The sequence below is a fragment of the Haematobia irritans genome, chromosome 2 (assembly GCF_050003625.1).
Source record: "Haematobia irritans isolate KBUSLIRL chromosome 2, ASM5000362v1, whole genome shotgun sequence".
In the NCBI taxonomy this organism is placed as follows: domain Eukaryota; kingdom Metazoa; phylum Arthropoda; class Insecta; order Diptera; family Muscidae; genus Haematobia; species Haematobia irritans.
This window is the reverse complement of record NC_134398.1, coordinates 112541934-112830291: the sequence shown is the minus strand read 5'-3', so window position 1 is coordinate 112830291 and position 288358 is coordinate 112541934. Positions and strand designations below refer to the sequence as shown.

The 288358-nt window shown below is 33.9% G+C and overlaps 3 protein-coding genes and 1 long non-coding RNA gene across 5 annotated transcripts; 2 read left to right on the top strand and 2 right to left on the bottom strand.

Moving 5' to 3' along the window:
• The first annotated feature begins 37535 nt into the window (after window positions 1-37535).
• Window positions 37536-39468, top strand: LOC142223818 (uncharacterized). The gene is made up of 3 exons (XR_012718912.1): window positions 37536-37668; window positions 38782-38938; window positions 38993-39468. It is a non-coding gene; the product is annotated as an uncharacterized LOC142223818 (long non-coding RNA).
• Window positions 39469-71221: 31753 nt separating this feature from the next.
• On the top strand, window positions 71222-251380 carry al (aristaless related homeobox). Of its 2 annotated transcripts, none has more exons than XM_075295908.1 (6): window positions 71222-71783; window positions 153392-153446; window positions 210154-210516; window positions 245144-245189; window positions 249885-250147; window positions 250204-251380. In XM_075295908.1, the coding sequence occupies exons 3-6, from the start codon at window positions 210239-210241 to the stop codon at window positions 250715-250717; spliced, it is 1101 nt and encodes a 366-aa protein (XP_075152023.1). In that variant the 5' UTR covers window positions 71222-71783; window positions 153392-153446; window positions 210154-210238; the 3' UTR covers window positions 250718-251380. The 2 variants fall into 2 exon arrangements, with proteins under 2 accessions (XP_075152023.1, XP_075152022.1); XM_075295907.1 differs by having other exon boundaries at window positions 250192-251380.
• LOC142225001 (uncharacterized) lies at window positions 135145-138930 on the bottom strand. The gene is made up of 2 exons (XM_075294777.1): window positions 136987-138930; window positions 135145-135205 (listed from the first exon to the last, which is right to left on the bottom strand). Exons 1-2 carry the CDS (start codon window positions 138906-138908, stop codon window positions 135145-135147), a joined length of 1983 nt encoding a protein of 660 aa, XP_075150892.1. The 5' UTR covers window positions 138909-138930.
• On the bottom strand, window positions 138989-143759 carry LOC142226051 (uncharacterized). Its single transcript, XM_075295905.1, has 9 exons — window positions 143674-143759; window positions 142286-142536; window positions 140646-140791; window positions 140449-140585; window positions 140131-140354; window positions 139873-140069; window positions 139663-139810; window positions 139475-139605; window positions 138989-139391 (listed from the first exon to the last, which is right to left on the bottom strand). Exons 1-9 carry the CDS (start codon window positions 143751-143753, stop codon window positions 139068-139070), a joined length of 1638 nt encoding a protein of 545 aa, XP_075152020.1. The 5' UTR covers window positions 143754-143759; the 3' UTR covers window positions 138989-139067.
• Window positions 251381-288358: the final 36978 nt, after the last annotated feature.

Genomic DNA, 288358 nt, shown 5'->3' with positions numbered 1-288358 from the left:
TCTACATTGTGCAATTTTTTTTTATTCGTAACTCACGGTTACTTATTAACTTACGGCATAAGGGCTTATCAAAGGTCTCTTAGATTAAAGAAGAGTGCATGTGAGAACATGACTTGTTTTTTATACCCTTCACCACTACTTTGGTACAGGGTATAATAAGTTTGTGCATTTGTATGTAACGCCAAAAAATAATTGTCGCAGATCCATCTTTTAGTATACCGATAGGCTTAGAGTTAAATTCTGAGTCGATTTAGCGATGTCCGTCTGTCTGTCTGTCCGTCCGTCTGTATATGTAATTTTGTGTACAAAGTCCAGTTTAAGTCCGATCGTCCTTAAATTTGGGATAACGTCTTTCTTCGGGTCGAAGACAATCGCTATTGATTTTGGAAAAAATCGGTTCAGACTTAGATATAGCTGCCATATATATTTATCACCGATTTGATCATAATTCACGTATTTATAAACCGATGTTCTTCAAATTTCGTATATCTGAATGTTTTGACAGTCCCGTAAAATATGCAAAATAGCTAAATCGGTTCAGATTTAGATATAGCTCCCATATATATCTTTCGTCCGATTTGGACTTATATGGCCTCAAAAGCCAGAGTTTTGCCCTGATTTGCTTGAAATTTTGCACAAGAAATACGTTTTATAGTATCGTTCATTGTGCCAAATTTAGTTGAAAACGGTTCAGATTTAGATATAGCTCCCACATATTTCATTCGCCCGATTTGGACTAATATGACCACGGAGGTAAAAGTGTTACTCTGATTTACGTGAAATTTTGCAGAGGGAATTGAATTGAACTTCAAACTTTGCACAAGAAGTAGAATTAAGGTTCTGCATATGTGTGCTAATTTATCTTTCCATATATATCTTAGCTCCCATATATATCATTCCCATATATATCTTTCCGATTTTCCGTCATATGACCACAGAGGTCAAAGTTGTAATCTGATTTACGTGAAATTTTGCACAGGGAGTAGATTCAACATAGTAACTATGCATGTGAAATTTCATTGAAATCGGTTAAGATTTCGATATAGATTCCATATATATGTTTTTCCTATTTAGGCAAAACTGGCCGAAATATCCACATTTTCCTTATCAAATCGCCACTGCTAAGTCGAAAACTTATCAAAATTACTAAACTTTTTATATTACTCTAATACACCTCTATCGACCGATAAATCATAAATACTCTTTTACGAAGTTGCCTCAAAATTGGTTCATATTTAAATGGTTCCTATATTTTTTTACTATGGGTACATATAGCATCCACACGTATGGGTGCATATAGCATCCACAACATTGCACGGATTTGATATGATATCGAATACGTGGATTTACAAAGTGGTGAACGGTATAATATAGTCGGCCCGCCCGACTTTAGACTTTCCTTACTTGTTTTTTTTTTAGCCGTTATATTTTTTGTGACTCGTTGTCGAAAAACTTATAAACTGGCTTATGACATAGGTTAGGTTAAAGTGGCAGCCCGATTAAGATTCAGGCTCACTGAGACTATTCAGTCCATTGTGATACCACATTAACTACAAGTACCTATTACATATGGGCACTTCTAGTTTTAACCGCTGAACTTTCTCTATTATTTTTCTTTGTTGAACCAACCAGATTGTTCCAAAAACATTAGCAGACTGCTTAAGTTAACGTTTTCCAGATCCGCCAGTAATCTGAAGCTATATGCTCCTAAAAGTTGCTTGCGCTTTACAAAAAATGCATGACACTCACACAAGAGGTGTTTAATTGATTCCTTTTCCTCCGCATCATGACAGCTCATACAATAGTCATTATACTTCGCGCCTATAGTTTTTGCAAAATCGCCTATCAGGCAGCGACCCGTTATAGCAGATATAAGGAGTGATATCTGACATCTCGAGAACACTAGCATATCTAGTGTGCGGTTTAAGTTTAAATTGGACCATATTTGCTTGGTGTCGTTACAGCCCTTGCAATTCTCCCATCGAACATTTGCCATCATAACAGCCTTCTCACGCAGCATGAGCTTGCAGGTAGCCAGGGGCATACCAACCGATTCTAGTTCCCGTGGAATAAGTAAGGTAGTCCCTAGCTTTGCCAACTCATCCGCTTCGCAGTTCCCCGGTATGTTCCTATGGCCAGGCACTCATATTAGGTGAATATTGTACTGTTCAGCCATCTCATTGAGAGATTTGCGGCAGTCGATGGCCGTTTTTGAGTTGAGGAACACAGAGTCCAAGGATTTTATTGCAGATTGACTGTCTGAGTATATATTAATGCCCACATTTTTTGGAACATTACTTCTCAGCCAATTCGCCACCTCTCTTATAGCTAATATTTCAGCCTGAAAAACACTACAGTGATTAAGTAAAAAGATCGAAAAGATCGCTATTCGAAGTTACAGATCATTAGAATATACTCCGAAACCCAATTGGAGCCATCAGTGTAGTAATCTATATATTCTTTATTCCCCGGGGTCTGTGTGCGCCACGCCTCATTGTTGGGGATTAGAGTCTCAAACTTTTTGTCGAAAAGTGGACTCGCCAAAGTGTAATCCACTACGTTAGGCACATCTGGCATTATTGTGAGAACCGAACTGTGACCGTAACTTTTTTCCGACCATAGCGATAGCTCGCGCAACCGCACAGCCGTTGTTGCAGCTGACTGTTTGGCCAAAATGTCTAAAGGCAATAGATGCAGCTTGCTGAATGCGTCTGAGATACACAAACACGCCATACGCTGAACTACAACACCATATAGCATTATAGATCTAACCACTGCCTGTATAGCCAATGCACAATTTTTGGTTTTAGTCCCCACTTTTTTCCTATTGCCTTTTTGCACGAGTACAAAGCTACCGTTGCTTTTCTCGCCTTTTCTTCAATATTAAGCTTAAAGTTCAGCTTCCTGTCCAAAATAATGCCAAGGTATTTTGCACACTCACTAAAGGGAATTTCAATACCCCCTAAGTAAATGGGCCTAACCGTGGGATTTTCGCGACATTTGCAGTACATGACTAGTTATGTCTTTGCAGGATTTACCCCAAGACCATTGTCTTTCGCCCATTTCTCAGTCATTCGGAGAGCTCTCTGTATAATATCTCTGATTGTGGATGGGAATTTTCCCCTGACTGCTAGAGCCACATCATCTGCGTATGCAACCACTTTTATACTTTCTTTTTCTAGGGTAAACAGAAGGTTATATATAGCAACATTCCAAAGAAGAGGTGATAGAACTCCTCCTTGGGGAGTGCCTCTGTTCACATACCTTTGTATGTTTGCGTGTCCTAGTGTGGCTGAAATACGTCTCTTCATTAGAAGTTCGTCTAATAGCCTAAGTATACATGGATCAACATTCAGAGTTGTCAGTCAATTTAATATCGAGCTCGGATGGACATTATTGAACGCCCCTTCGATGTCTAGAAACGCCACGATTGTGTATTCTTTGACAGATAGTGAGCTCTCAATAAAGCAGAGTAGTTCATGTAATGCGGTCTCCGTAGACCTGCCCTTCGAGTATGCATGCTGTCGTTTCGAGAACAAACTTGAATTGATGCTAGTTCTAAGATAAATATCTATCATCTTCTCCAGAGTCTTAAGTAGGAATGAGGATAAGCTGATTGGTCGATGTTTTAATGAACCCTGGAGCGGAGTTGGTGGATGCGAGAACCTTCCGTAGTCTGGAAGCCTCGGACGTATTCTCAATACTGCTGCAGTAATCATTCCAAGAGTTATGCTGAGCATTTCTCAGTTCTCCCTTGTATCCTCTCAGATTCTTTTTGTAAGCGTCCCAATCCTCAGGGGCTCTAGTGGACTTTGCCTTGTTAAAGAGCTTCCTGCAGGAGTTCCTCATATTACAATTCCGTAGACCACCATGGTGGTCGATTTTTTCCCCTTGGATTCCCTCTAGGGAATGCAGCTTTCAGTGAGATGTTGAAGGCCTTAGTAATCCGCTCCACTGCGTGTTCGATATCTTGCACATTTCTCATATTTGTGTCTGTTATTTCCGGTATCATCATATTGAACGATTCCCTATACCTATTCCAGTCAGCTTTCCTAACATTTGGCGGAAATATGATCTTGGTGGTATGAACATCAAATTTTAAACTGATGTAGCAATGATCTGAGAATCTGTGTTCGCTTAAAACCTGCCACTCAGATATCATTTCATTCAGTTCTTGCGAGGCCAAGGTGATGTCCAAAACTTCTTGCCTGTTTGTAGTGACAAAGGATGGGGTATCTCCCTTGTTGCAAACTACCAGATTAGTACGCAAAATAAACTCTATTAGCGACTCTCCCCTTGTATTAGTATCACTACTTCCCCATATACTATGATGCGCATTCGCATCGCATCCCATATTGAGTTTCGTCTTTGTTTTCAGTGACTCCTCAACTAAGGTGTTAACGGCACATGGAGGCATCTCTCTGTCATGTCCCGTGTAGACCGAAGATACCAATATTTGCATTTGGCTATTTCTAAATACATGTTAAGCTCGTTTTTAGCAATTATACAGGCTCGATTTACATCATTACCAGTATACTGCAATATTTTGAACCCCGGAGTAGTTAATTCGCATATGTTGTTTCTATAAACATATGGTTCTTGAATAAGAACTATATCTATGTCCCCTTTCATCAGGAGAACTTTTAAGGCAGCACATGCAGCCTTACAATGATGAAGATTTATCAGGAGGATCCGTAGGACCATCGAGATTTTCAACAACCGTCACATCAGCCGCTTCAATCGAGTCATCAAGAATGTCCTCTTCAGAGATCTCGGTGACTCTCGCAATAACCATAGGTTCAACTTTGGTGAGTTCTGAGGCAGTGGACACCTCCTCACGCATACGGTATCTATCCATGTCTTCAACTTTGGTATCTCCCTCGACTTCGCAAGAGGATCCGCTTACTTCTGATTCAGGCAGAGGCTTGTCCATTTCTGAATCCTTTAGCTGATCGCTTTTATATACCTTCATTTGGATATAATGAAAGCCATAACATACACGGCCCTGAGACTTTGCTAGATGTGGCAAAGACTGAGTAAACACTGCTTGCCGTCTTGGTCCATCCACTTCATTCAAACGGCCAACCTTCCAATCAGCTGTTGGAAGATGTGGATTGTATCATTTCAGCCTATTTAAAATAGATTCAGGGTCAGAAGGGTTTGCAGGTATCCACGCATGTGCTCTAGGTCTAGCCGGTATGTCTTTCTTCTCGACTTACTCTAGAGCAGCTCCTTCCCAAACTTCACCAATTAGTATCAGAGCAGCTTTAAAACATTCTATAGACCTCTGGTCCTGAAATACGACTAGCTTAAATCGTCCTTGATACCAACCAGCCTCTTGTCGAGGATCTGGGCCGGGAAACTTTTCCAGCACCTGTGAGTAGACGACAGACAGAGCATTCTCAATTTCCCGTCCAATGCTCTTTTATTATTGATAGCCATCACAAGGCTGTCTTTAGCAACTGAGGCAAACGATCTTTGATCCCTTTTGGTGGATGGCAGCCCATCCGGTGATCGTTCATTTTTTCCAGTCTCAAGAATTCCTTGAGCCCATTTTAAGGTATCGCTTTGTTTAGCTGACAGCGTGCTTTGGTCGACTGATCCTAACTTCTTTAGGATAAACAAAGTATTTCTGCGTTCTTTAAATCTCTTTCGTGAGGGATTACCTCCTTTTGATGTCGTTACCTTAGAAAAAGTTCGACTTGTCAGAGTGTCGCCAGCTGTCGGGCCTAACTCTTGGTCATTGCCCAAATTTATAACTCCAGTCGATACCCATCCACTGGGCCCTGAAGTTAGCAACCCAGTGGATGACTTTGAATTTCGGTGCATGGTGGCTTAATATCCAACCACACTTGAAATACCTATTATGGCTTATGACATAAGGGCTTTTCAAAGGTCTCGTAAATTATAAGAACTTGCAGTGAGAATATGAGTTGCTTTTTAAAAATCGTTTTATTTTGCTTCGTTGCAAGAACACATTGTAATTCACAATACCAAACAAGGTCTATTAGGAGTTCTTTAAAAATGTGTCTTTAAACACATGTCCCTGATATGCCATTTCAAAAGGCCTCGAGGAGTATGTTAAGATTCAAGGCCTGGTTTGTGCAATGAATGATGAATGAGTATCAACTTTTTTTGTAAAGAAGAAAGAGGTCTTACAAAAGGGTTTATTTTATAAGACCTAATCGTATGAGTATTGCCTCTAAAATAAGGGCTTTAAATCGAAAGTGCGCTCGATTTACGCCGCTGGGATATTGTATGGACATAGGCGTATGGTAGTGCCAGTATTGAAATCGTCATGCACACCTTGCAACACTTGTTTCATGCTTCACTGCGGGAGAATGTCAATGGAAATAGTGAAGTTTTAGACCGCCGTCTATGCCCATTCACTCTGGCTGTTCTTTCGCAAGTTTTTGGCATTGGTAATTTTGTTATTGCTTTTCTCGCAAATAATTTGTATCTATTGACCTTTGCATAACCCAGGGTTATATTTCTAAGTTGTTCCAGTTCGCGCTCACCATATACCTCTGCATGAAACATCTAAATATTATCCCTTTTCAACGAGTATAAACGCCACAGTTCTCGATGAAGCATGAAATTGTCTCGTTGTGTATTGTTATTTTTTAGTTCGCTGGTTTCGGTGTTAAGTGTTATGGTTCGAAGTACAAGTAGGGTACCAACGTATATCCGTCCCAAGGAAGCAATGTCCCTTTGATAGGTGTCATTTTGTTTAAATAAGTTTAATTTCCTATTAACACTTCAGCAATTAAAGAATGTAATTACCCAGCAAAAAAAGCGTCGCCAAAAAAGTAATGAAAATGTTCTTTTCGGATCCGGAAGTGGTGCAAAATTGACGCAGAAGGGATGAATTTAACATGGGGTTGTCATAGGACGGAAGTCCTCCATTTCAACAGCCGTTGCACTGAATTTGCATCACTTTTTTAGGTGTGATCCGAATTCAATGTGTTGGATGTTAATTAAAAAATTCTGTAATATTTTATCAAATAAATAATTTTTATAATTTTTAAGGATTCTAACGCTTGTCGGAAACGTTTGACTTCAAATATTTTCATAAATTCACAATTTTTTCAGATTGGATTTAGCACTTTTTTCGACAAAATTTAAATGATTTGTACCATTTTAAGAATTCTTACTCTGTTTTTAACCTATTTGAAACAAAAAAAGTTAAAATTACCCATTAAAACTATGAAAAAACCAAGTTATAAATAATTGTAGTAAAAGAACTTCCTGGGTAGTTAAAATAAAGAACATCATTGGGAGTGCATCTCCTGGAAGTGTTTTTAAAGTTGTGCCTTTGGAAGAACTTCCAAATTTTTTTGCTGGGTACATATGTCGCATTGACGGAGATACGAACCCCGCCACACCCTTGAAATTTTCAAAATTTTCAAATGATTACATGTACCTAACCCTTAAATACACAAGATCACCAATTCCTCCGAAAAATATATAATATGCAAAATGGTAAAAAAAAATTCTGCATTTTTTAAATTTTATGTGTTTTTTTTTAATAGTGGTTGTATCTTAAAAATCCAGTGCGCATTAAACTATGTTTTTATTTACAAATAAACAATTTGATTTAAGTAGAAACATATTTTTTTAAAAATAGCGTTATGATGTTTTAAATGCAATATACTTGATTTCATAGAAATAGATCAACATTTTAAGACTTAAGATTGTTTTTTGCTTGTATGGAAATAATGTGTGAATAAATTAAGAAGAAAAAAATTGTACTTTAATGAACAAATGTTAGACCCATTTTGGAAGTTGAACACTCTGCCCTAGAACAGCGAATTGCATTAGAATAGCATTCGTTTAAAATATACATATCAATTCCGCCGATTTAAATAAGTTGTTCTTCTCTATATTTTTTATTACTGCATGCAGAAAGGGAATATGATAACTTCAACCATGTTTTAAGCAAAATGTTATTTTGGAACGGTGAACATGTAACATGTTTGTCATAATCATGTTATTTTCTCGATAATTATGTATCTGATTTCGGTAACCATGTCTATGACTGCCGAGAAAACAAAATTGCTTTATCTCCTAAAGTTAACAAAATTCTTGATATGATTCCATTTTAATCGAATTATAGATTTTCCATATATACATTCTTGATCAGAACGATGTTATAAGATGATATAGGTACGTTCGAGAAGTTAAGTCTGTAATTTGAAATATATATTTATTTAATATTTAATGTAGAGGACGTACTTACCATTGCTCCACAGTGTCCTACTAAACGTATGTTTCTGTTAAATAAAGTTTGTTTAATAGGTTCGTGGGCGCTGCAAACTAACATATGCTATATAAATGTAACATATAACCATAATTGTCTATTGATGGCAATAACAGCTACGTAGCCCAGTGGATAGTGTGTTGGCTTAAAAATTTTATGGTCCGCGGTTTGATTCTCCGTCCAGGAGAAAGGTAAAATAAAAAAATATATAAAATCGAATAATTTCTTCTACATTGTTTATATTACAGAAAAAGATGCTAAGAACTAAAAACCTCGTGGAAGTGAGAAATATTACAAAAAGTATATACATGCAAGTGAGAAACGATCTTTGTTTGACTACAATTTCATTTGGGAGGAAAGAATTATTTTTTGCGAGTAGTTAATTAATCAACGACAATCATTCACCCGAATTATTTTTAAATTTTAAACAGCAAGTTTTTCAAACCACACATAAATTTGTTGAGGAGATAAATTTTGATTGCATACAAAATTAGTCGTGTTTGGCAGCAAGAATAGATGAAACATATCTGAATTTGACAATGCCCAATTTCAAGAGCTTTGGTCATTTATTATAAAAAAAATGTTTTTGAAATGTGTATATTTCAAACATTACTATTCTTATATAAAGATATTTTTTTGTTGGAATTTCTTAGCCGAGAAAAACTTGGATGCAAAATCATTTAAATGGTCTTGAAATACGGCATGTTTTATTATTTAAATTACAACATTTGAAATTATTACATGGTCAGGAAAATCATGTAAATGTTTAATGTGACCATTAAATTTTTTGACTTTTTTTGCGGCAAAAACGGGGTAGATATGTCTAGTACCATTACAAGGTCATAAGACCATGCAATTTTTTGTGATCATTTAACTTTTCAACTTTTGTATCATTTATTTTTATTTGCAGTTACATGATGTGTGCTTTCGAGCATTTGATGAGGGCAAGCTTACTTATAGTTGAGATTGAACCAAGTGTTTGCGTTCAAAACATAATACCATAAAAACAAATAAACAAGGAATCAATTGAAAAGTAAATTACATTTGTGTTTTCTTTACTCAAATGACGTCCTTTTTCGCCGACTAGGTCATAACATTTTAGATTATGACCATCTTCTTTTAATTGAGAAAAACTATTTTCTAGCATATAATAATATTTTTTATGGTATCCATATTCTTTCAACTGGGAGAAAACATACTCCCTTCATGCTACTAAATCTTCTTAGAAAGTGGTGTCGAGATTCACTCGTTTTGTTAACAAATAATGAAAGCCTTCCCGGGAACGGAAAAATTCAGAGAAAAAAATTTGGTTGTGTTCCTTAACTTAACTATTGGTAAAAGTAGTAAATAAGAGAAATTTAAAGAATCCGCTCAAAGTACAAAAATTGGCTAAAAGTATGGTAAAAATAGTAGATGCTAAATAATATAATGTATAATGGAAAATGTAAATAAAACTTTAAATTTAATTTATCTGTAAATATTAAATATTGTCATTTGAATATTTATTTTTTAATGAACGCACATTGTTTTGGTTTTATTTTCAATTATTTTAGTGAATATCAAACATAAACAAAACATCTACAACTTGTGCTACGACAAATTTGTAAGTAAAACCTAGGAAAAGATAGTTCCATTTCGACAATGCTCTCTTAAATACGCAAAACTATTTTCCTTTGGATAGAAATTTTTGGGGAAAATTTCTATAATAAACCCAGCCAACTGCACTCAAATCGCTGATTTGAAATTGGCAAAGGAAAAGAGAGATGTTTGTAGAAAGATTTATTTCGGCAAAAGCCGACTATCATAAACCTTTTTTCGGAAGGTTCAAGTGTGGTTCACTTTAGTGAACTACACCAATTTATTCTGATAATTGGTTGATAGTTTTGCTGCAAGTATAGGATGCTGATGAGGAATGTGGTAATTCCGAAACGTGCGTCCATCCAACAATCTTGCAGTCTATAGGGCTTTGCCCAAATAAATTTGACAAATATTCTTTTCCTCTGTTGGTTAAGCTATGGTTTACAGCTGAGATCAAAATATCAAATATTTTGGATCAAATTTAAAATTCTTCCTTCAGTGTAGGAAGTAGTACAGAAACACAACTATTGTTTAAAAATAGTTAAATTATACACAGAAAAAAGTGTTTTGTAAATTTAAGGACCATTTTAACTTCACCCAGAGAAATGGTTGGTTGTAATTCGATAATTACAATGAGGAAATTATGTCAGTAACTTATTTTTTTTTACAAGAACAATGTTTTGATTATTTTCCCCATTATACATCCAACACGACCATAAAAAAAGTTCACAGGATCAAAACGAAATTCCCATAACCATTCAATTGATTACAATAACCAATGCCGATAAATTTGGTTTTATACTGCATGAAATTGAGAGACCTACATCATGGGAATCAACAAATGGCTGGTACAACCAAAAGTTGAGTATACTAATAGAATCTTAGTTCAATTATAGGACGGGCGTAAGGTAGTTGTTGCAACAAATAAATATTTATATCAACATCGACATGGTAAATGGTATGACGCTACAAAATTTGCAAAAAGGGGAACAGCATTTACTTGATAATAGTACGCAATACATTGAATAAAGTTTATCCCATAGAAAAGAAGTTGCCTTCAGGTAAGTATCGCACCGATTTATAAAAAAGGAATATTACAAAAGTTTCCACAAAAATTGCAGGCTTCATACACCAACAAACACAAATACTTTTTACGGCAAGCTAGCTTTTTTATTGCATTAAGAATACAGGACGAGTCTAAGTCGATTTGTATTTATATCTAGAGGCTTAAGGAAGAAATTTCTGGCAAGTATATATTGAATTAGGTTCTGTAGTTCGACCACATAATTGGAACCTAATAACCATCTGTCATTGGTATACAAACATTAAAGGGTGATACGGTCAAAATTTGGTCAAGGGAAAACGCGTGTAAATCGGTGAAATCGTTTATTTTAAAAATCAAATTAAATTTCTTTTTCAAGTTCAATTAGTATAAAATTCAGGAAAAATATTCAGTTAGGCTTTCGCTTTTCCAAATCCGAATTGCCGGGCCTCCCACCTTGTCCACCTTCTTCGCCGCAGAAAGCCAGTTTGCCTTGAACTGCTGCTCGTTCTTAGCAGTTTTTTGGTCTTCTTTAGGTTCCGCTTGACAATAGCCCAGTATTTCTCAATTGGGCGGAGCTCTGGCGTGTTGGGAGGGTTCTTGTCCTTGGGAACCACCTGCACGTTGCTGGCGGCATACCACTCCATGGCCTTTTTACCGTAATGGCAAGATGCCAAATCCGGCCAAAACAGTACGAAACAACCGTGTTTCTTCAGGAAAGGCAGCAAACGTTTATTCAAACACTCTTTCACGTAAATTTCTTGGCAGACAGTCCCGGAAGATATGAAAATGCTGCTTTTCCAGCCACAGGTACAGGTGGGCTTGCCAAACCAGATATTTCTTTGCGAACTTTGACAGTTTTATGTGCTTGAAAATATCTGCTACCTTTCCCCTTCCTTTTGCCGTATAAAACTCCTGTCCCGGGAGCTGCTTGTAGTCGGCTTTGACGTAGGTTTCGTCGTCCATTACCACGCAGTCAAACTTCGTCAGCATCGTCGTGTACAGCCTCTGGGATCGCGCTTTGGCCGTCGTATTTTGTTTATCATTGCGATTTGGAGTCACTACCTTCTTGTAAGTCGATAGTCCGGCTCGTTTTTTTGGCTCGATGCACGGTTGTAGACGATACACCCAGCTTATTTGCGGCATCTCGGAGAGAGAGGTTAGGGGTTCGCTTGAAACTACCGGCAACTCTCTTTGTCGTCTCAGCGGCTTCCGGTTTTCGATTTCCCCCCGATCCAGACTTCCTGGCTGTCGACAAACGTTCCCCATACACTTTAATTACATTTATAACGGTTGATTTGGCAACCAGGGACCCGGAGCGGAGCGGAGCAAGCCCTTTTTTTGCCGGAGCGGGAGCGGCATTTCTAAAATCCGGAGCGGAGCGGTTTCCAAATGAAAAACCGCTCCGCTCCGAATAAAATATTACTTGAATGAAATGTGTAAATTTGAAATTACTTAGTACTTATCGTAGAGTGAGTAAACGTTTAAAATGTACGATATGTATTTTTGTACGTACGTACATTGGGGAAAACACAAAGTGTTTTTTTAGTAATTGTTTTCAAAAACGGCAAATGTCAAAACATATCTCTAGTATGTGTTGTAAAAGTAACAACAGTACTTTCGATCAATTTCATCCCGTATTACTACAAAGATGTTTGTAATGAACGCCAAATAAATGCAATTAAACGATCTTATTTATATTTAATTTTTTAGTTTTCTACACTGAAAAAAATATTGTCGTGAAGTCAAAGATTTCATGTCCTTAGAATAAGAATACAAATTTTGCTTAACATGGAAGACGCATTTCTCTAAAATAAAGTTTTTTTCCTTGTCCAAAAGTCAATAAACTTTTGAATGAAGTTGTAATGTTCTTATAATAAAGTGATTTTACTTAAAAATGTGTATCATAACATGAAAGATAAAATTTTTGAGGTAAGGTCAACGTGACTTTAATAATTAAGAAAAATTCTTTAATATTAATAAAATTGTATTTAAATTTGTTTCCTTTTTGCATCTTGCCTACAAAGCAAAAAATCGTTAAAAAATAAGACAAGTTTTTCAACACTTTATATTAAAGACGCTTGTTACTTGAAACATAGCATAATTTCTACTGGAAGTCGAGTCTTAATATGGAAAATAAAATTGTCGTTAACTCGTTTTTAAAGAATTTTGATAACAACTGACGAAAAAAATCTAAAAAAAAATAAAAATTAGCATTTGCTTCCTAGCTGTTCGAAAATGTATTTTTACAATAAAGAGGAAAAAAGCGAAATTAGGTAACACTAGATCTGAGTAAGAATATTCGTAGGTATACAAACATACACTGAAAAAAAGCATACTCGGTTCCAAAGATTTTGTCTTTACTTTAAAAAATTTGGTATTGATTCCGAGCCAAAGAAGCGGAGAATACAAGCAAGGACACTTTTAAAACACAATTCTCTTTTAAATTTAGGTTTTGTGTACTTGCTTCTAGGAAGCAAATTTTAATTTTTCGCTTTCTCAGCTTTTTTTCTTCATATGCTATCAAAGTCCTTTAAAAACGAGTTAACGGCAACTTTATTTTCCAAATTAGGACTCGACTTCCAGTAGAAATTGTGCTATGTTTCAAGTAAAAAACTTCTTTAAAATAAAGTTTTGAAAAACATGTCCTATATTTGAACGATTTTTTGCTTTGTAGTCAATATGCAAAAAGACAACAAATTTAAAGACAATTTCATTAAATTTAAAGAATTTTTCTGAATTATTAAAGTCAAATTGACCTTAGCCTATAAATTTTTTGTTTCATGGTAAGATACCCATTTTTAAGTCAAATCATCAAATATTACAAAACCTTTTCTCTACGTCTGTTGCAAAACAAAAAAAAAAAACTTTCGGAGAGTAGTTACTTCTACTCTGTGTATAGACTTTCAATTCCAATCAGCGTTGCCGTTTTGTTCCGATCGGACCAAAATTGGTCCAAAAGATTTCTAATTTTTAAATTTGGTCCATTTTGGTCCATTTTCATAAATTTGGTTTCTATCACATATTAAATAGTAGATGGTGCACCGCAAAGAATATTGTCGGGAGGACAAATATTTCACATGCTTAAAATACGAATACGAATTTTGCTTAGAATAGAAGACGTATTTCTCTGATATAAAGTTGTTTCCTTGTCTAAAAGTCTCTAAACTTTTCAATGAAGTCAGTTTGTCCTTATAGCTAAGTGATTCGACATAAAAATGTGTATCCTAACATGAATGAAAATGTCGTTTTAATGAAGTCAAAATGGATTTAATATTTCTGAAAAAAATCTTCAAAATTAATAAAATGTTTCAACACATTGTTTTAAAGTCATTATACCCTAAACCACATAGTGGTTAGGGTATAATAAATTTGATCTGCCAAAAAATGTGCCTACCAGAAATATTGATTTTAGACCCCATAAAATATATACCGATCGACTCAGAATCACCTCCTGAGTCGATCTAGCGCTTGGTGTCCGTCCGTCCGTCCGTCTGTCCATGTATTTTGTTGTTCACAGGATTCCGGTGGCAATTATTAACCGATTTTGATGAAATTTGGTACAGGGAGTTTTTGGGCACAACGACGAACGCTACTGAATTTGGAAGAAATCGGATCAAATTTAGATATAGCTCCCATATATATGTATCGCCCGATTTCGACAAATGGGGTCACGCTGTGTTTTTTTTCAAACGGATCGTCGCCAAATTTGGCAAAAGGTAATCTTTTTCATCGCCCTTCAAGTCTGCAAAATTTCATCTAAATCGGTTCAGATTTAGATATAGCTCTCATATATATGTATCGCCCGATTTTCCCAGATTTAGCTATAGCTCCCATATATATGTACCGCCCGATTTTTCTCGAAGAGGAGCGGAGCGATTTTTTTTTCTCGGAGCGGAGCGGTTTTTTTTCTTCTCCGGAGCGGGAGCGGAGCGGAGCGAAAAAAATGGACCGCTCCGGATCCCTGTTGGCAACTTTTAGCGATTTTGCCAGCTTTGCGTGCGAGTTGCTCGGATTTTCGCGATACGCGAGCATAATTTTGATACGCTGCTCTTCTTGCTTGGACGGCATTTTGATAACTGAAGAGTGAATTCCAAAATCAAAATAGGAGCAACATTCTACACATACACACCTTTAAAATGAGGGGTTCAGTTTTTTTAAATGCAAAATTGAAAGAAATACTTCAAGTTTATATTGACCAAATCTTGACCGTATCACCCTTTACCTATAAAAAATTGTAAATTGTAATGTAAATTGATCTCACATATATGTAGACCAAAAGCCTTTGTTGTTAGCACCTTTTGTATTTATTTTCGTAGTTTATTATGGTTTTAAATCTTGTGATAAATTAATAAAATCTCAATATAATCTGCCCTTTCATTTGATATTGGAATTTGTTTACTACAATAGTAAAGAAAATCGAGGGCGGTTGCACCAACAAACAAAACAATTAATATGAAATTGCGACAACCAATGCAAAGTTGATCCAACATACTACCATGTAGTTACAATTGCCAAATGTTAGTTGTGCTGACAGATATCATTGATAGTTGATGTAACCACCTGCTTTCGGTTGGCAAATAATTCGGTTGAGGCAACGAATTTGTTTTCTGGGTGTTCCATATAGTTCAAAAAATTTACTGTTATATGGTTCATTTTTCGTAACCACAACGAAAACTTATAAAATTTCAGTACTCGTAATGTTTTTTAGTTCACTAACATTTCGTAGTTAGTGTTAGGGAAGTATTTTTCCTTAAATAAATTTCCAACATAGTAGTTAATGCATCATTGATTGTATGATAAAAATACATAGGCAATATAAAAATTTGCTACGAAATGTGGACAATTTACTAAGAGAAATTTTTGTATGGAAAAAAACGTTTGTAGTAAAATTTAACTTAACAATACTACCGATTCGTATGATGACTTCCTACAGCTTATTCCCCTTTTTTATATATTTTACCTTACACTGTAGATAGAATTCCAACTAAAGGTGACTATTAAGTTCGAGTTTAGCCGCTAAAATCGTCATTTTTCACTAAAGTGAAAACTAAATCAGTAAAAAAGGCATACAATTATACATATAACTTGATGGGGAATGGCCCAAAGAACATTTTCACAAAATTTGTATTCCTTAAAATGGATTATAAAAGAAAAGTAATCGTTAAAAAATGACGATTTTAGCGGCTAAACTCAAACTTAATACCCACCTTAATCAATAAATGTGCTACTAGAAAATTATTGCATCATGTGAGGGGGTGTGTAGAGACATTTTGTGTCTATCTTGTTTGCGTTAGTTAATGCGTGTTTTATGCTGTTGTTGGTTGTTTTGAACCTAGAGATGTGCGGATGAATTTCTGGAATGTTCCTTGTGTTTTTTTGGTATCTTTTGTGGTGATAGTTGTTTTGCTGCAAAACGAGATCAAAAAGGGATCGTGTATGTGGAGTTGTTATATTTCTTGCTGCTTCTGTTTTTCTATACGTCCTTTTATGACTATTTGTGTCTTCGAGTTTTATTGCTGCAGTCAGTACTGTTGATGGAGTGCACACGTGGTTCTTATTGAAAACAAAAAATTTTATTGGTGTTCGTTAATGAAATACATTTATTTCGAAAAGTTTTAGAAACTGAGCATGAGCGTGAAAAATTGAGACTTTAGCGGCTAAAATCGAACTTAATACCTTACACCCAGAAAAAAGTGCCTTCGAAACTAAAGGAAAAAATTTTCATCAATATAGTTTATCCATTTTATTTCCATTAAGGTAAATTTTTGTGAAAAATAATAAAATTTACTCATTTCAGTAAAAAAATCCTAAACTGTAAGCAGTTAGGAATAGTTCATTAACTAGAATAAGGCATGGAATTTTACTCATACTATTTTCTTCGCTGGGTATAAGAATTTACTAATGAAAAAGAAAATTTTATTCACCGATAACAAAGCATTCGTAAAAATAAACAAAAACCGAACTAAAACCAAGTTTCCTCAAAATTAGTAAAATTTCTTATAAAATGATAATTGCGACTTCCTTTATAATAGAAAGTTTTTCATACATACGAACAACATACATACATACGAAAAATATTTTAGTTCATTCGTACTAAGAAGTATGCAATCCTTTCAAAACTTAAGGAAACACACTTGTTAGAATATAGGAAATTTTCCTAAATTTCTATTGTCTACCTGTAATCGATACCTGTCATCGTAATCGATGTGTTTGCGCGTGGGTGTAATCGATATGTTTGCGCGTCGGTTGTTTTTTTAGTCGGAATCGCGTTGTTTTGGTATACGGAGAGATTGTTAAAAAATAATATGGTAAAATAATATAATAAATAACAAATAAAATATATAAAATATTTGTTATTTATAAAGAAAGAAAACACCAGCAGAATAACAACCCTTTCATTTGTCTTCATTTTGGTATCTTCAATTATCAGGTAATATTCAGTGACGCTAACCTTTTGCAACAAAAATGTTTTATGATTTTTTATATTTGTAGGTATTGAAATTGTAAAAGGAGTACAAAATCGTTAGGCAGCAACTTATTAAAAGTGAAAAGTACAAGAAGAAGAAAAAGTGCGTTTTACAGTTGATAATATCACACGGAAATTGGAAATAGTGGAATAATAAACTAATATTTCAAAGAGATTCGATGCTGTTGATTCTTAATAAATATATTCAATATATTAATAAAACATGTCTTTTATTGAAGATAAAATTGCTTATAGAAATAAATAAAATTGTATTTAAAAACGAAGGTAAGCAGTTCTAATTATGAAGTAAAAGTTTTACCACAAATGTGTAAGATTTGTCGAAATGAATGAAAAAATTTCAATAAAATCATTCCATATATGAATTCAAATTAGTTAAATTTTTTCATTCTGTAGTATAGTGGTATATAAATATAGGAAAATGTTAACTAATATATGGAATGCATTATTCCTAATTTCTACGAAAATCACATCGTTCAAACAAATAAAAATGTCTTTGGCGCTATACGAAGTTCAACTTTCTTCACAATGAGTTCATTTTAACTTAAAGAAGGGGTCACTTTTTTCTGGGTGTACCTTACATACAAAATGATACACTGGCAAGTGTAAATTATGTCTAATTTTGCAATATGCTTAATTTCAAATATATTGAGAATAATTCCAAAAATGTCCCATTAGTCCATGGATACGATTCCAAAAATGTACATACTAGACTGATTTTTCAATGTGGTAAGTTTTTCAATTTACTAAAACTAATTATTTTCGCTTGCAGGTAGACAGGCCTTCTAATGGTAGTTTTTGGAATATTCTTACTATTTAATACTAACTAAGCTGATATCTTTATTGGCTCTAGGAAATACTCTTGAAAAGTAAAAATCAATATGTACGATAGAATTTGATAATATATTTTTTTTACATTTTGTTAACTTTGCAATTTCAGATGCTTATAAGGCAAATCCTCACAACAAAATTTAGCGAAATCGATGAAATTGGACAACAATTCAATGAATATAGCAACTTATGCCACATATATATCTCTCATATGGATAGAAAACATGGAAATTTAAATTAATTAGTTTAGTCCTACTAACATAGAATATTACTCTCTTGAAGAAGCAATTACTAACTACCGACAAGTAACTACATCCAAAATAAAGTTATAGAAATTTACTTGTTTCGTACGAAAAATTTCTTAGTTGTATACAGGTTTGTTGTACCTTTGATTCCTCAATTTCTCTATTTTTTTGAAAACTATACTAACAAACAGTTTATTTAAAACCAATTTCTTAATATAGGTTTCCCAAAAGATTGTTCATTTTTCCGGATTGCAAGAATATTTTGAATGAGTGTAAGTACATTCTTCCCGCAGCGTAGTAATAATAAACTAAAATACGATGCAATACATGAACTAATTTATAAGAAAATCATGAACTTATCTAGATGAAAAAAATCTTTGGCGCCAAATCATGGTCATTCTTACTATGGGATAGTTCATTTTTCGTAAACAATAGTAATCTTTTTTTCGGTGTACATAAATCTGTTCCGTCCTGTTATGAATTCTAAAACTGTTAATACAAATTATTTTACCAAATATTTTATATAGCACAAGAAATAACAAAGTTATTCAGAGGTGTTGGAACTTTACCGCAGTCTAATGGTCATATCCACTAAAAATATAGTCCACTTGAACCAAGTCTGTCAATTTGATTAGAAACAGATTATCCATTTCTGTGCCATAGCTTCATGGATTGTTCTTAAATCAAACTCGATTGATTTTCATTAAATATTTAATTGAAATGGGCTTATCTCTTTCCATTGATAGGCGAATGTTTTTGGAAATGTAGTACATAAGCTTGCACTGGAAGAAATGTACCTAAAATTTAGGTATAGATAGAAAGGTATTTTTTCATATGTTTCGGTGTTAACAAAATGTGTTACGGGCTGAATTTTTTTTTTTTTCAAATATATAATGTTCGTAAATTAGCATAAAATGTTTGGGATACATATGTTAATATGTTACAATATATTATGTTTGGGACATCAATTTTTCATAACAATAATATATGTGGATGTAATTTAGAAATCTAGAGAAACATATAAGTATCAATAGTTTGTTAAGCATAAGATCTTAAGCTTAACAAACTATTGATATTTATTTGAAAGAGAAAAGATCTAGTAAAAAACCAAACAAAAAACACATGTAAACATATTATTATTCAAAGTACAAGAAAGCGAGAGGGTGTAACAAGAAAGAAGCATAGATAATAGACTCATATATATGATTCGTCCCTACCAAACGCTGGTTACCAGTTCCTAATATTAAGAAGTTTTCCAATTTTACACAAAATTTTAACATTTATGATGCAGCAAACGATTTACAGTGCACACGCAGAGAAGGAATATGATCACCTCAAACATGTTTCAAGAGCAAAATGTTATTTTTGTATGGTGACCATGTAATATGTTTGTCACTAAAATGTTATTTTCTCGTCAAATATAACCTACTTGCCGAAATCAGATACATGATTTCCGAGAAAATAACAAGGTTGCGAAAACCATGTTACATGGTCACCACCCAAAAATAACATTTTGCTCTTAAAACATGTTTGAGGTGATCATATTCCTTCTCTGGGTGCACTCGCGGTAACTTGAACAAATTAAAACCAAGAGAGTTCAAGTTAGCGAAATTTAGCGAACAAAACATAACCATATTTGGGAGTTTTACACGTTCTAGCGTGATAGTCGTTTATTTTTATTACTAGTAATATTAAAAACTTAATTTAATTTCATGAACAAATTAAAAAAAGAGAACGGAAAAATATCAGTGGGTATGTAGTTACTTTATATTAATAGTTAATATTCACGTAAAAAGCCAAACTAGATCATTAAAAAATTTCGTTGTTGTATTTGAAATTGTATTTGGCATTGTGAATATGCCTTTAACGTCAAATTTCATGTTTTTCAGCGTTACGGAGTAGTCAGTGTAAGAAACACCGTGTTCACGTTATGCGGTGTTCACGTTACCGCTAGTGCACTGTATAAATAAATTAAAAACTTCAAAGTCCAGATGTGCACAAAAAATTGTGATATGCAGCCAGCAACCTTTTATTTATTCTAAATAAACTTACATATATAAAAACATGTATTTCGAAGTTTTTAAAAATTACCAGAAATAATATCCAAATGAAATTTATTTAATCATCGAATTAAATTTGATTAAAATTTAATATTATGGTACAACTTGTTCAAGTAGTACCTAATTCAAGAAAGTGTAGTATGGGTGTTGCTATAAGCATTCGTTTTGTTTCACTATTTTGAAGGTAAGTTTTGTGTACAGTGTAGTTATACAAAAGTCGAAAATCGACTTTTCGGCCGTTGAACTTTTTACGATAAAAGTCGAATTCAACATTTGTAAAATTTCAAATTCAACCTTTCAGTTTTTGAAAATCGAATCAAATCGATTGATATACTTTTGATGTTGGTCACAGTTGACAGTTGGCCACAATGGGAAACTCTACATTTTCAAATTTTGAAGAAGTTGAATGGTCGAAAAATCAACCTTTACAAAACTCGGATACTTTTACTCGATCGACTTCAAAGCAAAGAAAAAGGCGCTAGTTAATACAGCTAATAAAATGAGAGGATTAATACCAGAGGAAACTTTGTATATTAACACTTCTGACAACAACGCTCTAGTATCATCCATGTTAACAGACTTATAATCAATTTATAATGGCCAGTAATCGATATTTTAAATATTGCAATAACAACAGAATTGAATTTGAAAATGGCTAGACTTCCAGTTAATCGCAATTTTACAAATTTTCTAGCAAACCAATATCAAAAATAGCTATATCTAGCTAAAAATAGCTAAATTGGTGCTTGCTGTAGCGACAAAGACATTTGGAAAGAAATGAGAGGAGCAAGTCCAAATGTTGCATAAAGGGAAGTAAATAAATTGGAATTGATAAATGCAACAAATGTCCAAAGGGATCTTCATAAAAAATATCGAAAGGGCATTCTACTCTTTTTAGAAGTTAAAGCAATAGTGAATACACCCTCCTCGTTTAAGTGCCAGTCATTTGAATTTCATACTGTGTGTGTGTTGTTTTTTTTCATTTAATTAATTTATTTATTTAGTAAATCTTCCTAGTACATCAATACATACATATGTTTTATAACTTTGCACTAAAATCAATTTTGTTACATATTGTATATTAAAACAAGTATAATAAAAATAGAAAAATTTAATTATTACAATTACAATATCAAACATTTCTAAAACATAAAATTTATAAAATTTAAGCTTTTAAATATGAATAAATATAAAATATTAATGCAGGAAGTGCAGGAAAATTAATTAAATGACATTTACATTTTCCAGTGTTGTGGATGGTTTGGATACCATTAGGTATTTGGATCCAGAGATGAATTGCACGTATTATAAATTGTCTTTCTGCTATCAGTTATCTGTGGGAAATCTGTCATATATTTCTGCCTCTGTTAGATTTGCAAAATGTATGTTAAAACGCTTATAGATATGGGTAGGTTCATTGTTATCAAATATTTGCCAAATGACATTGTGTATATGTTGAACCAAACCGTTTCAGGCCAAAAACATAACGAGTTATAATATTAAATGTCGTTTTCAATTTCCTAAAATCCTGATCATCACACCCAGAAAAAAGTGACCCCTTCTTTAAGTTAAAATGAACTCATTGTGAAGAAAGTTGAACTTCGTATAGCGCCAAAGACATTTTTATTTGTTTGAACGATGTGATTTTCGTAGAAATTAGGAATAATGCATTCCATATATTAGTTAACATTTTCCTATATTTATATACCACTATACTACAGAATGAAAAAATTTAACTAATTTGAATTCATATATGGAATGATTTTATTGAAATTTTTTCATTCATTTCGACAAATCTTACACATTTGTGGTAAAACTTTTACTTCATAATTAGAACTGCTTACCTTCGTTTTTAAATACAATTTTATTTATTTCTATAAGCAATTTTATCTTCAATAAAATACATGTTTTATTAATATATTGAATATATTTATTAAGAATCAACAGCATCGAATCTCTTTGAAATATTAGTTTATTATTCCACTATTTCCAATTTCCGTGTGATATTATCAACTGTAAAACGCACTTTTTCTTCTTCTTGTACTTTTCACTTTTAATAAGTTGCTGCCTAACGATTTTGTCCTCCTTTTACAATTTCAATACCTACAAATATAAAAAATCATAAAACATTTTTGTTGCAAAAGGTTAGCGTCACTGAATATTACCTGATAATTGAAGATTCCAAAATGAAGACAAATGAAAGGGTTGTTATTCTGCTGGTGTTTTCTTTCTTTATACACTATCACGAACATTGATAGATTTATTTAAAAAAACGAAATTTTTCTCACTAATTTAAAATAACAAATATTTTATATATTTTATTTGTTATTTATTATATTATTTTACCATATTATTTTTTAACAATCTTTCCGTATACCAAAACAACGCGATTCCAACTAAAAAAACAACCGACGCGCAAATATATCGATTACACCCACGCGCAAACACATCGATTACGATGACAGGTATCGATTACAGGTAGACAATAGCAATTTAGGAAAATTTCCTATATTCTAACAAGTGTGTTTCCTTAAGTTTTGAAAGGATTGCATACTTCTTAGTACGAATGAACTAAAATATTTTTCTATGCCAAGTGTTGTTCGTATGTATGAAAAACTTTCTATTATAAAGGAAGTCGCAATTATCATTTTATAAGAAATTTTACTAATTTTGAGGAAACTTGGTTTTAGTTCGGTTTTTGTTTATTTTTACGAATGCTTTGTTATCGGTGAATAAAATTTTCTTTTTCAGTAGTAAATTCTTATACCCAGCGAAGAAAATAGTATGAGTAAAATTCCATGCCTTATTCTAGTTAATGAACTATTCCTAACTGCTTACAGTTTAGGATTTTTTTTTACTGAAATGAGTAAATTTTATTATTTTTCACAAAAATTTACCTTAATGGAAATAAAATGGATAAACTATATTGATGAAAATTTTTTCCTTTAGTTTCGAAGGCACTTTTTTCTGGGTGAACCAGCAAAAACTTAACAGCCATATAATAGGATTGGTATTAGGTATGATTTGGCCAAAAGTATTGTAATAATAATAAATGGGTAAGCCAGAGAATACGAAGGATTCCATATATTTAACAATCCAAAAAATCATTAAATATTATTCCAAGATTTGCATTATTGACTAATTCAATCCTTTCCCCTGCCAAGGGAAGATTAAACTCCCGAAACTGCTATGTTGATGTCTTTCGTTATCTATCTCCGTCACCATCTTCTTCTTTTTCCTCTATTATCTCTCACTCTATCTGAAGTTTCTAAACATATATGTATATGTTTATACGAAATTTCTAAATTATATATTTGCATAATAATTGGTAAGCAATTTATATGTTGTTAATGAATTATCAATAAAATCTTTTCTAATATAATCTATTTGCATACAAAGACATTATATTTAAGAAAAAGATGTCCCAAACATAATATGTTCTAACATATATGTCAAAAACATGTTATACTACTTTATGAATATTATATTCATAGTGAAAGTTCACCACAACCATGTTTCCTTTATGACTATTGCGGGTATTTCAAAAAAATTAAGAAGCCCTGCAAAACAGATTTCAGAATTTTAGAAATTGTCCAAACTTAGCTTGGATGTATTTTCTCTATGTACAGATATTGTTGGTGTGTGTACAAATCTATATTGATTTTTGACTGTGTTCAAATGGTTTTCGTTGTTCGTAAATTGTATGTATGTACAAATGACCATAATTGTTGTTTGATGATGATTATGACAGTGCAATCATTTTGACGGACACATGTTCATACATGCCTCTAATAGTGTTAGGGCCCGTGATATGTTCTACGGGAGCTATCAAACAAATCGATCTATTCAAAGCCAAAATTGTTTTGATTTTAAAATTAATTTTCTTCATTTGTGTCCTCATTTTTATGTGATTCTGCCTAGCGATAACCATATTTTTAATGAGAAATTACAGTATCGGTTCAAACAACAAACACAAAAATGTCGAATGTCCAAATTCTGAAACCAAATGATATCAATACCACATAAACGAACATTTTTAATTGCGGGCACGTGGCCATATTTTCACATTCAATTTAAGTTGGTGAAACCAAGTCCAAACTATAAGTACATATTTAATATCAAGCTGCTAAGATTTTCCGATATTGATTTGATTTATGCTTACAAAAGAGTAAAATAGTACAATAAATAAATAAAAAATAATAAAATAAATAAAAAAGAAATGTTGCAAAAATCAATTTATTTTGCTAACCAAAAGGTTTTTTTTTAAATAAAATGTTTTGCTCATTCTAGACGTTTGGAACAATCAAAAATAGATGGTATCAGCATACTAAACTATTCTCTTATAATCGAGCAATGGTGAGCATGTCGCTTTGCATACAAACGACCTGGACTCAATCCCAAACAAAGAATACAAATCGGTAGAAACGACCGACGTATTTACCGACCTAGATTTACCACTTGTGGCAACCATCTGTTGAAAATAGGTCTGTTCGTGTACTTCTCCAGTAAAAACTAGAAAGAGGGTACGAGTGCTGATTGTTTGTTACCAACAACCAGTTGACAACGTATGCTATGGTTTGCTAGAATTTACTGGGGAAAAAATCTCTAGCAAAAACTTGCACTTTCTCTATCTGATAACTCGCGACCTTAGAATGACAAGGTTCTAAGTGAATAGAGTATAGTTCTTGGCAAATTGATGTGAAATTTTATACAGACCATTACATTTTCATTATTTATATGAAGCTTGATTAACAGCCTATTTCTGATATCCGAACGAAAGCAATTGCGAACGAACGCAGTCACTCACTTTCGTCTAGATTTGGGTTTCTCTTACTTCCTTTCGTTCGTTCGCATGGATTCCGTTACTGTCATATGCTAATATTACCACATCTCAATTATTTCAATTACTTGAAAGAGGCCCATACATTTTAAAAATTATTTTCCATAAAATTCAATTTGGCATCGCCGTTTATTTTGCAAATTTTTCTCATTGTTCATATTTGGTTTAGCTCAATATTTTTTTAAAAAAATTAGCCCTCGTAGAGAGATATGTATTTGTATTTCTATATATCTGCAATAATTAGGTTTTGGTTTTTCTTTTAATGAGTGTTTCATTCCAAATGTATGCGTTTGTTCGTTTTAAAATTTCCTTTAAACGGTTTATATGGCGGTTATAAAGAGAAATTGATCGATATAAACCACTTTTATCATATATTTGCGCCAAAAAGCGTTAATCACTTTATCAATTATTAAGTTTTTCTCTATTTATGAATGCCATTTTCCACAAAACGAAAGGTTTTGCAAAGTGGGTGGATTTGACATTTCTGTTCTACAAAATGCTAACGAATGGAGTTAGAGAACCCCTATTTTAGTGGTAACGTTACGTTTTCGTTCGCATTGATTTTCGTCTCACTTTTCGTTTAGATAGAGCTTAGAGAGACCGAAATCAGCTGATTTTCGTTTTGTATGCGAACGAAGAGCAGAATTCGGATGTCAGAAATAGGCTGTAAAAAATTAGATTTTGATTAGGCACTCCGAGTTACAGCAGTTAACAATATTCAACAAATATTCAATTATCTGGTTCTAAGGTATGTTAGAACCATTTCATTCCGAATAAAAACATTTTCTTAATGGAAAATTTATTTAGAAACAAATAAAACTGACTCACGAAGTAAAATCTGGGGATCACATGGTTGCTAGATACCATATACTAATGTACAAAATTTCAACCGAATCGGATGAAATTTGCTCCTCCAAGAGGCTCCGGAGGTCAAGTCTGAGGATCGATTTATATGGGGGCCATATATATTTGTGGATCATTGCATGGGTATTGGAGGCCATATACTACCACCACGTTCCAAATTTCAAAGGGATTGACTCCACAAGCCAAATCTGGGGGTCGGTTTATATGGGGGCTATATGTAAACGTGGTCTGATTTGTCCCATTTGCAATACCATCCGACCTACATCAATATCAACTGCCTGTGCAAAGTTCAAGAAAAAAAAATCAGTTTGGCCCTTGGTGTCCATCCGCATGACCATGTATTTGTTGTTCGCAGTATTCAGGTCACTATTATTAACCGATTTTGATGTAATTTGGTACAGTGTTAATGGAAGAATGGGGAAGAATGGAACAAAAAAATAGTCCATTCATTGTCTAGACTGCTTGATGCTGTTATCAAACCAAAAATAATGCCCAAAAAGTATGAAATGTTCCAAAACACTAATTTATACCTGAATTAAAAAATAATCGAGATTTGCCAATGAAATCAATTAATTTTTTATGCCCAATTTCAATTAAAAAATTAATTGGATCAATTAATTTCGTGACTAAACCAGAAAAAATGTGTGTGTAGTCATGATGTGGTTACAATTTTTATAAAACAAAGTAATTGTACATGGTTGTTGTTATAAAAACATGCTGTCGTGCAAGGGGAGAGCTGAACAAATTGCATTATTTGTTATTGACAAGGTTCTATAAAACAAATTTGTGTTATTTTGATGTAACAAGGTTCCAAATATAAAACATAGAACCTTGTTTGGTCAATGATAACAGAAATTTGGTACGACAGAACTTTGCTATTAAAAAAACTGCCTAAAATACACTTAAACAGCTCATATTGAGTTTTATTCGATACTACTTTCCTAGCACAGTTTCTAGAGTAGTTTCAGCATTCGGTTGTTTAACCTAAAATTAAATTCTGTTGCTGCAAAATAAGTGTTTTTATTTAAAAGCCTCAGTCGTTTTATTCTTATTGTAATTCTATTGAACTTTAAATAAAATTTTTGGATACGATTTGGTAGGAGATAAATTTGTCAACTCGAATTTATGACAAAAGTCTCTATATTGCACCAGACCCCCATAGTTTCTCAAAAACTCGCCGTAATGGCTTACTTGAAAATTTGATGGCTACCTCAAAATCTGTTCAAATGGTACGCTTCTCGAAGTTAAAGTTAAATTTACATACATCAGATTCTGCATTTATAAGAACCATTTTAGTTTTATTTGCCTCTGGACCCAAATAATCCACAAATAGGAGAACATAAAATGTGGTACCATAATGGGATAGCATATGGTTGTAGAAAAATTATCTAACTCCAAAATTAAGTTTTTTAAAGCTATTGACTTAATAGTTCTATAGTTCCCAAGATTGCCGTAGTAGCCCCAACAAAGTTGAACTTAGTTATTATTTCATAAGCATATTTGTAAAATATATACAAATTGAAGAATCTATATCACATTGATTTCTCTGTATATGAAATTATTCAAAAATAGATAGAACACACACCCTCAAAAAAATCGCTTCTGTAACATATACTCCCAAACACATTTTGCTTCAAGCACATAAATTTTTGGGTATTTCCCAAACATTTATATATTTAATTTCTTCCAATATATAATATGTTTGAAAGCATATTGGCCTAAACAATATAATATGTTCGGGTAGTCTAAGTTCAAAACATTATGTATTTTTCCATCCAAATTCAATAATGTTGTCTTCCAAAAAACTATATGCTATTATGTGAACATATAATATGTTTGGAAACATTTTGAACCCACAAATATTATATGCTTAGAAGAATTTTCTCCCAAAGAAGATTGTGCTCAAATTTTTTTTCTGCCTAATTGTATATTCCCTCACATTTTTCTCACTTCCATGAGTTTTTTAGTTCTTAGCACCTTTTTCTGTAATACAATTGTAGAAGAAATTATTAAATTTTATAATATTTTTAAATTTTACCTTTTGCCGGACGGGGATTCGAACAGCGGACCACACAGTTTGTAAGCCAGCACACTAACCACTGGGCTACGTAGCTGTTATGGTCATCAAGAGATAATTATCGTTATAAGTCATATTTATATAGCATAGCTTGCGGCGCCCACGAGCCGATGCAAACATAACATTGTTTAACAACATAACATTGTTAAACATACATTTGTTGGCGACGTGGAGTAGTGGTTGGTACGTCCGCCTTGCATGCCAAGGATCCTGGTTTCGATATTGAAATGGACTGATTTCAAATCATATATTATTTTTTATTGCAAAAATAAAAAATTTGTAACAAAAAAGGGTTTTGTACACAAGTTTGAAGTTTTCGAAGAAATTCAAAAAACGAGTAATATATAAATATTTTTCCATCGAATACTAAAGTTAAGGATAACCATTCAAAAGCACATTATATTTAAATTCGAAACAATAATTTTACAACCAACACATAAATTTATTTAGGTGTGAACAATTGTTTGCTTTCTTTAATAATTTATTCTAAAGAAAATAAACTTATTCAATTGTTACTTTGGATCATTCCCCACCAAGTTATAATACAATTTGCCTAAAAGAGTTATAATGTTATTCTGGTTTTACCGATGCGAGTTTTGCCGTTAAAATGAGAAATAATTTTAGTGGCAAAACTCAAACTCAATGTCCGCTTTTATTTTCGAAAGTATCTGTCAACACCTCTTGGACTACTTATTAATAAAGAGGAACTAAATTTTTTTTATAGATCTTACTGTTTAATTTTTCACTGTTTCCCAATGTTTTCATTTTACTGTAACAACTGTAAAAAGAGTACACTGAAAAAAATATTGTCGTGTGGCCAAAGATTTCATGTCCTTAAAATAAGGATACAAATTTTGCTTAGCTTACACGACACATTTCTCTAATATAAAGTTTTTTCCATGTTCAAAAGTCGATAAACTTTTCAATGAAGTCGTGTTGTCCTTATAATTAAGTGATTTGACTTGAAAATGGGTACCATAACATGAAAGAAAAAATTTTGAACTAAGGTCAACTTGACTTTAATAATTCAGAAAAAAATCTTTAAAACTAATGAAATTGTCTTTAAATTTGTTGCATTTTTGTATCTTGACTACAAAGCAAAAATCGTTAAAAAATAGGACAGGTTTTTCAAACACTTTATTTTAAAGACGTTTTTGCTTGAAACATAGTACAATTTCTACTGTCTTGTTTTTAACGGACTTTTGATAGCATATGAAAAAAGTTGAAAAAGCGAAAAAATAAAATTTGCTTCATAGAGTCAAATACACAAAACCCACATTTAAAAGAGAATTCTGTCTTAAAAGTATGCCTTCTTGAATTCTCGGCTTCATTGGCTCGGAATCTATACCAAAATTTTTAAAATAGAGACACAATCTTTAGGCGTGAACAGTTTTTTTTACTAGCATTTAACACCATCGCTCTAAAATGTCTTTTATTTTGCTTTAATAATTAATTTTAAAGAAAATAAACTTTTTAAGTTGTTTTAGCTGCAAAACTCGAACTTAATGCCCGCTTTTATATTTCCGTCCGTCAACTCCTCGTGGACTACTTATTAATAAAGTGGAACTAAACTTTGTTTTTATACATTTTACTGTGTAATTTTTCACTATTTCCTCCTTATTTTATTTTACTGTCCCAACTCTAAAAGGAGTATAGTGCCCTTTCGTTATTTTTATGAATACCCTTGATTCCTTTTAACGAACGAAGAAACAATTGTGCCCATAATGCCAAAATGATAAACAAAACACGTGTCCACACATACATAAAATGCTGCTCTCAAGGCGAAAACATATGCTGTTTGTTTTTCAAATGTCTATTCTCTTGGTTCCGAATGTCTATTCTCTTTATTCAAATTAAATAATATTTAGACTTAAGCATATCAAATTTTTGGCCTTATCATAAAACAGTTTTCCGAATCAAAATACAAGCGGTTTCACAGAAATTGTTCTCTTTTGATTCTGTCGCTGTGTTATGTTGATATCTTTTGTCAACTCCCCCGGTTTCCATCTCTATTTCTTTCTCTATACTCTCACTGTCGCTTTGATTCAAATATCACAACATATGTATGTTTAGTCGAAATTTGTAAATTTATATATGTTTGCATTCACACATGATTTTTATGAAACATTCATGCCCCAAACATAATATATTCTAACATATTAACATAGATGTCCCAAACATTTAGTGTTAGTTTAGGAACATTACATGTTTGCACTTAAATATATTGTTTGTTAAAATTGTGCCCGAAGCACATTTTGTTTATATCGGAACATATGAAAAACATATTTTTCTAACAGTGCAACTGGTTTTCAGATTCATTAATATATACGGTGACGATGTCCATTCTCCCGCTTTTATTTCTTGAGCATGTAAAACCGCAATTATACCTAATTTACCGGGAATTAAAATCTTATATTATTTCAATTCTAATATCGAGTCCATCTTTTTTTAGCCATATACAGGCAAAAACTAATTCTTTCCTACTTAATTTTAGATAAACGAACATTGGTTGTCATTTTCATTTCGTTGAAAAAGGTTTGATTGGAAGTTAAGTATGTTATGTTGAATAATAAAAACGAATTTTGACAAAACAAATAAGTAAAGTCTAAAGTCGGGCGGGGCCGACTATATTATACGCTTCACCATTATGTAGACCAAAATTTGTGTTACCATATCAACTTCTTCAAATTTGTTGGGAGTTATTATCAAAATTTATATTCCTATATACAAATATTTATATCTGAAACTATTTGGAGACAATTTTTTGTACTTCTACAAAATCGCTAGAATTAAAAATTAAATCGGCTAACACCCTGGGATGAAACATATACATATGTATTCGAGATATAGGACAATATGTAAAATTTTTGCTACTCAGCAGTGGCGATTTTACAATGATATTGGTCAAATCACGCCAAGATAACAGGTTGGCTGGTACGTCCCCGGTCTAACAAAGAAAAACACATTTTTTTGTCAAAATTCGTTTTTATTATTCAACATAGTTCCCTTCAAGAGCGATACAACGATTATAACGACCTTCCAATTTTTTGATACAATTTTGGTGGTACTCCTTCGGTTCAAAATAGGCCTCAGTTTCGGCGATCACCTCTTCATTGCAGCCAAATTTTTTCCCTGCGAGCATCCTTTTGAGGTCTGAGAACAAGAAAAAGTCGCTGGGGGCCAGATCTGGAGAATACGGTGGGTGGGGAAGCAATTCGAAGCCCAAATCATGAATTTTTGCAATCGTTCTCAATGACTTGTGGCACGATGCGTTGTCTTGGTGGAACAACACTTTTTTCTTCTTCATACGGGGCCGTTTTGCCGCGATTTCGACCTTCAAACGCTCCAATAACGCCATATAATAGTCACTGTTGATGGTTTTTCCGTTCTCAAGATAATCGATTAAAATTATTCAATGCGCATCCCAAAAAACAGAGGCCATTACTTTGCTAGCGGACTTTTGAGTCTTTCCACGCTTCGCAGACGGTTCACCGGTCGCTGTCCACTCAGCCGACTGTCGATTGGGCTCAGGAGTGTAGTGATGGAGCCATGTTTCATCCATTGTCACATATCGACGGATAAACTCGGGTGTATTACGAGTTAACAGCTGCAAATACAGATCAGAATCATCAGCACGTTGTTGTTTTTGGTCAAATGTGAGCTCGCGTGGCACCCATTTTGCACAGAGCTTCCGCATATCCAAATATTGATGAATGATATGACCAACACGTTCCTTTGATATCTTTAAGGCCTCTGCGATCTCGATCAACTTCATTTTACGGTCATTCAAAATCATTTTGTGGATTTTTTTGATGTTTTCGTCGGTAACCACCTCTTTCGGGCGTCCACTGCGTTCGCCGTCCTCCGTGCTCATTTCATCACACTTGAATTTTGCATACAATCAATTATTGTAGATTTTCCTGGGGCAGAGTCCGGAAACTCATTATCAAGCCAAGTTTCCATTTTTTCCCTTCAGAAAACAGTATTTTATCAAAATACGAAATTCCTTTTTTCCATTTTTTTCACAATAACAAAAGTTGCTTCACAAAAGACGCTCTATATCACAAACTAATTGACTTACAGACGTCAAATTTTGACACGAATTATTTGAAGGTTGGTACTATATAAAAATAATATGCATTTAATATTAGCGACGCCATCTATGCGTCAGACCGGGGACTTGTCAGGCAACCTGTTAAGTTGTAAATTGTGGGTTGTGTTATATTATTTGGCCAATTCGGGTGATATTTCCACAAGTCGGAGCTTTATTTAAAATTCGACCATTCTGTGAAAAGTTTGGCATTGCAGTGTGTAGAATATGACTACGATATGGGAAAATCGTCACAGATGTGGGTATTTTGCCCATATTAGATTAAGATGACACATTTAAATAGCATATTAAATGTATTCTCTGTGCAAACTATCGAGTCAGTTGGAGGAAACTCCCATTGAAAATGGGTCTAAAATATGAAACATTCTACCATATTTCCCCTACCAAATTTGACATGCATAGTTAGAATAATAATCCTGCTATCTCAGCAAAAAACGTAAATGGGAGAATAATTTTGGCCTACGTGATCATATGGGTGTAAATCGGGCGAAAGATATATATGGGAGCTATATCTAAATCTGAACCGATTGCAACCAAATTTGGCACACTTATCGATACTATTAAACGTACTCCTTATGCAAAATTTGAAGCAAATCAGAATAAAACTCTGGCTTTTTGCCGTATAGGTAAAAATCAAACAAAAAATATATATGGGAGCTATATCTAAATCTGAACTGATTTCAACGAAATTTGGTATACCTAATGATGCTACTAAACGTACTCCTTGTGCAAAATTTGAAGCAAATCAGAATAAAACTCTGGCTTTTGAAGCCATATAAGTTCAAATCGGACGAAAGATATATATGGGAGCTATATCTAAATCTGAACCGATTTGGCTGATATTTTGCACATCTTACGAAAGCCCCAAAATATTTGGCTGGCCGAAATATTGAGAAAATGCGTTGATAAATACGTCAATTATGAGCAGATCGGTGATAAATATATATGGCAGCTATATCTAAATCTGAACCGATTTTTTCCAAAATCAATAGCGATTGTCTTTGAGCCAACGTAAAACTCAGTGCCAAATTTGAGGACGATCGGACTTAAACTGCGAGCTGTTCTTTGCACACAAAATTACATATACAGACAGACGGACGGACAGACAGACAGACGGACATCGCTAAATCGACTCAGAATTTAAATCTAAGACGATCGGTATACTAAACGATGGGTCCCAGACTTTTCCTTCTTGGCGTTACATACAAATGCACAAACTTATTATACCCTGTACCACAGTAGTGGTGAAGGGTATAAAAATGTGTTTTTCTTTGTTAGACCGGGGACTTATCAGCCAACCTGTTATGTTGTTGTAACAGTTTATTGTAATTTCATCAATTTTGATGTTATGCGCTTTGGTACTTCAGTTTGTATCAAGGAACTCTGCGACTAAGGTGGGATGTGTCCAGAGTGATCTGGACACATCAATCTCTGATAAATACACTGAAAAAACAGTGAACCCTTTTCCATTGAAAAATTAACTAAACTGTAGTAAAATTGACCATGATTTAGCCCTTAAAATTTTTTACTGCTTGTCTAGTTTATAATTCTCTTAAATTTTAGTTCATCTAGCATTGTATTTTAGTTCAATTTTACCACATCATAAGATGTATATACCCCTACCAAGTTAAAAAGTCAGTACTATTTTGCTTAAATTGATTATTTTTTAGGAGCCCCAATAATAAAATTTGGTTAACAGTCTCTTTAAAATGTCGAAGACTGAACTATTTTTAAATCAATCATTCCACAGTACAGAGAAATTAAATTTTACAACATCATAAGATGTATATACCCCTACCAAGTTAAAAAGTCAGTACTATTTTGCTTAAATTGATTATTTTTTAGGAGCCCCAATAATAAAATTTGGTTAACAGTCTCTTTAAAATGTCGAAGACTGAACTATTTTTAAATCAATCATCCCACAGTACAGAGAAATTAAATATTTAAAGGAACAACAAACCGTTGTTCCATTATTAAAATGATCATTCATTAAAAGTAAACTTTCTTTAAACAAAACTATTATAAAAACTTATGATGAAAGTTCTTAATACAATGTTTTTTTTTTTTGTGAATAAAAAGTAGAAAGTAGTTCATTTAAACTCGCTGTTTGGACATTTTAAGAATATGTTAATGTTGTTTATTCATCGTAAGTATATTTCTCACATATCTTGCTGAAGAAATTGAAGTAATAATGAAAATTGTTAAAAATTAACACCATGTAATAAAATATAAGTTTTTAATTCTTTATATTATCTTGTAACTTACCATATTTGGGGACATTTTATAAAATGGTGTAAGGAATTCAACTTAAACGTATCTCATAAAATTTGTACCTGAAACATTTAGAGGAATAATGAAGAAAGTTATTTTGACTCATAAATCTGTGTTGTTATCGATGTGAAGGACATAATGAAATAAATATTCTAGTTAAAAAGCCAAAGTTTTAATATAAAACTTACCATTTCTCTATTAAATTGTACAGGTCTGCGCAAATCTGACAAACTCCTACGGTTCACCTTTGCTTAATTTCGATGCTGTCGAAATCTCAACCAATCACACAATCGTTATATACATCAAACTCTATTTTTTTGCTGCCAGATAGAGTTCCATACTTGAGTCTTTGGTATCTTTCTCCCTTCCTTTCTATCTCAAATGGAGCATATATAAAAAAGTGTTAAATAAATCTGATTAGGGGAATTCCAGATTAGCATTTAATCACTGTGAGATTTGTTGGTATTGTGCGATTGTGGTATTTTTTCAAATTTATTAATTTTATTTATATTTACATATTTATATGTGTACAATCTGATATATACATTTATGCTAATCATTTAATGTCTTTAGTACTTCATCCGCCCCTCCATCCTGATGTTATTTCAATTTTTAATTTAGTATTCATACAGGGTGTATAAAATTATCATTTATTTAAATTAAATTTGGCCACACCTACCAATTCATTTTGGACGACTAAGTCTTATTGTGATAACAGCAGTCGTTCTTTCATACCACACATAACCGAAGAATACTACGAGTATTTCCCCTGCAGATTGAGCAGTTCTTCAGCATAATTTTTTATCACATTCTAAAGTAAAATTGTGCATTCAGCAAGAAATCATAATTGACTGTCGAAGTTGATATTGCCTATTTCCAATTCCACAATGCACAATATTTTTAACATTTTTCCGGTATTTATTTGCAAAGCATATCATATCTCTTTAATAGTGGAGGTAAGAGCTATGTATTTCAATATTTACAAAGACTAATAAGTTTTGGAGTTGGTATAATTATAGCATTAGTAAAATCTTGGCGTTATTGTAAAATTTGCAAATTATTCTCGTCAATCACTCTTCTGTTACATTTCGAATAATAGATACTGTTCCATTTGTATTTATACTGCAATATTCAATAGAACATACTCTAAGTTTAATTATTTTGTGGCTACAAAGGAAGCCCTGCTTTCTTCAAAGATCTTAATTTTCGTGTTAGGTCAACTTTATTGTCCTTTGATACATCACTCATAAAGCGCTGGGAAGTTTATAGAGCGCTGCACAAACCAAATTGCATAGGGTGAATTTGAACAACCCAAATGGCGTGGTGATGTTGTTTTCGGAATATCTTTCTCGTCGACTGGAACTTTAAAATATCATTTAACCAAATCAACATTTGAAAGTAATTTTTTCCATGTAAATTTCCTACAAAATGATGGATAAAGGGCACGGATATCGGTCACTTTGTTCACTTCCCTATAGTCTCCATAAGGATCCATTCGTTGTTCGCCTTCCAAGCTTAAGCATATACACGATCTCCTTTTTTGAAAGTTTTAACTTTGACAATCTTCTAGCCTTGTTATAAACGGGCGGAATTTTATTATATGTGTTAATGAATGGTTAATATGAGGCATTTGATTCGACAGTCTTGCTACATCTCTGAATTGCGGTATGAAGCGGATAATTGTGCGGAAGTATTTATATTGCAAGTGACTGCAGATATATGATTTGTGTTTTTATTAATGGGGCAAGGTCTGTTTGCGTTAGCAAGAAAATCGAAATTCTCTAAAAGATCAGAACCAATGATAGGCTGGATTATATCGGCTATAACAAACGGCCTTGCCACTATGAATAAATAGTCAGTGTCAATTGTAAAAGAGAAGTTAAGATCAAAATTCATTAGTTTGGAAAATATATAAGAATAATTCATTTGATTAATTCATGAATTAGATAAAAAAGACAATTGTAAACCTGGATTGTAGTTCGAATGCTTCTACTTCTTTTCCTTCATTTCGATATAAAGAAGTTGGATTAACTGATCAGCCCCAGAGTCCATTAAAAACTGTTACTTGGAAGACTGATCCACTAACATGAGGCGACATATCATCTGTTCTCCTTCATCCACCACGAAAGGCGAAAGAGATTTTAGTTTTCTGGTCTATTATTTTAGCGAGACAGACACTTCTTTGGCTTTATCACCAAATTTAAAATGATGTCAACACTTCCATCAATCATTTGTTTCACATTGGGACCGAGTCTTACTTGCTCTACGTTTGTTGTTAGCAGCTCGTCTACTTTCTGTACATGCAGAGAATATTCGAAGAACAAAATTATAGGATCTAGTTTTTCGGCGACGATGTAACATTTTTACCTGCAACCATGTTGGCTCAGTGAATATTGTACTAAGAAAAATGTAATTGTCCTCATCTACAACCACGTGCCACTTATGAATAAATAAATTAACACAAAACACAGTAATTCCGTATTCTCCGTCCATTCCAAGCAATCAACACTCAACTGACGCGCAAAATGAAAATCGTCTGTACATGCTCAAAGTTTTTTTATGGGGCCCTAAGCCCGCACAGAAAAAAAACTGAAGCAAAATAATAATCAATTATTGGCATAATTTACTGAAAAAAATTATATCAAATACGATTTTTATTAAGTCAAATATGAAAATAATTGGTTGAATGAAAAACTGGCAAAAATATCAAAATTCCCTGGTAATTGAATTCACAATACATCAATTACTATGTTCAATTGGACCAAGTGTAAATGTTATTGATTTAAGTATAATGTGTAATTGCCTTATAAAACTGTTTATGACGTTGCTACGTAACGAAAAATAAATAAATAGAAACAATAAAATGTCATTTATTTTTATTATTAAGAAATTCGTAAGTACATGGTCGAATTTACCCGCAAATAAACCGTGGTATCGGTACCGCGAATCGAAATGATTACATTAACAAAATTTTTGGCGCATCATATTTTATTTTCTCACAGGTAAGTACCTTTATCTAAATACTAGTGTTCTTGGTCAAACGGATTTTTTTTTTGTGGAAAGTACACCCAAAGAATTATCTTAGTAAAAATGAACATTTTCATTGTGGGTCTAACGTGTGACGTGTTGGAGGAACTCTTTCTCTCTCTCAAGCATATTTACGAAATACTGATGTACGTTCACGCAAACAGAACTTTTAAAGACGGTTAACGATTCACAGAAATTTTTAGACTCACGAGAGTTCTCGTGACTTCGATTATTAGTCGAAATCACGACGAATCACGAATGTTTCACAGCACTAACTTTTTACGATGGAAAGTTAATATAATATGTTTAGAATATATTTCGTATATTCGTAAAAAGTCGCAAAATTCGCAGAAAACTTTAATAAAATATCTAATTATATTTATATCTGTCCATAAAGCTCGAAAAATAATTGTATAATTAGATATAATGCATTTGGACGTCAATTGCCTGTTTCGGTATCAGGCTAACATGAAATATAACTTTAGTAAAATATGTAAATAAATTCTTTCGTTGTATAAACTTACATACATCCTGAGTTGGACCATTCTAAAACTTGGGAAAAAGCTTTGGAATATACATATAATTACTTTCATTCTATTTATACCCTTCACCACTACTGTGGTACAGGGTATAATAAGTTTGTGCATTTGTATGTAACGCCAAGAAGGAAAAGTCTGAGACCTATCGTTTAGTTGAATTAAATTCTGAGTCGATTTATCGATGTCCCTCTGTCTGTCTGTATATGTAATTTTGTGTGCGAAGTACAGCTCGTAGTTTAAGTTCGATCATCCTAAAATTTGGCACAGAGTTGTACTTTGGCTCAAAGACAATCGCTATTAATTTTAGAAAAAATCGGTTCAGATTTAGATATAGCTGCCATATATATTTATCACCGATGTGGTCATAATTGACGTATTTATCAACTTATTTTCTTAAAACTTCGGACAGCCACGTGTTTTGGAACTCTCATAAAATATGCAAAATATTAGCCAAATCGGTTCAGATTTAGATATAGCTCCCATATATATCTTTCGTCCGATTTGCACTTATATGATTATTAATAAATTTATATTTATTTTTATCTTCAGATTGATATTGATTTTGCTTTAAAATTTCCTTTGGCAAAAGATATTAAAATTTCGTGGACATCTTTGGAAAATAAATTGTTCACATTTTTAAAAACCAAATTGCCGAACTCTACTTTACTTAAGAAATTCGATGACGGGGATACATCTTCAAATCAAGGTTTGTATTTTTTATAGTCGATACTTAAGTAAATAAGCAATCTTATGATTTCAGAATCGGAACAATTTACAATATTCTTGACTTTGCATCAAGTGTTCCCTACCCCACAAAGGGTAAACTCTGATGAAAATGGGTCCAAAATAAGAAAGACATTTAGTATTTTAGACTCGCAAGAATCTTTTGCATTTACAAGAAGTACGAAGGAAGAAATAGCAGCAAAATTAAACTTAGCAAAGCTCCAAAATCGGTGTATACAACCAAAGTTACTAGTTGTCGGCGAACTAATATCAAGTCCATTGTTCTATATTTCGATGGTATTGAAGATCCGTTTTTAACAATTCTTGATGCTGTAGATATTTTATTTAAACTATTTTATGTGTTTAATTTACAATATCCCGAAGAATTAGATATTTTTTATAACTTCATCCAAGACTTTTTTATGACATGCCTAAAAAGAAAAAATACGAAAAAGTTTCCGTTATAAAAAATGAAATTTTAACATTTGACTTATAATTGTTTAACTTAAATTGTTTCATTTACCAACACATTATCTGAAACCATTTCAATCTTTAACTGCTATATGAAATATACGTATTTCATATCTATACAAAAATTTTTTACAAAAAACTATGTTTTATTCTGAATTATCATTTATAAGTTTATTTTTTTTTTATTTTTAGTGTTATAGATTTAACACAATTATTTATATTGCTTTTTTCTCCAACTCGTCCATATTTTATATAAATTTGTATTATTTTATATTATCCATTTCACTTATATATGTTTGTTAAATAAAACTTAATCTTAATAAAAACCAACAAAAAAACATTTTTCAGTGTATTTATTCATATACTTAAAAATCATAGTAATTGAATGAAATGGGAACACCAATTACTTTGTCATTTGAACTCAATACAGAAGTAATTGGCTTACAGTACTAAATTGATTATCATCGTATTAAACATAATTACGATATTAATTGATTACGGCACAACATTTAATAAACATTTAACTCGGTTCAATTACGACCGTAATTGAAAAGCAGCATATGATTCAAGTACAAATGTATTTAGATTGATAACTATCTCCTTTGAATGGCATGCCAAATTCCAATTACGTTTCTACTCAATACAATGAAAATAGTTTTACAACGAAATTACAATTTGGGTAATTGGATTTACAATTTTCCTCATAAGCTGAAAATCAAATACAAAAATAATTGAATTCACAATTTTTGTATTTGTATCAGATATTCACTTTTTTCGGTGCGAATGCTGAATACCTCTGAAAAAATCATACCAACTAAATAACAAAAAGAAGTATATATGGGCGTAAGTTCGACCAGGCCGAATCTTATGTACCCTACTCCGTAGATTGCGTAGAAATTTCTACTACAAACACAGAAAAAAGTGAATATTTGAATCAAATAAAAAAATTGTGAATTCAATTATTTTTGTATTTGATTTTCAGCTTATGACGAAAATTGTAAATCCAATTACCCAAATTGTAATTTCGTTGTAAAATTATTTTATTTTGTATAGATATGAAATACGTATAATTCATATAGCAGTTAAACATTGAAATGGTTTCAGATAATGTGTTGATAAATGAAACAATTTAAGTTAAACAATTATAAGTCAAATGTTAAAATTTCATTTTTTATAACGGAAACTTTTTCGTATTTTTTTTTTCTTTTTAGGCATGTTCTTTTTAGGGAGCCACCGTGGTGCAATGGTTAGCATGCCCGCCTTGCACACACAAGGTCGTGGGTTCAATTCCTGCTTCGACCGAACACCAAAAAGTTTTTCAGCGGTGGATTATCCCACCTCAGTAATGCTGGTGACATTTCTGAGGGTTTCAAAGCTTCTCTAAGTGGTTTCACTGCAATGTGGTCCCTTGTCATTGAGCTTAACATGGAATCGGGCAGCACTCAGTGATAAGAGAGAAGTTCACCAATGTGGTATCACAATGGACTGAATAGTCTAAGTGAGCCTGATACATCGGGCTGCCACCTAACCTAACCTAACCTAGGCATGTCATAAAAAAGTCTTGGATGAAGTTATAAAAAATATCTAATTCTTCGGGATATTGTAAATGAAAGACATAAAATATTTTAAATAAAATATCAACAGCAACAAGAATTGTTAAAAACGGATATTTAATACCATCGAAATATAGAACAATGGACTTGATATTAGTTGTATACACCGATTTTGGAGCTGTGCTAAGTTTAATTTTGCTGCCATTTCTTCCTTCGTACATCCTATAAATGCAAAAGATTCTTGCGAGTCTAAAATACTAAATGTGGGGGAGGGAACACTTGATGCAATGTCCAGAATCTTGAAAATTGTTTCGATTCTGAAATCATAAGAGTGCTTATTTACATAAGTATCGACTATAAAAAATACAAACCCTGATTTGAAGATGTATCCCCGTCATCGAATTTCTTAAGTAAAGTAGAGTTCGGCAATTTGGTTTTTAAAAATGTGAACAATTTATTTTCCAAAGATGTCCATGCAATTTTAATATCTTTTGCCAAATGAAATTTTAAAGCAAAATCAATACCAATCTGAAGATAAAAATAAATATAAATTGCTTAATAATCATATAAGTAAAAATCGGACGAAAGATATATATGGGAGCTATATCTAAATCTGAACCGATTTGGCTAATAATTTGTATATTTTACGAGAGTCCCAAAACACGTGGCTGTCCCATGAAATAGCTAAGGTGGAGATTTGCAAAATCTTCAAAAGCACAATCATATATTTCCAGTTGTTGTTGTAGTACCATATTATCATCATTGGAAGCGTCCCATAGCAAATGAATAACATAGATTTTCCCAACTTCCGCCAATACTCACGCCCATACATTAACTTTGTTAGTTCGACCACTCACAATCACGTGATCAATTTTCAGTGTGACTTGGGATTCAATCAGGCTCATGAAATTTTTCTTATATATCGGCAGCAGGGGAATGTTGAGATTTTGAGACCGATGATGAGGCAGACAAACCAAATATTTACCTTTCCCAACCTCGGTAATGGTCACATTTGCTAAGATATCTCTACATATTTTATGGAAATTAAGAGAAATGGTGAAGAGTGAGTTGCAATTTGATGTTTATCTTACTTACTTGCGAACGAAAATCTTTGGCTTTTCATCATTACCCATGACACAAACACCTCCTCAATGAAAAATTTGATGAACAGTTCAACCTCCTCAATGAAAAATTTGATGAACAGCCTTTAAAACGCCTTCAAAATCCGAATCAAGTTAGCGCCCATAACCCACCGTAGTATGCTTTACGGTCCAAAAACTAAACTTGATTTCCTCAGGCCGCATTTGATGATTTCATTGATCCCTGAAATTCGAAATTTTATTTTGTGTCCTTAAGCATAAACAGTTCAGCTACAAACCATTGTTTGTTATTCGGTTTCAGTCCATTGCGAGCTTTTGAAGATAATACCTTGTATGCGGCCCATGGAGGTTTTACATCTTGGCAGTATTTTCCACCATATGTACTGGTTTTGAATTGAAATCCATGTTCACATGTTATGGATTTAATAAAACAAAATATAATGAATTTAACAATGATGACATTGACATTTGAAAAATTATTCAAATCGAATTCGGCTGTGGTTACCAAATGTGAGTGATGATTACTAAATAACAGTTGAGAAATTTCTTTACGGTAGGTCGAATGTACCGATGTCAGGAAATATTTTTCATAGAAGAGACATTTGGTTGCCACAACTATTTATCTTGCAACACACAAGAAAACTTATTGGAATTTTCACCAAATGGTTGTAGGGGACAAAAAATATTCTACAATACTGGGAAACTCTTGAGACAACTTATATTATGTTCTGAGTGTCGAATATTAATTACTGCAAACGTTTTCCAACCAATCTGTTTTCTGTGTGTACTTAATATATTATATTAACTTTCCATCGTAAAAAGTTAGTGCTGTGAAACAATCGTGATTGGTCGTGATCTCGACTAATAATCAAAGTCACGAGAGCTCTCGTGAGTCTAAAAATTGTTGTGAATCGTTAACCGCCTTTAAAAGTTCTGTTTGCGTGAACGTACATCAGTATTTCGTAAATATGCTTGAGAGAGAGGAAGAGTTCCTAACACGTCACACGTCAGACTCACAATGAAAATGTTCATTTATACTAAGAGAAATCTTTGAGTGTACTTTCCAAAAAAAAATGCGTTTGACCAAAAACATTAGTATTTAGATAAAAAATGTTGCTAATGTAATCATTCCGACTCGCGGTACCGATACCAGGATTTATTTACGGGTAAATTCGACCATGTACTTACGAAGTTTCTTAATAATAAAAATAAATGACATTTTATTGTTTCTATTTATTTATTTTTCGTTACGTAGCAACGTCATAAACAGTTTTATCTGTCAATTACAAATTATACTTAAATCAATAACATTTACACTTGGTCCACTTGAACATAGTAATTGGTGTGTTGTGAATTCAATTACCAGGGAATTTTGATATTTTTGCCAGTTTTTCATTCAACCAATTATTTTCATATTTGACTTAATAAAAATCGTATTTGATATAATTTTTTCAGTCAATTATGCCAATAATTGATTTTTATTTTGCTTCAGTTTTTTCTGCGAACTGGGTGGTTGTAACACTTGTCTTAGTCCATATGGAGGCATATTAAATGCCCATATAAGCAGCGTTGCCAGAATTGTTTCACCAAAAACCACTAGATTTGTCCAAAAAACTAGCCAAAAAAAGCTAAAAAATGTTAAAAAAAATAGCTAGAAAAAAACGCTAATTTTTTTTTGTATCAAAAGTCACATTTTTGATTGAAATTTAACAAACTTAAATGCTTTATTTCACTTAAATGCATATTATTTTAATTGTATTCATTTTATTTCCATTTCTGTGAGACTGTAAGAAAATCTATGTCATATTAGCTCTGTTTGCGTACTCGATACATTTTGATTACTATCACAAATTTTTACTGGAAGTCCTTCATTTATATTTCCTAGTAAAAACTTTTTTCCCGGTAAACTTGCAATTATCAGCTGGTTAATCATCAACAAGTCCAATGTCACATAGAACTGCATTAGAAAATATCAATATATTTCGTTTTAACTGAATTAATGATAAATTCGTGAACGTGTACACTTCTCCTAATATTACCCAAGAGAATAAAACCCATTCTAACTGTCTTGCAAGTTTATACTGAATAACTTTTATTCGAAAATTTCCCATACAAACCTATTGTTGTCCAATTTTCGTAAATGTAAATCCATTCCATCAATAAATAGCAGATTTGTTTTGATCCTATCACTACGAATTTTTTATGGCATTTTTTTGATGTTAAAAAAATAATACCTTATTCCTTAATTATTTCCTTAATTTCCTTAATTACTTCTATGTTCGGTTCCACAGATTTTGTACACTAATGATTTTGGTATTGATTCAGATTAAAATTTGAATTTATTCGTTTTTTCAGCTTTTTCTTCATGAGCTATCACAGTGCTTTAAAAACGTGCTAACGACAACTTAAATTTCCTAATTCAGACTCGACTTTAAGTAGAAATTATTCTGTGAATACGTTTAAAATAAAATGTTGAAAAACCTCTTCTATTTTTGAACGCTATTTTGGTTTGTGGTCAAGATACAAAAACTCCACAAATTTAAAGACTATTTAATTAATTTTAAGAATTTTTTAGAATTGACCCTAGCCTTCTTTCATGAAAAGATAGCCATTTTTAAGTTGAATCACTTAACTATAAGGACAAAACGATTTTATCGGCTTCTGGTCAAGGAAAACAGTTTATAACATATAAGAGAAATTCACAAATGCTATTATAACCAAAATTCGCGTTCGTATTTTAAAGACATGAAATCTTTGGCCTCATGACAATATTTTTTCAGTGTACAAAGCAATTCACATCTACTATTTTAATTTAGTAATATCATAATAACTTTAGAATACGTATTATAATAAAATAAAAAGGATAAACGAGTCAAATGCTATTATTCCTAATAATTTACTGACAGTTTGTATAAGGAATTTGTATGGTAATAGTAGATTTAAAGTTTACGATAACTTTTATGAATACGAGGAAAAAACTTTACAACAAGGTGTATTTGCTGCAAAAATGCCCGCATAATGGAATAATTAAGGCTTCAATTGAGCTTTGAAATGTGCGGAAAACCTTATTCTGGCAGCAAGACTTAGATAAAAACTAAGTTTTATCCAGATTTCAATAGGAACATGTCGAAAATAAAAAAAGCCAAAAATAGCTAAAAGGGTAATGAAAAAAGGCCAGAAAAAAAGCTAAATGCATATTTTTCCCGCTAAACGTCTTCAAAAAAAGCCAAATCTAGCGGGAAAAAAGCTAAATTGGCAACGCTGCATATAAGCCATTCATCATTCTGCAGTTCTTTATCAGTTTATATACACACAAAAGGAAATATATTTATTTTATGAATAGTGTTAACAAAAATTTTCCAAACACGGGATTCATAAATTATATAAAAATAATTCATAAAATAAAACAAGTAAGGAACGTCTAAAGTCGGGCTGGGCCGACTATATTATAGCCTTCACTACTTTGTAAGTCCACATTTTCGATACCATATCAAATCCGTCCAATGTGTTGTATGCTATATGAATCCATCCATACATATATTCTGTATATCTGAGCAAATCTGTACAGAGTTCTCCAATACTTATAGATTTTACATTTAAGTCGGCTAATGCGCTGAGGTGGAACACAATGTTAGTAAAAAAATAGGGGAAACATTTAAATATGAACCAATTTTGAGGCAACTGCACGGATGAAAAAGGCTGTTTTTCATATGTTTGGCTATAAACATTATATGTTTGGAACACAAATTTTTAAACACAATATTTTTGAGTGCAAGCATATAATGTTCATAAACTAGCATAACATGTTTGGGACATATATGTTAATATGTTAGAACATATTATGTTTGGGACATAAAATGTTTGTAAATATAATATACTTGGATGCAAACATATATTAATTTAGAAATAGCTTATAAACATATATGTGTTTAGTAGCTTGGAGCGCTATTTAATAGGGAGCGATATTGAATTAAGTTGGTGGTTGTTGCTTGTTATTACAAAATTAACATTTTATTTTTCCTTGGGCAATTGATCAGCTACTTCTTTGATCCTTACAAACTGTGTGGTCCGCTGTTCGAATACCCGTCCGGCAAAAGGTAAAATTAAAATAAAAAAAATCATACAATTGAATAATTTCTTCTACAATGTTTGTATTACAGAAAAAAGTGCTAAGAACTAAAAAATCTCGTGGAAGTGAGAAAGATGTGGGGGAATATACAATTGGGCAGAAAAAAAATTTTGAGCATTCAGGTCGAAAACCTATGTTGTTAGCACCTATATTACCTGTTTATTTTCATAATTCATTATGATTGTAAATATATAAATAAATAAATAAAATTTTGAGCACAATATTGTTTGGGAGAATTTTTTTTAAGCATATAATATTTTTGGGTGCAAAATGCTTCCAAACATATTATATGTTCACATAATAACATATTGTTTTTTGGAAGACAACATTATTGAATTTGGATGCAAAAATACAAAATGTTTGGAACTTAGACTACCCAAACATATATTGTTTAGACTAATATGCTTTCAAACATATTATATATTGGAAGAGATCAAACATATAAATGTTTGGGCAATACCCAAAAATGTATATGCTTGAAGCAAAATATGTTTGGGAGTATATGTTACAGAAACGATTTTTTGTGAGCGTGTAGTTACTATGTTGAATCTACTCCCTGTGCAAAATTTCACGTAAATCAGATTACAGTTTTGACCTCTGTGGTCATATGACGGAAAAACGGGCGAAAGATATATATGGGAGCTATATCAAAATCTGAACCGATTTCAACCAAAATAAACACGCATATGCAGAACCTTAATTCTACTGCCTGTGCAAAGATTCAAGTTCAATTCTACTTCCTCTGCAAAATTTCACGTAAATCAGAGTATCACTTTTGCCTCTGTGGGCATATTAGACCAAATCGGGCGAATGATATATATGGGAGCTATATCTAAATCTGAACCGACTTCAACTAAATTTTGCACAATTAACGATACTATAAAACGTACTCCTTGTGCAAAATTTCAAGCAACTCAGGGCAAAACTCTGGCTTTTGAGGCCATATAAATCCAAATCAGACGAAAGATATATATGGGAGCTATATCTAAATCGGAACCGATTTTAACCAAATTAAGCACACTTAATGATACTATTAAAGGTACTTGTTGTGCAAAATTTGAAGCAAATCAGGGCAAAACTCTGGCTTTTGGGGCCATATAAGTCCAAATCGGTCGAAAGATATATATGGGAGCTATATCTAAATCTGAACCGATTCAGCTGATATTTGGCAGTTTTTACGGGACTGACAAAACATTCAGATATACAATATTTGAAGAACGTCGGTTCATAAATACGTGAATTATGATCAAATCGGTGATAACTATATATGGCAGCTATATCTAAATCTGAACCGATTTTCTCCAAAATCAATAGCGATTGTCTTCTACCCGAAGAAAGACGTTATGTCAAATTTGAGGACGATCGGACTTAAACTGCGACCTGTATTTTGTGCACAAAATTACATATACAGACAGACGACGGACAGACAGACAGACGGACATCGCTAAATCGACTCAGGATTTAATTCTAAGCCGATCGGTATACTAAAAGATGGGTCTATGACAATTATTTCTTGGCGTTACATACAAATGCACAAACTTATTATACCCTGTACCACAGTAGGGGTGAAGGGTATAAATACAGGTTCTCATTGTTTACGAATGTATACATAATATGAATGCAGTTTTTAATATTATAAATGAAGTATACATATTTTTCGTCATTGAAAAATGTCTACTTTCCCATAATATCCCAGCAAAAAAAGCGTCGCTAAAAAAGTAATGAAAATGTTCTTTTTGGATCCGGAAGTGGTACAAAATTGACGCAGAAGCGATGAATTTAACATGGGCTTGTCATAGGACGGAAGTCCTCCATTTTAAAAGCCGTTGCACTGAATTTGCATCATTTCTTTAGGTGTGATCCGAATTCAATGTTTTGGATGTAAATTAAAAAATTCTGTGATATTTTGTCAACTAAATAATATTTATAATTTTTTATAATTTTTAATGGATTCTTGTCGAAAAAGTTTGACCTCAAATATTTTAAAAAATTTACAATTTTTTCAGATTGGATTTAGCACTTTTTTCGACGAAATTTAATTGATTTGTACCATTTTATGAATTCTTACTCTTTTTTATCCTATTTGAAACAAAAAAAGTTAAAATTAACCATTAAGGGTATGAAAAACCAAGTTAAAAAATTTGACTTAAAAGAACTTCCTGGGTAGTTAAAATAAAGAACATCATTGGGAGTGCATCTTCTGGAAGTGCTTTTAAAGTTGTGCCTTTGGAAGAACATCCAAATTTTGTTGCTGGGATATATTAAAAACGTCATGCAATACATGTAACTTTTCCTTTAGACTTTTCCCCTGATTATTAATGTCTGCATAATTGGTCAAAATGTATGAACCGATTTACTAAAAACCGCAATATAGTCAAACCAGTAAAGAACATAATTTTATCATATTTTATATTACTTATGAGCTCCAACGCTTCCATTTAATATTGTTTTTTGTAAATTTTTTAAAGCAATAAAAATTCTTCGAATCGCGACGGCGACTCAAATTGTACTGAAGAACTCAAACACACGTGTTGCCTTCAAAACGTTATGTTTCGTTTTTGGTCTCATATTACATGCTTGTATTATTACATATGAGAGTAACTCTATGTTGTGGTTCTCTCAGGCTAAGAGAAAACTAGTACTTTTTGATATATTAAGTAAAGTTTCATTGATTTTATGATACCATCCATATATATTACAATATTTCTGGGAATAGATGGCAAACAAACAAAATGAAGTTTAGGTAAGTATATCATTTATTATTATTTTTATTAATGTTTACTAATTTGGTATCCTTCTTTCATTAGATGTGTAAGAGACAAAAGTTTTCCAAATTTCACAACGGACAACTTGAGGCACGCAGTGCCTCCGATGGGACATAGAATTTTGAGAATAACTTTACACTAACATAACATGAAAAAATGATTAGTTGTATGCATGTATTGTATATATTAAATGCATTAAAGAAAAAAGACTTTATTACGTGTGGTTTATTAAACTAAATATATATTACCACAATAAATGCCGGGTTGAAAAGCTTTATTTCATCGGGTTTTCTACCATTCATAGAGGAGATGTTTAAGACCAAAATAGTTCCTATAAATCCAAAATGTGATGTAGTTGTGGTGGACGATATATTGTCTTACCATAGAGACATTACATTTTATTAACAATCCCCTAAGCCCTTATATGGTAGCAATTTTTATAGTTTGTTGTGACGAAAGTTTGCACTCTTTAAAATTGGTCTCAGACCCCATATCTGTCCGTCCGTGCATTCGTATGTATTATGCTTGCTCAATAGCCTATATTGTTTGGTATTGATTCAATTTGTCTGATATTGGCATAAAATTTGTTTTTGGTGAGCAGGAAAGTGTAAAGTGTCTTGTAGTCGACCATGACCGAATTTGGATTTATCTTTTATTTATTTCTGGTCATATAGCTTTGGCAGCTTTAATGTTTTTATCAGTGGTATCGACGATATGATGCTGATGAAAGTTTTGCTGCACAGGAGAATTCCTACACATCTCTCTAAAACACATTTGAAAAAACATTCTTTTTCTTTCTTTTTCGTTTCTTTACTTTTTCGAAAAAAAGAATCCAACAACAAAACTCTCCATTTATTCCTCCTCAAAAATAAGTTTAGCTTGAGATTGCTTAATCGTGGGAACAGCTGATTATTTCATTCATATTTTGTTTTGTCATACGCCGCAAAGCTCAGATGTGAGGCGTACTCACAAAGGTGTTTGTCATGGATAATATCATTGATAACATAACCGGTTCGTAAGACATTTAATATTTTCTTAGAATTTTGCGTAATTTCATTCATGAAATTTCTTGGGAATAATGCAAATTTTATAGCAAATTTGCCATTCATAAAAATTTGCCACATACTAGATACTTTTGTTGGCCAGGAATATTTGAGCCCGATTTGACTAAATTGGCAAGGCGGAAAAGCTCTCGCAAATATTCTGCTTTTGTTAGATTTGACATTTTGCTTTGCTCTGGTTGAGAAAACTCAGGCTTGTCACCAAACTGCAGCCAAATTCAGGTTCTATTTCCTGAAAAACGTCGAAGAGAACAAGATCGTCTACTGTAAGAAAAAGACAAGAGAATTATATCCAAGTGGATATCTGAAATCCATAAAACAAAATATAGTCTGACAACATATTTATAAATTTTCAATACCATCCTGAGCCTCAATATAAGAATTTCAAAGGTAAAAAAACATTTTAATAGAATTTTTGGTGGACAAATATTTGATTGGCTGAAAATAATTTCCAGATTATACACCAAGGGAACACGTTTTCTACCCGTCCCTACTTTTGTTCCTGGATGACAGTCATCAAACATTTTTCAAGTTTTCCGAACTGCAACATACGAATTTGCGATCACTCTACCCACAGGGTAGTAGTGGATCGAAACGTTTTTTTGAGACATCTCCCAGCCTTGGAGTAACCGTTCATCCCGAAATACCAGAAGATTTAGTGCCTTCAACCATAAACTTTGATTTGAATTGACGCCTTGCGATTATACACTCAATTAGAAAATAATTACCTTTATTTGGACCAATTCCAGTACACCAGTGTGAACCAATTTTGTCCCATAGAGTCGGGGAAACATTTTCCCACAACAACAGAATGGACCCATCGTCTTAAAATTTTTCCAACATTACACATTTTTTTCCAATCATAATTTTTCAAGCCACGTTACTGGACACAGCATGCAAACAATCTTGATTTCAGCATGCATTGCAAACATTTTCCATAAAAGGAACTAACAGAACATAAATCTAAACCCTAAAAATTATTAGAATTTAGAATGGGAAGAAGTTCATTTAAAGTTACGATCAAAATTAACTTTTTCCAATACGTCCAATTAACTATTTAAAATTTTATAATTGATACACAAAAAGAAAAATCAATCGCCTTGAAATAATATTATAAATTTAAAATGATTTTGAAAATCCAAATGATAATTGAGAATTACATCAATTTCGCTCAATTCTATTGCTTCAATTATCAAAGTTAAAAAATATATTTTTTAAGGAGAAAAAAAAATGGAAATTCAGTTTATTTTGTTCTTGCAAACAAATCCGACATTAGACTACAATTTTTTTAAGTAACACCTCATTACATAGAATTGGTTGATACACTGTGTATCTATTGTTAAAATGTTAAAATGTTAAAATGCTAAAATGCTAAATATTTATAATCTGTAGTTTCGTGGCGAGAAAAATTCTCAAAATTCGTAAATTTCGTCAAGAGTAATAATTCAAAACATACCAATTTAATTTGCATCAAGAAAAAATAATATTTGTCGCATGCTACAAAACAAAGGTATCAATGAATGCAGAACATAATTTTATATCATTTTATTTACGCTACGTTTGTAAACAAATGTGGTTCATAACAAATCAACAATAATATCAACCAGCATCCAGATCAGAATGAAGGCCTTCAACGGATCGAGGAGTGGTGGTAAGTTTTTACAACTTTCATTCATTATTGTTTTCTTGCATTCTTTATATCGTACTCACATGCTTTGGAGAGCCAGAGAGAAGAGCACAAGAAAATATCACAATGCTGTTTTGTTGCTATGATTTACTATAATTGTTAAATTTCATATTTTTTGTTATTCTTATTATTTATATGTGATCTCTCGCTCTCTCTGTATCTCTCAAGTATCTGAATTGATATTATTGACTATTTGTTTTGGTTTTTTTTTCTTTCCTCATGATTATTTCGTATAAAATTAAAATTGATTAACCTTTTGAGGTTCGCAAAAAAACGCATACGTATGTTTTTGAATTATCCTTTTTTCCTGTTTTGTTTAGTATACAAAAAATATATATTTTTTTTCATAAATCTACTAAGGATGTTAAGAAATTATATTTATATTAATGAATTATTAATAAACTTTTTGAATGCATATATATATTGAAAATAATTTGAGTTCTATTCAATTATGAATTGGTAAAAGGTTAAGGGACGTTTTCCTATTAAAAGGGATGGTTATATAAATTGGAGTAATTTAGATTTTGTTTTGGGGTCTTAATAAAATAGCCAAATTAAGACGAAGGCTGGCGTGGGTTTTGAGGCACTTTCTCAGAACATCCGAGAAAGATTTTTACCGCGGCATTTTAATAGCACATACATAATCATTATCCATTCCAGTGGGGTTTCTCTTCTGGAGTTTTTGTTGTATTTCATTTGTAGTTTCTGGTTCAATTTTTATTAAACTGATTGGGGTTAAATAAATAGGGAGTCTATAATAATAACTGTGATGGTAACATGCCTTGGCTTGAGAAGGACCGAACTCTCCCCAACGATTGAAGCTAGCGGAATCAAAGGCTCCCGCAGTCCTACCTCACACCAAGATTCAGGATGCTTCCTAAGTATTAAAAAATGTGCATCAACAGCGAATATCATTCGTGTACATTACAGTATTTGGCGCCCAACGTGGGGCCGTTCGATATAGTCCATGTCCTTCGGCTCCTTCCGGTATCTTATTAGTAGATTTCTATATTTGGAAAAGGATTAAATTTTCTTCAGTTTGAAAACTTTGTGTCTTGGATTTCGTGTAAGAATCCTTCTGGACTTTTCGGTTATTTGGAGTTAACTTCAAGTAAACTGACCGTTGGAATATTCTGCAGGTTTTTCACTACCAGCTTTTTTATATTGGGGAAATTTTATTTTCTTTTAGGTTTGGTCAATCTTTAATTTTAATTAGATAGACTGAGTTATCAGCACCTTTTTGTCATACAGGATTTTGTTAATTTTGCCGCAGCATTTTGATAACCGTTGACTAAAGATGAGATATATGAAGGATGCGATTTTTCTAGGCTGGTTTGTCTATCGAAGTTTTAGTTAAAGAGGAGGCAAATCTCCATAGCCAGGATTTTTGTTTTTTTTGTGTTGTTTTAGAATGCAGCTTCTTTACTCCATTTATATTAACGTCACCTTGTAGGAAACGTCCATTTGCATATGATAAAAGTTTTTTTTTTCAAAGTTTATTTTTTTTCTTGTTCTGTAAAAATTTGATTCTCAAATACCATTTACAAAACACGAAATATACTTTAAAAATTATAACAGTAAAGTTAATAAACTAATAAATATAAAAATTTGTATAAAAATATATCAGGAATAGAAATTAAATCACTTTAATAAATAAAAATAAATTATTTAAATAAATAAATACATAAAATAAAAGTAATTACAAACGAAGGAATAAATAAAACAATTATCTATTAATAAATTTGTCCATAAAAAGTTATTAAATAAATAACGAGCTTTTGGTGAAAAATAATTAAAAACACATAAATACATTAATAAAAAACATACAAGATAATTACAAACAAAAAAATAATAATCTTTAATTAATTTGTGAATAAAAAGTTATTGATTAAATAACGAATTTTAAATAAAAACTTATTAGTAATAAAAATTTTAAAAATTTTTTAACAAGCAGTTTAAAAATAAATAATAAATAATTGTATTCTATATCATATTTTTACGCATTTGAGAATTTGAGATTGAAAAATGGCTACTTCTTTGCCAATAGATCCAGCTCCAGAAGAACTGGCTGTTCAGACGGAAGCTCAAGAAAATTATTCTTCTTGTTCGATTTGTAACCAATCTATTAACGATAATCAAGACTGTTTAATAATTACTGGCTGTTCACATATTTTTCATAGAGCTTGTCTCGAATCATTTTTATCGTCATCCTCGGAATGTCCTGTTTGTAAACAGGCTTGTCAATTAAGTGACCTTAGACCATATCTCATTTCTACTAGGCAGCCCGTATTAGGAAAAACATCTAATAAACGAGGTAAAGGTAGAGGTGCTATGGCTAAGCACTACAATACTCGTAGTACTATCAGAAATTTATTTAATGATGTTCAAAATGCTCCACTTGATACCAATGCAGTTCATAGCGATCATCTTGAAACCCCTAATCGTAATACCGAAAGTAGAAATAATAATTTTCTTATTTCTCCAATTCAAATCCCAATCGCTGACACATCGAATCGGTCTAATATTGATTATAATGAAATCCATCGTATGATTGAGAGTAGTATAACAAAAATACTCCAGGGTATGCAAATTTCACAACCTACAAATAGACAGGTATTAAATTCACCTATTAATCCCCCGAATGTCACATCGGAGGGTTACAATAATAGAAATGTCGGGAACAATATTCCCAGAGAAAAGGGTAGGAATGTGGGAGATGGCAATCCCAATTTTGGTAATAAGTTACGCAACCCCGGAAATACTCAACCAAATTCGAATGGCAATGGCCATCCTCCATTGGCTTTTCCTTCAAATAATCAAGCTTCTCATTTGTCTTCTAATTCGTATTCGTCTTTTAATGGTACTGCATACGCAGACAAAGTAACTTCCATAATTCATAATTGGAACTTGAAATTTGATGGTTCGTCTAATGGCCTCAACATAGATGAATTTCTCTACAGAGTTGCTACTCTTACGAAAGAGACATTTGATGATGACTTTACTGTCATTTGTAAAAATTTAAATACGCTCTTAACAGGAAAAGCGCGAGAGTGGTACTGGCGCTACCACAAACAAGTGTCTATAATTGAATGGGATAGTTTTTGTACGGCGATACGAGACCAGTATCGGGATATGAAATCCTCTTTTGATATCCTTGAAGAAATTAGAAATAGGAAACAGAAACCGGGGGAAACATTTGACAACTTCTTCGATGCTGTTTCTATGATAGCAGATAGACTGCCCAGGCAAATGTCTGACGAAGAGCTTATAGAGATTATTACTAGGAATCTCAGACCTGAAATTCGTCAGGACCTTCTTTATGTTCCGATTAGATCCCTTCCACATCTGCGCAAGCTCGTACAGATGCGCGAAAATCTCTTGAACGACGATTATGTTAGAAAAACATTAGCGCAACGAAATCAAATTCCTAATTTTGGACAACGTCGTCATGTGGCTGAGGTGGATCAGGGATCTTTAGAAGATTTGGATGCCCGGAATTTTGTAGAGGTTGTTTCTAAAACGGATACGACATTCAAATGTTGGAATTGTGACAATCCTGGCCATCATTGGCAAGATTGTCTACAAGACCGTACTATTTTTTGCTATGGTTGCGGTATAAAAAATATTTATAAGCCACAGTGCATTAAATGTAATTCTCGCAATCAGAATCCAAAAAACTTGAAACAGATGGGTCCGTCGAAAGACGACCTATGAACTTGGCTAATGGAAATTCGAATATAACCGAATTTGACACTAACCCTGACGTGACAACCCAAAACGAAAATGTAACTATTTTGAAAAGACCAGACATTTCAAAAGGACTTTCCAATATTGATAATTCTCACATTATATACCCTCGATTACCCCTTCACAAGCGGTGGGAATTATATCTTCGCAGAAGAGATGAGATTTTTAATATTTCGGCTTTGACGCAAAATAGGAAACCGAAGAGGTCTACGATCCGTCTACGTAATTATTTTAAATTAAGGAAAATTTGTCGTAAGATTCAGGTTTCCACTGTAGTTGCAAATCCCCATGACAAACGTTATTATGCTAAGGTGTCTTTTTTGGATTTCCAAGAATATGGCCTCCTAGATACTGGAGCAAACGTGAGTTGCATTGGTGGTCAATTAGCTTTAAGGGATTTTTCTGAATACCCGAATTTTTTCTATTTAAAGTCGTTTGTAAACACGGCTGATGGAAAAGGACAAAAGGTCCTTGGATGGCTTAATGTGCATATTACTTTCAAGGGCACAAAAAGAGACATTAGGTTATATATTGTTCCATCAATTTCCCAGAGATTGATTTTAGGTACGGATTTTTGTAAGTCTTTTGGTCTTATCCAAAATCTTTTGGGATCTGTTGATATTGTGGCACTTGATAGTAATGGCATTTGTTCACCTGATACTTCAATTACTTTGACCATGAATGAAGTTTCAAATGAAACGGATCACACACTTTTTAATTTGACTCCAGAGGAGCGTAAGCAACTGGATGCTGTTGTGGCACTATTCCCAAACTTTGAGACCCAAGGTTTAGGAAGAACTGGGATTATTAAGCACCATATCGATGTCGGTGACGCAGCCCCAGTGAAACAACGATTCTACCCCGTTTCACCGGCGGTGGAAAAGTTGATGTTCACCGAAATCGATAGGATGCTTAAGTTAGGTGTAATTGAGCCATCTACATCAGATTGGAGCTCCCCAATGAGATTAGTTGTTAAGCCCAATAAAGTTAGGCTATGTTTAGATGCTCGAAAGCTAAATTTAGTTACCAGGAAAGATGCATATCCTCTTCCCAATATAGAGGGCATTTTTTCTAGGTTACCGAAGGCGAATATTATTTCTAAATTAGACCTGAAAGACGCCTTCTGGCAAATTGGGTTGGATGAGACATCAAAACATTTGACGGCATTTACAGTCCCGGGCCGGCCTCTATACCAATTTGTGGTAATGCCGTTCGGGCTGTGCAATGCCCCACAGACCATGTGCCGCCTCATGGATGCTCTCATACCACCTGACCTTCGCCACTCAGTTTTCGGTTACTTAGATGATTTAGTGATAGTATCTGAGAATTTCAAAGACCATCTTGACGTTTTAATGAGGATATCTGCACAGTTCAGAAAAGCAAACCTTACACTGAATGTGTCAAAAAGCAGATTTTGTGTTACCAAAGTTTCATATCTTGGATATGTTATCGGTAACGGAGGTATCACGACAGATCCCGAAAAAATAACCGCGATTACCAACTGGCCAGTACCAAAGAACTTAAAGCAAGTTCGAGGTTTTCTTGGACTGGCTGGATGGTATCGCCGGTTCCTCCAAAATTTCTCGACCGAGACATTCCATATCACTGAAGTCTTATCTTCAAAGAAAAAGTTTAAATGGACAGACGAGGCCCAAAAAGCCTTCGAGAGGGTTAAGAGCTTGTTAACGTCTGCTCCCGTATTGAGTAACCCCGATTTTTCTCGCAAATTTTACCTTCATTGCGACGCGAGCGATTTTGGAATCGGGGCGGTCCTCGTTCAATTAGATGATGACGGGAATGAGCGTCCGATAGCCTTTATGAGTAAAAAGTTGAACACCGCGCAACGTAACTACAGTGTTACGGAGCGTGAGTGTTTGGCTGCTCTAGAGGCTATCAAAAAGTTCAGGTGCTACCTTGAACTCCATGATTTCGAGGTCGTTACGGATCATTCCAGCCTCCTGTGGCTGATGCGTCAACCTGACCTTAGCGGACGGTTGGCTAGATGGGTATTTAAATTACAACCCTATAGGTTCACGATCAGTCATAGGAAGGGCAAGGACCATATTGTTCCCGACGCACTGTCGAGAATTCCAGCGGAAGAAATTTCGGCGTTGGAAATTGTTGATCCTGCAATAGACTTTGATTCAGCTTCTTTTGAAGATGTAGATTACAAGGATTTGAGAGACATGGTTATGAAAAACGAAAATAAATACCCCGATGTTAAAGTAGTAGATAAGTTCGTTTACTTCCGAACAGAACACTACTCGGGCGACGAATCTCAAGAACAACAATGTTGGAAGCTTTGGATTCCGCTGAGACTTCGTAGGGAGACCATATCAAAGGCTCATGATGTCCCTGAATGTTCTCATGGAGGCATGGCCAAAACAATAGAGCTTCTAAGACGTACATTCTATTGGCCTGGCATGGTGAAAGATGTGCGGGACTACATCCGTAATTGCGAGACATGCAAGGTTACGAAAGCTCCAAACGCAGTATTGAAGCCTCCAATGGGTAGATTACCCGAAACTGTCCGTCCGTTCCAGCGATTATACGTGGATCTCTTAGGTCCATATCCTAGAACTAAATCCGGATACATCGGTATTCTGATAGTTCTAGATCACCTGTCAAAGTTCCACTGGCTATGTCCACTTAAAAAATTCACCGCTTCTCCTATCCAAGAATTCTTACAAAAGCATATATTTCATATTTATGGAATTCCGGAATGCATAGTTAGCGATAACGGCAGCCAGTTTCGATCCAATGAGCTAAATGCATTTTTGACCTCCTATGGTATTAGACATATTTACACAGCCCTTTACTCTCCGCAATCTAACGCTTCGGAGCGGGTTAATCGCTCATTGATTGCTGGGATAAGATCTTATTTGAAGGGTGACCATAGACAATGGGACGAAAAGCTCAGCCATATTAGCTGCGCTCTTCGTAACTCCTTCCATCAGGCTATCAAATGTTCCCCATATCATGCCATTTTTGGCTTCGATATGGTCACTCATGCCTCACAATATGAAATTCTTAAAAATTTGAATCAATTGAATGAGCCCAGTGTTTCGTTAGCTAGAGATGACCATCTTCAACTCATACGCCAAGATCTTCGGAAGCACATAAAGGAAGCCTATGAAAGAAATCAAAATACATATAATTTGCGGACCAGACTACAGACTTTCGATATAGGACAGATTGTATATCGGAGGAACTTCGCTCAGAGCAGCGCCGAGAAACATTTCAATGCTAAGTTTGCCCCGGTTTTTATAAAGGCAAGAGTGAAGGAAAAACTAGGCAAACATTATTACATCTTAGAGGATGTGGATGGCAAAATAATGGGAACGTACCATGGGAAGGATATCCGTACCTGATCGTCCTTTTTCCATTTAATTAAGTTTCGTATAACTCACTTAATTATCCGGTTTTGTGGTGGACGATATATTGTCTTACCATAGAGACATTACATTTTATTAACAATCCCCTAAGCCCTTATATGGTAGCAATTTTTATAGTTTGTTGTGACGAAAGTTTGCACTCTTTAAAATTGGTCTCAGACCCCATATCTGTCCGTCCGTGCATTCGTATGTATTATGCTTGCTCAATAGCCTATATTGTTTGGTATTGATTCAATTTGTCTGATATTGGCATAAAATTTGTTTTTGGTGAGCAGGAAAGTGTAAAGTGTCTTGTAGTCGACCATGACCGAATTTGGATTTATCTTTTATTTATTTCTGGTCATATAGCTTTGGCAGCTTTAATGTTTTTATCAGTGGTATCGACGATATGATGCTGATGAAAGTTTTGCTGCACAGGAGAATTCCTACACATCTCTCTAAAACACATTTGAAAAAACATTCTTTTTCTTTCTTTTTCGTTTCTTTACTTTTTCGAAAAAAAGAATCCAACAACAAAACTCTCCATTTATTCCTCCTCAAAAATAAGTTTAGCTTGAGATTGCTTAATCGTGGGAACAGCTGATTATTTCATTCATATTTTGTTTTGTCATACGCCGCAAAGCTCAGATGTGAGGCGTACTCACAAAGGTGTTTGTCATGGATAATATCATTGATAACATAACCGGTTCGTAAGACATTTAATATTTTCTTAGAATTTTGCGTAATTTCATTCATGAAATTTCTTGGGAATAATGCAAATTTTATAGCAAATTTGCCATTCATAAAAATTTGCCACATACTAGATACTTTTGTTGGCCAGGAATATTTGAGCCCGATTTGACTAAATTGGCAAGGCGGAAAAGCTCTCGCAAATATTCTGCTTTTGTTAGATTTGACATTTTGCTTTGCTCTGGTTGAGAAAACTCAGGCTTGTCACCAAACTGCAGCCAAATTCAGGTTCTATTTCCTGAAAAACGTCGAAGAGAACAAGATCGTCTACTGTAAGAAAAAGACAAGAGAATTATATCCAAGTGGATATCTGAAATCCATAAAACAAAATATAGTCTGACAACATATTTATAAATTTTCAATACCATCCTGAGCCTCAATATAAGAATTTCAAAGGTAAAAAAACATTTTAATAGAATTTTTGGTGGACAAATATTTGATTGGCTGAAAATAATTTCCAGATTATACACCAAGGGAACACGTTTTCTACCCGTCCCTACTTTTGTTCCTGGATGACAGTCATCAAACATTTTTCAAGTTTTCCGAACTGCAACATACGAATTTGCGATCACTCTACCCACAGGGTAGTAGTGGATCGAAACGTTTTTTTGAGACATCTCCCAGCCTTGGAGTAACCGTTCATCCCGAAATACCAGAAGATTTAGTGCCTTCAACCATAAACTTTGATTTGAATTGACGCCTTGCGATTATACACTCAATTAGAAAATAATTACCTTTATTTGGACCAATTCCAGTACACCAGTGTGAACCAATTTTGTCCCATAGAGTCGGGGAAACATTTTCCCACAACAACAGAATGGACCCATCGTCTTAAAATTTTTCCAACATTACACATTTTTTTCCAATCATAATTTTTCAAGCCACGTTACTGGACACAGCATGCAAACAATCTTGATTTCAGCATGCATTGCAAACATTTTCCATAAAAGGAACTAACAGAACATAAATCTAAACCCTAAAAATTATTAGAATTTAGAATGGGAAGAAGTTCATTTAAAGTTACGATCAAAATTAACTTTTTCCAATACGTCCAATTAACTATTTAAAATTTTATAATTGATACACAAAAAGAAAAATCAATCGCCTTGAAATAATATTATAAATTTAAAATGATTTTGAAAATCCAAATGATAATTGAGAATTACATCAATTTCGCTCAATTCTATTGCTTCAATTATCAAAGTTAAAAAATATATTTTTTAAGGAGAAAAAAAAATGGAAATTCAGTTTATTTTGTTCTTGCAAACAAATCCGACATTAGACTACAATTTTTTTAAGTAACACCTCATTACATAGAATTGGTTGATACACTGTGTATCTATTGTTAAAATGTTAAAATGTTAAAATGCTAAAATGCTAAATATTTATAATCTGTAGTTTCGTGGCGAGAAAAATTCTCAAAATTCGTAAATTTCGTCAAGAGTAATAATTCAAAACATACCAATTTAATTTGCATCAAGAAAAAATAATATTTGTCGCATGCTACAAAACAAAGGTATCAATGAATGCAGAACATAATTTTATATCATTTTATTTACGCTACGTTTGTAAACAAATGTGGTTCATAACAAATCAACAATAATATCAACCAGCATCCAGATCAGAATGAAGGCCTTCAACGGATCGAGGAGTGGTGGTAAGTTTTTACAACTTTCATTCATTATTGTTTTCTTGCATTCTTTATATCGTACTCACATGCTTTGGAGAGCCAGAGAGAAGAGCACAAGAAAATATCACAATGCTGTTTTGTTGCTATGATTTACTATAATTGTTAAATTTCATATTTTTTGTTATTCTTATTATTTATATGTGATCTCTCGCTCTCTCTGTATCTCTCAAGTATCTGAATTGATATTATTGACTATTTGTTTTGGTTTTTTTTTCTTTCCTCATGATTATTTCGTATAAAATTAAAATTGATTAACCTTTTGAGGTTCGCAAAAAAACGCATACGTATGTTTTTGAATTATCCTTTTTTCCTGTTTTGTTTAGTATACAAAAAATATATATTTTTTTTCATAAATCTACTAAGGATGTTAAGAAATTATATTTATATTAATGAATTATTAATAAACTTTTTGAATGCATATATATATTGAAAATAATTTGAGTTCTATTCAATTATGAATTGGTAAAAGGTTAAGGGACGTTTTCCTATTAAAAGGGATGGTTATATAAATTGGAGTAATTTAGATTTTGTTTTGGGGTCTTAATAAAATAGCCAAATTAAGACGAAGGCTGGCGTGGGTTTTGAGGCACTTTCTCAGAACATCCGAGAAAGATTTTTACCGCGGCATTTTAATAGCACATACATAATCATTATCCATTCCAGTGGGGTTTCTCTTCTGGAGTTTTTGTTGTATTTCATTTGTAGTTTCTGGTTCAATTTTTATTAAACTGATTGGGGTTAAATAAATAGGGAGTCTATAATAATAACTGTGATGGTAACATGCCTTGGCTTGAGAAGGACCGAACTCTCCCCAACGATTGAAGCTAGCGGAATCAAAGGCTCCCGCAGTCCTACCTCACACCAAGATTCAGGATGCTTCCTAAGTATTAAAAAATGTGCATCAACAGCGAATATCATTCGTGTACATTACATAGTCACAAAATAAAGGAACATTTTGAGGCCAGCAGCTCTGTTTACCCTTTACGTTATTTTATATTATTTTTTGAAACAGGTAAAGTGATATATGAATAAAAGACTTAGGCTTTAACTGTCAGTTACGAGAAAGTAAATTGTAAATATCTTTTCTCCGGTTAAATTTAACTGAAAAATATTCAGTAGTTAAGTTCCTAACTGGTATGTGGGACATATAGGCAAGATTACAGATATGTCTATAGAACGGTTTCAAAGTTCATTAGCAAACGTTGCACTAACGGAGCTTCATAAAAATGGGGGTAAATCGAAAGGAGTTTTTTCTTTTAGTACTGGATACCCTAAGCCGTGACGAACTGAATGAAAACGGAGAACTCGTTTAACCAGGATATCTTTAAAAACATACAACACTTCCAAAAATGTCCTCCCAAAGATGTTCTTTTTTAACTACAGAAGAAGTTATTTTAATTTATTTTTTATAACTCGCTGTTTTAATATTTTAATGAGTAATTTTAACTTTTTTTGTACCAAATGAGTTAAACACAGATTAAAAATTAAAATATAGTTACAAATTTTTAAAATTTTGTCGAAAACAATGCAAAATCCAATCTAGTAAAATTACGAATTTTTAAAAATATTTGAGGTCAAACGTGTCAGACAAGCGTTAGAATGCATTAAAATAAAAATTTTTAAAAATTAGTTGTTTGGCAAAATCTTAAAATTTTTTTATTTCACATCCAAAACACTGAATTCGAATCACACTTTAAGAAGTGATGCAAATTCAGTGCAACTGCTATTGAAATGATGAACATCCGTCCTATAATAAGTGTCTGCGCCACTTCCGGATCCAAAAAGAACATTTTCACTATTTTTGGCAACGCTTGTTTTTGCTGCGATATTAACCCTTCTGTGCGTGATGAGGTCCCGCTGGATCTTTTTGATTTTTATTCATACATAACTTTATCTTTTATATGAATTTCAGCTTGATGGTTTATGACTTCTTGTACTGAAGTGTTTTAAGTTGAAAACTTAAAATTTTTATGTGATTGAATCATTAAATCGGTTTTTATAGGTATTTGAAAAAGTTTAGTGCGATTCTGCGTGATGAGGTCCAATGGGACCTATTACTAATTACATTAGTGGTTTTTAAAAAGCTGTGTAAAGATATTGCGATTTTCGTATTTGGAACAATTAATAACACTAACATCCTTTCAGAAAATACCGTTATTTGGAAGAATTTGTCATTTTTGAAGTTTCCATTGGTTTCGTTGCTTGGTAGTACATAATTTTATGTCTTCCGTTGATATATCCAATATAGTGAGAGTAAAAGTGCAAAAAAGTTATTTGAACTTCATGAAAATCGTGGTCGAAATAAGTTTTTATATTTCTATACATTTTCCAGACCTATCGGCTCCTGGAATTTGGCAAGATGTGCCTCAATTTGGACCAAGTTTGAAACAACCACTGTGCACATAATACTGCGAGCAAAACGAACGCCACTAAAAAAAATCGTATTGTTTTTCCTTCAAAAATCCAATTTGTTAAGAACATTCAACTACAAAAACAATATATTGTTGCTTGGTACGTATAAGGATACTTATAGGTACCACGCCTGCGTCAAACATCAGGGCCACTAGTATACTAATCAAAAATTTTAACATTATCTGTATCCTATTAAAAATTAAATAAAACTCTATATTTACAACCAAATGTTTATATATGCAATTTGTGCATTATAGAAGAGTCCACCTACAGTAAATGATCGAAAAATATCGTAGGGATAACCTCTCTACCATCCTTTTTTTATTGTAGGTCCCACGGGACCTCATCACGCTGGTATCGCTTCCAGTGTTATCACATACACAAGGGTTAAAAATAGTTTTTGAAATCAAATTTAAGTATCATGTAGGTGTGTTTGGCATTTACTACGTTTTTAAGTTTTATACAGGTATATGACGTTTTCGACGTTTACAACTTTTTGACAGTAGAAACCCAAAAAAATTGCTACTCGGAGCATGTCTGGTATGAATATAAGAACGAGGAAATGGAATAGAAATTTAACCCTTTCACTACCGATGTCCACTTAGAAGGACATTCGGACAAGCCACCAAATTCTATTTTCCCACTTAGTTTCGATTTATTTCTCGGTGTTGTTTTAAAGTATAGGCTTTAATCTAAATAAGCTATAAATATTTTCTATATTGGTGAGCACTAAAATACATTTTTATAAACTTCTTTAACAATAAACGAAAAATATGAAAATTTGAGACAATTTTTCTACTGTATGTCTCTAGTAAATGGACGTTTATATCAAAACTATAGCTGATACTTTTTCGGGATCTTTTTTGTATTTTTTTCTCACACTTTGAAAGATATTATAGGCCAAATAGCGCTTCTTTTCGTAAGGCCACTTGGTTACAATTCAAGAATCAAGTTTTCAGAACAAGCTCATATAGCTCTTGAAGTAACTGAGGTAGGATCTCAAAATGACAATTTTTGTTTTACATGCTGTTAGTACTAGTAAAAACAGAAGAAAAATTAAAGTTTTTAACTTTAGGCTTATTTCGGTAGTGAAAGGGTTAGGTTAGGTAGGTTAGGTTAAAGTGGCAGCCCGATTAAGATTCAGGCTCACTTAGACTATTCAGTCCATTGTGATACCACATTAACTAAAAGTACCTATTACATATGGGTACTTCTAGTTTTAACCGCTGAACCTTCTTGATTATTTTTCTTTGTTGAACCAACCAGATTGTTCCAAAAACATTAGCAGACTGCTTAAGTTAACGTTTTCCAGATCCGCCAGTAATCTGAAGCTATATGCTCCTAAAAGTTGCTTGCGCTTTACACAAAATTCAGGACACTCACACAAGAGGTGTTTAATTGATTCTTTTTCCTCCGCATCATGACAGCTCATACAATAGTCATTATACTTCGCGCCAATAGTTTTTGCAAAATCGCCTATCAGGCAGCGACCCGTTATAGCAGATATCAGGAGTGATATCTGACGTCTCGAGAACATTAGCATATCTAGTGTGCGGTTTAAGTTGAAATGGGGCCATATTTGCTTGGTGTCGTTACAACCCTTGCAATTCTCCCATCGAACATTTGCCATCCTAACAGCCTTCTCACGCAGCATGAGCTTGCAGGTAGCTAGGGGCATACCAACAAATTCCAGTTCCCCTGGAATATGTAAGGTAGTCCCTAGCCTTGCCAACTCATCCGCTTCGCAGTTCCCCGGTATGTTCCTATGGCCAGGCACCCATATTAGGTGAATATTGTACTGCTCAGCCATCTCATTGAGAGATTTGAAAGGGTTAATATACCCATAAATTTTAACAAATATTTTATTGAAGCCAATTATTAAAAACTTTTAGAATGGATTAATTAACGAACCAAATGCTAATTATAAATTGTAGTTCGAAACAACAAAAAATCAATACAGTGACTAATTGAAAGAGGTGTTTTTTCATGTTTTGCCACATCACCAATCGATTTAGTCATATTCATGGAAATATTTATATCCGTAACGCTGAAAAACATGATATTTGACGTTAAAGGCAGATTCCAAATGCCAAATACAATTTCAAATACACCTAAGGAATTGTTTAGTGATCTAGTCTGACTTTTTTGCGAATTTTAAATATTAATTTAAATTGCTTTATATTTCCATACCCACTGATATTTGTCCGATTTCTTTTTTTTTAATTTTTTCATGAAATTAAGTTAATTTTTTAATATTTCTAATAACAAAAATAAAGGACTATTACGCTAGAAAGTGTAAAACTCCCGAATATGGCTATGTTTTGTTCTGAAATTCGCTGAAGTTCACTAACGTGAACATTTTCGCTTACGTTAACTCTTTTGGTTTTAGTTCACGTTACCGCGAGTGAACTGTATATATCAACGGAAATGAAAATCAAATTGCGTAAAACGCCGTAGCTCTTCCAGAAACCTCTTCGTCCATCGTCGTACGGATTTTTCACAAAATCATAGGAAACATCTTATACTGCAGTAGGTTCCTTCCAATTAAGAAAACAATCTGCCATCAATGACAATAATTATAACATACATGTACGTTTGCGAATTATTGACGTTTGATAATTTCTTGTCTTATCCTTATCCACTCCTTTGGTATCGATAACGAATCAACAAGGTATGGTTTAGTACGATATCATATGATATTGGATTTAATTATTCATTGGCATTTCTGAGTGAGTTGATAGATTGCAAAAGAAATTCATCAAATTTACATTAATTAGTTTTCGGTTTAATGAACCTCTTCCCGCCTATAAAGCTAGATGTAGGCTCATACATATGGACACTTTGGCCAATAGGAGAAAGAAGAATTAATTATTATTTTTGTATAAGCTAATTAATGGTTATATCAATCGATTGCCCGCTTTTGCTTATTGAAATTGGCTTCAATGTTCTTGCTAGGAGTTTCAATACTTTCATGTACCTACACGGACGAAAAAGACTGTTTCTCATATGTTTGGGTGTAAAAATTACATGTTTGGAACTTAAATTTTTTAACACAATATTTTTAACCCTAATTATACAATTATTTTTCGAGCTTCATGGACAGATATAGATATATAGATATAGCCCGTCGTAAAACTAGGAAAAACACGACTAATGTACGCGTTAGAATTGTTGTTGTATCCTGGAAACCAGTTTCTGTAAATTGTCACATGTTATAGTTGACTGTAGAAACAATAAGCATTGTTCGACTGTTCACCACTTAAGGTTGAGTTACATAGCATGCGTTAATCCGTGCGTTGATGGAAGGGTTGATATTTTTCAGTTTGAAGCACTCTAACAAAACTGTTGCTTTCAAAGTGAAAATTCAACTCTTCAATCAACGGACGCATTAACGCAAGGTATGTAACTCAACCTTTAGGTGAATTCTAACAAATTAGCTTTCTAAAAATAAATTTCGTGTTGTTGCATTACTATGTAACAAAACGAAATAAAAATAAGATTAAGGGACTTGTAAGTTATATGAAAAGATGATGTACAGTGGGAGAAAAGATGATTCAATTTGTAAGAGGAAATTTCCCAAATGTTTTCTCCATAAGGAGTTAGCATAAAGGGCCCAAAATTGAGTTATCTCTCCCAGCCAGATCTATACTAAAGGCTGTGGAAAGGTTCATTCGCCCGAACCGAAACATGTACAGTCCAGGCGTGTATAGATTTGTATCTGGCGTTTTCTTTTCAATGGCTCTATTAACCATGTTCCTTAATCTATATCTGTCCATAAAGCTCGAAAAATAATTGTATAATTAGATATAATGCATTTGGACGTCAATTGCCTGTTTCGGTATCAGGCTAACATGAAATATAACAATATTTTTAAGTGCAAGCATATAATGTTCATAAACTAGCATAGCATAACATATATGTAAATACGTTAGAACATATTATGTTTGGGACATAAAATGTTTGTAAATATAATATGCTTAGATGCAAACATATATTAATTTGGAAATAGTCTATAAACATATATGTGTTTAGAAAGAGAGACCTAGAGAATATGCTGCAAGTAAAATAATGGAAGTAACCAATTGGCGCCTTAAAAATATATCCACACAAAGAAAATTTCATTAAAATTTTTTACTACCAATGTATGCCCTAAGGTGAAACATAATATGTTTGAACAATACAAACAATATTTTGTTTGGACCAATTCTGAAAATATATATGCAGGAAACAAAATGTGTTTGGGGTATATGTTACAGAAGCGTTTTTTTTTTTCATAGGAATAATTATGCTTGCAATGAGCCTATTGCAAGAGCAAGAGAAGCCTATTGCAAGAGAATTTAATTCAATAAACTTAAACTCTAATCTTGATTTATCTATGTTATGCCTTTGAACATTCTCGATCAAATTTTGGATGTATTTTATTTTAGCAATTAGTGAATCTTTTAGAAATAATTATTGGATGTATACTAGCAAGTCTGTAAAATTTCCGACGTTGAAGACTTTCAATGAATACATTAAAATTAAAAATGCCAACCTCAAGCACCAATGGTTAGCATGCCCGCCTTGCATACACAAGGTCGTGAGTTCGATTCCTGCTTCGACCGACCACCAAAAAGTTTTTCAGCGATGGATTATCCCACCTCAGTTATGCTGGTGACATTTCTGAGTGTTTCAAAGCTTCTCTAAGCGGTTTCACTGCAATGTGGAACGCCGTTCGGACTCGGCTATAAAAAGGAGTCCTTTGTCATTGAATTTAACATGGAATCGGGCAGCACTCAGTGATAAGAGAGAAGTTCACCACTGTGGTATCACAATGGACTGAATAGTTTAAGTAAGCCTGATACATCGGGCTGCCTAATAACCTAACCTAAGCACGAGTTGGACACGGTCCGCGTGACTGGATCGGCAATAACTTTTTTTTAATTTTCTAGCAGTTGGGTTTAACATTCTCAATTACAAAAATTATATGAGCGATGTGTTTCAATTGATTGATCATTTCTTCGATGTAAAAATATATCTCTTGGCTCCAACTGATCAGCCTTTATACAATTTCACCAATTTGTTATGCTCATGAAACTCCAATGACTTAGTTCTGCCAGCTTACTTAGCCTTGTGTGCAACCTAAGCCTAGTACTTCCTTTTTATATATAAATATCGGATCGTAATTAAATGTAAGACGATTAAAAGATATTCGATTGGTATTATGTATTGCCGGTCTGAAGGCTCTTCAGAGCAATCCGTATTACGGATTTTTTTAAAATAAAGTTGGTGTCAAAGTTACATTATAATTTCTGGCTTATTCCTTGTCCTCTGTGCGCTCCTTTTGTGTCTGTGGTGAGCGCAGTACACTCACATGATTCGTGTGTTGTGCATGGAGATCAATATTGGACGTGGCATCTTGTGCTGCAATATACGTTTTTGTTGTGATTCCGAGCTAAAGAAGCGTAGAATTGAAGTAAGAAAAAAATTAGGAAACAATTCTCTTTTAAATTTAAGTTTGGCGTACTTGATTTTAGGACACAAGGTTTAATTGATTCGTTTTTTAGCCTTTTTCTTCAAACGCTATGAAAGTCCTTTAAGTTAATGGTAATTAAAATATCTCAACAAAGTCAACAAATTTAAGACATTTTCATTAATTTTGAGAATTTTTAAAAATTATAATGGCAAGTTGTCCACAGTCATTTAATGATACCATTTTTAAGTCGAATCACCAAACTATAAGGACAAGCCAACTTTATTGAAACGTTTATCGACTTTTAGATAAGGAAAATTCAGATTCGTATTTTAAGGAAATCTTTGCTTTATTGCAATATTTTTTCAGTGTATGAGTCGGTGTCAGGATCATGCATATACAATTTGGCCAAAATCGGTTCAGTAGTGTTTGAGCTTATCGCTCACGAACATACACGTCCTTTTTATTTATATAGATATTTTATGTGGTAAAACAAAGAATATTTAAATTGTTAGTAGAATAACGAAAACAAATCCATCAGTATAATAGCGACTTGCTTGTATAAATCTACCTTGAATATCTATCTATACATACCTACATTGAAGTCTGTGTATTGCACGCAGCTTGTCAATTTGAAAATTTAATTAGTTTTGAAAACGAACAAACAAACTTAATTCAATTTAGCTAAACTTCAAAGTTTGCAATAACAACAAACACCTGTGACACTCATAAACGAAAGTGCAAAAAGTTGTTGATTGCATGTTAGAAACCATCATCGGTGGGAGGCTGTCTGGGTGATGGAAGAGTACAAAGAGTAAACCATTTTTCGAATGCTCGCGAAAGCCGTTAATTACCTCGTATTTATAATTTGTAAAAATAAACCTGATTATTGTATGTACTTGGGGACAGATTTTGTTTCTTAAAATGACGTTAGATTAATAAACCAATAATAATATTGGACATAGTGTGACTGACAGACGTTACTGGTATTAGTACTATTGCATACTGCTCTCTCTATGTATGGATTAATTGAAATATAGAACATTAACTGCGAACTCAAATAACGAAATAAACGAATAACATATGAAACAAAACCGCAAAACAATACAAAAACACATGGCAATATTAAAAAAAGCAACTGTCAGAGCGTAGTCATTCTTCGGCTAAAAACATGCGCACACATACATCTTCCTATTTCACTTTGCAGTCCCACAGCTTTATAGCCAAAAACAAAGCAAAAAAAAATATATATATACGCTCATCCGTCCCTATTCTCCTCATGGGTACTGTTCATTTTAGTTTATTAAACAAGCAGCAAATTTACGTGCGAACTTCCACTAATGAAATTTATTGTCCCCCACTCAAAACATTATTCAATTACCCACTTGTAACATAAATCAACGTTAACAGACCTCATTTGCTACGCTTCCCGAAGACGCTATGCTAATCGAAAATAACGAGTCTAGTAAACAACCGTCGACTCGAAATGTGATTATGATGGCAGCTCGCCCCCATTGGGTGTGAGTTCGTTGTGGACGCCATACTTATTCGGCATACAGTTAGTGTGAGAGCGAGAGCCAATGAAAACATTTGAGCTACCACTTCGATTGGTGGTGGTGGTGCTACATCTGCCATATTGCAATAAAGCAACCACTCGGTCAACCTCCTTCTTACACATGTAATTGATTCAAATAGGCGGAGCTTCTATTATAACGTAGTAAACCGAACCTGTTTCTGCCGGCAGCATAACGATAGGCGAGTGAGTACTCGTTTCGGTACTCACCTGTTGGTTGATCGTGAATTTCACCCATACAACCAAGTGTAACATGTTGTGACTGATCTTTGAGTGGAGAGTGAGAAAGAATTACTACTCTATCATATTTAATTTTCTCTCTTTCTCCCACCTAAGACAGTATGGGAAAGTTCTTATTGGAGTGTGTAGCACAATACCGTCATCGTGGTTACAACCACTAACCGGTATCTGAGTCCACCTGATTGTATAGGTGTTTGCCGGTAACCCACGCCGTTGACTACCTCACATAACTTTACGGTGACTAGTTTGCTGTTGACTTTTATTCAGCGCGGTTGTGTAGAACGGTTTCGTTCCGTTGTAATAAATTTTACGCGACTCCTATTGAATTTCCGTCGTCTTTATTTAACACCCTCATATTGAATGTGTCGTGCATTGACGCTAATCACAGCTGAGTAGATATTACCAATACTAAATCATCGTCAGCGAACGAAACGAAAAAAATTGTGTGTGGGTTGAAATTTTCATGGCAATGATGTTATTGTGATTTTGTGGCAAACAATTGGGTGTTAATGAAACTCAAGAAAAATGCTCATCAATTTATGAAGTGCGAAAAGAAATTACATAAAAATGTGAATATAGAAGTGTGAAAGAACGAAAAATATCAAGTAAAACATGTACTGAAATTAATTGGATTTAAAAGCAAGTGAAACTCATAAAACAAAAACAAAGCAAATATTCAACGTGTTAGTCAAAGTTTGTGTAAGCCCGTCGGGAGATTTGAATTTAAGCAACAAATAAAACAAACAAAAAGACGGATATTCTTTTTACCCAGTAACAGTCAAAAAACACTGCATATTTAATTGGATTTCCCTTTGAATGAAGTGGTGAGTAGATGTGGAGTTGAGCGTGCTTCCATTTTCGAAATTAAAAATAAATAAAGCAAATCTTCTATATATGGAAGAACGAAAATAGCCCATATTACGAATACATTAACATTTTTATTTATATACATATTAAATTTGTTTTTCTATAAAATAAATAATAGTGGAATTATTCATCATCGCACAGTGGATCTAAGCTCGCAGAAATTAGGTCTAAATATTTAATATATAAAGCCTTGTATATTATTTGTTTGTTTATTCCGACAATTATATAGAAATAAAATTAAACAATTCGATCATTTAATTTGGGCATCTCTATTAATTTATTCAGCTTCACTATTAATATTTTGAGCTGAGTCCATAAAGCGTAATGCACTTTACACTGATAGAAAAAGTTTCGTTATATTAACGAAATATGTCATTAAAAGTGAGCCAATGAAACAAATTCGTTAATACATCGTTTCGTACTATTAACGAAAACTTTTTGTTGGCTCTATTTTAATGACATTTTCTTTGCGTGTATTGGATATTACTTACAAGGAAGCTTTGCGAAAAAATTGTTGAATTTAACAATTTTTCTTTATAAGCACAAAACAAAAAAATAAATTTTTGGTTTTAGGTTAGGTGTTATGCTAACCATTGAACCGCGGTATCTCCCAAATTCGGGTTTATTTGTCCGAATCCGAAGAAAATTATTTTTCTTTTCTTTTTCATTTCTCTAGCATAGCACACTCAGAAAAAAGTGAACTCTCTATTTCACTAAAGCCAATTTAACTTTATTTTAGTTCATGGAATTATTATATTTGGAGAATGTTTCCTTTACTCTAATAATTTTTTGTGTACGTTAGGTTAGGTTAGGTTAGGTGGCAGCCCGATGTATCAGGCTCACTTAGACTATTGTGATACCACATTGGTGAACTTCTCTCTTATCACTGAGTGCTGCGCGATTCCATGTTAAGCTCAATGGCAAGGGAACTCCTTTTTATAGCCGAGTCCGAACGGCGTTCCACATTACAGTGAAACCACTTAGAGAAGTTTTGAAACCCTCAGAAATGTCACCAGCATTATTGAGGTGGGATAATCCACCGCTGAAAAACTTTTTGGTGTTCGGTCGAAGCAGGAATCGAACCCACGACCTTGTGTATGCAAGGCGGGCATGCTAACCATTGCACCACGGTGTACGTTAGTTAAATTAACTAAAACCGAGGAAAAAATATACTCAAATGAAGCATAAAGATTAACTAACTTCGTGTCTTCCACAAAATAGTTCAGAATTTCTTTAAATTTGTACATTTTACCAAAAATGCATCCATCATGAACTTCGTATGTCACTAAAGACATTCTTGCAATTTTGAACTCCAAGTTTTTCCTTCAAACTACAAAATTTTCTTTAACAAGTGAAAAAACTTAGTTATGTCTAACAAATTTTCTTGAATTTGTCGAAAAATATTTACTTATTTTTATGACCTCGGCGTGATGCCAACGTTTGTAATACTGTTTAGTTAACATTTTCTACAAATATTCAAAACTTTCTAAGATTAACCGAAAGTTTTCTTCCTGGTGGGTTCACTGTTTTTTCATTGCAGAGTTTGTGAAATTTGCACAAGATAATACCTGACACAAGTAACAAACATGTCGGTTCTAATTGAGATAAATCTCACATACATAAGTTAGGCTGAATTTACTTTAATACGGACATAGAATAGAAGGGCGAATTAGCAACCACATCGTATGAAATTTAGGTTTATCTCCCAAACTTATCGTAGTAATACCCTTCAAATGCTTAGGTTTACACTGATAGGAAAGGTTTCGTTTTATTAACGAAATGTATAATTAAAAGTCAGCCATTGAAACAAATTCGTTAATATGAAGGAATATTTCTTTAGTATAACGAATTTTCTGTTAATCAACGTTAATCGTTAATCATACTATTAGCGAATATTTTCATTGTATTAATGAAAATGTTTCGTTATATGAATGAAAAATTTTCATTGGCCCAATTTTAATGAAATTTTCTTTATGTGTAGGAGTGCTTTAGGGTATGATATAGTCGACCCCGGACTTTTTACTTTTCTCACTTTTTTTAACTACCAAAAGCTATTGCGGAACATGTTTATTGTACTAGAATCTTGTTTGTTATCTGCAGGTAACATATCCTAACCTATCACAAATATTAATATATCATATATTTTTCCTTATTTCGAAATATTCAAGCTGGTTTTCAAATTTTTCTAAAGACGTTTATGCCGAATCGGGGGATCTACTATGGGAATTACTATTCAACATTTAGATATTCAACCATCTTAATTAAATTCTCATGTCATTTTCAGTCGTAAGCGCCGAAAGTAATTTCAAGCGCCGAAATGACCAGCTGACATGGGGCGATAAGCCGCTGTCTTAGTAATTTTGTTAGTGACTGAAAGAATAGCTATTCTCTTGCTACTGTTATTTAATACCTTTGTTGGCGCTGCTTGTGTTGTGGACAACATGATTTATGAGAAATGACCGCTTGATTTGTTGTTCGGCAATATTCATTTAGGTTCTATTAGCGTCCAATTAAAGAATGAACCCCTAGACGTCGTTATTACTGTAAGACTTTAAGGCGTAATATCAACATAAAGAGTCAACAGATGGTGTAATGCTCCAATCGAAAACCTTACTGTTGACAGGCATACACAAGGCCCCGTTTTTGGTTGAAGAAAAATAATTTAAGTTCTATTTTGAAATAGCCCACAAACATGGCAACTCTCGTACTAATACACACACACAACACGGGTCTTATTGACACAACAAAATTGATTTATGACACCAGTTCTAATTCATAATAATTTTTTATTATTTAATTATACTTGTTCGTCAAATGTTAAGTGCAATTATCTATGAGCCATTCCCTATCAAACTGAACTTAACAACCATTACATCTCAATCGATTTATCAATTAGGGGGGTATCCAACTTCCTTTTTTAAGATACGATTGTATATTTGTGGTAGAGGTGTGCACGTGACACGAAACTGTCGTGACTCACGAAAATTTTCGTGATTCGTGCGTGAGTCGTGAGTCACGCTCATGACAACAGCGTGAGTGTGCGTGAGCGTGATTAACAAACCAAAATATCGTGCGTGAGCGTGATTCACGAAAATAATATCTTCGTGAGTGTGCGTGAGTAACGAATTACACTCACGAAAATATTCATGCTCACCAACATAAAATGCTTAAGAGTTAAATTCAATTACAATTCTAGTGACACCTGGGATGTTAAGAGTTTAATAACAGTCTCGATTTTAATAATGCTCATGTTTTCAGACACTTCGGTAAGGTAAATTAATCATAAAATTATTCGTGAGTCACGATATTTTTCGTGAGTCACGGTATTTTTCGTGCGTGAGTACAAATTTTCTTTTCGTGAGTGTGCGTGAGCGTGAGTCCTACCAAAAAATATCGTGCGTGAGTGTGCGTGAGTATGATTTTTCAGTCGTGAGTGTGCGTGAGTGTGAGTAAACTATTACTCACGTGCACACCTCTAATTTGTGGTAAAAGTCTTTGTACACACATAGAAAAAATATTTACGTGCTATTAAATATTAAGCAACCTAAATTTTAAGATCCGAAATTTACAAAATATTAAGGAAAATTTCTTTAAAATAATGAAATTTTAATTACAATAAAGTTTATAATCCTTGCTTCAAAATTTTTTTCATTAAATTTAGGACACAAATTTTGTAAATTTGCGTCCCTCCGCTAAAGTAGCATGTCTTTGAACTAAGGCTAATTTTCCTTAAAGTAAAGAAACACATTTTGGATTTAAAGAAATTGTCCTTAAATTAACTGAAGTATTGAAACTTTAGATTAAATATAAAAACGCTTCAAAAATAGGCTAAGACTAATTTTGAGGATTTAGCGTCTTTAATTTAAAGTTTTTTTTTGGAATTAAGAAAACATTTTTTAATTTGAAGCATCTGATATAACTTGGATTTTTATTATGGCAATTGTGGCGCCATGAATATGGGCACCAAGAGCCAAAGTGGGGCTCATGTGAAAATGAACCCCAATAATTATATGTCATACAATAACACGAAATTTTGTTCAATTTTGTTTGTTAGGGGTCGTGTTTCATTTATTTTTTGGGGTTCTGCTGGATAATGAAAATGAACCCTAAAATTTCGTTGGGGCCTGTTTTCATTTGATATGGGGCCCATTTTCAAACCTTCAGCTTAACAAATGCATATCGCATAGTTATTTTACTTTAAAACTTGTTTGTTCGGGTTTTATCATTTTATTATGATAAGTGCAAATAGCAATCAATAATAAACAATTTTGTAAATTCATTAATGGAAAAATCGCTTTCAGCGAAACTTGCATTACATCCTGGAATACATAACGACAACATGGACATTTATACACACTTTGATGCCTTTCTATTACATCCGCCTGTTACATTCATAGCTTACTATTAAGTGTTTTCAAGGTAAAAAATCTATATTGGGACTATTGACTATATTGGGACTATAGCGCGATTTTTTGAAAAATATCTTTTGTTTTCATTTCTTCCCACTAACATAAGAAAATATCTATTCAACCGTCGAACGGAACGGACGTGTTTTTTAATAGCGGATAAACTCATCGTAATACGTACCTACTAAGAATTTCAAGTGTGGTGGGATATTAAGCCACCATGCAGCGAAATTCTAAGTCATCCACTGGGTTGCTAACTTCAGGGCCCAGTGGACGGGTATCGACTGGAGTTATAAATCTGGGCAATGACCAAGAGTTAGGCCCTATTAGTCGACCTGTAGACGGGTCGACAGGTGGCGACACTCTGACAAGTCGAACTTTTTCTAAGGTAACGACATCAAAAGGAGGTAATCCCTCACGAAAGAGATTCAAGGAACGCGGAATTGCTTTGTTTATCCTAAAGAAGTTAGGATCAGTCGACCCAAGCACGCTGTCGGCTAAACAAAGCGATTCCTTAAAATGGACTCAAGGAATTCTTGAGACTGGAAAAAGGGAACAATCGCCGGATGAGCTGCCATCCTCCAAAAGGGATCAAAGATCGTTTGCCTCAGTTGCTAAAGACAGCCTTGTGATGGCTATCATTAACAAAGGAGCATTGGACGGTATGGTTCCAAAGCAAAATGGGGGGAAATTGAGAATGCTTTGTCTGTCGTCTACTCACAGGTGCTGGAAAAGTTTCCCGGTCCAGATCCTCGACACCAAGAGGCTGGTTGGTATCAAGGACGATTTAAGCTAGTCGCATTTGAGGACCAGAGGTCTATAAAATGTTTTAAAGCTGCTCTGATACTAATTGGTGAAGTTTGGGAAGGAGCTGCTCTAGAGTTAGTCGAGAAGAAAGACATACCGGCTAGACCTAGAGCCCACGCATGTACCTGTAAACCCTCCTGACCCTGAATCTATTTTAAATAGACTGAAACAATGCAATCCAGATCTTCCAACAGCTGATTGGAAGGTTGGCCGTTTGGATCAAAGACAATAAACTTGAGGAAGATAGGAAATTGGCTTGCGTCATACCAAATGTTGTATTTACCATGTTAGTTCCATACATGTTCGTAATTTTTTTATTTGTTTTTCGTTTTTATTTTTTAAATGAAAAACTTAATTTTCCTAATGAAATAATGTTAAATTTTAGGCAACAACAAAAAAACTATATTTTCCCGTTTAAGGAAATTTATTTCGTGCACTTAATTTCTTTTTATTTGCATTTTAATGCTATGACAATACTTGTCGTATACGCGTTTGGTTCGAGTATGAAACTAACACGGTAAATGGTTTGATCTCCTCAGTAGCCAATTTCCTATCTTCCTCAAGTTTATTGTTTTTGGTTTGGATGAAGTGGATGGGTCAAGACGGCATGCAGTGTTTATATTGAACACTCAGTCTTTGCCACATCTAGCAAAGTCTCAGGGCCGTGTATGTTATGGCTTTCATTATATCCATCTTGGACTACTTATTAATAAGAAGATCCCTTTGTAATTTTTATATATTTTCCACTGTTTTTTTTTTAATTTCCTTTCTTGCTAAATATTTTGACTTACTCGTCGTATATTCCTATTTCTTTTGACGAACCAACAAAAAAATTTGTGTCCATAATGCCAAAATGCCCATAAAAAAGCACATGTCCTCACATACTTAAATTGCTGCTCTCAAGGCAAAATCACATGGTGTTTTTTTTTTTTGTATATCTACTCTAAATGCGCAATTTAATGTTCAAATTAAATCCATATCCATATCCATTTTTTGGCGAAGCCTTATTAACATGCCAAGCGCATAGCCAAAACAAATGAACATGTAAACCGTTTTCCGAAACAACATACAAGCAGTTTCAAAAAATTGCTCTCTTTTGATTCTCTCGCTGTGTTATGTTGATATCTTTCGTCAACCCTCCCGGGTTCTTTCTCTACACTCTCTCTGTGTCTGTCGCTCCCTGAATAAAATATCACAACATATATATGTATGTTTAGTCGAAATTTGTAAATTTATATATGTTTACATTCACACATATTATTTATATGAAACATTCTTGTCCTAAACATAATATATTCTAACATATTAATATATGGAACATTACATTTTTGCACTTAAATATATTGTGTTTAAAAATTGTGCCTGAAACACATTTTGTTTATATCGGAACATATGAAAAACATATTTTTCTAACAGTGTAGTTACGAAAATATCCGATTCCATTTCTTATTTTATTCTTCTTTTTTCATCGGGGTAAAAGAGACTGATAACGTATTTAAATGTTATGAGCATTTTTTATTAATTTTTTGATCATTCACATACAAACTTTATTATTAATTGTTCGCCCAGTAAAAAATCTGCTTTTTTGTTTTTCTTTGACACTCATATTAATACTAATCACGTGACAGTATCAAAGCCAGTCAACAAGTAGCTATGATCAAAAAATTGTTTGTACGAGAGTACTTTTATTAATAAATAGCGAAAAGAGAATGAAAACTTGGTAAATGAGATCTGTATCCCAGTTTTGATTTTATTGGTCCTAGATTTAAAGCCAGATAGGTCGCTAAAAGATTTCTTTATTTTAAAGAAGCCGCATCTTTGGCACGGAATCAATACCAAAATCATTTTGACCTTCCCAAAATCATTGAATCCAAGTAAACTTTTTTCTGAGTGCACTGAAAACAATATTCACTTAATATGATTTTTTTAAATTAATTCTAGAATGTACTGAATGTACACTAAATTAAGAGCAAATTTCCTTGATATAAAAATTATTAAGAAGAATTTGTTGATCCTTTAAATTAAAGATTACGAAACTTCATTAATAACCTAAGACTGATTTTCAGAAAATTACATCATTGGCAGACATTGTAAAGTATCGATTATAATATGGGGTTTTATGTTGTCTTTGGCTCAGAATTAAACACGGACTCTTTAAAGGAAATTGAAATTAATAGGATTAAAATATTTACCTAATATGAAGAATTAGGCAACCTAACTTTTAGGACACAATGTTAGAGACTAATGTCTTTAAAGTAAATAAATTTTCTTCAAAGGAAAGTTTTATTCAACTTTTTTCATTAAATTTAGTCCAACGTCTTTAAAGTAATATAAAGCTAATTTTCTTCGACAGCGTAATTGTAGTAATAATATTTCAAGGCCAGTCGATGCACGGACGAAAAATACTGTTTTTCATATGTTTGAGTGTAAAAATTATATGTTTGGGACTTAATTTTTTTAACACAATATTTTTAAGTGCAAGCATTAAACTAGCATAACATATTTAGGACATATATGTTAATATGTTAGAACATATTATGTTTGGGACATAAACTGTTTGTAAATATAATATGCTTAGATGCAAACATATATTAATTTAGAAATAGCCTATAAACATATATGTGTTTAGAAAGAGAGACCTTTAGGTTATGCTGCAAGTAAAACAATGGAAGTAACCAATTGGCGCCTTAAAAATATATCCACACAAAGAAAATTTCATTAAATTTTTTTTCTACCAGTGTATGCCCTAAGGTGAAACATAATATGTTTGAACAATACAAACAATATTTTTTTGTTGGACCAATCCTGAAAATATATACACCCATAGGAAAAATCATGAATGACACCATACGTTGTCAAAACAACTACCGGCGTTCATGATCTGAAAACGTAATGGTTACGAATTTATAAGCAAAATTAAAACAAGATTTCCTCTACCGTGACTCGAACCTGTGTTGCCTGCACGATACGCATTAACAGTCGCCTTAGCACATTGCACCAACGGCGGAGTTGCCATAACAACGTCTAACGATTATTTTAAGACTTTTCATGGCCAAAGAAAAACGAATGCCGTTCATGAAATCGTGAACGCCCGTGGACGAAATCGTGAACATTCCGTTTTGATTTTTTGTGAACGTTTCTGTTTCATTTTGACAACGTCCGTTCACGATTGTGAAACGCAATTTTTTTATTAGTCTATGCTTGAAGCAAAATGTGTTTGGGGTATATGTTACAGAAACGATTTTTTTTGAGGATGTGCTGGCTTTGAAATATTATTCATAATTTCATGTAATGTTTGCGTTTCTCAATTGTAAAAGGTAATTTGCAACTTTTTAATAAGTGGCTGCCCTCCTTTTACAGTTTCAAACCCTACAAATATAAGAAAATCATAAACCATTTTTTCACAAAGGATTAATGTCACTGAATGTTACATGATAATTGAAGATTACAAAATGAAGACGAATGAAGAGGGTGTTATTCTGCTGGTGTTTTCTTTCCATAAGGTTTCTTTATACACCATCACGCATAGTGGTAGACTTATACTGTTTGTCAATCATTTTCAAAAACAAAATACTCACTAATTTAATATATTTTATTTGCATTTTCCAAACAGTGCCCATAACAATACAATTTCAACTGAAAAAACAACCCACGCGCAAACATATCGATGACAGGTAGATAAAATATACATAGGAAAATTTCCTATATTGTAACAAGTGCGTTTCCTTATGTTTTGAAAGAATTGGATACTTCTTAGTACGAGTGAACTAAACTAAATTGATTAACATTTTTGCCCTCGAAGGCACTTTTTGTGTGTATGGACTAAGATAGTTTTTGTTTATAATTTTTTTTTTTTGAATTATTTCATATGAAAATAATACCAATAAACGAAGAGTAAAGAATTCTATTTAAATCCGCCTTTGCCAGACAAAAATTGCTACCAGACGCCACCACTTCGGATAGGTCATCTTCGTTTTATTCATTCTCTTCCCCCAATTCATTCTCATTATCAGTATCGCATGCATTCTCCAACTCTACTGAGTACGACACACCTTCCATATAAGAACTATCACTACCAAGGCAATCCATCGCCTCAGGTCACTACTTTCATCAACCAGAGTTCTTTCTCTTACATCGGAAAACATTTCCCCCTCATCATAATCAAAATATATATTCCGAAGTTATGCCCGATTTAGAGGTGCGCGAAGAAATATTTTTAATCACGCACATTCAAGCACGACAAGCATCACTTTCGTGAATGACGAAAACTGTTGTGACACGTAAAGTCTCGTGACTCACGTGACACGAAAATTCTCGTGATTCACGACTAACCTCGCTGCAATTAGTCATGACTAAGGAACATTTTCATAACTCACGTCGGATCCAAAAATAGAAGAATTAAAATATGGTCCACCAAGGTACCATCAAACAAACAAACGTGAACGTAAATTTTATCGTGAGCGTGAATTGGTTCCTGAATGTGATTTTTTCCTGAACGTGAATGTTATAGTAAGTGTGAATTTAATCATGAACGTGATTTTTTTCGTGAGGGTGATTTCGAAGATATATTATTGACGCACATTAACGAAGAGAATGTGATTTCCCATTCACGATATATAGTTTAAATTCAATTCACGACTCACGTGATTCACGCTTAGTCCGATTCCTACCGAAGCAAAAAACAAAGAACAAAATAAGCTAAAAGTAACAAAGGGAACAAAATATTTACCTATGTAGAAAAAATTTGGTGCCGCGATTTCCCAGAAAATTATAAAATATGGGGTTTTAATTTAATCTGTTCTAATTTTTTTACTTCGTTTAAAAGTTTATTCCACACAAAAATCAAAAATAGTAATTGTAATGAAGACATTTTTTCTGTGTGTATATTTGATTGCTTACATTCTGAGTATAAACAATCGTTGGTTTCCAAACATTTTATGATCACAGTGCCCTACTTATCATAGTGCAAATTTTGCGTCATAAAAATAAGGCTAATCTTAATCATCATATGATATATAACATATTTCCTGGGTGTTAGGGAATTAACCTAAATTAATATTTAAATTATGATAAATATATCTACCGATTAAATTGTATGAAAACAATATTTAGCGCTTACTATTTCTATTTATGGGAAAACTTTAAGACTTCTTGGGAGACCAATACCACTATGGTAGAAATCGAGTGCACTACAATGATGGATGATGCTTTTATTTTATCATGAACACTATCTCCAAGTGACACCTTCACGATACACTATATCATATCTAACAGAAAATGCTATTTATCTAAGCATTCTGTACCAAAGCACAGTACAAATTAAGAATAATAGTATGTTTACAGCAACAAAAACAATTATCAAAAACATTCAATTATTTATTGTTACATTTTACTGGCGCAGATATCTAAAGTTTGTCATCAAATGTGGAGATCTAAGAACGTACAAGAGTCACTTTGTTGTCGGCCGCAGTAAACTGTAAATCACTGTGCTTGAGAGGTACACAGCGTTTCTTCTTCCAGTAGTGGCTGAATGTTCGCATCAGGGGGGCTCTATCAGTGGTACATATACACAATATACTATGTCGTTGTCATCATCATTACAAATCGAATCTATGATTTCTTTTCCAAAAATTTGGTTGATGTGACATTTCTTAATTAATAATTTCATGTTTTCGCTACCTTTTGATGATTGGAAACATCTTTGGATTCGTGTTTCTGTATTTATGAGGGTTGGAGTATGTGTGCTTTGGTTCGATCGTCGTCGATGGCGACGACAAACGTGTCGAAACGAAAACTAATTAAGAATGTATTTAATTAAAAAATAGTTTCGATCGAGAGTTTACTCACGATATCAAAGAATCTAAATTTATTGCTTGGTTCAGTAATTTTGGCAATTTGGGCACTGCCGTACCAATTAACATATACGGATGGGGCAAGAATCTAACGATTTGTAAAAATAAATTTTTTAATTAAATTATTATTGGAACAAGTAATTGTTTTATAAAAACCGCGAAAATGTTCACTCATTTTAAATGTGTGTTCTTAGTTTGATTAAAAAATAATTGTATCAATTAATTTTTGTTATTTAAAGATGTAACAATTTTGAATCACTTTCTTAATTGGCATTGTGTTTTTATTTTGATTAAAAAATTGATTGTATCAATTAATATTTTTATTACAAATTTAAAAAATCAATCATATCTTTAACTGACTAAGTCTTCCGAGTTTGAATAACAAGTTAATTGTATAATTTTTTAATTACAAAATAAAATTTCGAAATCAATGTATCTAGTTTGATTAAAAAGTTAATTGCATCAATTAATTATACCCTTCACCACTGCTGTGATACAGGGTATAATAAGTTTGTGTATTTGTATGTAACGCTAAGAAGGAGTAATCATAAACCAACCTTTTAGTATACGGATCGGCTTAGAATTAAATTCTGAGTCGATTAAGCGATGTCCGTCTGTCTGTCAGTTGATGTATTTTTGTGTGCAAAGTACAGCTCGCAGTTTTAGTCCGATTGTCCTAAAATTTGGTATAGGGTCCTGTTTCGGCTCAAAGACGATCCCTATTGATTTTGGAAAAAATCGGTTCAGATTTAGATATAGCTGCCATATATATTTTTCACCGATCTGGTCACATTTGGTGTGTATATCAACCGATCTTCCTCAAATTCCGTACATCCAAATATTTTATGAGTCTCGAAAAACTTGCAAAATATCAGCCAAATCGGTTCAGATTTAGATATAGCTCCCATATATAGCTTTCGCCCGATTTACACTCATTTGCCCACAGAGGCCAATTTTTTGCTCCGATTTAGTTGAAATTTTGCATAGGGAGTAGAATTGGCATTGTAACTATGCGTGCCAAATTTGGTAGACATCGGTTCAGATTTAGATATAGCTCCCATATATATGTTTTTCTGATTTCGACAAAAATGGTCAAAATACCAACATTTTTCTTGTTAAATCGCCACTGTTTAGTCGAAAAGTTGTAAAAATGACGCTAATTTTCCTAAACTTCTAATACATATATATCGAGCGATAAATCATAAATAAACTTTTTCGAAGTTTCCTTAAAATTGCTTCAGATTTAAATGTTTCCCATATTTATACCCTGCGCCACACTGTGGAACAGGGTATTATAAGTTAGTGCATATGTTTGTAACACCCAGAAGGAGACGAGGTAGACATATGGTGTCTTTGGCAATAATGCTCAGGGTGGTCCCTGAGTCGATATAACCATGTCCGTCTGTCTGTCTGTTGTAATCACGCTACAGTCTTCAGTAATGAAGCAATATGGCTGAAATTTTGCACAAACTTTTGTCTGCAGGCAGGTCAAGTTCGAAGATGGGCTATATCGGTCCAGGTTTTGATATAGTCCCCATATAAACCGACCTCCCGATTTGGGGTCTTGGGCTTATAGAAATCGTAGTTTTTATCCAATTAGCCTGAAATTTGAAATCTAGAGGTATTTTATGACCATAAAGAGGTGTGCCAAAAATGGCGAGTATCGGTCCATGTTTTGGTATAGCCCCCATATAGACCGATCTCCCGATTTTACTTCTTGGGCTTATAGAAACCGAAGTTTTTATCCTATTTGCCTGAAATTGGAAATCTAGAGGTATATTCGGGTCATAAAGAGGTGTGCCGAAAACGGTGAGTATCGGTCCATATTTTAGTATAGCCCCCATAAGAACGATCTCCCGATTTAACTCCTTGGGTTTCTAGAAACCGTAGTTTTTATCTGATTTGCCTGAAATTGTAAATATGCTGGTATTTTAGGCTCACAAAAACATGTATCGGATTAAGTTTTTATCGGTCCATTTGGTAATGCCTCCATATAGACCGACTTCACTTCTTGAGGGTGTAGAAGGCGCACTGATCATGAAAATTGCTTGAAACTCAATGTAAAATTTCCAGATTTTACTTCTACAGATTTAAGATTTCAAATCAAGACGTTATTTTATAATTTTCTTGCACACTTACAAGAGATGTTAATGATTCCTCTAAAACTCAAACAAAAATTGTTCTTATAAATCCAGAATCTGATATAGTCCTCATAGGTGAAATCTTTAAATTTATCTTCGGGAAGTGTTCTCAAGTCCTCAAACCCTCCTGAAATTTCAAAGGAAACCCTACACGCAAAGAAAAAAAAACGTTTGGAAAACGTGTACCGAAAACGTTTTTCTTTTGTTAGAGTATTTTGAATTGCTTCGAAAATTTTAAACTTTTATCACCAAAAAAATTCGTTTGTTACAAAATTTTTATTTTTTCAATAAAAAAAGTTATTTTTGAAACAACAACACAGTCCATTTCGTTTATATCAAACGCTGTTCGTTTCTGACTTTAGGTCTTTAATAAGACACATTTTACAGTTCAAAATTTAATATACTACAATGTAATGTTGAACATTTTTTCGGAATCTTCCGAACATATCTGGAATATATGTAAAAAAAACTTTGGCCGAAGCAGGGATCGAACCCACGACCCTTGGCATGCAAGTCGGACGTAGCAACCACTTCTCTACGGTGCCAAACTAAATGTTTGTTTCTGTTAACTAAACTTTATTTATTCGGTTCGTGGGCGCCGCAAGCTATGCTATATAAATATAACTTATATGGGTATTTATCTATTGATGACCATAACAGGTACATAGCTCAGTGGTTAGTGTGTTGGCTTACAAAGTGCATGGTCCGCGGTTCGATTCTCCGTCCAGGCAAAAGGTAAAAAAATTTTAAAAATTTATAAAATCGTATAATTTCTTCTACATTGTTGGTATTACAAGAAAAAGGTGTTAAGAATTAAAAAACCTCGTGGATGTGAGAAAGATGTGAGGGAAAATGCAATTAGCAAGAAAACAATGTTTTTTTTTTTTTTGAGTTTGTCTTTATGAAATTGTTTTTACATCCTGGAAAAGAATAAACGTTTATCACAAAAAGTATATACTTTTCTTCCAAATACACTTCCTTACAGCGAAAAGCAAATGAGAAACGAACTTTGCTTGTCTAAAATTTCGTTTGGGAGGAAAGAATTAGATTTTTGCGTGTAATATTTGGTTCATGGTGGTGGGTATTTAAGATTCGGTCCGGCCGAACTTAGTGCTGTATATACTTGTTATACCCTCCACCATAGGATGGGGGTATATTAACTTTGTCATTCCGTTTGTAACACATCGAAATATTGCTCTAAGACCCCATAAAGTATATATATTCTGGGTCGTGGTGAAATTCTGAGTCGATCTAAGCATGTCCGTCCGTCCGTCCGTCTGTCCGTCCGTCCGTCTGTCCGTCTGTCCGGCTGTCCGTCCGTCTGTGGAAATCACGCTAACTTCCGAACGAAACAAGCTATCGACTTGAAACTTGGCACAAGTAGTTGTTATTGATGTAGGTCGGATGGTATTGAAAATGGTCCATATCGGACCACGTTTACGTATAGCCCCCATATAAACCGATCCCCAAATTTGGCTTGGGGAGCCTCCCGGAGCAGCAAAATTCATCTGATCCGGTTGAAATTTGGTACGTGGTCTTAGTATACGGTCTCTAACAACCATGCAAAAATTGGTCCATATCGGTCCATAATTATATATAGCCCCCATATAAACCGATCCCCAGATTTGACCTCCGGAGCCTCTTGGAGGGGCAAAATTCATCCGAACCGATTGAAATTTGGTACCTGATGTTAGCATATGGTCTCTAACAACCATGCAAAAATTGGTCCATATCAGTCCATAATTATATATAGCCCCCATATAAACCGATCCCCAGATTTGACCTCCGGAGACTTTTGGAGGGGCAAAATTCATCCGATCCGGTTGAAATTTGGTACCTGATGTTAGTATACGGCCTCTAATAACCATGCAAAAATTGGTCCATATCGGTCCATAATTATATATAGCCCCCATATAAACCGATCCCCAGATTTGACCTCCGGAGCCTCTTGGAGGGGCAAAATTCATCCGATCCAGTTGAAATTTGGTACATGGTGTTAGTATATGGTCTCTAACAACCATGCAAAAATTGGTCCATATCGGTCCATAATTATATATAGCCCCCATATAAACCGATCCCCAGATTTGACCTCCGGAGTCTCTTGGAGGGGCAAAATTCATCCGAACCGATTGAAATTTGGTACCTGATGTTAGTTTACGGCCTCTAATAACCATGCAAAAATTGGTCCATATAGGTCCATAATTATATATAGCCCCCATATAAACCGATCCCCAGATTTGACCTCCGGAGCCTCTTGGAAGAGCAAAATTCATCCGATCCAGTTGAAATTTGGTACATGGTGTTAGTATATGGTCTCTAACAACCATGCAAAAATTGGTCCATATCGGTCCATAATTATATATAGTTCCCATATAAACCGTCCCCAGATTTGACGTCCGGAACCTCTTGGAGGAGCAAAAGTCATCCGATACGGTTGAAATTTGGTACATTTTGTCAATATATGGCCTCTAGCAGCCATGTAAAAATTGGTCCATATCGGTCTTTAGTTATATATAGCCGATGACTTATTACACAAAATTGGTCCATATCGCCAAAAATAATCTACCAAAACTTTATTTCCATAGAAAATTTTGTCAAATTTTATTACTATAGAAAGTTTTGTCAAAATTTCATTTCTATAGAAAGTTTTGTCAAAAGTTTATTTCTATACAAATGTTTGTCAAAATTTTATTTCTATAGAAAATTGTGTAATCTACCAAAACTTTATTTCCATAGAAAATTTTGTCAAATTTTATTACTATAGAAAGTTTTGTTAAAATTTCATTTCTATAGAAAGTTTTGTCAAAAGTTTATTTCTATAGAAATGTTTGTCAAAATTTTATTTCTATAGAAAATTTTATAAAAAATTTATTTCTGTAGAAAATTTTGTCAACATTTTATTTCTATACAAAATTTTGTCAAAATTTTATTTCTATACAAAATTTTGTCAACATTTTATTTCTATAGAAATTTTTGTCAAAATTGTATTGCTATAGAAAATTTTTTCAACATTTTACTTCCATAGAAAATTTTGTCAACATTTTATTTCTATAGAAAATTTTGTCAAGTTTTTATTTCTATAGAAAATTTTGTCAAATTTTTATTTCTATAGAAAATTTTGTCAAAATTTTATTTTTATAGAAAATTTTGTCAAGGTTTCATTTCTATAGAAAATTTTGTCAAAATTTTATTTCTATATAAAATTTTGTCAAACTAGATTATATACGTATTTAATCGGCCTTTTTTTGTTTAATATATACCCCGTATGGGCTAACTTACAATTTAGAAGACAGTGTTAAAAAGTTTTACGATACCTTGCCATCGGCAAGTGTTATCGCAACCCAAGTAATTCGATTGTGGATGACAGCCTTTAGTAGAAGTTCCTACGCAATCCATGGTGGAGGGTACATAAGATTCGGCCTGGCCGAACTTACGGCCGTATATACTTGTTTTTTACTAACATTGCGTTTCACCCTAGTGCCTTAGCCGACTTAAATTTTGAGTCTATATAATTTGTAGAAGTCTATCAAATTCTGTCCAGATCGAGAGATATTAAAATGTATGTATTTGGGACAAACCTTTTATATATAACACCCAACACAATCGACGGATGTGGTATGGTATCGAAAATTTAGATCTACAAAGTGGTGCAGGGTATAATATAGTCGGCCCCGCCCGACTTTAGACTTTCCTTACATGTTTTTTACTAAAATTGTGTTCTACCCTAGTGCATTCGGCAACAGTGCTGCCGCTAGTGAAAAATTGAGTGAAGTAGATTTTGGAAAAAAGTGGAGTAGATTGAATAAAATTGAAGTAGCATACATTTTTGAAAACAAAACAATAGGATTCATTTTATTATACCCTCCACCATAGGATGGGGGTATATTAACTTTGTCATTCCGTTTGTAACACATCTAAATATTGCTCTAAGACCCCATAAAGTATATACATTATGGGTCGTGGTGAAATTCTGAGTCGATCTGAGCATGTCGGTCCGTCTGTCGAAATCACGCTAACTTCCGATCGAAAGAAGCTATCGACTTGAAACTTGGCACAAGTAGTTGTTATTGATGTAGGTCGGGTGGTATTGCAAATGGGCCATATCGGTCCACTTTTACTTATAGCCCCCATATAAACGGACCCCCAAATTTGGCTTGCGGGGACTCTAAGAGAAGCAAATTTCATCCGATCCAGCTGAAATTTGGTACATGGTTTCAGCATGTGATCTCTAACAACCATGCAAAAATTGGTCCACATCGGTCCATAATTATGTATAGCCCCATATAAACTGATCCCCCGATTTGGCTTGCGGAGCCTCAATTAGGTAATATTAGGAAAATTTAGGTAATATGGGGAAAATTTAAAAATTTGCAGCAGAACAAAAAGTGAAGCAGATTTTTGGAAGAAGGAGTGACGAAGTAAATTTTGTGAAAATGAAGCAAAATACTTCGATTGAAGAAGTAGCGGCAGCACTGTTAGCCAACTTAAATTTTGAGTCTATAGATTTTGTAAAAGTCTATCAAATTCTGTCCAAATCGAGTGATACCTTTATATATAGCACGCAAGACATTTGACGAATGTGATATGGTATCGAAAATTTAGATCTACAAAGTGGTGCAGGGTATAACATAGTCGGCCCGCCCGACTTTAGACTTTCCTTACTTGTTTTTTATTTGAAATAGTTTTCAGCTTCAATTCACTTTTTAATTGGAAATAGTTTGGTAATATTTTTTTCTGTGAAAGGTTGCTGAGTAAACGATCAGGATTACACGCAAAAAAATAATTCTTTTTTCCCAAACGAAATTTTAGACAAACAAAGTTCGTTTCTCATTTGCTTTTCGCTGTAAGGAAGTGTATTTGGGAGAAAAGTATATACTTCTTGTGATAAACGTTTATTCTTTTCCAGGATGTAAAAACAATTTCATAAGGACAAACTCAAAAAAAAAAAACATTATTTTCTTGCTAATTGCATTTTCCCTCACATCTTTCTCACATCCACGATGTTTTTTAGTTCTTAACAACTTTTCCTGTAATACCAACAATGTAGAAGAAATTATACGATTTTATAAATTTTTAAATTTTTTTTACCTTTCGCCTGGACGGAGAATCGAACCGCGGACCATGCACTTTGTAAGCCAACACACTAACCACTGAGCTATGTACCTGTTATGGTCATCAATAAATAAATATCCATATACGTTATATTTATATAGCATAGCTTGCGGCGCCCACGAACCGAATAAACAAAGTTTATTTAACAGAAACAAACATTTAGTTTGGCACCGTGGTGCAGTGGTTGCTACGTCCGACTTGCATGCCAAGGGTCGTGGGTTCGATCCCTGCTTCGACCAAAGTTTTTTTTTTAACATATATTCCAGATATGTTCGGAAGATTCCGAAAAAATGTTCAACATTACATTGTAGTATATTAAATTTTGAACTGTAAAATGTGTCTTATTAAAGACCTAAAGTCAGAAAAGAACAGTGTTTGATATAAACGAAATTGACTGTGTTGTTGTTTCAAAAATAACTTTTTTTTTATTGAAAAAATAAAAATTTTGTAGCAAACGAATTTTTTTGGTGATAAAAGTTTTAAATTTTCGAAGCAATTCAAAAAACTCTAACAAAAGAAAAACGTTTTCGGTACACGTTTTCCAAACTTTTTTTTTCTTTGCGTGTACTTGTCGAGTTACATATTTGTTATATAAATAAATATTTGGATGTAAATTCAAACGAAAATAATCCCTCCCACGGACATAAAAGGCGAGTTAAATTCATTTACATTTTTAATGTTAAGAGTTTAATAACGCTCTCGATTTTAATCATGCGCATGTTTTCAGATACGTCCCTAAGGTAAATTACTAATAAAAGTATTCGTGAGTCACGACATTTTCTTGCGTGAATACAAATTTTCTTTTCGTGAGTGTGCGTAAGCGTGAGTTATGTTAAAATTAAATTTAAATTTTAAAATTAAAATTACTTATAAAAAAGAGCGAGTTCTAAAAAATGTAATTAAAAGAACTTCCTGCGCAGTTAAAATAAAGAACATCTTTGGTAGGACATGTTTGGAAGTGCTTTTAAAGTTGTGCCTATAGAAGTACTTCCAATTTTTTGCTGGGTTATTATAGCCACATACATTTTCGAAAGAGTACAATTTTGGATAAACAAAGGTTCCGTTTGTCCTCAAAAACTATTCTTTAAAAGCAAATAAAACAGATTAGAGACAATGGTTAAATCACATAAAGTCTATTAAATTTGCTAAAAAGGATATAATTTGAAAGAAAGAGGAATTTCTTTTATCTAAAATTTCGTTCCGGAAGAAAGTAGTTTTTGTACCTATTTTTCATTTAAAATCTCTAGGTCGAAAATCTCAATGATGTCATTATATCATCTAATCTAACCTACACTTGTTTCTTGACATGATAGAGCCACCGCATAGTGTTGCTCATGTGCAATAGCGTGCAAAACCGGCACATTCCCTCGACTTAAATCCCATCGAGAATTCGTGATCGATTCTGAAATGACGGCTAATAATATTTCTAAAAGATCCGGCAAAAATGGACGAAATGGCAACAACATGAATGGTTCCGCATTATTAACAAAATGTAATTTTATATTAAATCTTGTTAAAAGTATTCAGAAACGCATTAAAATTATCATCAGAAACAAATCCCACACAACTTTTCAATCGCTCAAAAAACAAAAAAAAACCTCGTGTCGATTGTTCGATGAAAATGTACCAAAGCTACACGCTGAGAAGAAACATGATTGTCACAATCACATTCGAAGAGCAAAATAATATGATAGGAGCTATTTTTGTAGTAGCTATGAAACATTTTAAACTGCAACCATGTTTGGCCAGTGAAGATAGTGCTAAGTATCATAGTCCTCATCTCAAATGTTATGACATTGATAAAATGTTATGGTATTGGCCAAAAATGTTTATCTCCCAGTTAAAAGAACGTGGTCACCTCCTAAAATGTTATGATCTTCATGAAACAACTTTTTTCATTTGAGAACAGAAAACATTTATATTTTAACTAATTCCTTGCTTATTTAAATTCATTGTGCCGTGCACACATAATATACTCTATTTTGGTTCAATTTATACAATATGCAATCTCTCCATATTTACGTCGTGTCCTTATAAAATTTACAAACGCACACATCATGTAACTGCAAATAAAAATAAGTGAAACAATATAGAAAAAATGTTGGAAAATAGTTGTTTCGCTACAAAAAAGTGAAAAAAACTGATTGGTCAGGAAAAATAGTTACATGACTTTCCCGACGACACGAACGAAAAAACACTGTTTTTCATATGTTTCAGTGTAAACTCAAATTTTAAGCAGATTATTTTTGAGTGCAAACATAAGATGTTTGCAACATATCTGTTAATATGTTAGAACATATTGTGTGGGACATAATATTATTTTAAATATAATTCGTGTGGATGCAAACAAATATTAATTTAGAAATCTCCTATAAACATATATGTGTTTAGAAAGAGAGACCTAGAGAGTATAAAGAAAAACCAAAGATGGCGAATGAGAGAGATAACGAAAAACATCAACATAATACAGTGAGACTAAAAGTCCAACATGAAGGAATACGTAAAACCTTAATATCGTGATTGCTTGTTGACTTGTATATTTTTTTATAAATAAATATTCGCAGTATAACATTCGAATAAATTACAAACCAATGTTTTTTAGTTGTAATCCAACACAAGTATTTTTTATGGCATATATGCCTAAGGTGAAACATAATATATTTGAACAATACAAACAATTTAAATATATATAATTGAAGCAGTATGTTATTATTTAAATGTTATTATTTAAATATTAGAACATGTTTGTGGCGTTTGATAACCATTTACATGCTGATTGTCAGCATACATTCTCTAGGCTCTCACAAAGACAGACTACATGGTTTTCGCCACAATTACATGCTCTACATGCAAAAAAATAATTCTTTCCTTCCAAATGAAACTTTGGACAAACAAATATAGTTTCCCATTTGCTGTAAAGAAGCTTGTTTGGAATAAAAGTATATAATTTTTGTTATAAACATTGATTTTTTTTACAGGATGTAAAAACAATTTCAAAAAGATTGACTAAAAAATATTTTTTTTGGCTAATACAAACAATTAGAAGAAATTATTCGATTTTATAAATTTCACCTTTCGTCTAGACCGAGAATCGTACCCCAGCCCCTACAGTTTGTAAGCCAACACACTATTTACTGTTATTGTCATCAACAGATAATTATTGCTATAGCCATCAACGCACAAGCAACGTATACAGTCAAACAGTTTTATTTATGGATCATAGTTTTGGGCGCTCACGAACTGATGTAAAGAAACTTTATTTAACAAAAACATACCTTTAGTTGGCCACTTTCTTATATATACAACAATATTTCAATATATTATTTCAATAGTTCAAAAATATGTTCGGCTTACATACTACTATATTAGATTTTTCTGTGAAACTTCAAAATGTGTCTTATTAAAGACGTAAAGGCAGATTTATAGGCAATGCTTGATATAACCAAAATGGACTGTGATTTTTGAACAAAACCTATTTTTTTATTGCAAAAATTTTGTAACAAATTTTTTTTGGTTATAAAAGTTTTGCACACAGAAAAAAAATCCGTAGTTAAACTAACGCTAAATTTAACTTATCTTTATTGGAAAAAAAATTATTTGCTTGTCGTTAAATTTTATAATTTTTATCAAAATTTTCCACAGCTTAAAGAAATCTTACTTTTTTTAAGTATGTCTCAAAAATTTTATGAACTACACGTTTATAAAGTATAAAGTTCAATGGCCGTATACATAAATTCAATATGAACTAAAACAAATGAAAATTTTCGTACGATTCCCAAAAACAGTAAGAATGAACTACTGTATGGTCAAAATGGTCATGATTTGGTACCAATGATTTTCTTCTTTACTTTTAGTTAATTTTTTCTTCTATGAGATGATGTAATTTCGTGACCTGCAGTTAAAAAGTACAACAGGGCATTAAAATTTCCTGGTTTTAAAAACGCTTTGTGGAAATCTCAAAATGTGGAGTAAAATTTAGTTCAATTTTCGTTCGTGGTTGTCCATTCTTCCTATAAAACAGTTCACCTTTTTTCGGTGCATTTTCGATACACGTTTTCCAAGCGTTTTTTTTCTTTGCGTGTATATAAGCGTAAAATGAATGGGGTAAACATGTCTAAACATGTTTTTGTAGAATGCAAGTTTTGGAGATACCTTAATTAGAGTGGCAAAAATGTTGCATGTTCCCCGTCCAGAGATAACATTTTCCTCTTGAAACATGTTTAAGGTGATGATATTCCTTCAGTGCGTTAACACAAATCAAATTCTCTTTCTTAACAAAATTTGGCATAACGTTTTCCTTTTGATAAAATTATACTGCCTGTGCGTAGAATTGTCATCCCACAATATTTGTGTCAAGAATTATGTTGGCTAGATTAATGAATGAATAATGGTGGAAGTATTATATGCTAGTCATGAACATGTCACAAAACATTTTTCATTAAGTCTTTAGCCTAAATCTTCCATAAAATTGATAAGCCAACCCACATTCATTTCATTTCCATATATTTTGTTGTAATAACAACGTGGCTCTCTATTTTGCTATCGAAATTAACAATGTTGGGAATATTATAACCCAATCTTCTCTATTCACCTGATATACATCATCCAGCTTCAGTCTTCATCGTTACTGATTACTAATCAAACAATTAAAACTTAGTAAGAGCACACGTTACCCCATTAAATCTGCCCATGGGCAAAGCAATCGAGATATGTTGTCTGTTCAGAGTTTTAAGCACTAACAAATAAATAAACAAATTAAACTTTAAGTATAAACAAAGTTGTCCATAGTGTTGTTGTTTTTATACCCTAAGATAGTGGTGGCATCTTCGACGAATTGAAGCAAAGCCAACAAAAGGGACAGAGATATCCCATGATTGATAGTCGGAGCAAAATACATAGAGCGATTGATCACAAGAAGCTCATTGCCAGACGACATCTCTTGTGTCCACACAAGGAATTGATTTCTAACAGAACCGACGAAGGCAATAAATGTCAAACATAAAACTGGATATAACAGGCGCCTGAGGGTACCAATTATACGGCAATACCGGTCAATTAGCATTCGAGTGGCCATTGCCCATTGTGTGGGGTTTAGTGTGTCCAAATTCCGTGAACGGAAGATCAAAAACGAAGTGCCAATGATACCAGCCAGCCATTGGAGAAAATTTAGTGATTAAGAGTACCCAAATAAGAATGGAAGTTACAGCCCCATGTGTGCCCCAATACAATTCATGGCATCATTTTCCGGAGTCTTGCTTATGAGGGTTCTTTTTCAAATTTTCCAAAATATTTGAATACCGAATACAAAGTACAAGATGAATCACAATAATAAAAAATATATGAACTGATGGGCGGCCTTCTTTTGGAATGACTAGAAGCTGCAATTTTTATTTAGTGTTTACTGAACAAAATATTTTTTTTTGTCTACAAACACAAAAATAATTGATCCATTAACTAATGAAAACAAAGCATACCCGCTTCTAAAGATTTTGTCCTTACAGTAATGATTGATTCCAAGCCAAAGAAGCGGAGAATTTAACAAAGGAATTATTTAACCCACTACACTGAAAAAACAGTGAACCCACTAGGAAGAAAACTTTCGGTTAATTTTAGAAAATGTTGAATATTTGTAGAAAATTTTAACTAAACAGTATTACAAACGTTGGCATCACGCCGATGTCATAAAAATAAGTAAATACTTTTCGACAAATTCAAGAAAATTTATTAGACATAAATAAGTTTTTTCACTTGTTAAAGAAAATTTTGTAGTTTGAAGAAAAAAACTTGGAGTTCAAAATTGCAAGAATGTCTTTAGTGACATACGAAGTTCATGTTGGACGCATTTTTGGTAAAATTTACAAATTTAAAGAAATTCTGAACTATTTTGTGGAAGACACGAATTTAGTTAATCTTTATGCTTCATTTGAGTATATTTTTTTCCTCGGTTTTAGTTGATTTAACTAACGTACACAAAAAATTATTAGAGTAAAGGAAACTTTCTCCAAACATAATAATTCCATGAACTAAAATAAAGTTAAATTGGCTTTAGTGAAATAGAGAGTTCACTTTTTTTGAGTGTATTCTTTTTTAAATTAAAGTCTTGGGTATGTCATTCTATGAAACAAATCTTAATTTATTAGTTTTTTCGCTTTTTTCTTCATGTGCATATCAAAATGCTTTAACATAACCCTAGCTTTGGCACTATATACAAATGTAAATATTTCCTTTATGAAACTTGCCATTTCAACAATATTTATGAGATTTTTATGCGATTTGGAGTCTAAATTTTGAACTCAGTGGCTAATTGTTCGTGCTCTTTCATAATATGTACATATTAAATAATGTTTTTTAGAATATAGCAGTTTTCCAATACATTTTTGTATTTTTCTTCAAAATCTGCCAATATTTACAAATGTAAATATATATGGTTTACATACTTTTAATTAATTTTTTTGGAATTATTTCATATGAAAATAATACAAATTAAAGAAGAGAAAATAAAAACTCAAAATACATATATTTTAGGCAACTGTAGCATTTGGTTTGCACCCAGCTTTGCTCCACACAGACTGGGTTTTACATTGCCCGCATATTTTCCTTCGCTTCCTTTTTTTCTAACACATAGCAAGCGGTGTGTGCTCAATTTGATTTTTGTAATTGGTTTAGGGCCGTTAAAACAAGATTCTCGAAAAATTTCATGTTTTCGCATCCATTGAGGATTTTCATCCAATTTAAATCCGTCTTTACCAACCAAAAATTGCTACCTGACTAATTCAGTTACTTCACCGTCGTTTTCCATATGATCTTCCCCCAATTAATTCTCAACTAAATCGGAGTAAAGGTTAGGTTAGGTTAAAGTGGCAGCCCGATTAAATTTCAGGCTCACTTAGACTATTCAGTCCATTGTGATACCACATTTAACTAAAAGTACCTATTACATATGGGCACTTCTAGTCTTATATGGGCACTTCTAGTCTTATATGGGCACTTCTTAGTCTGTTGAACCAACCAGATTGCTCCAAAAACATTAACAAATTGTTTAAGTTAATGTTTTCCAGGTCCGCCAGTAATCTAAAGCTATATGCCCCTAAAATTTGCTTACGCCTTACACAAAATGCATGACACTCACACAAGAGGTGTTTAATTGATTCCTTTTCCTCCGCATAATGACAGCTCATACAATAGTCATTATACTTCGCACCAATAGTTTCTGCAAATTCGCCTATCAGGCAGAGACCCGTTATAGCAGAAGTGATATCTGACGTCTTGAGAACACTAGCATATCTAGTGTGCGGTCCAAGTTTAAATGGGGCCATAATTGCTTGGTGTCGTTACAACCCTTCTCCAATCGAACATTTGCCACCATGACGGCCTTATCACGCAGTAAGAGCTTGCATGTTGCCAGAGACATACCAACAGATTCTAGTTCCCCTGGAATATGTAAGGTAGTTCCTAGCCTTGCTAACTCATTTGCTTCGGGGTATGTTCCTGTGGCCAGGCACCCATATTAGGTGAATATTGTACTGCTCATCCATCTCGTTGAGAGATTTGCGGCAGTCGATGGCCGTTTTCGAGTAAAGGAACACAGAATCCAAGGATTTTATTGCAGGTTGACTGTCTGAGTATATATTAATGCCAACAATTTTTGGAACATTACTTCTCAGCCAATTCGCCACCTCTTTAATTGCAAATATTTCAGCCTGAAAAACACAACAGTGATTAGGTAATCTTTTCGCTATTCGAAGCTCCAGATCTTTAGAATATACACCGAAACCCACTTGTCCATCCAATTTGGAGCCATCAGTGTGGAAATGTATATATCTTTCATTCCCCGGGGACTGTGTACACCACGCCTCACTGTTGGGAATTAGAGTTTCAAACTTTTTGTCGAAAAGTGGTTTCGCCAGAGAGTAATCCAATTCGTTAGGCACATCTGGCATTATTTTGAGGACCGAACTGTGCCCGTACATGACCTTAGTCAAACCAAATTTGCTTTCATGTAAAAGAAAGTTCAAGAATAATAAGAATGAATTACGTCGAGATTAATATGGTCATAATATTTTTTTTTCTACTTTTAGTTATTTTCGCCTTTTATGAGAAAGTGTAGTTAAGTTCGTGGTAGTTAAAAAAATACATGTTATAAATAACTCACTAACCACTTCGTTCTAATTTAATTAGGGGTTAGTTTCACAAAACTGAAAAAAACATTAAAATAACTACAATTAAGCGTCAATAATAACATAAGATAGACTTATAAACGTAAATTTTGGAATAACACAAAATTGTGTAAAACGGCTTCATACTTCCATTATATTGACTTACATATATTAAATCAAAATTTAATGGTACAAATTACCAATAAATTTCGTTTTTTCAATTTTATCATTTGGTAATTTCTATACATTTTTGACTGGATTTCGGTCCCGAGGTTGTACTAGCCATGTCATAATATCAACGATGTTATCCTCCAAAATTTGTTTTCTTCCGTGATATCTATTGTAGATACTTGGGATGTCTCTACCCTTATTTAACTGGCATTTCCCATACGGCGTAAGATAGTATTGGGGGAATATTCTCCCTAAATCATTATATTGTTTCAGGGTCTTCAACAGTAAATAAAGATAGCAATGATAATTCAGAATAGTTCAGTTTTTTTCTATAAAAATCTGGTAGTAGTAATCAAGAAAAAATCTTTAAATTCAGACAAGCGGGGAATGTTTTGTTATATATACTTTTTTGCACAGTTTATTATTACAATGAAAATTTTCAAAAGTTGTAATAAGAACGAAAAATTTCGTTACATTAACAGAGTTGTTTCGTTGGCACAATTTTAATTCCACATTTCGTTAATATAACGAAATATTTTTCTATCCAAAGATTTCATACTACAATACAATAAATTTCCATTTGAAAATTGTTACCTTCAAACAAGATGCCCATAACTACTGACTTATCTACCATATAACTATTATTATAGAATTTCTACTCAATTATTTGGAGGTTTCTGTTTATTTCTGAACGACTGTAATGATGATTAACCAAACTCTATTTAAAATTATGTTATGAATTACTAGTCACATTTTTGTCTGTGTAGAATTAAATACATGAAATAAAAAAAAATATTTGGAATGTAATAGTCGAATAAACTGAACTGATTCATGCGAAAATTGAACTGCATTGCATTGTTAAAATAACAAAGAGTTTCTTACATTTGTGGAATTTTAACTATCATTTACGAAATTCGTCCGTCTCATAAAAATTAATAAAAACTTAAGAAAAAAATATTGGAACAAATTCAATAGCACAACACCGTAGAGTATTTTTACTACTGTTGAGAATTGTACGCAAATTATTTTTGTGTGTTTAAAGGGTGATACGGTCAAAATTTGGTCAAGGGAAAACGCGTGTAAATCGGTGAAATCGTTTATTTAAAAAATCAAATTAAATTTCTTTTTCAAGTTCAATTAGTATAAAATTCAGGAAAAATATTCAGTTAGGCTTTCGCTTTTCCAAATCCGAATTGCCGGGGCTCACGCTTGACACCTGCCATCAGATTTTGTACAGCCACCTTGTCCACCTTCTTCGCCGTAGAAAGCCAGTTTGCCTTGAACTGCTGCTCGTCCTTAGCAGTTTTTTGGTCTTCTTTAGGTTCCGCTTGACAATAGCCCAGTATTTCTCAATTGGGCGGAGCTCTGGCGTGTTGGGAGGGTTCTTGTCCTTGGAACCACCTGCACGTTGTTGGCGGCGTACCACTCCATGGCCTTTTTACCGTAATGGCAAGATGCCCAATCCGGCCAAAACAGTACGGAACAACCGTGTTTCTTCAGGAAAGGCAGCAGACGTTTATTCAAACACTCTTTCACGTAAATTTCTTGGTTGACAGTCCCGGAAGCTATGAAAATGCTGCTTTTCAAGCCACAGGTACAGATGGCCATTACCACGCAATCATACTTCGTCAGCATCGTCGTGTACAGCCTCCGGGATCGCGATTTGGCCGTCGTATTTTGATTATCATCGCGATTTGGAGTCACTACCTTCTTGTAAGTCGATAGTCCGGCTCGTTTTTTAGACGATATTTGCGGCATCTCGGAGAGAGAGGTTAGGGTTTCGATTGAAACTACCAGCAACTCTCTTTGTCGTCTCAGCGGCTTCCGGTTTTCGATTTCCCCCCGATCCAGACTTCCTGGCTGTCGACAAACGTTCCCCAAACACTTTAATTACATTTGTAATGGTTGATTTGGCAACTTTTAGCGATTTTGCCAGCTTTGCGTGCGAGTAGCTCGGATTTTCGCGATGCGCGAGCAAAATTTTGATACGCTGCTCTTCTTGCTTGGACGGCATTTTGACAACTGAAGAGCGAATTCCAAAATCAAAATAGGAGCACCATTCTACACACACGCACCTTCAAAATGAGGGGTATTCAGGTGTTTTAAATGCAAAATTGAAAGAAATACGTCAAGTTTATATTGACCAAATGTTGACCCTTTACACGGACGAAAAAGACTGTTTTTCATATGTTTTTTAACACAATATTTTTAAGTCCAATCATATAATGTTCATAAACTAGAAGAACATGTTTGGGACATATATGTTAATATATTAGAACATATTATATTTGGGACATAAAATTGTTGTAAATATAATATGATTGAATGCAAACATATTTTAATTTACAAATAGCCTATAAACATATATGCGTTTAGAAACAGAGACCTAGAGAGTATGCTGCAAGTAAAAGAATGGTTACTTCCATTGGCGCCTTAAAAATATATACGAGGGCAGTTCGGAGACTGCGTTTGGGAAACTTCCATCTCTGTTATGAACACATGTTAAATTTTGTTTCGATCTGGCAACTCCTTCATATAGAAACAGGTGTTCAAAAAAGACGCATCCGCACTTTTTTTACAATGGCAAAATTAGAAATGCGTGCTGTCCTTAAATATTTTCATAAAAAAAGGTTTATCGGGACAAGAAATTCATAATGATATGGTGAATGTGTTAGGTGAAAGTACTCCTTGTTGTTGTTGTAACAGTTTTTATGCTTGTGTAGTTCAGCTCGTAGCCAGATCAAGGAACTCTGCGACAAGGATGGGGTGTGTCCAGAGTGATCTGGTAGTGAGACGGGTAGGCTTAGCTGGACAAGCAAAAAGGTGACGAGTGTCATGTGGCCCTTGATTACATATGGGACACACGTCAGCTGCTATCAATCACTGATAAGTATGAATTGAGGCGGCTGCACTTCCCTGATTTTAGTTGGGCCAAAACTACGCTTGTCTGCCGTGGGAGGTCTCTCTCCTCCGGTGCATTGGGCGGCGGTCGGACTGCGCAGACATCCTGTTGCGATTCTAAGGGCAGCGTTCTGACAGGTCTGTATGTTATTCCACTGCGTATCGCTCGTTTGAGGTGTCCACGCTGGCGCTGCATAGTTTACCACTGACCGGCCAATTGCCTTATATGTAGTTAACAAGGTTTCTTTGTCCGCACCCCAAGTGCTGCCGGCAAGCGACTTGAGGACCTTGTTTCTACCGCGGAGCTTATCACAAATTGCAGTGGCATGGGCGGACGACTTATAAAGGCTGTCGAATGTGACCCCGAGAATCTTGGGGTAATTTGTTGTCGGAATTTTTTCGCCATCGACTCCGACATTCAACTGCCTGCGTACTTCCGCCGTCCATTTAGTGAATAGTGTGGCTGAGGATTTGGTGGGAGATATCCTCAAATTTCTTGCAGTGAAATAACTGGTAAGATCAGCGAGGTAGACATTTAATCGATCGCAAATGTCATCAACAATGGGCCCGGATGCCATGATTGTGCAATCGTCCGCATAAGACACAATCTCGACGCCGTCAGGAAGGGGTGGAATCGAGGACAGGTAGAGGTTAAACAGTGCCGGAGATATCACCCCGCCCTGGGGAACTCCGTGTTTAACTCTACGGGGTAGGGACGGTAGGGACGTGTTCTCGATGTCCTCGAATAATGTGGCATGGTTGACCGTATCGAACGCTTTCGATAGGTCAAGCGCCACGAGGACCGTCCTATGCCACGGCTTGGGCTGATTAAGTCCCCTATTGATATGTGTCGAAATGGCATGTAAGGCTGTCGTCGTACTGTGTACCTTACGGAATCCATGTTGATGGTGGGCAGCTGGAAAATTCTGCACAAGGCTGGGGAGGAGTAGTGCCTCAAGTGTCTTGGCTACTGGCGAGAGAAGGGATATCGGTCTGTACGATTCACCTTTACTCAAATCTTTGCCTGGCTTCAGTAGTGGAATCACTCTTCCCATCTTCAAGACATCGGGTATAATGAGTGTTTCCAAGGACAAATTGAGGAGTCTGGTCAGGTACTCCCAGTATTCCCAGATGCTTCAGAATTAGCATTGAAATTCCGTCGGGGCCCAGCGCCTTAGATGGTTTCGCGCTGTTGATGACATTGGTAACTTCGGCTGCGGTAAATTGTGGTGTGTAGTCGGCTCGGAGACCACGTATGCGACGAGGGGCTCTCCTTTTCGCTTTATCACTCTCGGGATGCTCGACAAACTGTCGGTTGAAGTATTTGGCGCATCTCTTCGGATCAGTCACAGTCACGTCGCCAAAGGTGACTGAAATCCCATCATCCCTTGTTTACCAGTTCCTGTGCCTAAGTTACATTGCTTCAGGTGCTCTAACCAAGTGTTCCGCTTGTGCTCGTCGACTATCTTACTAATCTCTAGATTTAGTTCTCTGATTCTTGGATCAGCAGGGTTAGCACGACGGCGTTCATCACGCTCATCTGCGAGTCCCGCCGCTCCGGCTGGGAAGTTGAGCCTCACTTGGGCAATTCGACCAGCGGGTATGAAGCGAGCAGATGCTGCGTTGATGATGTCCCGGAACGCCCTCTGGGCACCATGAACATGAGAAGGGGATAGAAGCTCACTGAAGCGGCGATCGGTGTAATATCTGAAGCCTTCCCAGTTGCCTTTTTATACCCTGCGCCACTCTGTGGAACAGGGTATTATAAGTTAGTGCATATGTTTGTAACACCCAGAAGGAGACGAGATAGACACATGGTGTCTTTAGCAATAATGCTCAGGGTGGGTCCCTGAGTCGATATAACCATGTCCGTCCGTCCGTCCGTCTGTCTGTTAACACATTTTTGTGATCAAAGTCTAGGTCGCAATTTAAGTCCAATCGCCTTCAAATTTGGCACATATTCCTAATTTGGGTCAGAATAGAACCCTATTGATTTTGGAAGAAATCGGTTCAGATTTAGTTATAGCACCCATATATATCTTTCGCCCGATATGCACTAATATGGACGCAGCAGCCAGAGTTTTATACCGATTTGCTTGAATTTTTGTACAAACATAACACTTAGTCGTATAGTCAAGTGTGCAAAATTTTATTGAAATCGGTTCAGATTTAGATATAGCTCCCATATATATCTTTCGCTCGATATGGACTTATATGGCCCCAGAAGCCAGAGTTTTATCCCGATTAACTTGAAATTTTGCACAAGGAGTACAATTAGTAATATAGTCATGTGTGCCCAATTTGATTGAACTCGGTTCAGATTTAGATATAGCTCCCATATATATGTTTTTCTGATTTCGACAAAAATGGTCAAAATACCAACATTTTCCTTGTTAAATCGCCACTGCTTGTAAAAATTACTCTAATTTTCCTAAACTTCTAATACATATATGTCGAGCGATAAATCATAAATAAACTTTTGTGAAGTTTCCTTAAAATTACTTCAGATTTAAATGTTTCCCATATTTTTTTTTACTAAAATTGTGTTCCACCCTATTTGAGTCTATAGATTTTGTAAAAGCCTATCAAATTCTGTCCAAATCGAGTGATATTTAAATGTATGTATTTGGGACAAACCTTTATATATATCACTCAACACATTTGACGGATGTGATATGGTATCGAAAATTTAGATCTACAAAGTGGTGCAGGGTATAATATAGTCGGCCCCGCCCGACTTTAGACTTTCCTTACTTGTATTTGATTGATAAACGTCCGGCGTTCAGAGGTTATGAAATCGGAGGGTCGGTTAATGGTGAGAATTATGGGGAGGTGGTCCGATCCCAATGAAATGACTGGTTGCCAGGAAACGTCATTTATCAGACCACGCTAAAGATAAATCTGGCGAACTGCTGCAGTCACCTATAATTTTCGTTCACCGTGCAAAATGTGGAGTCATCTATCTGCTCTGCCAAAGCTATGCCTCTCTGGTCCAGCGTTGCCAGAATTGTTTCACCAAAAACCGCTAGATTTGTCCAAAAAACTAGCCAAAAAAAGCTAAAAATTTAAAAAAAATAGCTAGAAAAAAAGCTAAATTTTTTTGTATCAAAAGTCACATTTTTGATTGAAATTTAACAAACTTAAAGGCTTTATTTCACTTAAAATGCATATTATTTTAATTGTATTCATTTTATTTCCATTTCTGTGAGACTGTAAGAAAATCTATGTCATATTAGCTCTGTTTGCATACACGCAAAAAAATAATTCTTTCCTGCCAAACGAAATTTTAGACAAAGTTCGTTTCTCATTTGCTTTTCGTTAAAAGAAAGTGTATTTGGAAGAAAAGTATATACTTTTTGTGATAAACGTTTATTCTTTTCCAGGATGTAAAAACAATTTCATAAAGACTAACTCAAAAAAAAATTTTTCTGGCTAATTGCATTTTCCCTCACATCTTTCCCACTTCCACGAAGTTTTTTAGTTCTTGGCACCTTTTTACAAACAATGTAGAAGAAATTATACAATTTTATAAATTTTAAATTTTTTTTTTACCTTTCGCCTGGACGGAGAATCGAACCGCGGACCATGCAATTTGTAAGCCAACACACTATCCACTGAGCCATGTAGCCGTTATTGTCATCAATAGACAATTACCCATATAACTAAGTTATATTTATATAGCATAGCTTGTGGCGCCCACGAGCCGATTAAACAAAGTTTATTTAACAGAAAAATACATTAAGTTGGGCACCGTGGAGCAGTGGTTGCTACGTCTGACTTGCATGGCAAGGGTCGTGGGTTCGATCCCTGTTCCGACCAAAGTTTTTTTTTTTTTTTTTACATATATTCCAGATATGATCGGAAGATTCCGAAAAAAAATTCAACATTACATTCTACTATATTAAATTTTTACTATGAACTGTAAAATGTGTCTTATTAAAGACCTAAATTTAGAAAAGAACAGTGTTTGATATAAACGAAATGGACTGTGTTGTTGGTTCAAAAATAACTTTTTTTACTGAAAAAATAAAAATTTTGTAACAAACCAATTTTTTTGGTGATAAAAGTGTATACTTTTCGAAGTAATTCAAAAAACTCTAACAAAAGAAAAACGTTTTCGGTACACGTTTTCCAAACGTTTTTTTTTCTTTGCGTGTACTCGATACATTTTGATTACTATTACAAGTCCTTCGTTTATATTTCCTAGTAAAAAACTTTTTTCCCGGTAAACTTGCAATTATCAGCTGGTTAATCGTCAACAAGTCCAATGTCGCATAGAACTGCATTAGAAAATATCAATATATTTCGTTTTAACTGAATTAATGATAAATTCGTGATCGTGTACACTTCACCTAATATTACCCAAGAGAATAAAACCCATTCTAACTGTCTTGCAAGTTTATACTGAATAACTTTTATTCGAAAATTTCCCATACAAACCTATTGTCCAATTTTCGTAAATGTAAATCCATTCCATTAATAAATAGCAGATTTGTTTTGATCCTATCACTACGAATTTTTTATTGCATTTTTTTGATGTTAAAAAAAAAATAATACCACATTCAAAACTTTATTTCCTTAATTATTTCTATGTTCTGTTCCAAAGATTTTGTACACTAATGATTTTGGTATTGATTCAGAGTCAAATTTGAATTTATTCGTTTTTTCAGCTTTTTCTTCATGAGCTATCACAGTGCTTTAAAAATGTGCTAACGACAACTTAAATTTCCAAATTCAGACTCGACTTTTAAGTAGAAATTATTCTGTGTATACGTTTTTAAAATAAAATGTTGAAAAACCTCTTCTATTTTTGAACGCTATTTTGGTTTGTGGTCAAGATACAAAAACTCCACAAATTTAAAGACTATTTAATTAATTTTAAGAATTTTTTAGAATTGACCCTAGCCTTCTTTCATGAAAAGATACCCATTTTTAAGTTGAATCACTTAACTATAAGGACAAAACGATTTTATCGGCTTCTGGACAAGGAAAACAGTTTATAACATATAAGAGAAATTCACAAATGCTATTATAACCAAAATTCGCGTTCGTATTTTAAAGACATGAAATCTTTGTCTTTGGCCTCATGACAATATTTTTTCAGTGTACAAAGCAATTCACATCCACTATTTTAATTTAGTAATATCATAATAACTTTAGAATACGTATTAAAATAACATAAAAAGGATAAACGAGTCAAATGCTATTATTCCTAATAATTTACTGACAGTTTATATAAGGAATTTGTATGGTAATAGTAGATTTAAAGTTTACGATAAGTTTTATGAATACGAGGAAAAAAACTTTACATCAAGGTGTATTTGCTGCAAAAATGCCCGCATAATGGCTGGAATAATTATTAAGGCCTTATTCTGGCAGCAAGACTTAGATAAAAACGAAGTTTTATCCATATTTCAATAGGAACATGTCGAAAATAAAAAAAGCCAAAAATAGGTGAAAGGGTCATGAAAAAAGCCAGAAAAAAAAGCTAAAAGCTAAATGCATTTTTTTCCCGCTAAACGTCTTAAAAAAAGCCAAATCTAGCGGGAAAAAAGCTAAATTGGCAACGCTGCTCTGGTCATTACCTAGGAGAGAATGCCAAAGTTCATGGTGGGCATTAAAGTCTCCTAGAACCAATCGGTTATGACCGCACAATAGCCACTCAATGTTTGGGCAATAACCTGGAGCACAGCTACCAACCGGCGGTATATACACATTGTATAGCTCTATCTCGGCAGCCCCAGACTTGACTGCTACCCCCATACATTCCATATACGGGTCACTAGTGTCTGGCAGAAGCGGGATAGGTCTATACTGCACGGAACGGCGTATTATGAAAGCCAGGCCACCACCACCACTTCTTGTGCGATCCTTTCAAAGGACATTGTATCCATCACAATGGCGTAGGCTGCAGGTGGAATTCGGCTTAGTCTCCTGGATCGCTGCGACCCTTATCCTTTTCCGATTCATAAAGTCCACGATTTCGCTAATCTTACCTCGGAGCCCGTTGCAATTAAATTGCAAAAACGATGCACTATGCGGAACTGGAACAACAATATTAGGTGTAAGATGCTGCGGTGGAGAATATTGTTGTACGGGAGATGTCGGGGGTCGCATAGTCACAGCATCCTGCCACGTAGTCAGTATGTCTATACTCCCGCAGCGATGTTAAGCCGGAGCAGTTCCGGTAATGCACCCACTCCAAGCACCGGTTACACCTGACCGAAACCGAACGGTGGTGGATCAGGTTACGGCAGACTGAACAATACCATGGTCCGGGGTTCTCCTCTATCCCGGCTCGGACCAACAGCAAACGGAGAAGGCTTCCCGGGATGCACCTTCTCCAACACAAAAAGACGGACGAAACAACACGTACACTGATGTGGCAGCCGCTGGCCAATGGATGGGGTCCATCGGGTCAATCCGGTACACAGAACCCGCCGCCGTGGGATTCATATGCAACAGTAAGAAATCGGGTTGCTGAATTTAAACGTGGTCGTACAAGCATTGAAGATGAACCACGTAGTGGACGTCCAAAAACAGCAACAACAACTGAAATTGTAGCCAAAGTGCATGATATGGTATTAAATGAACGACGAATAAAAGTGCGTGAAATTGCTAATATCATGGGCATCTCAAATGATCGAGTCCATTTAATTTTGCATGAAGAACTACAGATGAAAAAGCTTTCTGCAAGATGGATGCCGCATTTGTTAACAGTCGATCAAAAACACATAAGAATGATCATTTCTCAAGCTTGTTTGGATCGTTTTAAGCGAAATAAAATGGATTTTAAGCGTCGTTTCATAACTGTTCCCAGCAAAAAAATTTGGAAGTTCTTCCAAAGGCACAACTTTAAAAGCACTTCCAGAAGATGCACTCCCATTGATGTTCTTTATTTTAACTACCCAGGAAGTTCTTTTAATTCAATTCTTTATAACTTGATTTGTTCATACTTTTAATGGGTATTTTTAACTTTTTTTGTTTCATATAGGTTAAAAACAGAGTAAGAATTCATAAAATGGTACAAATCATTTAAATTTTGTCGAAAAAAATGCTAAATTCAATCTGAAAAATTGTGAATTTTTGAAAATATTTGAGGTCAAACGTTTCCAACAAGCGTTAGAATCCATTAAAAATTATAAAAAAATTATAAAAATTATTTATTTGACAAAATATAACAGAATTTTTTAATTTACATCCAAAACACTGAATTCGGATTACACCTAAAGAAGTGATGCAAATTCAGTGCAACGGCTGTTGAAATGGAGGACCTCCGTCCTATGACAAGCCCATGTTAAATTCATCGTTTCTGCGTCAATTATGCACCACTTCCGGATCCAAAAAGAACATTTTCATTACTTTTTTGGCGACGCTTTTTTTGCTGGGTTGATGAGACATGGATCCACCAATATACTCCAGAGACAAAAGAACAATCCAAACAAATGACTGAAGCTGGAGGAAGTGCCCCAAAGAAGGCAAAAACAATTCAATTGGCTGGTAAGGTTATGGCAACGGTTTTTTGAGACTTCAAAGGTATTTTATTAATTGATTATCTGCAAAAGGGTAAAACAATAAATTCAGAGTACACCCTCACAAAAAATCGCTTCTGTAACATATACTCCCAAACATATTTTGCTTCAAGCATATACATTTTTGGGTATTGCCCAAACATTTATATGTTTGATCTCTTCCAATATATAATATGTTTGAAAGCATATTGGTCTAAACAATATATGTTTGGGTAGTCTAAGTTCCAAACATTTTGTATTTTTGCATCCAAATTCAATAATGTTGTCTTCCAAAAAACAATATGTTATTATGTGAACATATAATATGTTTGGAAGCATTTTGCACCCAAAAATATTATATGCTTAAAAAAAATTCTCCCAAACAATATTGCGCTCAAAATTTTATTTATTTATTTATTTATTTACAATCATTATGAATTATGAAAATAAACAGGTAATATAGGTGCTAACAACATAGGTTTTCGACCTGAATGCTCAAAATTTTGTTTCTGCCTAATTGTATATTCCCTCACATCTTTCTCACTTCCACGAGATTTTTTAGTTCTTAGCACCTTTATCTGTAATACAAACATTGTAGAAGAAATTATTAAATTTTATGATTTTTTTTTATTTTAATTTTACCTTTTGCCGGACGGGGATTCGAACAGCGGACTACACAGTTTGTAAGGATCAAAGAAGTAGCTGATCAATTGCCCAAGGGAAAATAAAATGTTAATTTTGTAATAACAAGCAACAACCACCAACTTAATTCAATATCGCTCCCTGTTAAATAGCGCTCCAAGCTACTAAACACATATATGTTTATAGGCTATTTCTAAATTAATATATGTTTGCATCCAAGCATATTATATTTACAAACATTTTATGTCCCAAACATAATATGTTCTAACATATTAACATATATGTCCCAAACATGTTATGCTAGTTTATGAACATTATATGCTTGCACTCAAAAATATTGTATTTAAAAATTTGTGTTCCAAACATATAATGTTTATAGCCAAACATATGAAAAACAGTCTTTTTCATCCGTGTACTATTGCAACGTTTTGGATCAATTAAATGTACAAATTCTATAAAAAAGTCATGGCTTACGACATAAAAAAATATATTTTCATCAAGACAACGCACCAGCGCCCAAGAGTGTTTTAATAATGGCTAAAATCAACGAATTAAAGTACGAGTTGCTTGACCACCCACCTTATTCTCCTGATGTAGCTCCCAGTGATTTTTACTTGTTCCCAAATCTAAAAAATATTCTTGCTGGCAAGCGTTTTATCTCAAATGAAGATGCAATTACAGTTGTAAACCACTATTTTGAAGACCTTGAGGAAAACTATTTTAATGAAGGGATAGAATTGCTAGAAAAGCGTTGGACTAAGTGTATTGAAGTTTCAGAAGATTATATTGAAAAATAAAAATATTTTTGAAAAACTAACTATTCTCTTTCATTGATAGCCTAAGAAGTTTCCGAACCGCCCTCGTGTACGCAAAGAAGATTTCATTAAATTTTTTTCTACCAGTGTATGCCTAAGGTGAAACGTAATATGTTTGAACAATACAATATTGTTTGGACCAATACTGAAAATATATATGCTTGAAGCAGAATGGTTTGGGGTATATGTTACAGAAGCGATTTTTTGAGTAGTTTACATTGAATTTTTTTTTTAGTTTTAAACACATGTATTGTTAATCAAATGTATACACTTGTAGTTAAGAAAATTTCATTGGACTAATTTCCTGATACGAGTTTATTGTAAAAACGGGAAAATTAACTACACCAAAAAACAATCGCCTCTGCAACATATACTCCCAAACATATTCTGCTTCAAGTATATTGTTTTGTACTGTACAAGCATGCTATGTTTCGTCCTAAGCATATCTGTCTTATACGGAGTTCTCACCAAGCATGTTTTGTGGTTTGAAATGATTTCCTCACGCACAGAAAAAACATGTTTGGAGTGGTTGTAGCATCCATCTAATGCTTATGTAGTACTTGTAATTGTCGCGAAACCGATGAATATTGACTTTGTGAATAGAACTTTCTAGCCGAGAAAAATTTATGCTGGCAATAAACATTTAAATAGTTCTCAAATGCCGCAAATATGTTTTTTATTTAAATTATAGAATTTGAGAACAGTACATGGTCATGTCCCTGACCATTAAATTTATTACACTTTTTTGTAGGGAAAAAAATTGTCTATATATTTTTATTTGCAGTACAAACGCAGTAAGTACATTTGGTGGGCAAAATAGAGTGTATAAAATATGTGATGTTTGCTTGCACGAAATTATAAATACAAATAAACAAGGAATTAGTCAATAGTGAAACCTCTGAAAGGTGGATATCCACGGTCGCCTAAATTGTGTCCACCTTTGAAAGGTGTCCAGGTATGAGAGGTTAACTTTAATGTGTTAATATAGCAAACGTCCTCAGACAACTGTCCATGTTTGGAAGGTTTCCGGTTTTCAGAGTGTCCAAGTTTGAGAGGTTTCACTGTAAATAAAAAAGTTAATTTTGCGTTTTCTTTCCTCAAGTTTTTAGTTTGTGACCATGTTCCTTTAACTGCCCCCAGAAAAAAGTGAGCCCTTCTTTAAGTTAAAATGAACTCATTGTGAAGAAAGTTGAACTTCGTATAGTTCCAAAGACATTTTTATTTGTTTGAAGGATGTGATTTTCGTAGAAATTAGGTAGAATGCATTCCATATATTAGTTAACATTTTCCTATATTTATGTACCACTATACTACAGAATGAAAAAATTTAACTGAATTGAATTCATATATGGATTGATTTTATTGAACTTTTTTCATTCATTTGGACAAATCTTACATAAATATTTGTGGTAAACCTTTCAAATTATTTTTTAACTATCTCTCCGTATATCATAACAACACGATTCCAGCTAAAAAAAAAACAACCCACGCGCAAACATATCGATTACAGGCGTATAAAAGAAATATAGGAAAATTTCCTATATTCTAACAAGTGTGTTTCCTTAAGTTTTGAAAGGATTGAATACTTTTTAGTACGAATGAACTAAAATATTTTTCTATGCCAAGTGTTATTTGTATGTATGATAAGCTTTCTATAATAAAGGAAGTCAGAATTATCATTTTATAGGAAATTTTACTAAATTTGAGGAAAGTTGGGTTTAGCTCGGTTTTTGTTTATTTTTACGAATGCTTTGTTATCAGTGAATAAAATTTTCTTTTTCAGTAGTAATTATAATTGTAATATTATCGTGGCAATCATGTTTCTTCTCTGCGTGCTTTATGAGCATTTCAAAACGAGTCGTTTTCCCCATACAACAAATCAAAACACAAGTGGGGACTAAAACCGAAAATTGTGCATTGAATATACACGGCAGTGGTTAGACATATAATGTTATATGGTGTTGTAATCTGGTGGCCGGCACTATAGCAGCCGACGAGTTAAAACAAAGTTCAGCGCGGATTACACTCTTGCGAAACCACTTTTCGCCAAAAAGTTTGAAACTATTTCCCAACAGTGAGGCGTGGTGCACACAGACCCCGGGGAATAAATGATATACATATAGATTTTTACACTGATGGCTCCAAATGGGATGGACAAGTGGGTTTCGGAGTATGGTCTAAGGACCTAGAACTTCCAATAGCAAAAAAAAAATATCAAATCACTGTAGTGTTTTCACTGAGAAGTAATGTTCCAACAAATGTTGCACCCTCAAAAAAAATCGCCTCTCTAACATATGTTCCAAACATATTTTGCAGGAAGCACATATATTATTGGATACTGCCGAAACATTAATATGTTTGTTTTATGTGAACATATTCTATTTTTGGAAGCATTTTGAGCCAAAAATATTATATGCTTGGAAGAATTTTCCCCAAAGAAGATTGTGCTCATTCCCTAACATAATTTTCACTTCCACGAAATTTTTTAGTTCTTGGCACCTTTTTCTGTAATACAAATAATGTTGAAGAAATTATTCAATTTTATAATTTTTTTAAATTTTACCTTTCGCCTGGACGGAGAATCGAACCGAGGACCATACAGTTTGTAAGCCAACACACTACCACTGAGCTACGTAGCTGTTATAGTCACCAGAAGACAATTATCGTTATAAGTTACATTTATATAGCATAGTTTGCAGCGCCCACGAGCCCATGCAAACATAACATTATTTAACAGAAACATACATGTGTTGGCAACGTGGAGCAGTGGTTAGCGTGTCTGCCGTACATGCAAAGGGTCGTGGGTTCAATCCCTGCTCCGACCAAACACCAATTGTTTTTTTTTAATTTACACATTTATATATATATTTATACTATATTAAATGTTTATAATGAAACTTCGAAATGTGGGTTATTAAAGATTTACAGTCAGAAACAGTACTTGATATAAACGAAATGGACTGAGCTTTTGGATAAAATATTATTTTTTTATTGCAAAAATAACAATTTTGTAATAAAAAACTGGTTTTGGTATAAAAGTTTGATATTTTGGAAGGAATTCAAAAACTCTAACAAAGGAAGAACGTGGGGTCGAGTATAAACATACACAAATAATTTTATAATATACACAAATTAAATAATATTTAGACTTAAATTAAATAATATTTAGACTTAAGCGTATAAAATTTTTGGCCTTATCATAAAGCAGCTTCCGAAACAACATATAAGCGGTTTCACAGAAATTGCTCTCTTTCGATTCTCTCGCTGTGTTAATTTGATATCTTTCGTCAACCCTCCCGGTTTTTATCTCTATTTCTTTCTCTATACCCTCTCTCTCTCTCTCTCTGTCACTCTCTGAATAAAATATCACAACATATATATGTTTACTCGAAATTTGTAAATTTTTATATGTTTACATTCACACATATAATTTTTGTGAAACATGCATGCCCCAAACATAATATATTCTAACATATTAACATATGTGTTCCAAACATTTAGTGTTAGTTTGAGAACATTACATGTTTGCACTTAAATATATTGTGTTTAAAAATTGTGCCCGAAACACATTTTGTTTATATCGAAACATATGAAAAACATATTTTTCTAACAGTGTGGCATTAATATATACTCAGGCAGTCAACCTTCAATAAAATCCTTGGACTCGGTGTTCCTTTACTCGAAGGCGGCCATCGACTGCCGCAAGTCTCTCAACGAGATGGCTGAGCAGTACAATATTCACCTAATATGGATGCCTGGCCACAGGAACATACCGGGGAACTGCGAAGTGTTTTGGATGTGAATTAAGAACTTTCGTGATATTTTGACAAATAAATAATTTTTAAATTTTTTTACGATTTTTAATGCATTCTAACGCTTGTCTGGAACGTTTAACATCAAATATTATCAAAAACTCGCAAGTTTTCTAGAACGGATTTATTTCGGCAGAAATTAAATAATTTGTACCATTTTATTAATTCTTAATCTGTTTTCAACGTATTTGAAACAAAAATAATTAAATTTCCCAGAAAAAAGCGAGTTATAAAAAATTGACTCAAATGAACTTCCTGTGCAGTTAAAATCTTTGGGAGAACATTTTTGGAAGTGCTTCCAAAGTTGTGCCTTTAAAATAACTTCCAAATTTTTTTGCTGTGAGGAATCGATTAAACACATTGTGTGAATGTCCTGCATTTGTGTAAGGCTTAAGCGAATATTAGGAGCATCAGATTTAGATTACTTGCGGACCTGGAAATTTTAACTTAAGCAGTCTGCTAATGTTTTTGGAACAAACTGGTTGGTTCAACAAAATAAATTAATCGAGTAGGTTAATCGTTTTGAAGTGTCCATAGGTACTTTTAGTTAATGTGGTATCACAATGGACTGCGTAGTCTAAATTAGCCTGACAATAAATAGGGCTGCCTCTTTAACCTAACCTAATCTAACCTAACCCCCCTAGTTTGGAAATATACTCTTTCCAAAAATATTTGAATTTAGAGTAAATGGGAAAGTCCATGGCAACTACACTATTAGAAAAATATGTTTTTCATATGTACCCATATAAACAAAATGTTTCGGGCAGAAATTTTAAACACAATATATTTAAGATCAAACATGTAATGCTCCTAAACTAGCACTAAATGTTTGGGACACATATGTTAATATGTGAGAATATATTATATTTGGGGCAAGAATGTTTCATAAAAATAATATGTGTGAATGTTAACATATATAAATGTACAAAGTTCCAGTAAACATATATATGTTGAGATATTTTATTCAGAGAGCGACAGAGAGAGAGTATAGAGAAAGATACCGAGATGGAAACCGGGAGGGTTGACGAAAGATATCAACATAATACAGCGAGAGAATGAAAAGAGAGCAATTTCTGTGAAACCGCTTGTATGTTGTTTCGGAAAACTGTTTTATGATAAGGCAAAAAATTTGATATGCTTAAGTCTAAATATTATTTAATTTGAATATTAGCATGAGTATTCGGAGTAAAGAGAATAGACATTCAGAACCAAGAGAATAGACATTTGAAAAAAAAAAACGTGTTTTCGCCTTGAGAGCAGCATTTTATGTATGTGTGGACATGTGTTTTGTTTATCATTTTGGCATTATGGGCACAATTTTTTTTCTTGGTTCGTTAAAAGAAATCGGAACGTACGAGGAGTAAGTCCAAATATTCAGGCAAAGGAAATTAACATTAAGAAAAACGATGGAAAATATACAAAAATTACAAAGGGATCTTCATAAAAATAACGAAATGACACTATACTCTTTTTAGAGTTGGGACAGTAAAATGAAAAAAGGAGGAAACAGTTAAAAATTAAACAGGAAAATGTATAAAAACAAAGTTTAGTTCCTCTTTATTAATAAGTTGTCCAAGAGTAGTTGACGGACACCTTCAAATATAAAAGCGAGCATTAAGTTCGAGTTTTGCAGCTAAAACAATTAAAAGAGTTTATTTTCTTTAAAACAAGTTACAGGAAACTGTTAGAAACATAAATTTGGATTTGCAAAGAGTCCATCAATGGGCATGCGCAAATGGCTTAAGCTTAAATCCATCGAAGTCAAAGTGCATTTTAATAAAGAAAAAATCACTGAAAATCAGTTTGAATGTTGACATAATTCTAAACAACGAAAGAATCGAAATTGTTGAAAATGCCAAAAACCTCGGTATATGTTTCAATTCGTCACTTACATGGTCCACTCATATTGGAAATATAATTGGATCAGCTTACAACAAACTGCGCGCTCTTTGGAATACACAATATTCTACACCACAAAAAACTCGAACCTTGATTGTGAAGTCTTATACAATGCCTACCATACTGTATGGATGCGAGCTTTTTTCAAACACTGACGCAAACAGCAAGCAAAAACTCAATCTTCTATTTAATAACATAACAAGGTATGTCTATGGCTTGAGGAAATATGATCACATATCTACTTTCAAAACTAAAATATATGGTGTATCCTTTGAAACTCTTTTAAAAAGTAAAGCCTTGTGTTGCTTGCACAAGATTATACATCACAATGATCCAGATTACCTATACGAAAGATTGATTTTCTGTAGGTCAAACAGAGGGAAGAAGCTGGTACCTTTACGACACCAAAGTTTATATATAACTACTTTTTAAATGCTTAGGATTTTACTGTTACGTTTAATTTATTTGTGATTATATAAATTGTATTAGTTTTACATATTATATACCTAATTTTGCTGAACCATATAACTTAATCAATATATATTCCTATGCTAAAGGGTGATTTGTTAAGAGCTTGATAACTTTTTTTAAAAAAAAAACGCATAAAATTTGCAAAATCTCATCGGTTCTTTATTTGAAACGTTAGATTGGTCCATGACATTTACTTTTTGAAGATAATTTCATTTAAATGTTGACCGCGGCTGCGTCTTAGGTGGTCCATTCGGAAAGTCCAATTTTGGGCAACTTTTTCGAGCATTTCGGCCGGAATAGCCCGAATTTCTTCGGAAATGTTGTCTTCCAAAGCTGGAATAGTTGCTGGCTTATTTCTGTAGACTTTAGACTTGACGTAGCCCCACAAAAAATAGTCTAAAGGCGTCAAATCGCATGATCTTGGTGGCCAACTTACCGGTCCATTTCTTGAGATGAATTGTTCTCCGAAGTTTTCCCTCAAAATGGCCATAGAATCGCGAGCTGTGTGGCATGTAGTGCCATCTTGTTGAAACCACATGTCAACCAAGTTCAGTTCTTCCATTTTTGGCAACAAAAAGTTTGTTAGCATCGAACGATAGCGATCGCCATTCACCGTAACGTTGCGTCCAACAGCATCTTTGAAAAAATACGGTCCAATGATTCCACCAGCGTACAAACCACACCAAACAGTGCATTTTTCGGGATGCATGGGCAGTTCTTGAACGGCTTCTGGTTGCTCTTCACTCCAAATGCGGCAATTTTGCTTATTTACGTAGCCATTCAACCAGAAATGAGCCTCATCGCTGAACAACATTTGTCGATAAAAAAGCGGATTTTCTGCCAACTTTTCTAGGGCCCATTCACTGAAAATTCGACGTTGTGGCTCGTTAGTAAGTCTATTCATGATGAAATGTCAAAGCATACTGAGCATCTTTCTCTTTGACACCATGTCTGAAATCCCACGTGATCTGTCAAATACTAATGCATGAAAATCCTAACCTCAAAAGAATCACCCTTTATAATTATAAGATTTATATCTTGTTGTATAGGAAATTCGCATAAATAAAATAAAATAAAATAAAATAAATAAAATGAATTTTAAAGAAATTTAAAAGGCAAACCAGGGTCATTTTATATGCCAACTTAATACCGGCCTTAAAGGTAAAAATAAAATTAAGTGCAAAACACAATAAGTTTTAAGTGCATTTAAACTAAATTTATGTGTATATTATAAAATTATTTATGTATGTTTATACTCGACTCCACGTTCTTCTTTTGTTAGAGTTTTTGAATTCTTTCCAAAATTTCAAACTTTTATACCAAAAACAGTTTTTTGTTACAAAATTGTTATTTTTGCAATAAAAATAATATTTTACCCAAAAGCTCAGTCCATTTCGTTAATATCAATAACTTTTTCTGACTGCAAATCTTTAATAACCCACATATCGAAGTTTCATTACAAAAATTTAATTTAGTATAAATATAAATGTGTAAATTAAAAAAAAATTGTGTTCGGTCGGAGCAGGGATTGAACCCACGACCCTTTGAATGCAAGGCAGACATGCTAACCACTGCTCCACGTTGCCAACAAATGTATGTTTTTGTTAAATAATGTTATGTTTGCATGGGCTCGTGGGCGCTACAAACTATGCTATATAAATGTAACTTATAACGATAATTGTCTACTGGTGACTATAACAGCTGCGTAGCTCAGTGAATAGTGTGTTGGCTTACAAACTGTATGGTCCTCGGTTCGATTCTCCGTCCAGGCGAAAGGTAAAATTTATAAAATTGAATAATTTCTTCAATATTATTTGTATTACAGCAAAAGATGCAAAGAACTAAAAATTTCGTGGAAGTGAAAATTATGTGAGGGAATGAGCACAATCTTCTTTGGGGAAAATTCTTCCAAGCATATAATATTTTTAGGCACAAAATGCTTCCAAACATATAATATGTTCACATAAAACAAACATATTAATGTTTCGGCAGTATCCAATAATATATGTGCTTCCTGCAAAATATGTTTGGAATATATGTTAGAGAAGCGATTTTTTTTGAGGGTGTATAAACTAAAACATCTCAACTTGGTGTGAACGTTTTAGAAAAACGAATGGAAAACCAGTGAGTGGGAACATAGCATTAAGGCCCCAAACAGTTAATTTCAGTTTCTAAATTTTTCAGCATCCTACCCATTTATTTTTTACTTTCATCTTGAACTTGGAGTTTATAGTTTTTGAATAGCGACTTCATAGTTATTGTGGACTAATGTAATCACCTTTACGTTTTTTTCCCGATTTCTTTGTATATTCCCTCTGGCGCGGTCTTTTTCGTCCGTGTACCTCGTATGACAATTGAACTAATTTCTATTCCATTTTTGAGATTTCTATAGTGTGTTCTTAAAGTAATCAAAATTTACTGACATGTTTGGATTTTTGATTACCATTTGCGTAATTCGTCCTTTTAATAAAAGCAAAAATTAATTAAGAGTTAAGAAACAATCATTGGCGCCAAATTATATTAATCGCGCTGTTGAGAAGTGAAAACAATGTTCATCTGCTTTGCCGTGTATTTAGCCAGTCTTATTGAGGGTACTTCTGAATTATAATAATATTTAGTCATTATCTTAAAAAAATCCTTGCAATTTTTAGCTCTCATTTAATACAATATATACATTAATACAAGAGAAGAGTCACTCCTAGAGTTTATTTTGCGTACTAATTTGGTAGTCTGTAATAAAGGGAGATGCTCCAACCTTCGTCACAAAAACAGCAAGAGGTTTTGGACGTCACTTTGGTCTCGCAGGAACTGAATTAAAAGATATTTGAGTGGCAGGTTTTAAGTGAACATAGCTTCTCAGATCATCGCTACATCAGTTTCTAATTTGATGTTCGTACCACCTGGACCATATTTCCGCCAAATGTTAGGAAAACTGGGGGGGTTGCTATGTAATTCGTTTCGATAACTAATTTTATTCGATAATTGTTTTCGATTCGAATTTTCTTTCGTACTATGTAATACTATCGAATTCACTAAAAAGTGTAGCCAGCTTATAACGTAAAATGGCACCACTTACGAATAATAAACAAGGTGTAATTTGGCAGCATTGTCAGTGATTGTCAAAAATTGATAAACAAAAAATAAAAAATAATAGTAAATTCAATAAAATGGATAGTGTTGCTTTGTGGTTTGAAAGAAACAATGAACTTGCCGAAGGAGAATATTGAGAGATGGCATAAATATATCATCGCTTTCGGATACAAGTTAATAAATATGTTTATTTATTTAACTGCCTAAATGAGTGTGTTGTTAGTTTCATTAAACATTTTAGATTGTCGAAGTAAGCATTCAATTATGTAATTGACAAAATAAAGGATGTGCTTGCCCCGACAATGCGTTCTACAGCGGTAAGTCCCGAAATAAAGTTAGCTGCCACATTAAAATTCCTTGACCAAGGATTGGATATCAACACCAAATTGGCCAAGATCGTTTTGCTGGATTGGCGCACACGACAAGTGGGTGTTAGAGGGTAAGGAGTAAACGGACGAGAAGTTGTTGAGCTCTGTGGTTGTTCAGCTCCTTGTTCATCGTCAACCGTACACACAAAGGTAGCTCGTTCTCCAATAATTCTCCCATCGAACATTTGCCATCATGACAGCCTTCTCACGCAGTAAGAGCTTGCAGGTAGCCAGAGGCATACTAACAGATTCTAGTTCCCCTGAAAATGTAAGGTAGTTCCTAGCCTTGCTAGCTCATCTGCTTCGCAGTTCACCGGTATGTTCCTATGGCCAGGCACCCATATTAGGTGAATATTGCTGCTCAGCCATCTCATTGAGAGATTTGCGGCAGTCGATGGCCGTTTTCGAGTTGAGGAACACAGAGTCCAAGGATTTTATTGCTGGTTGACTGAGTATATATTAATGCCAATATTGCTTGGAGCATTACTTCTCAGCCAATTCACCACTTCTCTTATTGCTAATATTTCAGCCTGAAAAACACTACAGTGATCAGGTAATCTTTTCGCTATTCGAATTTCCAGATCTTTAGAACATACTCCGAAACCCACTTGGCCATCCAATTTGGAGCCATCAGTGTAGAAATCTATATATTCTTTATTCCCCGTGGTCTGTGTGCGCCACGCCTCACTGTTGGGGATTAGAGTCTCAAACTTTTTGTCGAAAAGTGGACTCGCCCAAGTGTAATCCACTACGTTAGGCACATCTGGCATTATTTTGAGGACCGAACTGTGACCGTAACCTTTTTCCGACCACAGCGATAGCTCGCGCAACCGCACAGCCGTTGTTGCACCTGACTGTTTGGCCAAAATGTCTAAAGGCAATAGATGCAGTATGACATTAAGGGAGTTTGTTCCTGTCTTGCTGAATGCACCTGAGATACACAAGCACGCCATACGATGAACTTTGTCTAAACTTGTCGGCTGGTGAAGTGCCGGCCACCAGACTACAACACCATATAGCATTATAGGTCTAACCACTGCCGTGTATAGCCAATGTACAATTTTTGGTTTTAGTCCCCACTTTTTCCCTATTGCCTGTTTGCACGAGTATAAAGCTACCGTTGCTTTCCTCGCCCTTTCTTCAATATTAAGCTTAAAGTTCAGTTAAAGTTCAATATCTCTAACTGTTGATGGGAATTTTCCCCTGACTGCTAGTGCCACATCATCTGCGTATGTCACCACTTGTATACTTTCTTTTTCTAGGAAAACCAGAAGGTCGTTTATAGCAACATTCCAAAGAAGAGGTGATAGAACTCCTTCTTGAGGAGTGCCTCTGTTCACATACCTTTGTATGTTTGCTTGTCCTAGTGTGGATGAAATGCGTCTCTTCCTTAGAAGTTCGTCTAACAGCCTAAGTATACCTGGATCAACATTCAGAGTTGTCAGTCCATTTAATATCGAGCTCGGATGGACGTTATTGAACGCCCCTTCGATGTCTAGAAACGCCACGATTGTGTATTCTTTGACAGATAGTGAGCTTTCAATAAAGCTGACTAGTTCATGTAATGCGGTCTCAGTAGACCTGCCCTTCGAGTATGCATGTTGTCGTTTCGAGAGCAAACTTGAATCGACGCTAGTTCTAAGATAAATATCCATCATCCTCTCCAGAGTCTTAAGTAGGAATGATGATAAGTTGATTGGTCGGAAATCTTTCGCATTCGAGTGAGAGGCTTTTCCCGCTTTAGGTATGAAAACGACTTTGGATTCCCTCCACTTTCGTGGAATATATGCTAAGTTGATACATCCTATATACATCGCCGACAACCAGGGGATAATTGTCCACCAGGGGATGTCAGCCACCGCTTGTAACTCCGCCGGAGTAATTCCATCAGGTCCGGGGGATTTGAATGATCCAAAGCTATTTAACACCTATTTTATTCTAGATTCTGATACAATTTCCTCGATAGGAAACGACCGCTGAGCCACTGTGGCACCGCCAGTGCATGGTTCAACCGTCTTATTTCCGGGAAAATGTGTGTCCAATAGTACCTCCAGCGTCTCCTCACTGGACGTTGTCCAAAAGCCCTCCGATGTTTTAATGAAACCTGGAGCGGAGCTCGTGGATTCTAGAACCTTCCGTAGTCTGGAAGCCTCGGACGTATTCTCAATGCTGCTGCAGTAATCATTCCAAGAGTTATGCTGAGCCTTTCTCAGTTCTCGCTTGTATCCTCTCAGATTCTTATTGTAAGCGTCCCAATCCACAGGAGCTCTGGTGGACTTTGCTTTGTTAAAGAGCTTGCTGCACGATTTCCTCATATTACCTAACTCCGTAGACCACCATGGTGGTCGATTTTTCCCCCATGGCTTCCCTTTAGGGCATGCAGCTTTCAGTGAAATGTTGAAGGCCTTAGTAATCCTCTCCACTGCGTGTTGGATAACTTGCACAGTGCTCATGTTTGTCTCTGGTATTTCCGGTATCATCATATTGAACGATTCCCTATACCTATTCCAGTCAGCTTTCCTAACATTTGGCGGAAATATGGTCTTGGTGGTATGAACATCAAATTTGAAACTGATGTAGCGATGATCTGAGAAGCTGTGTTCGCTTAAAACCTGCCACTCAGATATCATTTCATTCAGTTCTTGCGAGGCCAAGGTGATGTCCAAAACTTCTTGCCTGTTTGTAGTGACAAAGGATGGGGTATCTCCCTTGTTGCAAACTACCAGATTAGTACGCAAAATAAACTCTATTAGCGACTCTCCCCTTGCATTAGTATCACTACTTCCCCATATACTATGATGCGCATTCGCATCGCATCCCATAATGAGTTTCGTCTTTGTTTTCAGTGACTCCTCAACTAAGGTGTTAACGGCACATGGAGGCATCTCTCTGTCATGTCCCGTGTAGACCGAAGATACCAATATTTGCATTTGGATATTTCTAAATACATGTTAAGCTCGTTTTTAGCAATTATACAGGCTCGGTTTACATCATTACCAGTATACTGCAATATTTTGAACCCCGGAGTAGTTAATTCACATATGTTGTTTCTATAAACATATGGTTCTCGAATAAGAACTATGTCTATGTCCCCTTTCATCAGGAGAACTTTTAAGGCAGCACATACAGCCTTACAATGATGAAGATTTATCTGGAGGATCCGTAGGACCATCTAGATTTTCAACAACCGTCACATCAGCCGCTTCAATCGAGTCATCAAGAATGTCCTCTTCAGAGATCTCGGTGACTCTCGCAATAACCATAGGTTCAACTTTGGTGAGCTCTGAGGCAGTAGAAGCCTCCTCACGCATACGGTATCTATCCATGTCTTCAACTTTGGTATCTCCCTCGACTTCGCAAGAGGATTCGCTTACTTCTGATTCAGACAGAGGCTTGACCATTTCTGAATCCTTTAGCTGATCGTTTTTATACACCTTCATTTGGATATAATGAAAGCCATAACATACACGGCCCTGATACTTTGCTAGATGTGGCAAAGACTGAGTGTTCAATATAAACACTGCATGCCGTCTTGGTCCATCCACTTCATCCAAACGGCCAACCTTCCAATCAGCTGTTGGAAGATCTGGATTGCATTGTTTCAGTCTATTTAAAATAGATTCAGGGTCAGGTGGGTTTGCAGGTATCCACGCATGTGCTCTTGGTCTAGCCGGTATGTCTTTCTTCTCGACTAACTCTAGAGCAGCTCCTTCCCAAACTTCACCAATTAGTATCAGAGCAGCTTTAAAACATTCTATAGACCTCTGGTCCTCAAATGCGACTAGCTTAAATCGTCCTTGATACCAACCAGCCTCTTGGTGTCGAGGATCTGGACCGGGAAACTTTTCCAGCACCTGTGAGTATACACCAGATAAAGCATTCTCAATTTCCCCCATTTTTGCTTTGGAACCATACCGTCCAATGCTCCTTTATTTATGATAGCCATCACAAGGCTGTCTTTAGCAACTGAGGCAAACGATCGTTGATCCCTTTTCTAGGATGGCAGCTCATCCAGTGATCGTTCCCTTTTTCCAGCCTCAAGAATTCCTTGAGCCCATTTTAAGGAATCGCTTTGTTTAGCCGACAACGTGTTCGGGTCGACTGATCCTAATTTCTTTAGGATAAACAAAGCATTTCTGCGTTCCTTGAATCTCTTTCGAGAGGGCTTACCTCCTTGTGATGCCGTTACCTTGGAAAAGGTTCGACTTGTCAAATTGTCGCCACCTGTTGACCCGTCCACTGGGCCCTGAAGTTAGCAACCCAGTGGATGTCTTTGAATTTCTTTGCATGGTGGCCTAATATCCCACCACGCTTGAAATTCGTAGTTGGTACTTATTACGATGATTTTATCCGCTATTGAAAAACACGTCCGTTCCGTTCGACGGTTGAATAGTGAATAGTGTACACGTACAGGTAGACGCATCATGTTAAAATTGCCTTCCAATCTTTCCCACAGATTATGGGATTTGATCGGGTGACTTCAAAAAACCTTTTTCCAAATCAGGATGCTTCGTCATAAAATCCACCATTACCTCAAACTGCTTTATGTTAGTGTGTGGGTTTTTCTAGTTGGTGACCTTCAAAAATTACATTTTACACAATTTTGGATGAAAAATAAAAAAACAACTGACATTTTTCGCCTTTTCGCTAACTCAAATGGAATCGAATATTTTTTACAACCGTGATACATAGCTGCTACATTTTCGAAAATTCGATTGTAGAAAATGTACACCTCCAATTCGTTTTCGATTGATGTTGTTATCGAAAGGAATTACAAGTAACCCCCTGATTGGAATAGGTATAGGGAATCGTTCAATATGACCATACCGGAAGTACCATGAGCACTGTGCAAGATATCGAACAAGCAGTTTAGCGGATTACTAAGGCCTTAAACATATCACTGAAACTGCATGTCCTAGAGAAAAGCCAAGGTGGAAAAATAGACCGACATGGTGGTCTACGGAGTTAAGTATGTTCATATGACGCAAAACTGCAGGAAGCTCTTTATTCCAGGGAAGTGGAGGGAAACAAAAGTCGTTATCATACACACAAAAAAATAAAATATGAATTTGTACACAAATTTGTACATTTTTATAAATGTATGGACTTTTTCATAATATATATGTACACTTACATAATATATTGTTTTCGTAAATACTTGTTGTGAAATTATGAATTTTTTAATAATATGTATGGACGGTTTCATAAAATTAATGAAACTTTACTTATATATCAAAAAATATTGGTTTTCTCTTAGCGTGAGAGAGCCACAAAATAGAGTTACTCTCATATGTAACAATACAAGCATATAATATGAGACAAAAAAAGGAAACATAACGTTTTGAAGGCAATACGTGTGTTTGAATTTGTCAGTACAGTTCGAGTCGCCGTCGCGATTCGAAGATTATTTATTGCTGTAAAACAGAAACAATATTAAATGGACATAAAATATGATAAAATTATGTTCTTTACTGGCTGGACTTGCGATTTTTCGTAAATGGGTTGATACATTTTGACCAATTATGCAGGCATTAAGAATCAGGGGGAAAATCTAAAAGAAAAGTTACATGTAATGCATGACGTTTTTAGTATATATTATGTAAAAGTACATATTTTACAATGACGAAACATATGTATACTTCATTTATAATATTAAAAACTCCATTCATATTATGTATACATTCTTGGTAAATGAAAACCTGTATTTTTTATTTTATGAATTGTTTTCATATAATTTATGATTCCCGTGTTCGTGCAAATTTTTTTTAACACTATTCATAAAATAAATGTATTATTTTTTTGTGTGTACCTAAAGCGGGAAAAGCCTCTCACTCGAGTGCGAAGGATTTCCGACCAATCAGCTTATCCTCATTCCTACTTAAGACTCTGGAGAGGATGATAGATATTTTTCTTAGAACTAGCATCGATTCAAGTTTGCTCTCGAAACGACAGCATGCATACTCGAAGGGCAGGTCTACTGAGACTGCATTGCATGAACTAGTCAGCTTTATTGAAAGCTCACTATCTATCAATGAATACACAATCGTGGCGTTTCTAGACATCGAAGGGTCATTCAATAACGTCCATCCTAGCTCGAACTCTGAATGTTGCTTCAGGTATACTTAGGCTGTTAAATAAACTTCTAATGACACTAGGACAAGCAAACATACAAATGTATGTGAACAGAGGCACTCCCCAAGGAGGAGTTCTATCACCTATAAACAACCGTCTGGTTTCCCTAAAAAAGAAAGGATACGAAGAAATGTGGATCTAGCAGTCAGGGGAAAATTCCCATCCACAAACAGAGATATTACTCAGAGAGCTCTCCGGATGACTGAGAAATAGCTGTACTGCAAAGATCGCAAAACTCCCACGGTTAATCCCATATCCTTAGGGTGTGTTGAAATCCCCTTTGGTGAGTGTGCAAAATACCTTGGCGTTATTTTGGACAGGAAGCTGAATATTGAAATAAGCCAGACAGTCAGCTGCAACAACGGCTGTGCGGTTGCGCGAGCTATCTCTGTTGTCGGAAAAACTGTACGGTCACAGTTCGTTCCTAAAAATAATGCCAGATGTGCCTAACGTAGTGGATTACACTCTGGCGAAACCACTTTTCGACAAAAAGTTTGAAACTCTAATTCCCAACCGTGAGGCGTGGTGCACACAGACCCCTGGTAATAAACGATATATAGATTTCTACACTGATGGCTCCAAATTGGATGGACTTCGAATGGCGAAAAGATTACCTAATCTCCTCGAGATGGCTGAGCAGCACGATATTCACCTAATATGGATGCTACCGGAACATACCGAGGAACTGCGAAGCGGATGAGTTGGCAAGGATAGGAACTATCTTACATATTCCAGGGGAACTAGAATCTGTTGGTATGTCTCTGGCTATATGCCAGCTTATACTGCATGAAAAGACTGTTATGCCGGCGAATGTCCGATGGGAGAATTGCAAGAGTTGCAACGATACTAAGCAAATATGGCAACATCTAAACTTAAACGGCACACTAGATATGTTAGCGATCCATTGTAGCAGATATAACTCCTGATATCTGCTACAATGGATCGCTGCCTGATAGGCGAATTTGAAAAACACTATTGGCGCGAAGTATAATGACTACTGCATGAGTTGTCATGATGCGGGAGAAAATGAATCGATTAAACACCTCTTGTGTGAATGTCCTGCATTTGTGTAAGGCGTAAGCGAATATTAGGAGCATCAGCTTTAGATTACTTGCGGACCTGGAAATCTTAACTTAGCTTCAACAAAAGAAAATAATGCAGAAGGTTCAGCGGTTAAAACTAGAAGTGTCCAACTATAATAGGTACTTTGTGGTATCACAATGGACTGAATATTGCAAATTAAAGGATAATTATAAAAAAAAATTGTCGCAAAAAAAAAATATTTCTTTAAAAGAAAAACATTTTTCCATCCTCCACAAATTTTAAAAATCATTTTTTAAAATTGGTTGAATTTATTAAAAATTGTGGTACATTATTTTTAACTCATGTGGCAAACGAGATGCCAACACGTTCTTTCGTTACACTTCAGAAGAATGATGATTCCATCAATTGCAAAACCCATGATGCTGTTGTTTGTTTTGATTTCAAAGTGACTTGACAAGAGCGTTTAAGTAAGAATCGAGTGATAAACCCATTAATAATTTATTAACCTTAGACTTGGATATGTTGGACGACCACAATGATGACGATGGCGACATTGGACCCACAAAAGAAAGGAGTTGCACAGATATATGGATAGGAAATCCAATGTGGGTTATAATCCAGTCGATTGGCCATTGGATGTATGCATGAGTCACATATTCGGCGACGTCTCCAAGTAATTCAACCATGCTACTCGCTGTTCGTTTTTAAATTTAGTCAAATGTGGTCAACAATGGCTGGACGGTGATGGGGATATGATGACGACAGACAATGGTCGAATGCAGCGATATTGGTGTCTGTTGTTTTACTCACCTGTTTCGTGCGATTATAGTGTCTTTCTTTGTTTCTGTTGTTGTTGTTTTATTGTTAGTGTAGATTGAATCTTGTTATTGTTGTTTTCGGTGGCGGCAGCGCTATCAGCAACATTTTAGTGGCCGTCTGACCGAGAAACCAGGCGACCGTCTTTCTTGCATTCGCATGGTGCTGAAGCAGTAGTCAAACGCGTCAGTCCATCGGTTTTGATTGTAATTAAGAATGTCTTGATGAAATTGCTTACAAATTAGGGGGTCATGTTGTCATTGTCAAACATCCATCTATCACGTCCAGGATTTCAGTGGATTGATGGGAATGCCCTTAAAATGTTTCTGTTTTAATTTCACTTCACTTAGCCTATCTAATTCTTTTTACGAAATCTAAAAATATCAATGGCTTGGTTTAATTTAAATGTATTTAGTTTAGTATAAAATAATTTTCTTTTGAATTTAGTTTTATTATTATGTTAGTTTTATATAAGTTTTAATAAAATGTTTAATTTGATTTAACTTCTGGCCAGTAGAGTATAAAATTAAGATGATATGAAGAACATTTCCTTTAAAATTTTCAGAGAGAGTCGAAATGAAGTAACTTACGTACACCCGCTGTAACTCATGTACTCACAAAACCTTACAGTTGTTTGGCAGCCCCTTTTTGCAAACCAAATAACATATAACAAAAGAATTAAAATATTAGATTAAAGTGGCAGCCCGATTAAGATTCAGGCTCACTTAGACTATTCAGTCCATTGTGATAAAATGTTACAATGCACGAATATAACAAAAGAATTAATATGTTACAATGCACGAATGTATTCAATATAACTTCAACTTATAAAAGAGGAAAGTAGATCACTGATATGGTTCATCTTTAAACTTGCTGCAAATATGAAAATATTACCTAATTTGAAAACGAAGAGTCTCTTCTATATATATATATATATATATATATATATATATATATATATATATATATATATATATATATATATATATATATATATATATATATATATATATATATATATATATATTTATAATTTCAGTACAAATACAATGAAAATGCTTCCACACATATTACATTTTCACATAAAACAAACATCATAATGTTTCGGCGATATCCAAAAATATATATGCTTCCTGCAAAATATGTTTGAGAAGCGATTTTTTGAGGGTGTAAACACAGAATCGTTCCGCGATTGCACACAACAGTGATTAGAATGTTAATGGCTGATCAGTTCAAAAATTCGGGATCTCTTTCCCAGCGGTTTTTAAACAACAGACAATTTTAACCATCCACACAGACGAAAAAGACTGTTTTTCATATGTTTGGGTGTAAAAATTATATGTTTGGAACTCAAATTTGTAAACACAATATTTTTAAGTGCAAGCATATAATGTTCATAAACTAGCATAACATATTTGGGACATATATGTTAATATGTTAGAACATATTATGTTTGGGACATAAAATGTTTGTAAATATAATATGCTTGGATGCAAACATATATTAATTTAGAAATAGACTATAAGCATATATGTGTTTAGAAAGAGAGACATAAAATGTGTGCTGGAAGTAAAATCATGAAAGTAACAAATTGGCGCCTTAAAAATATATATACACAAAGAAAATTCAATTAAAGATTGGAAAAATACTGTGTGTGAATATAAACAAGTATAAATTTCCAAATTTGGAGTAAGCATATATATGTTGTGATATAAGACCGCCAAAAATTGTATATGCTTAAGTAAAAAGATTAAAATGAGTATTCGGAGAGAAAATTCATTCGGAACCAAGAGGAAAGACATTTGAAAAAAAGAGCATGAGTTTTGCTTATCATTTTCGCATTACGGGCACTTCTTTTGTTTCGTCAAAACAAATCGGAACGTAGGACGAGTAAGTCAAAATATTCAAACAAAGGTAATTAAAGGGATCTTCATAAAAACTAACGAAAGGGCACTATACACTGAAAAATAGCATGCCCAGTTCCAAAGATTGTGTCTCTATTTTAACAATTTTGGTATTGATTCCAAGCCAATGAAGCCGAGAATTCATGTAAGGATACTTTTAAGACACAATTCTCTTTTAAATGTGGGTTTTGTGTATTTGACTCTATGAAGCAAATTTTATTTTTTCGCTTTTTCAGCTTTTTTCATATGCTATAAAAAGTCCGTTGCAAACAAGACTTTATGCTATGTTTCAAGTAAAAAACGTCTTTAAAATAACGTTTTGAAAAACATGTCCACATGTAAAAATGCAACAAATTTGAAGACAATTTCATTAGTTTTAAAGAATTGTTGTTGTTTTTTTATTTCAGCTTAAAACCATACATTGACTAAACTACAAGAGTAGCTTAACCAACAGAGGAAAAGAATGTTTGTCAAATTTATTTGGGCAAAGCCCTATAGACTGCAAGATGGTTGGATGGACGCACGTTTCGGAATTACCACATTCCTCATCAGCATCCTCTACTTGCAGCAAAACTATCAATTTTCTGAATTATTAAAGTCAAGTTGACCTTAGTTCAATTTTTTTTTTCTTTCATGTTATGATACCCATTTTCAAGTCACTTAATTATAAGGACAACACGACTTCATTAAAAAGTGTATCGACTTTTGAATGGAAAAAACTTTATTTTAGAGAAATGCGTCGTCTAAGCTAAGCAAAATTTGTATTCTTATTTTAAGGACATCAAATCTTTGGCCTCACGACAATATTTTTTCAGTGTACTCTTTTTAGAGTTGTGACAGTAAAACGAAAACATTGGGAAACAGTGAAAAATTAAACAGTAAGATCTATAAAAACAAAGATTAGTTCCTCTTTATTAATGAGTAATCCAAGAGGAGTTGACGGATTCTTCGAAAATAGTTCGAGTTTTGCCGCTAAAATTATTTCTCATTTTAACGGCAAAACTCGAATCGGTAAACCCAGAATAACATTATAGCTTTTTTAGGCAAATTGTATTATAACTTGGTGGGGCATGATCCCAAGCAACAATTGAATAAGTTTATTTTCTTCAGAAAAAATTATTAAAGAAAGCAAATAATTGTTCACACCTAAATAAATTAATGTCTGTTTAGAATTTAAATATAATATGCTTTTGAATGGTTATCGTTAACTTTAGGATTCGATGGAAAAATATATACTCGACTTCACATTCTTCCTTTGTAAGAGTTTTTGAATTTCTTCGAAAATTTCAAACTTGTATACAAACCCTTTTTTGTTACAAAATTTTTATTTTTGCAAGAAAAAATAATATATGATTTGAACTCAGTCCATTTCGTTTATATCAAGCACTGTTGTTTTCTGACTTTAAGTCTTTTATAAGAGACACTTTACAGTTTCGCAGAAAACATTTAATATAGTAGTATGTAATGTTGAACACCTTTTCGAGATATTCCGAACGTATCTGGAATATACGTAAAAAATATATGTAAAAAAAAATGTAAAAAAAATGGCGTCGGTCGAAGCTGGGATCGAACCCAGGACGCTTGGCATGCAAGGCGGACGTACCAACCACTGATCGCCGCCAACAAATGTACGTTTAACAATGTTATGTTGTTAAACAATGTTATGTTTGCATCGGCTCGTGGGCGCCGCAAGCTATGCTATATATATATATATATATATGACTTATAGCGATAATTATCTCTTGATGACCATAACAGCTACGTAGCCCAGTGGTTAGTGTGCTGGCTTACAAACTGTGTGGTCCGCTGTTCGAATCTCCGTCCGGCAAATGGTAAAATTTAAAAAAAAATTATAAAATTTAATAATTTCTTCTACAATGTTTGTATTACAGAAAAAGGTGCTATGAACTAAAAAACTCGTGGAAGTGAGAAAAATGTGAGGGAATATATAATTAGGCAGAAAAAAAATTTGAGCACAATCTTCTATGGGAGAAAATTCTTCTAAGCATTTAATATTTTTGGGTTCAAAATGTTTCCAAACATATTATATGTTCAAATAATAATATATAGTTTTTTGGAAGACAACATTATTGAATTTGGATGGAAAAATACATAATGTTTGGAACTTAGACTACCCAAACATATTATATTGTTTAGACCAATATGCTTTCAAACATATTATATATTGGAAGAAATCAAATATATAAATGTTTGGGAAATACCCAAAATGTATATGCTTGAAGCAAAATGTGTTTGGGAGTATATGTTACAGAAGCGATTTTTTTTGAGGGTGCACAAGCTTCGAAGTCAAAGCAAACATTTTTATGCAAAGATTTTGAGAATTGTCACATACTAACATACAAATCAATGTGTTTTCTATACTCGCACCCTCAAAAAAAAAAATCGCTTCTCTAAAATATGTTCCAAACATATTTTGCAGGAAGCACATATATTATTGGATACTGCCGAAACATTAATATGTTTATTTTATGTGAACATATTATATGTTTGGAAGCATTCTGAGCCCAAAAATATTATATGCTTCGAAGATTTTTCCCCAAAGAAAATTGTGCTCATTCCCTCACATAATTTTCACTTCCAAGAATTTTTTTAGTTCTTTGCACCTTTTTCTGTAATACAAATAATGTTGAAGAAATTATTCAATTTTATAAATTTTTTAAATTTTACCTTTCGTCTGGACGGAGAATCGAACCGAGGACCATACAGTTTGTAAGCCAAGACACTGGGCTACGTAGCTGTTATAGTCACTAGTAGACAATTATCGTTATAAGTTACAATTATATAGCAAAGTTTGCAGCGCCTACGAGCCCATGCAAACATAACATTATTTAACTGAAACATACATTTGTTGGCCACGTGGAGCAGTTGTAAGCATGTCTGCCTTGCATGCAAAGGGCCGTGGGTTCAACTCCTGCTCCGACCGAACACCATTTTTTTTTTTTAATTTACACATTTATATTTATACTATATTAAATTTTTATAATGAAACTTCGAAATGTGGGTTATTAAAGATTTACAGTCAGAAACAGTGCTTGATATAAACGAAATGGACCGAGCTTTTGGAAAAAATAACATATTATTTTTTTATTGCAAAAATAACAATTGTGTAACAAAAAACTGTTTTTGGTATAAAAGTTTGGAATTTTGGAAGGAATTCAAAAACTAACAAAAGAAGAACGTGGAGTCGAGTATAAACATACATAAATAATTTTATAATATACACATACATTTAATTAGGAGTGAACAGTTTACTAGCATTTATCACCATTTTAAATGCATTTAAAACTTATCGTGTTTTGTACTTTACTTCATTCTTACCTTTTAAGACCGGTATTAAATTGGCATTGTCGCTCTAAAATGAATAGTTTGACTTACTCCTCGTACGTTCCGATTTCTTTTAATGAACCAAGAAAAAAACCGTGCACATAATGGCAAAATGATAAATAAAACACATGTCCATACATACATAAAATTCTGCTCTCAAGACGGAAACACATGCTGTTTTTTTTTCAAATGTCTATTCTCTTGGTTCCGAATGTCTATTCTCTTTACTCCGAATACTCATTCTAATATTCAAATTAAATAATATTTAGACTTAAGCATATAAAATTTTTGGCCTTATCTTAAAACAGCTTTTTTCGGTTTCACAGAAATTGCTCTCTTTTGATTCTCTCGCTGTGTTATATTTATATCTTTCGTCAACCCTCCCGGTTTCCTTCTCTATTTCTTTCTCTATACTCTCTCCCTCTCTGTCGCTCTCTGAATAAAATATCACAACATATATATCTTTACTCGAAATTTGTATATGTTTACATTCACACATATTATTTTTATGAAACATTCATGCCCCAAACATAATATATTCTAACATATTAATATATGTGTTCCAAACAGTTAGGAACATTACATGTTTGCTCTTAAATATATTGTGTTTAAAAATTGTGCCCGAAACACATTTTGTTTATATCGGAACATATGCAAAATTTCAAATTAAACTCGATTACACATACTTGAGTCCTCAGAAAGCTTGATATAAGTACTCTTAAAATGTAAAGTACAGTGAAACCTCTCAGAAGTGAAGACTTCCTCATTTGGGAGGTGTCCACTTATTAAATAGAGGTTACGTCTCACGGAAATTGTCCACATTTGAGAGCTGTCCAGGTTTGGGAGGTTTCCCTGTATACTAGTTTTAGTCTCAAATAATTATTATTATATAGCTACGTACTTTAAATATATTTTCAGTTAAAATTTTCAATTTAAATCCATGTAATTTTTTCTACACATTATGTTTTTTTTATCAATTTGTGGTAAGCCATTGTTGCATGTTCTTTATTAAGACAACAGAAATAACTAAGGCTGGGGCAACAACAGGCGCAGCTTTGCCAGTCCCATCCACATATAGCCAAGTAAGAGAATTCCATTATGCCATCATCATGATGGTAAATATCGTTGTTGTTGTTGTCGAACATCATCGCCATCAGTAAGTAATTAATGTGATGTTACGACACCACTAGACGCCACTTTACCCATTACGATTATCTCTCATTTCGACCCATACATAAGTGGCACTACCACTCCTCATACTTTCGCTCCGCTATATGGTCATAGGCAGTGCAAGTAAAGTATCTAGAGAGACGGGATTAGTTGGTCACTTGTGTTCATGTATTACTGGTCCTTTTCGAAGTTCGAAAGGGAGAACAAAACAAGAGATGGAGTGTCCCTGATCATACAAACAAACTCAACAAAATTGATAGAATCATGTTAACAACATCGACATTAACTATTATGAATCATGCAACATTGGGTAGGACAATGGATCAACATCGATGCTCAATCCTATATCTTATATCATAAACATGGCGATGTGGTGAGTGTGATTAAATTATCAGATTTCAAATAAACCAAATGCAAATATGGCAAGATCTTGTGCTATTCTCTCTCTCTTTAACTGATTCCTTGGACGAATTGTCCGAATAACGTATTGCGCACTTTCTTCACTTTAGTTGTATAGGCGGCTTGAGCAACCTGTTCATCTCAGAAGCTGTCTTGTTAATTTGCGCTTAAATATCAACTACTTAGGTTGGATGATGCCTGTCGGGAAAACTGTTAGCGAAATAGCCAGTAGCTTACAATGAAATCGGGTGCATGAATCGTCACTGGGGCTATGCTTCGGGGAATATGAGTTTACCTGGTTACTGTTTAATGGTAATGGCAAACACATCCAATGCCACATGTTGAGGTCACCCCTCAACATTTGTAGTTGCTGTTGACCACAGTCTCCAGTTTGTCGAACATTACCACATCGTCCCTAAGATAAAACTGTTTAGTGTAGAATAGTGGGCATGGAAGTAACCGCAATGCAGACTCTCCCCAAATGCAACAGACACATTCTTCTGATAAAAATGTAAACAGAAGCACTTTAGGTTAGGACGACGAATGGATGTAGGCTTCATGATGCTGCTGTGTGCGTGTGCGTATGAGCATTTGAAAGTGTCTTAAGGTTGATTTGGCGTTAATGCATATTTATACGACCATCATGCCCTTTTATTTATGGCTTTACATTAGGCTTAACCACATCAGTCACACTTTATTGATCTGTCTGGAATGCAGAGATAGAGTGAAACCTCTCTTATGGTCTATTCATTAATGTTCATGCTAATATGATCTATGTCATTCATGGCCAATCATATGTCGAACATATAAATGAACAAATATATATGTTTTTTTGATTGCAGCTTAAAAACTGCATTGACTAAACTACAAGTGTTCTTAACCAACAGAGGAAAATAATGTTTGTCAAATTTATTTGGGCTAAGCCCTATAGACAGCAAGATGGTTGAATGGACGCACGTTTCGGAATTACCACATTCCTCATCAGCATCCTCTACTTGCAGCAAAACTATGTCAAATCATCAATTTGAGGCATAGGAAAAGAGATATGTTTGTATGAATTTATTTATGCATAAGCCGGCTATCATGCAAAACCTTTTTTCGGAAGGTTCAAGTGTGGTTCATTGTTGGGTTTAATGAACTGTCTGAATTTATTCTGATAATTGGTTGATAGTTTTGCTGGACGGATAAGTTTTGTTGTAAATATTGCAAGGTATCAACCAATTTCATGTACACGCAAAAAAAAAATTCTTTCCTCCCAAACGAAATTTTAGACAACCAAAGTTCTTTTGAGATTTTTTTTTCGAGGAAAAGAAATTTGCTTGTACAAGAAACGACGAAACATTTACCATCAAAAGTTTAAATACTGTATTGGAATCAAAGAACTTTTACGACAAATGGCATTGTTATTTTATTTCAAAAGTTTTGGTATTGGGGGAAACCCAGCGTATGTTTGAAGCAAAAGCGCAATATTACCCTGAAACTGACAACAAATTTTGAAGAAACAGAAATTCGGCAACGCGAAAAGTTTAAAGTAATTTATAACAAAAAAATACACTTTTCAGTTTAACATTAGATGTTTATTATTAAAGAATTAACTTTTACATGAAATATTTGGGAGAAGTATAAAAATACTTCAGGCAGTATTGTATACCTATATACCATACATTTGTTAAAAATACATTGCATATTTGTATAAAGCTAATTTTTGTTTTCTACAAATTACATTTTACTTATAGCTGGTTTTTAGCGTCATGAGTCAGAGAATCAAAATGTATTTTGTTTATACTAATGCATTTTATGTTGTCTCTTACAATGTGTTCTTTACAAACAAAATGAAAATTTACTGATTCTAAAGGTAAGGTAATGTTTTGATTGTCATTTTCTATTATATAGGTATAAAAATGACTGTCGAAACAAATTATTCTATACGTTGAAACAAGAAAGTAAAAGTTGTTATTATATTTAATAATATAATCTATACGCGCAACTTTTTCTTTTGAATGCCACACAAAACACCCTGGTTTCAAAAGAATTTCAAAATAGTTGAGATAACTCACACATACTACTTCATTTGTTGCTTTCACGTTATACAAGTTTAAAACTGCTTCATCAATTCTGAGAGCTTTCCCGAATTTAAGTTTTTTTTCTAAACAATCATCAAAATTTAAAAGAAAATGGGACATTTGAATGGAATACTTAGAAGTCAATGATTCAATGATGTTAATTTTGCAGTTAGTTGAATAAGCTATTTTTTTGAAATTTTGATGAAATGTTTCAAATCGTAAGGAAGAAATAGTTTTTAAAGGTCCGATTTTAGACATAATATAAGGATAATGCAAAAGAAAATGGAATTTTGGTGTCAATTTATTATTTGAAATATGAGCGTAAAGAAAATTATGCCTTTCTATAACATATTTCAAATATTTGTACAGTTCAACGTGAACACTTTCGGAAAAACAACAGTCAATTATTTCCCTAAGATATAAATATAATTTCCACTCCTTAGAATTCTCCGGAACTTTGTCGCCGACTAACAAAGAAAAATTTCGAATGAAAGTTAACATTTCACTGGCACTCATTTTTATTTTACTCTTTTTAAGTTGATCAGAATTAAAAAGTGGTGGTTTATTTTTTACCGACAAATCAAAACTAAATGCCAGAATTCGAAAATTTAGCTCTTCCAATGAAAAATATTTATATTTGTTAATGAAAAGGCCGAGCAATAATAGCATATCATAATGGCAAACTCCTTCTAATAAATCATGCATGATGTCGACTGCATAATTGGAAGACACATGAAAATTATTTAGATTATTCCATATGGAATTTTCTTTAATGCTTGAAGGTGATGAATGATTTGGATCACGAATAAAATTAGAATAAAACTCAAAATCTAAGAATTCTAAGTTTTCAGGAAGTTTGTACATTTTTTCAGTGTCATGTCTATGTGCAGTACAAAACCGACAATAGTAGTTGGCACTAAAAGATTCAGAGAATCCAAGAGCAGAATTAACTCCTAAATTATCACCCACAAACAATGATGGTACTAGAAAGACTTTATTATATTTAAAGTTTTCAATTCGAAATGCATGGTTAGACAATGAATTCAATTCATTGATTAATGGCGAAAATATTCGTTCATTTCCAAGAAGTTTTCTGTCTTCTGTGTAAAACAGCATGCACAAAAATATAAACGACATTTTAGATTGAACCCGTGGTGGTAAACAAGGTATTTTGGCATACACTCCTCCTATTTTTTGTATACCTGCCCTTGATCCAAGAGGATTATTTACTTCAAAATCGTCAAAAAATATAATGAGTGGAAGATGTAATGATTTATCATCATTTCTAATTTTTTGCAATTTTTCTTTAAAGAAAGGGGATTGTGAAAATTGGCGTATGTACTCGGAATTGACTGCAATATCGATGTTTTGTGTCATCTCTTTAAGAAACGATGTTGAAGTAAATAATTTTGAAAAAAAGTCTTTCAAAGGGAATATTTGAAGTGAATGAACAACTTCTTTAGAATGAGGAATGTTTATAATATTTAATGAAGATTCCACGCCTCGATTAACTGCAACTTGTCTACATTTGAAAAAACATTTCAATTGCTTTAAATATTTTATAAACTTATATTCGGTCGTGGGAATGTCAACTTTGAGGAACTTTTGAATTGGCCCGCTATTATGAAAACTATCATTGCTCATGTTATCGGTAATAAATTTTTTAATAAACAACGAAAAACTTTGTATGCATTGCATCGAGTATTTGCGCGGTATTGTTGCTTTGCAATAATAATTTAACATGTGTTTAGTTAGTTCGCTGACATAAGAATCTGTATTATGGGTTTCATTTTGACTTATTATCACTTCATAACTATTTTCTTCCAAACTATTTTCAAAAAATTCGGAAAAGCATTCATTATTGTTTAAAGAAGAATTTACAGTTACTTTTTTTGAAGACTCATGGCGCTTAACATGTTTTAAAAAATTGTGAATATAATCAAATGAACTATTACAAATTGTACAGGCATATCTTGATGTCTTAAGTGTTTTTAAATGAAAAATAAATTGTTTCAATTCAAAATTGAATCCGCAGTGAAAGCAATTAACATTCATTTTGAAATAGTAAAATAATTGTAAACTAAGTTTAAATTCGAATAACTTAAAATTAGTTACTTAAATGAATCGAAAATTATTCGATATAATAATAAAGATAAATGAATGGAACCAGTATCGAACTGTCCTTTGACCAAACTTATGATTATTACGATAAAATCAGTTTTTTAGCAAATCTAAATCGTTAACTACTGTACTAACACTTTTTTCCAAGTAGTTGTCAAATGATGTTGATATATCAAAAAAATATTTTTGTAAAACAAACCAGGCTTTTTCCGATCTAGAAGGATATTTAACGTTCAACGCCATGTAAGCCGCTATTGCACATTTCAAACAGGAAGACAAGTCGGTAAATGTATACTTAACGTGAGCAACAAGTACCCATCCGAGGTTTACCGGTGATCCAACAAACACAATAAAAGGCTGCAGTTGAGAAAGCTCGCTAATGAGTTTCCTTACTCCACTATCCGCTGATTGCAGATCCTATCAAATAAAATAATTTGGAATAGTAAATGTTAAGGAATTTTTCATTAAATTGTTATTTTTGTTTCAAAAGTTATACATACGGGAAAGTGGCAAATAAACGAATCGGCACACTCTGCTTTGGTATGTTTAAGAACACCTCTCTTCGTCCTTTTCATAGGAGATGGAAACAAAAATGGGAGAAGCATTAATGCTAATATTGATTTATTATGTTCTGAAAATATAAAAGCCAATAAGCAGAAATTTAAGATATAGTTGAAAACAATTTTACCATTTCCTTCCAAATTAATAAGATTTACCACTCTCTCGATAGATTCAGATTTTGTTTTTTTTACGCCCTCAAGTATTTTAGGTACAAAATTTTCCCGTGTACGCAAAATAACATCATTGCCGCTTATTAGCTTAGTATCTACAAGAAACTGGAAACAAAATTTCAAAAAATTCCCATTGAAAAATGACAATTCAAATTTTTAAATATTACCAATTTATGACCGTCCGGTTGCTCTAATACTGGGTACAATTTTATGTAATCCGATGTCGATATATTTGTACGTAATGTATTTTGCCTAAGTGAGAAAGTTTTTTTCCATGCATCTACACAACATTCCACCAAAATTTCTGTTCGCAGTAAGTTTATTGCTTCTTGAACAATATTTTTTTCTTCAGACGTTTTGTTAGCTGATGAGATATCAAAATATATACGTACATATAGTCTGAAAACCTGATCAATTATGTATACCTTCATCAAGATCCAATTTTTCTACGGTTACCGACTTTGCTTTTTTTCGCCTTACAATCAGGCCGGACGCTGCAAGAGAGGTCCTGTAATTATTGTAAGCGTCATGAAGTTTTCCACTTGCATGTCGCCCCTCGCAATATTTTCGATAGAAAGTTGCTGGTAGTTCTCGATCAAATATTTCTGATATTTTTTCGCTAATATCTTCCAACTCGACTGTAGATAAGCTATAAAACAAAACGTACAATTTCATATAGAACATTTCAAAAACAATTATACATCAAGTTATTGAATTTGAATAATATTAATGGGACAACTTACATTCTTGTAGGATTTTGAAGTAAATGTTGTATAATCGTTTTGCTGACTTTAACCCTTTCTATATTGGACAGCTTTCGGTTAATTCGAAAATTTTCAAAGATTATTTTATGATTTTCTCTTAATATTGTTTCCAATTCCTGCAAAATAGGTAAGAGCGTTTTAGCTTTGATTTTTTGTAAAATCTAACTCTCAAATACCTCCTTTGATATATTGTTCCTTGGGGTAACTGGTTCGATATCCAAAGAATTATCGGACAAAAACTCAGAATCGGCTGAAAAATTATTGTGTTTCTTGATAACCAGTTCAGAATCGTCTATTTCGATTATATCCGATGAGCTATGTGCTAAAATGCCACAAATATGAATACGATTTTAAAATTATAACTATAAGTTTCCCATATCAGAAATTTTACATTAATAAGGAAACCCATTTACGTACGGTAATATCTGAGTAAGAGTACCAATTATAATGAGTATCCAAAAAACCACATCGAAAAGTAACAATTTCGACATTTCGATTTCTTCAAAATTACAAAAAAATCGTTTAGCTGATTGTTGATAGAGATCAATGGATTTTTCTCAATATTCAATAAATGCAAAAGAATATTAGTCAATTTTGAAGATTAAAAAGCGTAAACTTCGACGTTTTTTTCAGCAAAATATATTGACAAAACATCGAAGGGTCGATTTTCACAATAACTCAATATGGACATGTATATCTAAAAATTGTTGCTAAATTTGAATACAACTAAGTCCTCCTTTCTTATATTTTTTTATCAATTAGTGATTTTTGAAAATTTGTTTGTTTTAAAGATTCTGTTTCAAGATTACTCACAATATATATACAGTAAGAGATGGTGACCCGCGTTTCATCCAATGATATTCAAACATTGATGATATGCAATTATAAGGAAACATACAAACAAATCTATGATTGTTACACTTCAATGTATTATCAACATTTCTGAGAACATAGGATAAAATTTGGACTGTTACACAGTCGTTAGAAAAGATTCCGAGAAAACCAAATAAGAGCCTGTTCGAAACTGAAACTTTTTACTAGCTTTGGTAAAAATTTGACGTAAATCGAGGTGCTATAATATCACCAAGAAATTTGACATTTGTTAAAATTCTTGACATTTACGCCATCACATGCTTGCATATTTCGAATATCTCAAAACTAATAAAGAATAGTTTTACTTGTTAAAGAAATTAGTACAACAAACTAGTAATTTTTCTCACCACAGCAAATTGATGTCTCACCATTGCATAGTTTCAATTTCGAACAGGTTTCTCGTTATTTATGAATAAATTTCTTTCTTAACGTGGGTATTAATTTTAAGTTTGGCACTAAAATCAAAAATAAATCGTAAAAGCAGAATAATTTCTTGATGGGAAATGATCCAAATCAACAATTGAAAAAGTTTATATAAATTTATTATAAAATAAAAAAAAAGATAAATTAACCAAAATAAAATTTAACAAAGGTTTAATTTGATTCTGCTTTTACAGATTTATTTTCGATTTTAAGTTCAATACTATGTTCGCTTTTCGAGTCACTTAATTTTCGTGACTACTTTTGTTGAAATAATCAAAACTGCGCGCCAATTGAGTTAATTTCTGCTTTATATTTGACTATTTCAATAAAGAAACCGCGAAAATTCCAACGCAAAAATCGAACATGATACGGTGCTTTAGAGGCTCAACTCGAACTTAATACCCACCTTTAATTTAAAACAAGCGATTTTGTTTTTTGTATGGTCCCAATACCCTTGTATAAATATATTATCGTTTAAGAGGCGCAGAATCAAAATAATAGAAACTTTAGTTACACTTACCTTTGATATATAAAACAAAATCGGAATCTGTGGAATATTGGGACACATACTGAATCACATCTTCTTTTTCTATTTCTATGTCGTTATTCGTAAAATATTTGTATTCACTGGCATAAAACATACTTCTAAGCGTTTCATTAAGGCTTGATAGTGACAGCTCTTTAAATTTCACTAGGTAGTTTTTTTCTTCAAATCGGACCGCCAAAAATTTAGCCATTTTTAACCTCAGTGTGATGAGCTTGAACTGAAAACTTTCACAGAAAACAATATCACCAAAAATGTTCCAATTAATATGTATAAAAATATTCAATTAAGAATTTAATTAATTGTTTTTAATTAAACAAAAATCTATCACAAAAACTAATTGTATTAATTCATTGTTTATTTGAACCAATCATTTTCTTATTTGACGTTGGTGATTGGTACTATAATTTTTATGATCAAAGAAATTTCAATCAAAAATGAAGTAGACCAATTAGTTTTGTGCGTGAACACAAAAATATTTTATTCTATGTAAATAGAACATAACATGCAATGACTGGAATAGTATAGAGCATACCCGAAATCAATGCACTCATTGAAGGAGTATGTAGCACCTTGAAGGGACATACCGATTATTTAAAAACTACTTTTTATGCAATTTCGCATAAGTGAATTTATGATTTATTGATCGATAGATAACTCTGCAAAATTTCAAAATTTTCGGAGAGAAATTTGGCCTCCGTAGTCATACGATTCTAAGTCGGGTGAAAGATATACATGTGGGCTATATCTAAATCTGAACCGATTTCTCCCAATATCAATAGGGTTCTATTCTGACCCAAAGCACATACTTGTGCCAAATTTGAAGTCGATTGGACTGAAACTGGGACCTAGACTTTGATCACAAAAATGTGTTCACAGACAGACGGACATAGCTAAATCGATCTTATTGCCAAACACATGTGTATCAAGTCTCCTTCTGGGTGTTACAAAAATATGTACTGCCTTATAATACACTGTGCACATTTTTAAAGGAATACAAAAAAAAACATATACAAAGCCAATTTTTCAATTAAAATTTCTTATCTTAAATGCCGGTACTATCTTCGGTTTTCGCGGTTATTTAACTGAACAATTAATTTTGAACAAGATGGTATTACTCATTTTTCAGTTGACGGTCTTATTCATATAATTTTAAGAATGAATTTAAATAAGTTCGTGTTTGTCAACAGTTTTAATAATTAAAGAAACAACCCCGAAAATAAATTGATTTTCAACTCGAAACCTGAGTTGAAAGTCAAAAGCCGGCGTTCGAAATTACGTTTGCAGAAGAAATCTGGAAACGAACACTATGAATGTTAATCTCTATTACTGGAGCGGTGAAGATAATTTTCATTGTTACTTACCTTGATTGGTTCTTTTCGATATGACCCGGTAGCTTTAATAATTGCACACTTGTGGAGGTATGTAAATTTGCAAAGTTCATACAAATCAAAACAACTTGGGTGCACTGATGTCTACTATTGTAAAGAAAAAACGCTAATATTTTAAATAGCAACTTTATGAAAAAGCGCTCCTGTATAACTAATGTAATGTTCACATCCCACGATCTGTATTACTTACCCGTACTTTACAGTTCGTGATGTAAAACTTTCGTAAGAAATTTGATTACATTTTGCTCCCATGAGTAAAAATATTATTAAAAACAAATAGGAGAATAGAGAAATAGTAAAAATGGTAGATGAAATAACAATTATAACATTTACCACATACGGATGCAAGTAATTTAAACATTTTTCCAAACCGTATTCAATGATAAAACCCCTGCACATATAATCGTTTTACGAACGGTCTTACAGTTTCGTTTCGCTTTGAAAATCTGTTTAGTTTCGTGGTTGCTCATTATAAATAATTAAGAATGCACTTTAATACACGTACATTCTTGTTAAATCTTGACACAAAATGTAAGAATCAAAATTATCTGCTATGAAATGTATTATATACGGAAAGTAACCGTAAAACAAAGTGACTTGCAATGCGAAAAATAGTAAAAGGCCCATTTTGTTTTTGTTCTCTTAAGATGTTGTAATAATTGTACTTGTTTTCTATGTTCATGCCATTACTAAGTACGTATTTAACGTCTTGACTCTTTTCTCATGTCTCTGTACAGTATTGATCGGATCTCGGTTATGAGACAGTGTACAGAGAAAATGCCGAAAAAATATATTTCACTCTCTTTTTAAGGGAATGTTGTAAACTTCATAGTGAACGGTATAAAATATTTTCGGTAGCCAAGAGAAACAGAAGATTTAACAGTGTTTGTAAATGTTTCCAATAAACATAATAATGAGCATTTTTCATACGCATCACTTACAAGAAAAGATCCGCCCACAATTAAAATGATATGTTTGAAACATAGAAATTCATTTCAATTTGATAACCTTATAAGTTGTTCTACATTGCAGAAAATATTTTACTCGACAATTTCTCAAAGTTAATTCTAAGCTATTTTTTTTTCATTGAAAACGTTATTCAATACAAGGACTTTTTACAACGCCTTTTATTTTTTTTATTCGTTTGACTTTAGAAATCTTAAAAAAAAAAACAAATAAAAATGTCTTTTTTACTCGTTTATTTGTATCTCAAATATTGGTTGTCTAAAAACTTCCACATTTGTATTCTGTACGCCCCATACAATTCATCAAACCGGAACGTTTTTCGATAAGGTTTATTTACAGCGGACAGATTATTAGTGTGTTAGCAACATTGTTAAGTGGTCAATAAAAGAATGTAGAAGAAGTAGAAGAAGAATAATGGAAGGAGGAACGATAATCACTCGTTACAAAAGTTTGAACAACGTTCATATATCCATCTCTTTCTTGCAAACGAGTATGTATATAAAACGTTTGACATATATTGCAGTTTAATGTTTACATTTACATTTACCCCGATCATTTTTGCTAAACAATTATTAGAAAAGTTAGCGCTTGGTGAGTAGTCTGAATAAAATTTATTTTTATAGGCATGTATGGCCTTAATCATATGTATGCCTTATTTTTTTAGGAAAAGAATGTCGATTGCTGTAAATGAAACAGTTTGGTGTTTAATAACAAAAGCAAGTTTATTTATCGCTGACAAAGAGCCGTTTGTCCCAAAATTAATCTTTAGAGGAAAACGTTTCTTATGTTACCACGAATTCAAAAACAAGCGAGAAAAGAACTATGTTTACGGTACACGTTTTCCAAACGTTTTTTTTTCTTTGCGTGTACTGAGTTCCAAGTGATTTACTTTAAGTTAGGGATAAACAAGTATTGAACCTATGACCATTTGTATTCAAGTAAAACATGAGAACCATTGCAGCACAACCCAGCAAAAACTAGGTAACCACATCTCATTACAATTGACATTACCAGGAGTAAAGCTGTCATTACACGTTGCATTACATTGCGGCGAGTTATAATGACTAACTTGTAATGACAAAAATAAATACTTCTCGGTAATTTTCGAATTGTTATTCTCAAATTTTTAGGCAGTTGTAGTTAACGAATTAATAAAATAGAATAAATGATGGTACCATTAGGTATAATTATTCACATAATCGAGCACTTACATAAAAATCAAAAAGAATATGTAATGTAACGGTAATTCTGAAAATGTTTCCCTTAAGAAATTTTTGTCACAAATATTTCATAATAATTGTGTTTAATGACATTATCATATTATGTTTTAAATAAATGCTTTTTTATACCTCATTCACATTACACTTCAAAAATGCGCTTAAACTAAATTTCAAATGAAAAAGAGACTTAAAATCCACTTTTAGTTGATTTCGAACCTTATGTGAATTGGCTATTGCATATATTATAACGTAATTCACGAATCCAACTCCCTTAAACAACCTACATTTATTTCTATTTTAAGTGTGAAATTAATTTGCATCTTATTTAGATTATTTATTAGATTTTTTGTGTATACAATATTCGTTTCTAGTCAAGTAGTTCTTCTATTACAGCATCGCTCGCCATATTTTGATCCATTGTAATCGGCGATAGAAATCAATATTTTCGAGATTTGGTTGCCTGAGACAATAAGTGGCTATTTTGCTAGCTTTGGTGTATCTACGAATAAGTCATTACATATTAGGTGATTATATGCTTTAAATGCACTACTTATTTTATGGCCTAAAGTATGCCTGGGGAGAAGTACTTTCCTTCTAGGACATGCGTATGTAAATGTAATCTGAAGCGATGCCAATTAATAAGTGGTTATTAATTTTTAAATAGGCTTACCTACAAGATTACCAGGTAATGAGAGTTTTTGCTGGGAATGTACACTAATAGGAAAAATACGTTCCAAAATCGTGGACGGGCGGAAAGGATCGTTTTGAAACCTGCCAACCGTTAATGACTTTTTCTATGGATGTACTGAATTTCAAACGGATTGTATGTTTATGGGTTCGGTTTATATGGACCAATATAGAATAATTTATTCGAATAAGACAAGTAAACAATCGCTGTTCTTGATAGTTGCGGTGCACCGCGCATTATTGTTTTCTGGATGTATTTCCTCAAAAATTTAGACTGCATTAAAATTCAAGTAGATTATACAATTATCAATACAACGAATTTAATCGTTAATATTAACCTATGTACAAATTCATTATTACTACGATGGGTTTCATTGACGAATGAATATTGTATGCTACGATTGTTGTTTTAGTATAGAATTATTAATATGTTACAATAAAATATTAAATACGGTTATTTTCCGTTAAGTAAATATCTTCTTTCCAGTTAACCTAAACTAAAATTTTTTAGCAGTTAAGTTCCTAACTGGCGTATGGAATAGGCAAGATGACACATATGTTTTTTTTTTTAATATGTTTATTTATAATTTAATACAACTGAGTGCTACTCATCTAGTATTTTTTGATAACATAATGTTGTAATCTTAAACTAGAAATTGTAATCTAGTAGATATATTTGTTAAGTACAGTACCATTACTAAGCTCAAGTTATGGATTTGATGTTATATTTGAAAAAAAATAAAACCATGGGAAATGACCTTTGCAGACTTCTGTTTGATTGATAAACCCTGACAATATTATTTAAGACAAAATGTTCATGCCATACCAGTGTTACTGCATGTTTTAGACATAGGCGTAGGAAGGACTCTGGGGAGGGGGCTTAAACCCCCAGAAAAATTTTAGCCCACCCCCCAGATTTAAAAACCTATTTACGATTTTCCATTGTTTACGATTTTTCATTGTTTATTTAATGGTTTAAATACAACCGCACAAAGTTCCGCCAAAGACTTTCATGCATGAATTTGCATCACTTCTTGAGGTTTGATCCGAATTCAGGGTTTTGGATGTGAATTAAAAATTTTTGTAATACTTTGCCAAATAACTAATTTTTATGATTTTTAATGCATTCTAACTCTTGAAACGTTTGACCTCGAATATTTTCAAAAATTATCGATTTTTCCAGAACGGATTTAGCATTTTTGCGACAAAATTTGAATAATTTGTACCATTGTACTAATTTATACTCTTTTTTAGCCTATTTGAAAAACAAAACAACAAAATACTCATTACAAATATGAAAAAGCGAGTTATAAAAATTGTCTAGTTATGTTGAAGTCTAATTTTTTATTCATCTTTATAAAATGACACATTAATTGAACCTATAAACTATAGTCTATTAATTTTTAGCTAGTGGGGCTATAGCCAAACTAAGATAGCAAGGTAGACATTGGAATGATTCCATATAAAATTTCCTGATTCGGAATATATTTATGGAGATCACAAAAAATGGAAAGAACTTTGCTAATGTATACAGAATCACGTGCTTGCCATTTCCTTGTTCATAGCATGTCCTCAATTATGATAATTTTTGCCATACTTGATTTGGTTTGGGCAACCGTATGTAGACTTATACGGAATAATATAATTTTATTGAATTTTCAAATATTTTCGAATACTTGGCCAAGGACAAGGGGAAAAAATTGTAAGTTCTTCTTCTTGTTATGGACCAGAAACGAAATATGGCAACAAGAAATTAATTTTCAAAACGTCTCCTCATCCGGTCGCTGAATGAGTGATGATGGCTCTGAAGCTGATGATGACGATGAGGAGGAAAAATGAATCATGAATTGCTGTTTGCGTTACGTCAGGGAAGTCTCCTCACTTGGGCCTGACCGACGGAGATGTCCGACAACGTCCGAACATGACATCAAATCTAATTATATAATTAATGCCACATACTGTTTGTATTTGACTTAATTTCTTTTTGGTCCCTTGTCATTCCAAAAAATTTTAACACACCATCAGTGTCCAGTATCCAAGAGTTGTTTGATTAATTCGTATGTCTAGATGGCCAAACAAAAAATAATCTTGAACTCCTATAAATTTTATTACTCGTATTTGGCTCTTGCGGGGAATAGGGACTGTCATCAGATGTGGCAGTGGAAGAAAAAGAAACTCCAAAGGGACATAACTTGAAAACAAGTGAAAATTGCCACAAAATCAAATCAAGTCGGGAAGCTATCAATTATGGTAGCTCTTTCAAGAGCAGCAGCAACAGCCGCATTGGCAGTTAGACACCGAGTCTGACATTTAGAGGGAGAGACAAAAACTCTATCTTCCAGTCAAAGGAAAATAAGATGCCCAGAAGACACATTGATGTGTCGTCTTTGTCGTTGGCATCGACATCCTCACCAGTGGACACTTGCAATGATACCCGCTGCTGTCTGTCTTGGGATGTGATGACTAGTTTTTGTCATGCGTGTGACATTATGTTGGAACGCAAAATATGCCAGAATTGTCCAAATGCCATTTGTATAATGTTTTAAATGGCAAATTTGTGTTCATAATTGATTTTTGTGTGTGCGTGTTGCTCCATTGTGCCTTCCTTTTTTAATGCGAAATGTAGCAGTGCTACACTCCGTTGACGGACGGATAATATTTAGCCTCTAAGGTGCTGAGCCATGAACGAAGTTATGTTTCCGAGTCGCTCCTGTCGATTCAATTAAAGATGTAGTAACAATTTTAGCGGCACGTAAAAATAATCGCAATCTCAATCGGCATCTTAGGCTGGATGCTGTGCAAACTTGGATTGTTTTAACGTCAACACAAGCAACATTATTATCAACAGTGTCAGCGTCTTCATTTGAGTCGATTGGGCTGGGGCCATACGAAGAAACACAGCAAATATGTCTGGAACAATTTGGTAGGACTACTGTGGGACCATGGAAATGTTGCAAAGAATTCGAAAGACCATATTTATTGGGCTACACTTCCGAATTAAATTTTATGTACGCTATGTTCGAGGTTAATCAGTAATGTGTAATCTAAGAAGATGATGGCAAAATAACATCTTTTCTCCAAAACGAACTTTTAGACCAATGAAGTTAATGTACGTATCAACAGTTACCTATCAACAAGGATTTATTTGCCTTTAAAGAGACAACCTCAGACAAGGAACAAATATGATAACTCCAAATATGTTTCATAAGCATAATGCTTATGAAACGCAATATTTTAAATGTACTATAATTATTAAGTATTTATAAAATTCGTGTTGTAATGTTGAGTTATTTTTTTTTTTTATATATATATTTTATTTACTTTTATTGATACACCTCTTCTGTAAGTTAAAATGAACTAATTTTGAAGAAAGTTGAACTTCGTATAGCGCCAAAGACATTTTTATTTGTTTGAACGATGTGGTTTTCGTAGAAATTAGGAAGAATGCATTCTATATTTTAGTTAATATTTTCCTATATTTATGTAACACTATACTACAGAATAAAAAACTTAAGTGAATTGAATTCACATGAATGATTTTATTGAACTTTTTCCATTCATTTGGACAAATATTACATATTTGTAGTAAAACTTTTACTTCAAAATTAGAACTGCTTATTTACGTTTTTAAATACAATTTTACTTATTTATATAGGTGCTTTGTTCTACAATAAAAAACATGTTTTTTTAATATATTAAATATATTTATTAAAATCAACAGCATCGTCTGGCCTTGAAATATAAGTTTATTATTCCACTATTTCCAATTTCCATGTATTGATATCAAGTGGAAAACCTAATTTTTGCAACTTCTACCTCTCAGTTTTAATAAGTTGCTTCCTAACGATTTTCAATACCTACAAATGTAAAAAATCATAAACCAATTTGCGTTTCCTTAAGTTTTGAAAGAATTGAACACTTTTAGTACGAGTGAACTAAAATATTTTTCTAAGCTAAGTCTTATTCGTATGTATGATAAGCTTCCTATAATAAACGAAGTCAGATTTATCATTTTATAAGAAAGTTTACTAAATTTATGGAAACTCGGTTTTAAAGGGTGGTTAAAATTTCAAGGGCCGATGTTGATTTTGAATAAAACACAAACTATTTAGGAAATTATTGTAATTTTATTTTATTATGATATATTGGTATTACTCAATTATGTATGGAACAAAATAACGGGCAAATGGACGCCGCGACCTCGGTGGCACACCTTCATCCGATGGTCCAAATTTTCGATGACGCTGAGGCATAATGGAGGTTCTATGCCGTTAATGTGCCGAATTATCTCATCCTTTAGCTCTTGAATTGTTGCTGGCTTATCGACGTACACCTTTTCTTTCAAATAACCCCAACGAAAAAAGTCCAACGGTGTCAAATCACATGATCTTGGCGGCCAATTGACATCGCCATTACGTGAGATAACACGGCCATTGAATTTGTTGCGAAAAAGAGCCATTGTTTCGTTAGCTGTGTGGCAAGTGGCACCGTCCTGCTGAAACCACATGTAGTCCACATCCATTCGGGCCATAAAAAGTTCGTTATCATCTCACGATAGCGAACACCATTCACAGTAACTGCCTGACCGGCCTCATTTTGGAAAAAATACGGCCCGATGATGCCGCCAGCCCATAAACCGCACCAAACAGTCACTCTTTGTGGGTGCATTGGTTTTTCGACAATCACTCTTTGATTCTCATTCGCCCAAATGCGGCAATTCTGTTTATTGACGAATCCACTGAGGTGAAAATGTGCCTCATCACTGAAGATGATTGTCTTCGAAAATTGATCATCCACTGTTGCCATTTCTTGGAACCATTCTGCGCATTCACGACGTCCATGGTTCAAATTGAGTAAGTCTGAAATAGAGAAATGTCAAGTAAAATTCGGAAAAAACTTGGCGTTTAGGTGTGGTTCACATTCAACATCGGCCCTTACAATTTAACCGCCCTTTAGTTCGGTTTTTGTTCATTTTTATGAATGCATGGTTATCAGTGAATAAAATTTTCTTGTTCAGTTCTTATACCCCGCGAAGAAATCAGTATTAGTAAAATTCCATGTCTTATTCTACACCCTCAAAAAAAATCGCCTCTCTAACATATGTTCCAAACATATTTTGCAGGAAGCACATATATTATTGGATACTGCTAAAACATTAATATGTTTGTTTTATGTGAACATATTCTATTTTTGGAAGCATTTTGAGCCAAAAATATTATATGCTTGGAAGAATTTTCCCCAAAGAAGATTGTGCTCATTCCCTAACATAATTTTCACTTCCACGAAATTTTTTAGTTCTTGGCACCTTTTTCTGTAATACAAATAATGTTGAAGAAATTATTCAATTTTATAATTTTTTTAAATTTTGTCTTTCGCCTGGGCGGAGAATCGAACCGAGGACCATACAGTTTGTAAGCCAACACACTACCACTGAGCTACGTAGCTGTTATAGTCACCAGAAGACAATTATCGTTATAAGTTACATTTATATAGCATAGTTTGCAGCGCCCACGAGCCCATGCAAACATAACATTATTTAACAGAAACATACATGTGTTGGCAACGTGGAGCAGTGGTTAGCATGTCTGCCGTACATGCAAAGGGTCGTGGGTTCAATCCCTGCTCCGACCAAACACCAATTGTTTTTTTTTTAATTTACACATTTATATTTATACTATATTAAATTTTTATAATGAAACTTCGAAATGTGGGTTATTAAAGATTTATAGTCAGAAACAGTGCTTGATATAAACGAAATGGACTGAGCTTTTGGATAAAATATTATTTTTTTATTGCAAAAATAACAATTTTGTAATAAAAAACTGGTTTTGGTATAAAAGTTTGATATTTTGGAAGGAATTCAAAAACTCTAACAAAGGAAGAACGTGGGGTCGAGTATAAACATACATAAATAATTTTATAATATACACAAATTAAATAATATTTAGACTTAAATTAAATAATATTTAGACTTAAGCGTATAAAATTTTTGGCCTTATCATAAAGCAGTTTCCGAAACAACATATAAACGGTTTCACAGAAATTGCTCTCTTTCGATTCTCTCGCTGTGTTAATTTGATATCTTTCGTCAACCCTCCCGGTTTTTATCTCTATTTCTTTCTCTATACTCTCTCTCTCTCTCTGTCGCTCTCTGAATAAAATATCACAACATATATATGTTTACCCGAAATTTGTAAATTTATATATGTTTACATTCACACATATAATTTTTATGAAACATGCATGCCCCAAGCATAATATATTCTAACATATTAACATATGTGTTCGAAACATTTAGTGTTAGTTTGAGAACATTACATGTTTGCACTTAAATATATTGTGTTTAAAAATTGTGCCCGAAACACATTTTGTTTATATCGAAACATATGAAAAACATATTTTTCTAACAGTGTAGGTAATGAACTATTCCTAACTGCTTTCCGTTTAGGATTTTTATTATTTCACACAAAAAATCAACTTAATGGAAATAAAATGGCTAAATTAGATTTTTGAAAATTTTTTCCTTTAGTTTCGAATGCCCTTTTTCTGAGTGTAAGAGTAATATATAAAACTAATTGTATGTATAGCTTAGTGTTTTTATCAGTAAAACACCTGCTGAAGTTGGAAAGCATAAACATGCGAAAAATACCCATCTGTATTAAGTGATATTATTTATATTTCCACGGTCTTCATTTGTAAGCTGATTGTATAATATTCTATTATTTGTTTATTTATTCATCGACTTATCTAAGTGTGAACTGCTATCAATTAATTTCAAAATTTTAAAAATAATTAAATTACACAATTTATATTTTCAGGATTACTACACATCCGTAGTGTGAACTTACAAGGAAAATTATTCGAAATATTCATGTAAGCAACAATGAGATATATTAGAAAATTATATTTAAATGTAATAACAAATTGAAAGCGAATAAGTATATACGACCGTAAGTTTGGCCAGGCTGAATCTTATGCACCCTCCACCATGCACTCAAAAAAAGTGAACTCTCCATTTCACTAAAGCCAATTTAACTTTATTTTAGTTCATAGAATTATTTGTTTGGAGAAAGTTTCCTTTACTCTAATAATTTTTTGCGTAAGTTAGTTAAATTAACTAAAAATGGGAAAAAGTTACACATAAATTAAGCTAAAGATTTATTAAATTCATATTTCTCAAAAATAGTTAATTATTTCTTTAAATATGTAAATTTCACTACCATTGTTTTCCTTCAAACTACAAAATTTTCTTTAACAAGTGACAAAAATTATTTATGTCTAATAAATTTTCTTGAATTTGTCGAAAAATAAAAAGTTCGTTTGTAATAGGTTAGGTTAGGTAGGTTGTAGAGGATGACATAAATTTTTGTGTTGAAATAGATGTCCACTTAGACCAGTATAGGTCCATTGTGATTCCTCGATGTGATCTTTCCATCTTCTTCCTTCCGATGCGGTCCGCTTTGTCCCAGAGCCCGTTCTCTTTGAAAGAAATCTCAGAACAACCAACCAGAGGCCCTGATGAATGCAAGTATGTTCCTTAAGCTGCACTCCCGCAGATCAGTGAGAGCCTGAAAGAAAAAGGAGCCCAGTATCTTATTTCTTCTAAAGGATAAAGCTGGACACTGGCACAGGATGTGGTACGAGTCCACTGTAACTTCCGGGTCCAGGCACCATCTACAGATATCATCAAGTGTGTTATGTCCTGTTATGATACCAATCAGTGGCCGCAATTCTTCTCTGTTCATCGACATCAAAATTTCGCAGTTCCTACGTTTCTTTTCGTCCCATATCAACTTGGTTTGCTCGCAACCATCCGAAGAAACCCAGTGTCTTCGCCATAGTTCGTCATATTTGACCTATACCCTGTAATGATAAGAAAATAGTGGAAGAAAAACGTCCGCTAGGACATTATTCGTTCCACGAGCGCCCTCCTTAGCCAGCACATCCGCTTCCTCATTTCCTATTATCCCATAGTGCCAGGTACCCAGCACAGAGTTATATTATGCTGTTCAATGAGAACAATGAGTTCTCTACGACTGCGGCTGACTACCTAGGACCTTATGTCAGCACTGCACAATGCCTTTATAGCTGCCTTATAGTCGATGAAGAAGCTGATATCGCTTTTGAATAACGGCTTTATCAACAGCGACTTAGCAGCCTTTGTGATCGCAGAAATCTCAGCCTGAAAAATACTGCAATCACTATCCAGCGTGTAAGACTCCCTTATTTCTAGTTCACTACAATATATTCCGCTGCCCGTTCCTTCCTCCATCTTTGACCCGTCCGTATACATGTTCAGGGTTTCGAAGGGTATCCTCCGTTTGTAATACTATTAAGTTAAAATTTTTTAAAAATGTTCAAAATTTTCTAAACATAACCAAAAGTTTTCTTCCTGGTGGGTTCACTGTTTTTCAGTGTGGATTGCGTATTTTCAGAAGAAGAAGAAGACTGTCATCCACAATTGAATTGCTGGGGTTGTGGCAATGCTAAGATATTTTATAACTCCTTATTTGTCTTCTAAATTGTAGGTTAGTCCATGGGGGTTTATGTTAAATACCTATATACGCCAATTCAGTTCTTGATCGGTTTATATAGAGGAGTCTATAAATAATTATGAACTGATATGAACCTATTTTCGCACGGTAATTAGAAAGCCTAATTTGGTCATGGGATCGAAGACCAATATTTTGATGTGTTACCAACGGAATGACAAAGTTAATCCTATGGTGGTGGGATGATGAAGAATGGTTCAATTTGAAATGAATAATTCAAGTATTTGCTCAATTTAACTCAATTTTAATTAACCCAGTAACGCCCAAAATGAAATTGCCGGACAAAAATTTACTTTATCTAGACTAAATAAAAAGATATAAATAAAAAGCGGAAAATTTATTATTCACTTTTTAGCAAAAGGGGCGTCCTCATGTGCGGACATTGGAGAGATTAAGTATGCAATTCTCCAAAGTAGCTTCCTTTAACACAAAGTGTTTTAGTGCATAACTGACATCTTTAGCAACACTTTGCGTGGCATACAACATATCTTAATTGATTTGATTTGTGTTATGACCGTTATTTCTTCAATCTTCACCAACTAATTCTGACGACGGATTTCGATGTCAAATACGACCTAGCGATATAACTCCTGAAAGATAATTGGTCCCTCGGATTGTTATTTTCAGCTTTGCACAGTAAAAATGCAAACGCCACGCATTACTTACTCCTAAATTTATAATATATGTAAAAAATACGCCACCACCACCTCCTCTTATGGACACCATAAAGGCTAATGGACTGATCCATTCGATATACACCTCCCATGTCATGGTTGTAATTAACAAAGAGTGTAGTAATTTGGAGGTCCATCTTCTCCCAAAAAATTTGGTTCCTGATATATGATAAAATTTATTACTGATTTCCCATTGTGCCCAAATGTGGACGGTCCGATACATTACCTTGAATGAAAATTTGAAATGAAATTTTAAACTTTTATATTACAATAAACTTACCAGTTTTATCTACACACAATCGAGATATTATATGCGAAGAATTATAGATTTTAGATCACTTGGTAATACAATTTAAAGTATTTTACGAAAGTTATCTGAATAAATAACAAGAATAGAACGCACTGAATATGGCACTTGTTTATCAAATGCGACCACGTGTCTTTATTTATAGATCAGATGCAGTATAAAGCAGTCATAAGTGTATTTACAATTACAAAATAACGGGTAGCTCATAGTTGTATGACTTTAAACAGATGGGTTAATGCTATTGATAAAGTTTACATGACTGTTTGCTTACATTGGTTAAATTAACTGAATAAGGGCAATAGTTATACACAAATTAAGCATAAAGATTTACTAAATTCTTGTCTCCCACAAAATTGATCAGAATTTCTTAAATTTTACCAATAATGCGCCCATATTGAACTTCGTATAACACTGAATACATTTTTGCAATTTGCAAATCCATTTTGTGCGGTCTAATAAAATTCGTATACTATTGATTACCGTGAAATAGTATATGAAATATGAAATCACGAAATTTTTTTTCTGAATATACTGATCACTTTCGAAAGTAGATTATTTCAACATTTGACAAATATGATTTGGTACTTATATGAATCTCTTCCAGTGTAGAAAAATGCATCTTTCCATCCATCCATCCATTTACCTGTGATTGTATCTGACATTGTTTTCTGCTGCAAGTTAATCGAATCGAATGGGATATCAACTGAACTACTATAACTCGCACAATTTTGTTGGTCGTTCGCATCTGAAAAGCAACTCAATGATCTCTATAGCAAATAGTCACTGAAAAAAGCCTTGAACAAATAAGAATCAGTTAATAACTCAACTCATTTCATATTTCATGATGTTATGATGTTTATGACAGATATATTATGTTAGCAAATTCTTCGCATGTCCAAGTGACAATTTCAATTTGAGAAACATTAAATACGACTGACTCATTTATCTGAAGAAGACTAATTATCTTCATACATAGTTATGAAAGGCGAACTCTCAGCAATAGTCATCAAAGCATATCATATACACATTTAGAAAAGTATGATTTGTTTCGAAAATGAAAGTTGAAAGAGTTGAATAGATAAAGATTTCGGTAGGGTATTTACAAAAAAGAGTTAAATAAAATGTATTCCGTCTATATTCCGTTTATTTGTTACAAATAGGATTTGGCCACAAATAGAGCTCTTATGTCCATTATTATTTAAACATGCCTCTACTACTTCTACTTCTTTACTCCCAAACGATAACTACATGCTTTTGGCTGTAAACAATTGTTTCGAAGAAAACTATAGTATTTGTTTAATAATAATTGACGTCTATTATAAGCAAATATTCTAAAATTTTTCCTTTTGTCTGGCGGACCATAAGATTTGCAAGCAAACACACTATTCATTATACAATGTAACTCTTAAAGTGACCCATTCTTTAAGTTAAAGTGAACTAATTTTGAAGAAAGTTGAACTTCGTATAGTGCCAAAGACATTTTTATTTGTTTAAACGATGTGGTTTTCGTAGAAATTAGGAAAAATGCATTCTATATTTTAGTTAATATTTTACTATATGTACCACTATAATACAGAATAAAAAATTAACTGAATTAAATTCATATATGAAATGATTTTATTAAACTTTTTTCATTCATTTGGACAAATCTTTCATATTTGTGGTAAACATTTTCTTCAAAATTAGAACTGCTTACTTACGTTTTTAAATACAATTCTATTTATTTATATATGTGCACTTTTTCGTCAATAAAAGACATGTTTTATTAATATATTAAATATATTTATTAGGAATCAACAGCATCGACTGGCCTTGAAATTAGTTTATTACTACTTCAAATTTCCATGTAATGTTATCAACTGTAAAACGTAATTATTTGCAACTGGTACCTTCCAGTTTTAACAATTTGCTGTCTAACGATTTTGTCCTCCTTTTACAATTTCAATACCTACAAATAAAAGAAAATCATAAACCAATTTTTACACAAAAGGTTAGCGTTACTGACTATTACTTGATAATTGATGATTCACTAATTTAAAACAACAAATATTTTTTATTTTTTAACTAGTATTTATTATATTATTTTTGTTTTCTAACAATTTCTCCGTATATCATAACAACATGATTCCAACTGAAAAAACAACCCACGCGCAAACATATCGGACATACCGATTACATCGATGACAGGTATCGATTACAGGTAGATAAAAGAAATATAGGAAAATTTCCTATACTGTAACAAGTGTGTTTCCTTAAGTTGTGTAAAAATTTGCAACTGAACAAGGAATTTTTATTCACTGATAACAAAGCATTCATAAAAATGAACAAAAACCGAACTAAACCCGAGTTTCCTCAAGTTTAGTAAAATTTATTATAAAATGATAAATCTGACTTCTTTTATTAAAGAAAGTTTATCATACATACGAATAAAGCTTAGTGCAGAAAAATATTTTAGTTCACTCGTACTATGAAGTATTCAATCCTTTCAAAACTTAAGGAAACACACTTGTTACAATATTGGAAATTTTCCTATATTTCTGTTATCTACCTGTAATCGATATGTCCGATATGTTTGCGAGTGGATTGTTTTTTCAGTTGGAATCGTGTTGTTATGATATACGCAGAAATTGTTAAACAAATAATATAATAAATACCAAATAAAATATATAAAATATTTGTTGTTTTAAATTAGTGGGTAATTGTTCGTTCTTTTAATTGTTGCGCATATATAACAAACAATAAGTCTATCAATGTGCGTGATGTGCGTGTATAAACAAAGAAAACACCAACAGAATAACAACCCCTTTATTCGTCTTCATTTTGTAATTTTCAATTATCTGGTAACATTCAGTGACGCTAACCTTTTGTGAAAAAAAAATTGGTTTATTATTTGTTTTTATATTTGGAGGTATTGAAATTGTAAGAGGACAAATTCGATAGGCAGCAACTTTTTAAAACTGAATGGTAGAATTTGCAAAAAATTAAGTTTTACAGTTTATTCTTGATAAATATATTTAATATATTAATAAAACATGTATTTGATTGAAGAAAAAATGCACCTGTATAAATAAATAAAATTGTAGTTAAAAACGTAAGAAAGCAGTTCTAATTTTGAGGTAAAAGGTTTACCACAAATATGTAAGATTTGTCCAAATGAATGAAAAACTTTAATAAAACCACATATGAATTCAATTCAGTTAAATTATTTTATTCTGGAGTATAGTTGTACCTAAATATAGTAAAATATTAACTATAACATGGAATGCATTCTTCCTAATTTCTACGAAAATCACATCGTTCAAACAAATAAAAATGGTTTTGCAGCTATACGAAGTTCAACTTTGTTCAAAATCAGTTCATTTTAACTTAAAGAAGGGGTAACTTTTTCTGGGTGGAGTTTCACAAAACTGTTGCTGATAAAAGTTTGAAAATTTTTAAGATTAAAAAATACTATAACAACGAATATGACATACATATCATTTGTTTCAGTTTTTTAAACAGTTTTTTACGTATTTACATTTTTAATATATAAAAACGCACAACAATTTTTGTGTTTGCAAAGTGGCGTCTATTCAAAACAGTTTTGTTTGTGTACACTCATTGATTTTTCTACCTGCGTTCAGTTCATAAAATTTTTAAGACGTACATGGGATAAGCAAATTTTCGAAATATATTATCAAATTCAACTAAAACCAAATTGGTTCTTGTTTTATGAAAAATGAGTAAAATGTAGCATTAGTTTGACGATTAACTTTTTTCTGTGTACTTACTTCAAGTTTAAATTTCAAAAATGGGTTTAAATTGTTTTTTTTTTTTGTATAGAAAATTAATTTACTGGCTGAGTAAACACAGTGGACTGTGTAGCAGCCAGAGAGTAGAAACGTGTTGTTTTACAGGTCATTGAACATCCGCAAGCTTACCAAGCTCAAGAGTGTATGATCAAAGGAAGTAAACAAGTTATTACTTTATACCGGGGCATAATTACACTAATTAAGTAATAATCTTTCGTTATGGCTAAATGAAAAACATTCGCAATGACATATTCCAGCGGTTGGTGGCCACAAAGACCTAAAGAAGTAATGTCTACTTTATATGTTGTTCTTTTTTATTACAGATGGAATTGGAATTTTTTACTCGAGAGGAAAATTAAAAAAAAAATAAAATGCTCAGCAAATATGCAACAATTCCACTACAATTTAGTGAAATTCTATGAGCGAAATTCCTATAAACGTACATTCACCCAAATATTCAATCGCACAGTGGTTTTAATATTTTAGATAAATTACTGTTAAATGCTCTAAATTAATATTAATATTCGATTGCTTTGAATGATTTAAGCGGAAAACGTAGAAAGGAAAATTTATTCCATTATTATGTTTTAGTAAATGATATTCATGCCACGATGCAAAGTGTTTGTTTAAAGACTCTTTTAAGTGTTTCAAATTTTTGACTACTTTGTGAGAAACACCAGTATCATTTTACTTAATTTTTCACTGAAATACCTTCTTCCAATGATATTTCCGAATAAAAGTAGTATTACATGTATAACAACGATTACTAAGGTATTCAGGGTAATAGCAGGTTTTGTTGGATACATAAAATTGTATAGCTGGGCCGTTGTCGCCTACAAGGTGGCGTGAAGGTTTATTTTAGAAAATGTTCACTAAAATATCTTCTAATTGCATCATGTTACAAATAAGTTTATACTTTTGTCAAATTGAATATAGGTCAATATTTAACTATAATCAACAAATTTTCATGAACTAAAATGAAGTTAAGTTGACATTAGCGCCCCATTTTTTAAGTGTATGTCCGTTCGTCTGTTGAAATCACGCTAACTTCCGAACGAAATCGACTATCGACTTAGAACTTGGCAAAAGTAGTTGTTATTAATGTAGGTCGGATGGTATTGCAAATAGGCCATATCGGACTACTTTTACGTACACTAATAGAAAAATTTGCGTTCTAAAGGGTGATTTGTTAAGAGCTTGATAACTTTTTTTTAAAAAAAAACGCATAAAATTTGCAAAATCTCATCGGTTCTTTATTTGAAACGTTAGATTGGTCCATGACATTTACTTTTTGAAGATAATTTCATTTAAATGTTGACCGCGGCTGCGTCTTAGGTGGTCCATTCGGAAAGTCCAATTTTGGGCAACTTTTTCGAGCATTTCGGCCGGAATAGCTCGAATTTCTTCGGAAATGTTGTCTTCCAAAGCTGGAATAGTTGCTGGCTTATTTCTGTAGACTTTAGACTTGACGTAGCCCCACAAAAAATAGTCTAAAGGCGTCAAATCGCATGATCTTGGTGGCCAACTTACCGGTCCATTTCTTGAGATGAATTGTTCTCCGAAGTTTTCCCTCAAAATGGCCATAGAATCGCGAGCTGTGTGGCATGTAGCGCCATCTTGTTGAAACCACATGTCAACCAAGTTCAGTTCTTCCATTTTTGGCAACAAAAAGTTTGTTAGCATCGAACGATAGCGATCGCCATTCACCGTAACGTTGCGTCCAACAGCATCTTTGAAAAAATACGGTCCAATGATTCCACCAGCGTACAAACCACACCAAACAGTGCATTTTTCGGGATGCATGGGCAGTTCTTGAACGGCTTCTGGTTGCTCTTCACTCCAAATGCGGCAATTTTGCTTATTTACGTAGCCATTCAACCAGAAATGAGCCTCATCGCTGAACAAAATTTGTCGATAAAAAAGCGGATTTTCTGCCAACTTTTCTAGGGCCCATTCACTGAAAATTCGACGTTGTGGCAGATCGTTCGGCTTCAGTTCTTGCACGAGCTGTATTTTATACGGTTTTACACCAAGCTCTTTGCGTAAAATCTTCCATGTGGTCGAATAACACAAACCCAATTGCTGCGAACGGCGACGAATCGACATTTCACGGTCTTCAGCAACACTCTCAGAAACAGACGCAATATTCTCTTCTGTACGCACTGTACGCATTCGTGTGGTTGGTTTAATGTCCAATAAAGTAAACTGAGTGCGAAACTTGGTCACAATCGCATTAATTGTTTGCTCACTTGGTCGATTATGTAGACCATAAATCGGACGTAAAGCGCGAAACACATTTCGAACCGAACACTGATTTTGGTAATAAAATTCAATGATTTGCAAGCGTTGCTCGTTAGTAAGTCTATTCATGATGAAATGTCAAAGCATACTGAGCATCTTTCTCTTTGACACCATGTCTGAAATCCCACGTGATCTGTCAAATACTAATGCATGAAAATCCTAGCCTCAAAAGAATCACCCTTTACAATCGTGAACGGACGGTGTCAAAATGTATCGGAAAAGTTCACAAAAAATTAAAACGGACTTTTGACGATTTCGTTCACGATTTCATGGACGATATACGTTTTTCTTTGGCCATGAAAATTCTTAAAATAATCGACCACAGGTATGACTTGCGGAGCCTCTTAGAGGAGCAAATCAGGGGGATCGTGGTGTTAGAATATGGCCTCTAACCACGCAAAAATTGGTTCATAATTATATATAGCACCCATATAAACCGTTCCCCCATTTGGCTTGCGGTGCCTCTGGAAAAAACAAAATTCATCCGATCCGGTTGAAACTTGGTACGTGGTGTTAGTATATGACCTCTAACAACCACGCAAACATTGGTTCATATTGACCCATAATTATATACAGTGCACTCGCGGTAACATGAACACCGCCTAACGTGAACACGCTTTTACTTACACTAACTACTCCGTAACGGTGAAAAACATGAAATTTGATGTTAAAGGCAGATTCACAATGCCAAATACAATTTCAAATACACTTACGGAATTTTTTAGTGATCTAGTTTGGCTTTTTTCGTGAATTTTAATTATTAATTTAAATTGCTGATATTTTTCCGATCTCTTTTTTCAATTTGTTCATGAAATTAAATTAAGTTTTTAATATTACTAATAACAGAAATAAAAGACCATCACTCTAGACTAGAGGTGTGCACGTGACACGAAATTGTCGTGACTCACGAAAATTTTCGTGATTCGTGCGTGAGTCGTGATTAACAAACCAAAATGTCGTGCGTGAGCGTGAGTCACGAAAATAATGTCTTCGTGAGTGTGCGTGAGCAACGAATTACACTCACGAAAATATTCCTGCTCACCAACATAAAACTCTTAAGAGTTAAATTCAATTACAATTTTAGTGACACCTGGGATGTTAAGAGTTTATTAAAACACTCTCGATTTTAATAATGCTCATGTTTTCAGACACTTCGGTAAGGTAAATTAATCATAAAATTATTCGTGAGTCACGGTATTTTTCGTAAGTCACCGTGGTGCAATGGTTAGCATGCCCGCCTTGCATACACAAGGTCGCGGGTTCGATTCCTGCTTCGACACAACAACAAAAAGTTTTTCAGCGGTGGATTATCCCACCTCAGTAATGCTGGTGACATTTCTGAGGGTTTCAAAGCTCCTCTAAGTGGTTTCATTCCAATGTGGAACGCCGTTCGGACTCGGCTATAAAAAGGAGGTCCCTTGTCATTGAGCTTAACATGGAATCGGGCAGCACTCAGTGATAAAAGAGAAGTTCACCAATGTGGTATCACAATGGACTGAATAGTCTAAGTGAGCCTGATACATCGGGTTGCCACCTAACCTTCGTAAGTCACGACGTTTTGGTGCGTGAGTGCGCGTGAGTACAAATTTTCTTTTCGTGAGTGTGCGTGAGTCCTACCAAAAAATATCGTGCATGAGTGTGCGTGAGTATGATTTTTCAGTCGTGAGTGTGCGTGAGCGTGAGTAAACTATTACTCACGTGCACACCTCTACTCTACAACGTGTAAAACTCCCGAATATGGCTATGTTTTGTTCTGAAATTCGATTTATTAAAAAAAATACGTATAAATTGGATGGATGGTTTTAATTATATGGCTTCTAACAACCATGCAAAAATGAGTCGCAATCGATACATAATTATATATAGGCGCCCATATAAAACGATCCCCAGATTTGATTTCCTGCACTCCCCGCAGATGCAAATTTCATCCGGTTGATATTTAGACCTCTAATAACCGTGCGAAATGTGGTTCACATAGGTTCATAATTATTTATAGTCTCCTCTATATAAAGCGATCAAGAACTTAATTATTTTATGTAGGTAATTATTCTGCCAACTCAAGTTATTCGATTATAGATGACAGTCTTTAGTAGAGCTATCTACGCAATCCATGGTGGAGGGTCCATAAGATTCGGCCTGGCCGAACTTTTGGCTGTATATACTTGTTTATTTATTTCGTTTTTTATAAATTAAGTATCCATTACAGACCATGAACACTGGTTGTTGTTTTGACAACATATGGTGTCATTTTATTGTTGCCAGAGTGACTGTTTGACACCACATGTTTGTTGATTCCTTTTCATGAACGGATCGTTTTTAAACGTGCCCGCCGTTCATGATTTTTTCTATGCGTGTATGGGACCGGCACGCTAATCCTCCATTCACGTGACTCACAACAAATTCACGAATGTCACATTTCCAAACCAGGATTGAGCAAAAGTAACAACCCAGCGAAAAAATTTGGAAGTTCTTCCAAAGGCACAACTTTAAAAGCACTTCCAGAAGATGCACTTCCATTGATGTTCTTTATTTTAAATACCCAGGAAGTTCTTTTAATTCAATTCGTTATATCTTGACTTGTTCATACTTTTAATGGGTAATTTTAACTTTTTTTGTTTCAAATAGGTTAAAAACAGAGTAAAAATTCATAAAATGGTACAAATTTTGTCGAAAAAAATGCTAAATTCAATCTGAAAAATTGTGAATTTTTGAAAATATTTGAGGTCAAATGTTTCCAACAAGCGTTAGAATCCATTAAAAATTATCGAAAATTATAAAAATTATTTATTTGACAAAATATAACAGAATTTTTTACTTTACATCCAAAACACTGAATTCGGATTACACCTAAAGAAGTGACGCAAATTCGGTGCAACGGCTGTTGAAATGGAGGACTTCCGTCCTATGACAAGCCCATGTTAAATTCATCGCATCTGCGTCAATTATGCACCACTTCCGGATCCAAAAAGAACATTTTCATTACTTTTTTGGCGACGCTTTTTTTGCTGGGAAATTAATTACAACTATTCTAATAATAGTCTTGATTAGCATATAAACCAGAATTGCAACTTGAGCATGATTTTTCGTGAGTGTAATTTTGTAGGAATTTTAGGTTAGGTTAGGTTATGTAGCAGCCCGATGTATCAAGCTCACTTAGACTATTCAGTCCATTGTGGTACCACAGTGGTGAACTTCTCTCTTATCACTGAGTGCTGCCCGATTCCATGTTAAGCTCAATGACAAGGGACCTCCTTTTTATAGCCGAGTCCGAACGGCGTTTACGTGCCGATGTTTACACCCACCTCACTAAATAAATTTAATACTAAGATATTTTCTCAGAAAAATGCCACGCAGTTAAACTGCTACGTCATATGTAGAACAACATAAGTTTTAGTGCAATATGTTGATTTTGGGTACGTTTTTTTTTGCATTCCAAATATGATTATTTTATTTATATGGCGTAAGAAGAACGGTAGGCTTTGATGACATTATATTTTGGTACACAGAAAAAAATTTCCGTAGTAAAACTAACGCTAAATTTAACTTATTTTTATTGGGGAAAAATTATTTGCTTGTAGTTAAATTTTATTATTTTTTATCGAAATTTTCCACAGCTTAATGAAATCTTACTTTTTTTAAGTATGTCTCAAAAATTTTATGAACTAAACGTGAGTATAAAGTTCAATGACCGTACACATAAGTTCAATATGAACTAATACAAATGAACATTTTCGTACGATTCCCAAAAATAGTAAAAATGAACTACTGTATGGTTAAAATGGTCATGATTTGGAGCCAATGATTTTCTTCTTTATTTTTAGTTATTTTTTTTCTTGTATGAGATGCTGTAATTTCGTGAACTGCAGTTAAAAAGTACAACAGGGCATTAAAATTTCCTGGTTTTAATAAAGCTTTGTGGAAATCTCAAAATGTGGAGTGAAATTTCGTTCAATTTTCGTGCGTGGTAGTTCATTCTTCATATGAAACAGTTCACTTTTTTTTCGGTGTACTCAAATACTCTTAATTCTGGACATTCCCTACTATTATGCTCATTTTATCTTGTGAGATGATGAAGATCAGTTTCGATTCAAAATTTTTTGAAAATCTTTTGTAACCTATGTAATCTCTCTAAATTAGATGTCATAGAAATGATTATTTTAAGTTGAATTTGCAACCCATAGTGCCAACTAAATAGCAGGATAAATATAGAACCCAATTGTATTTATTTAAAACAACCCCTTCCTCTTTTATCATGTGCAAACTTATAGTAATTAATTGGCGAAAATGAAAGATATTAACTTTGTGACATACATGATGAATATATTTGTTACTTGGTTTATAATATGATAAAAGGAGAAAATATCAAGCAGCAGCATCCAGCACTTAAGTAGTTGATTTTCTATCATGGACCTGATCATCAATGAGATAGCCCACTGTAAGCTGTCAGTTACTCGATTTAACGAACTGCAACAACTTGATTTCATATTTTGGCGCCAATTACGAAGGCAATTTATAATTATGGTCAACATGCCGACTGTGGCATTTGTTCACCTCTATTGTTTGCTTGACGTTATATGCACTTTTTGGGTTCTGTTTTTCCTCAAAGATATACGGTAGTCAGTCCATCAGTCATACAACCAGGCAATGAATACAAGTGACTGGCATTCCTTTGCGTTTGACATTATTGTGTTAATTTGCTGCTTAATGCACGCAACAATTATAAAATAATGCGGCGGCAAGGTTTTGAAGTAAGGCACTCAAATGTCAACAACGAAATCGACAAGCAGATCAGTAATACATCTGTCCGTCCACCCATCCATCCATTGTCGTCGTGAATGTTATGGTGGGTTTGTGTCTTAAGTCTTTCTCTTGTCCTGTTTAAATTGTGTTTCAGAGTTACCATTAATGGAAATTTTCACAGATGAATATTTTTTGTAAATAGGACTGGAAAACCCCACAATTAAATTAAGTTTAAAATTAAATTATCATATTACTAAGATTTTATTCTACTTATGGTTAATTTATCTCATTTCTTAATAAATGATATAATAAATATGAAGTAATGTTCAAATTGATCTTAACATATAAATGATTTAATTCTATTGTCCGGCTGTGACTCGTATTATGAAACTTTTAATGGGATTTGAAAGCCGATAGCCTTTATATTACAATATATATTTTTTGTTGTTTTTTTTACAACTTTAAGCAAACAGCATTATGGAATTTTTATATTTACATGTTTCCAATTTCTGAGAGTAGCAACATAAACCTATTTCGATTACAAAATTTTGTGCAAATCAGAAGTGATTTCAAATTTCAATTCCACTAGATTCTAATTAGTAATGTGTGTTTTAATCATACATTCTGAAGAGCACAAAATATTCATTTTTCCATGGCTCTACTTCGTTTTTCCAACGAAATAGTTTACTTTTCTCATGGATTCAATAACCTCGACAAATGCATTCATGACATTAACCGAAGAAATAATAATTAATAATGTGAAAAACTTACAACAATCTCTATGGCAACACTATCCTTCTCTGCCTCTTTTATTGTGAGACGTATTCTCAATTACTCTCTGATACATTTGTATTCATTCCTTTAATATACTGCAATTTTAATCGATGTTTTTGTTTTTAGCTAAAAGAAAACTAAATGAAAATTATTACAATCTTATGTATTAGTGCATATGCATGTTTGATTGTAGTTTTTGTTATTGTATGCAATTTAATAAACGCTACATGGGAGAATTTGATCAATTAAACTGCGTAAACGTGAATCCTGTCATGAAAAAATAATCGCCAGGTTTAAAAGCCATACAAAGTAGAAGTCTGGAAACTTAGTCCGCGGTTAGGAAACAAGCATCAGACAGCATTGTAAATATGCACTTATTAATAAGATTATTTCTTTATTTAGTTACTTAGTGCATTTTTTCATTCCTCGGAATGATGATCGGTAATTAAATGTTTATGAATTTTCTTTGATGGCCGCGGATCAGTAAGATAGCAAACAATTGCTCAACAGAGCATAATCAATCTGGGAAAAATTATTGGTCTTACCTGATTGTTTTCGATTGCAAGTGTAAATGCGTGAGCACCACTGAATTTAAGGGAGTTTTTATACCCACCACCATAGGATGGGGGGTATATTAACTTTGTCATTCCGTTTGTAACACATCGAAATATTGCTCTAAGACCCCATAAAGTATATATATTCTGGGTCGTGGTGAAATTCTGAGTCGATCTGAGCATGTCCGTCCGTCCGTCCGTCCGTCCGTCCGTCCGTCCGTCCGTCTGTTGAAATCACGCTAACTTCCGAACGAAACAAGCTATCGACTTGAAACTTGGCACAAGTAATTGTTATTGATGTAGGTCGGATGGTATTGCAAATGGGCCATATCGGTCCACTTTTACGTATAGCCCCCATATAAACGGACCCCAAAATTTGGCTTGCGAGGCCTCTAAGAGAAGCAAATTTCATCCGATCCGGCTGAAATTTGGTACATGGTGTTAGTATATGGTCTCTAACAACCATACAAAAACTGGTCCACATCGGCTCATAATTATATATAGCCCCCATATAAACCGATCCCCCGATTTGGCTTGCGAGGCCTCTAAGAGAAGTAAATTTCATCCGATCCGGCTGAAATTTGGTACATGGTGTTAGTATATGGTCTCTAACAACCATGCAAAAATTGGTCGACATCGGTCCATAATTATATATAGCCCCCATATAAAACGATCCCCCGATTTGGTTTGCGAGGCCTCTAAGAGAAGCAAATTTCATTCGATCCGGCTGAAATTTGGTACATGGTGTTAGTATATGGTCTCTAACAACCATACAAAAACTGGTCCGCATCGGCTCATAATTATATATAGCCCCCATATAAACCGATCCCCCGATTTGGCTTGCGAAGCCTCTAAGAGAAGTAAATTTCATCCGATCCGGCTGAAATTTGGTACATGGTGTTAGTATATGGTCTCTAACAACCATGCAAAAATTGGTCGACATCGGTCCATAATTATATATAGCCCCCATATAAAACGATCCCCCGATTTGGTTTGCGAGGCCTCTAAGAGAAGCAAATTTCATCCGATCCGGCTGAAATTTGGTACATGGTGTTAGTATATGGTCTCTACCAACCATGCAAAAATTGGTCCACATCGGTCCATAATTATATATAGCCCCCATATAAACCGATCCCCCGACTTGGCTTGCGAGGCCTCTAAGAGGAGCAAATTTCATCCGATCCGGCTGAAATTTGGTACGTGATGTTAGTATATGGTCTCTAACAACCATGAAAAAATTGGTCCACATCGGTTCATAATTATATATAGCCCCCATATAAACCGATCACCAGATTTGACCTCCGGATCCTCTTGGAAGACCAAAATTCATCTGATTCAGTTGAAATTTGGTACGTGGTGTTAATATATGGCCTCAAACTCCCATGCAAAAATTGGTCGATATCGGTCCATAATTATATATAGGCCCCATATAAACCGATCCCCAGATTTGACCTCCAGAGAAGAGCAAAATTCTTCCCATTCGGTTGGAATTTGGTACGTGATGTTAGTATATGGTATCCAACAACCATGCAGGAATTGGTTCCTATCAGTCCATAATTATATATAGCTCCCATATAAACCGATCCCCAGATTTGACCTCCGGTGCCTTTTGGAGAAGCAAAATTCATCCGATCTGCTTGAAATTTGGTACGTGGTATATGATATTTAACAACCATGCCAAAAGTGGTCCATATCAGTCCATAATCGTACATAGCCCCATATAAACCGATCCCGAGATTTGGTTTTGGAACCTCTTGGAGGAGCAAATTTCATCCGAGTGAGTTGAAATTTGGTACATTGTGCTAGTATATGGTCGTTAACAACCATGCCTAACTAGGTCCATATCGGTCTATAGTTATATATGGCCCTCAGATAAATCGATCCCCAATCACACAAAAATTGGTCAATATCAAGTTCATAATTGTATATAGCCCCCATATAAGCGATCCCCATATTTCAATTCTGGCTCTCTACGTACAAAAATACCGTATCGATTCGTAATTATTTGTAGACTTAACTATACATAACTTTTTTTTGTCTAATATATACCATGTATGGACTAAATCACAATTTATAAAACGATGTTAAGAAGTTTTAAGATACCACAACCCAAGTAATTCGATTGTCGATGATAGTCTTTCGTAGAAGTTTCTACGCAATCCATGGTGGTGGGTACATAAGATTCGGCCTGGCCGAACTTGCGGCCGTATATACTTGTTTTATTTTATTTTGCAAGTTCCCAAATAGGAGTATAATATACGAAAGTTGGTATGCTTCAAATAAATTTTGTCTAATTGCACGAGAAGTTTAACTGCTGCTGACGTGAAGGTTTATAAATTTGTTTTATTGACTATATAGTTCTTCCATTAGATGTTAAACACGAATATTCCTCGAAGCGACTTCGTTATGAATATTTTTAAAAATCTTTCTTCACTAATTCAATTTTATTCCAAAGAATGTCGGTTGGAATTTTCTTTTCATGGTAAAGTGTTGTTTGAGTATACAGTGAAACCTCTGAAAAGTGGACACCCACGGTCGCCTAAATTTTGTCCATATTTGGGAGGTGTCAAGTTATGAGAGATTTATTTTAATGTGTTAATATAGCAAACGTCCCCACATTTGGGAGGTGTTCGGTTTTCAGAGTGTCCAAGTTTGAGAGGTTTCACTGTATTTGTTTTTGTAATAAACGTTGTCGTCTTTTACAGGATGTAAGAACAATTTAACCTGGAACTATATACAAATGTAAATATTTATTTTTATCCGATTTTCATGCGGTTTGGACTCAGTGGCCAATATTTCGGATCATTCATAAAATGTACATATCTAGAAATATTTTTAATAATAGAGCGGTTTCTCGATAAATTTTTTAATCTTTCTTTTAAATCTGTCACTATTTACAAATATAAATATTTGTGGTATAAGATACTTTTAGTTGAATGTTTTGAATTATTTCATATGAAAATAATACAAATGAGAGAAGAGTAAATTAAAATAAAATATATTTATCTTTAAGGCAACTGTAGCATTTGGGTTGGACCCACACAGATTGGTTTTTAACATTGCACACATATTTTTATTGTAGAACGGCGGCTTTTACTTTTGAATGTCTTCTGTCATCTTCATCAGGCATAAAAGAAGTACCCAATGATGTTATGGGTTCACCGATAATGTTTTATAATTGGTATAGGGAGGAGATTCACGAAAAATTTCATGTTTTCGCATCCATTGATCCTTCTTTACCAACCAAAAATATCTACCTGACTAATTCAGATAGTTTATCGTCGTTTTTCTTATTATTGGGGGAAGACCCCAATTCATTCTCATGTAAATCGGTGTACAACTTTGGCCTCTGTGGTCATATGTGTATAAACCGGGCTAAAGGTATGTATATGTATATGAGAGCTGTATCTAACTCTGAACCGATTTCAATAATGTCGAACATATAATTTAAAAAACAGCAATATATTCTCTGTGGCGAATATCAGAATGCAAAAGAAACATGAAACAGCGGTTACGAAGCTACAAATGAAAAAAAAAATTTTTTTGTAGAAAAAATTGTTGCCAGAGCTAGGGTTGTTAATAAAGTCAGCTCAAAAATAATTTAATTCCTAGCTAGTTGAACCTTTTTTAAATATTTCTCAATTTCGCAAACACAAAATATTAGACATAATCGTTGAATCCCTTATCATAAATTCGGGTTTATTTGCTCCTAATGAAAATACTTTATAAGAAAGTGGAAAGTTGTTTATTTACAATTTCCTTCCGGAGGAAAGTATTTGGTCTTTGGGTGTAGCTATGCTAAATTTGGTTTATGTCGGTCCATTTTTCCGCAATTAAAAGAACATCAATAAAAATGTTAGTATCTAACAGAAAAGATTTTTGCACTAAATATTATCAACTCGCTAAAAATTTATCATTCGATTAGACTTCCTTCCCTTTCTACGAATATGTATAAATCATTTTTAATGGAGAAAATTTTGCATATTTATGTTTGAGTTTACATAATGACAATCATACTTTAATATCTAACCCAGCAAAAACTCCTATTACCAGGTATAAGTACAAGTATGCCTGCCCCAGCAAAAACTCCTATTACCAGGTATGAGTACAAGTATGCCTGCGTCAAATTGGTAACATCTTCCTCGTACATATATCAGCAGTAATACTTTTACACGGGCATGACATTGGAGGAAAGTACTTCCGTGCAAGCATACCAGAAGTCGAAAAATAAGTACTTCTTCGCAAGCATACCAGCTCTCCAAAAATAATATCTTTACCATAAATATACCCAAAAAGTGCGAACTCACCCCTGTTGTTTTGTAATCCAACAAACTATACCACGCTCCAGGACATGGATATATTCAATGGTGTTATTTTGTAATATAACTTATGTACTATACAACTTTATAAAACAAAGGTATATTTTATTGGCAATTTTTTCTGAAATGTAATTTGCATTACTTATCGCTACTATTAACGGTGCCCACTGTAGAGCCGAACCCGGACCTCAAGATATGATTTTGATTACCGTTATTAATAGAAAGAATCACCTTTTGCCTACCCAGGTAAGTTATTATATTTAAATCCCAGGTAATACTGCAAGTAGTAACTTTTTGATTACCGGTATTACTGAAAGAATCACTAGTGCTTACCCAGTTTTCGCTGGGAATTCTTGTAGTAGGCATTGTTATCAACTTTTAACACTTTTCCACTATGAAGTAATCGATGCATGAGTATTTGCCTGTTTACATAAAAGAGAACTCAATGGGAATAATAAACCAACTTTGAACTTTGCCTTGCACAGACGAGTGGACCAAAACGAGCAATTGCTAATAAATGTGTTTGTACGTGTTGATCGATATTTGTACAAGAATAAAATTTAAAAACTACACCGGAAAACACCCAACCTAGAAATCTACAAGACTGACGGCTTTATTTGTTCTTAAAGAAAATATTCTATACGAAGGGGGAATTTTGTTTGTTTAAAATTTTGTTCCTCTAGAAAGTATTTTTGTTTTCTTTGGGTGTATACTTGTCGTAACACCGCTTGTTATGATTCATTCAACTTTTTGCTTGAAAGTGATCATAATTGAATACAATCAGTCTTATTAGCAGCTGTTAATGAGAAATGTGGAAGGAAATTAAAGGTTGCAGCGTCCACATAATCAATATTTACCTTTTTGCACTTGCTCTGGTATATGCACCTAACCTAACCATGCGTCCATTGACTGAATATGGGAAATTTTTGTTAACAGATATTTTATATCTAAATTTGTGGTGGCATTAATGAAATTCGCATAAATGCCAAAGTCGAATAATACCATGGTTGACGTCGTGGTAATCGAACTAAATTTCCATATTAAATTAACCTGAACAGCACTAGCATTGGCCACAATTCATAGTTGCACGTCGACCCGATGACGTTGTTTCGAGTTGCTCTGGCTGTCAGTGTTGAACATTCACACTTGGCGTAAATTAAATTCTTGATAGTTCATGAACTTATTAGCAGTTTCCTGTTAATATTGCCACCGTACTACCCGCAATGTTCATGGGAAGTAATATAGGTACATATTTGTCGGAAAGGGAGAGAGAATTCTCTGCTACCGAATGTACAATGTCTTGTCGATTGAAAAACATTGATTTCCTCTTAAGGAGGTCATCACATCTTGTTTCCAGATACTCGCGATCTCCATCCAATCTTCGATGTACTGTAACATGCCTTAACCATGTTGGCAGATTTGCATTTTGGCGTTGTAATCTTAATAGAAATGTTAAATCTCCTTGCGTATCAATGAATTTGATCGTACAGCAATCATGTTTCTCTTTCACTCTCTCTTATGCTGTTTTGTTTGCTGGGGCGATTATTGATTCGCTATTAAGAGATGGAGCTGTAGTTAAATAAATTATATAAACTCATGTATGTAAATCCCCCTTTTGCTTAGTGATCCGCGCATCTTCATCAAGCATCGAGCATCGTTGTGGTGTGGCATTAATGAAGATACCAGGTCTCTATGATGTAGCGCAAGAATCTTGATTTGATACACTTTGTTCATTTGTAGGTCTCTGCAGTAGGGACAACCTGATTCAAAATTTGCAGCAACGGAATTATGCAGCACATGGGCTGGATGAAGGTTGCAAAAAACAACCATGCTAACTACCATGGACAGTTTTTTATCCATATCTTAAAGATTGCTGTTGTTTTCGATGCGGATTTGTTTTTGTTTTCTATGTGGAAATGTGTGGCTATGAGTTTTGGAGTTTTGTGTCTCTTGTCTGTCCGTCTTTTTGATATCTTCCAGTGATTAATGAATGTTTTACCGCAATATCGAGTAAAAGCGTTGTCAAGTGAGCAAACATGCAGTCAGCCAACAGACACAAACAAAGCCTGGTGTTACAGTCGCACTGGACAGTTATCCGGTTGTTCCCATTGACAGACATATTACCATACAATAGTGTTGCAATTCAGGGATTGCATTAGCATAAACAATTAAAATAGCCCGAGTAAGAGCTACTATCCGTCGTATAGTACTCACCCCACAGTGAGTTTAATACGGGTGTATTATAGAAAGTATTATACATTGACTATGTGATGAATATAAATGATTAATAATCTAATCTATATCATTAGATTTGTATGTTTTGGTTTAATTGCGAAACACCGTATCAAGTATCAAATTTATGGGGGCTAGCCACCATTACAAAAATGCTCGGTATATCTAAAACCGATGCCGAAAATGCCAATATATATATATAGATTACCAAGGTTGAAACCCATGGCAGAAAACCTAAAATTACACTATAACCATAAAGAGAAGTATCAATTTATACGTAAAAAACATCCATTTATCGCATATAACTAACTAAGAAATTATTGGAATATTGACGTTGATGCATGAACTGTTCGAAAAACACACATTGGAAATGGATTTATAGTCCCACAAAAAAAAAAAAAAAAACATCGCCAAAAAGTAATGAAAATGTTCTTTTTGGATCCGGAAGTGGTGCAAAATTGACGCAGAACCGATGAATTTAACATGGGCTTGTCATAGGACGGAAGTCCTCTATTTCAACAGCCATTGCACCTAATTTGCATCACTTCTTTAGGTGTAATCCGAATTCAATGCTTTATATGTAAATTAAAAAATTCTGTGATATTTTGTCAAATAAATAATTTTTATAATTTTTTAAATTTTTTTGATGGATTCTAATGCTTGTCTGAAACGTTTGACCTCAAATATTTTCAAAAATTCACAAGTTTTTCAGATTGGATGTAGCATTTTTTTCGACAAAATTTTAATAATTTGTACCATTTTATGAATTCTTACTCGGTTTTTAACCTATTTGAAACACAAAAAAGTAAAATTACCCATTAAAAATATGAAAAAACGTATTATTGAATAAAAAGAACTTCCTGTGTAGTTAAAATAAAGAACATCAATGGGAGTACATCTTCTGGAAGTGCTTTTAAAGTTGTGCCTTTGGAAGAACTTCCAAATTTTTTTACTGGGGTCCTTTGTAGTTAAAATAAAAAACATCATTAGGAGTACATCGTCTGGAAGTGCTTTTAAAGTTGTGCCTTTGGAAGAACTTCCAAATTTTTTTGCTGGGGTCCTTAGTGCATGAAAAGTGTAATTGTTATCCAAAAAGAATATTAAACAAGGATTAAAGTTTGCTAAAAATCAAGTCGATTGCGCTAAGCAAAAAATGGCGTAATATTTTGTGGCCCGATGAAACAAAATTAAACTTGTTTTCTTGTGATAGGGTTGTCCACCATGTAACAAAACCTATCCATCAAGAATTCAATCCCAAATATACTTTGAAGATGGTCCAAAAAGGGCGGTGGCAGTATCATGGTATAGGAGTCATTCTCGTATTATGGTGTGAGTCCTTTATATCGTATACAGAATATAATGAAATCAGCTGATTACACAGATATTTTGCAAAATACAATGCTGCCGTATGCCGGAGAAAATATGCCACAAAAATGCATCTTCCAAGAGGATAATAACCCTAAACATACAACAAGCTATACAAAGAAGGGTTCCAAGACAATAAAATCAATGTGCTAGAATGAGCGGTACAGTCCCCAGAATTGAACCCAATAGAATATTTGTGCAACGAAGTTAAACGGCAAACCAGGGGGAAGTGTACATCAATTTGCGATGAGCTGTGGAATCTAATACAGGATGCATAGAATGAAATACCGCTACAGTTTTGCTAAAATTTGGGCGATTCAATGACTAGAAGATGTTCTACTGGTATGGATAACAAAGGATCCCAAATAAGTACTAATGTAACACTACTCGTACGGCTTTATGGAACAATATTCAGTATAAATATCTTATAGTTTTATTTAATTTGGTAAAAGGTTTAAACTTTCATAAAGTGTCCTTGTTTTTTTTTTCACACGTAAATCATGACAATTATAACAAATCACAAAAATATCGAATTACTGGTACAATAGTGACAAAAATATTGTTTCTAATTTTGTCTCTACCTTTTAAAAAAATATATCGTTTAAACAAAAAATAATTTTTCAATTTTTGTTCGGGTTTTAATGTTATCTAAATATGGGTACACACAAAAAATTATCACCGAAATTTTTTCAATTAATCACTTAATTGAATTTGGAAACGGCTTCAATTAATATGTTAATTGATTCAATTAATTATATAATCAAATCCGAATAAAACCCAATTAAAAAAATTATTGGTATTTGTTATGTTTCCAATTAAAATATTAATTGATTCAATCAATTTGTTAATCAATTCGGAAATAATTTTCAATTACAAACGTGATTTTTCGCGTAAATTGAAAAACATGATTGGCGACATTCTGTCTGCTGCATTCAAAATGTGTGCATAAATATTTTGAACGCAACAACAAATCATATCAAAGGGTTGAAATAAAGTGTACAACAACAAATCGCCACGTGGTAAAGTTTTGAAAAAAACATATGACAGAACGCATTTGAAATTACCTGTGTTTGTGTTTTGTGGTATTGCAAACATGGAAAACAATCTACGTTTATTAAAGGTAAGAATTTATTAAATGTATATTAAACGGACTAAAATAATATATTTTTTAATCATTTCTTTTAGTGACCAATTTTATTTCGTGAAATTGACCAATCAATCCCATCAACTTCATCATTTTTATCAAATATATAAGAATATAAGTATATGTTTGCAATCAAAAGGTGGGTACCGTATTGACCTTTTAAAATTATAAATTTTTCACGCCTAGTTTTCTTAAAACCAAGATCGGTATGCATTTGTTGGAAGATTCACCTTGAAGTTGCGAAGTAGCGTTGGCATTAAATTGTATTTTTGTTGTTCCTGCCTTTTTCAGTTTTGAACCCAAGTAGAGAGCAGTATATCTTATATATAAACTAATGAGCTGAATTATGAAAGTGTAAAAAAGTTCTTTCCTTTGGAATTAAAAATATGAAAAATATCAGAAAATTATAAAAATATGTATTTGACATTTATATTTTTATCTATTTTCAGAATTTCCAAAGTATCATCAATATAATACCAAATATTACATTGTCTTGCCATTCTTTTTGTCTTTGATTGGTTCAAATTTTAATAGACGATTTCAATGTGTGGAAATTTTGGAAAGGAATTGTTACTAAAATTAAATTACCGAGCTCCTTAATGCACCCTTTTATGCTAAACGACTACAACTGCAAAAGAAGATTATAAATATGCAACCTGGAACTTGATATTCTATGTAGGTAATGTTTAACAAAATTAAGTTTTAATTGAACAAAATTAAATTCGAATTATTCTGTTTACTTTCAGAAAAACTAATTTAGCTTACAGGCTGCTGATTTATTGGAAATCTAGGCGCATCTAAATATTAAAGGGAACATGCTGACATCGTTAATATGATAAGGAAGATAATGATTTATATAGTTTAGTTTTTAACCCTTTAGTTGTTATTGATCATAATTGTAGACATTGTGATGTTAGAAAAAAAAAAACACACAAATAACAAAAACCAAATTCTTTAGTCTATGGCATAATTCAGAAAAATAAAATATTGAAGATTTTTTATAAGAAACGCATAATTTCGTTTATTACAAATAAAACTAAATAAGATAAGATTGAAATTTATTGCCCATGTCAATTAATAATTTAATTGAATCAATCAAATCAAAGATTGATTTTTGTCGCGAAATTAATTAAAATTTTAATTGATTCAATTAAAACTGTGATTGAATTCTATGTCAAAAATCAATCACATTTTTAATTGATTCAATCACACAGTTAATTGATTCCGTGACAAAATTCAAATAAATTTTTAATTGAAAATCGTGTTGGTTTTCAATCAAAATGGGTGATTGATACTATCATTTTCGTGATCGAAGACATTTCAATTAAAAAATGATTGAATCCGCGATTTTCGTGATTGAAATAAATTTTTTTTGTATGTAGATTTTTCACATAACTGTATGTGAAATCCTTTATTTATATTACACAGCACAAAAATTCCAAACAAAAAGTGACTTATCCCAGCCGAAAGTAATCGATGAGAGGAGAAAAGTAATTTATTGATTGTGATAGAATGGGTGCCGTTCGTTTTTTTATGAGCGTCTATAGTTTTTTTGCCAGATTCGATTGGGATCACTTTTCTTTTCTTATATTTGTTTTTTGAAGTATGAAGTTGTTATGTACTAGAAAGTTGTTCATAATTCTATAGGCTACATTTATTCCCTTGACTGTTTTGTACAATTGTCAATAGTTCAAGAGCTGTAGTCGAAAAACTGAAAAAATCGGTGATAAAAGTAAAGGTAAAAAGTAAAGGTAAAAAGTAAAACTAATTTTTACCACATTTTTGGGGTTTTGAACATGAATATTAAATTTTTCTAACTTAATATATTGCGCATTTTTTCGACCAAGTTAAGAGCTACAATTTTTCTGAAGACTAAAAATAACCTTTGGCTTCGAAATGTCGCAAATTAGAAAACAATTGGCAAAAGAGTGTTCAAAATCGAATTTGGCGAAAAATTTATAGAGGCTCATAAAAAACGAATGGCAACCAATCTAGCAAACAACAAATCCAATCAAGTCGAGAACTTACATTTCTCCTCCCATCGATTACATTCCGCTGGGATTTGGAGTCAAAAAGCGTCGCTGTGTTATTTATACAGTACAAAATCTAAAATTTTTATAGAATGGAAGAAAAAGTTTAAAATCTAATATACATTTGTTTGTAAGTCGAAATAAGATTCAGATATGTAAATGCATTAAATGTTATATGGCGAAATCAGTCAAAATTTCTTATGATGATGTCTTCATTTGAACCATACAAAAATGTACTGAAATATACTATCGAAACATGTATCTTTCAGACTCAAAAAATACTACACAAAGAAAAAGTTTCGTTATATTAACGAAATGTGTTGTTAAAAGTCATCCATTGAAACAAATTCGTTAATACAACGAATTTTTCGTTAATATAACGAATTTTCTGTCAATTAACGACCAAATGAAGTTTGGCATAAGACAATTTTTCAGTTGAACTTTTTATGTTACCATTTCAAGATGCACACGGAAACATGTGCTTATTGTCATGTATACATGTGTATGTACACATTACAAAGACACCACAGACGTATTAGAGAGAGTATAGAGAGACAGAAATACTCAAAGTCCCATTCGTAATATTAACGAACATATTTCATTAATATGACGAAAGATACAAATTTTAAATGTATTTTTTAACGATCCATATCGTTATATTAACGATCACATTCGTTTTATAAATGAAATTTTCAATTCCAGTTTGGGATTATATAAAAGGACTGTGTTTTAAGGGCTAAAACTTTCGAAAAGTTTCTCTCTATGTGCAAATGATTATAATAATTCCATCTTTGCAAAAATGTTTATTCTAATTCTCGAAAAAAATACAAAGTTTATATTCGTAATATTAGCGAAACGAATATCATTAATATAACGAAAAAGGAAACAAAAAATTGTCTTTACGATTGATTTCATTGTATTAACGATCACTTTCGTTCTTATAACGAAAAATTTCGTTATATTAACGAAAAATAATCAACGTTCGTTAATAGTACGAAGCATTTTTCGACCAGTGTAAAGCCAATTTAACTTTATTTTAGTTTACGGAATTATTATGTTTGGAGAAAGTTTCCTTTACTCTAATATTTTTTTGCGTATGTTAGTTAAATGAACTAAAAAATTGGGAAAAATTATACACATATGAAGTACAAAGATTTACTAAATTCGTACTTGTCACTAAATAGAAAATAGTTAATTTTTTTGTAAATTTTACAACAAATGCACCCATCGTGAACTTCGTATGGCACTAAAGACATTCTTGCAATTTTGAACCCCAATTTTTTTCCTTCAAACTACAAAATTTTCTTTAACAGGTGAAAAACAATTAATTAACTCTAATAAATTTTCTTGAATCTGTCGAAAAATATTTACTTATTTTTGTGATATCGGCTTCATGTCATCGCTTGTAATATGGTTTAGTTGAAATTTTCTAAAAATAATCCAAATTTTCTAAAATTAACCAAAATTTTTCTTCCTGGCGGGTTCACTGTTTTTTCAGTGCATGTTTTAGCCTTAAGGCCGGTATGAGTTAGCTGTATCGGGCGAAAATAAGACTGAGGAAAAAATCAATAAAAAACAGCGAAAATCGCACACAAGCACTCGTTTTATTTCGAATAGATAACCCAGCGGGAAAATTGCGAAGTACCGCAAAAATCATGCCTTCTTAACCCTTCATGCCTTCTCCTATCATGCATGTTAAAATGCCTTGCACTTCCTTTCTAAAAAATGCCCGCAAACATTATTCTGTGCCTTCTTTTTGAATTGGAAAAAGAATGACCTACATTGTTGTTATAAGAACGAAAATTCAGTTTTTTATATAATCATCAAACAAACATTTGTACACTGTTAGAAAAATATGTTTTTCATATGTTTCGATATAAACAAAATGTGTTTCGGGCACAATTTTTAAACACAATATATTTAAGTGCAAACATGTAATGTTCTCAAACTAACACTAAATGTTTGGAACACATATGTTAATATGTTAGAATATATTATGTTTGGGGCATGCATGTTTCATAAAAATTATATGTGTGAATGTAAACATATATAAATTTACAAATTTCGATTAAACATATATATGTTGTGATATTTTATTCAGAGAGCGAAAGAAAGAGAGAGAGAGAGAGTATAGAGAAAGAAATAGAGATAAAAACCGGGAGGGTTGACGAAAGATATCAAATTAACACAGCGAGAGAATCGAAAGAGAGCAATTTCTGTGAAACCGCTTATATGTTGTTTCGGAAACTGCTTTATGATAAGGCCAAAAATTTTATACGCTTAAGTCTAAATATTATTTAATTTAAGTCTAAATATTATTTAATTTGTGTATATTATAAAATTATTTATGTATGTTTATACTCGACCCCACGTTCTTCCTTTGTTAGAGTTTTTGAATTCCTTCCAAAATATCAAACTTTTATACCAAAACCAGTTTTTTATTACAAAATTGTTATTTTGCAATAAAAAAATAATATTTTATCCAAAAGCTCAGTCCATTTCGTTTATATCAAGCACTGTTTCTGACTGTAAATCTTTAATAACCCACATTTCGAAGTTTCATTATAAAAATTTAATATAGTATAAATATAAATGCGTAAATTAAAAAAAAAAAAAAACAATTGGTGTTTGGTCGGAGCAGGGATTGAACCCACGACCCTTTGCATGTACGGCAGACATGCTAACCACTGCTCCACGTTGCCAACACATGTATGTTTCTGTTAAATAATGTTATGTTTGCATGGGCTCGTGGGCGCTGCAAACTATGCTATATAAATGTAACTTATAACGATAATTGTCTTCTGGTGACTATAACAGCTACGTAGCTCAGTGGTAGTGTGTTGGCTTACAAACTGTATGGTCCTCGGTTCGATTCTCCGTCCAGGCGAAAGGTAAAATATAAAAAAATTATAAAATTGAATAATTTCTTCAACATTATTTGTATTACAGAAAAAGGTGCCAAGAACTAAAAAATTTCGTGGAAGTGAAAATTATGTTAGGGAATGAGCACAATCTTCTTTGGGGAAAATTCTTCCAAGCATATAATATTTTTGGGCTCAAAATGCTTCCAAACATATTATATGTTCACATAAAACAAACATATTAATGTTTCGGCAGTATCCAATAATATATGTGCTTCCTGCAAAATATGTTTGGAACATATGTTAGAGAGGCGATTTTTTTTGAGGGTGTATCAATATTTTTAACAGGACACGGTTTTCACCCGATTTGCCTCAAAACTAGAATTTGCTGTTATTTCGCAAGATGATTTATATTTAGATATAGTTGTTGATTTTAGTTCTAGAACATGTAATGCGCTATTCTCATCCATTTGCCAGAAATTTGGAAATTAGTATTCCTCCCCGCCTTCCAGTGTATTTAAAATATATTTTTATACCCTCCACCATAGGAACAAAAAAAAAAATCAGAAGAAAAGTGAAGTTTTGTATTCGAAACAGCGTTTCTGGCGATGTCTTAAAATTTACGTATTTTTGGGATTAAGTTGGACATATAGTTAGTTGTAGATCAATTTACCCACATATTTTCCATTGGTTTTACTTTATACGTTTGTTTTGATCGTGATACCAGTTGAAATGTGGTACGTGGTGTTAGTAACTGGCCTCTAACAACGATGCAAAAGTGGCCCATATCGGTCCAAAAATATATGTAGCCTCCATAAAAAGCAACTTCCATTATTTATTTATTATTCAATTTATTATAATTACAAATTACAATAAACTTATTTATACGGGCACTAGCAACTAGAGGCTATCGGCCTAAGCAATTTCCATATTTGGTTACCTGCGCTTCTGCAGGGGGATATTTCATACGATCCAATCGAAATTGGAAATTTTATGTTAACCGATCAAGAACTGATTTAGCTTATATAGGTATTTAATCTACCTCCATGTACATTAAGGCAATGTTAAGAGGTTTTAAGATACCTTGTCTTTAGTATAACTTACTGTATTACGAAACATGGTGGATGGTCCATAAGACTCGCCCTGCCTGACATTACGGTCGTATTTACTTATTTTTACAGTGCGGTTAAATAAATAAACACAAATCTTTCTAAATAATTAATAATTAAATTAATAATAACAAAAATCTATAACTTTGCCTATGGTAGAATCTGTTCGAACCCACCAATGATCCCATACTCATTCTTTGTTGGCTGCCAAGATATTAATTTGCTTATGTCTAGTTACTCCTAACTTTGGCCTTCTAGAAGACATTCTCTGTAACATATAAAAGATCCGATACCCATTATACGTTCACTTCCAACAGAAGGGAACGCGGAATGACCTCACGTGTAGCTTAAGTTTACCTTTTGGCGCCCACATCCCATAAATGTGTCGTAGGCCAGTGGATGAGTGTAGGACTACCAATAACGAGGACCCCGGTTCAAATCTCGATAGAGCAGAAAAATAAAAATACACTTGAGGTAAATATTAAAATCACAAAAATAAGATAAACTGTATAGGAAAAGTAAGTCAAATTAAATTCTAACGTAAAAGGTATGAGGGCAAATGTTCAGTTCATAGACAACCTTGCCTTCAAAATATTTATTTTTACACGCTTTCTTTTATGCCTTCCTGTCCAGGCCTTTTTGAGGGCCTTCTTTGGAAGGCATGATTTTTGTACTTAGTATGAAGGCCTGATAACATGGCATCGACGACACCACCTCTAGAAGGCATACGAATAGAAGCGAGAGGCAAGGCCTTGGTCTCCAATCCAATCCAATGTTATTTTGAAATGAACACGTAATGCAGCGCCCAGGCCTTATAGCTACCCGGACAGCACTTCCATCATCGATTCCACGTCGCTTCCATTTCCCGCTGGGAATGATTCACACTATTGAAATGCACAAATATAAATGCGTATCACTCAACCAATCACAAGATAAAATATATATTTCTTAGAATATTTACGAGCGCGCAAAATAAAAAAAAAAAAAACTTTCAATGCTGAACCAGGGAAAAATACAAAACACAAAATACAACACTTAGACAAAACTACAACTAAAGCCAATTTAACTCTATTTTAAGTCATGGCAATTATTATGCTTTATTATGTCTCCAATATGGAAAAGTTCCCCTGACATTAATAATTTTTTGTGCACGTTAGCAATATTAAGGACATTCGAAAAAGACACCAAATTCTATTTTCCCACTTAGTTTCGATTTATTTCGCGATGTTATTTTAAAGTAGAGGCTTTACTCTAAATAAACTATAAATATTTTCCATATTGGTGAGCACTAAACAACATTTTTATATACTTCTTTAACAATAAACGAATAATACGAAAATTTGAGACAATTTTTCTACTATATGTTTCTAGTATGTGGACATTAATACAAAAACTATAGCTGATACTACTTCGGGTTCTTTTTTTGTATTTTTTCTCGCACTTTGAAAGATATTATAGGCCAAATAGCGCTTATTTTCGTAAGGCCATTTGGTAACAATTCAAGAATCAAGTTTTCAAGCAAGCGCATATAGCTCTTGAAGTAATTGAGGTAGGTTCTCAAAATGACAATTTCTGTACTACGTGCTGTTAGTACAAGTAGAAACAGAAGAAAAGTTGGTTTATTTCGGTAGTGAAAGGGTTAAAAAGGTGGTCTAGTTAAATATTATAAAGATTTACTAAATTCGTATTTCCCACACCCTCAAAAAATCGCTTCTTTAACATATGTTCCAAACATATTTTGCAGGAAGCACATATATTATTGGATACTGCCGAAAAATTAATATATTTGTTTTGTGTGAACATATTATATGTTTGGAAGCATTTTGAGCCCAAAAATAGTATATGCTTGGAAGAATTTTTCCCAAAGACGATTGTGCTCATTGCCTAACATACTCGTAATTTTCTCTTCCACGAAATATTTTAGTTCTTGGCACCTTTTTCTGTAATACAAATAATGTTGAAGAAATTATTCACTTTGATATATCCACACTATCCACTGGACTACGTAGCTGTTACTCACCAGTAGATAATTATCGTTATAAGTTACATTTACATAGCATAGTTTGCAGCGCCCACGAGCCCATGCAAACATAACATTATTTAACAGAAACATACATTTGTTTACCACGTGGACCAGTGGTTAGCATGTCTGCCTTGCATGCAAAGGATCGTGGGTTCAAACCCTGCTCCGACCGAACACTTTTTTTTTTTTTTTTTTTTTAATTTACACATTTATATTTATACTATATTAAATCTTTATTATGAAACTTCGAAATGTGGGTTTTTAAAGATTTATAGTCAGTAACAGTGCTTGATATAAACGAAATTGACGGATTTTTTGGATAAAATATTTTTTTTTTTGCAAAAATAACAATTTTGTAACAAAAAACTGTTTTTGGTACAAAACTTTAAAATTTGGAAGGAATTCAAAAACTCTAACAAAAGAAGAACGTGGAGTCGAGTATAAACATACAGAAGTAATTTTATGATATAAACATAAATTTAGTTAGGCGTGAACAGTTTTTTATTTGCATTTAACACCATCGCTGTAAAATGCCTTTTATTTTTCATTAATAATTCATTTTAAAGAAAAAAACTTTTTAAATTGTTTTAGCTGCAAAACTCGAACTAAATGCCCGCTTTATATTTGAAGGTGTCCGTCAACTCCTCGTGGACTACTTATTAATAAAGAGGAACTAAACTTTGTTTTTATATATTTTACTGTATAATTTTTCACTATTTCCTCCTTATTTCATTTTACTGTCCCAACTCTAAAAAGAGTACAGTGCCCTTTCGTTATTTTTATGAAGACCCCTGATTTCTTTCAACGAACCAAGAAAAAATTGTGCCCATAATGCCAAAATGATAAACAAAACACATGTCCACACATACATAAAATGCTGCTCTCAAGGCGAAAACATATGCTGTTTGTTTTTCAAATGTCTATTCTCTTGGTTCCGATTGTTCTCTTTTGATTCTTTCGCTGTGTTATGTTGATATCTTTCGTCAACTCTCCCGGTTTCCATCTCTATTTCCTTCTCTATACTCTCTGTGTCGCTTTGAATAAAATATCACAACATATGTATGTTTAGTCGAAATTTGTAAATTTATATATGTTTGCATTCACACATATGATTTTTATGAAACATTCCTGCCCCAAACATAATATATTCTAACATATTAACATAGATGTCCCAAACATTTTGTGTTAGTTTAGGAACATTACATGTTTGCACTTAAATATATTGTGCTTTAAAATTGTGCCCGAAACACATTTTGTTTATATCGGAACATATGAAAAACATATTTTTCTAAGAGTGCACAACATAGTTCCGAATTTCTATTGTGAACTCCAAGATTTTTCCTTCAAACTACGAAATTTTTATTAACAAGTAAAAATGAAAATAATTATATCTAATACAATTTTTTGAATTTGTCGAAAACTGTTTATTTATTTTGTCATATCGGCGTGATAGCGGGATTTTTAATAAAGTTTATTTAAAATTGTCCACATTTTCCTTCTAGTGGGTTCACATTTCATTCATTGTATAAATGACAATGCCTTTGCTCTTCGTACAATTTTTGGAAATTTTCTCCTTAAATTATTCACACATTATGTAACATACATATAATTTTACTTATCACGATTCCTGGGGGCGATAAGCCTCCCCTAGCTCCGCCAACGTTTATACCCTGGCGGAGAACACCAATTTCTTAAATTTTATTAATATGGATAAACATTTTTGAGTACTCTATGAAAAATTATTTGATTTGAGTAGATTATATTCTATCTTCCGAATTAAATTTATATTATTTTGTTTATTTATTTATTTCACTTGTAAAACTATCACTAACAGAACTAAATCTGATCAGATATGTGCTAGGGTAATTTGTAGATTTAAACAAGATCAAACGGTGGATTTTATAAACGTAATATTACATTATAACTATTTACCTATACATTCCTTTTTAAATGTTGAAAGTTCTCATTTATATAATCCTAAGTCCTCATTTATAGGATCAACAATAATTGAAAATTTTTCAACAGTATTATTATTTCTCGACAACTATAACGTAACCACAAAGAAGATAATGACTACAAGTAAAAAAAAACTTTCCTCCCAAACGAAATTTTAGAAAAACAAATTGCTTTTCGATGTAAGGAAGATTGTTTGGAAGAAAAGTTATACATTTGGTGATAAACGTTGATTATTTTACAGGATGTGAAAACAATTTCATAAAGACTAAATCAATAATACTTTTTTATTGTTCTGGCTAATTGCATCTTCTCTCGTATCTTTCTCAACTCCACGAGGACGGGCCAAACAGTTTGTAAGCCAACACACTGCAACGCATACAGTCAAGCAGTAATATTTTTATAGAGCATAGTTTTGGGCGCCTACGAGCCGATGTAAAGAAACTTTATTTAAGTAAAACATACCTTTAGTTGTCCACTTTCTTAGAAATACAACTTGTGGAAACTAAAGCAATTTAATTTTACAAATATTCCAAAAACTTTCGCAAGATTTCGAAAATATGTACGACATTACTTACTAATTTTACCATGAAACTTCAAAATGTGTCTTATTAAAGATTTAAAAATGTTTTGTTTTATCGTAAATGTAAAAGATTTAAAAGAAATGTTTTGTTTTATCACAAATATAAAAATTTTGTAACAAACAAAATTTTTTGGCCTCCTTGGAACCAGTTTCAGAAAGTTATCACAGTAATTGTTGTTGGCTAGAGAAACAAGGCGTAGTTCGATTGTTCACCAATCAGCAATATCCTCTGAAAATAGATTTCGTGTTATTGCATTACAAAAAAAAAAAATAAAATATGAATTTGTACATAAATTTGTACGTTTTGAAAAATTTATGAACTCTTCCATAATAGATGTACGTTTACGAAATATATTTCTTCGTAAATAGTTGTTATTATTTTTAATAAAGTTTATGGACTCTTTCATAAAATTAATGGAACTTTACATAATATATCCACAAATACTGGTTTTCTCTTAGATTGAGAGAGCCACAACATAGAGTTACTCTCATATGTATGCAATACAAGCATATAATACGAGACAAAAACAAGTATATACGGCCGTAAGTTCGGCCAGGCCGAATCTTATGTACCCTCCACCATGGATTGCGTAGGAACTTCTACTAAAGGCTGTCATCCACAATGGAATTACTTGGGTTGCGATAACACTTGCCGATGGCAAGGTATCGTAAAACTTTTTAACACTGTCTTCTAAATTGTAAGTTAGCCCATACGGGGTATATATTAAACAAAAAAAGGCCGATTAAATACGTATATAATCTAGTTTGACAAAATTTTCTATAGAAATAAAATTTTGACAAAATTTTCTATAGAAATGAAACCTTGACAAAATTTTCTATAGAAATAAAATTTTGACAAAATTTTCTATAGAAATAAAAATTTGACAAAATTTTCTATAGAAATAAAAATTTGACAAAATTTTCTATAGAAATAAAAACTTGACAAAATTTTCTATAGAAATAAAATGTTGACAAAATTTTCTATGGAAGTAAAATGTTGACAAAATTTTCTATAGCAATACAATTTTGACAAAAATTTCTATAGAAATAAAATGTTGACAAAATATTGTATAGAAATAAAATTTTGACAAAATTTTGTATAGAAATAAAATGTTGACAAAATTTTCTACAGAAATAAATTTTTTACAAAATTTTCTATAGAAATAAAATTTTGACAAACATTTCTATAGAAATAAACTTTTGACAAAACTTTCTATAGAAATGAAATTTTAACAAAACTTTCTATAGTAATAAAATTTGACAAAATTTTCTATGGAAATAAAGTTTAGGTAGATTACAAAATTTTCTATAGAAATAAAATTTTGACAAAATTTTCTATGGAAATAAAATTTTGACAAACATTTGTATAGAAATAAACTTTTGACAAAACTTTCTATAGAAATGAAATTTTGACAAAACTTTCTATAGTAATAAAATTTGACAAAATTTTCTATGGAAATAAAGTTTTGGTAGATTATTTTTGGCGATATGGACCAATTTTTGTGTAATAAGTCATCAGCTATATATAACTAAAGACCGGTATGGACCAATTTTTACATGGCTGTTAGAGGCCATATATTGACAAAATGTACCAAATTTCAACCGTATCGGATGACTTTTGCTCCTCCAAGAGGTTCCGGACGTCAAATCTGGGGACGGGTTATATGGGAACTATATATAATTATGGACCGCTATGGACCAATTTTTGCATGGTTGTTAGAGACCATATACTAACACCACGTACCAAATTTCAACTGGATCGGATGAATTTTGCTCTTCCAAGAGGCTCCGGAGTTCAAATCTGGGGATCGGTTTATATGGGGGCTATATATAATTATGGACCGATATGGACCAATTTTTGCATGGTTGTTAAAAACCGTATACTAAGACCACGTACTAAATTTCAACCGAATCGGATGAATTTTGCTCCTCCAAGAGGCTCCGGTGGTCAAATCTGGGGATCGGTTTATATGGGAGCTATATATAATTATGGACCGATATGGACCAATTTTTGCATGGTTGTTAGAGGCCGTATACTTACATCAGGTACCAAATTTCAACCGGATTGGATGAATTTTGCCCCTCCAAGAGGCTCCGGAGGTCAAATCTGGGGATCGGTTTATATGGGGGCTATACGTAAACGTGGTCCGATATGGCCCATTTTCAATACCATCCGACCTACATCAATAGCAACTACTTGTGCCAAGTTTCAAGTCGATAGCTTGTTTCGTTCGGAAGTTAGCGTGATTTCCACAGACGGACGGACAGCCGGACAGACGGACGGACGGACGGACATGCTTAGATCGACTCAGAATTTCACCACGACCCAGAATATATATACTTTATGGGGTCTTAGAGCAATATTTCGATGTGTTACAAACGGAATGACAAAGTTAATATACCCCCATCCTATGGTGGAGGGTATAAAAAAACAAACATAACGCTTTTGAAGGCAACACTTGCGTCTGCTGGTTTCATGTTTTCAGTTCGGTTTAAGTCGCCATTGTAATTCGAAGATTATTATATTTTATTATTTTTTTATATTATATATTTTTTATATTATATATATTTTTTATTATATTGAAAAAATTCTGAAAAAATATATATTTGAAGCAGAATGTGCTTGGTAATATATTAAAAAAGCGATATTTTATGGTGTACCAATGCTCCAGTTTATATCGATTTTTAATTCTCATATAATTTATGAATTTCTTGTAATGATATTTATTTATGCATTTCTATACTCTCTTGATATTCAAATTTTATTTGATCGTCACATTTACTGCACAGAAAAAAACAGTGAACCCTTTTCCATTACAAAATAAACTAAACTGTAGTAATATTGACCATGATTTAGCCCTTAAGATTTTTTTCTGTTTGTCTAGTTTATAATTCTCTTCAATTTTAGTTCATCTATGGTATTGTACTTTAGTTCAATTTTACAACACCGTAATATTCATATAACCCTACCAAGTTAAAAAGTCAGTATTATTTTCGTTAACTTGATTATTTTTAGGAAACCCGATAATAAAATTTGGTTAACAGTCTCTTTAAAATGTCGACGACTAAACTATTTTTAAATCAATCATTCCACAGTACAGAGAAATTAAATAATTAAATGAACAACAAAACCGTTATACACACAAAAAAGTAATTCATTTATTGTATGAATAGTGTTCCCAAAAATTTTCCAAACACGGAATTCATAAATTATATGAAAAAAGTTCATAAATTAAAAAATACAGGTTTTCATTGACTACGAATGTATACATAATATTAATGAAATTTGTAATTTTATAAATGTAGTATACATAATTTTCGACATTGAGAAATATGTATTTTTACATAATATATATTAAAAATATCATGCATTAAATATATCTCTTCTTTTTTCTTTTCGATTTTCCCCTAATTCTTAATTGGTCAAAATGTATGAACACATTTATTAAAAACCGCATTAAAGTCCTGCGAGTAAAACACATTTTATAACATTTTTTATTAGTTATAAATATGAGCACCAATGATTCCAGTTAATTAATAAAATTGTTTTATTTCGTCAACCTTTTTCAGCAATAAATAATCTTTGAATCGCGACGGCGACTCAAACTGAACTGAAAAAACCAAACACAGCAAAGCCACGTGTTGCCTTCAAAAACGTTATGTTTGGTTTTTGTCTTGTTTTGTATGCTTGTATTGTATACATATGAGAGTAACTCTATGTTGTGGCTCTCTCATGCTAAGAGAAAACCGGTATTTTTGGATATATTATGTAAAGTTTCATTAATTTTATGGAAGAATCCATGCACATTATTAAAAATTGCTTAATTTAATAACAAGTATTTACGAATAAAAAAAATACATCTATTTCATGAAAGAGTCCATAAATTTTCAAAAATGTACACATTTATGTACAAATTCATATTTTATTTTTTTGTGTGTACTAATTTGAACATTTTCATACATTAAAAGTAAACTTTCTTTAATCAAAACTACTTTATTATACAAAATCATGATGCTTGTTCCTAACACAATGGCTTTTGTGAATAAAAATTACGGCCACGTGGAACAAGAAAGTAGTTTATTTTAATTCGCTGTTTGGACTTATCCTTAGTTTTTTATTCATCGTAGGTATATTTTTCACATATCTTGCTAAAAGAAATGGAAGGACTAATGAAAATTGTTAAAAATTAACACCATGTAATAAAATATAAGTTTTTAATTCTTTGTATTTTGGGGCATTTTATAAAGTGGTGTAACGAATTCAACTTTTCTTATCTCATACACTGAAAGAACAGTGAACCCACCAGGAAGAAAACTTTCGGTTAATTTTAGAAAATTTTTAATATTTGTAGAAAATTTTAACTAAACAGTATTACAAACGTTGGCATCACACCGATGTCATAAAAATAAGTAAATATTTTTCGACAAATACAAGAAAATTTATTAGACATAACTAAGTTTTTTCACTTGTTAAAGAAAATTTTGTAGTTTGAAGAAAAAACTTGGAGTTCAAAAATGCAAGAATGTCTTTAGTGACATACGAAGTTCACGATGGACGAATTTTTGGTAAAATTTACAAATTTAAAAAAATTCTGAACTATTTTGTGAAAGACACGAATTTAGTTAATCTTTATGTTTCATTTGAGTATATTTTTTCCTCGGGCTTAGTTAATTTAACTAACGTACACAAAAAAATATTAGAGTAAAGAAAACTTTCTCCAAACATAATATTTCTATGAACTAAAGTAAAGTTAAATTGGCTTTAGTGAAATAGAAAGTTCACTTTTTTTTTAGTGTAAAATTTGTACCTGAAACAATTAGAGAAATAATGAAGTATACCATATTAACTCATAACACTGTGTTGTTATCGATGTGTTGTTATCTAGTTAAATTGTCCAGATTCATTTGGGGTTACTCTGCAATAAATATTTATTTTTTACATTAAATAAAAACATTAAATTGGATTCCAAAAAAAACTAATTGCAGAAATAATAATATGCATAAAAAACTAAATATTCTGGTTAAAAGAAAGTAAAAGAAACCTTACCAATTCACTATTAAATTATAAGCAGAGGAGTAATAATTTTTTTCCAAATTGTTAAGGGGTTATTCTGAAATTAAATATTTCTTTCTTTTACATTAAAAATATTAAATTGGTTTCCAAAAATTTGATTAACGAAATACTAAAATAAAGCATTAATTTTGTATGATAAAATGGTCATAAAATGGTAAACATTCTAGTTAAAGGTAATTCAATTTTTAAAAGAAAATTTACCAATTTTCCATTAAATCTGAAATTAAATATTTGCTTTTTTACAACAAAAAACCATTAAACTGGTTTCCAAAAAATTAATTAACAAATAATAATATACATAAAAAATACTCTTTTTATAAAGAATACTTGCCAATTTATGATTAAACTATACGCTGAGGTGTAACAAAAAAATTTCCAACTTCATCCGGGGTTACTATGAAATTGAATTTTATTTTTTACATTGAATAATAAAAATTAGATTTCTATAAAACAATTTCAATATACTTTCCATTTCAGCATTTTTTCTTAAATATTGAACATTCTTAATGACTTTTTTCTACGCTTCCGATCACCATCGTATATCTCATCACTAATATATTACTAACTCAACGCTTAATAAGCAAACGTTAATATATTTCAAAAAATATCTGCATATCTGCTGAAAAGATGCAGCAGCCCACGCCAACGCCAACTAAAGCATGCCAAACAAAACCAAAAAACATGCAAACCCCAAACATTCCTACACTGAAAAAACAGTGAACCCTTTTCCATTGCAAAATGAACTAAACTGTAGTAATATTGACCATGATTTAGCCCTTAAGATTTTTTTCAACTTGTCTAGTTTATAATTCTCTTAAATTTTAGTTAATCCATAACATTGTATTTTAGTTCATTTTTACAACACCATAAGATTTATATACCCCTACCAAGTTAAAAAGTCAGTATTATTTTAGTTTACTTGCTTATTTTTTGGCAAACCCGATAATAAAAATTGGTTAACAGTCCCTTTAAAATGTCGACGACTAAACTATTTTTAAATCAATCGTTCCACAGTACAGAGAAATTAAATAATTAAAGGAACAACAAACCGTTTTACTATTATGAAAATTTCCATACATTAAAATTAAACTTTCTTTAAGCAAAAGTACTTTATTATAAAAACTTATGATGAAAGTTCTTAATACAATGTTTATGTGAATAAAAATTATGACCACGTGAAACAAGAAAGTAGTTTATTTTAACTCGCTTTTTGGACATTTTGACTTTTCCTTAGTTTTTTATTCATCGTAAGTATATTTTTCACATATCTTGCTGGAAAAAATGGAAGGAATAATGAAAATTGTTAAAAATTAACATGTAATAAAATATAATTTTTTAGCTCTTTAAATTAGCTTGTAACTTACCATATTTGGGGGCATTTTATTAAATGGTGTAAGGAATTCAACTTTTCTAAGATAAACGTACCTCATACAGTTTGTACCTGAAACAATCAGAGAAATAATGAATAAAGTAATATATTAACTCATAAAATTGTATTGTTATCCATGTGAAGGACATAATACAATAAATATTCTTGTTAAAAGAAAGCCAAAGTTTTAGTATAAAACTTACCAATTCTCTATTAAATTGTACGCTGAGGTTAAAAAGTTATCGAAATTCATTTGGAGTTACTCTGAAATTAAATATTTATTTTTAACATTAAATAAAAAACATTAAATTGGTTTCCAAAAGATCTAATTAAAGAAATAATATGCATAAAAAAGTAAATATTCTGGTTAAAAGAATGTTAAAGAAAGCTTACCAATTCTTAAAAATGTTTCCAAATTGTTATTCTGAAATTAAATATTTGTTTTTATACCCTCCATCATAGGATGGGGGTATATTAACTTTGTCATTCCGTTTGTAACACATCGAAATATTGCTCTAAGACCCCATAAAGTATATATATTCTGGGTCGTGGTGAAATTCTCAGTCGATCTGAGCATGTCCGTCCGTCCGTCCGTCTGTTGAAATCACGCTAACTTTCGAACGAAACAAGCTATCGACTTGAAACTTGGCACAAGTAGTTGTTATCGATGTAGGTCGGATGGTATTGAAAATGGGCCATATCGGTCCACTTTTACGTATAGCCCCATATAAAGGGACCCTCAGATTTGGCTTGTGGAGCTTCTAACAGAAGCATATTTCATCCGATCCGGCTGAAATTTGGTATATGGTGTTGGTATATGGTCTCTAACAACCATGCAAAAATTGGTCCACATCGGTCCATAATTATATATAGCCCCCATATAAACCGATCCCCAGATTTGACTTGTGGAGCTTCTAACAGAAGCATATTTCATCCGATCCGGCTGAAATTTGGTATATGGTGTTGGTATATGGTCTCTAACAACCATGCAAAAATTGGTCCATATCGGTCCATAATTATATATAGCCCCCATATAAACCGATCTCCAGATTTGGTTTGCGAAGCCTCAAAGAGAAGCAAATTGCATCCAATCCGGTTGTAATTTGGAACATGGTGTTAGTATATGATCTTTAACAACCGTGCCAGAATTGGTCCATATCGGTCCATAATTATATATAGCCCCCATATAAAACGTTCTCCAGATTTGACCTCCGGAGCCTCTTGGAGGAGCAAAATTCATCCGATCCGGTTCAAATTAGGAACGTGGTGTTAGTATATGGTCTCTAACAACCATACCAAGATTGGTCCAATCACACAAAAATTGGTCCATATCGGTTCATAATCATGTTTGCCACTAGAGCCAAAAATAATCTACCAAAATTTTATTTCTATAGAAAATTTTGTCAAAATTTTATTTCTAGATAAAAATTTGTTAAATTTTTATTAAAATTTTCATCATTGTCAAAATTTTATTTCTATAGAAAATTTTGTCAAAATTTTATTTCTATAGAAAATTTTGTTCAAATTTTATTCGGTTCATAATCATGGTTGCCACTCGAGCCAAACATAATCTACCAAGATTTTATTTCTATAGAAAATTTTGTCAAAAGTTTATTTCTATAGAAGATTTTGTTAAACTTTTATTTCCGTAGAAATTTTTGTCAAAATTTTCTTTCTATAGCAAATTTTGTCAAAATTTTTATTTCTATAGAAAATTTTGTGAAAATGTTATTTCTATAGAAAATTTTGTTAAAATTTTATTTCTGTAGAAAATTTTGTCAAAATTTTATGTCTACTTTGTCAAACTGAATTATAACGTATTGGATCGATCTTTTTTGATTTAATATATACCACGTATGGACTTACATACAATTTAGAAGATGGTGTTAGGAGGTTTTAAGATACCTTGCCATCGGCAAGCGTTACCGCAACTTAAGTAATTCGATTCTGGATGGCAGTGTTTAGAAGAAGTTTCTACGCAATGCATGATGGAGGGTACATAAGCTTCGGCCTGGCCGAACTTACGGCCGTATATACTTGTTTTAACATTAAAAATATTAAATTGGTTTCCAAAAATATTTGATTAAAGTAATACTAAAATAAGGTATTAAAAACCTGTAATCTTGATAATAAAAAGGTCATAAAAACGTAAATATTCTAGTGAAAAGAAAGCCAATTTTTAAAAGAAAACTTACCACTTCTCTATTAAACTTTACGCTGAGGAGAAATATAAAAATTTGCCCGAATCCATCTGGGGTTGCTCTTGAATTAAATATTTTTTACAACAAAGAAAAAAAATGAAACTGGTAAAAAAAATAATAATAATAATAATTAGCAAATAATAATATACATAAAGAATATTATTTTTTAAAAGAAAACCACATTGAAAAAAGAACACTTACCTATTTATGATTAAACTATACGCTGAGGTGTAACAAACAATTTTCCAAATTCATCTGGAGTTACTCTGAAATTGAATATTTATTTTTTACATTGAATAATAAAAATTAAATTAGATAAAACAATTTCAATATACTTTCCATTTCAGCATTTTTTCCTAAATATTGAACATTCTTAATAACTTTTTTCTAAGCTACCGATCATCACTTCGCCATTGTACACATCATCGCTAAAATATTAATAACTTTCATTTAAAAGTTTTAATAAACAAACACCAATATATGTCTCAAAAAACCAAAATATTCCATACCTTTATATTCCCTTGTTACATACTTGCTAAAAAGGTGCAACAGCCCACGCCAACGCCAACTATACAACTGAAACATGCCAAACAAAACCAAGCAAAACCAAAACATTTCTACAACAACAAAAACACATGTGCCTTCATTGAAAATAACACCTCATCCATCCAAATAAACCATTCGCGAATAATAAACACACACACAAACCCCTGAAACAACAAAAATAAAAACAACCCCACGCTCAGATATACACAACATCCCCATCACTCGCTACCATTTCTCATTATTGCATTGCATGCTCTCACTCTCAAAAAAATTTTCAAGTAACATCATCTTTACATTAAACATATTCCACTTTGTGGAGAAACATCTCTGTACTATGCATTAGTTAATCGCATCTGTCCACAATTTACTCTAAAAACAATACTCTTAAATGCATATCAGTATAAGAACGATGAAACGTTTAACTTAAAATTAGCAAAAACTTCATGAAATGATATCTACCCATTTTTGACGAAAATGTCAATAAATTTAATTACATGTGAACTACAAATATTTCATTGAGAAATGTTTTACCAACTATTATTAACTATAGGAATTGCCAGTAAGAAATTGCTATCCGCTTTCAAGTTCAATTTTCGTAAAAAAATATTTTCTCATACAAAAACTCTTTATAGTAAATTATACTTATTACTTAGAAAGTATTTTACATTTCATAAGTAGTTTTATAGTATGACGAAAGAATTATTAACTACCAGTTAAGAAAATTTTTAAGGAAATTTCCATCGTATTTTGTAGGCTATGAACTAAACGATTGCTACTTAAAATTTGTAAAATTTCCTTTCGAGTAGTTAATTTTCGTTAAAGATACGAAAAATGAACTAAAATTCTGGAAAATTCTTGTAATAAATTATTGTAAAAATTTTCTTAAATTTACGAGACACTTTTTTTCTGTGTACAACAACAAAAACACATGTGCCTTTATTGAAAACAATACCACAACCAGAAAAATAAACCATCCGCGAATAACAAACACACACACAAACCACTGAAAGAACAAAAATAAAAACATCCCCACGCTCAGATATACACAACATACCCATTGCATTGCTCTCAATACATGCTCTCACTCTCAAACAAAATTCAAGTAACATTATATTTACATTAATCCAAGGTTGATAAAGTTGACACTTTTGTGCTTTTTATACCCTCCATCATAGGATGGGGGTATATTAACTTTGTCATTCCGTTTGTAACACATCGAAATATTGCTCTAAGACCCCATAAAGTATATATATTCTGGGTCGTGGTGAAATTCTGAGTCGATCTAAGCATGTCCGTCCGTCCGTCCGTCCGTCTGTTGAAATCACGCTAACTTCCGAACGGAACAAGCTATCGACTTGAAACTTGGCACAAGTAGTTGTTATCGATGTAGGTCGGATGGTATTGAAAATGGGCCATATCGGTCCACTTTTACGTATAGCCCCCGTATAAAGGGACCCTCAGATTTGGCTTGTGAAGCCTCTAACAGAAGCATATTTCATCCGATCCGGCTGAAATTTGGTACATGGTGTTGGTGTATGGTCTCTAATAACCATGCAAAAATTGGTCCACATCGGTCCATAATTATATATAGCCCCCATATAAACCGATCCCCAGATTTGGCTTGCGGAGCCTAAAAGAGAAGCTAATTTCATCCGATCCGGCTAAAATTTGGTGCATGGTGTTAGTATATGGTCTCTAACAACCATGCAAAAATTGGTCCACATCGATCTATAATTATATATAGCCCCCATATAAACCGATCCCCAGATTTGGCTTGCGGAGCCTCAAAGAGAAGCATATTTCATCCGATCCGGCTGAAATTTGGTACATGGTATTGGTATATGGTCTCTAACAATCATACACAAATTGGTCCACATCGGTCCATAATTATATATAGCCCCCATATAAACCGATCCCCAGATTTGGCTTGCGGAGCCTCAAAGAGAAGCAAATTTCATCCGATCCGGCTGAAATTTGGTACATGTATGGTCTCTAACAACTATGCAAAAATTCATCCACATCGGTCCATAATTATATATAGACCCCATATAAACCGATCTCCAGATTTGGCGTGCGAAGCCTCCAAGAGAAGCAAATTTCATCCAATCCGGTTGTAATTTGGAACATGGTGTTAGTATATGATCTTTAACAAGCGTGCCAGAATTGGTCTACATCGGTCCATAATTATATATAGCGCCCATATAAACCGATCCCCCAGATTTGGGTTGCGGAGCCTCAAAGAGAAGCAAATTTCATCCGATCCGCCTGAAATTTGGTACATGATATTGGTATATGGTCTCTAACAACCATGCAAAAATTGGTCCACATCGGTTCATAATTATATATAGCCCCCATATAAACCGATCCCCAGATTTGGCTTGCGAAGTCTCCAAGAGAAGCAAATTTCATCCAATCCGGTTGTAATTTGGAACATGGTGTTAGTATATGATCTTTAACAAGCGTGCCAGAATTGGTCCATATCGGTCCATAATTATATATAGCCCCCATAGAAAACGTTCTCCAGATTTGACCTCCGGAGCCTCTTGGAGGAGCAAAATTCATCCGATCCGGTTCAAATTAGAAACGTGGTGTTAGTATATGGTCGCTAACAATCATACCAAAATTGGTCCAATCACACAAAAATTGGTCCATATCGGTTCATAATCATGGTTGCCACTAGAGCCAAAAATAGTCTACCAAAATTTTATTTCTATAGAAAATTTTGTCAAAATTTTATTTCTATAGAAAATTTTGTCAAAATTTTATTTCTAGAGAAAATTTTGTTAAAATTATATTCGGTTCATAATCATGGTTGCCACTCGAGCCAAAAATAATCTACCAAGATTTTATTTCTATAGAAAATTTTGTCAAAAGTTTATTTCTATAGAAAATTTTGTTAAAATTTTATTTCTGTAGAAATTTTTGTCAAAATTTGCTTTCTATAGAAAGTTTTGTTAACATTTTTATTTCTATAGAAAATTTTGTGAAAATCTTATTTCTATAGAAAATTTTGTTAAAATTTTATTGCTGTAGAAAATTTTGTCAAAATTTTATGTCTACTTTGTCAAACTGAATTATATACGTATTGGATGATTTAATATATACCACGTATGGAATTACATACAATTTAGAAGTTGGTGCTAGGAGGTTTTAAGATACCTTGCCATCGGCAAGCGTTACCGCAACTTAAGTAATTCGATTGTGGATGGCAGTGTTTAGAAGAAGTTTCTACGCAATCCATGTTGGAGGGTACATAAGCTTCGGCCTGGCCGATCTTACGGCCGTATATACTTGTTTCGATACATTTCGACTGCCAAAAGCACCGTGGCACGAACGCGAGCCATTTGGTACTTTTTCATATCAATAACTCTATATAGAGTAATTCTGCCCTAAATGTGAACGTTTTTCAGATATCAACTCAACTCTAAAAAATGTTAAATAGCGGACATTGAAGAAATAAATATATTTCAAAATGAGGATTTCGACAGGGTCTCAACATTTTTGAGAGGAATATTTTCTATATCACATTTGTCCGCAAATGTGAAACGTGAAATGCGATTTTTCCGCCACTCTGAGGAACAGAGTATTATAAGATAGTGTGTATATTTGAAACGCCCAAAAGGAGACGAGCTGGTCCCTGAGCGATTTTTTCGCCATTCTGAGGAACAGAGTATTATAAGATAGTGTGTATATTTGAAACGCCCAAAAGGAGACGAGCTGGTCCCTGTGCCGATGACCACAGTTGGTAGAATTCTTGATTTTGGTAGGTTTTGCAAAGAGTTACTTCTTCATAAGTTTTCTATTGAAATAAACTTTTGACAAAATTTTCTATAGAAATAAAATTTTGACAAAATTTTCTATAGAAATAAAGTTTTGACAAAATTTTGTATAGAAACAAAATTTTTTATTAGAATAAAATTTTTCCTATATAAATAAAATTTTGACAAAATTTTCTATAGAAATAAATTGTTGCTTCAAAAAGTACACTTTTAACACATTTTTAATACTTTTTCGTCAACATCCTTTATCATCCCTGCATTAATCACATTCCACTTTGCCGAGAAAGATCTCTGTATTACTCTGACAAAAATGTCCATAAATTATTATTATTAGTTTATTTAAGATCATAATAAATTATGAAAATAAATACAAAAAAATGAAGGTACTAACAACTAAGGTTTTCGACCTAAAAAATGTCCATAAATTTAATTACATGTGAACTAAAAATATTGCATTGAGAAATATTCTACCAACTATAATTAATTATAGGAATTGCCATTTGAATATGCTATCCGCTTTCAATCTTATATAGAATTTGCTATCCACTTTTAATCTTATAGTAAATTGCACTTATTATTTATAAAGTACTGCACATTTCACAAGTAGTTTTATAGTACGTCAAACGAATTTTTAACTACCAGTTAAGAAAATTTCCAAATTTTTGTACACTGAACGGAATAACTTCATCAATATGATGATTTTCAGCATTAATTTGATATTCAAATTGCTGTCCGATAGTCTCTATATAATGAATATTCTGCATCATTCCAATGAAAAGTATTCATCAAAATTACGTAATTTATTCATTAAAATTACATTACTACAATGACTACATTTCATCAAACTAATGTATTTTACATTTAACCAATGAAATACTGACATCGAACTGAACTTTGGTTTCCGCTTTAGAAACTAGTTCTAAATTTTACAATATCCAATATAATTACAAATATTTTAAGTCAATTAGGAAATATTATTTTTATCAAAAAATCTTAAAAATATTATTCTCTATACTTTCGATTATTAATGGATTATAAATTTCAATATTAACTTAGAATTGTGAATGGAAAAAGTATACATATGATATTAATCAAAAATTTACATAAATATAAGACGTTTTCAGCGTTTCAATATAATATTAACATAAATATACTTTTAGATGAGAAATCTTTTTATTGGCCCTTATTACCCAGCCATTATTACCCAGCAAAAAAAAGGTTCTTCCAAAGGCACAACTTTAAAAGCATTTCCAGAAGATATACTCTCAATGATGTTCTTTATTTTAACTACACGGGAAGTTCTTTCCATTAAATTTTTTTTAACATACTTTTTTCATATTTTTAATAAGCAATTTTAATTTTAATTTAATTTTAATTTTTAATTAATTTTAATTTTAACTTTTTTTGTTTCAAATTGGTTAAAAACTGTTTAAGAATTCATAAAATGGCACAAATATTTAAATTTTGTCTACAAAAATGCTAAATATAATCTGAAAAAATTGTGAACTTTTTAAAATAAAGGGTGATTCTTTTGAAGTTAGGATTTTCATGCATTAGTATTTGACAGATCACGTGGGATTTCAGACATGGTGTCAAAGAGAAAGATGCTCAGTATGCTTTGACATTTCATCATGAATAGACTTACTAACGAGCCACAACGTCGAATTTTCAGTGAATGGGCCCTAGAAAAGTTGGCAGAAAATCCGCTTTTTTATCGACAAATTTTGTTCAGCGATGAGGCTCATTTCTGGTTGAATGGCTACGTAAATAAGCAAAATTGCCGCATTTGGAGTGAAGAGCAACCAGAAGGCGATCGCTATCGTTCGATGCTAACAAACTTTTTGTTGCCAAAAATGGAAGAACTGAACTTGGTTGACATGTGGTTTCAACAAGATGGCGCTACATGCCACACAGCTCGCGATTCTATGGCCATTTTGAGGGAAAACTTCGGAGAACAATTCATCTCAAGAAATGGACCGGTAAGTTGGCCACCAAGATCATGCGATTTGACGCCTTTAGACTATTTTTTGTGGGGCTACGTCAAGTCTAAAGTCTACAGAAATAAGCCAGCAACTATTCCAGCTTTGGAAGACAACATTTCCGAAGAAATTCGGGCTATTCCGGCCGAAATGCTCGAAAAAGTTGCCCAAAATTGGACTTTCCGAATGGACCACCTAAGACGCAGCCGCGGTCAACATTTAAATGAAATTATCTTCAAAAAGTAAATGTCATGGACCAATCTAACGTTTCAAATAAAGAACCGATGAGATTTTGCAAATTTTATGCGTTTTTTTTTTTTTTAAAGTTATCAAGCTCTTAACAAATCACCCTTTATTTGAGTTCAAACGTTTCAGACAAGCGTTAAAATCCATTACAAATTTTAAAAATTATTTATTTGACAAAATGACATTTTTAATTTATATCCAAAGCATTGAATTGGGATCACTCCTAAAGAAGTGATGCAAATTCAGCTGTTCGGCTGTTTAAATGGAGGACTTACGTCCTATGACAAGCCCATGTTAAATTCATCGCTTCTGTGTCAATTTTGCACCACTTCCGGATCCAAAAAGAAAATTTTCATTACTTTTTTAGCGACGCTTTTTTTGCTGGGTATTCGCTTAAAATGATTAGTATTTTCGAAAAGGGGTTTGTGTTAGCTGATTTAATATTATAAAAGTACTCTTGGTCTAGATAAACATAATAATTGTAGTCACTATTTTCTAAATTGATATCTCCAATAACAACAATAAAATGTTTAATATTCTAATTTGTCTTTTTAAAAAAATGTAAGTGGTTGTCTATTTCTTGGATACTTTCTGCTAGAAATATTGACGATTCTTGGGAGTATTCTCCATACGTATTTCCCATTTTTATCATTTCGGACGTACTTTGATGTTTGAAATAAGTAGCCATATACACACAAAGTCAAACGCATCATAAATGATGAGGCTATAAAGGCAGATTTAAATATTAGTTATTTAATGATATCCATAATTGTACTAACTATTTTTGTTTTTATAACAAACCTGCGTTTGGCACATCAATTTTATCAAAAACCTATTTAATGCCAGCATTTTTAATATAGTTCTCAATTAAATTGTAACAATATATTATATCAGTTTGGTTACCCAGTCTAATATTGGCGTGCAGTATTTATGCAGTACTCCGAAGTCCATATTAATCTAAACGAAATAACAACATATACATGTAGTAAGAATATTAAATTAAGGTGAACGTTTAAATTTAGTTACATACCAACTGTGCTCCTCGAAATTCTTTATACTGTGACCAGCCCCTAAATACACCGAAAAAAAAGTGAACTGTTTTATAGGAAGAATGAACTACCTCGCGCGAAAATTGAACTAAATTTTACTCCACATTTTGAGATTTCCACAAAGCGTTGTTAAAACTAGGAAAATTTAATACCCTGTTGTACTTGTTGTACGAAATTACATCATCTCATAGAAGAAAAATTAACTAAAAGTAAAGAAGAAAATCATTGGCACCAAATCACCATTTTGACCATACAGTAGTTCATTCTTACTATTTTTAGCAATCATACGAAAATCTTCGTTTGCTTTAGTTCATATTGAACTTATGTGTACGGTCATTGAACTTTATACTCGCGTTTAGTTCATAAAAATTTTGAGACATACTTAAAAAAAAGTAAGATTTCATTAAGCTGTAGAAAATTTCGAAAAAATAATAAAATTTAACTACTTGCAAATAATTTTTTTTTCAACAAAAATAAGTTAAATTTGTCGTTAGTTTAACTACGGAAATTTTTTTTCTGTGTATATCACTATGGTTATCGTGTTCGTCAAATATTTGACGTATTCAGTACGTCAATATCCCATCGTCAGATCTGTCGATGCGGTAGGAATTCAGTTTCTCATTCAGAAAAGGTTTTCTATGACGGATACATCATCTAGTTTTCCAGGATGAGAAGTCTCTTCACAGTGCCTCTCGATGCTTACTTCTTGCGGTATATACTTCTCGTTTACTAAATTTTTTTCCAAATCGCTAAACTCGCAGGTCGTTGGAGTTTCTCTTGGAACCGCAATGTATTTCCATAAATATATGAACATTTGCAAGATGCCTTTTACAGGAAATTTTTGTGTGAATGCGCTGTTACGTACACCTGAATGTATAAAATGGTTGTAAACGCCACAAATATTTTTATATATTACTAAAATTTCTCGAACTATATAGCACTCCGTTTTAACTTACAATACTTCAAATATCTTCAATTCGCAAAAGTATTAAAAGCTATTTTATCAACGTGCGATCACAATAAATGTCACTTCACAAATGAATTTATTTATTCTTCAACAAATTTCACACGCAGCAGACATAACGGATTTTCTCAAAGGCATTGCTTTTGTGTGTGTGTTTTCTATTTTCCCAAATTTTAATTAAATCTTCACTTAAAAAAGTTTATAATAATTAAAATATGTGGAAATAATATAAGTGTTACAGTTTGTCATATATGAATAACATGTGATGAAAATTGCCTTCAATTTGATTACTGATTTCATTAAATGAATGAAAGATTTTCATTAAAATGATGACCAAAAATTGATGTAAGTTTCTTCATTGAGTTGATGACGGTGTTTTTCAACTGAAAATAGAAAACATCAAATTGAATACCGATTTCATAAAAACAATGTAATTTCTACATCAATTTGATGAACTTTTCTTTCAGTGTAGGACATGAACTAAACGATTGCTACTTAAAATTTGAAAAATTTCCTTTTGAGTACTTAATTTTCGTTGAAGATACAAAAAATGAACTAAAATTCTGGAAAATTCTTGTAATAAATTATTGTAAAAATCTTCTTAAATTTACGAGACACTTTTTTGTGTGTGAAATTCAACTATTAGTATACTCTATTATTCAACCAATTTCAAAAACTTTCAAATGCTCAAAATGAAACAGGTTCTTAGAAGGTCTTACTAAATTATACCAGAATATGTCAATGACAAGCCCATTTTAATGTCCTTTTTTAAACGTGTACCGATAAGTTTTATTTTTGATTCTTAACACACACACACATAAACATATTAACATATATGTCCCAAAATTATATGCATAGGAATATTCTTTACTGCACTTAAAAATGTTGTGTTAAAAAAGCCACATTGAAGCACATATTTTTACATCGGAACATATGAAAACATACTTTTTAAATCTTTTGTAAACTGTCTATGCAATATTAGTATTCCAATCAGTTATTGGCAAGAGTGTTTCACAAATATGTCCTTACAAGTGGAACTTGTGCTTACCTATTAAGGCCGTCTCGAAAAGGATGAAAAATTTGTCTGACTTAATGCATTTCATTTTAGCATTTTATAAATGGCTGAATTTATCATTAAATATTCCTATAATAACTGATAAAGCGTTCGAAAAACAAAACTCGAATAATTATCAGGACCCCAATTGAAAGAGGCGGTCTTATTGTTTTTGCATTTACACACCATACTGGCACTTGGAGAATGGCCATTATTTATGCAAAAATTCATTTGTTGCCGTTGTACCGATTTAGTTGGTTGCTCGTTGACAGTTGAAATTGGTCGTGTGCCTTTTGGATAGTTTTCATTGGAAGAATTCGTTTAAGCGACTCTTTTGGTATGCTGCATCTTCACGCATTCCGTACGGCATGGAATAGCAAATGGATTGCATGTTTATTGCTCCTGCCGGTTTCGAACTGCTGATGATTCGGTGTATTCCAAGCTGATTGATACAACAACAGCAACAACGAACATGGCATTAAATGGTCAAGCATCACCGGCAAATGGACAAAAAAGGATTCTTTTGGCATTTTAGGAGAATAATGTATGCGAAAATGGCTGGGGATGTGAGCAGAGAATAACGCGTGACTCAAAGTTGTGAAATGATATTGTTAGTTGTACACCTTAAAACAAATTGTTTGATACCTCCTCAACCGGACAGTCCTCCAATCGTCCAAACATTCGATGATCCAAGCCAATGGCATCATGGTCATCGACAGAAACCGAGGGGGGCGACGGTCATTCGAAAGATGGGTGCTATGGTCATTTTTGCACCTTCACTGATATTTACCATGGTCATTCCAAGCTTGAATTCGAATTCTATGCTTAATTGCTATCTGATGATTAAGTTGTAAGTCACAGCTTCACAGTGACCATATTTGTAATTCGTTCTACGGTCGCTCAATTAAATTTTCTAAAATAATCATTCCATCTAGCTTGCCGAGACGACGAGGGGCTTACAATTCACATTGCAAAAAATCGATCCAAACCATAAATATACATAAATTCTTGGGAATCATAATCATCGAAGTCGTCAATGTCTGTCACCATCATTCTCATCGTTGTCTAGTTTATCGTGCCAAAGCGAGAGTTGACGATTGGCTTGTGATGGCTAATATTGCTCAAAGGCTATTAATGTTGGAAATTTTTCGATTACTTAGTATGCAAGAGTGTCAATTGATATTAAAGATACAAATAATTAAATATAATAATGTGATATTTATGCAATGTCAAGGCTTTAGTTTTCTTTGAGACAACGGTCTTGTTTACATTATAATTGGTGTATTTTTATTTCATTTCTTAAGAATGCTATTAGAGGTGTGCGCGTGACACGCGTAAATCACGTGAGTCGTGAACAAAATCAGAAGCAACTCTCGTAGATGTGCCTGAATGGGACTGAAACAAATATGTCGTGAGTGAGCGTGAGTGAGAAATAAAATCGGTTCGTGAATGTGCGTGAATAAAAGTCACGCTCACGAACAAAAATCAATATTTAATTCTTACTCGTATGTTAACTAAAATTAATTTAGGTTTCGAACTATATTTTATTCATTTTGTGTTTTGTTACCTTTGTTCATTCCCGGTTGGAAAGTGTCGTGAGACACGTGAATCGTGTGTGTGTCTTTAAAAGTAGTTCGTGCGTGTGTACTGGTTTTCATTTCGTCAATGTGCGTGAGTGTGAGTGAAATTTCACTCATGCGCACACCTCTAATTGCTGTGTACTACATATATGTTGTCAGTGGAGAAAATGCCTTTTGTGTGGGTTCAAAAATGCTTTTACACAATGTCATATATAACTTGTTATTTATATCGACAAGTAGAATGTAATGCACGTATATGAATTCTATAGAAAATATTCTTCATTCTCATACAAACGATATCTATGTTCAATGCAAAGATATAAAATATCGATGAATTCTATAAAACTTGATCGATGTTTTTTATACTATCGCTGAGCAATTTTTGATGTTCGGTCAAAACTGGGATTGAACCTATTGCATGCAAGGCAGACACATGAACTAACATATTACAAAATGTTGGTTCTCACAAGTATCTTAACATAATTCGAATGAAAACATGTTAAGAAAAAACGAATAAAAATTATTTTTGTTGTTGTCTTTGATTTCAGCTTAAAACCATGCATTGATTAAACTACAAGTGTAGCTTAACCAACAGAGGAAAAGAATGTTTGCCAAATTTATTTGGGCAAAGCCCTATAGACTGCAAGATGGTTGGATGGGCGCACGTTTCGGAATTACCACATTCCTCATCAGCATCCTCTACTTGCAGCAAAACTATCAACCAATTATCAGAATAAATTCAGGCAGTTCACTAAACCCAAAAGTGAACCACACTTGAACCTTCCGAAAAAAGGGTTTACACGATAGCCGGCTTATGCCGAAATAAATTCGTACAAACATATCTCTTTTCCTTTGTTTATTTTGAGCGTGCTTCCTCTTTTTTTCCAATCGTTCTGTTTTGTTATTGTTGGTTTCTTTCGCTCAAAATAAACCCAGCCAACTGCACTCAAATCGATGATTTGACGATGGCAAAGGAAAAGAGATGGTTAGCTTACACTGAAAAAAAAGCATACTCGGTTCCAAAGATTTTGTCTTTACTTTAAAAAATTTGGTATTGATTCCGAGCCAAAGAAGCGGAGAATACAAGTTAGGATACTTGTAAGACACAATTCTACTTTAAATTTAGGTTTTGTGTACTTGCTTCTAGGAAGCAAATTTTAATTTTTCGCTTTCTCAGCTTTTTTTCTTCATATGCTATCAAAGTCCTTTAAAAACGAGTTAACGGCAACTTTATTTTCCAAATTATGACTCGACTTCCAGTAGAAATTATGCTATGTTTGAAGTAAATAATAAAGTTTTGAAAAACATGTCCTATATTTGAACGATTTTTTGCTTTGTAGTCAAGATCCAAAAAGACAACAAATTTAAAGACAATTTCATTAAATTTAAAGAATTTTTCTGAATTATTAAACTCAGGTTGACCTTAGCCTATAAATTTTTTCTTTCATGTTAAGATACCCATTTTCAAGTCAAAACACTTAATTATAAGGACAATACGACTTCATTGAAAAGTTTATCGACTTTTGGACAAGGAAAATAACTTTATTTTAGAGAAATGCGTCTTCTATGCTAAGCAAAATTTGTATTCGTATTTTAAAGACATGAAATCTTTGACCTCACGACAATATTTTTTTCAGTGTAGGTTATGTGGCAGCCCGATGTATCAGGCTCACTTAGACTATTCAGTCCATTGTGATACCACAGTGGTGAACTTCTCTCTTATCACTGAGTGCTGCCCGATTCCATGTTAAGTTTAATGACAGGGGACCTCCCTTTTATAGCCGAGTCCGAACGGCGTTCCACATTGCAGTGAAACCACTTAGAGAAGTTTTGAAATGTCACCAGCATTACTGAGGTGAGATAATCCACCACTGAAAAACTTTTTGGTGTTCGGTCGTAGCAGGAATCGAAACCACGACCTTGTGTATGCAAGGCGGGCATGTTAACCATTGCACCACGGTGGCTCCCAAGAAAAAGAGATATGTTTGTACGAATTTATTTCGGCATAAGCCAGCTATCGTGTAAACCCTTTTTCGGAAGGTTCAAGTGTGGTTCACTTTCGGGTTTAGTGAACTGTCTGAATCTGACAATTGGTTGATAGTTTTGCTGCAAGTAGAGGATGCTGATGAGAAATGTGGTAATTCCGGAACGTGCGTCCATCCAACCATCTTGCATTCTATAGGGCTTTGCCCAAATAAATTTGACAAACATTATTTTCCTCTGTTGGTTAAGCTACACTTGCAGTTTAGTCAATGCATGGTTTTAAGCTGAAATCAAAGACAACAACAATGATTAAAGAAAGAAACCAACAATAACAAAACAAAACGATTGGAAAAATTATTTTCACAAAAAACGGTTATTTTATAATTCATATCAATGTATACATTGAGTTCTCTTCTCATCAATAACATTTTGTTTTTATTGCAGATTTATAACTAGCTTAAGGAGTATCTCTTCACCGTAGATTCATCCTTCAGTTGATATTGGGAAACATTTTGTGCCCATATAGATTATGGGCATATCAGAAGAAGTCAAACTGGAGGAATTACCGCACGAAGCCAAACTAGCTCATCAGGATGCTGTTCCTGACCGTTCGGTCTCCTGCATTGTAACCACTGGTGTTAGTGGTGGCACCAATAGCCCTATATCGGATGCAAACAGTGATGGTGAATTAGACGATTATGCGCCGAAAAGGAAACAACGTCGTTATCGCACCACGTTTACCAGCTTTCAGTTGGAAGAACTGGAAAAAGCTTTTTCGCGTACTCATTATCCCGATGTATTCACAAGGTAAGTAAAGAACATTCTCATAAAAACAATATAAATTCCCATTTCCTTCGTATTGAAATAGTTTATTTCTTTAAAGTGAATTAGTTATTAAAGAAAATATAAAAATTTCAGAGCCATAATACGATAAACTTGCTTAATGATATTATTCGTTAATATTAAGAAGCTTTTTCTATCTCTGTGCCAACCACATGGGAGGACGGACGAACACCTAGGGCTAGATCGGGATGTGATTCTGAGTCGATTACGAACAGCTCGGGTACACATTAGAAGTATGCATGTGACACGAAATTGTCGTGACTCACGAAAATTTTCGTAACTCACGCGTGAGTCACGATGATGACATCGGCGTGATTAACAAATCAAATGTCGTGAAAATAATTTATTCGTGAGTGGGCGTGAGTAACGAATTTCGGACAAATACGCTCACGAAAATAATCTCACCAAAGGACATAAAACGCTTACGAGTTGAACTCATTTGCAATTTTAGTGACACCTGACACGACCCTAAGGTAAATTACTCACAATATTTTTTCGTGAGTCACGGTATTTTTCGTGAATCACGACATTTCCGTGCGTGAGTACAAATTTTGTTTTCGTGAGTGTACGTGAGCGAGAGTCCTACCAAACAATATCGTGCGTGAGTGTGCGCGAGTAAGATTTTTCCATCGTGAGTGTGCGTGAGTGTAAGTAAAATATTACTCACGAGCACACCTCTAGTATACATATACGAAAAGTATTGTAAGGTGTTCTAGATATCTGTAAAAGACATATTGTGTGAAAGACGTCTAGATATTTCTTCCAAACTAAATATTTTAACTAAACCAAAACCTATGTTTGATTATAGACAAAAAAATTTCATCCAACAAATTAAAATATTCGCATAAGTTAAAATGGATGTAATTGTTGTCATTGCCATTGTTCATAAATTATGTTTCTATAAAAAATATCGCCAATTTAATTTTAAATATTTAATTTTTCCCCAAACCAATTTAAAAAACATTAGCATATGACATCCGTTTTGTTAAAAATTTTGTTTGGAAAGACATAATTATTTTCTTGGTTGCATGATAAGTATTCCACTCAAATGTTAGAATAGACACTTCGGCTTACCTGAAGTCCTAAATTGAAGGACTGATTTTGAAACCATTGTTAAAAACTCTTTTTTTTTAAGAGCATTTCTTCAAATGTAAAATTTAATTAATGCATTATTAACTATATATCAATATTAGAAAATTTTGCAATAGAAAAATTATTGTTCTAAAAAATAATCAACAGAATCAATTATATAAAAAATTATATATAAAATTGTATGTATTGACCGATTTTCTTGAAATTTTCATTGAAGGTTGGGGTTGGCATCTAGACAAAGATCCGCTACTTTATATTTCGATATTTGGTGGCGGAGGGGGACCTCCCTTTTGTTCGACTTTTTTTAAGTCCAGTAAAAAAACTAAAGTTCTCCAAATTATCTGAGAATTACAGAGAACATGCGGTGAGGTTATGAAATTAATATGGGGTACCTGATGGGTTCATATGTGGACGGGAAGGGGGACCTCCTCCTTGCCCTACTTTTTGAAACTTGGAACAAAATTATGCGATTTGCTTGAAATGTTCATTGAAGGTTCGGGTTGGCATCTAGAACAAGGATCCGCTACATTATTTTTCGACATTTGGTCGCGGAGGGGGACCTCCCTTTAGCACGACTTTTTTTAAAGTACAGTGAAAAGAAAACTAAACTCCTCCGACTGAAATTTTACGGAAAAACTGGGTGAGGTTATAAATTTTATATCAGGTTCCTGATTTTTTAATATTTGGTCGGGGAAAACTACACGGGCATACACCCAGAAAAAAGTGACCCCTTCTTTAAGTTAAACTGAACTCATTGTGAAGAAAGTTGAACTTCGTATAGCGCCAAAGACATTTTCATTTGTTTGAACGATGTGATTTTCATAGAAATTAGGTAGAATGCATTCCATATATTAGTTAATATTTTCCTATATTTATGTACCACTATACTACAGAATAAAAAAAATTTAACCGAATTGAATTCATATATGGAATGATTTTATTGAACTTTTTTCATTCATTTGGACAAATCTTACATATTTGTTGTAAACCTTTTACTTTAAAAGTAGAACTGCATATCTTCGTTTTTAAATGCAATTTTATTTATTCATATAGGCAATTTTTTCTTCAATAAAAGACATATTTTATTAATACATTAAATATATTTATTAAGAATCAACAGCATCGAAATATTAGTTTATTATTCCACTATTTCCAATTTCCATGTAATGTCATCAACTGTAAAACGCATTTTTCCTTCTTCTTGTACCTTTCATTTTATCCTCCTTTTACAATTTCAATGCCTACAAATATAAAAAAATAAACCAATTTTTCACAAAAGGTTATCGTCCTGAATGTTACCTGATGAATGAAGGGGTTGTTATTCTGTTGGTGTTTTCTTTCTTTGTACACCATCACTAATATTGATCAACTTATTGTTTGTTATTTATTTTTAATAATTTTCAAAAAAAAAAAAACGAAAATTTTTCTCAATAATTTAAAATAACAAATATTTTATATATTTTATTTGTTATTTATTATATTATTTTACTATATTATTATTTTTTTTTTAACAATCTCTCCGCATACCATAACAACGCGATTCCAACTAAAAAAAAAAACACGCACAAACATATCGATTATATCGATGACAGGAATCGATTACAGGTAAAAAAAAGATATATAGGAAAATTTCCTATATTCTAACAAGTTTTTCCTTAAGTTTTGAAAGGATTGAATACTTCTTAGTACGAATGAATTAAAATATTTTTCTATGCCAAGTGTTATTTTGTCGCTTTCTATAATAAAGGAAGTCAGAATTATCATTTTATAAGAAATTTTACTAAATTTGAGGAAACTTGGTTTTAGTTCGGTTTTTGTTTATTTCTACGAATGCTTTGTTATCAGTGAATAAAATTTTCTTGTTCTGTAGTAAATTCTTATACCCAGCGAAGAAAACAGTAGTAGTAAAATTCCATGCCTTATTCTAGTTTATGAACTATTCCTAACTGCTTTCAGTTTAGGATTTTTTTACTATTTCACACAAAAATTTAACTTAATGGAAATAAAATGGCTAAACTAAATTGATGAACATTTTTTCCTTTAGTTTCGAAGACACTTTTTTCTGGGTGTAGGGAGACATCCGCTTCTCTTAAGTACATACAGAGAAACAATAAAACTTTACCAAGTTACTTGAAATTTACAGAGGACTGGGAAGAGGTTACGATATTAAGATTTCATACCTGATTTTTTGATATTTGTACGGATGTGGGGCCGCCTCTTGCCCTGCTTTTTGAAATTTGGGCTTATAATTGCTTGACATTTTCTGGGACGTTTACAAAAGACTTCACACTACATCACTTTTCGATATTTGGTCGGGGAGGAGGACCTCCTCTAAAACTGAAAAAAAAAAATTCTTAAGTTTTCTTGAAAATTACAGAGACAGTGGGGGAAGGTTATTAAAGGGGAGGCGACCTTCCTTGCCCCACACTTGAAGGAAAGTTTCAAGAATTTTCAGGGAAGATTAAGGGTGATATTCAATTCGGTGTTTGTCGATATTGTATCGGGGAAAGTGACGTCCGTTTAAAACAATAGAGCAAAATTTAACCTTCTCCGATCTACTTGAATTTACAGGGAACGTGGGAGGTTATTAAATTAATACATGATTTTTTAATTATTATACACGCAAAAAAAACGTTTGGAAAACGTGTACCGAAAACGTTTTTCTTTTGTTAGAGTTTTAGTTATTTTTGAAACAACAACGCAGTCCATTTCGTTTATATCAAACACTGTTCTTTTCTGACTTTAGGTCTTTAATAAGACACATTTTACAGTTCAAAATTTAATATACTACAATGTAATGTTGAACATTTTTTCGGAATCTTCCGAACATATCTGGAACATATTAAAAAAAAAAAACAAAACAAAACTTTGGTCGAAGCAGGGATCGAACCCACGACCCTTGGCATGCAAGTCGGACGTAGCAACCACTGCTCCACGGTGCCAAACTAAATGTTTGTTTCTGTTAAATAAACATTGTTTATTCGGTTCGTGGGCGCCGCAAGCTATGCTATATAAATATATCTTATATGGATATTTATCTATTGATGACCATAACAGGTACATAGCTCAGTGGTTAGAGTGTTGGCTTACAAAGTGCATGGTCCGTGGCAGCGTTGCCAGAATTGTTTCACCAAAAACCGCTAGATTTGTCAAAAAAACTAGCCAAAAAAGCTAAAAAATTTTAAAAAATAGCTAGAAAAAAAGCTAAATTTTTTTGTATCAAAAGTCACAAACTTTATTTCCTTAATTATTTCTATGTTCGGTTCCAAAGATTTTGGTATTGATTCAGAGTCAAATTTGAATTTATTCGTTTTTTCAGCTTTTTCTTCATGAGCTATCACACGCAAAGAAAAAAAACGTTTGGAAAACGTGTAACGAAAACGTTTTTCTTTTGTTAGATTTTTTTGAATTGCTTCGAAAATTTTAAACTTTTATCACCAAAAAAATTCGTTTGTTACAAAGTTATTATTTTTCCAATAAACAAAGTTATTTTTGAAACAACAACAGAGTCCATTTCGTTTATATCAAACACTGTTCTTTTCTGACTTTTGGTCTTTAATAAAACACATTTTACAGTTCAAAATTTAATATAGTACAATGTAATGTTGAACATTTTTTTCGGAATCTTCCGAACATATGTAGAATGTATGTAAAAAAAAAAAAAAAAAAAAAACAAAACAAAACTTTGGTCGAAGCAGGGATCGAACCCACGACCCTTGCCATGCAAGTCGGACGTAGCAACCACTGCTCCACGGTGCCAAACTAAATGTTTGTTTCTGTTAAATAAACATTGTTTATTCGGTTCGTGGGCGCCGCAAGCTATGCTATATAAATATATCTTATATGGATATTTATCTATTGATGACCATAACAGGTACATAGCTCAGTGGTTAGTGTGTTGGCTTACAAAGTGCATGGTCCGCGGTTCGATTCTCCGTCCAGGCGAAAGGTAAAAAAATTTTAAAAATTTATAAAATCGTATAATTTCTTCTACATTGTTTGTATTACAGAAAAAGGTGCTAAGAACTAAAAATCTTCGTGGAAGTGAGAAAGATGTGAGGGAAAATGCAATTAGCCAGAAAAAAAAAAAAATTTTGAGTTAGTCTTTATGAAATTGTTTTTACATCCTGGAAAAGAATAAACGTTTATCACAAAAATTATATACTTTTCTTCCAAATACACTTCCTTACAGCGAAAAGCAAATGAGAAACGAACTTTGTTTGTCTAAAATTTCGTTTGGGAGGAAAGAATTATTTTTTTGCGTGCACAGTGCTTTAAAAACGTGCTAACGACAACTTAAATTTCCAAATTCAGACTCGACTTTAAGTAGAAATTTTCTGTGTATACGTTTTTAAAATAAAATGTTGAAAAACCTCTTCTATTTTTGAACGCTATTTTGGTTTGTGGTCAATATACAAAAACTCCATAAATTTAAAGACTATTTAATTAATTTTAAGAATTTTTTAGAATTGACCCTAGCCTTCTTTCATGAAAAGATACGCATTTTTAAGTTGAATCACTTAACTATAAGGACAAAACGATTTTATCGGCTTTTGGACAAGGAAAACAGTTTATAACATATAAGAGAAATTCACAAATGGTATTATAACCAAAATTCGCGTTCGTATTTTAAAGACATGAAATCTTTGGCCTCATGACAATATTTTTTCAGTGTACAAAGCAATTCACATCTACTATTTTAATTTAGTAAGATCATAATAACTTTAGAATACGTATTATGATAACATAAAAAGGATAAACGAGTCAAATGCTATTATTCCTAATAATTTACTAACAGTTTATATAAGGGATTTGTATGGTAATAGTAGATTTAAAGTATACGATAACTTTTATGAATACGAGGAAAAAACTTTACAACAAGGTGTATTTGCTGCAAAAATGTCCGCATAATGTCTGGAATCATTATTAAGGCTTCAATTGAGCTTTGAAATATGCGGAACACCTTATTCTGGCAGCAAGACTTAGATAAAAACGAAGTTTTATCCATATTTCAATAGATACATGTCGAAAATAAAAAAAAGCTAAAAGGGCCATGAAAAAAAGCCAGAAAAAAAGCTAAAAGCTAAATGCATTTTTTTCCCGCTAAACGTCTTCAAAAAAAGCCAAATCTAGCGGGAAAAAAGCTAAATTGGCAACGCTGGTCCGTGGTTCGATTCTCCGTCCAGGCGAAAGGTAAAAAAATTTTAAAAAATTTATAATATCGTATAATTTCTTCTACATTGTTGGTATTACAGGAAAAGGTGTTAAGAACTAAAAACCCTTGTGGATGTGAGAAAGATATGAGGGAGTTAGTTAGTCCTTATGAAATTGTTTTTACATCCTGGAAAAGAATAAAAGTTTATCACAAAAGGTATATACATTTCTTCCAAACACACTTCCTTACAGCGAAAAGCAAATGAGAAACGAACTTTGTTTGTCTAAAATTTCGTTTGGAAGGAAGGAATTATTTTTTTTGCGTGTATGATTTTTCGATATCTGGTTGGGGAAGGGGAAAAGTGAAATAAACATTGTCGGTTTACTTCGATAGAATTTATAGGGACCATTGAGTAGTTTGTGAAATTAATATAGGGTACGTGATAGTCCGATATCAGGTCGGAGTGGAGCGAAGGTGGGGAGAGGGTTCCCTTTTTCCGTTTTTTTTTCTTAAATTGAAAGTAGAGGGTTGTCCGTAAATGGGAACTCGGTACATAATTTTATGATGTTTGCCCGGAATTCTTTTTAGTAAAGAACTTAAATTTACATGGAATTGGCAGCCAACGTAGGGGGTGCATCATTTTCCGGTATATGTTCGGGAAAGGGATGTTCTCCATGTCCAACATTTTAACAAATGTTAATGTGGTATTTTTTTTTACTACTTTTGCTTTGTCCGATTTATTGGATGGGAAACAGTAATTCTTTGTATCCCAGCAAAAAAAATTGGAAGTTGTTCCACAAATATTTCTTTTAAAGCCCATCCCAGAATCCCCCATCGACTTTTTCCAACTTCCGATGCAGTCCTTTTGGACAAGTCCACAAACATTTCTTCTAAAGAGCATCGTGGGATCCTGTGCCGTTTGACTTTTTCGCTTCCATGGAAGTTCTTTTGAGAAGGTTTTTTTGATTTTTAATGGAAAAAATATATTTATACGAAAATATATGCCGAAAATAAAAAATAAAAACGATTTTAGAAAAATATTTGATAAAAAAATTGCCGCTGGTGAGATTTGAACCTGCGTTTCTTATTTTTTGTCGTTAATACTAATAAAGAACATCTCGAGAAGCAATTAGAATGTTATTCCTTGGTGTCGTATTACGATCATATCACAAACATTTGAATTGACCTTTCGACGCTTTATGTTCAATGGCGTTTGTGGCTGAGTGTGCTAAGGCGTTCTGTTATGCTGCTAGCAAACCCAGGTTCAATCCCTGGTCGGAGCGAAAAAGTTTTTCAAATTGTAAAAATTAGATAATAGGAAAATAATTGTGTAATAAAACAACATATGGATGAAAAAAAGTGAAATTGGTTGAAAAAAATTGTTTTTTTTTTCGCTATTTAAATTTCTTCATTCAAATTAACTTCCAGGGCACAACTTCTAAAGCAATGCAAAGGATCCAAAAAGGGAGTACTTCCGTCCTATGACAAGCCCATGTAAAATTCATTGGAGATGATCCAAGTTTGCACTACTTCCGGATCACAGATTGGGGATCCAAACTACTTTTTTGGCAGCTCTGTTTTTGCTGGGATGTTATTATAATATAGTGCTTAATTTTCAGGTATGTTGAGGAGAAGGATACCTTTCCTTGACAAACCACACTTAAAATTCACAAGAAATATAGAAGATTGTCAAATTACTTGAATACAGAACATTATTAAAAAAATTTGTGGAAAGGGTACACCCTCTCCCCGACATTTTTTAATGCGAACCGTTGTACATATGCATATCCGCCGTATTTGTACCTATAAACGAAAAAGCAAGTAGTCAGATTTGTTTGAAAGAATTTTCGAATTAGTTTTCAGCACGAAGGATATGGTGGACTAACGCAAAATGTTCCTACAAATACGCTTCGGAAGCCGCAGCGAAGCGGGCCGGGTTACGCTAGTATTATATATATAGTAAGATATTCTCAATTCTTATGCAAACGTACACTCTCATCCCACAGACCATTTAATATAGTGTATTCAAAACCCTTTATGAGCTTTCGCTTACAAAATTATTAACTTTTATTTTTTGCAAAACTTCAATTATTTGCAAATGAATGAAAATAGTCACATTATTATGATTACAAAATAAAATTAAATTAAAAAATCTTCGAAAGCATAGGGAGCGCTACAAACAACAATCAAAACCTGTGCAAATAACTCTGATGCTTGTCTGACTCTGACCGGGTTGACTCAGTGATGGACAGCCAAGACAACAAGTGTTTCGAATGCAATATGCTTCGTTTCATTATTTTCCAATTTATGTACGTATGTAATCGTTTCGACATAATTACTATAATTTTCATAATGAAATTTCATGTTTTCTGTAATTGAATTTATTTTAAATAAGCACCATCCCCTTTCCCAAACCAGCTTCCTCGCAGAGCAGCCCTCTACAGACCACCTTCATTGTGGCTGTAGAAACTGCTGCTGTATTCAATGTAAGATTGAGTCAAACGTCTTTGTCGTCATCTCGGCCACTATCAACCATACCCAACTGATTAAGCTCGCCATGGCTAATAGAGATTGCCCACTCGGTTACTGAACCAAAAGTGTTTTTGATTGCTTCGCCAATAACCAAAGGGGTTGGATGATGTTGTTTTCCAACTTTATTGAAGGCGTTGTGTGGTGTGGTATATTTGTGGTGATAATAACGACAATTACAAAGTCCAATATGCCTGAGAGTATGCTGATGATGGCAGCGGTATACACTAGAGGTGTGCGCGTGACACGAAATTTTCGTGACACGCGTGATTCACGCGTGAGTCACGTGATTCGTGAATGAAATTTTGACCAAATCACGTGAATGTGCGTGAATGGGACTGAACAAAAATGTGTCGTGCGTGATCGTGCGTGAACATCAAATTCTGTTCGTGAATGTGCGTGAGTAAATTTTTTTCAAAATCACGCTCACGACAAAATTCACGTTCACGAAAAAATTCACATTCACGAAAAATTCACGCTCACGACAAAATTCACGCTCACGAAGAAATTCACGTTCACGAAGAAATTCACATTCACGAAAACTTCACACTCACGATGACATTCACGTTCACGAAAAAAAATTACGTTCACGAAAAATTCACGCTCACGAGAAAATTCACGCACACGAAGAAACTCACATTCACGAAAAATTCACGCTCACGATGAAATTCACGTTCACGAAAAAATTCACATTCACGAAATAATTCACCCTCACGAGAAATGGCACGTGCACGAGCCTATTTACGCTCACGACAAATATTATATTTACAAAAACGTCTTGCTCACGATAAAAATTATGTATGAACAAGTAAGTAAAGTCTAAAGTCGGGCGGAGCCGACTATATTATACCCTTCACCACTATGTAGACTCTCAACCACTTCAAATTTGCTGGGAGCTATATAAAGGTTTGCATTTCCAGATACAAATACTTTTAATGGAGACAATTTTTTGTACTTTTACAAAAACTCTAGAATTACAATTTAAATCGGCTAACGCCCTGGGATGAAACACAATGTTAACATAGTAAAAAAATATGAGAAATATGAAGCGAGAGAAATTTTAATGCAATTATACAAAAGAGCATTTATGATTGATCAGGTGATACATATGTATTCGAGATATAGGGCAATTTTAGTAATATTTACAATTTTTGATACTTAGCAGTGGCGACTTTACAGGGATATTGGTTAGATCCCGCCAAGATATATAGTCAAGTATGGGCTATGATATATTATTTGGTCAAGTCGGGCGACTTGGAGCCTTATTTAAAACTCAACCGTTCTGTGGAAATTCTGGCATTACAGTGTTTAGGATATGACTAAGATATGGGGAAATCATCACAGAATTTTGTGTCAAGTGTGGGAATTTTTGCCATATTTGTATAAACCGGAAAAACGAATATATGGAGGCTTTATCTAAATCTGAACCAAATTAGATCAAACTTGACACACTTAAATATCATATTAAATATATTCTCTGAGGAAACTATCCAGTCAATTAGAGGAAAATCTCATTGAAAATAGGTCTAAAATATGAAACAGTCTACCATATTTCCCCAACTCTGGTGTACATATAATGGGAGCTATATATAATCTGAACCGATTTCGACTAAATTTGACATGCATAGTTAGAATAATAATTTCACGTAAATGGGTGTTTAACTTTGGCCCCCGTAGTCATTTGAGTATAAATCGGGCGAAAGATATATATGGGAGCTATATCTAAATTTGAACCGATTTCAACCAAATTTGGTACACTTATCGATACTATTAAACGTACTCCCTGTGCAAAATTTGAACTAAATCACGGCAAAACTCTGGCTTTTGAGGGCATATAAGTGCAAATCGGACGAAAGATATATATGGGAGCTATATCAAAATCTGAACCGATTTCAATCAAATTTACCAAGCATTGGTAGAATGTCAATTCTACTCTTTATGCAAAATTTCACGAAAATCGGTAGTAACCTTTGGCCTCTTTGTTCATATGAGTCTAAATCGGACGAAAGATATATATGGGAGCTATATCTAAATCTGAACCGATTTAGCTGATATTTTGCAAGTGTTTCGAGACTCATAAAATATTCGGATGTACTGAATTTGAAGAACATCGGTTGATAAATACGCCAATTATGACCAGATCGGGGATAAATATATATGGCAGCTATATCTAAATCTGAACCGATTTCAATAGCGATTGCCTTTGTCCAAAAAACGACCCTATGCCAAATATGAGGACGATCGGACTTAAACTGCGACCTGTACTTTGCGCACAAAAATACATGAACAGACAGACAGACAGACGGACAGACAGACAGACAGCCAGACAGACAGACGGACATCGGACATCAGAATTTAATTCTAAGACGATCGGTATACTAAACGATGGGTCTCCGACTTTTCCTTCTTGGCGTTACATACAAATGCACAAACTTATTATACCCTGTACCACAGTAGTGGTGAAGGGTATAATAATGATTGAACATTTTTACATTTTTAAATTGAAAACATACTTCCAAATAAAAAATTAATAATTTTCGGAAATAATTGGTTTCATTGGTTCATTAAATTTTGGCTTAGATTTAAAAAAATAATTCTACATAGTATAATTATAATATATGTAATTATAATATAATAAAAAATAAAATAAGTAAACAATAACACTATAAATCATTGATTGCCTCAATTAAAAATTAATTAAGTTTTTCGGCCAAAATCAATCCAAATTTTAATTGAATTTATATTTTGATTTGATTAAAATGTTAATTGTATCTGTTAACTTTTTAATTGAGTACGTTTTCAATTTCAGATTTTTAATTAGAAATATTTTGGCGAATTTGTTTGGGTAGCTCATTTGTATCACGAGCGAGAGTGAGTAAGTTTTTAAGTTCGCACTCATTCGTGAATTACATTTTTTCGTTTGTTTTGTAAGTATAATAGTCGTGAACCTTCGTGAGTTGCATTTTACATCGTGAGCGTGCGTGAATAGTTTTTTTATGAATCGTGAGTGTGTGGATGTACGTTTCATTGTTCGTAAACGTGCGTGAGTAGTTTTTTTTTTCGAATCGTGAGTGTGCGTGAATAAGTTTGTTGTTCGTGAACGTGCGTGAGTTGATATATCCCGTCGTGAGCGTGCGGTAGTCACTATTCTGCAATCGTGAGTGTTTATCTTTGCAGGATTTTGGTTCGTGAACGTGAGTGAGCGTGAATCAATAAAAACCTTCGTGCGTGAATGTTACGAATTCATTCGTGAGCGTGCGTGAGTGTGAGCAATCCAAAAACGGGCGTGCGTGATCGTGCGTGAATGTTACGAATTCATTCGTGAGCGTTCGTGAGTGTGAGCAATTCAAAAACGGGCGTGCGTGATCGTGCGTGAATATTACGAATTCATTCGTGAGCGTGCGTGAGTGTGAGCAATTCTAAAACAGGCGTGCGTGATCGTGCGTGAATGTTACGAATTCATTCGTGAGCGTGCGTGAGTGTGAGCAATTCTAAAACAGGCGTGCGTGATCGTGCGTGAATGACATTTTGAATTTGTGAGCGTGCGTGAGTGTGCGTGAAAAATCCCTCACGCGCACACCTCTAGTATACACTGGATTAGTTAAGCTGTTTTGGGCCCTTGAATATACGATGGATGGAAAATGTTCATTAGATTTATGAAGTTATTTGTTAATTAAATATTTTTTTTGTTTAATTAATTGAAAACGGATCGGAAAAATCAACGTTAAAACTTAAAAAATGTATATTTAATAGGCATGTTTAGTTCAGGTAGTAGCACTCAAGAAAGTGAGAAACTTTTTCAAATTTCTGGTATACCGCTCCTTTTATATGGTAAATATTTTATTAATATTTATGATATTTAAAATCTTTTCAAACTAATTTATGGCTTTTCGGTTATGAGTTTGTAAAACGGAATGAAACCTAAAAATCTACTGAATAAACAAAACTTATGATTAATATATAAAGGTCGCGACTATCTTATTTAATATAAAAATAATTTAATGCAATCTTTGTTCAAATATTTGGAAGTTATTCAATCGCAAATTTAGGTTATGTAAGGTCCCAGCAAAAACAGAGCTTCAAAAAAGTAGTTCGGATCCCCAAAGTAGTGAAAACTAGGTGCATCTCCAATGATTGTCATAGGATGGAAGTACTCCGTTTTCGGATCCTTTGTATTGCTTTAGAACTTGTGCGTTGGAAGTTCAATTGAATGAAGAAATTAAAAAAAAACTAAATAACAAAAATTTTTCAATAATTTTCTTTTTTTATTAAATTTTTTCCTGGGTTGGCACCATAACACAACGCATTAGTACACTCAGCCACAAAGGTTTGTGATATGATTGTAATATGACTCCAAGACATAATATTCTAACTACTTCTCGAGATGTTCTTTATTTGTGTGAATGAAAAAATAAAGAAAGCACATCTCATCATCATTGAATTTGTATCACATATTTTTCTAAAAACATATTTTTTTATGTTGTATATCGCTTTTATTTGGTTATTTTCGGCATATATTTTTCCATTTAAACTTAATAAAAATGGAAACTTATCGTAATTTGCAAAACCTTCTCAAAATAACTTCCGTGGAGAAAAAGTCAATAGGCACTGGTTCAAATCCCCGTGGGGAGGGATTTGTTTTTTTTTCATTAATTTTCTTTTCTATTTTGTGGCATCGTATTCCCCAAAATTAAAATTTTCACTCTTAACGTCCAAATAGCATGTGTTTTAAGACTTATCCAAAGGAACTCCATCAGATGTAAAAAATTGTTGTAGAATACCTGGATGCACTTAAAAAGAAATGTTTGTGGAACAACTTCCATTTTTTTGCAGGGATAATGTGAAAGAAGATATTTCTTTTCCGTGCAAAAAAAAAATTAGTTAAACAAAGTTTTCATTTGACTAACAAAAGTTTTAAAAGGAAATAAAAAAGTGGTTTTGTTGCTCCTAAAGTGCATTGAAATGTGATCATAACCGAACCAACACCGAAAAACAGAAAAACATTGAAATAAGAGTTCACTGTTACCATGAATGAAATTTCATACACTCAGAGATTTCTTTTGGCAAAACAATCGTTAAATTTACCCCACGAGTTTGGCTCTTAAAGCAAATATTTTGTAAAAATGCAAATTTCATTTTTTATTTATTTGTGTGTAAGCAGAGATCCGTGGTCCGAGTAGCAATATTTTTGGTTTTCTACCGTCAAAAAGTTATAAACGTCGAAAACGTCATATACCGGTATAAAACATAAAAAACGTAGTAAATGTCAAAAATACTTACAGGGTCCTTAAACTATTTTTAAAATCCTAAGGCCTGAATGTCTTATTGAAGTATTTTAAATTTTTTTTATAATAATAATATTTTAAAATTTTTACTCAAAAACAACTTGCATAATTTACAGGCATTTGACGTATAGTAAAATACGTCGTAAATGTATGTCAAATGCCTTACAGTTTACGACAGACCATCGCTGTGTGCAGAGAAAAAAATATCACCAAAATATGTCCATTTAAAAAGTTGAAAGTTTTTTTTTAAATTAATTGATACAATTAACTTTTTAATCAAGATAGAAACATTAAGTTAAATAAGTCAATGATTGAAATATGATTAAAATAGTAATTGATACAATAACTTTTTAATCAAACTCGGAAGACTAAGTCACTTAAAAAGAGTGATGGATTTTTTTTTTATTTTTAGCTAAAAATTTATTTCAAACAATCAATGTTTTAATCAAACTAAAAATATTAAGTCAATTAAGAAAGTAAGTGAAAATAATTAGTTTTTGAGTGTGTAAGAGCCCATTTGAATTCTGGCAATAACGCACGACTATGTAAATCGGACAAGGTATCAATCAGGGATCCGGAGCGGAGCGTGGAGCGGAGCGGAGCAAGCCCTTTTTGTGCCGGAGCGGGAGCGGCATTTCTAAAATCCGGAGCGGAGCGGGAGCGGAGCGGTTTCCAAATGAAAAACCGCTCCGCTCCGAATAAAATATTACTTGAATGAAATGTGTAACTTTGAAATTACACTGTGTAGGTAATTTCAAATTTAGCTAGTACTTAGCGTAGTGTGAGTAAACGTTTAAAATGTACGATATGTATTTTTGTACGTACGTACATTGGGGAAAACACAACGTGTTTTTTAGTAATTGTTTTCAAAAACGGCAAATGTCAAAATATATATCTAGTACGTGTTGTAAAAGTAACAACAGTACTTTCGATCAATTTCATCCCGTATTACTACAAAGATGTTTGTAATGAACGTCAAATAAATGCAATTAAACGATCTTATTTATATTTAATTTTTTAGTTTTTTACACTGAAAAAAATATTGTCGTGAAGTCAAAGATTCCATGTCCTTAGAATAAGAATGCAAATTTTGCTTAACATGGAAGACGCATTTCTCTAAAATAAAGTTTTTTATACCCATCACCATAGAATGGTGACGGGGGTATAATAAGTTTGTCATTCCGTTTGTAACACATCGAAATATCGATTTCCGACTATATAAAGTATATATATTCTTGATCAGGGAGAAATTCTAAGACGATATAACGATGTCCCTCTGTCCGTCTGTCTGTCTGTCTGTTGTAATCACGCTGCAGTCTTCAATAATGAAGCAATCGTGCTGAAATTTTGCACAACCTCGTCTTTTGTCTGCAGGCGGGTCAAGTTCGAAGATGGGTTATATTGGTCCAGGTTTTGATATAGTCCCCATATAAACCGACCTCCCGATTTGGGGTCTTGGGCTTATATAAATCGTATTTTTTATCCCATTTGCCTGAAATTTGAAATCTGGAGGTATTTTATGACCGTAAAGAGGTGTGCCAAAAATGGTGAGTATCGGTCCATGTTTTGGTATAGCCCCCATATAGACCGATCTCCCGATTTTACTTCTTGGGCTTATAGAAACCGCAGTTTTTATTCAATTTACCTGAAATTGGAAATCTAGAGGTATTGTCGGACCACAAATACGTGTGCCAAAAATTTTAAGTATCGGTCCATATTTTGGTATAGCCCCCATATAGACCGATCTCCCGATTTTACTTCTTGGGCTTATAGAAACCGCAGTTTTTATTCAATTTACCTGAAATTGGAAATCTAGAGGTATTGTAGGACCACAAATACGTGTGCCAAAAATTGTGAGTATCGGTCCATGTTTTGGTATGGTCCCCATATAAAACGACTCCCGATTTGGGGTCTTGGGCTTATAGAAAGCGTATTTTTTATCCAATTTGTCTGAAATTGGAAATCTAGGGGTATTTTCGGACCATAAAGAGGTGTGCTGAAAATGGTGAGTATCGGTCCATATTTTGGTATAGCCCCCATATAGACCGATCTCCCGATTTTACTTCTTGGGCTTCTAGAATCCGAAGTTTTTATCCTATTTGACTGAAATTGGAAATCTAGAGGTATTTTCAGGTCATAAAGAGGTGTGCCGAAAACGGTGAGTATCGGTCCATATTTTAGTATAGCCCCCATAAGAACGATCTCCCGATTTAACTCCTTGGGTTTCTAGAAACCGTAATTTTTATCTGATTTGCCGGAAATTGTAAATATTCTGGTACTTTAGGCTCGGTCCATTTGGTAATGCCTCCATATAGACCGACTTCACTTGAATTGCTTGAAACTCAATGTAAAATTTCCGGATTTTACTTCTACATATTTAAGATTTCAAATCAAGACGCTATTTTATAATTTTCTTGCACACTTACAAGAGATGTTAATGATTCCTCTAAAACTCAAACAAAAATGGTTCTTATAAATCCAGAATCTGATATAGTCCTCATAGGTGAAATCTTTAAATTTATCTTCGGGAAGTGTCCTCAAGTCCTCAAGCCCTCCTAAAATTTCAAAGGAAACCCTAATATTTGGTTCATGGTGGTGGGTATTTAAGGTTCGGCCCGGCCGAACTTAGTGCTGTATATACTTGTTTTCTTGTCCAAAAGGCAATAAACTTTTGAATGAAGTTGTAATGTCCTTATAATTAAGTGATTTTACTTAAAAATAAAATTTTTTTAAAAAGATAAAATTTTTGAGGTAAGGTCAACGTGACTTTAATAATAAGAAAAATTCTTTAAAATTAATAAAATTGTCTTTAAATTTGTTTCCTTTTTGCATCTTGCCTACAAAGCAAAAAATCGTTAAAAAATAAGACATGTTTTTCAACACTTTATTTTAAAGACGCTTTTTACTTGAAACATAGCATAATTTCTGCTGGAAGTCGAGTCTTAATATGGAAAAAGTAACTCGTTAACTCGTTTTTAAAGGATTTTGATAACAACTGACGAAAAAAATCTACAAAAATGAAAAATTAACATATGCTTCCTAGAATACTTCCTTTAATGAAGTCAAAATGGATTTAATATTTCTGAAAAAATCTTCAAAATTAATAAAATATTTCAACACATTGTTTTAAAGTCATTATACCCTAAACCACATAGTGGTTAGGGTATAACAAGTTTGATCTGCCAAAAAATGTGCCTACAAGAAATATTGATTTTAGACCCCATAAAATATATACCGACTCAGGATCACCTCCTGAGTCGATCTAGCGCTTGGCGTCCGTCCGTCTGTCCATGTATTTGTTGTTCACAGGATTTCGGTCGCAATTATTAACCGATTTTGATGAAATTTGGTACAGGGAGTTTTTTTGGGCACAAGGACGAACGTTATTGAATTTGGAAGAAATCGGATCAAATTTAGATATAGCTCCCATATATATGTATTGCCCGATTTCGACAAATGGGGTCACGTTGCACTTTTTTTACTAACCGATCGTCGTCAAATTTAGCACAAAATAATCTTCTGTATCACCCTTTATGCCTGAAAATTTCATCGAAATCGGTTCAGATTTAGATATAGGTCCCATATATATGTATCGCCCGATTTTGTCAAATTAGGTCATAAAACCCTTATTTATCAACCGATCTTACTCAAAGTTGGCGAAATGTAATCTTCTATAGCACTAACTATATGTGCAAAAAATCATCGAAATCGGTTCAGATTTAGCTATAGCTCCCATATATGTACCGCCCGATTTTTCTAAATAAAATAAAACTCAATTGAACAAATAATACAATGTTTGTACTATAATTTTCTCGAAGAGGAGCGGAGCGGAGCGTGGAGCGGAGCGGAGCGATTTTTTTTTCTCGGAGCGGAGCGGTTTTTTTTTCTCCGGAGCGGGAGCGGAGCGGAGCGAAAAAATGGACCGCTCCGGATCCCTGGTATCAATTACTACAGGCCAAGAAATTATTCTTTCCTCCCAAATGGAATTTTAAGATAACGAAAATCGCCAGCTCAACATTTTATTGCCTTTTTGGTAATTACAAAGATAAATGGGGGCAATCATTCTAACAACATCATGAATTATTTCCTTCCCGATTTATTTATTTAATGCCACCACACACATACGTTAATAAAACTTCGTTCAAAGAAAACAAGCATACTTTAATTGCAAACGTTTGATCCTCTCTGCCTTTCCATATATACATCAAGACATTTTGCTGAATTTGGAAAGCCTCATTAGTATGCGGGGCATTGCACTATGAAACTTCAAACTGTGTCACATTGGGGCATTAAGCTATTCGTTTTTCTGAAAAGTACGAACATCAGAAAATTCAAAAAAAAAAAAATGTTAGACATTACATACTAGTATATTAAAGTTTTATTATGGAACCTCAAAATATGTCTTATTAAAGACTTAAAGTCGGAAAAGGACAGCTCTTGATATAAACGAAATGGACTGTATTTTCGATCACAAATTATTTGTTTTATTGCAGAAATTTTGTAACAAAAAAATTTTTGGCGATAAAAGTTTGAAATTTTAGAAGTAATTCAAAAAACTCTAACAAAAGAAAAACGTTCCGTGTTCGTAGAAACAATAATTTTTGCATGCTTATTTCCACTGTGCAAAGGCAGCAATGACCATCGCAGCTTCAAGTGATCCAAAGTACTTGGATCTGGCATATTAGCGGTTAGCTAAGCTAGCTGCTGTAAACTATTAAAGTGTTGATGGACGTTGGTGGTGGTGTTTTTGAAGGTATTAAAAGGTTGAAATTTATTCTTCATAGTTTTCGATTCAATTGATTGTAATTCTTTTCGACATATGCCATGTAAGTAGTGTGGTTAGTCCAAACTATGTTAATGTTGCGGTTCGTGTGATTATACGAATTTAATTTAATAAATAACATATTACAAAAAATAATTTTCCACAAGCCTTGCCGTAGCCGATGGAGTGCTGGTGGCTGTGGAGACTAGGGAACAGGCGAGCATTCGAAGACAAGTCACGGTTTTAATTTAATTAAACTAAATAAAACTCTGGCATTAACGCACACATGCAACTTCACTAGAAGGGAGTTAAAAGATCGGAAGACACAGCATGAAGCCAAGATCCAATTAAAAATTCCCATAAAAAATGCTTTGAAATACAAACAACACTCCATTTTGTGATTGAAATGAAATTTATGCAAATAACTGGATGTGCAAATTTTTAGTGAAGGTAGTATTATCATAACCAAATGGTATTGCGGTGTCTGTTTTTCAAAGACTTCCGATTTAGATAGACACATACATTTATATACTATGTGATGTATTACTTAAAATTATAAAACGAGAAAATTCGTTAGTTCTTATTCGCGGCGGCAGCTTAGGGTTCGCGATTAAACGATGCCTTTTTGAAAATTATAGAAATTTTAATGAAAAAATGCCAAAAGATGGATTGTGCTCAGTAGGGCACAAAACAAACGCTGACACCACTCCAATATCACAAAAATAAGTAAATAATTTTCGACAAATTCAAGAAAATTTATTTGACATAATTAATTTTTTTCACTTCTTAAAGAAAAATTTGTAGTTTGAAGGAAAAAATTAGTGCTCAAACTTGCAAGAATGTCTTTAGTGCCATACGAAGTTCATGATGGGCGGGCGCATTATTGGTAAAATTTACAAATTTTAAGAAATTCTGATCTATTTTGTGGGATACACGAATTTAGTTAACCTTTGTGCATAATTGTTTCCTCTGCTTTAGTTAATTTAACTAAAGTAAGCAAACAATTATTAAAGTCATGGAAACTTTCTTAAAACGTAATAATTTCGTGAACTAAAATAGAATTAAATCAGTGAAATGTAGGGTTCACTTTTTTTGAGTGTACTGACAAAAAAATTGTTTTTTTTTTTATCGGGAATTGGATTTCTGTGCATGTCTACAATAAAAACGATGCGTAAGTATATACCGCTGCTGTCATAAGAGAACTCTTTCACAGGAAGCTGAACATTTTAGTTGCAAACTTTGTGGAAGATTTCGAAAGGCTTTATTCAGTACGTTTGGAATAGCATAGCACAGTATTAAGTGTTGACCACACTACCTCAAAATGTTTCACATTTCTGGCAAATTGAAAATTTATCACAACACAAAAAAATGTTGTTGCAACAATAAAATTTTGTTTACGAGCTAAAAAATCGAGTTTTTCAGGAACGAAATCTTAGACAGAGAAGTTTTTTTGTTGTCCTTAAACAAATCTTTAATAACATACAAATACTATCTAATAATAAAGGTGATTTTTGTTCATTTAAAATTTCGTGTGAACTGGAGAATACGTAACCTTAGACCTGGCTGAACTCAATACTCTTTGATTATTTTATTTTAAATTGTGATTGATTTTTTCTTTACTTTTAGATAATTTTTTCTATGGGAATTGAATTGCAGTTAAAAAGTACGCCAGCTCATAAAATTCCTGGTTTTAAAAACGCTTTGTGTAAATCTGAGTATAATTTGCCTTTAAAGGAGACAAACAAAAAGAAAAGAAAACTTCGTTGGTCCAACATTTCGTTTCGTGTGTAGACAGTTTGGAAATTGGCTTGGAAATTAGCTCGCTAAAAGTAAGAATGGACCTGTCTCTTTTAGAGAAATCTTTATTGAATTCCCTTACATCCTAGTTGATCAATAATGAACTTAAAATTACAGTTATATTACTCGCTATAAATTAATCTTAACGATATTTTATACCAACAAAGTTTTCTTTTATTCATAAAGTTTTCTCTTTAAAGGCAAATAAATATATATAAATATTTTTGGTACATGTTACCACGTTTGCCCCCAACGAACATTGTTTAGTATGAAAGAAAAATGAAAACATTGTTGGTATACAATTTCTTTTCCCAGAAAAGAAATAAAATCGCTTCTGTAACATATACTCCCAAACAAATTCTGCTTCGAGCATATATATTTTCAAGATTTCTCCAAACAAACTATTGTTTGTATTGTTCAAACATATTATGTTTGGCCAATTGGTTACTTCCATTTTTTTTACTGCCGCAAACTATCCTAAACATACTTGTATTCGATAAAAAAAAAGCATATGTTTATAATTTCTTTGAATGTTATACTCCAAATATTTATTTATAACCAAAATATAAAAGTCATATTCCTTCTTCATTACATGTTCCTTCATGCCGGACTTTTAGCCTCACCGTGTTGTGTTGATGTGATTTCGATATCTTTCATTCGCCACCTATAGTTTTTCTTTATACTCTCTCGGTATCTCTTTCTAAACACATATATGTTTATAGGCAATTTCTAAATTAATATACGTTTGCATCCACGCATATTGTATTTATAAAAATGTTATGTTCCAAACATAATATGTTCTAACATATTAACATATATGTCCTATGTTACGCTAGTTTATGCACATTTTATGCTTGTACTTAAAAATAATGTGCTAAAAATTTGAGTTCCAAACATATAATTTTTACACCGGCACATATGAAAAACAGTCTTTTTCGTCCGTATATATAGTATAGAGTACGTGTCTTAAGTCTTTCGTTTTTGTAAAGCACATCTCCCCAGTATAACACTCAGCAGTGTCTCCCGATGATAAGCTATTACCAGAATAAAACTATTGCCTTAAGTATTTTGTTTTATGGTGAATCGGTAGCAGTTTATGTACCCCTAAAATAGCAATATTCTTTGCAAAACTAATTACATGTTATAATACGATTACGTAGCACTTCACTAACAGGTTGGGTGATAAGTCAGCGGTCTAACAAAGAAAACACATTTTTTTGTCAAAATTCGTTTTTATTGTTCACCATAGTTCCCTTCAAGAGCGATACAACGATTATAACGACCTTCCAATTTTTTGATACCATTTTCGTAGTACTCCTTCGGTTTTGCCTCAAAATAGGCCTCAGTTTCGGCGATCACCTCTTCATTGCAGCCAAATTTTTTCCCTGCGAGCAACCTTTTGAGGTCTGAGAACAAGAAAAAGTCGCTGGGGGCCAGATCTGTAGAATACGGTGGGTGGGGAAGCAATTCGAAGCCCAATTCATGAATTTTTGCCATCGTTCTGGAACAACACTTTTTTCTTCTTCATATGGGGCCGTTTTGCCGCGATTTCGATCTTCAAACGTTCCAATAACGCCATAGAATAGTCACTGTTGATGGTTCTTCCCTTCTCAAGATAATCGATAAAAATTATTCCATGCGCATCCCAAAAAACAGAGGCCATTACTTTGCCAGCGGACTTTTGAGTCTTTCCACGCTTCGGAGACGGTTCACCGGTCGCTGTCCACTCAGCCGACTGTCGATTGGACTCAGGAGTGTAGTGATGGAGCCATGTTTCATCCATTGTCACATATCGACGGAAAAACTCGGGTGTATTACGAGTTAACAGCTGCAAACACCGCTCAGAATCATCAACACGTTGTTGTTTTTGGTCAAATGTGAGCTCGCGCGGCACCCATTTTGTACAGAGCTTCCGCATATCCAAATATTGATGAATGATATGACCAACACGTTCCTTTGATATCTTTAAGGCCTCTGCTATCTCGATCAACTTCATTTTACGGTCATTCAAAATCATTTTGTGGATTTTTTTTTTGATGTTTTCGTCTGTAACCACCTCTTTCGGGCGTCCGCTGGGTTCACCGTCCTCCGTGCTCATTTCACCACGCTTGAATTTTGCATACCAATCAATTATTGTTGATTTTTCTGGGGCAGAGTCCGGAAACTCATTATCAAGCCAAGTTTTTGCTTCCACCGTATTTTTATCAAAACACGAAATTCCTTTTTTCCATTTTTCTCACAACAACAAAAGTTGCTTCACAAAAGATGCTCTATCTAACAAACTAATTGACTTACAAACGACAAATTTTGACACGAATCATATGAAGGTTGGTACTATATAAAAATAATATGCATTTAATACTAGCGACGCCATCTATGTGTCAGACCAGGGACTTATCAGCCAACCTGTTAGCTTTGGATAACGAAAGCACTACTGCATTTCCAACCCAAAGGGCTTTATTTCACTGTATGCTAAACACTTACAAAAACAAAAATGCTACACTGGGGTGTTACATATATGATGGTGTTTATTATTCCGTATTTTACACACAAACATGTGAAATTGTAATTATTAAGTTTTCACTTAGCAAATGCCTTCAAGAGGCAAGTTAATGTAAATACGAATATTAAACTAATTATTGTGTATCGCGTTCATAGACAACTAGGGAAAGAACTCTCCCGACGTTAGTGAATAGATCAAGCTGAGGTGTTCCACAGACAGTTAAAATTATGTATCATTTGGTTAAATCATTAATGCATTTAATATGCATTTTGATTATCAACATAATGATCATTATGATTATCAAGAAGTTGTTGTTATTCCTGTCTTTCGGTGGCCACTAAGCTGCTGCCAGTGATAATGATGGTGATTTTTTATACACCCAAGCGGAATGTTATCTTATCTGGTGTTGTTATCTGCTCTTGATATGCATTTTTAATTTATCATCAAAATGGGCTGTTTTAAGTTGAAAATTTCACTCCTCCCAAAAGTTGTTCACATGATTCAGAATCTCTCTCAACCCCCACCCCATTCTATAGACCGCATTTGCTGTCCTAGGGACCCAGACAACTACTGACAGGCTTTCGGGTCGTTCGATACACCGGGATAGCTGGGCAACTATAGATAGGTTTATCTCTTTGTTTTTGGTTTGGTTGTTGTTACTGGCCGATACAAACGATAATTGTGTTAATTTACATAAAAGCACATAAATTGGCTTCCTGCTGTTGAGATGCGTTGAATTTGTTTAATTAATTAAAAAAATAATGCCAAGCTATGTTTACGATTTTGTAGTGACTACTCTTTTACGGTCTGGCAACTTGTCCGTCGGTCTGTCTGTCTAGCCTTCATTATGATGTGATCTGTACTCTGGGTGACGAGGACAGACAAAAAGTGAAAGAGGGGGTCAGTTTCTGTGTGGGTTTGAATGGCATAAAATTGAAATATTTCTTTGGGTTAATATGTTTTTAAATAGCCAATGTTGGATCGTGTTTAATGTGGTGTTGATACGATTCGATTTTAAATTGATTTTTATGCTAATCAATGAAGACAAAAACGATGCGTCGACAACATCGGCGTCATTTAATGTGATTTTGATGATTTTTATAAGGGAGCACATAACTCGCTGGTGTCCCATTACCTAAAGGCCAAACAAGTTCTTGAACTTTCCTTTTTGTCGAAGAATGAATTAATTGAGTTTAAAGAAATATTTTTTTAATATATTCTTAGGCAACTAGGAATTCTGCGGACACACTTATGGCTTCTTAGTTGTAAGTCAAATTTAGCACATTGGCTGTAATTACCAAAGGTTTCCTTCGCTTTTGCTTCCGCTTGGCATTCAATGTAAAGAGAAACTATTAAAACCACCACATATTTTTTGTTATTCTTCACCTCACTGACTTGGCCGGTTCCTAATTGTATTTGTTGTATGTTACAATTCAATTATTTGAGATGCAATTCCTCAGCACCATAGTCAGTTTATTGGCAACGACAAAAATTCCATTAGTCATGAAAAAAATACAGAGATTTATTGATTTAATTAATGCACAATTAATAAAACATTCAATTGTAGTGTAACAGAAGTCATACAAAAAAGTTGGGACTGTGATACAAAAACGATTGAATAAACAAGCAGTAATGCATGCACTTTTTTCTTCGAAAAATAATCAACAAAAACGACATTAGAAGGTTATATACAATAGGAATAGTGTACTTGCGTCAAGATGTTTGGGCTTTCGTATAAAGGTAATGTATTTATTCTGAGAAACGACGAGTTCCATTAATCCACGGAGATCTAAATAAACTGGATCGAACATATGCCGAATATATGTTGAAGATGCCGAATCGGAACATGATTTTTCTTTTTGAGAATAGAGCCACCAACGTGCACTGAAAACTAATACAAAAGATAGGCTCTACAAATTCGTTCTCTTTTGATTATGTACCAACAATGGTATTCATGTTCAAATAAAAGTCTGTTTAAAAATCCTAACTTCCTTACTTCAAAGATTCGTATCCTAGGTTAGGTTAGGTTAGGTGGCAGCCCTATGTATCAGGCTCACTTAGACTATTCAGTCCATTGTGATACCACAGTGGTGAACTTCTCTCTTATCACTGAGTGCTGCCCGATTCCATGTTAAGCTCAATGACAAGGGACCTCCTTTTTATAGCCGAGTCCGAACGGCGTTCCACATTCCAGTGAAACCACTTAGAGAAGCTTTGAAACCCTCAGAAATGTCACCAGCATTACTGAGGTGGGATAATCCACCGCTGAAAAACTTTTTGGTGTTCGGTCGTAGCAGGAATCGAACCCACAACCTTGTGTATGCAAGGCGGGCATGCTAACCATTGCACCACGGTGGCTCCAAACATGGTGTTGGTATATGGTCTCTAACAACCATGCAAAAATTGGTCCACACCGATCCATAATTATATATAGCCCCCATATAAACCGATCCCCAGATTTGGCTTGCGGAGCCTCAAAGAGAAGCAAATTTCATCCGATCTTGCTGAAATTTGGTACATGGTGTTGGTATATTGTCTCTAACAACCATGCAAAAATTGGTCCACATTGGTCCATAATTATATATAGCCCCCATATAAACCGATTCCCCGATTTGGCTTGCGGAGCCTCAAAGAGAAGCAAATTTCATCCGATCCGTCAGAAATTTGGTACATGGTTTTGGTAACAACAATACAAAAATTGGTCCATATCGGTCTATAATTATATATGGTCAGGTTAGGTTAGACAGCCCAATGTGAACTTTGTGGTGAACTTTATATATAGCCCCCATATAAACCGATCCCCAGGTTTGGCTTGCGGACCCTCAAAGAGGAGCACATTTCATCCGATCTGGCTGAAATTTGGTACATGGTGTTAGTATATGGTATCTAACAACCATGCTGAAATTGGTCCACATCGGTCCATAATTATATATAGCCCCCATATAAACAGATCCCCAGATTTGGCTTGCGGAGCCTCAAAGAGAAACAAATTTCATCCGATCCGGCTGAAATTTGGCACATGATGTTAGTATATGGTCTAACAACCATGCAAACATTGGTCCACATCGGTTCATAATTATATATAGCCCCCATAAAAACCGATCCCCAGATTTGACCTCCGGAGCCTCTTGGAGGGGCAAAATTCATCCGATCCGGTTGAAATGTGGAACGTGGTGTTAGTATATGGTTGCAAACAAACATACCAAAATTTGTTCTCATCGGTCTATAGTTATACATAGCCGATCCCCAATCACACAAAAATTGGTCCATATCGGTTCATAATCATGGTTGCTACTCGAGCCAAAAATAATCTACCAAAATTTTATTTCTATAGAAAATTTTGTCAAAATTTTACTTCTATAGAAAAATTTTGTCAAAATTTTACTTCTATAGAAAAATTTTGTTAAAATTTTATTTCTATAGAAAATTTTGTCAAACTGAATTATATACGTATTTAATCGGCCTTTTTTAATTTTATATATACCACGTATGGACTTACTTACAGTTTAGAAGACGGTGTTAGGAGGTTTTAAGATACCTTGCCATCGGCAAACGTTACCGCAACCCAAGTAATTCGATTGTGGATGGCAGTGTTTAGAAGAAGTTTCTACGCAATCCATGGTGGAGGGTACATAAGCTTCGGCCTGGCCGAAATTACGGCCATATATACTTGTTTCTTATTCAATTTCGAAATTGGTTGATATAATTATATTCTAATTGATATTGCTTCAATTAAGAAAATGATAAAATCAGTCATAGAATGAATTAGAAGAAAACATATAATTGGTTAAAACAACAATTGATTTATTCTTCGCTTTCAATTAATTTTTTTTAAATAAATTCAATTAATAATTTATTTATTGATTGAGTAAAAAAGAAATAAATACTAATTTGGATGGGATGACTGTTTTGTGATTTTTTAAGAGTTCATATGATTGAGCACTTCGTTATATGTGTTCCGCTTATGACCCATAGAAAACATCATGAACGGCGTGCACATTTCAAAAAGATCCGTTCATGAAAGCGAATCAACACACATGCGGTGCCAAATGGAAAACAGACGGTATCAATCTGACAACGATAAAATTACACCATGCGTTGTCAAAATAACAACGAGCGATTATGATCTGAAATCTTAATGGTTACGAATTTATAAAAAAATACGCTACCGTGACTCGAAACGAAAGATAAAAGCAAAGCCAAAGAAAAATGAAGGCCGTTCATGAAATCCTGAATAATTTTTCTAGAACGTTTCCGTTTCATTTTGTTACGAACGTTCTAGATTTTGCAATGTAATTTTTTCTACAAATGTGATAATAGTTGGATTATTCTTTTTTTTTATTATTCAACCGTCGAACGGAACGGACGTGTTGTTTAATAGCGGATAAACTCATCGTAATAGGTACCTACTAAGAATTTCAAGTGTGGTGGGATATTAAGCCACCATGCAGCGAAATTTAAAGTTGCTAACTTCAGGGCCCATTGGACGGGTATCGACTGGAGTTATAAATTTGGGCAATGACCAAGAGTTAGGCCCAATTAGTCGACCTGTAGACGGGTCGACAGGTGGTGACCCTTTGACAAGTCGTACTTTTTCTAAGGTAACGACATCAAAAGGAGGTAATCCCTAACGAAAGAGATTCAAGGAACGCAGAAATGCATTGTTTATCCTAAAGAAGTTAGGATCAGTCGACCCAAGCACGCTGTCGGCTAAACAAAACGATTCCTTAAAATGGGCTCAAGGAATTCTCGAGGCTGGAAAAAGGGAAAGATCACCGGATGAGCTGCCATCCTCCAAAAGGGATCAAAGATCGTTTGCCTCAGTTGCTAAAGACAGCCTTGTAATAAAGGAGCATTGGACGGTGTGGTTCCAAAGCAAAAATGGGGGGAAATTGAGAATATTCTGTCTGTCGTCTACTCACAGGTGCTGGAAAAGTTTCCCGGTCCAGATCCTCGACACCAAGAGGCTCGTTGGTATCAAGGACGATTTAAGCTAGTCGCATTTGAGGACCAGAGGTCTATAGAATGTTTTAAAGCTGCTCTGATACTAATTGGTGAAGTTTGGGAAGGAGCTGCTCTAGAGTTAGTCGAGAAGAAAGACATAACGGCTAGACCTAGAGCACATGCGTGGGTACCTGCAAACCCTTCTGACCCTGAATCTATTTTAAATAGGCTGAAACGATGAAATCCAGATCTTCCAACAGCTGATTGGAAGGTTGGCCGTTTGGATGAAGTGGATGGACCAAGACGGCATGCAGTGTTTATATTGAACACTCAGTATTTGCCACATCTAGCAAAGTCCCAGGGCCGTATATGTTATGGCTTTCATTATATCCAAATGAAGGTATATAAAAACGATCAGCTAAAGGATTCAGAAATGGACAAGCCTCTGTCTGAATCAGAAGTAAGCGGATCCTCTTGCGTAGTCGAGGGAGATACCAAAGTTGAAGACATGGATAGACAACGTATGCGAGAGGAGGTTTATATTGCCTCAGAACTCACCAAAGTTGAACCTATGGTTATTGCGAGAGTCACCGAGATGTCTGAAGAGGACATTCTTGATGAGTCGATTGAAGCGGCTGATGTGACGGTTGTCGAAAATCTCGATGGTCCTACGGATCCTCCAGATAAATCTTCATCATTGTAAGGCTGCATGTGCTGCCTTAAAACTTCTCCTGATGAAAGGGGACATATATATAGTTCTTATTCAAGAACCATATGTTTATAGAAACAAAATATGTGAATTAAGTACTCCGGGGTTCAAACTATTGCAGTATACTGGTAATGATGTAACAGACACTGTCGTTGCCAGTTTAGAAATAGCCAAATGCAAATATTGGGTATCTTCGGTCTACATGGGACATGACAGGGAGGTGCCGTTAAGACCTTAGTGGAGGAGTCACTGAAAACAAAGACGAAACTCATTATGGGATGCGATGCGAATGCACATCATAGTATATGGGGAAGTAGTGATACTAATGCAAGGGGAGAGTCGCTAATAGAGTTTATTTTGCGTACTCATCTGGTAGTTTGCAACAAGGGAGGTGCCCCAACCTTTGTCACTAAAAACAGGCAAGAGGTTTTGGACATCACCTTGGCCTCGCAAGAACTGAATGAAATGATATCTGAGTGGCAGGTTTTATGTGAACACAGCTTCTCAGATCATCGCTACATCAGTTTCAAATTTGATGTTCATATCACCAAGACCATATTTTCGCCAAATGTTAGGAAAGCTGACTGGAATAGGTATAGGGAATCGTTCAATATGATGATACCGGAAATAACAGAGACAAATATGAGAAATGTGAAAGATATCGAACACGCAGTGGAGCGGATTACTAAGGCCTTCAACATCTCACTGAAAGCTGCATGCCCTAGAGGAAAGCCAAGGGGGAAACATCGACCACCATGGTGGTCTACGGAATTAAGTAATATGAGGAAATCCTGCAGGAAGCTCTTTAACAAGGCAAAGTCCACCAGAGCCCCTGAGGACTGGGACGCTTACAAGAAGAATCTGAGAGGATACAAGCGAGAACTGAGAAAGGCTCAGCATAACTCTTGGAATGCTTACTGCAGCAGTATTGAGAATACGTCCGAGGCTTCCAGACTACGGAAGGTTCTAGCATCCACCAACTCCGCTCCAGGTTTCATTAAAACATCGGAGGGCAATTGGACAACGTCCAGTGAGGAGACGCTGGAGGTACTATTGGACACACATTTTCCTGGAAATCAGACGGTTGAACCATGTTCTGGCGGTGCCACGGTTGCTGAGCGGTCGTTTCCTGTCGAGGAAATTGTATCGGAAACTAGAATAAGATGGGTGCTAAATAGCTTTGGACCATTAAAATCCCCCGGACCTGATGGAATTTCTCCGGCGGAGTTACAAGCAGTAACTGACAAAATTATCCCCTGGTTGTCGGCGATAGTGGAGGGAAACAAAAGTCGTTTTCATACCTAAAGCGGGAAAAGCCTCACTCGAAGGCGAAGGATTTCCGACCAATAAGCTTATCCTCATTCCTACTTAAGACTCTGGAGAGGATGAGAGATATTTATCTTAGAACTAGCATCGATTCAAGTTTGTTCTCGAAACGACAGCATGCATACTCGAAGGACAGGTCTACTGAGACCGCACTACATGAACTAGTCAGCTTTGTTGAAAGCTCACTATCTGTCGAAGAATACACAATCGTGGCGTTTCTACACATCGAAGGGGCGTTCAATAATGTCCATCCGAGCTCGATATTAAATGGACTGACAACTCTAAATGTTGATCCATGTATACTCAGGCTGTTAGACGAACTGCTAATGAAGAGACGTATTTCAGCCACACTAGGACAAGCAAACATACAAAGGTATGTGAACATAGGCACTCCCCAAGGAGGAGTTCTATCACCTCTTCTTTGGAATGTTGCTATAAATAACCTTCTGGTTACTCTAGAAAAAGAAAGGATAAAAGTGGTGGCATACGCAGATGATGTGGCTCTGGCAGTCGGGGGAAATTCCCATCCACAATCAGAGATATTATTCAGACGGCCCTCCGGATGACTGAGAAATGGGCGAAAGACAATGGTCTTGGGGTAAATTCTGCAAAGACAGAATTAGTCATGTACTGCAAAGATCGCAAAACTCCCACGGTTAGGCCTATTTCCTTAGGGGGTATTGAAATTCCCTTTGGTGAGTGTGCAAAATACCTTGGCGTTATTTTGGACAGGAAGCTGAACTTTAAGCTTAATATTGAAGAAAGGGCGAGAAAAGCAACTGTAGCTTTGTACTCGTGCAAAAAGGCAATAGGAAAAAAGTGGGGACTAAAACCAAAAATTGTGCATTGGCTATACACGGCAGTGGTTAGACCTATAATGCCATATGTTGTAGTCTGGTGGCCGGCACTTCAGAAACCGACTTGTTTAGATAAAGTTCAGCGTATGGCGAGCTTATGTATCTCAGGCGCATTTAGTAAGACAGGAACAGACTCCCTTAATGTCATGCTACATCTATTGCCTTTAGACATTTTGGCCAAACAGTCAGGTGCAACAACGGCTGTGCGGTTGCGCGAGCTATCGCTGTGGTCGGAAAAAATATAAGGTCATAGTTCTCAAAATAATGCCAGATGTGCCTGACGTAGTGGATTACACTTTGGCGAGTCCACTTTTCGACAAAAAGTTTGAGACTCTAATCCTCAAGAGTGAGGCGTGGTGCACACAGACCACGGGGAATAAAGAATATATAGATTTCTACACTGGGCTCCAAATTGGATGGACAAGTGGGGTTCGGAGTATATTCTAATGATCTGGAACTTCGAATAGCGAAAAGATTACCTAGGTTAGGTTAGGTTAAAGTGGCAGCCCGATTAAGATTCAGGGTCACTTAGACTATTCAGTCCATTGTGATACCACATTAACTAAAAGTACCTATTACATATGGGCACTTCTAGTTTTAACCGCTGAACCTTCTTGATTATTTTTCTTTGTTGAACCAACCAGATTGTTCCAAAAACATTAGCAGACTGCTTAAGTTAACGTTTTCCAGATCCGCCAGTAATCTGAAGCTATATGCTCCTAAAAGTTACTTGCGCTTTACACAAAATGCAGGACACTCACACAAGAGGTGTTTAATTGATTCCTTTTCCTCCGCATCAGGACAGCTCATACAATCGTCATTATACTTCGCGCCTATAGTTTTTGCGAAATCGTCTATCAGGCAGCGACCCGTTATAGGAGATATCAGGAGTGATATCTGACGTCTCGAGAACACTAGCATATCTAGTGTGCGGTTTAAGTTTAAAAGGGGCCATATTTGCTTGGTGTCGTTACAGCCCTTGCAATTCTCCCATCGAACATTTGCCATCATAACAGCATTCTCACGCAGCATGAGCTTGCAGGTAGCAAGGGGCATACCAGTTCTAGTTCCCCTGGAATATGTAAGGTAGTTCCTAGCCTTGCCAACTCATCCGCTTCGCAGTTCCTCGGTATGTTCCTATGGCCAGGCACCCATATTAGGTGAATATTGTACTGCTCAGCCATCTCGTTGAGAGATTTGCGGCAGTCTATGGCCGTTTTCGAGTTAAGGAACACAGAGTCCAAGGATTTTATTGCAGGTTGACTGTCTGAGTATATATTAATGCCAATATTTGTTGGAACATTACTTCTCAGCCAATTCACCACCTCTCTTATTGCCAATATTTCAGCCTGAAAAACACTACAGTGATTAGGTAATCTTTTCGCTATTCGAATTTCCAGATCTTTAGAATATACTCCGAACCCCACTTGTCCATTCCAGTTAGAGCCATCAGTATAGAAATCTATATATCTATTCCAGGGGGTCTGTGTACACCACGCCTCACTGTGGGGAATTAGAGTTTCAAACTTTTTGTCGAAAAGTGGTTTTGCCAGGGTGTAATCCACTACGTTAGGCACATCTGGCATTACTTTGAGGACCGAACTATGACCGTACATTTTTGCCGACCACAGCGATAGCTCGCACAGCCGTTGTTGCAGTTGACTGTTTGGCCAAAATGTCTAAAGGCAATAGATGTAGCATGACATTAAGGGAGTCTGTTCCTGTCTTACTAAATGCGCCTGAGATACATTAGCTCGCCATACGCTGAACTTTATCTAAACAAGTCGGTTTCTGAAGTGCCGGCCACCAGAGTAGACACCAGACATCGCGTTCTCAATTTCCCCCCATTTTTGCCGACAACGTGCTTGGGTCGACTGATCCTAATTTCTTTAGGATAAACAAAGCATTTCTTCGTTCCTTGAATCTCTTTCGAGAGGGATTGCCTCCTTTTGATGTCGTCACCTTAGAAAAGGTTCGACTTGCCAAAATGTCACCGCCAGTCGACCCGTCTACAGGTCGACTAATTGGGCCCGACTCTTGGTCGCTGACCAAATTTATAACTTCAGTCGTTACCCGTCCACTGGGCCCTGAAGTTAGCAACCCAGTGGATGACTGTGAATTTCGCTGCATTGTGGTTTATTATTTCCACCACACGTGAAATTCGTAATAAGTACTTATTACGATGAAATACTCCGCTATGAGAAAACACGTCCGTTCAGTTCGACGGTTGAAAATATGCCAAAAAGATTACCTAATCACTGTAGTGTTTTTCAGGCTGAAATATTAGCAACAAGAGAGGTGGCGAATTGGCTGAGAAGTAATGTTCCAAAAAATGTGGGCATTAATATATACTAAGACAGTCAATCTGCAATAAAATCCTTGGACTTTGTGTTCCTCAACTCGAAAACGGCAATCGACTGCCGCAAATCTCTCAATGAGATGGCTGAGCAGTACAATATTCACCTAATAAGGGTGCCTGGCCGTAGGAACATATCGGGGAACTGCGAAGCGGATGAGTTGGCAAGGCTAGGGACTACCTTACATATTCCAGGGGAACTAGATTTTGTTGGTATGCCCCTAGCGACCTGCAAGCTCATGCTGCGTGAGAATGCTGCTATGATGGCAAATGTTCGATGGGAAAATTGCAAGGGTTGTAACGACACCAAGCAAATATGGCCCCGTTTCAACTTAAACCGCACACTAGATATACTAATGTTCTCGAGACGTCAGATATCACTCCTGATATCTGCTATAACGGGTCGCTGCCTGATAGGCGGTTTTGCAAAAACTATTGGCGCGGAGTATAATGACTATTGTATGAGCTGTCATGATGCGGAGGAAAAAGAATCAATTAAACACCTCTTGTGTGAGTGTCCTGCATTTTGTGTAAAGCGCAAGCAACTTTTTGGAGCATATACCTTCAGATTACTGGCGGATCTGGAAAACGCTAACTTAAGCAGTCTGCTAATATTTTTGGAACAATCTGGTTGGTTCAGCGAAGAAAAATAATCGAGATGGTTCAGCGGTTAAAACTAGAAGTGTCCATATGTAATAGGTACTTTTAGTTAATGTGGTATCACAATGGACTGAATAGTATAAGTGAGCCTGAATCTTAATCGGGCTGCCACTTTAACCTAACCTAGATGTGAGTCAAATTTTTATGAACCAATAAATAGTGTGGACATATTTTCTTAATTAACTTAATTTATTCTTAATTCAGTTAATTTGGTTTGTTAATTAATTATCAACTTCAAAAGATATGGGATATATTTCTTTGTGATATTTTTTTCTATGTAGCTTAAGCGATATTAAGTCGAGCGAAATATTATTAAATTATTTAATTTTAATTTTTACGTTTTTTCTATTCAACAACGTTGTCGATCACTGTGTGCGTAGGGTACTAAGAACTAGTTTTCTTTTAAAACAATGTTTTCACGGCTTAATTGGCGAGTTGTAGGGTTTACGATTCTAACGTGGACCACTAATGAATTATGGCTTTAGAGCCGCATTAACTACAAATTAAATGTGAAAGCGGTAATTGGCAGGCAAAGTTCTAGCTTGAGTCACAAAATATTATAAATTTGAGTTACAACATTTCTAATTATTTCCAATTCAATTTTTTCTGATTTCAGAGAGGAGCTAGCAATGAAAATTGGTTTGACGGAAGCTCGTATACAGGTAAGTTGTGTCACAATTTACGTAAGCATATAGTTTTTAGCAAACCACTTTGTAAAACTAAAGCTATAATATGTTATGCAGAAAACAGTTTCGTTGACAAGTGAAGAAAAGTAATACCTTATATCAAGGGAAAGAGAAAATTCTTACTTAACATATATAGTAATATAAATTATTACCATATTAACTGCGCAGCATTTCATTATAAACATTTTAAGAATTGTACTAAAGGCACAACTTTAAAAGCACTTCCAAAAACGTCCTCCTAAAAAAGTTCTTTATCTTAACTACTCGGGAAGTTTTTTTAATTCAATTTTTTATAACTCGCTTTTTTCATAATTTTAATGAGTAATTTTATCTTTTTTGTTTCAATTAGGGTAAAGACACAGCAAAAATTAATAAAATGGTACAAATTATACAAATTTTGTCGAAAAAAACTTCCAATCTATTCTAGAAAAAATTGCGAAGTTTCGACAAGCGTTAGGATTTAAACATTGTAAAAAATATGTTTTTTTTGGCAAAATATCTCAAATTTTATTAATTCACATCCAAAATACTGAATTCAGATAACACCTTGAGAAGTGATGTAAATTCAGTGCAACGACTGTTAAAATGGTGAACATAGGTCCTATGAAAAGCCCATGTTAAATTCATCGCTTCTGTGCCAATTTGACACCACTTTCGTATCCAAAAAGAACATTTTCACAACTTTTTTGGTGACGCTGGGTAGTAATGAATTTATTCGTGCTATCACCGAAATCTATACCCAGGTTTAGTTCATAAGTTTTTCTATACATACTTGGAATAAAGAAAAAATTATAAAGATAAAATTATTGAACTGGGGAAATTGTTTTCACTAATTGTGTTGTTTGATAATTGACCTTTAAACTGTTAATTATATTTATTTAGTTTGGCTTGAGGTCATGTAAATAAAACCAGATGTTGTTGTTTTATTGAGTTGTAATTTTTATTTGAAAATATCCAATATTTCGAGACATCTCCGATGCTCGTCTTCAGTGAAATTACTTTAAACAAAAAGAAAAAGCATTTAACACATTAAAATATATATCAGTACTTGAAAAACACGGATAATTACATTTAAATTGAAAAAAAAAAAACAGTGAACTTGTTCAGAGAAGAGTCTTTCTATATTTTTGTACAATATTTCTATAAATATGTGCAAGATAGTCCGTATCAGTCTTAAAATTCATCCGTCTTTCTGCAGGTACATTTATAATATGTAGCATATCCAGTGTAAATCTCCTTTTATAGTTGTTTTCTTGCATCAAAATATGTAAGTCCTTAAGGTTTGGTTTGTGTCCTGTTAAAGTGCAATGTGCTACAAGTGCCGTCTTTTGCTCAATGGGCTTATCAGTGGCTTTCTGGTCAGATTTATGCCCTGAGAGTCTAGTTTTTAATTTGGTTTTCGTTGTACCAACATATACTTTTTGGCAAGTATCCGAATCATATCCATTGCATTTGATCTTATATACTTCGTTCGACTTGTCTTCTTTCTTAATTTTGTATTTTGTCTTGCTGAAGAATTGATTTACTCTATTATGAGTCCTTTGTGCAATTTGAAATTTGTCCTTATTAAACATGTTTGATGATTTGAATCTCTCCGAAAATTGGGGGATATGTCAAGGGTTTATAAATTTTGGGTTCAATTTCGTCATTTTCGATATGTTGTCGTTCTTTTACAAGTTCAATTAGGTCGTCAATCGTTTTATTCGGGAAATCATTTAATCGCAATATAGTCCTTATCTTATCCTCGTTGTCCTTATGGAATATTTTGTCGCTAATATCGTATACTCTTCTTATAAAATTTGTAGCCGTATTCATCGTCTAGGATGTTTGGAGTTGAAATTTATCAATCGTCTTGTGGCTGTTGGCTTTTGATACCAGTTGGTTTTTATTCCATTTTTGTGCCTTAGAATTATAGTATCTAAGTATGGTAACTTGTAGTCCTCTTCTGTTTCCATCGTAAATTGAATTTGTCTATCAAAGGCGTTTAAAGCTTATAACGTAGCCTGAACGTCATTTTTATTCAAAATACAGAACAATTTTCACTAATTTTAAAAATAAAAAAAAAAACAATATTTTTTGTTAATGATTTAATTTTAGCATCAGTTTAACAACGAATTTTTTGTTTGTGTAAACTAAGTAAACATTTTTAGCTAAATTCAAAAAATTTTACTAGGCAAGAAAATTTTGTGCACTCTACGAAGCTCAGACGTACACAATGTACATATATAAAATTTTAGTAGAATTGTGCATTTCATCTGAGTATAACTTTTTTTCTAATAGTACACATTAGATTGAGCAAAAAATAATTAAAATCAAAAAAAAAATCCTTACATTGAAGACAGGTTTACAAAGTTAAATTAGATTTACCCAATTTTACAAGATTAAATTTGTTTGTTGACTTTTTTGAGGCCATTTCACATATTTTTGAACTAATCGCATATCAAAAAGTTTAAAGAGAGGACAACAAATTCTCCCATTCTCAAAAATGTTACAGTTTCATTTTCGCAAATGACGACCTGTTTTCTTCAAACGTAAGATGAGTCCATTAGTGAAAATGTCGAGCCGAAAATCGACTTTTTCATTCTGTCTTCAATACTCCGCTTTGAAGTCTCATTGCCTCAGTTGCAGGGCTGTGGAGTCGAGTCAATTTTGCTCGACTCTGACTCCAGCATTTCTTATTAGCCTCGACTCCGACTCCGGAGTCGACTCCAGATGGTGTACCTAAATCTCATTTTAACAGTATTCCAATTGTAATTTTAAGGTGTAAGTACTCTATTTTGCCATATGTGTTTATATGTCCAAAAGAACTCTAATTTTGAATTTTGATACGACTCGATGACAAACCTCAGCATTTTAGGGATGTAAAGAACTCTATATTTTAATTTCAGGTCAATAAATTAAAATACGACATAAGACTATATGGAGACCACTTCAAAATATGGGTATAAAAACAATCTGGAATATATATTTATAAAACCACAAAATTTCAAAAAATAATTAGGCTTCCAGAAGTCTAAGAAGTAAAATCCTGGTATTGGTCTATATAGTAATTTTATAAAAAATAAATCTATATAAAATAGAAACACTAAAAAAAGATACACAAAAGTCAAAATGTCGGGCTATTCAGATAGAATGTTTAGATGTTAAAAAATGTAATGTGTCGGATATATAAAACAGATTTAAACTGCCAAAAATTAGGACGTGCAGAATTTTTAATAACCACCACCATACAACAGATTACAGCAATAGCTGTACAGTTACGAGTGTTTCTATAGAAGTAAAATGGTGAATCATCGATTTATAAATTGTCTATCAGTTAGGACATTAGAGGCCATTAATTGAATGTAAAGAATTTCAAATGGCTTTGATGAAACAAACTTTCTCCCAAAAGACCGGCTCAGATGGCACGTTGGCAGAGGTTTAATTTAAAATTACAGCTTCCAAGGACATCGGGTGTATAAGGAGATTTCTCAAGTAATTATGTAAGGCTATCTCACAATCTGGGAAATATCTGCATTTATTTATGGATCTCAACTGTAAATTCGAAATTTCTGACAAATCTTATGAAAAATTTAGACTGGGAAAAATTTCTTAAAATAAATCGGTTTATATGTAGGTGCTATATCGCAAAATTGACCGGTATGACTCAACTCGACATGTCTGCCAAAAATTCAGAACTTTAGGTTCGACCGCTATATTGTACCTTTATTAAGAGTATATACAGGTTCAAAAATCTATATTTTAATAGCCCATATTCTAGTAAAACCTACTTTTTATATCACCGTGAAATTTCACCCATATAAATACACTTTGAATGGCATGAAATCCAGTACTTCGTTTTTCGTTGTTCGATTAAAAACCCTAATGGAATTTAATTTGTCAAAATATTTCTTTAGTTACAAAGATATGAAATGTTTTTCAAATTTTGTTTCGCCGGAGTCAGAGTCGAGCAAAATTTCTACGACTCCGGCTCCGACCCCGACTCCAGCAAAATTTTCAGACTCCGACTCCACAGCCCTGCTCAGTTGTCGGTTGGACTCCCTCTGATTGGAAGATCCACTTGTAATTGTCTTTGTAATAAATTTTGATTTATCCAAAACTAAACTAATTTATCCAAATTTAGCCGATAATCTTGATTAATTATGACATACTGTCTATTTAATCTCTCTAAAGAATAACAATTAAGCAAAGCTAAGATCGATGTCAATAAATTATCTCTCTTGGAAAGAAAACGAAAATATTTTAATCAAAATATTTCCGCAGAAAATCAACTTAACATTAATTAGTTAAGCTGACTTGCTGTAATTACGAATTAAGCCAAACGGCATGCTATGGACGAACGTTTGTAGACAAATCTGAACGAGTGGCAACAATAACGCCCCACAAGATGCTGAAGCTTAGCAGTTGTATACCTAAAGTCTAAGCAAGTCAGAAAATCACGGCACAGAATAGCGCTAGCCACAGATGTGGCTACAGCCACTGGCAGGGTCCAATGCAAACTGCCTCAAATTAATTGAATTCATGGAAAATAATTAAATAACAATTTGATAACAAATGAGATACAATGGTTTTCATTTTCGTTTGGTGTTTATTTTTATTTATTTTTTTATTCCAATTCTCGATTGTGGTTTCCATGGAATTCAATGTTATTTACGCTCTGTTCACTTTCAGGTATGGTTTCAAAATCGCAGAGCCAAGTGGCGCAAACAGGAGAAGGTGGGCCCTCAATCACACCCCTACAATCCCTATTTGCCATCAGGTCCCGGATCAATACAGACTGTCGTGGGTTCCGCTCTTCCACCGAACCCCTTCACACATTTGAGTTTTGCTAATTTGCGAAAGCCCTTTGAAGCCCATGCCAATATAGCTGCTTTTCGTTATCCACATTTGACAGGAGCACCAATGATGTCGGGTTATTTTAACCAGTTTCCGAGGTAACTGCATTCTCAAAGTTCTTAATCGCATTGCATAATTTCAGTACCGTTTTCAGAGCTCCTCCCCATATGCTGCCACCTGGCATGGCCTCCATGTACTCACCATCAACTTCATTTCAATCGCTGTTGGCGAATATGACAGCAATGCCCAGACCTCCTCAAATAGCATCAAAGCCACCTATGCTTATAGGATCACCAGATTTACACTCACCCAATCATTTGATAGCCTCTCCACCCACATCGCCTTCGTCTGTCACTTCGCAACCTGGATCCACAGCGCAACAACCACAACATTCCCCCGCCGTGGGACTCTCCTTGGTCCATCAGTCAATGCCGCCGGCAATACAGGCTCCGCCACCGCCCAACGTACCTCAATCGAACGTTATCATATCTCATAACTCGCCCCAACATCAGTCTTCCACTGGTCAGCCATCGAACGTAATACGTTCTGGAACTCCTCCGGAAGATCGTCGATCATCATCAATAGCTGCTTTGCGCCTCAAGGCTCGAGAGCATGAATTAAAGTTGGAAATGTTGCGTCAAAATGGTCATAACGATGTGCTTAGCTAATAATGCCAGTTTTTCTTCACAGCAGAGCATATGTCATGCAAAACTGCAAAAGGAGCTAAAATTTTCTCTTTTTGTCGTTATATGGAAGGAAAGCGCAATGGAGTAAATTAAATGTGTTGCAAAGGACCAATAGCACTGCTCTACCCAACCCAGTGTAAAATGCGGTAGCCACTGGTAACTTCCCCGATGGTAGTCTATAACTGCCGCTTTGTTCCAGATTTAGATTTTAGTTAAATGCACATGCGTATACGTTCCCACAAAGCCTTGTTTTGCCACTTATGTATATGAAATCTAGCTAGTAAGTTACGCAGTTATAGCAGGTTATCTTAGCATATTATGTCTTACAAATGACAAAAAATTACCATAAAATTTAATTGTTTGGTTAAAAACAACCATTTACGTTTATGTATTATTTTGCTGACGGCAATAAGAGGAATAAATAGGCATTGACATTACGTTTTGTCAGCATCTACCTAGGTTTAATAATTGCTCAGTTAGCCCCCCAAGATAGTGTAATTTAAATTTAGTTTAGTTAAGATCTTCAAAGGCAAATGTTCGTAGGTACGAGTGGCAATATCAAAGACTTTTCTTATGTAAATCTAAAGATAATTTAAAATTAAAGAAATAAAAATTTTGTGATATTCACAAAAGAATTTGATGAAATGTTGTGTATATTTTATTTGTTGTGTGGTGTGGTAAGTAAACTCAATTTGAGAATGCTACTGTGGTGCTTGTGTCTTCAGTCTTTTGTTTTTATTTCTCACAAATATTCGTTCTGAGTCAGTCTGCTATGGTTTACCTCAATGTCGTTTATGGCTTAATACATTTGTCACGTTTTTCTCAATTAGCCGTATTAGAGCTGGCGTTTAAATGCTCATCTTAAATTTATTCGACACTAATGCAGACCACTAAAACCACCCAGGGCATTTGGATGCTCCAACTATGAATAGTGTGGATACACAGCAAGTGGACGACAATACAACCATTGGTACGTGTATGCGTCTGGTTGGTGTTAGTGATTACAGAGGCGCCAGTTAATTTTCTTCAACCACACACGATACCTCCAGTCATGGTCATCCATTTAACATATGTTTGGTGGATCTATCTTATTTCAGGCATGGTGCATATGTACGTCTCTAGCAATTTACAAAAATTATGCCAATGGAGAAGTTTTAATGCAAATACCTTCATATTTAAAAAAATGTCTAGGTAAAACGAAGCTTTCTTATTTACATGCAAACAAACAATTAAATATCCGTATGTTGAATTAATTTAAAATTTAAATAAAAATCAGCCAAATAATAGAGTCGTATAAATAAAGAGATTTGTATTTATACGGCTCTATTATTTATATACTGAATCTTTCGATTCCGGCAGAACGCAATAATGGTGGCGTATTTTATCAGGCAATATATGTAACAAACGTAGGAGCTACCCGCTTGTTCGGCAAATAGCTATTGTCCCTTTTTCCCTACTTAAAAAAGCACGCAACAGCTGCAGGTGGTTATTTTGGAATAGAATAATGAATTCAAAAAGTACTAAAGACCCGTTTTCTAAATGCATATAATGTACCATTTGATTACAACCAATTCAGCACCATTAAGTATTCTCTTAAATAATCGATAGACTATATTGGGCATTACCAGTTGACGATAAAATAGAAAGAAATAGTCTCCCTCACAAAAAAGAGAGAGAAATTGTAAAAATAAATCAAGTGATCATTTACTTTTGGTATCTAAAAGTAATGTGCAAAATAGTCTGCGTAGCAAAATAAAAAAACACAAGCAATTGTGTTCTTAAATTCGTTTCGGTGTTTACGCGTAGTGCATAAAAATGTATGATGCTTGTCCTAATCGAAGACAAAGGAACAAAAGTAAACAAAATACCGTTAGAATACGTTACAAAACTTTCAATTCTCATAATTTGTTCAGTTGTTTTCTTGGTGTCATATCCAGTGCTGCCGCTAGTGAAAAATTGAGTGAAGTAGATTTTGGAAAAAAGTGGAGTAGATTGAATAAAATTGAAGTAGCATACATTTTTGAAAACAAAACAATAGAATTCATTTTATTATACCCTCCACCATAGGATGGGGGTATATTAACTTTGACATTCCGTTTGTAACACATCGAAATATTAGAAATATTATAGAAATTTGGTACATGGTGTAAGTATATGGTATCTAACAACTATGCAAAAATTGGTCCACATCGGTTAATAATTATAAAGGGTGATTTGTTAAGAGCTTGATAACTTTTTTTTTAAAAAAAACGCATAAAATTTGCAAAATCTCATCGGTTCTTTATTTGAAACGTTAGATTGGTCCATGACATTTACTTTTTGAAGATAATTTCATTTAAATGTTGACCGCGGCTGCGTCTTAGGTGGTCCATTCGGAAAGTCCAATTTTGGGCAACTTTTTCGAGCATTTCGGCCGGAATAGCCCGAATTTCTTCGGAAATGTTGTCTTCCAAAGCTGGAATAGTTGCTGGCTTATTTCTGTAGACTTTAGACTTGACGTAGCCCCACAAAAAATAGTCTAAAGGCGTCAAATCGCATGATCTTGGTGGCCAACTTACCGGTCCATTTCTTGAGATGAATTGTTCTCCGAAGTTTTCCCTCAAAATGGCCATAGAATCGCGAGCTGTGTGGCATGTAGCGCCATCTTGTTGAAACCACATGTCAACCAAGTTCAGTTCTTCCATTTTTGGCAACAAAAAGTTTGTTAGCATCGAACGATAGCGATCGCCATTCACCGTAACGTTGCGTCCAACAGCATCTTTGAAAAAATACGGTCCAATGATTCCACCAGCGTACAAACCACACCAAACAGTGCATTTTTCGGGATGCATGGACAGTTCTTGAACGGCTTCTGGTTGCTCTTCACTCCAAATGCGGCAATTTTGCTTATTTACGTAGCCATTCAACCAGAAATGAGCCTCATCGCTGAACAAAATTTGTCGATAAAAAAGCGGATTTTCTGCCAACTTTTCTAGGGCCCATTCACTGAAAATTCGACGTTGTGGCAGATCGTAAGTCTATTCATGATGAAATGTCAAATCATACTGAGCATCTTTCTCTTTGACACCATGTCTGAAATCCCACGTGATCTGTCAAATACTAATGCATGAAAATCCTAACCTCAAAAGAATCACCCTTTATATAGCCCCCATATAAACCGATCCCCAGATTTGATCTCCGGAGCCCCTTGGAAGAGCAAAATTCATCTGATTCAGTTGAAATTTGGTACGTGGTGTTAATATATTGTATCCAACAACCATGCAGGAATTGGTTCATATCAGTCCATAATTATATGTAGCTTGTAACGACCAGATCTTCAAACTCATATTAGGTATCTGCCATCGGCACGTACTGGTAAAGGTCTAGCTCGTCGGCAACCGGGGTGAGTCTTTGGAAGTACCTAAAATGAAGTCGTCAACAAAAAAAAATCTACGTGCCTAAAAACAAAACAAAACAAGTATATACGGCCGTAAGTTCGGCCAGGCCGAATCTTATGTACCCTCCACCATGGATTGCGTAGGAACTTCTACTAAAGGCTGTCATCCACAATCGAATTACTTGGGTTGCGATAACACTTGCCGATGGCAAGGTATCGTAAAACTTTTTAACACTGTCTTCTAAATTGTAAGTTAGCCCATACGGGGTATATATTAAACAAAACAAGTATATACGGCCGTAAGTTCGGCCAGGCCGAATCTTATGTACCCTCCACCATGGATTGCGTAGGAACTTCTACTAAAGGCTGTCATCCACAATCGAATTACTTGGGTTGCGATAACACTTGCCGATGGCAAGGTATCGTAAAACTTTTTAACACTGTTTTCTAAATTGTAAGTTAGCCCATACGGGGTATATATTAAACAAAAAAAGGCCGATTAAATACGTATATAATATAGTTTGACAAAATTATCTATAGAAATGAAAACTTGACAAAATTATCTATAGAAATAAAAACTTGACAAAATTTTCTATAGAAATAAAATGTTGACAAAATTTTCTATGGAAGTAAAATGTTGACAAAATTTTGTATAGAAATAAAATGTTGACAAAATTTTCTACAGAAATAAATTTTTTACAAAATTTTCTATAAAAATAAAATTTTGACAAAACTTTCTATGGAAATAAAATTTTGACAAACATTTCTATAGAAATAAACGTTTGACAAAACGTTCTATAGAAATGAAATTTTGACACAACTTTCTATAGTAATAAAATTTGACAAAATTTTCTATGGAAATAAAGTTTTGATAGATTATTTTTGGCGATATGGACCAATTTTTGTGTAATAAGTCATCGGCTACATATAACTAAAGACCGATATTGACCAATTTTTACACGGCTGTTAGAGGCCATATATTGACAAAATGTACCAAATTTCTACCGCATCGGATGACTTTTGCTATATATAATTATGAACCGATATGGACCAATTTTTGCATGGTTGTTAGAGACTATATACTAACACCACGTACTAAATTTCAATTGGATCGGATGAATTTTGCTCCTCCAAGAGTCTCCGGAGTTCAAATCTGGGGATCAGTTTATATGGGAGCTATATATAATTATGAACCGATATGGACCAATTTTTGCATGGTTGTTAGAGGCCGTATACTAACATCAGGTACCAAATTTCAACAGGATCGGATGAATTTTGCCCCTCCAAGAGACTCCGGAGGTCAAATCTGGGGATCGGTTTATATGGGGGCTATATATAATTATGGACCGATATGGACCAATTTTTGCATGGTTGTTAGAGACCGTATACTAACATCAGGTACCACATTTCAACCGGATCGGATGAATTTTTCCCCTCCAAGAGGCTCTGGAGGTCAAATCTGGGGATCGGTTTATATGGGGGCTATATATAATTATGGACCGATATGGACCAATTTTTGCATGGTTGTTAGAGACCGTATACTAACATCAGGTACCACATTTCAACAGGATCGGATGAATTTTGCCCCTCCAAGAGACTCCGGAGGTCAAATCTGGGGATCGGTTTATATGGGGGCTATATATAATTATGGACCGATATGGACCAATTTTTGCATGGTTGTTAGAGACCGTATACTAACATCAGGTACCACATTTCAACCGGATCGGATGAATTTTGCTCTCCAAGAGGCTCCGGAGGTCAAATCTGGGGATCGGTTTATATGGGAGCCGATATGGACCAATTTTTGCATGGTTGTTAGAGGCCATATACTAACATCAGGTACCAAATTTCAACCGGATCGGATGAATTTTGCTGCTCCGGGAGGCTCCCCAAGCCAAATTTGGGGATCGGTTTATATGGGGGCTATACGTAAACGTGGTCCGATATGGCCGATTTTCAATACCATCCGACCTACATCAATAACAACTACTTGTGCCAAGTTTCAAGTCGATAGCTTGTTTCGTTCGGAAGTTAGCGTGATTTCCACAGACGGACGGACAGCCGGACAGACGGACAGACGGACGGACATGCTTAGATCGACTCAGAATTTCACCACGACCCAGAATATATATACTTTATGGGGTCTTAGAGCAATATTTCGATGTGTTACAAACGGAATGACAAAGTTAATATACCCCCATCCTATGGTGGAGGGTATAAAAAAGTAATGAACTCTATTAACTATAAATCTTTCAAAACTATTTAAACTATAAACCACCCCACAGACGGAATCTAAAAATAGACGAATATCGGATACAGAGTTAGATGTAAATTCTCTGTAGTAAAATGTGCCCACCCTACCTTAGGTTCTTATAGCCCTCGAAATCCCATTAATAAGAACCCCTCTACGCTACTGTGATCGACGGTTAGCCTTAGTGAAAGTACTTTAGTTATTCATGACAGTTAACGTCAACGTTTATTCATTAGAAGCTCAAAACAAAAAAATATAATTCTTATGAATGAATATAATCAAAACAAACTTAAAAAATTATCAAATGTATACATACACGGAGTAATTCAAGACGCAAAAACAATGTTATTAAAAACTATGTAACGCAATAATATCACAACAAGAAATTATCAATAGTAGAAACCTACAGAAATAATGAATGAATGAGTATTTATAGCGAGAGCAAGAGAGTTAAGACAAAAAAATTTACGCATTACTATGATCATCTCTTGTTTGGTTTTTTTTTTTTTTTTTTTGTAAGAAAAAGCAAAAATTTGGGGAAGTATCCTACACCTTATGTTTAGAATTTTTTTATGTTATGGAAATTTATATATTTTATTAGGGGAGACCAGTTGCTTCTTTTTCTTTTTTTTCAAGGGATTCTATAATGATATAATAGTACATACACACCTACTAATTTTTTCAATGGTCTTGATTGTACTCACGTGCTTTCCTTCGGCTGGCCAGATTCAGGAACACGGTTGCAGCTTCGGTATGCTATTAAATTGAATTATGAATGCCTTGAGAAAAATTAAATATATCTTTAGATAATGGCAACGGATGAAGGGAACTTAGATCCAATTATTGCTTATTCTTTTTCTAAATTAATTTTATAATCCAAGTTCTCTAATTTCTATTGAAATGGATGATGTCGTATATATTCGGGGCCAGTATATTTGATATTCCTCAATTCATTAATTTGTTCAAAAGTGATTTAGTGGTATCCAAAAATGTATTTGAGGCCAACGTTCCTCGAAACCCAAAGCGTGTTCCGCGTCACGTGGATTTTTGGCGTTTCGAGCCTTCGGCCTCCAATCTAAAGAAAATTTAACATTTTATTGAAATGTAAGTTAAGATTTAACATAGGTCTTATTACCTTTTAAAAGTATTTTCTTCAGCATAGAATAATTAATAACAATTTTAAAAAAATAATAATTTAAGTTCCACGTTTCGGAAAATATAAAAACGGTATCACGGGTTTCCAATAGATCAATACTGGGTTAAAAATTTTTTTTCCAGATTTTCTTTTCTTTCGATGTCGTCTCCTCAACTTAACACGAGGAATGAATATCAATATATGCTTTAAGCAAAATCCCAACGACTAGCGGTGAATGTAAAAAAAATAATTCGCGCTAATTCTCTCTTACTCTCTCTACTACAATCGATTATTATTAAGTTCAGGAAGCTATAATCATTTCTGATTATTAAGCGATGATCGAATAATAGGGATGCCACTAATAAAATTTTCAACTGGTTTATTCGGTTGTGTTGTAATGAAAATATTTCCTACACACAAAAAAAAAATTTTCTGATTCAATCACGAAATTAATTGATCCAATTAATTTTTTAATTGAAATGTCTTCAATCACAGAAATGATAGTATCAATTAAAAAATTAATTGACAGTCAATTAAAAAATTAATTGATCCAATTAAAAAATTAATTGATCCTATTAATTTGTGTGATTGATTTTTGTTTCAATTAAAACATTTGTTGAATCAATTAAATTTTTAATTGAATATTTTTTAAAACTCAATTAAGATTTTAATTGGAAAAGTTTTCGTGAAATTATTTTCTGTGTACGCGATTACTACAAGCTCCCTTATAAACCGATCACCAGATTTGACCTCCGGTGCCTTATGGAGATGCAAAATTCATCCGATTCGGTTGAAATTTGGTACGTGGTGGTAGTATATGATATTTAACAACCATGCCAAAAGTGGTCCATATCAGTTCATAATCATATGTAGCACCCATATAAGCCGATCCGGAGATTTGGTTTTGGAGCCTCTTGGAGGAGCAAATTTCATCCGAGTCAGTTGAAATTTGGTACATTGTGCTAGTATATGGCCGTTAACAACCATGTCTAACTACGTCCATATCGGTCTATAGTTATATATAGCCCTCAGATAAATCGATCCCCAATCACACAAAATTGGTCCATATCAAGTTCATAATTGTATATAGCCCCCATACTTACCGATTCATCTTGCACATCACTTATCCACACGTTATTTACTCATAACAATTTCACAGTTCACGCATTGACACTTGTACAAAGCAAAAATAAAGGGTTGCCATTCCAGCGATGAAAAATAGGGTTTGCATATGTTCAATGATTAAAATCGCTATGTTCATCGTAATTAAAGGAATAGGAAAAACAATTAGGTAATAGGGGAAAAATTTTAAAATTTGAAGCAGAACAAAAGGTGAAGCAGATTTTTGGAAGAAGGAGTGACGAAGTAAATTTTGTGAAAACGAAGCAAAATACTTCGATTGAAGTAGTAGCGGCAGCACTGTCAGTGCTGCCTCTAGTGAAAAATTGAGTGAAGTAGATTTTGGAAAAAAGTGGAGTAGATTGAATAAAATTGAAGTAGCATACATTTTTGAAAACAAAACAATAGAATTCATTTTATTATACCCTCTACCATAGGATGGGGGTATATTAACTTTGTCATTCCGTTTGTAACACATCGAAATATTGCTCTAAGACCCCATAAAGTATATATATTCTGGGTCGTGGTGAAATTCTGAGTCGATCTAAGCCTGTCCGTACGTCTGTTGAAATCACGCTAACTTCCACTTTTACGTATAGCCCCCATATAAACGAACCCCCAAATTTGGCTTGCGGGGACTCTAAGAGAAGCAAATTTCATCCGATCCAGCTGAAATTTGGTACATGGTTTCAGCATATGATCTCTAACATCCATGGTCCACATCTTTCCATAATTATATATAGCCCCCATATAAACTGATCCCCCGATTTGGCTTGCGGAGCCTCTAAGACAACCAAATTTCATCCGATCCGGCTGAATTTTGGTACATGGTGTAAGTATAGGGTCTCTAACAACTATGCAAAAATTGGTCCATATCGGTTAATAATTCAATGATTTAAACCGCTATGTTCATCGTAATTAAAGGAATAGGAAAAACAATTAGGTAATATGAGGGAAAATTTAAAAATTTGAAGCAGAACAAAAAGTGAAGCAGATTTTTGGAAGAAGGAGTGACGAGTAAATTTTGTGAAAATGAAGCAAAATACTTCGATTGAAGTAGTAGCGGCAACACTGGTGCTACTGGAAAATGTGAGTGCATCATGTGAGGGAGTTTTTAGAGACATTTTGTGTATATTTCGTATGATTGTTTGTGTTTGTTATTGCGTCATTTATGCTGTTGTTGGTTGTTTTGATTCTAGAGACAATGGAATGTTCCTTGTGTTGTTGGTATCTTTTGTGGTGAGAGTTGTTTTCTTGCAATATCCAGATCAGAAAGGGATCGTGTGTGTGTGTGGAGTTGTTTTTCTTTACGGCAGGTATGTATCCTTTATGACTATTTGTATCTTTGAGTTTTATTGCTGCATTCAGTTCTGTTGATGCATTTATGAAGTGCACACGTGGATTTAATTTTAGAAACTGAAAAGTGAATGATGTCACGTTAGAGTAATCAAAAACGCTTTTCATTGATTTAAAAACAAGTATATACGGCCGTAAGTTCGGCCAGGCCGAAGCTTATGTACCCTCCATCATGGATTGCGTAGAAACTTCTTCTAAACACTGCCATCCACAATCGAATTACTTAAGTTGCGGTAACGCTTGCCGATGGCAAGGTATCTTAAAACCTCCTAGCACCAACTTCTAAATTGTATGTAATTCCATACGTGGTATATATTAAATCATCCAATACGTATATAATTCAGTTTGACAAAGTAGACATAAAATTTTGACAAAATTTTCTACAGAAATAAAATTTTAACAAAATTTTCTATAGAAATAAGATTTTCACAAAATTTTCTATAGAAATAAAAATGTTGACAAAACTTTCTATAGAAAGCACATTTTGACAAGAATTTCTACAGAAATAAAATTTTAACAAAATTTTCTATAGAAATAAACTTTTGACAAAATTTTCTATAGAAATAAAATCTTGGTAGATTATTTTTGGCTCGAGTGGCAACCATGATTATGAACCGTATATAATTTTAACAAAATTTTCTCTAGAAATAAAATTTTGACAAAATTTTCTATAGAAATAAAATTTTGACAAAATTTTCTATAGAAATAAAATTTTGGTAGACTATTTTTGGCTCTAGTGGCAACCATGATTATGAACCGATATGGACCAATTTTTGTGTGATTGGACCAATTTTGGTATGATTGTTAGCGACCATATACTAACACCACGTTCCTAATTTGAACCGGATCGGATGAATTTTGCTCCTCCAAGAGGCTCCGGAGGTCAAATCTGGAGAACGTTTTCTATGGGGGCTATATATAATTATGGACCGATATGGACCAATTCTGGCACGCTTGTTAAAGATCATATACTAACACCATGTTCCAAATTACAACCGGATTGGATGAAATTTGCTTCTCTTGGAGACTTCGCAAGCCAAATCTGGGGATCGGTTTATATGGGGGCTATATATAATTATGAACCGAAGTGGACCAATTTTTGCATGGTTGTTAGAGACCATATACCAATATCATGTACCAAATTTCAGGCGGATCGGATGAAATTTGCTTCTCTTTGAGGCTCCGCAACCCAAATCTGGGGATCGGTTTATATGGGCGCTATATATAATTATGGACCGATGTAGACCAATTTTTGCACGGTTGTTAGAGACCATATACCAACACCATGTACCAAATTTCAGCCGGATCGGATGCAATTTGCTTCTCTTTGAGGCTTCGCACGCCAAATCTGGAGATCGGTTTATATGGGGTCTATATATAATTATGGACCGATGTGGATGAATTTTTGCATAGTTGTTAGAGACCATACATGTACCAAATTTCAGCCGGATTGGATGAAATTTGCTTCTCTTTGAGGCTCCGCAAGCCAAATCTGGGGATCGGTTTATATGGGGGCTATATATAATTATGGACCGATGTGGACCAATTTGTGCATGATTGTTAGAGACCATATACCAATACCATGTACCAAATTTCAGCCGGATCGGATGAAATATGCTTCTCTTTGAGGCTCCGCAAGCCAAATCTGGGGATCGGTTTATATGGGGGCTATATATAATTATAGATCGATGTGGACCAATTTTTGCATGGTTGTTAGAGACCATATACTAACACCATGTACCAAATTTCAGCCGGATCAGTTTATATGGGGGCTATATATAATTATGGACCGATGTGGACCAATTTTTGCATGGTTATTAGAGACCATACACCAACACCATGTACCAAATTTCAGCCGGATCGGATGAAATATGCTTCTGTTAGAGGCTTCACAAGCCAAATCTGAGGGTCCCTTTATACGGGGGCTATACGTAAAAGTGGACCGATATGGCCCATTTTCAATACCATCCGACCTACATCGATAACAACTACTTGTGCCAAGTTTCAAGTCGATAGCTTGTTCCGTTCGGAAGTTAGCGTGATTTCAACAGACGGACGGACGGACATGCTTAGATCGACTCAGAATTTCACCACGACCCAGAATATATATACTTTATGGGGTCTTAGAGCAATATTTCGATGTGTTACAAACGGAATGACAAAGTTAATATACCCCCATCCTATGATGGAGGGTATAAAAAAAAACAAATAACAGATTAAGGAACTATATATTTCTGTTACTAGTTTAAAGTTAGTGCGGATTTTTAATTGATTTACATAAAAATATACAACATGAGTGGTAATAGGATGATCTATATTTATTCTACATCTGGATCACAGGTGGGAGATGCAACCATTTTTATACCCTCCACCATAGGGTATATTAACTTTGTCATTCCGTTTGTAACATATCGTAATATTGCTCTAAGACCCCATAAAGTATTTATATTCTGGGTCGTGGTGAAATTCTGAGTCGATCTGAGCATGTCAGTCCGTCCGTCTGTTGCAATCACGCTAACTTCCGAACGAAACAAGCTATCGACTTGAAACTTGGCACAAGTAGTTGTTATTGATGTAGGTCGGATGGTATCGCAAATGGGCCATATCGGTCCACTTTTACGTATAGCCCCCATATAAACGGACCCCCAAATTTGGCTTGCGAAATTAAGAGAAGCAAATTTCATCCGATCCGGCTGAAATTTGGTACATTGTGTTAGTATATGGTCTCTAACAACCATGCAAAAATTGGTCCACATCGGTCCATAATTATATATAGCCCCCATATAAACCGATCCCCCGATTTGGCTTGCGAGGCCTCTAAGAGAAGCAAATTTTATCCGATCCGGCTGAAATTTGTTTCATGGTGTCAGCGTATGATCTCTAATAGCCATGCAAAATTTGGTCCACATCGGTCCATAATTATATATAGCCCCCATATATACCGATCCCCAGATTTGGCTTGCGGAGCCTCTAAGAGAAGCAAATTTCATCCGATTCGGTTGAAATTTGGTACATGGTGTTGGTATATAGTCTCTAACAACCATGCAAAAATTGGTCCACATCGGTCCATAATTATATATAGCCCCCATATAAACCGATCACCAGATTTGACCTCCGGAGCCTCTTGGAAGACCAAAATTCATCTGATTCAATTGAAATTTGGTACGTAGTGTTAATATATGGCCTCAAACTCCTGTGCAAAAATTGGTCGATATCACCAGATTTGACCTCCGGAGCCTCTTGGAAGAGCAAAATTCATCCGATTCGGTTGAAAATTTGGTACGTGATATTAGTATATGGTATCGAACAACCATGCAGGAATTAGTTCATATCAGTCCATAATTAGATATAGCCCCCATATAAACCGATCCCCAGATTTGACCTCAGGTGCCTTTTGGAGAAGCAAAATTCATCCGACCTGGTTGAAATTTGGTACGAGGTGGTAGTATATGATATTTAACAACCATGACAAAAGTGGTCCATATCAGTCTATAATCATATAAAGCCCTCATATAAACCGATCCCGAGATTTGGTTTTGGAGAATCTTGGAGGAGCAAATTTCATCCGAGTGAGTTGAAATTTGGTACATTGTGCTAGTATATGGTCGTTAGCAACCATGCCTAACTAGGTCCATATCGGTCTATAGTTATATATGGCCCTCAGATAAATCGATCCCCAATCACACAAAAATTGGTCCATATCAAGTTCATAATTGTATATAGCCCCCATATAAGCGACCTCCATATTTCAATTCTGACTCTCTACGTACCGTGCAAAAATTCCATATCGATTCGTAATTATTTGTAGACTTAACTATGCATAACTTTTTGGTCTAATATATACCACGTATGGACTAACTCACAATTTAGAAAACGATGTTAAGAAGTTTTAAGATACCACAACCCAAGTAATTCGATTGTGGATGACAGTCTTTCATAGAAGTTTCTACGCAATCCATGGTGGAGTGTACATAAGATTCGGCCTGGCCGAACTTACGGCCGTATATACTTGTTTTAATCTATATTTTTTATGTTACAGCAATTCCTGCAGGTGAGTACTAAGTTCGAGTTTAGCCGCTAAAATTAAAAATAAATCACTAAGAAAAGTATAAAATTATACGTATTCGATACAAATTTAAATATAACTTGATGGAGAATAGCCCAAACCAAGTTTTTTATAAAGATTATTTTTTATAATGGATTATTAAAGACAAATTGCGATTTTAGCCTCTAAACTTGAACTTAATATCCACCTTAAATATTAAATGCTATACTGACAAGTGGAAACTATGTCTAATTTTATAATATTTTTTATTTCAAATATATTCTGAGAATAAGGTCAAAATCGTCCCATTAGTCTATGGATATGATTCCAATAATGTACCTACTGGATGGTAAGTTTGTGGTAAGTTGTGGTAAGTTTTTTCTATAAACGGTATTTTCTCCGTTTTAAAACCAAAATTTCAATTTATTAAAAATAATTATTTTCACTTGCTGGTAGACAGGCCTTGTAATGAAAATTTTTTGGAATATTTTTACTGTTTAATGCTAACTAAGCTGATATCCTTATTGGCTCTAGGAAATACTCTTGAAAACCGTAAGTTAAAAATCAATATATACGATAGAATTTGATAATATTTTCTTATATTTTGTATAATTTTGCAATTTCAGATGCTTATAAGCCAAATCCGCCCAACAAAATTTAGCCAAAATCGATGAAATTGGACAACAATTCAATGAATATAGCAACTTATGCCACATATATCTTTCATATGGATAGAAAACATGGAAATTTAAATTAATTAGTTTAGTCCTAATAACATAAAATATTACTCTTTTGAAGAAGCAATTACTAACCACCGACAAGTAACTGCATCCAACGTATTAAAAATATTTCCTTTATTGTATATCATAACCCATAGTTTTGTGTAATATAATAATAATTTTTTGAAATAAAATACTGGCGGTTATAGAAAATTGACATGTTTTGTACGAAAAATTTCTTTGTTGTATACAGGCTTGTTGTACCTTTGATTCCTCAATTTCTCTACTTTTTTGAAAATTATACCGACAAACAGTTTATTTCAAACCAATTTCTTAATACAGGTTTCCCAAAAAATTGTTAATTTTTCGGGATAGGAGGAACATTTTGAATGAGTTTAACTATATTCTTCCCACAGCATAGTAATAATGAACTAAAATACGATGCAATACATGAACTAATTTATAAGAAAATCATGAACTTATCTAGATGAAAAAAATCTTTGGCGCCAAATCATGGTCATTCTTACTATGGGTTAGTTCATTTTTCATAAAAAATAGTAAACTTTTTTTCGGTGTGGTAAAGTCTTTCTACAAATTTAATTATAGAGAAAAGCCAACAGTCGAGACAATTGGGGCGGAACATATATGCGACATTTGGAAAAAATTGCCAAAGTGATACAGCTCCCTAATATAATAAATATAGATATAAACATTGACGGTTTGCCTCTGTACAAGAGTTTAAAAAATCAAATTTGGCCCATTTTAGTGCGAGGTAATAATATACAAAATCGGCCTGTGTTTGCAATAGGTGTTTTTTTGGGGAAAAGTAAACCAACAAGCTGTGAAGAATTTCTTCAGAAAGCTGTCGATGAGCTTAATTCGTACACAGAAAAAAAGTGTCTCGTAAATTTAAGAAGATTTTTACAATAATTTATTACAAGAGTTTTCCAGAATTTTAGTTCATTTTTCGTATCTTCAACGGAAATTAACTACTCGAAAGGAAATTCTAAGTAGCAATCGTTTAGTTCATGGCCTACAAAATACGATGGAAATTTCCTTAAAAAAATTCTTAACTGGTAGTTAAAAATTCGTTTGTCATGCTATAAAACTACTTGTGAAATGTAAAGTATTTTCTAAATAATAAGTGCAATTTACTATAAGATTTTTTTGTATGGGAAAATATTTTTTTACGAAAAATGAACTTGAAAGTGGATAGCAATTTCTTACTGACAATTCCTATAGTTAATAATTGTTGGTAAAAAAGTACCCAATGAAATATTTTTAGTTCACATGTAATTACATTTATAGACATTTTCGTCAAAAATGGTAGATATCATTTCATGAAAATTTTGCAAATTTTAAGTTAAACGTTTCATCGTTCATAAACTGGGGTGCCTTTACGAATATTATTCTTAGAGTAAATTGTCAGCAGATGCGATGAACTAATGCATAGTACAGGGATCTTTATCGGCATAGTGGAATGTGATAAATGTAAAGATGATGTTACTTGAGTTTTGTTGTGTATACATGAGCGTGGGGTTGTTTTTATTTTTGTTCATTTGGTGGTTTGTGTGTGTGTTTGTTATTCGCGGATGGTTTATTTGGCTGGATGAGGTGTTGTTTTCAATAAAGGCACATGTGTTTTTGTTGTTGTAGGAATGTTTTGGCTTTGTTTGGTTTTGTTTGGCATCCCAATAAACACAGGATGAGCGTTTTTCAAATGCAACAACTTTTCAGTTTGAGGGTATATATAATTTTCAACATAAATTCAACTTGACTTGAAATAGCTCATCTTCAATACATCTTCAAATTGTTTGCGAATTACTTCCAATTTGCCAAAATGTTGACGAAATCTTTGAAAAGGTGTTGAAGATAATATGAGAAAACTTTGACAAAACACTACCCTAAAATGCAACGAAAAAACCATGTGGTTTTCAATACTTATTTGTTCAACGAAGTTCGTGGTCAATTGCAAGAAATAAAAAAATGGAAAATTTTAGACAAATAAAATAGTTTATAAAAATAGGTAATTGAAAATAATAAATGAAATAAAACTTTAAGGAAGTCACTAAATGTATATCTCTTTGCAGAAAACTAAAATTATGGATTCTACGTTTTTGAAAACATTAAAAAGCTGACTGATGAAAAAATGGTGGACAATTAACTGGAACTGCTTCAAATAGTTTATAATAATTGGTACGTCAATATGAAAAATTAAATCATCACTTTAGAGAAGTCACTAAATTTAAATCTCTTTGCATAAAACTAATATCTTTGGATGCTACATTCTTGCAAACATTAAGAAGCTGACCAATGAAAAATGAGTGGCTTATCAACAAGAAAAAGTTTCCAGAAACATTACAAGTGCAACAAATTAAAATTGTTAAAAACAATAAATTGTTGAAATCAACAACTTCTGGATGAAAATGTGCATCACATCGTCAGTTTAATTCATATGCTATTATCAGTTTAAAGTGGATATTTTGTGAATTCCTTCTGCTGGAAATCAATTCTAACACGCGGTCCAGTACGTTCCTAATTTCAAATTGCCCGCATGTTAATAAATTTTAATGCTGTTTTATGACACCAAAAGGAAGGAAATCGAATTATCAATGCAAAAGTGTTTACTAATAATGTTTAAGATATTTAGAGTTTTGTTGTTTGTTTTTTTTTTGTTCTTATTTGTTGATATGTTTAATAAGATTATTATTTATCAATTGGTATTGTAGTGTAGTATGTAGTGTAGTGTATTATTATATATTTTATTTTGATGAAAATGAATAAATTTAAAAAAAATTCATAGAATTTTGGCTTTGACTTTCAATTTGAAGTTTCATACAAATTTAGGTTGAAAAGTATTTGCAACGATGTTAATTTTGAATTTGACTCGCATCGAAAATTGTTTGACAAATTATTGAGTAGCGATGCATTTCAATTTGAGGATAACACTTGAGATATTATTGCTAATGTGTTGAATTTCACTGTTGAGGGCAATGTCTGTTTTTTGTTGAGAACGCGATTTTCTCAACAATTTCTCAACTTGAATATTACCCTAATCCTTTGAAAAAATGTTTGAAAAATTGTTGAAATTTAGCATTTTTCAAACGTTTGTGTTTATTGGGATATTTTTAATTCCATTTTACCATCAAGTTCCTTTCCCAGAGTTTGGCGACATGCTAAGGTAATCCCAATTCCGAAGAGAAATTCTGAATTTCGGCCCATTTCTCTATTGCCTTGTTTATCCAAGGTTTTTGAGGAAATTGTACAGAGACAAATGACAGAATATATCGTCCCCTCAATAAAACAATAGTGTATATTTTTTTTTGTCGTTTCGAGAAAATCGAGTTTGAAGTTTTTGTAAAAATAGACTTTTGGGAAAACCGTCATATTTCAGAAAATTATCGGTGTTTTCAACTTCTTGTAACTTAACTATGTGGTGGAATAACCAGACCATTGGTAGATGATATTCTACTAATCTATAAATGCATTAATTGCAATTAACATTCATTTTTTTTTTGAATCGTAACTCGATGAGCAACGGACGTATTCTTAATCTTGCGATCATTACCTTCAGTGAAACTGCACATAATAAGTTTTCTCGTCGTTTACCGATGAAAATTTGATATTATTGCCGTTTTGAAATCATATATTATATATACTTAAAAACCCCCAAAAATAAGTGATTAATAAAAATACAAAAAACTATGCTCATTCATTAGAAAATAAAAACAATGTAAACTCAATAGCCGATGCGTCAACTCTCAGAGAGCTTCGGGCTCCAGTTACAAAAAAAAAAGACTTTGATACTAATGAAAAAAGTAACAACAATATTTCATTAATAGAAAATCGTAAACGTAAACACAACAACAACATGGAGTGCAGTGCTATCTCGCAGCTGGGAGAAAACTACTACTCTATATTAGATGTGGAGAATGATTATGATGCCGAGCAGCTGAGAGAATTTCAACAGCATGTTAAAGAGCAAGTCTCCAAACGACATAAACCCAACACTGAAACGAAAACAAAACAAACCCCCCAACTAGAATGGACGAAGAAACACCAACAACGTCCACAAGCTGTAACAACAACTCAAAGAGCACGATAAATGATGAATTATTAAATCAAAAGCAAAAGATTCCACCAATTAACATATTCGATATTGACTCGAACAAATTGATACAATTTATTAAAAACTATTTAAAAATAACAGACTTTAAGGTTAAAGTTTACAAAAATAAGAAATCACTTTTCTTAAACTCAATTAAAGATTATATTAAAGCCAAGTCTTACTTGGAAAAAGTTGAAGCTAAATTCTTTACATACACGCCAAAAAGCTTAAGGAATATGACATTTTTGTTAAAGGGTCTCGACGCTGGCATGGATGAGAGTAAAATACTTACAGATCTAAAAAAAATTGACACTGACAATCTTCACTTTTTGAAAGTTTCACCATTTACAACATCCATATCCAAAAAAAAATAATCAAAGTCTACCGATGTATATGGTTCAGCTGAGCCCTGATAGTGATGTCAACCTACTCAAAAGTGTTACTGGTTTAGACCATAGATGCGTAAGATGGGAACATCTCAAACGAACCGAAATAGTTCAATGTAGAAACTGCCATAGCGCAGCAAATTGTTTTCTAACACCAAAATGTGTCAAATGTAGCGAAACCCATGAAAAAGGGAAATGCAATCTGAAGGAAGGAGATCAAGTCTACTGCGTGCTATGTAAAGAACATGGACCCCTAGCATCTTTTAAAGGTTGTCCAGCATATAGAGCCCTTCAACAGAAACTTCAAGAAAAAAGAAAAACAATTATAGAAAGTAAACAAAAAGCCAATAATTATAATGTTCCTACTCAAAATCGCTATTCATATACCCAAATTACAAAAAATACCCCTAACTCTGATAATTTTAACACATTTATCCAAGAAGTCAAAACATTAATGATAAATTTAACTGCCCAAATAGCTAACATCCGAAAGGAACTTCAGATTCAAACTTCACGAATTGACACAATATTCTCTTAATGTCATTATAATAATGTCAAACAACACAAACAAAAAATTAAAAATTATAGAAATAAATGTAAATTCTCTAATACAAATTAACAGAAGAATTAATCTACAAAGGTTTATAGATACACATAATCCCGATATCGTATTACTAAACGAAACTAAACTAAATTGTAAATACAAGTTATATTACGAAGGATATAGCATTATAAATAGTAAAGTAGTGGAAATTGAACATTTGAGACTGCCAGCAAATTATGATAGATTACTTTTTAATTCCGGTTTAGATACGGAGGTCTTAGAAAAAGACACAGATGGCAACTATTTGATCTATGACGATGAGGACATTGTTAATGTCATAGGATCCTATTTTGATTCTGTTCACTCTCGGAATGACTTTTGAAAATAATCGGGAATCTATAACCATTTTTTCTAACATCCTGCGCTCAAATGACCTCACCGACGATCAAGCTGGTATATATTTTGTTACACCAGGTTCACTAAAATATATATTCAGGAACCTAAGAAATAAAGTATCTTCCGGAATAGACAATATTCCGAACATTGTTCTGAGAAACTTACCTGAGACCACTATTTTAGACTATTTCGCGATTTTCAACAATCTGATCAATAATTCCTATTTCCCTAAAGTTTGGAAAATCGCGAGAGTAATTGTTATACCGAAAAAGGATAAGGATCCAGCAAAACCCAGTAATATGCGCCCGATTAGCTTGCTTCCAAACATTAGTAAAATATTCGAAATATGTGTCAACAATATTTTGAATAAACTTTTCGAAGATAAGGGTCTTATATGTGACAAACAATTCGGTTTTAAATACAAGCACTCAACCATGAACGCAGTTACTGTATTAACATCATTTATTAACTGGAACTGGAATAGGAAATATTGTACAGGGGCGTGCCAGATCGATATGGAAAAAGCCTTTGACAATATTTGGATCCCCGGGCTAGTGTGCAAAATGGTTGACTATGGTCTTCCGGTGCAATTAATAATACTTTTGCACAATATGATATCCGATAAACATTTCATAGTCTATAGGAAAGGCATTAATAGCAAAGTTTTTAATGTGCATAACGGTCTGCAGCAGGGGACTGTTTTGGCTCCCTTGCTATTTAACTTATATATATATTAGATTTATTGAATACGATCGATAATATAATATCTTTAGCAGACGATATCATAATTATAACACAGGTAAAACCGTATCGGAAATAAACGCCGAGTTGCAGCAATCATTTGATGTTGTAGAATCATATGCCACCGATTGGCATATGAAAATAAATGTAGACAAATGCGAATCAATCTTGTTTAGGCCTCCAGTGAATAAATGCAACAGCAACGTCAGGAAGAGATGGAGGACTTTCGGTATATATTCTAGACAAAATGACGTAGCCATTAGGTTTGTAGATACCGTTAAGTACCTTGGAATTTATTTAGATAAATTTCTATACTTTAACGATCACGTTAATCAAATTGTTGAGAAAACGAAAAGAGCATTTTTCGCCAATAAATCTTTATTCTACACGAAGCTTCTCAACCCAGCAACTAAGATTATTATGTACAAGGTGCTAATACGACCCGTTATAACATATGGTTGTCCAATCTGGTTCAACATTTCCACATCTTACATGGAAAAAAATTCGCGTAGCTGAAAGGAAAATACTAAGAGTTTGTACGTCTAAGTTTAGAAATAATTCCAACGGTTATTTGAAATATGTATCTAACAAGAATTTATATAAGTACGCAGAAATATGTAGAATTGATAATATAATCATATACCTTATTCGGAATCATATCTCACGGTGCACGCAGTGCGAAAAGAATAACCTTATAATGAACCCGTATTATGCGCCATTTTCTTACATAGAGGATTCTATAGGGAAAGGGTATGTCCCTCCTGAAGCTTTTCCTTTTCTAGATAGCCATAAGGTTTTGCAAAACGAAGATGGCGTTCCCATTTTCTACCATCCATATCGCAGGGCAACTAATAAAGCCATAAATATAAACTTCGATATGATGTCTAATTTAAGATTTAGCATGAGTATGTATACTACTAACAAAAGTAAAATATTAATTGCAGACACCAACAAACATTGGTGGATTAATTAATAATAAGTCACCTTCTCTGGAAAGACATAGTTTTGTTTTATCCCTTGATACACTCCTTTTTATATTAGCTAAAATATAATATGTAATGTTTTTTTTCCATTTTTCATTACGTTCCCAACTGTCCAATTATATTTCTCCTATGTTACGTATAACTTGAAACACAAAGAAGACTTATGATGTTTTCTTTTCTGAAAACAGTGCTTTGCATTCATTTTATCTGTACAGAATGCGCATTTTTAAAATGTTACCAGCAACCTAAAAAATGCTATCATTTCAGCGGGCAGAAAAGAATTCAAAGAAGGAAACAGGGCAATCGCAGCACTCTCGTTTGTTGGCAGTGCTGAAAATGCCCGTAATTTGCCTCTATGCGTTGCGCTATTGTCACAACAGAATTCGAAGCCTTTTCGCACTTTTGCCTGTTTTTTTTAGAAAAGAACCTAAAAAGGGTAAAATGCAAAAATATTGCGCATTTTTTACAAGAAGAGAAAACGCCATTAAATTATATGCATTATACTAGAGTTCTCCAACAGGAGCATTGTATAGTTTAAGAGTATGTATACTAATGTTTATTTTAGTCTAAATTGTACTGTAAGATAAATAAATAAACGATAAAAAAAAATAAATAACATTCAAAATGCCATGATGTCACATAGGTAGCCTATTTTATATTGTATTTTTTATTTTAGAATCTATATGAAAATCAGTATACACTATTTTGTATAGTATACACTATTTTATTTAAATTTTCTGCCCTATTTATCATGAAGTATTTTAATTTGCCGGACGAATGTTCATGCAATAAAACAAAGTATTCGTACTAAATAATCCATTTTATATATAATTCAGTCATTTGTTTGCTTGAACGGCATTATAAATACAATTAAACAATGAATTAGTTTATAAATAAATAAAAACAAATAAATAAAGGTAATTTTGTGTGTGTGTTTTTTTTCTCAAGTGACGTCCTTTTTTCGTTAAAGATCATAAAGATCAAAACATTTTAGGTTGTGACCATGTTCTTTTAACTAGAAGAAAAACATTTTGAATGAATACCATAACATTTTAAATCGTGGTCATTGTATTTTCATTCAAACAAAATTCTTTTTATCAATATAATAACATTTTAGATGAGGACAATTATATTTTTCTTAGAACCATGTTCACATGGTTGCAGGTGAAAATGTTACATGGTCGCCGCAAAAATAGCTCCTATCATATTATTTTGCTCTTCACATATGATTGTGACAATGTTTCTTCTCTGCGTGAAGAATTTAACCTTATATTCTATGCATGTCCAAACATGTTTTTTCTGTGCGTGTACTTGCCGAGCCCCTTAAAACACCTTTTTATGCTATAAGTCTACAATGACAAAAGAAGAATATAAATCTTCAACCTGGAACTAACACGCACAGAAAAGCCATGTTGGGACATGGTTGCCGCATTCACTTAATGCTTATCTAGAGCATGTAATTGCCGCGAAAACCATGTATTTTGTCTTTGTAAAAATAGTTTACAACATGTTCTATCATTTGAATGATAGAATTTGAGACCATTAAATGGTCGGGAAAATCATGTACCTGACCATTCAATTTTTTACTTTTTTGCAGGGAAAAAAGTATTTTTATAGGTTACGTATAGACATGTCTAGACCCATTACATGGACATAAAGACCATGTACATTGTTTTCGTGACCATTTACTTTTTTAATTTTTTTGCAGCGAAGAGAATTTTATAAAAACATTGACAGGTACACACGATTTTCATTTTGCGCATCAGTCGTGTGTTAATTGTTTCTTGGAATGGACGGAGAATACGGAATTACTGTGTTTTGTGTTAATTTATTTATTCAGAAGTGGCACGGGGTTTTATGTGAACACAAAAAAGGAAAATGTAATTGAAAAAATTTACCTGTTTTTTGTTCTGCATTTTGCTATATGGATCATTTATTTTTATTTGCAGTTACATGATGTCTGCGTTTGTTCATTTGATTGGCACGATGTAAATATGGAATAATTACTTATTGTTGAAATTGGAAAAAAAGAGTGTGTAAAAATATATAATGTTTGCTTGAACGGCATTATAAATACAAAGATTAAAACATTTTAGGTTGTGACCATGTTTTTTTAACTAGAAGAAAAACATTTTGAATGAATAACATAATATTTTAAATCGTGACCATTGTATTTTCATTCAAACAGAATTCTTTATTATCAATATAATAACATTTTAGATGAGGACAATTATATTTTTCTTAGAACCATGTTCACTGAGCCAACATGGTTGCAAGTTAAAATGTTACATGGTCGCCGCAAAAATAGCTCTTATCATATTATTTTGCTCTTCGAATATGATTGTTTCTTCTCTGCGTGTACTTCGCAAATTGAAGGCATTTATTGTTGCATACTTTATTTTTTTTTTCAACCCTTTTGTATGACTTGTTGTTGTGTTCATAATATTTATGCACACATTTCGAATGCAGCAGACATATGTCGCCAATCATGGTTTTGAATTTACGCAAAACCCAACCGTTCGTTGCGAGTTACTTCCACTGACAGATCTCTCCATCATACGTTGTTGAATAAATACATATTTTCTTGTTCTCTTTTCGCTTTTTCTCTCCATCGCCCAACATTTTTCAATTTCAATCACAAAGGTGATTGAATCAATCACATGTTTGATTGGGAACGGAAAATTTTTCAATCGCATTTGTTAATGAAAATTATTTCCGAATCATTGAATCAATTAATATTTTGATTGGAAACGTAACAAATATCAAATTGAGTTACAACCGTCGAACTGAACGGACGTGTTTTCTAATAGCGGAGTATTTCATCGTAATAAGTACTTATTACGAATTTCACGTGTTGTAGAAATAATAAACCACCATGCAGCGAAATTCAAAGTCATCCACTGGGTTGCTAATTTCAGGGCCCAGTGGACGGGTATCGACTGGAGTTATAAATTTGGGCAATGACCAAGAGTTAGGCCCACTTAGTCGACCTGTAGACGGGTCGACTGGCGGTGACATTTTGACAAGTCGAACCTTTTCTAAGGTGACGACATCAAATGGTGGCAATCCCTCTCGAAAGAGATTCAAGGCACGAAGAAACGCTTTGTTTATCCTAAAGAAATTAGGATCAGTCGACCCCAGCACGTTGTCGGCTAAGCAAAGCGATTCCTTAAAATGGGCTCAAGGAATTCTTGAAGCTGGAAAAAGGGAACGATCACCGGATGAGCTGGCATCTTCTAAACGGGATCAAAGATCGTTTTCCTCAGTTGCAAAAGACAGCCTTGTGATGGCTATTATTAATAAAGGAGCATTGGACGGTATGATTCAAAGGCGAAAATGGGGGGAAATTGAGAACGCGATGTCTGGTGTCTACTCAGAGGTGCGAAAAAAGTTTCCCCGACCAAGTCCTCGACGGCCAGATGCTGGATGGTATCAAGGACGATATAAGTTAATAGCTTTTGCGGACCAGAGGTCTATGGATTGCTTTAAAGCTGCATTGATGCTAATTGGTGAAGTTTGGGAAGGAGCCGCTTTGGAGTTAGTCGATAAAAAAGACATACCGGCTAAACCTAGAGCACATGCATGGATACCGGCAAACCCTCCTGATCCGGAGTCAATACTAGAGAGACTAAGAGAATGTAACCCAGATCTTCCAACCGCCGATTGGAAGGTTGGTCGGTTGGATGAGGTGGATGGACCAAGACGACATGCGGTGTTTATATTAAACATAGAGTCGCTGCCACATCTAGCCTAGACTCAAGGACGTGTAAGTTATGGCTTTCATGACATCCATATGAAGGTATACAAAAGCGATCAGCCAAAGGATTCCGAAACGGACAAGCCTCCGGTAGAGTCAGCAGTGAAAAAATCTCCTAGCGAAGCCGAGGGAGACATAAAACCTGCAGACTATGGCGAAAATCATATGCGGGAAGTTTCTACAGGCTCAAACCTCACCAAAGCTGAACCGCGGATTGTTGCGAGAGTCACCGAGATCTGTGAAGAGGAAGCCCTTGATGACTCAATTGAAGCGGCTGATGTGACGGTGGTTGAAAATTTGGATGGTTCTACGGTTCCTCCAGATAAATCTTCACCATTGTAAGGCCGCTTGTGCTGCCTTAAAAGTTCTCCTGATGAAAGGAGACATAGATATAGTTCTTATTCAAGAACCATACATATATAAGAACAAGATCTGTGAATTAAGCACTCCGGGTTTCAAACTTTTGCATAATACCGGTAACGATATAAATCGAGCATGTATAATTGCTAAAAATGAACTAAACTTGTTTCTGCTTTCTTCATTGAGCAATGCAGACACTGTCGTAGCCAGTCTAGAGATATCCAAATGCAAATATGGGTATCTTCGGTCTACATGGGACATGATAGGGAGATGGCACCCTGTGCCGTTAAGACCTTAGTTGAGGAGTCACTAACAACAAAGACAAAACTCATTATGGGATGCGATGCAAATGCACATCATAGTATTTGGGGAAGTAGTGATACTAATGCAAGGGGAGAGTCGCTAATAGAGTTTATTTTGCGTACTAACCTGGTAGTTTGCAATAAGGGAGATGAGAGGTTTTGGACGTCACGTTGACCTCTCCGGAACTGAATGATAAGATATCTGAGTAGCAAGTTTTGAGGGAACATAGCTTCTCAGATCATCGCTGCATCAGTTTCAGATTGGCTGTTCGTACATCAAAGACCATATTTCCGCCAAATGTTAGTAAAGCTGATTGGAATAGGTATAGGGAATCGTTCAATTTGATGATACCGGAAATGCCAGAGACAAATATTAGCACTGTGCAAGATATCGAACACGCAGTGGAGCGGATCACTAAGGCCTTCAACATGTCACAGAAAGCTGCTTGCCCTAGAGGAAAGCCAAGGGGAAAAAATCGGCCGCCATGGTGGACTACGGAGTTAAGTAATATGAGAAAATCCTGAAGGAAGCTCTTTAACAAAGCAAAGTCCACAAGAGCTCCGGAGGATTGGGACACTTACAAGATGAATCTGAGAGCATATAAACGAGAACTGACAAGGTCTCAACAAAATTCTTGGGATGATTACTGTAGCAGTATTGAGAATACGTCAGAGGTTTCCAGACTACGGAAGGTACTAGCATCCACTAACACCGCTCCAGGTTTCATTAAAACATCGGAGGGAAATTGGACAACGTCCAGTGAGGAGACGTTGGAGGTACTTTTGGACACACACTTCCCTGGAAATCAGACGGTTGAACCATGTTCTGGCGGTGTAACAGAGGCTCAGCGGTCATTTCCTATCGAGGAAATTGTGTCGGAATCTAGAATAAAATGGGCTTTAAATAGCTATGTACCATTCAAATCCCCGGACCTGATGGAATTACTCCGGCGGAATTACAAGCAGTGGCTGAAAGAATTATCCCCTAGTTGACGGTGATATATAAACGATGTGTAAATTTAGCATATATTCCAGAAAAGTGGAGGGAAACAAAAGTCGTCGTCATACCTAAAGCAGGAAAAGCCTCTCACTCGAGTGCGAAGGATTCCCGACCAATCAGCTTATCCTCATTCCTACTTAAGACCCTGTAGAGGATGATAGACATGTATCTTAGAACTAACGTGGATTCAAGTTTGCTCTCGAAACGACAGCATGCATACTCGAAGGGCAGGTCTACTGAGACCGCATTGCATGAAATAGTCAGCTTTATTGAAAGCTATCTGTCAAAGAATACACAATCGTTGTGTTTCTAGACATCGAAGGGGCGTTCAATAATGTCCATCCGAGATCGATATTAAATGACTGACAACTCTGAATGTTGATCCAGGTATACTTAGGCTGTTAGACGAACTTCTAATAAAGAGACGTTCCTTAGGGGGTATTGCAATTCCCTTTAGTGAGTGTGCAAAATACCTTGGCGTTATTTTGGACAGGAAGCTGAATTGTAGGCTTAATATTGAAGAGAGGGCGAGAAAAGCCACGGTAGCTTTGTACTCGTGCAAAAAGGCAATAGGGAAAAAGTGGGGACTAAAACCAAAAATTGTGCATTGGCTATACACGGCAGTTTAGACAAAGTTCATCGTATGGCGTGTTTGTGTATCTCAGGCGCATTCAGCAGGACAGGAACAAATTCCCTTAATGTCATGCTGCATCTATTGCCTTTAGACATTTTGGCCAAACAGTCAGCGGCAACAACGGCTGTGCGGTTGCGCGAGCTATCGCTGTGGTCGGAAAAAATGTACGGTCATAGTTCGGTCCTCAAAGTAATGACAGATGTGCCTAACGTAGTGGATTACACCCTGGCAAAACCACTTTTCGACAAAAAGTTTGAAACTCTAATTCCCAACAGTGAGGCGTGGTGTACACAGACCCCGGGGAATAAAAGATATATAGATTTCTATACTGATGGCTCCAAATTGAATGGTCAAGTGGGATTCAGAATATATTTTAAAGATCTGGAAATTCGAATAGCGAAAAGATTACCTAATCACTGTAGTGTTTTTCAGGCTGAAATATTGGCAATAAAAGAGGTGGTGAATTGGCTGAGAAGTAGTGTTCCAACAAATATTGGCATTAATATATACTCAGACAGTCAACCTGCAATAAAATCATTGGACTCTGTGTTCCTTAACTCGAAAACGGCCATAGACTGCCGCAAATCTCTCAACGAGATGGCTGAGCAGTACAACATTCACCTAATATGGGTGCCTGGCCATAGGAACATACAGGGGAACTGCGAAGCAGATGTGTTAGCAAGGCTAGGAACTACCTTACATATTCCAGGGGAACTAGAATCTGTTGGTAGGCCTCTGGCCACCTACAAGCTCTTACTGCCTGAGAAGGCTGTTACGATGGCCAATATTCGATGGGAGAATTACAAGGGTTGTAACGACACCAAGCAAATATGGCCCCATTTAAACTTAAACCGCACACTAGATATGCTAGTATGCTCAAGGCGTCAGATAGCACTCCTGATATCTGCTATAACGGGTCGCTGCCTGATAGGAGAATTTGCAAAAACTGTAGGTGCGAAGTATAATGACTATTGTATAAGCTGTCATGATGTGGAGGAAAAGGAATCAATTAAACACCTCTTGTGTGAGTGTCCTGCTTTTTGTGTAAGGCGTAAGCGAATTTTAGGAGCATATAGCTTTAGATTACTGGCGGACCTGAAAAACGTTAACTTAAGCAGTTTGTTAATGTTTTTGGAGCAATCTGGTTGGTTCCACAAACGTAAATAATAGAGAAGGGTCAGTGGTTAAGACTAGAAGTGCCCATATGTATTAGGTACTTTTAGTTAAATGTGGTATCACAATGGACTGAATAGTCTAAGTGAGCCTGAAATTTAATCGGGCTGCCACTGTAACATAACCTAATAAATATCAAACATTTTTTAACTGGTTTTTATTTGGATGTTATTAAATAATTAATTGAATTCGTTATTAATGTTAATTGAATTCGTTTCCAAATTCAATTAAGTGTTTAATTGAAAAAATTTCGGTGATAATTTTTTGTGTGTGCTTAATAGTGTCGAAAAGACTTTTTTGCATACACAGATAGAACAATATGTCTTTCATACACCCAGAAAAAAGTGACCCCTTCTTTAATTTAAAATGAACTAATTGTGAAGAAAGTTGAACTTCGTATAGCGCCAAAGACATTTTTTTAACGATGTGATTTTCGTTGAAATTAGGTAGAATGCATTCCATATATTAGTTAACATTTTCCTATATTTATGTACCACTATACTACAGAATGAAAAAATTTAACTGAATTGAATTCATATACGGAATGATTTTATTGAACTTTTTTCATTCATTTGGACAAATCTTACATATTTGTGGTAAACCTTTCACTTCAAAATTAGAACTGCTTACATTCGTTTTTAAATGCAATTATATAAATTGTCTATATAATTTTTTCTTCAATAAAATACATGTTTTATTAATATATTTATCAAGAATCAGCAGCATCGACTGGCCTTGAAATATTAGTTTATTATTCCACTGTGAAATGTAATTTTTTTCTTTTTCTTGTACCTTTCACTTTTAATAAGTTGCTGCGTAACGATTTTGTCCTCCTTTTACAATTTCAATACCTACAGATATAAAAAATTATAAACCAATTTATTCACAAAAGGTTAGCGTCACTGAATATTACCTGATAATTGAAGATTCCAAAATGTTTGTGTTTTCTTTCTTTATACACCATCACGAACATTGATAGACTTGATATTATTTATGTTCAATAATTTTCAAAAAATGAAAATTTTTTCTCACTAATTTAAATAACAAATATTTTATTTGTTATTATATTATTTTTTAACTGGTATCGCAGGTAGATAAAAGAAATATAGGAAAATTTCCTATATTCTAACAAGTGTGTTCCTTTAAGTTTTGAAAGGATTGAATACTTCTTAGTACAAATGAACTAAAATATTTTTCTATGCCAAGTGTTTATTCGTATGTATGATAAGCTTTCTATAATAAAGGAAGTCAGAATTATCATTTCATAAGAAATTTTACTAAATTTGAGGAAACTTGGCTTTAATTCGGATTTTGTTTGTTTTTACGAATGCTTTGTTATCAGTGAATAAAATATTCTTGTTCAGTAGTAAATTCTTATACCCAGCGAAGAAAACAGTATTAGTAAAATTCCATGACTTATTCTAGTTAATGAACTATTCCTAACTGCTTTCAGTTTAGGATTTTTTTACTGGAACAAGTATATTTTATTATTTTACACAAAAATTTAACTTAATGGAAATAAAATGGATAAACTAAATTGATGAACATTTTTTCCTTTGGTTTCGAAGGCACTTTTTTCTGGGTGTATGTTCCGATGTGCCACCGTGGTGCAATGGTTAGCATGCCCGCCTTGCATACACAAGGTCGTGGGTTCGATTCCTGCTACGACCGAACACCAAAAAGCTTTTCAGCGGTGGATTATACCACCTCAGTAATGCTGGTGACATTTCTGAGGGTTTCAAAACTTCTGTAAGTGGTTTCACTGCAAGGTGGAACGCCGTTCGGACTCGGCTATAAAAAGGAGGTCCCTTGTCATTGAGCTTAACATGGAATCGGGCAGCACTCAGTGATAAGAGAGAAGTTCACCACTGTGGTATCACTGAATAGTCTAAGTGAGCCTGATGCATCGGGCTGCCACATAACCTAACCTAACATGTTCCGATGTAAACAAAATATGCTTTGGGATGAATCTTTTAAACACAATATATTTCAGTGCAAAATTATAATATTATCAAAAATAAATTAAAACGGAGAGAGTTGACGAACACTGCGTGAGAATCAAATGTGAAACTGTTTGTATGTTGTTTCGGAAAATTGTACTTGTATGAGCGCATTCGCTTTGGTTATGAGCTTGGCATGTTAATAAAGTTTAGTTTCTTTTTATTACACTGAAAAAACAGTGAACCTTTGTAACGATTCTCCCTATACGGTCTCAATCCGGAGGAATGTGCTACCTTATTGCTTCCGTCCGTGCTCAGTCCTGGGGAAGTCCTTTTTTCTTTGGATGGAGATTTGAGATCACCGCAGGGTGTAAGAATGCAGGTTGTCACCGACATTCTTACACCCTCCCAACCATGTTGATTTCCGACCTTAATCAACCCAATTATGGTACCCTTTATTGGAGCCTCATTACCTTTCGTTAAAATTGGTCAATGGATCTTTAAAACATAATCTTTGAATAATTTATATTAACATATAACATAACAGATTTAACATAATATAATTAAAGAAATTAATGATTATGGTACTTATGTAGAAATTATAATAAAATAATGATAATCCAGTAACAAACGATATTGGGTAAATAAGTTAATATTTTAAGTATGATAGAGAGAATGTATTAGAGGAATGAAAAGTATAAAAACTAACCGACATCCTCTGTTCTGCAGAACCGTAGATAGAGATTCGTTGAGAGATAGAAGTGATGCTATTTTGAAAGATTAGACAATGACGTGTACTTATATATATAATTATTATAATTAGTATGATTATCCAGAATAAAGCTCCATTAAATTATATTTGGTACCCAAATTTTGAGATCTTGACTAGAATACAAAGGGGGATAGAATGAATTTGGCTTGATTTCTTAAGACTTGGGTTTCTGCGAGGCTTATTATGCGGTTGATCCATAAGGCATGTCATGTGGTCGATCCATAAGGCATATTATACCACTATTTTCAAGTTTATCTCGTTGTGGATAGATCTGACGCATGAAGAGACATCCCATTAATATACACGAAGCGGCCCACGTATTGTAAACGCCAAAAGGTTTGAGGCCATCCATATATCGCAAGGCAGTAAGATTATCCTCTCGCGGATTTAAACTTTTTCTTATAAAGATAAACTTTTTCCACTTATAGTTTTAGTTTTCCGCGCTCTATGATATAGTCAATGATCTATAATATACGCTTTTCTTTCGGTTTGATATCAATTTTTCTGGCGGAACCAAATTTCGTCCGTACTTTTCAAATTCAAAATTCAATTTTTTTTTGTTTTTTTTTCCTTTTTATCAAATTCTTATGGAAACAAAATTCTCATCGAAACAATTTTTATTGAAACCTACTGCGACATGAACAGTGACACACACAAAGGTAGGGCAACGTCTTCACACCTTTTTCCATTGCAAAATGAACTAAACTGCAGTAAAATTGATTTTATTATGCTTGTCTTCTCTTAAATTTTAGTTCATCGATGTTTTTGTTTGTTTTTTCAGTTCAATTTTACTACACCATGATATTTATATACTCCTACAAAAAGTAAGAAGTCAATATTAGTTTGGTTAACGTAACTATTTGTTGGCAAAACTATTTTATAATATTGAGAATGAAAATCCTTATAAACTTCTCAAGTATTTTTACGAGTTTTTGAATATTAGAATATGCCGAATATCAAAAGTATACAAAGAATAAGAAATAACAACAAAACTAGTAACAATGAAGGCATACTTCTCGTAAAATTCATCTCGTCGTACGAAAGAAAACTATGCTTAAAGCTATAAGTAACTACAAACACACAAAAAATTACAATTAACATTGAATACTTTTGGATATTGTATGTATTTCTAATGCACCAGTTGACCCGATGGACCCCATCCAATGGGCTGCCACATCAGTGTACGTGTTGTTTCGTTCGTCTTTTTGTGTTGGAAAAGGTGCATCCCGGGGAGCCTTCCGAGCCGGGATAGAGGAGAACCCCGGACCATGGTATTGTTCAGTATGCCGAAACCCGATCCACCACCATTCGGTGGGTGCATTACCGGAACTGCTCCGGCTTAACATCGCTGCGGGAGTATAGTCATACTGACTACGTGGCAGGATGCTGTACCAGCGACAGCAGCAGTGGGTCGTCTGACTACGCAACCCAGGTTATAGCCCAAGCATTGAGTGGCTGTTATTCAGGCATAACCGATTGGTTCTAGGAGACTTTAATGCCTACCATGAACTTTGGCATTCTCTCCTAGGTAATGACCAGAGAGGCATAGCACGGTGAACGAGAATTATGGGTGACTGCAGCAGTTCGCCAGATTTATCTTTAGCGTGGTCTTATAAATGACGTTTCCTGGCAACCAGTCATTTCATTGGGATCGGACCACCTCCCCATAATTCTCACCATTAACCGACCCTCTGATTTCATAACCTCTGAACGCCGGACGTTTATCATTCAAAAGAAAGCCAACTGGGAAGGCTTCAGAGATTACACCGATCGCCGCTTCAGTGAGCTTCTGTCCCCTTCTCATGTTCATGTTGCCCAGATGGCGTTCCGGGACATCATCAACGCAGCAGCCGCTCGCTTCTTATCCGCTGGTCCAATTGCCCAAGTGAGGCTCAACTTCCCAGCCGAAGCGGCGGGACTCGCACATGAGGGTGATGAACGCCGTCGTGCTAACCGTGCTGATACTAGGATCAGAGAACTAAATCTAGAGATTAGTAAGATAGTCGACGAGCACAAGCGGAACACTTGGTTAGAGCACCTGAAGCAATGTAACTTAGGCACAGGAACTGGTACATTGTGGTCAACAGTGAGAGCCCTCTCGAACCCCACTACAAGGGACGATGGGATTTCAGTCACCTTTGGCGAAGTGACTGATCCGAAGAGATGCGTCAAATACGTGAACCGACAGTTTGTCGAGCATCCCGATAGCGATAGAGCGAAAAGGAGAGCCACTCGTCGCATACGTGGTCTCCGAGCCGACGACACACTATAATTTACCGCACCCGATGTTACCAATGTCATCAACAGCGCGAAACCATCCAAGGCGCTGGGCCCCGACGGAATTTCAATGCTAATGCTGAAGCATCTGGGAATACTAGGAGTTGAGTACCTGACCAATTTGTCCTTGGAATCACTCATTATACCCGATGTCTGGAAGATGGGAAGAGTGATTCCACTACTGAAGCCAGGCAAAGATTCGAGTAAAGGTGAATCATACAGGCCGATATCCCTTCTCTCGCCAGTAGCCAAGACACTTGAGGCACTACTCCTCCCCAGCCTTGTGGAGAATTTTCCAGCTGTTCACCATCAACATCGATTCCGTAAGGTACACAGTACGACGACAGCCTTACATGCCATTTCGACACATATCAATAGGGGACTTAATCAGCCCAAGCCGTGTCATAGGAAGGTCCTCGTGGCGCTTGACCTATCGAAAGCGTTCGATATGGTCAACCATGCCACATTATTCGAGGACATCGAGAATACGTCCCTACCGGCAGGAACGAAGCGTTGGGTTCTGAATTGTAATATGTGTGGACGCCAGTCGTACGTGGAATTCAGGGACAAGAAGTCCAAACCCCGTAGAGTTAAACAGGGAGTTCCCCAGGGCGGGGTGATATCTCCGGCAATGTTTAACTTCTACCAGTCCTCGATTCCACCCCCTCCTGACGGCGTCGAGATTGTGTCATATGCGGAAGATTGCACATTCATGGCATCCGGGCCCATTGTTGATGACATTTGCGATCGATTGAATGTCTACCTCGCTGATCTTACCAGTTATTTCACTGCAAGAACTCTATTCACTACATGAACGGCGGGAGTACGCAGGCAGTTGAGTGTCAGAGTCGATGGGCGAAACAATTCCGACAACAAATTACCCCAAGATTCTTGGGGTCATATTCGACAGCCTTTTTAAGACGTCCGCCCATGCCACTGTAATTTGTGATAAGCTCCGCGGTAGAAACAAGGTCCTCAAGTCGCTTGCCGGCAGCACTTGAGGTGCGTACAAAGAAACCTTGTTAACTACATATAAGGCAATTGGCCGGTCAGTAGTAAACTATGCAGCGCCAGTGTGGACACCTCAAACGAGCGATCGCAGTGGAATAACATACAGAATTGTCAGAACGCTGCCCTTAGAACCGCAACAGAATGCGGAGACACCTGGATCACGTTTATGCGGAGACCAAGATCATCCCAGTGCGTCGACACAATTACATGTTGTCAAAGCAGTACCTGTTGGGTTGCCATCCGAATCACCATCTTGTGGATAGACAACCTCCACCCAGGAATGTAAGGGTTGATCTTCACCTTCTAGAGCCCGAGATCCGGCGTTACAAAAGAGAGCCTCTAGATCAGGCAACATACCAGACAGGTCTGAACTGGATTCTTGAGGATACTGTAGCTGAAGCGGTGAGAAGTTACAAGGTTAATCCTGTTCTCGGAGTCCGACCGCCGCCCATAGCATCGGAGGAGAGAGACCTCCCACGGCAGACAAGGGTAGTTTTGGCCCAACTAAGATCAGGTAAGTGCAGCCGCCTCAATTCATACTTACCAGTGATTGATAGCAGCGTACATGACACCCGTCACCTTTTTGCTTGCCCAGCTAAGCCTACCCGTCTCACTACCAGATCACTCTGGACAAGGCCGTATTCAGGGGGGGGATGAGGGGGATCAAACCCCCCCGAAATGAATGAATATTTTTATATAAATAAATATATATTTTTAGCTGCATAGAAAAATCTTATCGAAGATGTTGAAGAAAAGCTTACACTCAAAAAAAAGTGAACTCTCTATTTCACTAAAGCCAATTTAACTTTATGTTCAATATGATGATACTGGAAATACCAGAGACAAATATGAGCACTGTGCAAGTTATCGAACACGCAGTGGAGAGGATTACTAAGGCCTTCAACATTTCACTGAAAGCTGCATGCCCTAAAGGGAAGCCAAGGGGGAAAAATCGACCACCATGGTGGTCTACGGAGTTAGGTAATATGAGGAAATCGTGCAGGAAGCTCTTTAACAAAGCAAAGTCCACCAGAGCTCCTGTGGATTGGGATGCTTACAAGAAGAATCTGAGAGGATACAAGCGAGAACTGAGAAAGGCTCAGCATAACTCTTGGAATGATTATTGCAGCAGCATTGAGTATACGTCCGAGGCTTCCAGACTACGGAAGGTGCTAGCATCCACGAGCTCCGCTCCAGGTTTCATTAAAACATCGGAGGGCAATTGGACAACCTCCAGTGAGGAGACGCTGGAGGTACTATTGGACACACATTTTCCCGGAAATCAGACGATTGAACCATGCACTGGCGGTTCCACAGTGGCTCAGCGGTCGTTTCCTATCGAGGAAATTGTATCAGAATCCAGAATAAAATGGGCGTTAAATAGCTTTGGATCATTCAAATCCCCCGGACCTGATGGAATTACTCCGGTGGAGTTAAAAGCGGTGGCTGACAGAATTATCCCCTGGTTGTCGGCGATATATATAGGATGTATCAACTTAGCATATATTCCACGAAAGTGGAGAGAATCAAAAGTCGTTTTCATACCTAAAGCGGGAAAAGCCTCTCACTCGAATGCGAAGGATTTCAGACCAATCAGCTTATCATCATTCCTACTTAAGACCCTGGAGAGGATGATAGATATTTATCTTAGAACTAGCGTCGATTCAAGTTTGCTCTCGAAACGACAACATGCATACTCGAAAGGCAGGTCTACTGAGACCGCATTACATGAACTAGTCAGCTTTATTGAAAGCTCACTATCTGTCAAAGAATACACAATCGTGGCGTTTCTAGACATCGAAGGGGCGTTCAATAACGTCCATCCGAGCTCGATATTAAATGGACTGACAACTCTGAATTTTGATCCAGGTATACTTAGGCTGTTAGACGAACTTCTAAGGAAGAGACGCATTTCAGCCACACTAGGACAAGCAAACATACAAAGGTATGTGAACAGAGGCACTCCCCAAGGAGGAGTTCTATCACCTCTTCTTTGAATGTTGCTATAAACGACCTTCTGGTTTCCCTAGAAAAAGAAAGGATACAAGTGGTGGCATACGCAGATGATGTGGCGATAGCAGTCAGGGGAAAATTCCCATCAACAGTTAGAGATATTATACAGAGAGCCCTCCGGATGACTGAGAAATGGGCGAAAGATAATGGTCTTGGGGTAAATCCTGCAAAGACAGAAATAGTCATGTACTGCAAAGATCGCAAAACTCCCACGGTTAGGCCCATTTCCTTAGGGGGTATTGAAATTCCCTTTAGGGAGTGTGCAAAATACCTTGGCATTATTTTGGACAGGAAGCTGAACTTTAAGCTTAATATTGAAGAAAGGGCGAGGAAAGCAACGGTAGCTTTATACTCGTGCAAAAAGGCAATAGGGAAAAAGTGGGGACTAAAACCAAAAATTGTACATTGGCTATACACGGCAGTGGTTAGACCTATAATGCTATATGGTGTTGTAGTCTGGTGGCCGGCACTTCACCAGCCGACAAGTTTAGACAAAGTTCAGCTTATGGCGTGCTTGTGTATCTCAGGTGCATTCAGCAAGACAGGAACAAACTCGCTTAATGTCATACTGCATCTATTGCCTTTAGACATTTTGGCCAAACAGTCGGCTGCAACAACGGCTGTGCGGTTGCGCGAGATATCGCTGTGGTCGGAAAAAAGTTACGGTCACAGTTCGGTCCTCGAAATAATGCCAGATGTGCCTAACGTAGTGGATTACACTTTGGCGAGTCCACTTTTCGACAACAAGTTTGAGACTCTAATTCCCAACAGTGAGGCGTGGTGTACACGGACCCCGGGGAATAAAAGATATATAGATTTCTACACTGATGGCTCCAAATTGGATGGCCAAGTGGGTTTCGGAGTATATTCTAAAGATCTGGAACTTCGAATAGCGAAAAGATTACCTGATCACTGTAGTGCTTTTCAGGCTGAAATATTAGCAATAAGAGAAGTGGTGAATTGGCTGAGAAGTAATGCTCCAAGCAATATTGGCATTAATATATACTCAGACAGTCAACCTGCAATAAAATCCTTGGACTCTGTGTTCCTCAACTCGAAAACGGCCATCGACTGCCGCAAATCTCTCAATGAGATGGCTGAGCAGCACAATATTCACCTAATATGGGTGCCTGGCCACAGGAACATACCGGGGAACTGCGAAGCAGATGAGCTAGCAAGGCTAGGAACTACCTTACATATTCCAGGGGAACTAGAATCTGTTGGT

Excerpts from the sequence above, each read along its gene's own strand:
- LOC142225001 (XM_075294777.1), bottom strand. The coding sequence starts at position 138,908 with ATGAATGTTAATTGCTTTCACTGCGGATTCAATTTTGAATTGAAACAA. Across the intron at positions 135,206-136,986 it reads ATTGAATCATTGACTTCTAA|GGACGATGTGGTAATGTTCG; the intron begins GTATTCCATTCA and ends GTTTTATCTTAG.
- LOC142226051 (XM_075295905.1), bottom strand. The coding sequence starts at position 143,753 with ATGAACTTTGCAAATTTACATACCTCCACAAGTGTGCAATTATTAAAG. Across the intron at positions 139,811-139,872 it reads AACCGGACGGTCATAAATTG|TTTCTTGTAGATACTAAGCT; the intron begins GTAATATTTAAA and ends TTTTGTTTCCAG. Across the intron at positions 139,392-139,474 it reads CGTTTATTTGCCACTTTCCC|GATCTGCAATCAGCGGATAG; the intron begins GTATGTATAACT and ends TTTATTTGATAG.
- al (XM_075295907.1), top strand. The coding sequence starts at position 210,239 with ATGGGCATATCAGAAGAAGTCAAACTGGAGGAATTACCGCACGAAGCC. Across the intron at positions 210,517-245,143 it reads TATCCCGATGTATTCACAAG|AGAGGAGCTAGCAATGAAAA; the intron begins GTAAGTAAAGAA and ends TTCTGATTTCAG. Across the intron at positions 250,148-250,191 it reads TATTTTAACCAGTTTCCGAG|TACCGTTTTCAGAGCTCCTC; the intron begins GTAACTGCATTC and ends GCATAATTTCAG.